Raw genomic sequence first — 243,815 nt, 5'->3', positions numbered from 1 at the left:
GAGTAAACTTAAATGACCTGAAGTTGGTGTCTGCTTATCTCTCTTTCCCACACACAAACACATGCTACCACGTTCACACTGTGCTTCTCTTCCTTTTTAATGGGAGGGTTAATCAGCAGCAGATGGCTTTTCTCCCTGCCAACAGAATCTGTCCTCAGGGATAGATTGCCACGTGGAATGAAGCTGGAGGTAAACTTCCGAAGATCCGTGAAAACTCATGTTGTACTCAGTTGTATTTGACTAAAATCAAGAATAAAAAGAACATTTGAGGACACACAAACCCAAGAATTGCTTTTGTAGAAAGGAATGTGTCCCTTTATCTCGCGGCCCTTTTAACGTGGATGTCTGTGGGGATAAACTTGCTTTTGGAGCGAGCTTTAAACAACGTTTTTTGGCCCTTGCGTGTTTGCTTTATTTCTCAGTGCTAGAAGCTGAGTTGAGAAGTGCCAAGTGTCTGTACTGGTAGTACAATTACCTGCCATACAGTCTAGTCCAAAAGCTGTTAGCCAAACAGACTACAACCTGTTATCCTCCTGTCGTAAAGCAAGAAGTAAAAGATGGGGTTTGGATATGCACTCAGCACGTGCATGCAACATAGTGTGCAGTTTTCTGCAGCAGAATGCATTCACAGCCCATCGCATTACTCTCCAGGGTAAGACTATAATAAATGTATCCACATTCAGGAACATTTGTAAGAGGTCAATCCTCATAGCAAACTAGTAATACAATAAAGGACTGCCCAGGTAAGTACTCACTGTGTTCAATGTTTAGCCTCTAACAAAAAGTTTGTAATTTTAAGCATTCTTTACACTGTGTCAGGTGACACCTTCAGGGCCTCTATTAACACAAAAGCTCCAAAAACCAATGAAGGCTTTATTTGCCTAGCACACAACCTGTCAGACAAAACGCAGTACTTCTGGAATCAACTCAGTTCAGTATTTAAAATAAGCATGTACTCAAACTAAGTCTGGCATTTTATTTTGGGAGATTTGAAGAATCATGTTGTTGATAGGTTAATGCAGGAAGTCCCAAATGTGTGTGTGTGTGTGTGTGTGTGTGTGTGTGGGTGTGTAAGTCAGGGGGATGGGTGGAGTGAAGAGCTATGGTAATCTTCTGGATTCACCCAGGCCTTACCCCACCCTGCCCCAGGCTGATCCACACCAAAACACGCTGCCCTAATCACCAGGTCGAGGGGACTGACACCAAAGATAGTGGAAGTGCAGCTCACATGGGGGACACACTTGTGCCCATTGTGCTGATGTCACATTACGAACCCGTATCATTAAAGAGAACCACATGAAAGACCATTTCAGAGCGACTTATAGCAGTTCAAAGAGTAGCCGGCTGTGAAAAGACCTAAAAATACAAGATCAAAAGCGGTGCTTGGTTTTTACTACTGACCCTCTTAGTTTATTGTCCTCACAGTGCGATTCTTGAGCATGGCAGTTTAATTTGAAATATATGAAGAGTACGCACAAAATGTTAAGACAACATTAGCAAAGCATTTCAGAATCGTATTGATTTAGCTCATGCAGATATATCTTACAACGGCTGTATGACCTGTATTTGATAAATGTTTAGCTCCCACTGAAGTGTAGTCGACAAAAGCCACCTTTAACAGTTTCACTAGGCTAGAATTAGTCAGAGCATGTCAGCAAAAACACAGCAGGCCGAGGCAGTTTCGCCAAGAGGTAACTACAGAGAGCGGCTTCTGGCTTACAGAGAAAGGGCAACTAAAAACTGGGATGTTTCCTTCAGTAAGGCTTTAAAAGATCAACTGTGACAACGTGTTTTCTTGGTTTTGTAAATAGCTTGAAAGACAGATTTGTAAAGCTACAAATAAATCATGTTACAACTTCTTGTGCACAATCATTCCCAAAGCAAGTGGTGAAATAAGAGCTTTTACTTTATTCCCACAGCAGAAGTAGCAATATCAGAGTAGAAATATTTTTTTTTTACATGTAAAAGTACAAAGTAACCTACACTAGAAACACTAAAGTAAAGCTCTCCATGGTTGCCTCTAAATTACAGCCTACGCAAGTGCAGTGGGACCCTTTAATAGACGTTTGTTAATTACTTAAACCGCAGTGAAACGCACAATTATACATGCGACAAGCCGACTTTAACTCCACTCTGGTGGGAAAGTGAAAAACTAACAAGCCAGGTCGAGACTAATCCGACAGCGTCAGCCCTTCAGGCTGCAGCTGTAGTCCCTCCCCGCCAGAGCGGCGAGCACAGGGCGCCTGGGCTGCTAAATGCTGCTCCCTCAAAGGGACGATGGTGGAGGGCTGGTAAAGATGGCGGCGCTCTCCGAGGATGGGAGGTATGGATTAAATTGTGGCCAACAGACCGCAGATAGAGTCACCGTATTACACGTCAAATTGACCGAGACGGCGCTGAGAGCCATAGAGAGCCACCAAAATTGTATGGTGAGTGAAACGGCCGTTTTTACTTCAGTTCAGAGAAAACAGCCCGGACCGTCGGGCTGACACAGCTCGTCTCAGCTGGGAAGCCCAACTGCCACGCACAGCTACAGCTAACGCGTCAAAGTTAGCTGCGCTGTTGACAGGGCTACTTTTGCTTGTTTTTTTATACGGTATTAGTCTTGTGTCATTATGTTGACCGACTGGTTACGGCACGGGGGATCCCGGCCGTGTGATCTGGCCGGATTTTACGAATTGACAAATTGTATTTAATTTAGAAAACCTGTCGGGAAAGTTAGACGCTTTAAGTAGCCAGCGTTAGCTCTAGCTAGCTAGCCACTTCTGTGTGAATCCCCTCTCCTGATCTCCGTACACTTAGTTCTAAACCAACGTTACTTTGACCTAATTAGGAAAGTGGTGACGTTAATGTCATTACGACGAATGCACTCGTCGTCCCCCCAGACAAGTTTAACAAACTGAGAGTTAATCGTAAATGCTTGGGTCAACCAATGTGGACTTTTATTCGACGAGGTTTGTAAGTTAACCTTCTTTGGCAGAGCGGTGGATGTCCACGGATACGTTGATGCTCATTTAACGCTGACTGGCTTGCGCCATAAGGCTAGCTGATAACTAGTTAGTCAGCTCGCCATATGGCTAGAAGTTTTAGCTAACTGAAACGTCACGTTACATCCTGGCAGTGGTTTGAAGCGAAGGCTCATCCCTTCTACAGCAAATCAACTTCAATATAAAATGTGACACACCGCAGCCAAGCATTCGTACGATTAAATGCCTCAAAGGTTTACACACACTTTAAATATTTTATTTGGGCTTGTTTTCCAAATGTTCAAATTGTTTTGGCATTATCAGATACTTGCTGCATGAGGTGTTGACCAGCATTAAGAGATAACGCTACAGGGTTTCTGACAGCAACATCATTTTTCTAAACAAAAATAGTCTTCATTTTGTTAAATCTATTGCATTTGCGTACTTTCTAGCTCTCAACACACTGGCTTTTGGAACTGTGTGATAATGGCTCACTGCATAGATAGATTAAATATAATTAGTTAATCTTGAACCGCACAATTGGCATAATCTTGTGGAGGTGCTACAAAGGTGACCTAATTTGGTGCTCTGCAGTCTTGGGTTGCAGAGGCCTGAAGCCAAGTTACCTGACCTTAAGTCTGCCAACAACAACGCCGTGCGTTACGTAATGGCCTGCCTGGGCCTGTGTCTCCACTCAGGGCTGATGCGCTGCGCGGGGCTGGACCGATCAGAGGTCCATGTGACCGCTTTTTATGGCACATGCTGTGTCTCTATGGATGCCACACACACACACACGCGCACGCCACTCGCCCTCCTGCACATCAAACCTTTGCTCACTGTGAGCCACGTTTTTTTTTAATGAACTGACGAAAGGAATCAACATTTTAGAACGATTGAGTTTAGTTTGTCAACTTTCAAAGCGATCCGTCGGTAAGTCGGAGGAATTCTTTTGTGACAGTCCATGCTACGACCTTATTGGATGTGGTAATGCCGGTCTGTGCGCTACATTGAACGGCAGCCTGCCATCTCTTGCTGACTGAGCAGCCAAAACTGCCTGCTTTTTGTTTCTCTCTCCCTCTCGGTAATGTGTGTTGCAGCTCAACCAGTCATCGAACTATGGAAGCTGGCTATCTTTGTCTTTCTGTGGTGATGTGAAATGTGATCAGAACTGTGTGTGTGTGTGGTGGGGGAGGGAGCCAGTGGCTTGGACTACCTTGGGGTTTAAACATGAGTTATTTTTAGTTGTAAGAAAATTCTCATTTCATCCAAGATTATCAGTATGAGTTGGCAAGACAAGTTCTACTTTTAAAGAATACAGAGAAGCTGTTGATAATAAAAAGTAAATCCCTCTGAAACAAATTGATTGATTTAAAACATTTTTTGAAAGTCTGATCAAGCCTCCTCAGCTCTAACTTAGTGAAGTATCAAGAATCATATCCTGTACGCCATGAGAGCAGCCACTGCATTTCTGTGGCTGTCAACTCCATTTCAAGTACCGTAGCCTCCAACACCAACCTGAGAACCTGCACAAAGCAAAGACCTTTCCAAAATTAATTTCTTTTCAAATAGTTGCCGTATTTGAGTCAAAGTTCAGATTAAAGTCAAAATGTTTTGCTTACCCCGCACCTCTTAACCACTTCAAAAGAAGGTAAAGTTGACTTGCATGGTTTCTGTGCAGGGGCCGAGCCCTGAAGTTGGCTGCCAGTGGATTGTCGAGTATGTGTGGCTCACAGTTCCCCATTGTTTCAACAGCCAGTCCACTAGGGCCAGCAATTATTGTTGCTAATTGTTTCATTTGCATCTATTTATTTTCAAGCAAAAAAATCCTTACATTTCTTATTTTATTACTCTGAATGGGAGGTTTTTTTTCCAGGGGACTTTTAAGCTGAATGTATTTAGGTTTTAATTGTCCTCAGACAAAACAAGCAATAGACGTCACCTGGGTTTGGAGAATTGTCATGCTCATTTAAATTGACTTTCATCGACTCAACTTGAATGATCTGTAATCCGTGATGTAAATAAGCTTTAGTTGTAGTCCTGCATCAGACATACTGTCAGTTCTACTATTGCCATGACAGTCGCATGGAAATGAGGCTTTCTTTCTGCATTGCTGGCGCTTCAGGTTTTTTTTGCATGATTACTACCAATTCTTTTCTCGCTTGGGCTCAGAATCTGCATGTTGGTTAATACCTAGCTGTGGGCTGTAGTTTTTACGCCATGTTTGAGTGCAACATTTTAAAAAAGTTGTATTGACAGTGCTTTGAAGTGTGCACCCAAGGCTCTCCTGTTTCCTCCAACTAAAACTCCAACGCAACGGTTGCTTTGTGGGTTCGAGACTCTTAATTCAGCCAATTTTTGTTACTTAACATACTGTTATTGTTTTTGTAATAATCCTTTACATTTCCAGTGTTAGTTGGGCTTGAACTGTTGTTTCTCTTCCCTTTACAGAATGTACCTTCACAGCCAACAATACAATTCAAGGGACTCCAAGGGGTAAGTTAATAATCTACCCAACTGTGGCTTTGTTTACACTTATCTGTCACCAGCATGGCTCATTATTATTATTGTTATTATTAGTAGTAGTAGTAGTAGCAGCAGCACTACGAGTAGTTGCAGCAGTACGATACATTAGTATTTATTTCAGGTTCAGTTACAGTTGCGTCCTTTTATGCAAACGGTCGGCTGAACTGCTCAGAGCGCCACAGATTTCAGATCCTTCCAAATAATGTACTGAGAACACTGTTTCTCATTGCACGTTAGTCTATAATGCACATGACTCGCATGAGGCCTCCCCTTAGCGGATGAGACCTCAAGGGACCTTCGTGTTTCGTGCTAGTACCATTATTCAAACATACAACCCAACAGCTGTGGTGTGGACCCTGCCTCTACACAATTATGTGTATACGGCTGACCTGTAAAAAGAGAACGAGGGCCACATTTGAAGGTGGCTTGGCATAAGTTTTGTAGTGACAAATTAACGTGTATTTGATTGGCCAACTTAGTTCAATTAATCGTCAGTGTTCAGATGTCAATGGATATTATATATTGTTGTTCCCTCTTTTTTGTGTGACCCCTTACAGCGCATTAAAATTCCCAAGAACGATTCCTCCTCAGACACCTTCCACAATTTTGATTTTTACCTGTCTAATGTGGGCAAGGACAACCCTCAGGGAAGCTTTGAGTGCATCCAGCAGTATGTGGCGAGGTAATGGTAACCACTGGTCCGCTGAATCAACTGTTACTGTCTTGCTACACACTGCTAGAAGGTAATCCCTTTCTGCTTTGCGCATCACACTCTCTCTTTGTCTCCAGCTCAGGGGCCTCACACCTGGCATTGTTGGGGACGGTACAGGACAAGGTCACAGTGTGTGCCACTAATGACTCCTACCAGGTGACCCGGGAACGCATGACCCAGGCTGCTGAGGACACACGTGAACGTGGGACCAAAGTCATCAAGCCTGGAGGCCGGTACAGAGGTGGGGCCCTTGCTACAGTCTCACTTTTGCACAGGGCGCCGCCAGATGCCAGGTCTGTGTCCTGGACACCGGCATGGCTTTACGTCCGATTCAACACCTTTCCTCTCTTTGCAAACTTGGCCCCCTTTTGTGGGACTGAAAGCTGATGGCTTGACCCTATTCAAACCCATCACTGCAGCTGACTCAGCCATTTTGCTGTCTCAGTCTTCTTCAGATTAGCAGCCTGCCTGATAAGGGCCAAAGGTTTCAGTTTCATTGGCGCATAACTTGTCAGAACTGTACTAAAAGTGCAAGCACTAAATGCTGTTTTTGTTTAGCACCATGACATGCAGACTTCATAATCTTTCCCTAAAGCCTAGTTTATGCTTCTGCGTTTTCAGAGCGACGCAGACGCAAGACCCCCTTGTGTGTCCCTTGCGTGCCTTTTCACACCTCCTTGCGTGTGTTGAGCCATTTTTCTAGGCTTGCGTCGCCATTATTAAAACGAAGAATGTTTACGAGAGAGCGGATCAGATTTAAGAGCTTTTGTCGGAAGAAATGCGTAAATATGACCGCTTATACAACCCGTCATTGGCGGGTAGAAGCGGGTTGGATTCATGGAGGGATATCTCCGCAAACGCCGGTTTGTGGAGGAAAATACGGGACAAATGTGTCCGCGATGAAAAGCAGCAGTGGCGATGTGTCTATGATAAATAAACAAATAAATAAATAGACGTGACTCTAGGTCGTCAACAGAAACACGTTACTCCGCCTGTTGTTCTGGCGGTGAATTGCTCTGCAACACACTATAGAACCATGAATTGAAACGAGTGCGTCGACGCAGACACAGAAGCATGCGCCGGCCTTTACACTTTCCGGCCCACTGTGCTGACCAGTGTCTGGATTTGTCACACAGGCTCACTAGGAAGTCATAATTTATAATCTAATTTGGCTTTTCACTCTCCAGCCACATCCATTTGTCCAGGTAGGGCAAGGGATCTGCAGCCCAAAAACGTGCTTATGTAGTGTCTCATTCCGAATGTTTATTCATCTTTCCGGGCTTATTTTCAGCATCTTTTTCCAATAATATTGTGACGAAAAGGTCTGCATGCCAGTAAAGGAAACCACAAGGGAAAACTATCCTCATTGAGCCTCTTATCATATGGAAATGGTCTGGCAATCAAAGGTCCAACAAACTACAGCATCAACGCTGGATGCAATCTGTTTTGTAATTGCGAATGGGGATGCAATGTGTGGTTACATTTTGCATGGAGGTAAAGATGGTGTATATATCACTTTTTGATACATACTATGGTTGGCTGTGGCTGGTGGGAAAACATTAGCTGCAGGGTTTTCTTGTTACTTGTTCTTTGTAATCTCGTCTGTTTTAGCAGTGGTTGTCTGAATGTAACCCTGTGTGCACAGCAGAGAGTCTTTAGGCAAAACGACTTATCTGAATGAAGAAAAAAAAGTCTTCACTCAGGCCTGATTTCCCGCCCTAGAAAATTGCTGCTACTCGGGTCGTGCGTTTTAAGTTATGAAATATCAAAGGCTAGATTTTAGAGAAAATATAAGCGTGAAAAAAATGTGTTGCACATCCTCTATAGTTTGAATACAGATGACTGTCGCATCTATCCTTTTAATAATTACATAAATATGAGATACGATCAACATCTTCAAACATTGATTTGTAAATGTATAATATAAATTAGTTTTATTTCCCATCGCGAACAATTCTAACAAGTCATACTCTTTAACAGGCACACTTAAAACTAGTTAGTAGGATTCAAGCCTTTGTCAAAGGGTTCCTTGTTTGTACCTGAATCAAAATGTAACTCAGTCCCCAAATTTTCAACATGAAACCAAACCTCTGGCTTGTTTTCTGGGCCCGGGGGAACATTTGCATATAACTGGCCCTGATAGAAACTGGAAAATGAGAGGAGCTGCAGAGAAAAGGGGTGTGGGGGGGCTTCTAGCAGCTGGTTTCCAGCAAGCGCCCTATTAACTAATGTAAAAGGGCCTTTAGCGTCCTACTTTAGTAGGGTGTTAATTTCAGTCTGAAACTTAATTTTTGTTGTCTTCCTCTTAGTAAGCTGTTTCTTGCACTGTGACTAAACTCTTATTCTGTAAAAGTTCTCCCATGTACAGACCATGAGACCTTTAGACAGAAAAGCTTCCTCCTCTGACATTGCTCTTATAGTACATCCACACTAGTACGTTTACACGCAGAGTCCAGGGCCACTCATAATAATTAGAGTAATTAAAACCTCAAAATTTCTGTTTTGAGCTTAGAGTATGATAATACTCTGTAACCAAGCAACCAATCTACTTCCTGTTTACATCAGTACCCTGTATGCCCATTGCGGCTAAATAGTCATGTGAGAGCCGTTTTCAGGCATACTATTGCAAATCATTTTTAAAGGAAAAGATGTAGGGGGGGTTCCCCACCTCTTTTTACGCTGCTGGGTTCAAGTAGTGCGTGGGGGTCAGCAGGCTGTCAATTGCTGTATAAAACAAGCTCTGAAATATATTCTAAAGAAAGTGTGAGTAACCACAAACTAGGGCTGTCAAAATTGCTCAAAAATGATGTTCGAATATTTTCTTTCGAATAATTAAAATGAACAACAATAATAAAATAAATGCGGAGTGCTGATCAAGAGTTTTGTGCAAGCAATTTAAAGTCTCAATTGTTGTCCCAAATATGGCAGGCTTCATTCAGTGATTAAAACTGAAAGTTACAGTAGCAACATTAAACGCTCCGAGCGAGCTGTGCTGTAAAAACGGAACTTTTCCTTGGCATGAGACGGCAAATAATCAAACCAGTGCATGAAGCTGTTGTAGCCTATCTGGTCTATTTTATTCATGCAATATAGTCAGTAGTCAGGCGAGCGCCCATCCGCAAAGCAGACAGTCGCAGTTTAAATTCGTTGACAGCCCTACCACAAACGCAAGCGGTCCATAACAGACCGATTTTGTATTTCACAGTTTCCTCCAAGTTGAAATTAGCTGTGGACTCGTTTGACTGTTCAAAACGCCAGCAAATCAAATATACCTGGTGCTTATTGGCTCCTTTTCAAATATCCAGTCAGCGTGGTTAGATGGATTCGAATAACTGGCTTAGTCGGACTGAAATCGAATTCCATTTCATGTAAACACCTTTGTCCGACTATGTGCTGTCCGACTACGATCCGACTAACACCCCTGGATAACTCGATCCGATCCAGTTGATAGTTCGACTATTGCGGCATGTAACGGTGAATCGGATAAGGAACTGGACTTTGCGCATGCTTGAGATCCCGACGGCGTCTTCTCTCCGTTATCAAATCAGCCAATAGCGCCATTCGCATTCGCTGTACTCCTATTAACATCATGCAAAAATAGTAGAGGGATGTAGCTTCACCTTGCTCTCCGTTTGCCATCTTTCTCGTAATGTTGTTGTTGTTGTTGGTAGTGGTGAAGCGGTCAAGCGGAAATGGCTGTATCACAACTAGTTGTAATGAAAACAGCGCCACCTATCGTATCGGATAGGACATGCTTTCGGCCAATGATTCGATTTATTCACTGCCATGTATATTGGGATAATAGCACTTGCCCCGAAAGATAGCATAGTCCAACTAAGCAAAGATTTGAATTATACCATCATGTAAACACACTGAGTGTTAGTGGCCATCTGAACTAAGGGAGAATGAGTATACTTTAAACTATAGCCAATCTCCTGTTGGTATTATCACGGATGGGTGGTGGTGTCTGTAACTACGTACGACTGGCTCCAGGAAGTTAGATGTAGATAGTAGCCGGGGAATGTTCTTGAGCATATATGAGTGATAATAAACTTCCCTGCAAGGAAAACAGACTTTTAAAATTGTCTTTGCTTTGTTTCCTTTAGGAAAGCAAGTCCATATGCGCAAGCCGGGGCTATCAGGCCAAGATGTGGTTCCAGAGCGCAAGCGCTCCACCCCCATCAACCCAGCCAACACTATTCGCAAGTGCCTTTCCAATAACCCTGTGTCCCAGCGCTCCTGCAGGGATCGCATCATCCACCTGCTGGCGCTCAGGTCCTACAAGAAGCTGGAGGTGCTTGCCCGTTTGCAGCGGGACGGTATCAACCAGAAGGACCGAAGCTCACTGGGGACCACCCTGCAACAGGCAAGTTTTATTCTTTCGGGTGTCTCTTTTTTAGATGTGATTAGATGTAAATGTGAGTGACCTATTCATCAGTGGCTACAATTCCTCCATTACAGAGAAATCCAGTACATATTTTTGTACTTAAACAGCCGATATTTTATGTATCCTACATCTTCTTGAAGTGTTTAATTTATCACAGAAACAAGCCAACTAATCGTTAAACATTATTTACATGCACAGATGTTCGGCACGGCAGGAAATGTCAAGTTTCAGAACACGTATACTTGTCTTGCTCTCGGTTTTAACTTTAAACTGTGTCTGTGTGTCCAAAACAGGTGGCAAACCTAAACCCCAAAGACAACACATACTCATTGAAGGACTTTATGTATCGTGACGTCCATCGGGACTGGCCGGGTTACTCTGAAGATGAGAAGACACAGGTTGACCGGAACGTGGCTCGGTACATAAGTGGCCTGTCGAGCCTTTTATTTTTCCATCGGAGATCATAGCTCAGCATTGTAAAGTTTAACAATGTAGCTCACAATTAGGTTTATAGTTATAGACGTTATTTGATTTTCCCTAATGTAAATACGGGGATACGTTGTCTAATGTTAATCATGGGGACATAATGCCATATAGGTAGATATTTGAGCTTTCACCACTATTTGTGTCCTTAAGGCCGGACAAACATTTTAAACACATTTCTTCACTGCAGAAAACTGCAAATCGGAATCTTTAAAACATTTACCGTTATGCAAAGGGCTCGTTTTTGACAACACTATTTTCTGTCTTCAACAGCAAATTAGGTCTTCCTACTGAGACCCTCCCATCCAGCAGTTCTCCCAAAGAGGGCGTACCCACATCCCCCCAGGTATCTGAGCAAAAACACTCCGTCAAGCACGCGCCCAACCCTGTGAGGTATGACATTTTTCAGACAATTCTGTGTGTTTTCTTCCAGAAACGCCAGGCAGACTTTGACTTTATTGATCCTTTGGCCCCCAAGAAAGCCCGTATCTCCCACCTCAGCAATCGAGGGCCAGCCGCGTCCTCCACCTCCTCTGACCGCCGCGAGGAGGAGGGCAGCCCCAGCTCCAAGCGCTCGTCCCTCCCCGCCAACGTCACCTCGGGCCCTCCTCCCCATCTCCCGCTCCCGTCCCACCCCCCCGCTCCTTCTCACCAGCAGCCCAGCCCCGCCTCAAACTCCAACTCACCCAGCACCCCGGAAGGCTGCGGCACCCAGGACCTGCCTATCGGCCAGAGCTCCTCCTGCAGAGACCCCTCCCCCAGCCCTTTCTCCTCCGACAGGACCCTGCAGGAGCACTATCCGCACCCTGTCCCCGTGGCCAGACCGACCACCCCTCCTAGTCCCCCCCGTCCTCCTCCGGCACTTCCTTGCACCTCCCTTACAGTTACTTCCACTGTCATCACCAGCCCTCCCTTGTCCAGCAGTACCAACAAGAAGTTTAAAAAGAAATCCAAGAAGCACAAAGAAAAGGGTCGAGAGCGGGAGAAAGGGAAACGGACGGAAAAAAGTAGCAGAAGTCCTCCCAGTGTAGCAGAGCAGGCCGAAGACACTCATAAGGCCAAAAAGAAGCGCAGTGCAGAAGAGAACTGCGAAGTTATCGACAAAAATACTCCCAAAGATCAAGGTGCGTTTCTGTCTGAATGAAATATCAATTATCTGTTACGCAAAAACACATTTCTAATGTTTGAGTGTGTATTCAGTATCATGCTCTCAGCATTTTTTCACATTCGTTTCACTAATTACAGGGTTTACTTTAGATCAGTGACCTACTGTAAGGGGACATCTCTTTAAAGTGTGGTAATCAAATTTGTACTTTATCTAAATCAACATCGAATGAAATCAAGTACATGTGATGGAAAAGGAGGTGTCTAGCTGTTACACTCAGACCACATTTTCTGTACTCTGTGCTGTATTTTTTTGCTCCAGTGTTTTAAAGTCAGCCAGCGTACATGCGCGTGTTTGGACTCTCTAATTGAGGCTGCGTGGTTCTATCTTGTGACTAACTACTTTCCAGCCAAACGATCTTTCAGACTTTGGATTGTTGCTCACCTTGTTACAAATTATCTCTGTCTGTTCCATCCCACCCAACCACATGGTTTGATCTTTGATAACACTGATGTGCTGGATGTTGTCTCAACACCCCGACTCATTGATCCTTTGCACTTCAGTATGAATAAACATCAAAATCTATTTATAACATATTCAAATGTTTTTAATTCATTATTTTATAAATAGGCCTAAGTAACTATCTCTAAGGCGTCCAGCGTGCACCTGCCCATATTTATGATTTCTGGAAAATGGAACCAGCCGTACTGATGGGTTGCAGTTATTTTAATAACCAAACTGTTCCAATAGCCGGCATCTTGTTTAAATAATTGTTAAATGGGTTCTTTATTAGGTTTGGAACAAGCAACTCTTCCTTAAGGCCATGACCTGAAACGCATACACGCCCTTCTGCTAAAGTGTTGAGCTTTTTCCCTTATGAAAGTAACACCAGTATTCATTCAACCTGCGCCACATTTGCAGGTCGAGAGCATAACGACCGACCTACCAGCCCTCATTCTCAGTGCAGTATTTACATTCTTCCACTCTCCTCTTTCTCCTCAGGCCCTTCAGATAAAGAGAAACCAGCCCCAGCCCCCGAGTTCGCCCCCACCATTGCGACGCCAGACTATGTAGTGTGAGTAACCTTCATATTCTGTGCCGTTCCCGGTCTTCACCTTCTCCGGTCTCACATTTCACAATTTGTAGTATTAGACTGAACAGGACTTTGAGAACTGACCCACTCTCAACAATGAGAGCACAGGAAATGCATATGTTTTATTTGTGTGCTGTGGGTGCTCTGATCCAGTGCACTAATAGAGAAGCTCAAAAGTTGTTAAACGAGATTCTCACCTTTCTTTAAAGATTACAGCTTTTAGCAAATGGCATTTTGAGACCCAGAAAGTTGGGCGAGAGTTTGCACCTTTTTTTTTTTTTCTTAAAAATAAATCCTTTAGTTGACTTTCCTTTTCCGTGCTCACAGGAAGTACATGCCCATGGTGTCCATGGACCAGCGGCAAAGCTACAAGGACGACTTTAACGCAGAGTACGAAGAGTATCGCCAGCTACACGCCCGCGTGGAGAACATCACCCGCCGCTTCACCGAGCTGGATTCCAAGTGCCGGAAACTGGCCCCCGGCACCAAAGAATACCAGGTCAGATCAGCTGTCCTGAATGCACTGTACCTAATGTGGGTGTCGCCAGCTTCTTCTAAAGCTGCGCACTGTTGAGCTTGGTTTATACGCGCCAAGTGGGCACACACCAGAAAATGACATCATCGAGGAATGCGCTTGGCCGGGCACTTTTTGTGGTGAACTGCTAAAATCGCTATTCAAATGTCAAAGGGCATTTCATTATTAAATGCTTTCTTCTAAGTAAATATTGTTTGTTTCTTTATCTTACATGTCATATTTTGTTACGAGACTTGTACGGAAGCCATAAAGTAGTCGTGAAATACTAGATATGAGTTTACGTTCCGTCCTCTGCTGTGGCAGTTAGTTTGTGTCTAGTCCGTTACGCCTACGGACGAGTGTGGGCTGAAGTTTTCTTTTTGACTCTTCATTTTGTTTGTACGTCCGATGGCGTTTCAGAGAATAAAGCAGCATACAAACGTACATGCTTGGAACTTGCGCACCTTCTAAAGACACTCCCACTACGTCGGCAAATGCGAATATGCGAGCATCTGTGGGCGAATTGTAATTTAACACAACGTTTCGGCAATTGTCCAAAAAGGTGGCTGGTAAAAATAATTGTATTAGATGCAGACTGTGAATGGACTCGAATCATACAAATATTAGATAAAGTATCTAATCAATAGTAGAGTTCCTGTTATTTTGTCAATTCCTGGTATACAGCAGATAAGACATTCAGCTATATTGAAGGATTCCTTCATTGTCACAACTTCTGTTGCAGTTGACAAGCTGTCCTTTTTTTAGTTGTGATATCTCTATCGGCTGAATGTAGCATTCATAACATTTTGATATAGGAGATAATAATAGATATTGAATGCAAGCCATGTCGTTTCTGATTATTCATTTGTGTTCTATATTAATGTGGATTCCGTTTATTTCTACAGAAGGTGCAAGAAGAAGTCGTGAAAGAGTACAAAAAGATGAAACAAGTGAGTAGTTGTATGGACTTGTTTCTTATGAGGATGCGTTTTCTTTGAACTACAAAACATGGCTTGTTTATTTACTGCGTTTGCTGCGTTCTGTCAAACACGGGTTGTGTGTATGTTTATGGTGACATGTGCGTGTTTCGTTTTACAGCACAGCCCCAACTACCAAGAGGAGAAACAGCGCTGCGAGTACCTGCACAATAAGTTGGCCCACATCAAGCGGCTGATCGCTGATTTTGACCAGCGCAGATCTCAGGCCTGGTGCTGAGGTCACCGCTCGCCGCCGCTCCGCTAATCAGTATTGAGAAAGGAGTGTCGAACCGGGAGGGTGTCTCCAACTGGCTGTTATTTATGAACACACCTTCAGTTACTGGCTCTACTACAGCGCCCCCCCCCCCTCCTCCTATCATCCTTTTTCATTCCTACTAGCTACTTTTTTTTCCTCCTATTTTTTGATTCCACTGGCTTCATTGTTGCCTGCGATCTTGGAAATCTCACTTTATTACTGACTTTACCCCCATCTTTTGCTTTCTCTAAGTTTCTTCTGAATGGGCTCCTGTGGAATTTCATACCACTGGTCCAGTGGAAGATTATGCCTGCATGTGTGAAGGGGTTTGGGGGGGTAAACCGTCAACTCTTTGAAGGACTTTATCTTCAGGCAAAAAAAGAACAAAAAAAGTATTTTTGAGCATCAGAAAATATTAACTTGTATTTAAGTAAAAAAAAAAAAAAAGAGGGAGATCTATTTATTTTGGGACTCGTAGTGCAAAGAGTCCGCAGATGATATATTGTTTAACTTTTGTTGAAAACAATGCAAAAAAATTACCGCGGGCCTTATGTGTTTTGACTTTGAAGCCATTTTGCACGCAAGATCCATTATGTAATCTCATTTGGCAAAGATCTCTCGCCCGCCTTGTTTCCACTCTTTTGATGACAACTGTACTGGATTACCTTGTTTCAACACAATACTGCTGTTGAGGTTTAAGGCTGAAGGGAAAGGAAATGAGACGATCAGCAGAAATCAATTGAGCTGATTGAGATGCAACAGTACGTGTGCATGAATTGTAAATTTAGTTGTATTGGCCATGTGTGGGTGAGGGTAACTCAAGGATTATGATCCCCTGTCTGTAGGGGGCAGGAGTCCTTGCACCAACAGTGTTTAGTGTTCATGGTGCATTATGGGTGCCTTAAGGTGTTTACACCCAGAAACGTCAAGTGAGGGCCGACCCTTTGGGTCTACAGGCTCCACAAAGGAACTAGAACTGCCTGGAAACAGGATGTGCGTGTGTGTGTGTGTCAGAGGTGAGTGAAGGAACGGATGTCAAGTCTGAAAGGAGCGTTACAAAGTTTGTGTGTGTGTACGGTTGTGCATTATGTGGAATGACCGGTGTAAAAAAAAGAAATTTAAAAAAAATCGAAAAACTGGAAACGTGAAGAAAAAGTGAGAAACGTGAAAAACACAAAAAAAGCTGCTATAGTGTTCGACCAGCCAGAGCACTCAGGATCAACCTGGCTGGAGTAACGGTACCTGATCTTGAATGATGAGATATTGCCGATCCTGATCTTTCCGAATGGTTCATCTCTGAGACCCTGGTGAAGGCCCTCCTCTCCAGCTTTATCCAGCGGCAGACGGCCTGTGTTCCTGTTTATAGAAAGAAGCGACAAACCTGTCATCCACCCGAGGGCAAGTCTGTATTACAATTTAAAATGTATTTGATTCTCAGTTTTGAGTTCTGCAGAGCAGTGAAAGATTTTCTTTTTCAACATTGATTTATGGATCATGGATTTAGTTTGATGGACGGATGAATGGCTTCTTCGAAAAGTCTTTATTTCAACAAGGGAAAATTGTTTACAAACCTGTGTTAGAATGTTTGCCAAAAATGTAGTACGTTTCTGGTACTGCATCCATGGAGTAAAATGTCTGAATGGGGTTTCATTTTAGGACAAATGAATACTGGATTATCTGTATCAATACATGTTGGCATATGAGGAACATCGAAGTCACTGACGCCACCAGGAGGATCAACAACAGAGTGTTGACTCTGCTCTTGTGTTGCGTTCAGCTCCTTCTCAGTCTGATTCATATATTCAGCTAGTGTGGACGTGTATGAATCTGTGTCCTGTATTGAAAAATGTAGCCCCATTTCTAACCCCCAGAAACTGATAAGTAAATATCTATTCTATTTAGCAAATATTTTGGTTGTGGCACTTTGTCAAACGGTCGGTCTCTGCAGTAGACTGGCTGTCATGTTCAGCTGTCAGAATCAATTCCTCCTAATAACAGACTTGCGTCTCAAGTTATTTTGGACAGAACAACAGCACTTGTATCTTGGATGTGTCACAACTGCGAATAAAAAAATGTCCACAAGAGTTGAGGCTCTACTTGAGATGCAGACTTTGAGTGCTACCGGGTCAGTTTTATTATTTTTATTTTATCCCCTTACAAGGTTAATTTCACAGACTTGGTAGTCCTAACAGGCAGCTCCAGCAAATGAATGATGGATGCGAGGGCTTTACTTGGAGCCTCCAGGGTGTTCGCCATAAAGTGTGTCCTCTTCTCTGCCCTTTATCAACAGCAGATTTACTTAAATTAGGTCTGATCATTATAAATGGTTTGACGCATCGTGGTGGGAGGAAGGAGGGGAGAGACCGAGAGGGAGAGAGGTTTGTTCTAGAGTCTTAATGGGGACGTGACGGAGTTGAAAAATACCCCTGCAGTGTTTTAGGTATGAGAAACCACTTCAAGTGAACTTTGGTTGAAACCTGATCCTGCCCAGCTGAAAATGTACGAAACATTTCAATAAAATTCTATTTCGTTTCACCTGGAAAATGTTTTGTTTCAATGTCTTTGGTATGATCTTAATTAACTTGTCAAAGGATGCGGCCTCGTGTAGAGCAGAAGCACACCCTGCTGTCTCTGACATACTTACGGTGATTTATCTACATCTTTAACTACAGCTGCTGTCAGAGCGGTTCGACCTGGTCGTAGCGTGCTGATTGAGTCAAAACATGGAAGGGGACGCGTGTCACACTGCTCACGTGTTCGTGTTTCATCACAACCCCACATGCTAAATTAGACAAGTATCCTACAAGCAGGTAAATGGGGGTGGGGGGCCTCTGGTCATCTGTCTATCCCTTTACCATCGCAGGTCATCTCTGGGTCTCCTTAGCCTGCGCATGCGCATATCAGCTTGTAAAGTCAGTCGAGTGAAATATCCCTTTAAGAAGAGGGGGGCGGCTGCCTCTGACGTCATCCTCAGAGAAAACTGTCATCTTTGTTTCTCTCCCATTGATCCCGATTGATTCTCTCGCCTTAAACGTTTCATCGAGCGACTTAAAATGGCGCAGCAGTTTGTGCAAACTAAGATCAAAGGAGACAAAGTAGTGCTGTTCATCAAGCCCACGTGCTCCTTCTGCATTACGGCCAAGGATGTTTTGTCAAAATACAAATTCAAGCCGGGACATTTTGAGTGCATCGATATAAGTGGACGTGGCGACATGGACAACCTGCAGGACTACTTCCGGGAACTCACCGGAGCGCGCACGGTAACCTCGAAGCAGAAACATTCAGAGACCTAAGTTACTGCGTGTGTGGCGCTCTTTTTTTTATAACGGGAGGGTGATTTCAACCCGAGTCATTTTGCTACAGTTGATATGATCCATAAATGTGGTAGAAATAAATGGGAGTCGACAGCTGGAAGCGCGCGCGCAGTAATGAGTCCGGAAGTTCCATTCATGACGGAGTCAGTTTCGCTCATGTGCGTACAAGTCGAGTTATTGATCGTTATACATGCAGTCCTGGAGGAAGAATATCCTCTTTTTCTGGAGCAAACCAAGTAAAATAACTGCAGAAAAAGGCCTACTGTTTTTATATATATATAATATATATATATATATATATATATATTACACTCGCACAGTAATCCAAAAACAGCATTTAACTGTCATTTTTAACTATTGCATCAAACTAACTTGATTGTTGCTTAATTTTACTGCTCATTTTCTCCATTTTAAATGAATGCCACCTTGTGTTTTTTTGTTTTTGATGCTGATGGTAAATGTTGTCCACTGAAGAAGTAAAGTGCTAACTACAATACCCCAGAGAGCCAATAAGACTGAGCCTGATTTATGGCATCAACTTTAAAATTAATGAGAAAAAAGTACATTCAATTCCACCATGCAACCTTGATTAGTTGCAGTTAGAACATCACACATTTACCCTTTTTTAAAATGACAAAATAGTCAAAATAGTGTGCGGCCGTTGCCCCCGACGACCCTGTGCCAGATGTGAAGGGGGTGGAAACCTTGGTGTTATGGCAGATCTTTGATGGTAGACTAACGCGATCCGGTGGCGGAACGTTACATAGTCAATGCACACCGCCAAAAATCCATGACTGCATATTGACCGGATCCCTGTTTCCCTGTCATCGACTTGTCAAACGAAGGTCCCGAGGGTGTTCATCGGCGAGGAGTGCGTCGGAGGCGGCAGCGACGTGGCGGCGCTTCACAAGAGCGGTAAACTGGAGAAGATGCTGCAGTCTATCGGAGCCCTGCAGTGACCGGCTGCAGACCTCCAGGTACATGAACGGGCTCACAAGATGTTTGCTCAGGGAAAGACCGCAGGGGAGAAAAGGAGGGGGTGGGGGTGTAGCCTCGCAGAAAACCCAAAGCAAGTCATTAAGTGCACACATTTGTAACAGTAAGCTCTAATTAGTGCATAAATAAAATGAAAATAAGATGCCCGAGGTAGTGCTCAAAGAGCTAAGAAGTAATTGCGCGGTGGTTAAGACATGAGTGAAACACTGTGTCCCGTACCAAAGGAAATGTTTTCATGGGTGATAAATTGAAAACCGCCTGAAATAAATGAAACCGAATTACTGCAGATGCTTCCACAACATGGTTTGATGAGTAATCAGCCCAAAAACGGAGATCTGATAAGGTCCAACTACAAACGTCATAGTAAGAATGAGGAATCAGTACGATTATCATTCTGAACTATGTTCTCCACCAATATCATGAGACCCCACATCCAGAGACGACTGGTCTTTGTCTCTCCAGAGAGAATCTCTGCCGAATGGGTACATTTCCTAGAGGAAGGGGAGGAAGAATCAATCGACTGCCGGGGGTTAAAAATCGAATTCTGGATAATGACGCGAAAACAGAGCTGAGAGCCGACATTCGTCCAGTCTGTGGTTTGTTCATTCTAAAACATGTCTTTATTTAAAGTCAGACGTCCAGGTATCTACAGTCTGTGCCACGCTGGCCCGGCGGAGCTGCAGGTGGGTCTCCACACACCGGAGTACACTTCGGTTTACAGTCCACTCTTTCAACTGTTATTTACTGTTTCTTTTAAAAGGTGTTCCTAGCACACACACACAGACCGATTGCTGTGGTGCAGCAGCAGCAGGTGAATGATTCACCAGGTGGTGAGAAGGTACTGACTGATGTCACCTGCACACTGTCAAATATTCTCACAGCTCAAGTACTGCTGTGGTTGACCGTAAATGACAGCTGCTAATCCACTAAATAAAAAAATAGCTGCAAAAATGTCAGTATTGACCATTTTGCTTTCACTTTGTCAGACAAATACAATTCTTTTTTTAAACATGCACCTTTTTTAAAGTAAATACCAGTGAAACAGTGAACAGTAAAATAGTGTGACCCAAAAAAAGAAAAAGTCATGTGAACATACAGTATAGTTTACAAAATAATTGCAGCACCAATAAATTATAATCTTGTTATGATTAAAAACAATCCCTCAAATAAAAAACATAGGATAAAATAAATACTATCTACCTAGAGGCATTGTGGTTTTTAAGCGTACCAACTTATGTTCATGATATGGTTATTTTTCCTAAATCTTTACACCACTTTGTCTGCTACCAAAGGCGTTTGCCATTTCATGTGACCGAGACAGACCCTTATTATTGGTTATTGCAAATAGATTCAACATTACGTCGTGTAAACCTGTAAAGGAAGAGGCGTAAAAGTCCAAGCCGCAGGCTTTAAGTAAAAAAAATACGTTGTGTTCTTTATTTGGTGTACTTAATATCTGAGACCGTAGTAGTTTAATTTTTACGATTTAATGTCAAAGCAACGACCAGAATGTATCTCTGAGTGAGTCCAACCGCGGAGATCTGAAAGAAAATTTGTTCTTTACGTTGGTCCTCCTCGTGTGAACTTGACGGCCGTGAAATGGTCGTGAACGTGATTCACCGGCAGCGTTACCGGCGCTCTCCTCTCCGCGATGACGGTCTCCTCTCAAATACAGACAGTCGGCAGCCACAAAGACGCTTTGCAGCAATGCTGCGTGTGGTCACGCTCACAGCTTTCACATGACAAGAGAGCACAGGTGCATTATGGGCCGAGGTTTCGTTTGAGACGATACGGAGGAGCAGTTTTCTACCTGCTCACTCATCATTGCAGTTTGAGATCTGTTCATTTTTTAGCAATAGAGCCATATTGTAGATATTACAGTATAAATATTCTTCACATGGCCCATGGCGAGCTGCTCGTTTTGGATTAATTTGGGGTTTAAGGACCACTCATTTTGCATTGCCCGTGATGGAATAGTCATTAGGCAAAAGGATGCAGTCATCTCTCCCGGGAGGGGGGGGTGAGGCGCGTCACAGCCGAGTGTGTCACCGCGAGGCGACGTTGTCCTTTTGGTTGTGGATCCCTGCGACCGCTGCACCGCGTGTCATCAGAAACAGCCCCGTTGCACGGAAACCACTTCTCCTGCGTGCTTCTCCACGACCCGTCTGACCCTTTTTATTTTCTCCCCCCGGTCTCCCTTCGCTCTGCTCTCCTTCCTCTTTCCCACAGGCATCCGGGGGGCGGTCACATGACTATGCAGCGGGACTTGCGTAGTTTGCGTCGCCGCTGCTGGTACTCGCTGAGCTCCTGCAGGTAGCCTGTGGACGGCCAGCGGAGCCTCTCCACCTGCTCACGCTCCTCCTCTGCAACACGTATAAACACATCAAATGTAGTCACAGCTGAACCCTCACACCTGTATTTACTGTGCTTGGCAAGTAAATGTAACATGTATACTTACAAATGCTTGCATGGTTGCCAAGAGTACAGCCAACATGGCTGAATTGTCTGGCAAGACTTTGTTTATACCAACAAGCATCATGAGCTGTGGCCTTATTCTGACCTTTGACTTCTGTTGTGCCCTTAATTTCCCGTCCAATGACCTGAAATCTATTCTAGTGTGAATGACTAATGATGACAATAAAAACAATGCTATTAACCGGAGCAATGCCGTTAATCTTTGCCTGCATTCATGTGCCAAACGCATATGAATATATCATAGTATTAACTGGTATCAAGCATTACTCCTGTGTAATGCGTAACATAACATGCCATATGCTGCTGTGTGGACTTGGTTTTCAAAGGTGTCAAAGCATGTTTCAAACCTTCAGAAATACAAAGTGAAACGCTCACTTTTTATTCAATAACCGATGGCAATTCACAAGTGATTAATGGACACCTTTTATTACACCTCACATTTTAAAACTAGTTGGCCAACTAACAAAAAATGGCAACCAGCGCGTAGGAGACACACAGCCTAATGCATTTACCGTGTGGAAAAGTAGGACAGATCCTCAATAGCCTGCAGGCATTCTGACTTAATTATTTTAAAAAAGAAGTCTAAAGCCTTCTAAACTGTTGAAATCAGCCGTTTTATAGCCGCAGCTATCGCTGTGCAGCAATTTTATTTTGCACAGCCATCATGTACAAGGCTTATTTGAATGTGTCCGAGGGGGGAGGGGGGGACCTAACCTGAGAGTTCCAGGAAGTCAGGTTTGTGACTGAAGATCAGGTAGTTGTTGGCGATGAAGTGGAGGAGCCAGACATACAGCTGCTCTGCATTGTGGCACTGAGATTCAATACAAACATACACACACGGTTTAATAACAACACTTTTCTCATGAGCATGAACGACTGGTGACATAACCTGAATATCTGTAGAACTAGACGTACAAGATTAAAGCTGGTCACTGAAAAGATTACATTGGGAGGTTTCCTCCATAAACATAACTCGTATCCCGGAAGCTGCAGGAAATGTCATATTATAATGAAATAATCAGTTTAGCCGGCAAAGCCATCTCCCGCAGTTGCGTTTTATTTTCTCTATCCATCTCTCTCGCGTCCTCAAACGTCGCACTGACCTTTGCTCGGCGCAGCAGTCGGATCACGCTGATGCCCGTGGAGGACAGCTCTCTGCTGGGCATGCTCTGGAGGTAAGCGCACACACACACTTCACACAGATGCTGCAGACGCTTCACCTGGTACATCTCCGCACAGACCAGCACGGCCATGGCCTGCAGCACGCTGGCTGGACACACAAAGGCACACAGCACTGTGATGCACATGCAGTAGGAATCACTATGTGCATTCCCTATCATAAAGTCTAGTTGTAGTGGTTGCAATATTTTTAAGCCTGTAGGCCTTCAAAAGTATTTTGGACGCTTGGAAACCCTCCGTGGGGTAAATAGAGTGTTTCTGTGGTTATTGGCCCTAATATGTTTTGAACAGGGCACAAGCACATTCACCAGCGGCATTAAAAAAACATGAAAATAAAAGAATTTTGTGTGTATTTCCTGCAGAATTATAAACAGTATATGAAAAAGTAGTGTACTGCACACAGAGGTTGGGAATCAAAGGGTAATAAGCAGTTGAATTCTGGGCCGTCTCGCTGTAAAACTGTATCAAGACCATGCAAATGAAAGGTTTTGCTTGTGTTGAAGAAGGCACGGAAAGATATTACCCGATGATAGTTACTCACATCTATAGCAGTTTGTGAACATGCACTGGATATGGCAGCAAAAGAAACAGTTCGTGGAGACAAAATTGGAGCTAAAGGCAGAGTGAATGTAGAATATTTGTCATGTGGCCAGATGCAAAGCTCAAAATATGCTAAAACAATATTTTCAACACCGCTTTTACAGAAAAAGACAGTCCAGTTCAAATCCAGCCCTACGACATAACACTGGTGTATTTAGAATCATATTCTCCCATATCTAAGTCCTAATGTATGCGGCATAGTCACGTCAAATAGCATCCTTACATGCGTCAGCAAATCCAACTGTCAGTCTTTTTACTAAAGTCTTAAGTCCAAAATGTCAAATCAGATGACTCCTCATGTTACATGATTCAGTCCCACACAACCCTCAATGTGCCTCCTCCAATAAACACGGCCACTAAGGTTCATCTAGAAACATAGAAATGAAGCGTAGTAACGTAGCCCTCCATCCGACAGCGCGTAGTGTGCAATATTTGCATGAGAGAAATACGCTCCTTCCAATTTCTTGTGGCGACTGCTGGAGTTACCTCGTTTTGACCTTGAGCTCTTACATAACAACAGTGCAGCGGCTGCAGCTTAATGCCTCGTGTTCCCATGACTCCACCTGAAGCTGTTTCTCTGGAAACAGCTTGCTCACCATCCGTCTACCAAAGCCCAATGTTACGGTTTGCTTTTCTGAGTTTTTACATGTATTTTATTTATCAAAACATCTCATGCCCCAAAATAAGGAGATTGTCAGCTCTCAGTAGCTGGTTATTCAGGACAGGTTATTCGCACCCTTTGTGGTGGAAATTTGTGGATTTAGCCCCTGTGAGGGCTGTTTAGGTTCTTTATTCAGCCGCATTGTTATACAGTATAACAATACTGACATGGATGACATACAGTGTTTTAATTAACTACGTTTACAGTAGGTAAGTTTATGGCTGTATCTTAGAACTGTAAAATCTTGATTTGTTTGGGCTTTCTGAAGCAGTGATCATCTGTAGTTGGGGGGGGGGGGGGGAAGGGGGGCTTGATTTGTGATCCGTGATGATGGATGTCATGATCACACACTCACAAGCTTGTAATTCAAAGCTGCATTAAGGAATCTTGTACCACTAGGGGGCTGAAACAAACTCAGCAAGAGGCTTCTATGATATTTTAGCCAATTCAATCGTTTTGCCAACTTGTTAAGTAGGGTTTGCTTTGATTCCCATGTATGAGAAAATGTACCACTATTGTAACTTTAAGGTGGTAGAAACAGGAAAAGAAAATGTAACGTAATTGCCTTCACCAGAGAGAATTGTCAATACTAATTACTTTGTTAATTCAGCGCACATCGTGTCAAAGAGTGACACAGGGAAAGAAAAACGACAACATGTTTTGGGGAAGTGAGTTGCGAGTGCAGTGGCGATGCTGCGCGTTGATTTTGTCATCACTGCTGTGCTCCACCAGACTCGTGAGACCGACACTGGCAGCACGTCGCAGCACAGATGGTTGGTGGGACTTGTCATCTGTGCTTTTGTTCTGGGCCGTGCTCAGTGAGCGACGCCAGGGGGGGGGGGGGAACACCGCTGCATCTCTCTCAAACGTTCGGTAATGGAGCATATTCCTGCAGCACATTAAAAGGACATCAAAGTCCCATTGTCCTTCTGCAATAGACTGTCATTTTGTTGGTCAGATCCGTGGCATTTAAAAGCAGCTTTTCATCTCTAACGGGTGAACAAAACCACCAGAGATGGTGTTCCTCAACAAAGCATGCTGTATTCTTATTCACAGCACTTGTTGAAAAGAGTAGTTATACACTAATAAGAGAATAACACGCTGACTCAGCGCTTTAGTTGAGGAGGGGAGGGACAGCTTGATTTGTCTTTACTTAAAGGTGTGTTTGCAGTTTTAGGCACCTGAAACAGCCTTAATGTTATTGTAATAGAGTAGTTTGACGTGTGGGCTGTGTGCAGTAAACCCACCAGGACAGCAGGAGTCAGTGTAGAGGTACTCCAGGAAGGACAGGAAGGTATCTGAGGAGACACCGTGAATGGGCACCACTCGGCTCCGGGCCTCTGCATATTTCCCACTGAACATGGCCGCCATGACGTCACAGCGCGCCACCAGCACTGCTCGATGGGCTGGCAACACACTCCCTTAAACACACACACACACACACGTAAAATTAACAACTAGGTTTAGAATCTCAGAGTAGCTTCAAGGAATGTCCCACAGAGCTGTGAAGTGAAATTCCTGCAGGTATAAACTGTTAATGGTAAATGTATTAAATGTTGACCGATGGGGACAGAATGCTTCTCTTATGTAAAACAGTTTGAAGTTAATCCCAAAGACGTAAACCCATTTGAATAATTATTAAAAACCCCAAAGGTTATATCACCAACAAAGCTGTTTTTGCTCGTCACAGAAGTGTAACGGCCAAATTTAATTCAATTTGACTTAGAAGTGAAGATCTGTCATTTCAATTAACGGGACAAAAATATGAAAAGCCAGGGCAGAAGTCCTGACATAATCACTGTCATGAAGTTTAACATTAACAGCTGTCATTATACTCGGCACATATGGGATTAAAAACATCTTTATATTTGTAAGTGTAACTCGCCGTTCGGGAGGTGCAATGAGATGAAAAGCTCACTGTTTTTTTTAATGAAATAAATATTGATTAGGATACACTTTCTTTGGGATATCATTTCGGGATTTCTCAGTTTGATCATTTAATAGGAGGTTTGAGTCGAGGAGGAGCTTCTGGTGGGATGAAACCCCGCGGGACCCGAAGGCCTCGTCCCTCGTACCGCTTTAACTTATTATGCCTGCGAATGGATACCAAGCCTCTGGAGGGAAATCATATTAAATCACTGCTAATTAAATGTGACCCGTCGCTGATGTGTGACGGCGCATTCATTTGTAAATGTGTGTGTGTGTGTGTGTGTGTGTAACAGATAAGCGCTGACCCACCTTGCACCATGAAGATGACGTCAGAGTAAAGAGGAGAATTGAAGAGGTTGACTAGAGTTTGGGGGCCGAGCTGAGCTGCCCGGGCGCTCGGCGTGTCTCTCTGGCTCTACAAAAGCACACACACACACACACACACACACACACACAGAGCAAGAGACAAGAAGCCAAAATGAATGTTCAGCGAGGTAACATCCCTGTGCCGGATGTCAGGTGCTAGTTACCAGCACAATTGCCATTCTGTGCATCCAGCTCACCGCCGCTGTGGAATACTAAAGGCTCTCTGCTCGTCTTGCTCCTCTACCCAAACGCGCTTTAACTGCAATGCCGAGAACGACTTGACAGGACTGAACTAAGACCAAAAAAAACGACTGGGAACCACCCGCTCGTCCAGACCGTCTACTTATCTACACGTTGAAGATATGCATAATCTAATACATGCGCATGCGGTGTTGCAGTGTACTGCATTGCGCGGCAGGTGAAATCTGTATTATGGGAAAGGCTGTCAGTTAATCTTTGCAGTGAATGTGCACAAGCTGCTGTGTTAAGTCCTCAAATTAAATTCTTGAAAGCGTCCCATTACCATTGCGTGACCTTTCTCAGTCAACTGAAGCGCAAAGGACTTCATATTCTCACACGGCTCGGCTGCAGAAGGAGCGCTCAGCAAACAGCTACAGAGTCGAGCTCCTTTTTTTATTCTGTGTAAACCAATGCAAAGCTTACGGGAAAGCTCTATGGCAAAAAAAATGCCCGCCGCTGTCGCAGCGGGAGATGACCCGGAGGTGTTTGTGGAGGACGAGATCAAATCACGACAGGACATTAACGGTGTCTCTTCGCGTTAAAGCGGCCCAGCCGTCTCACGGTGTGTCAGCTCGCTTCAACACTGCCTCAGGTAGCAGACCTAGTTCTATCCAGATGGGTTGGTGGACCATGCATGGTGGGGCCAAAGGCTTGTCAGACGCACCCGTGTCACATCTCCGGATCCCTCTTTAAATGTCAAAGCCCGCCGCCTCTTACAAAGCGCCACCTGACTTTTTTTTTTTTCAGATGGGCACAATACGGTTTTGAAGGCAACGTTGGACTTTATTGCTGATGTCTCATCTGAACTCTTCAAGGATATTGTGTTTTGCTTTGGCTCCTTTAAGGGCATCTCTCATTTGGTCCTTATTTGCAAAGTGTCTGGGAGGTGATACGGGCAGCAATTATGTAAATATGCTCAATTTAGCCAGAATATTACTGCAATGCTTTTTAAACAAAGGTCTCGCCAATTAAGATGATGTTTGATCTGCAACTACAAAAACATGCGTCTATTTGACACGTTATAGATATTTAACCTCTATTGGTGGGGACTGCTGTTTTAGGATACACAGCATAAGTAATTCCATCCTTGGACGACATCATTTGATTTTTAGGGTGTGTGTGTAGTTGTAAGAGAGGTGATTTTAAGACCTCACCCTGTCTTTGCCGATGAGGGATCGTATGCGCTCCATAAGTTGAGCCACAGCTAGTGAATTCTTCAGCTTCTCATCCAAGGCCTCCTGAAGGTGATCCCACTCCCACGCTCCTTAAAAACATCCACAAACACAATGATTCTCTGCAACCAGAATAGCACCGTTAACAGAAATACACAGGTAAACTCTTTTTAAGATGGCACCATGTTCTGAAACACCCACATCCCTCACACACAGACTCCTCTAGGCCGGTTTTTCACAGAGTTGCCTTGTTCTTAAATGTGTTTATATAATCCACAGTGATTATGGGTTGGACACCAAGTCTGGGTTGCATAAATGTCAGAAATAGTGACCCAAAATACCTTCACCACACACACCAGGAGCAATAATACATCTTAATATAGCAACCAGCATAAACATATGTAAACATATTTTTCCTATTTAAATAACAGATATAGTAATAATTAAATAGTTTGGCTTGTAGACAGAGTATATTTCTGTATTTTTGATCTCGTGTTTTGATCTAGTGTGTTCTGCAGCTATGCCGACATGCTGCCATTGACAATGCTTTAATACTGATGTGTATTAGATGATGTTGATCAAGTTCATCTTAGCTTAGCGGTTTGGTGTGCTAACAGTTCGAACAAAGTACGTCTGAGGGTCATTAGTCGTGGAGGTATTTGGTCATAATCAAGACTTAAAGACTTTCAATTGGTCCTGATGATGCGTAATGGCAATTGAAAAAAGTAAGGGATCACCTGAATAAATTGATTACAATATTTCTGAGAAAAACAAAGGGAAAGTCAGGAAGGGAAAGGATTCATTCTCTGGGGACCATTGATGTCACTAGAATTACAAAAACATTATAGATGCACAATGAACAAATAAGAGCGGTAATTAACGCACAAATGAGTTAGCAGTTTTGCACATTCAATTGTACTAGAATTATATTTTGGGGAGCAAAATGTGTCAACATAACAAACTTGTGTTTACTCCAGAGCTTTTTTCAGCCATAATCCAAAATCACATGGGACAATCCTGTCATCTTTTTGTCAATGAGTGCAATGCCAAATTTCTGGGTCAGCCTAAAAAAACATTATCCCCTGTAGCACTTAGACACTTAGTCTGTGACTAATTTGCCATAAAATAGGATGTAAAATATAAATACTTCAAGCTGCCCAGCTGCGTTCAATCACTGCACTGGTATTCTCCTTTATAACGCGTGCACAGCCCTGCAGCTCGATTGGGATGGCGCAAGTGGTCTCACTGGGACACAAACAGACTGTTGAGGGAAGGAGGGCGCTCGGCTGGGCAGGATTTATCTCATCACCAGCTCATAATGACGGTATTTGGGCTGATAGAGGGATTATCTCAACACGCGGTGCCCGGATAATGACACTGAAAAGCACAGGCCCATCGTGGGCAGCGTGAGGGATGAGCTCAGGAGCTGAAGACGTATGATGCAGCCAGACACCGAGCAACACACCTGGATGGACCAGGAGATGCCTCCATGTGAGTTATGGAAAGCAACGGGATACAATGGAATACACATGCACGAAGCCAGCGTTGCAAGAATGCTTAAATCCTTCAAATAGGTTTTGAGTGCTGATGTCTCAACCACCTACACAAACAACAACAAAGTCTACTTTTCAGTAGACATTGTAGAGATTACCACTAATTTCCCCAGAGGCTCTTCTTTACATCCTCCAAAATGACTTAGATACTACATTCCTGATTCTAAATCTCAACCCAAACAAGGGCATAAAACTGTGCACTTTATGCTAAATTCAGTTGCTGGGAAACTAGATTATATGTCCCAAAGACAACTGGCCTGTAGTCTAACACCTGATCCCAAATAATGACCACAAGCACACAAGTGATTCATCTCGGTTGTACACGAATACATGTGATAAACCTGCACACACACACACACACACACACACACACACACACACACACACTAGCAACTGAGTGACAAAGTCAATAAATCGGCTGCACACTACACAAGGAGACAGAGTCTCACATTGTTAACATCACACAAACAAAGTCACGGCTTCGGTGACCGTCCACACCAAGCGCGGAATAATAACCGCCAGTGTGACGCGCTGCGTTTAAGCAGACACGATATTGTTATGGAAATGAGTTCCGCTAAGCCAATAAAATGAGCCGCAACGGAGAAATGAGTGGCACTGAATTGCGAGCAGAAAACAGTCCTCCCGTCTCTGGGAATGCAAAGTACGGCTTGTTGTGGATTTACTGCAAATGAACGTCAAGCACTGACTCATTGTACTACCAACATTTCTATCTTTGCAAAGGAGGCGCATCAGGAAATACACTTATACAGAAATACACACACTGTATGCAAGGTCAACCCCTTTAAACGTACAATCAGACCCACATTTTTGATGGTTAACATTAGTTATTGTTCACACGAGACTGGACACCGTCTCCCTGCAGTGTTTTATATGCGTATTTTGCTCTCCGCTATTCTCCCCGGCCACACACACACACACACACACACACACACACACACACTGCATGCTCTGTTGCCCATCACCCAAGCCCTCTCCACCAGCTCCTTTAAACACTCCATCCCCCTCTCATGTCCCGCCACCTTGGTTTTGCACCCTTCTCACAATTTTCTATATTCCTCCCTCCATCTTTCAACTGCCTCCGTTCTTATTCTCATTCATGCAGTCACTCACTCACTGAAACTCAGTGTGCCCCTATGAGCTTCTTACCCTTTACCAGCACACACGCACTCTGCTTATGTGTGTGTGTGTCTGTGTGTGCCTTTAGTGTATACGTGTGTCAAACCATCAGTGTTGCTCACATACATGTTAAGAGGCGGCCATGAATCAGATGTTAGCACAGCTTTTTGCCATAAGGACGTCTGCACGACATTGAGCCTGCGATGAAGCGCTGGCGTGCAGGCGGCAGCACAGCGCTGCAGGTTCTGATCCGCAGACTGAGAAGGAATTCGTGATGGCACTGCCAATGTAGGGAACATCACGCGGATGTTTAACTAGCGTTCATACGCCATCGCAAGAACATCTTGGGGGGCGAGTGCCAATATCTGCAAATTAATTGGTTGATTGTTTTACGCCTGCGTGAGGTTCAATTTCTGCAAAGATGTCGCTGGTGTACAAATCCATGTTCAATAGAACTGAGCTGGGTGGAGATAAAAGACACACGAGTGGCCTGAGGCCTCGGAGTACAAAGAGGACAGCACTGTGGGATAACAGTATTATGCAATGAATGATCAGCCACTAGATTGAAACACTGCAGTTGGTTAGTAACAAGCACTTTCAAATTTGACTGATTTCTGTTCCCCACCATAATGGAACATTGGATGAGATCCAATGGCAAGCTGCTTTCTGCTGCCAGCAGACATTCATCATGACATCTAAATTATTGGAATAAGAGAAACTACTTTTGGGGAGCTCCTGTGCTGCGAATGTATGTTGAGCCCTGTGAGCTGCGTCCAGTCGTAATGTGCGTTTTTCTCTGGCTGATATGGCAACAAACGGGGAGCGCCATGAATGAAACACCAGCCTTGCTATTAGCAAGATGCGGACCAGTGTCCGCAAAACCAGGTTATTAATGATAAATGCAATTGAATAAATTGGGCAGTTTGTTGCAACTGGAAGATTTTTTTTCAAAGCCCCCAGAATTCCTGTGTAGCAGTGATGCTGTTGTCGGGAGAGTTTTTTATTTGGATCTCCAGTTTGTAGTTGACACTTTTAAATTGACATAACGGATACTTGTTTTCAAATCCGTTTTTTTTAAGGAGTGTCATTTGAGATCACAAGGATGAGTCTGATGTATTAATATACAGATATACAAACATAAAAAACACAAAACAGCAGATTTATGTTTTTCTCAGTTGTGTTCCGAGTGTGCTGCGTTTGACTGATGGTTCTTACCTCTATAGATGAACATGAGAGTCTCCCACAAGCACATACACAGTAAGGGGTCCTTCACCACCAGGCGGGAGAGGCGTCCCGTCAGGTGGCCCTCTGTCCGTGGCAAGTCATCAATAATCCCCCCGTCCCAGGTGGAGAGCAGCGAGGGAGGGCCCCCGTCCCGCTCTCTGCAAACACAGCGCGACTGGGGACGTTCCCTGTGCAGCCGGAGATGAAGTGAAGCAAAGAGTCACAGTTGGCAGACGGTGCCGAGCTGCTGCCGGCTGCAGGCTCAGCCGGTGAATAGCTTGTACGCCCCCCCCCCCGCCATGTGAACTAGCTAAAGTCTCTCCTACCTGGCCTTGGGCCCCAGGAGCAGCTGTCTGAAGTACGGACTGACGGCACAGAGCACAGCCGCGTGCGCCCACCCCAGCTCTTTGCCGGAGTCCCCGGCGTAGAACGCCACATCGGCGAACTGCACGCCGCGCTCCAGCAACCACTGCATGTCCTGGGAGAAGCTGGACTCCTCTACCCGGATGGGGGGGAGACGTGCTGAACGGAGGGGTGGGGGGGGGGGGTGACAGATGGGATGAACAATCGAAACGATACAAGACCAAGATTTTTTTGTTAATCCACCGCGCGCCTGCGTGGAATTTCCCTTTTGACACCGGAGATCAATGGGGTGTACGCGGGTGTGTGCACAGTGATAGTGACAGCCATAGTGTAGTGGGATCTTCTGGTTCACAAAGAGAGCCGGAGGAGAGACCGGTGTGATGGTGTGCCCTGCCCTGTTGCTTCAGTTAACAGTGGATATAAGAAACATTCTGCAGTTGATAGAAAAAAAAAGGAAGAAAGGAAGAAAAAGAACAAACTTGGCTTCATGATGCATGTTCTCATGAATTCAGATGAACAAAAAGAGAAAAAGAACTGAGCAAGGAAGCGAAGGAAGAGCGGGGGATGGGGATTTACAAATCATTGTCCAATTATATTCCCATTCATGCTTCACACATACCGCTCCTCTTAGACCTCACATTTTTTATGACCGCTCAGATTTGGCTGTAAAAATGGTGCTGTTGTTTAATCAATGAATGTCATATTTAATACAAGCCACACCTTAAGTACAGTTAAGTAGCTTTGGACAAACACCAACAACTCTGCCAGCTCTTTTTGGCTCGACTTACAGCTGTCAGTCACTTCATTAGATTTAGTAGTAAAGTGGCCAGATCAGTATTTATAACATAGTTGATGTTGAATATTTTTCAGGTTCTTTATTCTGTAAAAACGCTCTGTGAGTGGGAAAATGCTGAAATGTCGGCCTGGAGAAGAAGAACTTAACGTAAGCTTCTACCCAAATAAGTTCTCATGATGTCATTTTGAATAAAGCACTTTGTCTATGGCAACATCCAGTAACCAGGAATGGCAGACGACTGCAGATTCAATCATGTTGTCTTTTAGTCATTTAGTAGAAGGAAGTGCCAAAGTCTAAAATAGCAGAGCATAAAGAAACGAGCACTCCAGCTCGCCTTGTTTCTTTTAAGCTTTGAAAAACGTTACTTTGCCTCTGCTTCTGGCAGGTATTAGTCTATTTTGATCTTCAACCTGTACATTCGTTTATTAATTAATTAGCCATGTGTGTTTGCAATATCTGATTGGCTTGAAGGCAATTTGATTAAGTGTATAACAAAGCTACTGTCTGCTACCAACTGAAATCTTCTGACAAAAGTTCAATGAGGCTTGTTTAGAAGCTAAATTAATATCTCAATTGAAATTTTGAATTTCCGCAGATTAAAAACTAAATGAGGATCAATTAGTTGATCCTTAACTTGCAACATATTTTGATTAACAATTGAATGTTTGCTGGACATTTTCTGATGCATGTTTCTACAGAGAGAAAGAATATTTAAGAATGTGCCAGTTTGGTTTGACTAAAACTAAACTAAACTAAAACTTAAACGTTTTATATATATATATGTATATATTTATTTCAGCACTAGGCTAAGTTAAAAACACGTAAGAAAAACAAAGACATGTATTAGGGGTGTTACCGGCAGGACACGATCGGGATCACGTTCAGTTGCCTAAATACCTGAGTGGATTTAGAACATTTGTTTAAGGACGCGGTCAATAAGTAATCTGCAGCTCTGCGAGCGCTGCCTCACAACGCTGCACTGAACTCTCAGTTGCTGCCGTGTTCGGCGCTGAAATGAACTCAGTTCAAAATTGATTCAAACGTCATGAAATAAAAGTAGTCTACCTAGCTCTTTGTCTCGCCTCTAATTTCCAGTTTGGAACAGGGCATATTGATCTGGATAAAAACCTTTGTGCTCAGCTTTTTTTATAGCCATGTAAGCTGTAAGAAGAAACAATTCAGTCAGTCCGGTTGTCCGAGTGTTCTGCCTGCAGCACAAAAAGAGCATTTTAAAGCAGCAATAATTACTGAATAATATGAAAACTACTAAATGTGTTAGTAAATAAGAAGACTTAAATTTGTAGAATTGCTTAAAGGGAGTAAATGCTGACCAGATCTGAAAGATGCCACTTGAAATAAAAGAGATATCAGCTTTTGAGTACCATAGTTACGCTCTCACCTGGTTGTTCTAAGTGAGGGGGGCGGAGATCGTTCACTTTATTTCCTCGCCTCTTCTCCGGCCTCTCTTTGGCTTTGTGTTTCAGACACTGGATCATGAAGTACTCGAGCTGAACAACACAGAAATGTGTGCGTTAGTACGAAACGCAAGGCACCCAAACACTGATGTTAGATCACGAGTTCTTGGCCAAGGAAACAACTTCCTGAGAAGACCGACTTAGCTGCCTGTACTCGTGTCTCCTCTGCTGAGAGCTGAACTCAAACCCAGAGTGAAAAGTTACTATTTCATTTTACAGCTCATTTGCTGTGTGAGGAGGCCGCTTACCACGCTGCCAAAGTAGCGGCCCACAAAGACGTGGTTGAGTGAGGGCAGCTCCAGGTACGTGGCCCCCAGGTCGCGGGAGAGCTGCAGACCTTCGCTGTGAGGCACGCAGCTGCTCCAGTCGGACGCACAGAGCGGGCACGTACACGGAGGGCCTTCATCTGAGCGCAGAGGAGAGAGAAGAGTTCCGTTCCACGATTATTTAGATGGTATAAATAGCTGAATCAAATAAATAGTTAACGAGGGTATCTGAGAACCATTACAGAGTCGCTGATATGACATTATGCTAAATTCAAGCATGTGCTGTTAATGGCGATGCCAGGTATGAAACAGAAGATGTTTAAAGACGGAAGTGAGATCAAGAAATGTGCACCGTGCGGCGATAGTTCCCAATAGATTCAGCAAATTCATTTAACAGAGTTCACACCACAGTGTGAACAAGCCCTAACTCAGGTGGTATTAGTCTGCATGACCTTTTCCCCACTAGACCAATCAGAGAAAAGCTGCGTGACAATGTTTTAATATCCTTATATGTCAGTAAAAGTGAAAATATATTTATGTACTGTCACTATAACAAGAATTTAGTCAAATAAAAGAACACGACGCTCAAATCCTATTCTTTTTAATGTGCCAGTGCTTTAAAAGGACAGAAAGGTGCACCAAATCCCTAAAAGTTACTTTGTTCCACATTTTACAATGTAAAGTAAAAACAAATCTGGCCAAACAGAACATGAAAGCCAGATGTCACAGCCACATGTGCTTTGATTGAGTGGACCGGTCCTTCTTTGTAATTCCACTGTAGTCAAACAATAACAATGTTAAACAGGTTCATTTGTGTCTTTCCATTTCGTGACCAATTTTCTGCTTTTCTGCTTTGTAGTGTTTATTTGATGCTGGTTCCCGTCATGTACATCGTACTTCCACCTTTTCATCTTCACAAGGTCAAAAAAAGAAGAAGAAGAATTCTTTTGCAGCAGAAACGATGGATCATCGTAAACTCTGCAAAGCGCATGTGCCACACTGTGTTATGTTTGCATCGGGACCAAAGCGACAGAATCCGACAGAAAATTTGGAGGGATTAGCTTGAAGGAGAACAAAAAACAGAAAAGGACTGGCAGAAGAGGGAGAGAGACAGATATAAAAGAGAGAAATCACTGAGGCATTACATGAATACAGCTAACAAAATTAATTGAAAGACAGAGCCGGACAGAGCGCGCGCGTGTGTGTGTGTGTGTGTGTGTGCGTGTGCGTGTGCGTGTGCGTGTGCGTGTGTGTGTGTGTGTGTGTGTGTGTGTGTGTGTGTGTGTGTGTGTGTGTGGCTGACAGGCGGTGACTTGGCGTATCAGTGATATGTTTGTGTGCGTGCGCGTGCCCTTGGATAAATCTGTCTGTGCTCCTGCGTTCAGCTCCGGTTTAATGGCTCCATTAATGCCCGTTCGGCAGCGCTCTCTGCCTCAGCGGTGCCTGGGGTGGTCTAAAGCCGAGCAGCAGGAAGCGCTCGGTGCTCAGCCGTCGCTCTCTTCAATCATGGGGGGGGGTAGCGTGGAGATACTCGCAGCAGCCACAAACAAGTACACAAACAAAGGCTCCGGTCTGCATCTCCCCACTTCCTCTCCTCCCTCTCCTTCTCTTTGGCAAAACCTTGCCTTAAAATGTGATCGTTGTGCAGCGGCGCTCTGACAGGATCTCAGAGTGTGTGGTGCAGACAAGCTAAAAATACAAGCTGGTGCATTTGATGAGTGTGTTTACGGAATCTGGAATCAACAAGGGTCAGTGAGTGTGTGTGTGTTCAGAAACACATGCAGACCCACCAACCTGCCAGATGCATGCATGTAAATTTGTGATGTGTTAAGCAGCCTCCAGCAAGGCTACACCCGAGGGCCTTAGTCCTACTCATTGGTGTGATGCACTTTTGCGTTTTGTGTATATCTAAGTGCTGTGTGCGTGCTCTTGTCTGCTTGCAAGGCTAATTAAAAGACCAAAAAATATCAAACTTAATGTTCGCTTTGGTGCGTTTCCAGCAGGCAAGCATGTGAGCGGACCCCACGACGGCAGGCGAGAGGAGATCTAATCATGAGCATCCTCCTCCTCAATGCTGGGGAGGACACGCTCGAGGACACAAGGCTCTGGAAAAGGGATCTCACGGCCGATATCATGGTGCATCAAAATCAACATCTGAGGCAGCAGTTAATCATCCCATTAAGACACCAGCATATGATGTAGAACGGCGGAGAGATAAGACATTTTCTATTTGCAGCCTCTCAAACTATTTTTCCCACATAGCAATGAAAACTGTTGGAAGAGCCGTCGGTCGTCAAGGCGTCGGAGGGCCAAACTGAACTCTTATCAAAAACACGGGACGACGGCATCCTCACCGTTGAGCCGCGCCCCGACAGCGACCAGGATGACCGGCACGCCCCAGTGCCTCAGGAGCGGGCGGAGTCTCGGCGCGTAGTTGTTCCTGACCTGCTGAAAGGCCAGCTTGTCCGTGACTGAATATTTAATGACCAGGATGTCGGCCTGTTCGAGAACTTTCCGCACGCTTGTCCAATCGCTGTCCAACAGGTCCTGGAAAAGGCAAGAGCAGCAAAAGATAATAATAAATAAACAGGAGGTCCGAACGGCCAACCTGTGGGCCACAACTTAGATGACCCTAATCTTTCCCCTCTGACTCTCCCTCGGTATGAAATACCTCAGTGTGGCGTCTGGGACTTTACCCCCAAGGACCTAAGAGAGGCCATAGCTGCTCACTCTAAACCAATCGGATTCAACTCATTAGGCAGGCAAGAACACCTCAGAAAGCTTTGAACAATTCGAACAAAAACAAGGACAAAGAGCCATAGAATTCGATTGACAGACATTGTGCAGCACCGCCCGCTGACATTGTTAGATGGCCCCACAAAAGGCACTTACAGTGCTGCTACGAAATAACAACTGTGCTTTCATTTCATATTCACAGGCGAGTTCTTTCATCATTCCTTTCCCTTTGCGTCGTGCGTGTTAAAATAGCGCCCTCTTTAAACTAGAGACACTTTTGTGTACTTTTGGCAGGGTAGTGGTTTTGGAATTTGAAATGTGGTTTGTGTTTGTGAGAAACACGAGCAGAGTGAGAAAGTAAACAGCACGTCAGTGTCTAAGTGACACGCACTCTTTTACAACGACAATGCAAAACGACACCCTTATCTTTATGGCGTGTTTTGCCGTCTTGGCCCTGACGTCCCCATGAGCATCATGCAGGGAGAATTGAGGCAAAGCAACGCCATGAAAGACTCCTACGGGTCCAAAGTAAAGAGATCAGAGTCAATTGAAAACTAGGATTCACACTGTTTCTGTGGGTCTCTCCCTCCCTAAAACAAAACCTGTCGTGCACACACACACACACACACACACACACACACACGCACACGAGCACCCTTACCCAGCTGGGGCAATCCCGAACCACAACAGTGACGTCTCCGAACACGCGCGACGTGTACTCCATGAAGGCCGGGTTGTGAATGCTGCTCTCCAGGTCGCACGGCCCCACCAGCGCTCCCTGGCCCAGGTAACTCCACAGCAGGCCTCCCTGGAGCTGCCCCTGGCCCATGATCTCCTCCCCGGGCCCGACCCCCCCGGGGCACTCGCTGCCCAGGGCCACGATGTGGATGGACCTGCGGAGGAGACAACTCGGCGGTGACTTGAATCCTCCAGAGGAATGGTGAGGTGAGGGGAGTCAGGTGTTGGGGGGGGGACCTTTGTTCATTATTACTCTCATCTTTCACGGAAGACAGTGCATCACCATTGTGACACTGAACGAGGCCCTAATAGGCTCCACGTGAGGCGGCATTACGGACCAATAAATCAGACACTTTGAGACATTTATTCGGCGATGAATTTCCTACGAAACCTACAACGACAACAGCAGAAGGAAAACGCATGCGACGCGGGAAGCCGCGCTCCTCTCGCGCCTTAATGAGTTGCGGCTTCACAGCAACTTACATTGTGTCTGCCGCGGCTTTCGTTCCGCTTCTTTACGCCGTGGAGCCCGTTTCCCTCGCGGTGCGTTTTCCGCGACAGACTGCAGTCGAACTCGGCTTTTCCGCAATGAGCCGCGGCTCCGCTCCGACGTTAATCCCTCTCATCGGGGGCCGCCCCCCCGGGACCGCGGCTGCTGCTGCTGCTGCTGCTGCTGGGGAGTCTCGTCCCCCCCCCCCACCCCGTCTCGTTATTCATTCATAAAAGCGGAGACCGACACCGTCCCTAACCGACCGCAGAGGCGCACCGGACAGCCGGCGGAGCAGCAGACTGTGTGCGCGCGCGTGTGAGTGTGTGCGTGCGTGCGTGCGTGTGTGTGTGTGTGTGTGTGCAGCTGCGCCCATGGGCAGCCAATGCGCTAACCGACGAACAAGTTGTCACTCGATAGGAAACACAATTAGCGACGAGAGGTCAACCTCGCGCCTCTACGGGCAGAGCGACCGGATGACGTCTGCGCACAAGTCTCTGTGGCAGAGAACAACTGGGGGGAGAGAGAGAGAGAGAGAGAGAGAGAGACAGGGAGAGAGAGGGAGAGAGGGAGAGAGAGAGAGAGACAGGGAGAGAGAGAGAGCGGTCGCGCCTGACTCAGCAACGCGCACGCGGGAATAAGGCGCGTATGCGCGCCCGAGGGAGCGCACACCAAAACGCACACGCACACACACACACACACACAAACACCCGGCTTCTCGTCACACATGACAATTTTTGTCAATTAAACATGTGTTTTCACCTGGTTGTGTTTTCGAAGCAGATCGTTTGTGACTGACTGCAGGAGCAGAGCGCGGAACGTTGTCAATACAAAGACGGAGTGAGACAGTAACTGTCTCCTGTCCCTCATCACTAAGACAGACACAAAGGGAATGGATGTGCGCGTGGGGAGCAATGTTAATGGTAGCAGTGATGTGAATGATAATGAGCCAGTGTTAGGAGACGATCTGAACTTTAACTGGCTTTAGGGATGGTTTTGTAGTCCGTTAGGTGACAATATCCGTGTAGGATGAGCTCTTTAAAACGAAAGAATATCTCAAATATGTACAGTTCTATCAGAGCCTGCCCGTCATTCATCACCACAGTAAAAAAAGCTCCCCCTCTGGAGTATAAGATACCCCGCTGAGCCGTTTCCCAGTCTGCTCTTTATGGTGACATAGAGCCCTCTGCTTGACCTTTTGCAAAGGACCTTCTGCGCACAACTGTACCTGCTTTGTGTCAAGCCTTACGATTTAACCCCCTAATAATAATTTGAAATTCCATGCGTATTAACTAGCATATAGGCGCTCACTCCTCTCGTTCCATGTGACCCAGGGCCTCTGTGCATTTCTTGATGGCATTCAAAGTGTTGACCAATATCTGTAGGCCAGCCCAAGCGAGCATTCATGCACAGAAGAACATTATTGCCCATAGTCTTTGTGTTCTCAACCCGTGACATGTGCAGTTCTAGGGCCCTTGTCAATCTTAGCCCACACAATTGGTACGGAAACAAAGGAATAATTCTGAATGTGACAAGCTGTTCTGACTCTTTAGATGACGTAGGATGAATATGCAGCACACTCTAACTAAAGGTTTTAATTTCTGCACAGGGCCGATAAACGACCTCACCTTTTTGCAGTAAGTCGATTACAACCTCATAGACAGTTTAAATTAGAAATGATAGGGTTTTTTTTATTTGTTTTCAAATGTCCAGACAGGGAGAGTCCAACAAAGAGGCTATCAAGATACATTGTGTGAATTGTAAAAAACAGCATTTTTGTAAGTAAAGTTAAAATGGAAGGTATCTTGGAGGCTTTCTGTGCAGAATGACCTCGTGGGATCAGGAGAGGGAAACAGTTCCTCTCAGCGAATGTCAACACACTTTTCAACAACCTCCAGTATTGTCGCTGCTTGGTGCCCTCAAAAGGGTTTTCTTTTTTTTTTTTCTCTTTCACAGTTGCTCAAGAAAATCTTTTGCAAATTGAAAAGGAACATAAATACCTGCTGAAATCTATGACCTGTTATACAAACATTTTCTGAGGTTATCTGAGGGAGTGAAAGCGATATGTTACAAAAAGTGTGGTAGGATCTTTACATTTAAACAATTTTCCACTGAACCTTTCTTTTAAATCTTACTAATGAATTCGCTGTATGCATAATAAATGATTCAAATTAAAATGCAGAGGGATACTCGTGTATGGATTTGCATTTAGCTACCTCATGCCGCTCCCCAATTCAGAAACAGAGAATCAGAGAATCTAAATGAACCAAAAACGTATGTTTCCAACTACTATGATTGTTTTGATTTCATTTTCTCAACACAGTATTATGTTTTCTTCTCGGCTGCTGCGGCTTTGGCCCTTTCCACCTTGCCCTTCTCTCCCTGGAAGAAGTCTGACTCGATCCAGTTTGAGCACTGGGAGAGCATGACATAGACATCCCCGTTGCTCTCAGTGACAGTGTGGATCCGCTGCTTCACGCCTTTGGAGTACCATCTGCGCACAGGCTTTTCTTCCGTGGGGTCCCTGGCCTTGTACAGGCCCTCCCCTTCTGCAAGAGAGATCTTGTACTTGTGGTTCGGACAAATTATGCACAGCTTGCCAGCAATTTCCTGTGAGTGTGTTGAAAGAAAGCAGGTAAACAAGCTGGCAGGGGATGAGTGTAGGTCATTTAGTCTCTTCAATATTAGCATAACATTAGTTTAATGTTATGCAGGCTGGGTATCTTAATTACAGCGTGTTTCTCTGCCTCAGCACAGGGTTGCAGTATACATTGAGTAGCCTGTGAAGCACGTATGTGGCAACTAAACACAAAAGTACAGTACTTTGACTTTAATTGTTGTTATTTTTGTTTGCTGTGCTCTAGACCAGACACAATGTCTTATGTCAAAAGTAATGCTCACCTCAATGTCTCCATTCTGCAGTTGTCCCCCAGCATCTGTCGAGTGGGTAAAGCATCAATGTAAGCTGACCGTTTAAAGCCCGCACTTTAAAATATATATATATATATATATATATATATATATATATATATATATATATATATATATATATATATATATATATATATATATAAAGGTGATAAGCCCCAGCGCAAACAGACAAGAACACATGTTGTTGAATGAACAGGCATTTTTATACTTTTAAAACTAAAGCATAATGGTTGCGCTTTCCCTCTCTCAGAAGCGGCAACTGTTTTGAGAGGAAATTCACTCACGATAGCAGTACGAGTCAACAGCATAGAAGACGCTCTGGTGGTGGATGATCAGTATGTCCCGACCCTCTAGTGTTCTGAATGAGCGCTTTGCTTCAATCAGTTCTTCCTTCTTCCCCACAAAATGAGGCACTCCCGTTGGCGGCATCTTCTCCTCCATGGCCCTGTGAAATGATGCTTAGAAAGCCAATATACAAAAGAAATATACCAATTCAGTATTTGATCCAAATGGACTATTTTCTTTTCTTTCTAAGAATCTAGTGTGTGTCTCATTTGCACCCGTTTAACCATTGAGAGAACATATAAATATGTTATATAAACTAAACGGAGCCTGATCCTTTAGTTGAGCAAAATGAAATTGTATCCATCCAAAGTTGAACGATTATTCTCTAAATACCAAATAGCAGACCAGTCAAGTGCCTGATGATTGCAACATGTATGATGCACATTCATTTCATTATTTTACAAAAGCATTGGTCATCTGGAGGCTAAAGTCCAACATCCATGTGTGATCTCTGTGACAGTCAGTACACATGAAAAATAATAAATAGATGGAGGGGAACTTGAACCCAAGTGTGATTCCTGTATAGTGGAGTGGAATAATCAGCACTTTAGTGAAGGCTGAGTAAGCACAGTCGTAGTGGCAGCAAAAGTCACACATCCTGAGGCATTTAGCTAAACTACATGCAGCTACACGCTAAGAATGAAGCAAAAACAAGAAACTTCTTTATGTCAGGACAAAATACAAGCCCCAAGTGACTGTGGGATAAATTCCTACAAATCTATTGAAATTACGTTGTGTTTATGCAATCCCATCTGTCAGTCTGACTGTGCCTCTCCCCATATATTTTTTATATGAGAATAACAATACATGTATTCTTAAGTTTTAAGTTTTACGTTACCTTGAAACTCTTAGCAGCAATGTCTCCTCTGTGAAGTTGGATAACTGTACTGCTGACAGCTCGGCTTGTGTGGTAAGGTGGGCCCATCTCTATTATCTTCTGGCACAAGCTGCGTTCCCATGGTCCTATCTACATTGTGTGTAGGTACATTTCTTATCTGTCTCCCACAGGCATAACAGCATTTTTACTAATCACAAGATAAATAATGTTACTCTATTTAAAGACCAGTGAAGCTAGGGAATATTATTATTAATGTGTTTCCTCTATTACCATCGTAGCGACCAATTTTTTTACATGGTAAATTTACAATTAATTTATGAAATTGTTATTATAGATGCACACACCCAACACAACCAACATTATTTACAGTGAATACAACTATATGTGTTGCACAACAATAACAGTGATATTGAACAAAGTGATCCTCTTTTAATAACTTATAGTGTTACATATTAACCATATAGCATTACAAGATATTACATCTTGATAAGGAGTCCTTTTGTTTTTCATTTTATGTATTTCTAATGCCTCTTTTATTACCATTAAGAAAGTAGCAACAAGCGGAACGTTTCATAACCAGCGTCAAAGAGGCTCGGAATCATTTTATAGAGCACCACGCCACACTGATCGCAGCACGGCGACAGCTGACAAACCGCTCCCTTTATTTTAAAATTAAGTAAGTAGCGACGCGTCGAAGCTATAGTTTGTGTTCGTAAAAGGTCAAATAGATCATTTTGAGCAAGGGTAGAAAAACAGACGGTATAACACACCGGTAAAAAGTCTCTAACGTTTGATATCTGAGCTGCATGAGCAACGTTAACGGTTGACGTTAGCTGCCTGAGCTAGCTAAAGTGACAGCAGTGCTAACAGAATAATTTTCATAAGTAAACAACCCAACGGTTGCTGCAGTGTTGGACGACAATCAGTGAAATCCGTAAGCTTTAGTGTGCACGCTTCCGGGTAACGTCTTTCAGTCTCAAGTGAGGCCAGTATGTTTACTGGATAACTGAACTTTAGACCAATACAATAATGGGAGCTGGGGAACTTGTATAGTATTTTCCATGTGCTTGTACCCCCATACTACTAGAGATTCTATCTATTCTTTGACAGTTAGCCTTAGATATTACCATCATCGCAATGACTTTGTCTTGTAACCATGTTGTAGTCCAAGTCAATGTAACCATTCACTCTCAGAAGTGCATTTCCTTGATTAACCTGAGTTTAGTTCTGATGTACATGTGACTCGACTGCCCACATGCGATGCTAAATGTGCTGTGTGTGAATTTGTTAGATCAGGGAGATGGCGCTGCGTGCTTGTGGCTTCATAGTGTTTCGTCGTCTGGCCGTCGTGCCTCCACCAGACAACATTGAGTACCTCCTCTTGCAGACCTCTTATGGGGAGCACCACTGGACGCCACCCAAAGGTGTTTACGAATTCCCCTCATATAGCATGAAATGTTCTTTGTCCCAGTTGTAGATAATCTGTAATCTGACCCCTCCAGGCCATGTGGATCCAGGTGAGGAAGACCTCATCACAGCTCTGAGGGAGACCAAGGAGGAGGCCGGGTTGGGGGCGGAGCAGTTGCAGGTGCTTGACGGCTTTGTGCAAGAGCTGCGCTACGAGGTGCGAGGCCGACCCAAAGAAGTGCTGTACTGGCTGGCCGAGCTGAGGGACCCAGGGACAGCGGTGACGTTGTCTGACGAGCACCAGGACTACCGCTGGGCCCGCGTGGAGGAGGCGTGCACTTTGGCTCAGTACAAAGACTTGCAGGACACACTGAGAGCCGCACACAGACACCTGGAGGCTGACCTGGACAAACAGCATTGAACCAGGATGTAGACTGTGCACAGGGGAAGAATAAAGCAGGGGGAAGCTGAAGAGGTGGTAGATCACCCAATTGGACAGTGTCTACAATTTATTTGATTTTCCAACTGTCAGATTGAAATACTGTTGCATTAAGCACTTTTCTCTACTTAATAATTAAAGGCATAATGGATCACCTTCTGTCAAGACAAAAGGTCACTAGGTGAGTAACTAATCAATGCTTGAAAACTGATTTGATGTTAGTCACTGCGAACAACCATAAACATTTTATTTCCTTGGAAGTCATGTGTAATTACATATATAAATATCTTTGTCAATAAAATAAAACACAAAAGTTTGTAACGGAGAAAATAAAGGAGATGGACAGCCACTTAATATTGCCTAGTACTCTGTGAAGCAGAGTTTGTGTACCTGGATATTTATAAAACTAATTTATTATATGAAAAGGATATATACACAAGGGGAATTCATAACTTTAAAAAAAGTACAAAGAAACGCTTAAAAGAAATGATCAAATTCAGCTGCGAGCAGTAGATGATGCCACTTGGTGGCGACAAAACCGAGACGTTATGGTGATAATTTGCCACCATGGACTACAAGTACCGGAGGCAGCGGGAATACAGAATTTACTCATTGTCTTGCTTCTTTACTGACAAGCTCATTTAAAAATTAGATAATAAAAAAATGGCACGCATACATCTAATCCAAAAGGCTTGTTCTGTCACAAGCAAATGGGGAAAGTCTAGTGGGACTTAACTGGGACGAACTTAACCCCTTGTTACTGGCACATTGTACTTTACACGGGGATGTTGTGCTCTCAACATGCTGCAGGATCACCAGCCTCTGCTGAAGGTTTGAAATAAGAACTATTAGTGAAACAATTCTGTTCGTGCAACTCACCAAGCTGAGTGGAAGCGCTCACTTCAGTTAGCTTCTATTTGTCTTCTGGGTATTTTAAGAGGACACAGCAGTAAACTTGAGGTCAGTGAAGCAGCCTTTCTACTTTCATAAGGCATGCACAGTCTACTGTAAAGTAACACTGAAGTACTGCTACGTTGGGAATATTTTCCCACTGCAACATTGTAGTTTAAGTTTCATCACAATATAAAGAAACACCTCAACATCTTCTCTATGCATTTAGGTGTAATTAATATGGTTGTACAACCTTTTAAGTGTCAGTTTACCATGAGAAAAGACTCCTGCACCACCTGTAGTATTCAGCAATATGAATAGTTTGAACTTTAAAGATTTATATTTCCAGTACAGTTTTGAAGGAGATTATGGAATTCTGTTTGTGGTGCTCAAAGGATTAAAAGAAAACATTGAACAGCAACGCAACTTCCCCAGAACCTTTTCGCACTGTCAAAAGATTTCATGGTATCTATTTTTATAACACGAGTTGCTGAAGGATAAAACAAAAAAAAAAGGAAATTTATTCCAGTGCAGTGATCACAAGAAATAAAGTCCTTTTCAAATCAATTGTATCAGAGTGCAGACAGAAAGCTCTGATAACAAAATGTGGGCAAATTAAACAAATATGCAAATACCACAGTATATTTTGTGTAATTTGGGTGAACCAGCACTTTGAGCATATAATACACCACAGAACTCATTATCCATGCAGCTTGTGGTGATCAGTTCTCAGTAGCAGAATAAATGGAAACCTTTTAACAGGCTTCAACGGCATACTGTTTTATTTGGAATGATTCCCCAAGTTACCCCCCAAAAAACAGTGTATCACCATTTGCATATCATTCCTATTTCTACTCCAAAAACCAAAACACCGTGGGCTTAGCAAAAGATATCAAAGCTGTGCTGCAAACAAACCCGACAACGTGTATTTCTTTGCAATAGAAACTTTATGTGTGACATTTGCATCCTCACAAACACAAAATGATGAGTAAAATTGCATTAAATCAAAGAAAAGAAACAGCAAGAACAGCATTAATATCAGTATTCTGGACACTATTCTGGTCGGTATAGCGTGTGTGACCATGCAATTTAATCCACACTTCAAAAACATACTTGCACACACATGCTCCCACACCCAGATTAAACAAACTAAATGATGTCATTCAGGCGTTCCTATGTAGCTGTGTGTACGCATAAGTATCTCATATCCGCAGACTGCAGTCCTTTTAAGTGCGTCATTTCTTAGGTCTACGCAATATATTAAAGTAAAAATGGAGCAGGATTTTATGTTTGTAGAGCTTTTAACTCGTCATTGAAGTGCTCTGACAAGGGCACCGCTACGCCTCAACTTCCTTTTCAATTGTTAAAATGCTGATTTCTAAATTCGTGATGGAAAGACATTGTTCAAATAAAGCAGTTGATTTTATTTGAGAGAATAATAATAATCTGCTTTATTGCCTAGAGTTAACTCTGTCAGTCCGTCATGTGCCTGTTAAGTGTTTTAATGCCAGCAGCTGGTTAGTTTAGCACAAAGACTGGAAATAAAAGGAAACACTTAGACCTGCTCAATTCTAAGGTAAACTACAGGAAGTAACTTTTCCAGTATATAACCACAGCCTGTCCCCTTTATATTTAATTGTTTTGATGTTGCATTTTCATTAGTGAGCTTGAAGGAGTTTCACCTGTTCCAGGTCCAATTGGACCATTTTGGGATACAGGCAATTGTTTGTTTTCTAGCAAGGAGTTTGACGAGAAGATTTACATGACTTTTATGTCAATCCATTAAATACTAAGCTACAGCAGACTGAGCTAAACTTAGCATAAAGCCTGTAAACAGGAAACAGCTGGCCTGTATTTGTACTAGGCTGCCAAAGAGCCTCCCAGCACCTCTAAAACTCACTCAATAAGACTTTACATCTTGTTTATCTAATCCGTACAAAACTCTGAGGGGGAAAGCAACAATTTGTTGCAACATTTGTTGCAAATTTCGTCCTGTCCAGACATGTAGAAAAGGGGAGTATCGGTTGCCCTTTGGTGGACTATTTCTTTGCCAGTAAGTCGCTCAGAGAAGTTACTACGAAATACTTCAACTGGACCTCAGTAAGACATCTAATACACATTTTTATACAAAGGGTTTTGTATAGATTAAACCAGTGCTGTTGTCGTCACAAGACATTTTTAGCTGACTAGTCAATTAGTTGATTTAATAGATCTGAAAAACGGGAGTTTCTCAACAAAGCACCACTTGCAATCACGTGGTTACTGGAGATGTGCTCATGTGTTTCCTGGAAATAAAATTATTCAGCATGAAAAAAAAGAAGCAAATACTCATTGTCAAAGAAAATCTTTGTCGAGTAGAATCACAGATTAGGGTCAACCTCAGATTGAACAAACAAGATATAGGTAGACAGAGCCAAACTAACCGTTTCCCCCACGTCGTGTCCTTATGCAAAACTGAGCTAAACGGTGCCGGTAGTTTTATTTGAATGCATTAGTGATATAGATCTCATCTCTGCCACAAAGTAAATTAATATTTGTGTCAGACTAGTCCCTTAGCAGATACCTAGAGTATTGGTAGATTTCCTTTCTATAACTTTATTTCATGTCTATGTGGTCAGGGATGAGCAAAATAATGTGGAACCCCATCGAGATACGGTCAGAACTTTCAGCCCTCCGGTTGTGCCTTGATATAAATCCATTCAAGATCCGGCACAGGAATGGAGTTCCTCTCCCCGTCCACACCAGAATCCAGTCTCTGTGGGCCTCCAAAGCACTGGGCCAGGCGGACATTCTTCCCTCCTCTGGCTTCACATTAAAATCCAAAAAAGGTTTCTCATACAGAGTTAATTCAAGCATTGAATCCACCACATGCAGCCATTGCTCCAAAGTCTTCGAAATGAACAATTCTGGGGCTGTTCTTTCCTTGGCATAAAATCCATCCATTTGAATCAACTGTTTGTGCAGTGATCTGTTGAGTTAAAAAGGGCAACAGATTCCTGCCTCCAACCATAAAAGCACAACCCTAATGGTTTGCTTGATGCCGCAAAAGTAGTAATAGTCCCATTATGTTCAGTTTCTCCCAACATTTAATAGGAGTGTTTTTTTATTATTTTTATTAGTCAAATCCTCTGCCAGATCAGTCTTCACCAGAAAACAATGTTTGCTCAGCTAGGAAAAAGTCCAAAAGGTCACCTGGGCAAACTCACTGGTGTGCACCCGTTCCATTCAAGAGACACAAAACCCCGGACATTGTAGTCAATAGATGAGCAGTAAATGTAAAGATCCACACACACACACACACACACACACACACACAACAGACAATCAGTGTCATATTCATTTAAATACAAACGTGTCACTAAGCTGCATGTCGAATTTGTTCCTGTCGATAAACGGACTGGATCGAAATGGATTGGGTGTAGAACAGTAACTGCGTCCAATTTTCACAAAGTAGCATTCAAGCTAGAGTTGGGTCAAAAAACAGAACATTTTGCATTATGTATTTCAAGCAAAGCATTTTTCTTGAAGTGAAAGTCCCCACAGGTGCTTTCCAATTCTTTCGATTAGACTCAAGCGGACTAAGACCACATAAACTCAAAAGGACCATAATTAAGACCAACAGCAACACTCAGTCTTGTGTAAACATGCTGACGGTGGGTTTAGGAGACTTTTAGTTCACTCCCTGCCCTCTAAAAACACCCAGGGATAAAGAAGATATACGAAGACGACGTGGAAGTGAGGAGCAGTGTGTGTGTGTGTGTGTATGATGTTTCTTTTTTTCTCTCTCGGCAAAAGTCTATGGAGGCCCTGAGGTTTAAGAGGCAGGCAGAGGTGCAGGAGGCGACACAAGAAATGGTACTTTCAGGGATCACGAGGGCGCAGCCGTAATGGACACTTCTGAGCGGGCGTTTGCCAGTTTAGATTGACTGCATCAGTCCAACAGACGGGCGTGTAAGGGGCAGAGATTTTATGCCAGAAGACACACTGATGGAAAATGACAGGACAAGTTGGGCCAGCTCATCGACTGGTTAATGAGCCAAGCAGCAAAGCGTCCGTCGGCCAGGTCGTCTGAGGCCCCCTCCCAGAAAAAAAAAAAAAAGCAGGAGAGTACAGAATGTCTACCGACGAAACTAAAGAAGTCGCCGCAAAAAGCAAAGACAAGGTGGAAGAAGACAATGTTTAAACAGAAAACAGCAGACAATGTGACGCGGACTAGTCAGAAAAGGTGCAGGCCGGTTAAGGTGGGCTCCAGAGACCACCGCGGGGACAGCTTGTTTCCATCGTTTATCAAGAGCTTGGAGTCAATTTGTTTACTTTTTAAATCTTTGGGAAATGCGTGTATGTGATTAAAGTACTTGTAGGTTTACCTCGTCATGGAAGAATGTACGTTCCTAGAAAATTTCAATGATTAGGATTTTTAAATGACAAATTAATGGTTGCCACCATTAATGCACGGTCAGGATAAAATGGATGGTATTAAAAGGCTGGAAATCCTTTCACAAAATGGAGTTATTGTCACCCGGAGGACAAGATGGAACTGGAGATGGCACTGTGGTTTAAAGCAAACCTTTTCATGCATCGGCATCCGAGACGCAAAGCCTACAAAGAAAACAAATTCCTGACAAAACTACAGTTAAAAGACCGACAAACTGTGGCAGTTAAACTACTTCTTTAATGGCAAAACAAAATCTGATTGGTTTAGCGTAGACTGAATGCAATTCTAAAATCGACGCCCAAGAAAATAAACGGCAAAAAGAAGAAAAAAAAAGAAAAAAAAGTCATGGTTGCAACCAAACAACTCACACAGCGGTCCACGAGGAGCGGGTTGCATGAGCGCGAGAACTCCAGGGAATTGAAGGGACGGTGGTGGAAATATTCAGGTGTGGGGATGCTTTGCCTTGCCGGGGGAGGGGGGTGGGGGGGTGGGGGGGGTCTCTCAAACTGTGCTGGAATAATTTCTCATAACACCTGATGCCAGACGAAGTGCAAGCTGTAATTAAGGCAAACGGTGGAAACACACAAATTCTGACTACAACTATTGTTTGACCGACCATTTGTAGTAGTTTAATAAATGATGAAACGTGTTTTTTGGCAGTTTACTTTTCACCCCGCTGTATGTGCATACACACACACACCGAAAATTGTAACGCAACACATAAAAGTAGAGTGGTGGTGGTGGTGGGGGTTGGTGGGGGGGCGGGGTTCAGGGAGGCGTTATCATCCAGGTCATCATGAGTCTTCGTTGCCAGAGTCGTCCTGGTTGTCGTAACGCCTGGTTGACGTCCCGCCGTCCTCCGTGGGGCTGAGGCCCCCGGCCTCGCCCACCGACTCCATCTCGCTCTCGTCCTCCTCCTCGTCCTCCTCCTCCATGTCGTCGTCGTAGAGGTCGTCGTAGAGGAGGTCCGAGCTGCTGTCCTGGGAGGGGACCCTGGTCTGGACGCAGTACTCCGCCAACGTGGTCGGCACCTTGACGCCGTCGCGCTCCGCCTCTGCCACCGTTGACATCACCTGCTTCCTGTGGGCCGAACGGGAATACACTCAAGGTCGGTGCGCAGCGCTACTTCTGCGTGGTCGGTTCTCAAACTTTTGTCGGGCCCGAGGTCGGATTACCAATTATTGTGGATCACCTGATAATCTCTGCATACTCCTTGTCCTTGCCTTTGCTGTCCCTCCATTTGCGGAACATGACGGATGCATCCACGTTAGCCGGGGAGAAGGTGTTGGGCTCATTGAGCAGGGAGATCACGCTCAGCAGGATAGTCCTGATTAGCACAGAAACACACGCATAATGTTTTCAGACAAACGTGGAAAGAACTCCCCCGTAGCTTTCTTCATTTCCCTTTTTTCAGGGGAATGACATGACTTGCGACACAAGTATGTGGCCAGATTTGAACCACAGTTGTTGTAGTTTTGTGAGACGACGCCTTGAATATCAATAGTAATATGGACTTGAGTGTAATATGGTGCATTATTACAGAGCATGAATTTGTATTACATGTATTTTTTTTATTTTTTTTTACATGTAACAAGTGCACAAATGTCCACATTATATTTAGCAAGGTTATAGAAGTATTGCATGCCTGTGTGATCAAATGCATTAAAGTGCACGAGGTTCTTGTGGTAGACGTTACCTGACATTCTGGGTGGGGTTCCACCTTTCAGAGGGCAGCTCCCCGCTCTGAGGGTCGTCGACAGGTGGGTGCAGGATGGAGATGCACACATCTCCGTTCTGCAAAGAGAACAAACCGCACTATTCAACATCGGTCAAGGCGACATGAGGGTGTCTACATGTAGCCTCTAAATGGCGCCGTTTAAATATAAACACCAAACTGGCATGATGAGGGCTAAAATGATTTGGTGTAAAAACTAAAATGAGAGAAACACTTCACCTCATAAATGTTGGGGTGCCACATCTTGGTGAGGAAGCGGAAGGTTGGTGGGGAGTACGGGTAGTCCACGGGGAACTTGATGTGAGCCTGGGAGAACAATCGGGTTTTCAGTCCACACATATTTCATCAGGCTTGACTCCTTTCGTGCTACGTTTAAGCTTGAGGGTGAGGCGGCCCGAAGGGGGATGATGTTTGGGATACCGGCGTGACGCGCGGATGTGTTGAACGTGGTGGGGAATGAACAAATAACTTGTCGGCTTGCAACAAGACCAATAAAGGTCTTCCTTTAGGTCTCCTCTAACAAAAATGACTCGAAACAACTTGACTCGGCGAAGGTTGTGCAGGTCTCTCAAGGAGATATAAAATCATATTAACTTGTATAATGCAGATACCAGAACGGTGAAGAACTGCTACTTCGAGGTGGATCTTGATGATGAACTCAATCTGTCCACACTGGAGTGAGATGAGAAATGGGATTCTGTTCTCTGCTTCAAGTTTATCTGTAATGTTGTTGTAGTGTTCCACCATAAAATAACACCCAGTACCCTTGTATTTGAAATTAGGTTGGCCATTCAAATGTATGATCTAGGTACACTCACACCCCGAAGCGGTTGTCTCATACGTCAGTAATTTTAAATGAACATCAATGGAGTCAGGCGTTAGATCTCACAACAGTTGGTGCTTCGATATCGGATGGGTCTATCGGGCCAAATACCAAATCAAATAGCTGGATCAGGTGACAACGGGCCAGTCGACTCAGTTCTATGTTTATGCCTTATACATTGGAGACTGGAATTTGAATTCCTGTTGAAGTTTTGTTGTTGTTGCATTAAAAAGCTTTTATACTTCTATACCTTATGTTTCTTTCCAATTTGCTGGCATACAATGTATTACTTCAATACTAAATAACCATTCAGTACATTTATATCTAAGTATCATTTGTTAAATTGTATTTTACAGCAACAAATAGCAATGGCTAACTGAAGCCTAAAATTGCAATAAAAGACTGATCCTAGTCACTTTGACACAATAAGGCACATGGTTGATGAATTAAATAGAACACTGGTATCGGATGTGTACTTGGTATCAGCCGGTACCAAAGCCCAGGTCTTAGAATCAGGACGGGCAAAGACAAAGACATGCATCTCTACTTCTGGTTTTCTTTCCATATTTCCCAATTATCTGGGTGAAAGGCATGTAGGCGTCGGTGTTTGTGTGCATGTGTGTGTGTGTAACACCACCCCGGCTCTCACTGAGCTGCTGGCCCTCAGATAGGACTATCAGTACTCCACAACTAGTCTCTACACATGAAAACACAGATGTCGTGACACGTGAGCTTCCATGTGGGGTTCAGCAGCAGGAACAAAGTTCAATTTTGACACAGGTTTACACAAATACTTCATCAATCCCTGCATGCACAAAACACACAACAGCCATTCCTGGCTGTAGTAGGGTGTAGGGTTTGGAAGTGTCTGCAGGCTAAATGTCACACGCCTCTTGTAAACACTTGCAGGTCAATTACAAACTCTAACTATGGCACCGGTTACATATCGGTCTGTTATTCTGTGTGCAGTTTCTTCTTTAAATGACTGCAAGGCTTCAGGCTCGAAGCTGTGATAAAAACACACATGAGGCAAAGTTATATGAACACAATTGCTGTGACTTAATGGACAACCGGATAACCCGGCCAAGGCAAAGCCTAACGCAATCAACGATGGCAGCAACACTCGCTTCTCTGTAATAGTTCGGCATTCCTGGAAGATTACGGCATCACCGCAACACACTTTGAGAAGTTTCACTGAATAGGTAACATGAAAGACGGGAGGTTGAGTCTCATCGTGCCCCTTTCTTACTCTTTCTGTGCTGAGGTGCAATTTATATCGGTCTCATAGTTAAAAATAGCCGTCTGAAGCACAGCCATCATAAGGGGAGAAGGCTGGACAAGCAGGATCAAGGTGGGGGGAGAAAGACTAAAAATGGAAGCCACAGCTATCTGCTAAGAGAATAAAAATCCTAATAAAAGCAGGAGGGAGCAGAAAGTAGTGACTCAGTAAAATCGAGCTAGGTCACCGCTGCATTATAGTTTAAAAAAATGCTATAACCATTGTGATACCTGCTCGGACGCTTCAAACAGAGTCCCTGTCACTACTGCCGCGCTGATTTTCTAAGTAGCAGCAATCTCCTGGATACTTACACTCGAGAACACAATTGTCCCATGTGAAAATGTAAATGAACTTTCCTCCCCCACGGGTTGACACTGTACCAGCATTGGCATTTCTCCGTATGGAAGTCATCATAGTATTAGGTGCATTGGGCTGCTAACATCCAACGCCTTGCTCAGGGGCCTCTCACCAGCTAGCAGTGGACACACACCCCGTATTTGGTCCCCGCGGGGACACAAGCCACGTCCACATCGCGCCCAGTACGCATGTGCATCCTTCTTCGGCTGATTACGGAATTACCTACCGAAGAGTGTGTCTCCCCCATCTCAACAAGACGCCATGTGTCGACTGCCCCCCAACCCCAACCCTCCCTCCTGCTATTAGAAAAGTTGTGTCGTACCTTGAAGTAGCCTCCCTCATAAAGGGTGTTCGGGGGCCCGAAGATGGCAACTTCCCAGTTGTAGAGGTCAGACTCCTCAACCAGAGTGATGCGGAAGCCTTCGACCGGCTGCTCCTGCAGAGACTTCAGCTCCATCATCAGGGCCTTCTGGGAACTAGGGGTCGCCTGGTGGGCCATGTTGATCACACTTCTGACACCAGCGGCCACAAACCAGTGAAGCAGAGGGGGGGGATCATGGGATCAATGATACTGTCAGGATCCTTCTCGAATCTTAAGTTGTCGTTTTTTTACATTTTATAGTTACAAATTACTCCGCGTGAAACCACCAACAATAGATAATGGACCAAAGAAACCGCGAACAGCTGAGCGTGCCGCGGCTTAAACTGACCGCCACATGGAGAAATCAAACTCAAACAGGATTTGTGGCCTTTCGCGCTAGCTCCACTCGGGGCTTTAGTTCGCGGGGCCTTGACGGGGAAATGCAAAAGTTCTTACCAAAAAAAAAAAGTGTGTTTACCTCTGTCTCCTTTGCACTGTGACGCGTACTCGTATCGTTACAGGTGAAAACCGGAAAGTAACGTTGCGCTCATTGGTCGTCCATGCTAGCCTGCGCGTGTCTCGACAAACATACGGCTGCTCTGCTCAACGGCTCGTCCTCGCGCGGTGCTTCGGAAATTCTTTGTGTGCCCGCGTTTGACAGTTGACATGGAGCTGTGGAATCAGCGTAAAGTCACGGCGTCCCCGCGGATCATTCTCGGGCCCGGAAGAAGAAGAGAGCCTCTCTCCCTGCCATCGCTCCCCCGTGCGGCAGGTTCGGTTCAGAGGGGCGCTCAGCTGATCCCTGCTTGTTTTGTGTTTGTTTATCTGCCCCCTGGCAGTCTTAACTTCTCCACACGTCAGCTAACGCTAAACCCGCAGCGAGCAACTCCGTTCAATCGCTCTCTCTCTCTCGGCTCTCTCGGGCGGATCGGTTTGCGCTCACCGTCGCGAAAAAGAAAAGGAGGGTGAAGGTTTATACTCGCGAATTAACAGCGGATTTCATCGATTTTTATTTTCCTCCCATCGGTGCTTCCGGCTATCAGTGCGCGCGTCCGCAAAACGTGCAGCACGTACGGGTCTGACCGTGACGTGCGCGCACTCGACGCTAGATCCCGAATTATTATGGTGAAAATAAATAGTTTTTGGTTTACTATAATAGCCATAAAAAGGACTTTCTAAAGGTATGGATCCAAAATAATCCTCAAAACAGCTCAATTATACCTTTTAATTTCACTTTATTATTCAAGGGTGGCATATCGAATCGTCGTAATTAGGAAGTCAAACATGTCCTTATTGTGTACTTTATTAGATTGTAAATAATGTAGGCCTCTACTAAATGGAAATTATTTTCATTGCTGTTGAGAATTTATGGAAAAGTGGATTAACAATGAACACATGCTGTTTTCACTATTACTTTGTCTTTATCAGTTCTGAAAACAATTAGTTGCATACTTAACATGTATCTTGATGGCTCCGGATATTGAAAAATCTGATTAAAACAAGCTCCAGCTAAATTTTAACATAACAAGCACCGTGGGAAACCATGGGCTGAGGATAATTAGCCGACATTAAAGGGCCACATAAATACGTATGAAAGGCAATGTAATAAACAATACGACTTTTTAAATTATTGAGTCCCATCACTTTGATTGAATCTAACTTCTTTTTTCATTGGCATTTCGTTTGGATTTGTTTAAATAGACCCAATTATTATTTTCTATTATTGTTGTCCAGCCAAGTTTTGGCATTCAAAATGTTTTTTTCTTTCTTCCTTTGATAAATCAAATTCAAAGAGGTGAACATTGTATTAGTTCTTGCTGAACTAATACAATGTACTCTAAAACCAACACTTCGTAACGATGAGAAGCAATGTTTTCGCTTCCACCGCTTTTACAAACAGCACCCATCAGCTACCACCATTGCCTCTACAGCTGCATGTAACGTTGCGATGTTCTGACGTCACGTAGGTGAGTGACGTCAGACAGGAACCAGTCGGAGGAATCAAGATGGCGTCCCACGCTGAAGCAGGAAAGAGATTTCACCATAAATAAAACTCTTTCTGAGAATAGTTTACATTTGAGTGCCATTCCGGCAAGACATCGTTTGGATTTCGAAAAAAACAGGCCGGAGCAGATACAGGTGAGGGGCGTCCGCGGTTCTATCTGAGCTCAGTTGTGTTTCAGGGGCGGTGGCAGCAGAGACAGCGGTCCGTCTGAATAGCCACATAATATTACAGCCAGGCCACTGGCGAAGCTACGCGTATTATCACGAACACTAGCTTTTCGACCCCAAAACCTTGTCCAGTGGCTGTTTGGTTGATTAATTCATTGGACCCACTATTGTCATATGATACTTCTTAGCCAAACTGTCACTTACGTTGAGTGTTAGCTGTTAGCGCTATTGAGCTGTTGAGCTAAAGTCCTAGGAGTGACAATAGTGATGACAGCTTAGCTTGTTGCTAATTAACACTGTTACAACTTTAGTAACACGACTTAGTGAACATACGTTATCGTACGTGGTTGTTCCCGCAAAGAGACAGCTGGGCGCTCTGCCATCCGTTTTAAGACATAATGTTTCTTTCTTGAACCTTCTGATAAATAACAGCCACTGCGATCCTTTCGTTAACGTTTTAAGTTTGAGGCATTTGTGATCACACTTAGCTAGCTAGCTAGCTGGCTAAAACGACTACTCTGGTGTGCGGTTGTGTTTGTACTCTCACCTGTTAAAATAGCTACGCAGAATATACAATTAATATGGGGTTTTTTTTGGCGTTATGTATAACTCTATTGTGCGCTATATGTAAAATATGTTCACAAACGTCGATGGTATTTAACGTCGCTGTCCTCAGATGAGAGAAATCTGATATCTCCCAATTTTCATGATCATATGATGCCCGTCACTATGATCGGTTGTGATTAGCCACAGAGTCTAGATTAAAGTTAAGTTTGATGCGGATCTATCGTTCAACTCAACGCTAGTCTTCAGATAAAAGTTGTGTGTTAAGTAGATGTGAACACTAACTTCTCTGTTGACAATGTCAGCAACTGTTTCAAGGCATGACCAAATAATGGGATTATGTGAAAGAAAGCGGTGGAATGCACAAAGCCAATGAGAAAGTAGAAGGAATTTGAAAAGAAAAAAAACCTTCCTCTGCCATGTGATGAAATGTCATTGCTTGCATGCTTTGATTAAAACGATTCTTAAGGACTAATTCCTGACCTTGGCAAAAATGTTGCACCGTACGTTGTTGATATATTGACTTTCCATGTAAATATTAACTCCATTTGACATTTATTTTTAAATAATTATCCTCAGTCACTAACTTTACACCTGGTCACCGCTCATGTCTGTTTTCAGAGTCTCTAAATGGCTGCGAGGAAGTCTGGATCAGATGCATACAACAATGGTAAAGCCCTATTTTGAATACTTTCATGTTTCACTGTTTGACAACACTGATCCTTTCTGCTGGTGCCTGCAACTCCACTCTGTTCTTCTAATATGTGCTTACTTTGTTTTGAAACTGTACGCAGGACCCATCAGCTACCTTGATGAAGTTCCCTTCAAGATCAATGATAAATTCCACTGCCCAGCCAAAGTGGGACTTCCTGTCGGTTTCTGTCTGCCAGACTGCAACTCTTTGCTGTTGGACTCGCAGGTAAGACAGACAAACTAAAAACGTGTACTTGTGCACTAGTATGCATCTCGGCAGCATCCTCGCTGGGACTGTGCTGATGACCTACAATATTATGGCACTGGCGTTGAACACCAAGCACTGTAAATAGAGCGCTCTAAATAGACTGACACTTTAAATTAATTTCAGCAACCTCCATTTTTTTATTATGTTGTAATATCATGTGGCCCTTATACTCATACGTGTTCTTAAGGTGTATGTGTCTGTTTTTCCCTTCGCTCTATGTGCGCTCTTTTCCCATTTTACCCTCTTGCTCTGTCCTCTCAACAGTATGACTTTTCTCTGGAGAGACTTAGTGTGCGCTGGGGGGTTCAACTGGCTGAGGCCAGAGAAGCAGAAGCCAGAGCAGAAGAGGCCGCAGCCAAGCAGGAGGCAGAGAGCAGGGAGTGCTCGGCACAGGCCCAGGACATGGATGCTGGTGGTGGGAAGAGGCCCCGGTCAGCCGCAGATGACCAGGACCTTCTACCGCCAGCGTTGAACCCCGTTCTGGCAGGGCTGAGCCACAACGCCATCCTCACTCCATTGCCCGCACCAAGCCTTGGCCCCAGAAAAATCCAGCCCAGCACTCCCCAGCTGCACAGCCTCAACCTAGCTGACTTTGAGCGGGAAGAGGACCCCTTTGACAAGCTGGAGCTCAAAACTTTGGACGATAGGGAGGAGCTCAGGAACATCCTCCAGAGCCAACCCCAACCCCAACCCCAACCACAACCCCAACCCCAAGCCCAACCTCAATCTCCTCCCTCTGTGTCCCCGCCCGAGGTCCCCCCGACAGGCTCAGGGTCGCGTGGAAACAGCCCGTCTCCTCCCAGAATCAACACCAGCCAGGTGTCCAAATCTGGCTTTTCCCATAAACCCAATGGGTTAATTTCCTTGCTGGACATGGACAGAGTCGGGCACCCTGGTAGAACGGGGTTCGACACCGACGACCGGCCCTGTAACATCCGCTCTCTCACTTTCCCCAAGCTCTCTGACTCTGGTGACCCAGAGCCAGTGAGGTACAGCCCGCTCCCTGCTCCCCGACAGCAGCTGACCAATGGCAGCCCACCGGCTACACCCAAGACCCAAGTTATTATTGGCCCCGAGCCAACCAGCCACTCTAAGGGCGGCGCACCAAAACCGGTGAGCATGGAATTACATAGCGCCTGATTAATTGTGTGGAAAATTTTGGAATACTGATGTTGAAATCATGAATCTCATTGACATTTATGTCTTTGTTTCTCCAGGCCAACCCTGGGTCCGGGTCTGCTGGTCTGCCATGTGGTGGAGCGCTGCTCAGCATGACCCCCAGCGAGCGTCAGTGTGCGGAAACACTTGTAGGCATGGGCTACTCTTATGAAGGTGTCCTCCGGGCCATGCAGAGACAAGGGCAGAATGTGGAACAGGTGCGACACCATCTCGCCCCAATGCACAGCAATCTGGATTCATAGCATATTCATTCTGCAGAACAATTTGTTTTGTTTTGTGCTCGTGTAATATTGTTCAGTGCAGTACTTTTGTAAATATAGCATTAAAATAAAACCGTTTCATCACATTTGCCTGTTGTCTCTAAAATTAGAGAAAATAGATTTTTTTTATTTCTGTGACCTGTACAGGTCACACTACACAATATGACCGATGAAACCACTGCCGCATAATAGGGCAGTAGATGTGGGATGAAAAAAACACTGAATTTACACTACCTTTTTTCTTTTCTTTCTTTTTAAAAATAATGATCTAGCATTGGGCACCTCAAGCTTATAAGCTGTAAGGAGTAATCCGCATAAGCAGGAAGATACATCAACCCTAAACATTTTTGGATTGGAATCATTCATTCCTTTTATGGTTTCTGTTAATAAAGATGTGCTTATTATTTGTCTAAGGTGCTGGACTACCTGTTTGTCCATGGGCGCCTGTGTGATCGGGGCTTCGATGCAATTGCAGTGGAGGAATGTTTAGAGATGTATCAATGCTCAGAGGAAAAGGTCTGTACAATTTGCTGTTGGCTAACTATACACCTTAAGAGCCTGCATTGTTCATATGTTCTCATATCAAATAACTAAGTTTAGTCTTTGAAATGTGAATGACACACCAACATCTTTTGAGACATAGATATAGTCTTTAAATCACATTACTACATTACTGTAATTGTATTTACATATTCCGCCCTTCCCAGGCTTTGCAGTTCCTTGAGCTAATGTCAAGATTTGGCGAAATGGGATTTCAGCGGGACGCCATCAAAGAGGTGCTGCTGGTCCACAACAACGATCAGGACAAGGCCCTCGAGGACCTGATGGCTCGGGCAGCAGCGAGCTGAACAAATCTAACCAGCCAACCAGAGCCCAACCCAGGGCTCGCCTCCCGCTACTACCCAACACAGCCCCTTTCCTTCTGCCCACCCTATCGCACTATGCCCTGCCCTCGCTTTGGCTGTGGAAGGGACAGCTGGGAGACGCTTATATTTCTCTCCGTGCTAAAACGTACCGCGTCCCAGCTCTTTTAAGAGCGTGTGCCCAGAGTGGGGTGGTTAAAAGGCTAACAATCTGGTGGCGGTGGGTTATTTTTCTGAAGAAATTCTGGGGTTAGTGTCCAGAATCTTTTTTTTTTTTTCTACTGCAAAGATGTACGAGAATGAGATGAATGACTGCGCTGGGATTGAGAAACTGGATAAAAAGACGGCCCGATTGGCTTCTTCTGGGAAGTTCACCTGTCTGTGGGGAAAAAACTGCAGGACCGAACGGGGAGCTGGTGACCTCACAGACCAATTTGAACTCCTGAAACTCCCAAACGTCTAAGCGGCCATCTTCCACTGCTTCGTGCCAACCTACTTAATGGCGGCGAGGATCGGGGGCTTGATGAGGCTCTCTTTAAACTGAACCAACTCAAATTAAAAGTACAAAAAACAACAACTAAAAGAAGAAATCCAGACTGTCGCCAGACACCCGACTCTCAAGAAGTGCCCTCTCTGCTCTGGTGCCCCGCACCCACTACTTTATTCTTTCATTAATTCATGTCTGTTTATCTGTTCATTTGGGCGCTTTTTCATGTCTGCAAGATCCAATTCTGTTGATTTCCGTTATAGGAACGGCATAATATATCCTTAGTCATTATTACTTACTTACAATAAGCGATGCTATTGTCCCAGTGCGTTCTTCATTCTGCACTGGAAGGGCGTTTTAAAAGGAGTGGGGAGAAATCTGGAACTATTCAATAATCCACTGGCACTGATGTGTCACTAACAGCACACAGGCGTGTGCTCATGTTTTGTGATTATCATCTTGTTTAATAGCACACTGAAACTTTCATTTAAAAATAACTAATTTGATCTGATAATGTAAGATATGTCGACAGACGTGTAACTGTCAAGGACTTCTGTTTGCAGACTGGGGAAGAGTTTGGAAAAATAAAATGTAAGTGGGTTGTTTTTGCAGCCACGTTACAGTGCAATAGAGACATTTCACCTTGTGTTACTCTTGACTCAAATAATTGTTGGGAAATAAATGTCAGACACATTTGGATGTGACTAGTATAGGTTTGATTACAGTGATCACTATCATTTATTCTGTTTTTGGGATTCATGCCACACAATCTATTCAAACATTTTGTGTGATATGAAATGATGTTATCACATAAGGCAGGGTCATCTTGATTTTAGCTTTCTCTCCATTTCCACATCTTAATCTTAAAGTTACCAGAATTTGTCACCACAAGCTTAAAGCATTTCCTCTTATGTTAATTGGTTATAGTTTTTCAAAAGAATGCCGGGATCCTTCATTTTCATGGTGTGTGTCTGAGTTTTACAGTTTTACATAAATGTTTTTAAAAGCATGTCTGCTCAGTTACACCAAAGGTAAGGATGGCAGGTTCTTCCTGTAGTCTTGATTTCTGTGTTCGTGATAGAGACTGTGAGATGTGTGGTAGAAGATTAGGGATTCAAAGTCTGCTCAATGTGACTTGGAAAAGTGGCACTTTGTTTGGGACCAGTCCAGTGCTTTGTTTCTCATGTTTCACAAATGCAAAGAAATACATTTTCTAAACACAAGTTTATTTTAGAACAACTCGTGGTTTCTAGAAAAACTATCGGATGGTTTATTTCCAAAACAGATCTAATTGTACCACGTATGGCAAATATACAGTACTGGTGGGGGAAAACAACACGACGCAGGCGAGGTGTCATGTTAGACGTAGCATCCTTTTTCCGAGCCAGCGTTTTGTCGGATGTGTGGTTGATGTGATCAACAAATAAGTATTTTTACCCAGTCTTTATTTGAGTTGCCTTCCCTTTTGATTTACTGTGAAAGAGAAGAAAGTTAAACTTTCTTTACAGGCAAACACACAAGTGGTATTATTGTCGCCTTACATAACTCATAGATGAGGGTTTGTTTCCACAATCGTATATAATTCCTGTTAAAGTTAATTTCCACTTGCCTCTCCTCTGACACACAAGTGGGAGTGAATGCAGTGCTGCTGGTTCTGGACCTCCTCCATCAATGCCTCCTCCACTTCTGTTACAATCTCCTTATTGTGGAGATGAATCGCAAGTAGGCTGTTATTAATTAGGGTATCATCAAGGGTTCATGCATCAGATCCATTTCTAAGTCGCAGCATAATTCAATATGTAATATCTCAATGGTATAATAAGAGTTGGCTGAGTTGAGTGTTCTTTCCCAAGCTCCTGAAATGTTATTTGCAAAATGTTTAATTTGCTCTTGAATGGTTCGGAAAATCCTCACAATTAAATGTGCATCTTTTTAGTGGTGAGACCGTTAATCGTTGCTGTTTATGATTTGATTTGATATAGGTTATTTTCTCATATGGTCATACCATAATATATGTTCTGGCATGAAGCTGATGAGAGAGCACAATGCATTTTATTCTCTCTGTTCGGTTTACTGCAACAATACAGATGAGTGTCAATCCAGGTATTGCCAACTAGAAACATCTAACTGTGCCCTAGTCAGCAGAATAAAACCTAGTTATCTATCAGAATAGACAACATATTTAGTCTGCCTGAGCTCAACAGGGTTAATAAACAGAATAACACAGCAATGTATAACGTCTGTTAGAGATGATCAGATCCTAGGTAGTGCCAAGTCATCCATGTGATTTCAGATTTCCATGTCAGCAAAGGTTTTTTTCTTATCTAAATAACGGCAACCTAACGACAAATCGGGGATGCTAAATATATGTAGAATTTAGAATATTAAGATGAAGGATTATTTCCCTTTAACCTTGGATTGTTGCTGCAATAAGTTCTTTGGGTTCACATTAACAAAAATACAAAACATATGAATAACATAGCCCAATAAATACTACTCATATATTCATATTTGAAGACTTTTAATAATTATAAAATAATACTCTTCTTTGACAAAGTTCACATTTACTATCTCACGGTATTATTGTATTACTTTATTGTATTTACTGAAAATAATATTAGAACAATAAAATATTACGATTACGAAAATCCCATATAGACATTTAAAGCCTACTTCGTTATAAGATAAATTGTTGAATTCCACAATATTCTTAAAATAGTATTGTCTCCAAACGAGGTGAAAACATCTGATCAATGATGTGACGCAGTTGGCGTGAACGAGCACGCATAACGCTCGCGTTCACGTACGACCTTGTTTTTGTTGATATTTAATTTGTGCGGCTGCGCGATGCTAGATGCTTTCGCCGTTGCTGACGCGACTTGGCAGGGGGAACATGAGAGTGTGGACCCTGTGGTAGTAGCTAGCGACGTTGTAGCAACCGAGAAAGGAGGAGGACGAGAGAACTACCACGAAGGAGTATAATAGGCAAGCTAATGGTAGCAGGTCAGCGGCAATCCTAATCGGCGACTAACCAACCTCTCCCGTATGTGATCGCCCTTGCTCGTCGCGGGACGCTGCCAGCGAGGGCCAAGGAGCGAAATAGCATATCGCCATTATATGATCCAGTGTCCAACGTCACTTTTACCCTCCATGTGGGTGAGGGAGCTGTGTGTATCAGATTATGGCGAGAAAAACAGTTAGCAGGAAAAGGAAGGCAGGAGAGCCCAAGGACCAACAACAGGTAGGCGGAAACTCGCCGCGGATCCGTATTAACTAGCGTTAGCTAGTCAGTTATATTAGCATGCTAGCTAGCATTTTGCTACTAAGTTTAGCTGATCAAAGCCATGGCAGACCGGTGATAACATTTTAACCAATTAACAATTATAATATATTAGACTAGATGGAAATAACACTGCCAAAACAATCACAACAGAGGCCCATTTAACGCTTTTCTGTTTGAATGTCAGCAACGTTAACCGTTAATGTTAGCGTGGCGATGTCCAAAGGGAGCCCGTTAAAAGACGACAGCTGGGTAAACGTTAGCCAAAGGGCTAGCTAACGTTACCGTACATTATTATTTCATTATGGTAACGTGTAAATAACATGTTCGTTGGTAGATACAATTGACAGCCCCTCGTCCTCATGGGTTCATCGATTGCCAACCTCTTATCAGTATCCCCAAAAACGACAATCCTCATTGAAAACTGCATTTGTGTTGCAGTATCCAATAATTTAGGCATAATGTTAGCCGTGCCTAGCTTTTGAGCTAACGTTAGCATAAACGTTAAAGCTAGCTAGCAGAGCTAATTTCCAAACAGACCAACCGTAGATCGGCGTGTCAAAGATGATGGAATGGACAACCGCTGAATTTAGTGACAACATTCGTCATCAGCAAGGACATCTTCTCTATCCAAGTGTCTGACACCGTAACATTGGCCTTACATTTCAAATGAATTCGCAGCATTACTATTTTTAGATTAAAGATGCTGGACGCGCTTCCTTTCTTGCATCGTATGTTGTCAAGATGTGTCAAGCATGTTGGGCCACCATCGTAAATCAGTATTATTCAAACACGTCAATAGACCTATTCTTCAGTCTATTATTTGCACACATCAGACACAACTGTCAAAGACCCCAAATAAACTAACAGCAGATCACACAACTGATTTTAAAATCCTGTTTGTGTTTTTACAGTTGCTATTGAGTGGGAATCATTAGGCCGGATGGTTAATAACCGAAACAAAATTACAAAGTGCTTCAAATTAATAATCAAAGGAAGTAATCACGGGCATAATAAAATTTAAAAATCCTGAATAAAAGAAAGATAAAGGATATTGCATTTGCCTTCTTGCATTATCAGGAAGGGAGTTCCACAGATTGGGGGCCTAGACTTCACAGGCCTTATGAATCTGCCACTGTAAGTACAGCCGTGTCTGAAGATCACAGGCAGCTGTCGAGAATCAGCAGAGCAGATACAAGAAGGAGCAAAGTCGTTCAAGGCTTAAAAAATTCAAATCTTAAAATGCGTTCTAAAATTCAGTTAACCAGTGATTGGCAGAAATGATGTTGTATGTTGCCTCTGGTATGTTTCTTAAGGACCCTTACGTTTTTTTTCCAAAGGTTTAAGTACTTATTTAAGCAGCTTTAAAATGAATTACAACTCATCCATCTTCTACAGTGTGACTGGTGCGACTACAGTGTGTGAATGGTAGTTACTGATGGCAGGTGTCACTGTGTATGGTTCTCCTGTCATCAGTGTGTGAATGGGTGAATGATGCCATGTAGTGTTAAAGCACTTTGAGTGGTCAGAAGACTAGAAAAGCGCTATACAAGTACAGGCCATTTACCATTTACTGCTGTGCTGTGAACCTACGGTTGTATATTGTGAGTACATGCCCATATACCCATATAATATGCCCATAAAAGACTCATCATTAAGCCACTCAGTGCTGCAAAGTGAAAATAAATGGTGAGACAAAAGTGTCACCGGTGTACTGAGAGATTTAGGAGCATACGTTTGTGTAAAATAAATTATTTTGTGTTCCTTCCCAAGTCTGAAACAACATTATAAACGGCCAATAATGCTGGCCAACCAATCAAATTCTGGGCTTTTGGGTACAGGAGACCTGTAAATTACTTACCCATCCTGACAAAGTATAAATGACTGTGTCATAGACAGTTTGTGTTATTGAAATGGGGATTATGACAGATGAAAAAGAATTAGATCTTATTATTTCCCATTCATTATTTCTTTCCTCAGCTGGGCTGGTGTCAAGCACCAAACAAGCGTAGCCGCGTTTCTTGTTCATCACGTCATGCCCAGCAGTGGTGGTGCGGCCGGCGCTCGGTGGTATGTGCCCTGCGGGGGCGGGAGTTCAGACCCCAACAGCAGCACGAGTTAAGGCTGCAGCGGAGCCTCCGGGGCTTTGCAGCCGGCAGACTCCCCAGGATCCTCAAGGAGAGAGAGTTCTCCCTGGGGCGACTCAACAAGGTGTTTGCCTCTCAGTGGCTCAACCACAGGCAGGTGGTGTGCGGTACCAAGTGTAACACGGTGAGATGTCATTTTGTTTCTAACCCCATGGTCTGAGTATGTCAGAAACTGCTGATCCACTGGGATTTCCACGCACAACCACCTCTGGGGTTTACTGGGTTGTGTGGATGGAAATGCCTTGATGATGTGAGAGGTTAAAGGAGAATGGGCTGACTGGTTTGAGACGATTGAAAGGCAACAGTACCAGCTTGTTCCACCCCAGGTTTTTGAACACTTTCCATTGATATTAAACTGCTTATTTTTTAAATAGAATGAGAAGTAAAGGTTTTTAATTATTAATAATTAATGAAAAAAATAATGCATAAACTCAACTGAAAAATTAAGTGAAAAAATACTGTGCTTTTTGGTTTATGTATACAAATAATCTTTTTTTTGTATGGCAACAGCTGAAATGTTGTAAAATTAACTACACTGTCACCCCATAGTAAAGAAACCATTATTGTCACCATGTGTTGGCTGAAGTGATAGGACTAGCAGTTTAGTACACTAAAATAACAACACAGCTGCTGCCCATTTTATGAACTGTATATTGGACAACTCGATATGCAGTCACTTGCAACAGGTGGTAGAAGATGGAGGGGGGGTTGGCTGGGTCATGGCTGCAGCCTCCGCTCGACAATCTCCAAAAAGACATTCACCCATGTGATGAGCTTTAATTGTTAAACCTAATTTTTACACTGAGCTCATTTTCATGATTTTTTTTTTTCTTGCCCTATGTTTCTATTTCATGAATTTTGTCAGCCCGGCCGTTTTAATCAGATCACTGGCTCGGTTCTGATCTTCATTATACCCTTTATGTATCTGATATTGACTGTCCTTTTTTTATTTTTATTTTTTCCTTTTCCTGCAGCTCTTTGTAGCTGATGTCCTAACGGGACAGATAACACGCATCCCCATGATGAAGGACCGGGAGTGTCGTGGGACAGGCTCGGGGGTAGTGGGCGCGGTGGTGACGGGCCGGCATTACCAACCCACAGCAGGCAGTCGTGCCCGGCTGGACCAGCAGGGCTGTGGGATCCACGCTATTGAACTCAACCCCTCTGGAACGCTGCTAGCCACTGGAGGAGACAACCCTAACAGCCTGGCCATCTACCAGCTGCCCACATTGGATCCCGTTTGTGTGGGAGATGTAAGTGGTTTGGGTCTGTTCGGGTGATCTGACATCCAGTCGCGGCCTGCGGTTTCTGATCCTCTCTTTGCCCGCTGTCATTTGTTCTGTTGGAATTCTTGCAAAAATATATTGCACTGTCTGTCCCTTTGCCGAAATGTTTTGAGTCTTGAAAGCATGACATGTCGTTTGGGTTTGCGGTTTTAGACGTGGCAATTTTTGGCTCTTCCATCGAAACTGTTGAAATGCATCGGGTTGTTAGATGATTGTTAGCATTTCAGTACATTTTCTTTTAGTTTTTTCTGTGCTTAACCAGCGGAGGGGCTCGACAGTTTACAATGCTTAGTGTTTCCCCTAGGTTTACAACTTCGGGGGGGGGGTGTAATAGTCCCTCTGGTGCTCTCGGTCCCTGGACATATTTGTGACATATTTCTTTTTTTTTGATTGCGCACTTTTTCAGCGGGGGGCGCCCCCGTTATAATGGTGGGGGAAACACTGATGTTGTTTCGTGTGTGGATTCCTTGATTGCATACTCTCAACCAAAGAGCGGTGAAATAGTGTGATTTTATAACCATAACGCATATTTTGTTAGTATCTCATGTTCTCTTCAGCAATTCAGGTGAAAGCACACCGGCTTGTTTTGCTTTTACATAGCTGCCATTTGTTTTCCAGGAAGGTCACAATGACTGGATCTTCTCTATTGCATGGATCAGTGACAACATGGCAGTGTCTGGTGAGTTGGGTACAGGAGTTAATTTGTATGAGTGACTACTGCTGCATGTCCATGTCCTGTGGCTATGTGATCCCTTTTTGTATGGTTTTAATAAAAATATACTGTACTCTAGGAAGTAATCAATACATGCTTTTAATTTTTTAGGGTCCAGAGACGGCTCCATGGGCCTATGGGAGGTGACCGAGGAGGTAATGAGCCAGGCGGAGCGAAGTCAGAGTGACGAGGCGGTACCGTCATACGCCCACATATCCCACCGTGCACTCAAGGATATCCCCAAGGAGTACACTAACCCATACAACTGTAAGGTCCGTGCCCTGGCCTTCAACAACAACCATAAAGTAAGGCTCATCTTCCTGGGAAACCATGTGATTGTGCTGTCAACAAAATCATCACTTGATGTGAAAACGCAGGATATGAGAGCATTTGAGTCCAGTAGTCTTTTCTCGTTGAATTTATTGAGCAACATGTTGTTTATCTACACGAGGTTAAGCAAACTTGTTATGCAAAGAACACAAATAGTACACTTGTACAGGCACAATCCTTGATTGACAGTTGAATACTTGGCATTCACATGGACATCAAATTGTACTACAAGAGAATGTTTTCATCCATTTTGTTGGGATGAAAGTGAGTCCCAGAGAAATCCAGTATAAGTTCCTAATTAAAAGAAACTACTCGATTGTCAGAACGTGTGCTTCCTGCCGCTACACACCTTTACCATCAGTTATTTACATTGTCTTCCCTTTCCAGGAACTGGGGGCTGTGTCTTTGGATGGCTATTTCCATCTCTGGAAAGCTGAGCACAACCTGTGCAAGGTAAATCCCATTGCTGCAGTGTGAGTAATAATGGTGTGATGCGTAGAGAACGGGGCGACCACAGCTTGCTGTGAGTTATGTGAGATCGCTAACCAAAATACTACATATTCTATTCTATTGCGAGGCTCGCGGCCATGGATACGCGCAATCGTGTGTCCAAACCATACAGGAAGAAAGGACAGTTCTTTACATCTCCTTTTCTTAGTTCCCAATAACCATTCTTTGGGGTTTCCCTTTTAGATTCTGTCCACCAAGCTGCCTCACTGCAAAGAGAATGTGTGTCTGGCGTATGGACAGGACTGGTCGGTGTACGCTGTGGGTTCCCAGGCCCATGTTTCCTTTCTGGATCCACGGCAGCCTACACACAGCATCAAGTCTGTCAATTCAAGAGAGCGAGGAAGCGGTGAGTAATCTGTACATTTTGGGAAGGGGGAGTAAGCTACAGCAACGGCAGAAGCGGGGAACCTCCCCAAACTACATCATGACGATGTTTAAATACTGATGTTTACTTTTGACTCGCTGTGCATTCAAGACGTCTGTGTCTGTGCAGGGATCCGTTCAGTGAGTTTCTACGAGCACATCGTGACAGTGGGCACCGGGCAAGGTTCCCTTCTCTTCTACGACATCCGGGCTCAGAGGTTTCTAGAGAACCCTTTGAATTCAGGCGGAGGGTACCGAAAGTTCCCCGGAGACGGCATCCTCAAACTCTCTACCGGGAAAGGCTGGCTGGTACACTTTAACATTTTTTTTTTTATCTGTTTGCCATAAATACCTCTCTTTATTAAGATGAAGTGCTTCCCTGGAGTCAACTTGACACAAATGTTGTAGCATTTTTTGGCACTGATTTAGTTTTCACTACTTTTTCCCTCCTTCTGTCCTCATGCATCCCTTCCGTTTTCCTTTCCTGCTCTCCAACTCTCAGAATCACGATGAGACGTGGAGGAGCTACTTCTCAGACATTCATTCCTTCCCCAACGCGGTGTACACCCACTGCTACGACGATTCTGGCACCAAGCTGTTTGTAGCAGGTGGGCCGCTCTGCTCCGGCCTGCACGGCAACTACGCAGGACTGTGGAGCTAGCCTTTCCGTCTCCTCCATCACTCTTCTCACTACGTCCTCGTCCAGGCATTTTCCCGACCGGTCCCTCCATCCTCTCGCTCCATCCTCCCGCAAGTCCGTTGACAACACTGTCCTCGGTGTTCCTCTTGCTCTTGTTGAGTGGTGAACCGGTTTTGCTCACGTGTGGACTGGGGAGCATGACCTGCCGCGCCCGCCGCCCCCCCCCCCCCCCCGCAGCAGTGTCCCATCTTTGAATATTGTTGCGTATGTTTGTGTCCAGCATTCCTCCACCCCTTCCTCCCCCAATTATTCCTGTGCTCCTTTCCACCTCAACCAGTACATTTTTCAAAAGCTTCAAAGTCTGCCACGGAGTTTTGAGAAACATCAAGATTAGAAGAATTTCGGAATTAAAAAAAAAAAATCCAACCCCAGGGATTAGGCTGTGGTATTTTGCCGGCTCGTTTTTTTGTATGTTCTGATTGTGTTCACCGCTGCTTCCTCAGTGATAAAAGACCGTTTCTTTGTAAAATACCTGTGGAACTTTTCGGTTCCTTTTCGTTCGCTTACTGAAATGAACGGCAATAAAATGAGGGAGAGAGGAAGAAGATTTACTGAAGAGATGATTCCTTTCGAAGGACTAATCTGGAGTGCAGTCGGACATTTAATAGAGAATATTTACTGGTTGGAGCAGCCCGTCCTGCCCCACAACAATCACAAAGAACTTCTCCCTGCAGAAGTAGAACCCAACCAAAATGGAACTTTGTGTTCATATTTGTTCTTACCAAGATGATGCAAAGGAGAAACCGTAAGATTGCAAATGCATTATTGTTCTGCTACGAATTAATCCCAACAAAATGCTTATTTTATTTTTTGTGTGTGATTTGAGAGGCAGACCTGCTGATATTCTAATTTTCTTTACCTTTATTTATTTTCCCCTTTCACCGTCACATAAATTCCATTGGTCAGGGTTGTTTATAGCTGCTTCTTTCGAAGGATATATTGTCTATTTGCCCTTTGCTTCATGATCTGTTCTCTTCGACCTGAATACCTTAAGCCGATTTGACCATTGGTGGTGTTCAAATCCTGATCTGTAACCATTCTTGTGTTACTAGAAAATTATTTTTAATTTCGGTAGTAAAAACATATTATCAAATATAATTGATCATATTTGGGACTCCTCGACAGGAACTAGAGAGGACTTTGATTTTCTTAACCATCCAGTAAAAAGGATGCAAGGACGACTGAGTTTTTTGACTCGAGCCTGGCATTAGATGCTACAGGCATATGCTTTGGTTTTTCGCAGTTGTAAAACTTTTTTTTTGTACCAAGGAGTAAGTGATTTTGCTTAGTTTCCTTGTTTGGTAGAGGCAGGGTAGGCTTGAGTTATGTTCTTGCCTTCCTCTGGTCTTTCTGTGAAAGACTGCCACAGGCGATCATAGTTTTCCTTTTCTATATGGAACTTTTATCTAGTTTTCATGAAAATGACATATTGAAAAGAGAAGCCCCAATTACGACAACAAATTGAATAAATACCAAACACTGTTAAAGTGTATTTTATATATAAATGTGTATCTGTATGTGTAAAATACATTGGGACAATTGCATACATTTTATGTATATGTCTGAGGAAGTGTGTGGATTGATCTGTCTTACTTAGTGATGCTCTGTTTTTTTTTTATACATACCTCGTGAATGTTTTTACAAATGACGAAATCTGAGGATATTGTAAGATATAAACATCTGAAAAAGCAAGCTATTAAATCTCTGAAAAAGAGTAAACAATAAAAAAAGTATATTGATGTAAACGTTTCTTTTTCCGTGATTGACATTACTCAGCTTCAAATATTACCTCCTATTAAAGTGGTTCACTGCAAATGTAGATGTTGCCATTAATGCAATCGAACTATATGAGAGCCTTCAAGACGGGAATGTTATATGCTGTAGTTATGTGCGTTTCCAATAAACACAAAAATATTTATGCACATACCATAGACATATTTTAGATAACGTTAGTACAAACCTCCCTGGGAGTGAGTGTGTCCGTGACCCGGAGAGCGGAGCATCCACCACCACGGCAGCGCGCGTCACGTGACCACCCTGTCTTCTGCTGGCTGAGTGAAGCGTGTTAGCAGGTAATAAAAAACACTATTTTACTCACGTTTCTTCCAAGTTCAGTTCATGCGTGTCAACGTGTCTAAACCGCGTACTCACGCGCGGTCGCGCTGAAATAGTTTGCGGCCGGCTTCGTTGTGTCGCTTACCGCGGGCTTGCGAGGGATGTCTTTCGCAATTTTTCTGTTGTCTTGTTTCCCGGCGAGCAATGTCGGGATGGGATTGGGCTCCGCTAAGAGGCCTCTTCTGTGGATTACATTCGGCTACGTTGTTGGCTCGCTGCGCTGACGTTTACGCGCAGTGGAGCCGCTGGTTGACACGGCCGGCGTCGTTAGATAACCGAGAAGAACTATGAATCCTCACGAGAAACGAGGGGCCCAGTTACACGGTCGTTTGCTGTCAACTTGGACCAGGTTTCGGTAGCACCGTGTTAGCTTCGTCCCCGCTGCCCCGTTCGCTCGGTATCGACGGTAGTGTCAGCATTAGCAAGTAGCTAACATGAGTCGATGCTAGCGAGGACAAAGGGACCCCAGTACCAAAAGCGGCAAGTCGGTCCGTGTTAAGGTCTAAAATGACACTACAAGAATGTGATTTATTTTTTTCAAGTTGGACATGCAATCGTCCCATATGTCAGAGTAAAGGAAATAAAGTCACCCAACGGCATTGGGCTGACGTTAGCATTGCATCAAAACAACGCTGCGCTCGCTTTATCGGTCAAATCAGCTGTAGCTACGTGTGAGTTCGCTGTAACCAGGTGGAAATACATTCCGACACATACGAGTAACATGTTAACGTTGTGTTGACTTCTTGTCATATCGGGACGGTCGTGTCCCAAAAAAATGTGATGAACGTTTGAGATGTCCGGGGTTAACGTCACCGAATGGCTGTTGTTATTGTTTATGTTTTAGACCGCCCCGACTCGTACGTTAAATGACAGGCTGTGTTTCTAAATTCAGTAAATTGTGCAGAGGCTACTTTAGGGTTCTCGCTTATCAAAAGAAATGTAAGATTTTTACTGAAATTACATTTAAAGCCAGATAGCTTTGTTCAGACCAGCAGCCAATGGCTGCAGTGCATTGTCTAACGTCACTCAGGCACCGTGAACTGGATTGCTATTGTTCTCTGACATAAAACAAATGATTCACTGGTCATATTTGTTATGTTATTATTCTCTCAATGGACACCATTGCTATAAGCTTGAAACACAAATTTCCCTCCAGGGTATTCTTCTACTACAATGCATTGAGGACCTTTTCCATTTATGCCCAAGTGCATAAAGCCCTGTATGTGGTTGTGAGAAGCATAAAAACATGAATGCTCATAACCATGCATTCACCATGCAATCTATCCCGTTAGGTTCGCCACATCGTCTTATACAGAGAAGAATGCAGTATTTTAACGCAGTAGTTCAGTTTGCAGCATGTTTGTGTGTGCGTACACTATCTTGCATATAGAGGGGATGTGGGGTCAGGGTGTGTGGTGTTCGGATCACACTCTGAGGTCGTCGCTTGACCTAGATTTTATGCAAAGCTGTTTGTCACCGGACCAACTGAGTGTCTTACAGCCTTCATTGGAGCAGTATTTATGATTGTGCAATAAGGCCATAGCTATGCTCACAACACATATCTCTTGTATTAAACTATTCTTTCCTATATGTACTCAAATAAGCTAAAGTATTGTTGCTTTGTGTTCTTGATATGATGTGCGGGTTTAAGAGCTGTTGGTCAATCTCACTCATCCTTCCATGTTTCTCTTTTTTCCTTTGCAGATTTTTCTATTTTGTACATACAGAGTTTTGTATATACTGTATATGATGAGCTCGCTGGGCGGCGACAAGGCCCGGGGCCCTCGGGAAAAAGCGCTGCCTGCTGCCACTCAAACATCACAACACCAGAAACAGATACAGGTAAGCCACCGCAACCCCATGAATAATTTTAGGGAAAGAAAAATCACACGCAAGAGCATGCGGAGACAGCACCCCAGTGTGCACACCGACTATCTTTGAGAAGAAAACCACAGACTTCCCTGGTCAATAATAACGAGGATTTTATTTTTTTATTATTGCTGCCAAATAGTGCTTTTGGTTTTAATAGTGACAATAGAAGGCTCTTGCTTTTTATCCATATAGTTAAATGTATACCTCTGACAGAGTCTATTAAAAATGAAAATCATGATATTTGTAATGGACTTTAGTGGCATATTTTTTTTGCTCATGTGACCCAAATTTCACCCATTGTTCTTCATGATGCAGGCTACTGCCGAGCAGATCCGGCTTGCCCAGGTGATCTATGACAAGAATGATGCTGACTTTGAGGACAAAGTTAACCAGGTAAGGAGCACGTTGACGTTTACTAGGCAGAGTCAGTGCAAGCTGTCAATCTATCATGACTCCAGTCCTCTATTTTTGACAAAAATGCACATTTGATGCCATGAGTGACACGTGCTCTTGCTGTGGCTTGTACTGCCATGTTCTGAAAAAACTGTATTGGTACCCCTTTGTCATTGGTACACCTTTGTTGACTACTAGACCAGGAAACCGGAACACGGATTACTAAAATATGTTAGACATCCAATGCTAATATGACGTGTGTGTGCTGCTGCTCTCCAGCTGATGGAAGTGACGGGGAAGAACCAGGATGAGTGCATGGTAGCACTCCACGACTCCAACGAGGATGTTAGCAGAGCCATCAACTTCCTCCTGGAGAGCACCTCGGACATGGTAAATGGCATCATGTCTTACTTCATCACATCCCCTGCTGGCCTACTGTATTGTGAAATATGTATTTTTAAGATCGGAATGCAGGATGTTCGACAGCTCTGTATAACTGTTTTTAACTAAAATTGTGACCTTTTATTATGGAAATTGTATGAACACACAATTGTTATGGGTAAAGAACAAACGTTGAGAGTAAGTCTGAAAAATGTATGAATTCGCAAATGGTCCTATTGTACATGTGCTGCCACAAATACAATATAACTTCTTGTATATGTCACTGTAAGAAAAGCACAGGGGAAGTAACCGTAACAACAAAGTTATGGCTGTTGGTTTCATGATCCTGACGTTGTGCCTGCTCACTGCTGTAGCCTCAGCCTCGTGATACAGGACTTCGCAAAGACTGTAGTTGCTGTGCTGCTCACAGTAGATTATCGTTTCGTCTCGGACTGTTGGCAGGCTTACTTGAGAGTGCACCAAGGCCACAGCACATATCAGACCTTTTCTTTGTATGTGGATGACAAGAGTTATTCAGGTTAAGAATGTTGACAATTTGTCACGGGTTTAAAATTCATCTTGAGGTGTCGTCAGAAGACACAAGTGGTTCAGCCCAAACTTGCAAAAGTGCAGCCTTATTCACAGTTACCTGGATCACGGCCAAGACGTCTTGTAGTTTTGCGTCAAAAAGGCTTGTAAAGCGAAAGGCCAGCCATTGCGCAAACCTGTTAAGACAGCTGTATTGATTTAGAATTCTATCTGTTCTGTTGGGCACTAAAGACCGATGAAACACAGGTGAAGAACACGGCCTGTTTATGTTCAACACAGCGACAAGAGAAGGACAAATTACAGAAAGATAGTTTATACCTCTCTGCTCCTTTTCCTTAGTCTACATTACATTACATTACAGGTCATTTAGCAGACGCTTTTATCCAAAGCGACTTTCATCACACTTTAAACCCATGGCTTTTTCACATTTTTGCCCAGGGAGCAATTAGGGGTTAGGTGTCTTGCTCAGGGACACTTCGACTTGAAACATGGGGGAGCCAGGACTCGAACCACCAACCTTGCGGTTCCCAAAACAAAGCATTTCGACACACCACTACTAGATTTCAAGTTTTGTGACCTGCTCAGAAGATACAGAAACACTAGATTGAACTTGTATTTTCATCAGCACAGAGAGAACAGTCAGTTTTATCTTGCACAATGAGAGTTGAGATGTTTGCTTTCTAACATCAGGGACTTTCAGCATGACCCCCCCCACCCTCCCTCCCTGCTGAGTGGAAGGTCAAAGCAACCACTAAATGTCTGGCAAACACTCGCGTGTTGTTCTGCCGGTGTGTTGCCTGTCCTAGTGAGTGTCGCAACATTTCTGAAGAATGCCAGCTGGCACAGATGGCGAGCAGAGGCTGTAGAAAAGCCAGTCGGACAGCTTCCCGGTTGTTTTGCGGTCTTGGAAATTCCAACAAAGCGAAAAGCATTTGTTCTCCTTTTTTCCGTGGAAATCTGTTGATTGTAAATAATGCAACCTGCTGATTACATTTGGTCCTACTATACTGCTCACACACCTTTTTACTGTAATAAAGGGAATGTTTGCAGAGTTTATATTTTGCTGTAACAGTAGGGGGAGTCCATTAACTGCATTTCGCACAGATTTTAAATGTTCTTTTATTTAAAACTGCCTACCTTATGCTTACTGAGGCACATTGTCTATGTTGATGCCGCGTTGGCTATGGTTTTAAAAGTGTACACATGAGCTACATATTGTGTGGTCTAATTTTGATGTACTGTTTTAAGTATTTCATTTCCCCTCCGTTTAGACCTCATGGGAGACGGTAGGGAAGAAGAAGCCCCTGGTGAAGGAGGGTCCATCAGACAGCAAGGAGAACAAGGAAAACAGGGAGAAGAAAGGAGAGAGGGAGGCCAGCAAGGGCCGCGCAGCGGCCAACCGCAAGGGCAGGGGCGCCAGTCGCAGTAGGCCGGGTAAACCTCGCGCTCATCTAGATCTGGTTCAGAGTCTTCCGTCGCTTCTGCCGCGCCATGTTTCAATTACACAACACTAATGTGTGTTTGCACGCGTCCAGCGCGCCCAGAGGAGAACGGAGTGGAGGTGACGCCAGTAGACCGAGGCTCAGATCGAGGTCGCAGGGCCAGAGGTGGGAGCCGAGGTGAGCACGTGCACAATACAAAAAGAAAAACAACCCGTCAGCACGCCGGACCGTGGAATAGATGTCGTTGACCTTTTTAGTGTGAATGTCACACAGGTTCTGGAGGTCGAGGCAGAGGCAGAGGACCACCAGGGAGCCGGTTCTCAGCCCAGGGCATGGGGTATGGTGGCAACGCACATGCACACTCTCAGGGGGTTTCACATTCCTTTAGGTATAAATGAATTGGTTTCAAAGTGTTTCTTTGTTTGTTTGTTTTTTTTAGGCCAGGAAATTTCTGTTCTGTTTGGATTTGGATTCTGAAGTGCGACATTTTTCTTGCAACTGACTTTTTGGAGTTTCTATACCCTTCTGTTTGTTCTTTAAATATTGGGGGTCTTAAGTCACCAGTCCCATTTGAGATGAGGTATCATATAAATAAATGAATGATAAATGTGTCTCCCTCTGCAAAGCACCAGAAACCCATAGACTATAAATGAAGTTATAGTGGAAGCTTTGTCCAATCATTAGTATGGATAACAAATAGTAACTCGAGGCACTGTTTGTTAGGACAATAATGAACTAAGTCTGCAAACCGCTGCCTGCCCCTTCAGTTTGTTTTTGTGTAACTAAATATTCCTCCTCCTTGGCTCCCCAGCCTCTTCAATCCAGCGGACTATACCTCAGAGGCCGGGTCAGGGAGCACACAGACAGAGGTGTGGGACACGTCGGCCAACCATATCACAGAAGGGACAGGTGAGCTGTCCAGAGCCGATTCGTTGCTCTTCAACTGTAACGGCAGATCTATGTTAAACAAACGCATCCAATGTGTCAATGCAGACAGTACAGCGTAGCTTTTAATGCAAATGTGAACAAGCTGCTAAAGGTACCCTGCATCGAGTTAACCTACTTTATCCTCTAGTTCCCTGGAGGGGCCCCTTGGAAGACTGGGTGTCTGAGGACTGGAGTGAGGACGTTGGTGTGAGTTGACGCATTCACAGGTGGAGTCTGTCAGTCACGCAGTTTCGGTGTACGTTGAAAACACCTGTGTCTCGTGTGTTTGTCGCTGCAGCTCTCGGAGACCAAAGTGTTCACCTCCTCGTGTGCACCTGACGCTGAGAACCACATCACACCTGGGCAGAGGTGAGTAACTGGCTCAGTTATGACGTCATACATTGGCCCCCTGTTCTCTTCTTGTAGTGTTGCAGAACAAACAATACAGAGGCTTCCGTTTCCTCTATTTAAAATGACATTTTCCATGCTTTTCCATGCGTTTTCCTAGTTTATATTTATATTTGCATTATACAATAAGTAGTATACTGATTTGCGGTTGGATGACCACTGACTAACTGTTCCTGTGTCAGTCTGGACCTCGTCTCTCTGCTGCAGAAGCCTGTAGTTGGAGGGAGAGAGCCACCTTCCTCCTCCTCCACTCAGAGTCTGATCTTCACTAACTCCCACCACCACCAGCCACCGCAACAGCAGCTGCCCCCCAGTCGCAGCGCCACCAGTAGCACTAGCTATGCTCATGCTGCTCTGGTAAAAAAAAAAAAGATTGATTGGTTGATTTTGATTCCATTCACATTTCTTTAGCAAGTAAATAAACTGGCCGACGGAAGCAAAAAGGGGTGATGACGCTTTCTCCTCCTGTCCCTGCCAGTCGTCAGTTCTGGGAGCTGGTTTTGGGGACTTGGCGCAGGCTAAAAGGCCTCAGCCCAGCGCTGGAGCTCAGATACTGGAACAGCTGAAGGGCCCCGGCCTGGGTCCGCTGCCTTCATCCCAGGCCGCGCCTCCCGCCAGCACCCAAGGCAGCAACACTTCCATTTGCCGACTGCCAGGCCTGGGAGCCCCTGCACCCCCGCCCTCCTCATCTAGCTGGGACATAAAGGCTTCGGAATCCAACACCACCACGCTGTCCTCGCAGTTCAGCCGTAAGTGTTCAAGTGAGGTTCAGTTTTTTTTTTTTTTTCTTCTTCTTTCCCCCCCCCTGTTTTAACAAACATGCATTCTCTCCGTGATTCTCGTGCCTTGGTGTCCCGACAGGTGAGTTTGGCCTGCAGCCGGAGCCTTCTCTGGTGCTGAGCCAGCTGGTTCAGAGGCACACCGGCCCGTCCCTGCCACTGGCACGTCAGCCCAGTCCTCCATCGCAGGAGCAAGCGGCCGCTGCTTCAGCCCTGCCCGCCGCCCACCACGTCAGCTCGCCGGCACAGGGCGGTCCGGGGATGGCTTCTGCCGGTGCTAAACCTCCTGCCCCCGGCGCAGGGCTGGACCCTCAGGGTGGCAGTACACAACAGCAGCAGCAACGGGCACAGCTCAAAGGCCTGAAACGAAGGATACCTCCCTCATCGAAGGTAGGGGATCGATGGAACAATCACAGACGCCGAAGTGGTCATGTCTCCGAAGGATATCCCGGTCCTGTGTGGTTCTGAGGTTTTGCATCTTGGTTGTCAAGGCGACCGTCATTTTTGAGCAAATATTTTGTAAATGACCACAATTAAGTAGTTGAATGACACCTGACGGTTCCCTCCGTTCCGGCAGATCCCCTCCACGGCGGTAGAGATGCCGGGCTCAGCTGACGTCCCTGGGTTGAACCTCCAGTTTGGAGCTCTGGACTTCGGCTCGGAGTCAGCGTTGCCGGAGTTTGGGGTTGTTGACAATTGTGCAATGGCAGCATCCAGGGAGTCCACAGCGGCCCCCGCACCGGGACCAGGGACACAGAGCCAAACCAGCCTGTATTCCAAACCCCTCAGGTACGGTCGCTGCTGACAGACTAGTTCTATCTGTAAAATATTCTACAACACATTGGAAAGGAACAATCGGAGAGCCTGAGTGCAGGGGTTTGTTAACGGAGTCCCCCCCCCCCCCCACCCGCTGTCTTGCAGTGAGTCTTTGGGCAGCCCTCTCTCCGTGGCCCTCCCACTGCCTCTCTCCTCACCGGAGCCGGTGTATCACTCCTCGGTGCCGATGGCCAGCCTCGCTCCGTCCTCATTAGGGACCGCCAGCACCTCCAACCCACCCTCATGTTCTTCAACAGCTTCCACCACCTCCCCCTCTGTACCCTCCTCCTCCTCTCACTACAACACAGTGGGGGGAAGTTACGATGGGACCATGCCCCCTCACACACGACTGGCCTTTTCCCAGAGTAAAGAGGCCGCAGGACCAGTCATGGTGAGTTGGGAAACGGCCACGTTAATCCAGCTTTGTGGGTGTCGGAGACGAGAATTCATCCAAATGAAAACGTTTCGCATATCTGAATCTTGTATAAATAGCGCAGTACTCACAAATGACCATGGCAGTCAGCCCCATGTCGAGAAAACTGACTGTTTGAAAGGTTCCTTTAGCATATTGGATCACGCCTGTACTTGATTGAAAGACGTTTTGTTCGTACTGTGTATGTTTGCACAGTTTGCTACGTAGATATGCTAGTGGTCTTGTGATCTGTTGTTGGTTACACGCTGACACTGAGCTGCGTTTTTATACCACCAGAATGGTCTGAATGGTGTAAGGACCTCTGCTGCTCTAGACAGTAAGTTCCCTACTACTGACGTATTTGTGCGCTGCTGACTTTCTACTGTAAATGTCGAGCACGTGCCATCGCTCTTTAGCAATGCTACTTTGGGTCCATTACAAATGACGCGCGCTTCTCTCCTGCTGCTCTCAGCCTCATCAGCGTCCTCTACCCCGAAGCCGGATTCGCCGTCTTTGAACATCAGCAGCAATGGCGCCTCGGCACCCTCTTCCCACTTACAATCCCTGCCTGCACACAGCTCCGGCACGCTCTCCAGCCTGGCCCAGGACCTGCCCTCAGCCAGCCAACTCAACTCTCTCAACAGGTGGGGAAACCCTCACACGGCAGAATGACGTGTTCCCTTTTCACCGGGCTAAAAAAGGAGCTTTGGAATTCATTGCGAAGTTGAATTTTCTAGTTTTCTGGCAGTAGTTCCTAAACCTTTTCTGTCGAGCCCCCCTTTGATGATACAGGAACATTGAAGGGACACCGTCCTCTCTCTCTCGCTCTTTTTTTTTAAAATGTATTTGTGTCGGTCGTGCAGTTTCACAATGCCCCCCCAGTTTGGGAACCACTGCTCTAAAGAGTGCAGTATAAGAGGTTCCTGCTGCCACTCGCGGGTTTGTGTGACCACAAAGCAAACGTATTCATGATCACACAAAGATACTTTCTGGATGTTTTTTTAAAATTGTCTCTTGCTTTCCTCTCTGCAGTCATGTCAGCAATCATTCCTCGTTGTCAGCTCTGGGCTCCAACTCTCTCGCTGTAAGTACATTGTCTCGTCTTCCCCAATTGGTGATTTTGAAAATCCTGTAGTTTGATGACTCATCGTCTGTGATGATACGGAACCAGACAGCTGATGCTGCGTGGCTCTGGCATTGTCTGGATTCCAGTGCACGCGACCACTTTGCTTGCCACTCAAGCCACAGCCAAAGTGCGCTTTTGGGACGGCACGCGCTTTGTAAAACGGAATCTAAAATCTTGTTTCGACCCGGTGAACCGATGTCGCTTCCTCCCTTTGCGCAGTACACCAGTGTGGACAGCAGCAGCTCCCACGCCTCTTCCACGGGTCCCTACATGTCATCGCAGCACGCGGCACTCCACTTGACCCACAACAGCAGCCACAGTAGCAGCGGCATCAGCCACCTGGCCAACATGCCCAACATGGGCAACAGCTTGAGCGGCACAGGCGGAGGCATCGTCGGCGCCAGTGTGCTTCACTCTGCTGCCATTGCCGCCAGCTCGGCGCTGGGACATGGCTCCAATGGAGCTGCCGCCACGTCCAACCTCTCTGCACCGAGGACCACCACCCTGCTCTCCTCTGCCACTGGTGAGCACGTGAACTCGTGCATCGGGAGGGTTCCGCTCAAATATTTCTACTTGCCGCTTGTCTGTAAATAACGGTTTGTGCCATTGTTTTGACAGGTAAAGCTCCTCCTAATTTATCCCAGGGAGTGCCTCCTCTGCTGCCCAACCAGTATATCATGGGCCCGGGGGGGCTGCTGCCAGCATACCCAGTAAGTAGAGCCTCAGGTTTTAGAACGATTGAAGGGTGATGGATTTTCTTTTTAAATCAATCAACACAAACACATTTCGTAGTTGATGACATCCACCCTTTGTGTTTAACAGCAGATCTACGGTTACGAAGACCTCCACATGCTACAGTCCAGACTGCCAATGGTGGGTGAGCCTCGGCGGCGTATGTTTAGTCGTGGGTGGGTGTTGTGGCTCTTCTCCTCATCCTCTCCTGTCCCTTCAGCCCTCTTTGCAGGATTACTACGGAATCACATTCCCTGGCCCCACAGCGACACTCTCTGGCAGAGACGGGAGCCTAGCCAACAACCCCTACACCGGTAAAGCACCGTTAACCTTTGCCGGCCTCTTCCAAACTCCTAAAATCCAGAGTTTGTTTTTTAACTGACGTCTCCACCGTCTGTCAGGTGAAGTCACAAAGTTTGGCAGAAATGACTCCACCTCGCCGGCGCCCCCAACGAGCCTGGCGGCTGTGCAGGCTGCCCAGGGCCAGAGCCAGGGCCAGAACCAGGCCCAGCCGCAGCCTCCCCAGGCCCAGCCACAGCCCCAGGGCCAGCCGCAACACCACAGCAATCAGCAGGCCTTTCTGCCTCCAGGATACAGCTACACGGGCCTGCCTTACTACCCTGGGGTGCCTGGTGCCGTACCCAGTGCTGCTGCCTTCCAGTACGGCCACACCATGTTCGTTCCCCCCGGGGGCCCGGGACCGGCCTCGGCCAAGCAGCACAGCATGGGCCTGGGTCTGGGGAACCCCTCGGCGAGCCCCTTCCAGCAGCAGACACAGCAGCAGCCCAGTGGCTACGGCCAGCACGCCTTCAGTTCAGGTCCGACTCCGAAACCATCGTTCCCAAAGTGTTTTCGGCATCATTGCGTTGTGTGTGTCGGGTTTTGTGTGTCGTCTGAACGCTAAACTTTGTGTCCTCGCAGGATATGAGGAGCTGACCGCGGGGCCAGCAGGAGTGGACTACAGTAAAGGATACAACTCCTCCTCACAGGCACAAGCCAAATCTTCTGTTTCTGGGCCCGGGAAAGGTAAGGAGAAAAAAACAACAGCAGCATTTGCAAATATGTTGGGTTTTTTTTGGCAGGTCGTTTGCAATTTTAAATGTGTAAATGTTTTTCTGCCAGGCGTCTCTGTGACTTCCAGTAACTCCGGTGTGCCAGACATCAGTGGAAGTGTTTACAATAAGACCCAGGTGAGCCCAAACTCCCCCAGCCAGCCACCATCGTCTCGCTGTACAATGAGTGTTTATACTCAGTTTAATTTGTCCCTTATCCTCCGTGTGCAGTCTTTTGATAAGGGTTTTCATGCGGGGACGCCTCCTCCCTTCAGTCTGCCATCAGCACTGGGGGGTCCGGGGCCTCTAAACCCCGGAGCAGCACCTGGGGGCTATGCGCCGCCCCCCTTCCTCCACATCCTGCCTCACCAGCAACCACACTCGCAGCTGTTGCACCACCATCTAGCTCAGGATGGACAGGTAACACCCGCAGCCATTTTGTTGTTGTTGTTGTTGGTGTTTGCACAGTTTTTGTTTGGTTTTGCCGTTTCTCCGTTGCTTACGCAACGGATGTCTTGCTTGTCCAGGGTGGTCCGAGCCAGCGCGGCCAGTCCAGCAGCCTGCAGCAGAAGAGCCAAGTCAACAAGTCGAGCTACGGCAGCTCCCCCTACTGGGCCAACTGAGATGGCTGCATCTCGGACGTGTGCGCGTGCATCGACACAGCACCACAACTGCTATCTGACTGAGTAAATAGAGGGACAAACCATTTTACAACACAAGCTAAAACACACACACACACACACTACCCCCCCCGCCTCCCAGTTTACTCTGTATATCCCCTTTTCAAATTTATGGCTGTTGTATGTAAAATATATTTATGTATGTATTTATACAGTATATATGTATTGGTAGGACATCAAATGTGGTTTTTCGGCAATTTGTTTTCATTTTGAAGGACATTTTTATTTAAAAAAAAAAAATGAATATACTTGAACACAAGCATCTTGTGATGTGGATTTTTTTTTGTATGCATACATGAACTGAAAATGATGTACATAGAATCTACACATCATTGTCTCGGCAAAGGCCTTTTATGTTTTAGAAGATATGTTTTGGTAACCTTTGTCTCCCGCATCTGTGAATCCCTATTGAGGGTGACTTGAGTTCATAGCTTGATTTTTATTTTGACCCTGCGTCTCATTCCTCAACTTGCTAGTTGGCTGGTTTCACCAGCCAGGCCTTTGATTTGATGTAAGTTTAACATTGGTTTAATCCTTGTTGTCCAAATTAAAAGTTCTTGACATTTTATGGATCTGGAATCAATACTTAAACATTGTTTTACTGGTTACAGACCAATGAAGTTTCATACGCATCAATTATGAACCAGTCTTACACCCACTGGTCAAGACAACGGCAGTGCAATTGTGACAGTGGTTCAGTAGCAACTAAAACCATGATTTATGACACAGCAGGAACTTTACCATTTATAGGATTAAATGGTCAGTATTCTTTGAGTCGTAGGAATGCAATTATCTTACAAGGCATTACGTGCTAAGCTTCAATTTCAAAAGGAGTGAAGACTGGCTTTAATTTTAATCTGCAGCTAAATGCTTTGCACGGTAAGTTGTCCACTCTACAAAACAGCTTCCCTATTTGACGATGGAATGCTTCTGTAATGTGTGTACACTAATTTAGTACTTTTTTCTGATCACTAATAATTTTCTACATGAAGTGTGAGTGAATTGAGTCCAGGATGCTGGTTGACAGAACCGTGAAAGACCCAATTCGTGGACCACGTCATCTGAACATCCTCTCGTCCAGTACCAAACCTTTATGGCTAAAATGGTTAATATATGCTACAAAAGCATCAAGTGACGACTTGTCATAAAATGGGTATTTAGATAAGTGGCATCTTACTAGCTCATTATAATCTGGAAACCATATGATGCATTAATAAAACAAACTCATTCATGTGACAAAGTTTAATGGACAAGATATTTACAAGAATACAAGTTGATGTCACAGACGTCAAGGCACAGAAAAAGCATTGAGGTTGCAAAAACTACTGCTTACATACCCATCGAACTAAGCATAAAAAAATAACTGTACACCAATATAAAGATTCAGTCCTTGATCTGTGGTGCTCATTTCTTCTTTTTCTTCTTGTCAGACACTGGCGTTTCTGGAACCTCTTCCGCAGGCTCTGAATCCACAGCCTCACTCTTTCGTTTCTTTTTCTTCTTTGCAGGAGTTTCCGCTTCCTCTGTGCCGTTACCCGTGGCAGCAGATTCCTCCGCTGGGACAGCTTCGGTTTTCAGTTTCTTTTTCTTCTTTCCCGGAGTTTCATCTACTCCATTCGTCTCCTAAGAGAAAAGGGTAAACCATAAATATTGTAATATTGTCACACTACTAAGTTATCTGTAAATTTAGCATTTAAGTGACTAGAATGTCTGACTCACTTCAGTGATCAAGTCCACTGTCTAGGACCAGCCAATGGTCTGACTCAAGCTGATATTGCATGGGTACACTGAGACAGGGACCATGAGAGTGGGTCCAATCTCAAATCAATCATGCGTCAACAGACAATACAATTCACGCTTACCTCAACATCACTGTCGGCACCACCGTTCTGATCCTGCAGTTTCTTTGCACGCTTCTGGCGTTTCTTTTCCTTCTTCTCCATTTTCCGCTTGATCTCTGTTGCGACATCAGAAGCCTAAAATGAGGGAGAAAGGTTAAAAAGAGCAAACCATGAGAAACTATTTTTCAAGGTTATCAATGCTGCATCAGCCTCATTAAATCAGTTTGTACCCCCACAATAAAGTCAGGAAAAGGAATATCATCATTCACAGCATCGGACACCAAAGGCACGCTAGAGCAGAAGATCCACCTCCTGCTTTATTCACCTCTTTGACAGCCTCCTTCATGACATCCACATTCTTCCGTGGCACGTCACCGGTTTCATAGAAAGACAGGCGCTCCTCCACCTGTCCACGCAGCTTGTCACCGTACACACTTGTAGGCACATCTGCGACAACACATTTAAAAGTAATTTAAATAACAGCCTTCTGTGGACTGATGAGGTTGAAATGGTTATGTGGCTGTGCTCAGGAATAAGCTTATCACCACCAACCCGAGGGATGAATACTGTTGACGAAAAATGTTTAGCATCATTGCCAATATGCCACTGTGCGTGTTCAGGAATGAGGGAAAATATCCCAATGAGTTGTCACTCACCAGAGAAACAGTCAATGCGCGAGGCGATCGTGCACTTGTTTGCCAGGTATCTGGAGATGCGTCCTTTATTCTTGGCAGCAGCGCGGCCAATGAAGGTTGAGTGGAAGATAAGACCATACTTGGGGGTGTTTCCTTTAGTCTTTAGGGCTCTGTTTGGAAAATACAGCATAATTTAGACTCAGGATCGACAGTGTTACAGAAAGGGCACAAATCCAATCCTCGAGCGAAATGTCATCTGCACCACCACTAGTTCAGTTTCTACCTCAGTGCTGTGGGTGGCCGCTCAGACTGTGGGGTGCATGAGGCGAGTGGGATCACTCCGTAAGAGACACTAAATTTGTCCTCGGTCACCCAGCTCTGCTCCTGCCCAGCCCTGCCATCACTGCAGCCACCCCTGTCCCCAGCAGGGAGGGGGTGCCCCAGTACCTGAACAGGGCCTTTTCTGCTCCCAGGATCTGGACCGTGGAGGCCGGGTACTTGGCCAGGTTGGTTAAACTGCCAGCATGCGAGATCAGACGGGCTCCCACCTAAACAAAACAAAAAGTCAGTCCCACTGACAGCAAAGTTTCCATTCAAGAATGGAATATTTGTGGACCATCAGAACCGGATATATCAACACTTTAATTCAGGGGATTGACAGATGGTTTAGACATCATCGGTCCAAGAGCAATGTATATAAAAACACTATGCTGCAACTTACCACTTCTCCAATTAAGGCCGCTAGATTTGGAGCCACTTGGCTCATCTTGGAACGCAGGTACTCCTGCAGTTCCAGCCGATAGCTGGCCAGAGACACAACACGAGCGGAGAATCTCTCTATGTTGATCAGGTCAATGGGAGAGATGTCCATACCTGGAGACGAGATCATAAGGCATTGAAATCAAACTCACCCTTTGCATTGGGTGTAGCTACCAACCATTACATTTTAGATTAGTGAAATAGGTTGTTTCTCCCGACAGGATCCGCAGCAAAGATTGGTGCCTTTACTACAGGTTTATGAGAGTGAGATACTTTGCCCCCCTGTGTTGGTCACCAAGGACACATGTTAGTCCAAAGTGGGCAAATAAGGGGCATAGTGGCATTTTTAAAAAGGTTACTGTGCCTGAGTAGGTAGTAATGAGTAGGTGTGCTGCACAAAGAAAAAGTTAATTTGCTGACCCATAGAGGACCGGGATGCTTCAAGAATCGCTTGAGCTTTGGGTGCGTCCATTACAATCTCCTCCAGACTCGGCAAACTCTCTTCTGACAACTCCTTCCTGTTTCCGATCAGCTGAGCCATGCGGCAGTACATAAAGTTGTCTGGCACGATCTTGATCAGCTCTGGGAAGTGGTAGCCATACCATTCACTGCAACACAAGACAGGCACCGTTAGAGTTGTATCACTAGTTTAGGATTTGACACATTTAGCCAATGTGCAGTAGCGTTAAAGCATGATTTCATTAATGTCACTAATTATTAATGTTCCTCAGTTGTTCAGGTTTACATTTGGGTTGTCAGCACCGTAACTCAGTGGATTGACAGATTGAATTGAACATCATTACAACTGAAGACACAAATATAAATCACATTTGTCTGATGACCAAGTGACCAGACTGAGGTAATGCCTTCAGAAATGGCCGAACTTACCGGACACGCATTGAGAAAGTGTTAATGTCTTTGTCCAGCTGATCCAACAGAGCAATGGACTGTATGATCATGTTGTCGACCCGGTTGACGTTGAACTTTACTTTAGCTCTTGAGTAGCTGTGTCCTAAACCCAGCTGTGCCTTGGAGGCTGCCAGGCCAGTCAGACCCTTCACCAGGGAGTGGAAGTGCAGACGCAAACCTGAAGAGACAACAGAACCGTTTAAATGAAGTTAAATTAACAGTGGTCAAACAGCATGGAGCAGAGGCCGTTCAGATTTTCAGTATGAACCTTCATGATCTCAGGGTCAAAAGTAACATCATAACAGGCCACGCCACTTATAAATATTACAGTAACAATTGTAGGGTCATGTCCTCTGGGGAAAAACATTCAAGAAGTAAACAAGACAAACGGTGCCCTCACCCCTGCATATCTCTGCCACCACCCCTCCGGTCTGGATAGAAACTGTAAATTCTTCTTGTAAAGCTGCTCCAATCTTGGCATCCGAAACCCCCAACATTAATTTCTTCTTGCGGGAGAGGGGTAGATTAGTCTCCAAGAACAACTTCAGGTCCGCATGAACAACACCTGCAAGTAAAGAGATTATTGATTATCTGAAGGGGGGAAAAAATGACATGGTCTAAGCTTATCCTCTCATGTAGTCACGTCAGTACAATTTTTTTTTTAAAATAAATTATATACTGTGTATATATATATATCTCCACACACATATTTCAAGCGAAATGAATTTAGCTATGGTCCATCCATCACGCATAACAGTCAAGTTTCCCTAAACTACATGTTATCTGCATTCTTAAACAGTTGCACTTCCACAGGCCTCAGTTGTTCAGGTTTACATTTGGGTTGTCAGCACCGTAACTCAGTGGATTGACAGATTGAATTGAACATCATTACAACTGAGGATCCCCAAAACCCTCAAAGTAGAAAAACCCCGCCTTGCCTTCAGAAATGGCGTTCATGTTCTCCAGAGCGCCCTGGGCCGACTTGAAGGGGAAGAAAGCCGCGAGGCTCACCATGCTGTTAAACTTCCCGATGCTCAGCACGCACTCTTCCACCTGAAACAGTTAGTAATAGTTACATCGGGCTCCTCCTGCGAATAGATCACAGCCGCAAAGAAGCGAGGCCGGGTGTTGACTCACCTGGGGCAGCAGCATGCCGATCTCCTCCACCTCTTTGACGACGAACAGCGCGTAGCCCGCCGCGTGCTCAAACAGCACGTGGAGCAGCACCTGCAGGAGGGTGACCATTGGATTAGGACGAGGCCCGAACAATTACGATACGGTAAAATGTGACAGAATGCGGCTGTGCGTGCTCGTGCTAACTGCAAGTCATCCGCGCGTGCGACTAACTTGACAAAGGATCCGGTTGGCGCCAGTTAAACCATATTATGCTATTTCTATAATATTACGTAACGGTTGGTTACGGTTTTGTCTTGGTTAAAAGTTAGTTAGTTTAATTTCCATGTTAGGCCAATTTTCAGAAACCACGTGTCGTCATGGCCCACGTGTCCCGGGCTCGTGCGTAGCAGTAATTAGCGACATGAAGCCCAGCTAACGTTATAAATCACTAACAAGCATGTGTATGAGCTTTTAAAAGTAAAGATCCTCAGCCACACGTGTATGATAGTTACTGGTAAAGCTAATCATTTCCGTGGGAGGTAGAGTCAGTAGATTAAAGGAAATTTCCGGCTAATGTTAGCCACCCATGCGGCTAACGGAGCCACGTTGAAAGGCCTACAGCGAGATCGCAGTTATAATACTAAAGGTTAACTATAAGCTTAAGGCACCGGTATATCTGAGGAGCATTCCACTGTTTATATAAAATACCAAACTGTTAATACTGAAGCACCATACACAACTTGTCTTACCATGATTAGCGAATCTCCGCGGCAGAACACGTCTGCTCAGCTCCGACACCACGAGAGAAAGACTGGTGGTACGTGCTCTTGCAGGCAGTCACGTGTCTTTATCGGGCGTAACATCGCGAGATCTGACCGAGAGACCGCCCCAACGAAACGTCACAGTCCCCAAACGTTTGCCTTCTTCCATCCCCCCATTGTCTGTGGCCCATTGTTTCCACCAAATTTCTGCTGTAAATATTCAAAGGCCAGCAAAGCCACATAGATACTTACTCTTAATCCTTAACAACATCAACAAGTGAGGGAGACCGTGACATCCAAATGTCATCCCTTAGAAACGTTAGGTAATACTTTTAATTGTATAGGACTTTAATTTATAAATAATGATCAGGAGAGAATATGTCATTTAATGCAAAATTATATCCGATTATTGTTTTCTTTATTTTCCAGGACAAAACCCAAAGATTGCAGGGGAATTATACAAGGTAGTATTCACAATTTTAGAGCAGAACCACCGATTTTGGGGTGCTTTCATTAAAAAAATAAGCATTTAATCGAATATTAAGAATGGTTCAGATTATTTTCATGGAAAATAAAAAATGTTTCCAGACATTTATACTTTGGAAGGGAACTTCAAAACGATCAAAAGCAGTATGTATACGGTTTGAAAATGCAATACTTACTTTTTAACTCTACAGAAAGTTGGAGAGAATTCCACCAACATAAGAACACATTATAAAGAGCCTATTGTTAGGTGATCCAAAAATGTAAAGAGACCCTGTGGTTCATTTTGGTGGTACAATAAGTGCTAAGAGATACAAAGCTGTACATGTGTCATTGAACTGCAATAAAACAGAAACAACGGTGGCAATACTTTCAATTTTCCACACCTGCTGAGTATTCTGACGACAAAGTAAACCCAGCCTGCAATAACATTTCTCCATCATGTAGGAAATCAGATAAGTGTCATGTGTGGGTGGAAGCATTAGTTTTTTTAGGGTCATGAGGTTTCCAAGAAGCGGAAGCGTTTGGGTCTGTTATAAGGTATAAATTCCTGGAAGGTCGTAAATTGTGTTGGATATTGCTTAAAAGCAGTGAATTTATGACAGACCTCTTTAGAGAGATCTCCTATTGGCCGCTACAGACAAAAACACACACAAATAATTAAAGATAAGTATTAATCCAAATAAAATTCTTTACAACACGTTTTTAGTATTTAACTTGGTGACGCAAATGAAAGTCACATACATTAGAATTCTGCCTCTCAGTTAGCAGCAGTCTGTTACACTTTGAGTTTTATTGTCTTCCTTAGTTTGTTGGATGGTTAAATTACTGAAAATATGGAAGACGCTGTCTTGTGTGATATTGTATGTAAATTAGACTTTCTTTGTTCAGTCAGTTCTACAAATAATTCACATCAGACATCAGGCAGATAATATACCACAGGGGGTTGGAAGGTAACTGAGTAAAATACAAAATAAAAAAATTGTACTTAAATAAAATCTAACTTTAGTTACAGTTACTTTGCATGTTCTGATTAATAATACAATATACATTCAACAAATACATTAGGATGCAATGTTATAGATCAAGGACAATTATTGAAATCCTGGGAAATTTGCAAGCTGCCTTGCATAACAACTTTACATAAGGATGTTGAAATGAGCTGTACTTTTACCAGTGTCTTTGTTACATTGATGAACACGTTAATGCATTAATAACTATAATTCAATGATATGATGGAATTTTTGGAAGCGGGGCATTTTTGCATAGTACGGTAAGTACTCTTACTTTTAGATCCTTTAAGAATGTTTTGATGCTTTGAAACTTTTACATACATAATAGACACCTAACCGGAGGTTTCCCCATCAATCATTTCGGTCTTTCATAACTAAAGCATGGACAGCCTACTGCACTAATAAAAATAAGCCAGATTCCTGAGTAATACGTGCGTTTCCAGGCGCATGGACGGCGGTGCCTGAAGGAGCCTGTTGAGGAGCGGATGTGAGGGAGGACGGTAAAAAGCTGAGGGATCAGCAGAGGGCTCGATATAAAGGCGAACGAGGACAGGCTGACGCTCAGACCAGAAGCTGTGCTCATCTTAAAGCACACTCCCTTTAAACAACTGACCGAAGCTCACACAAGCAGGTGAGTAACAAACGGCTTGTTCTGCCTGTCTCTCCTTCTGACCCGCCCACCCTCCTCTGCTCTCTGATACTCTTGTCTTTGCTGCCTTCATTGTCTCACATTTGAGAGCTGTCTCGCTGTTGTAAGTACAATTGGTCCACTCCGGCCTCTTATCATGTCTGTCAGCGGAGCGGTTTGTTGTTTTGTTACTTCCATGCTCCTCCCCCACTCCTCCCGTCTGTCTTGCTCACTATCTACAATGCATTTGCCAACGTCTCCATTGCATAATAAAATGGGATCTTCTGTGTCCTTCTTACTCTACACTCAGCTGTGGTTTCAGGCACACGCGCACATGCATGCAATGAAAATGAACACTATTTTGACTGTTGGCGTGGCCTCAATGCCACTCAACCCGTAAACACTGACTGTATTGTGAACGTATGCCTGCGTACAGCCTGTCTAAATGTGCATGTGTGTGTACGTGTGCAGGACCGAGCAGAATGAGCATGCGCAGAGCCGTGGTTGGGTGCTTGGTGTTGGCGTGCCTGGTGGGGCTGCTGGCTGAGAGGACAGAGGGACACATCACCTTCTTCAGTCCAAAGGAGATGATGCTGATGAAGGTAAACCGCTTGGGTTGGTTGATTGGACACTGAGCAGGAAAAGAACTGATCAAAAATGTAATAGTGGCGTTAAAACAATTCAACTAAGCAGAGATGCCAACCTCTTTTTATTTCAAGCTCCTCTGTTATGAAGTCTTACTACGTTTGTTGCAATAAATTGAAAATCTTTTGGTGTGTTGGTTGGACGAGGCCAACTATTCATTGGCAAGCATCTTTGGATTTTAGAAGTACAGAAGACATTCATTTAGTAATTATTTTTATTTGACACTGAATAATGATTTGTAATAGAAAGAATAACTTGCAGTTAAAGTACGAATACAACTATTTGTATTTGTAGCCCCAGTAGCACACAACACATCTTTAATGATAAGTGTGAAAATTAGGTGGTTAAAAATGCTCATAAGTTGTTAAATGGACGTTGTAGAAAACATTTCTGCATTACATCATTTTCCATGGTTGTGTAAATGTGTCTCTGTGCTGCAGGAGAGAGAAGGTAGAAAGGACATGGAGCCCCGATCGGAGGACGGTCAGTTCGAAGAGGTTACAGTCCAACAGCTTCCTCGGTTGGAACATGGTGGAAACCCTGTGAGAGCACACGCGCACACACCCGCAATCCCAACATTGCTTCCGTTTTCAGCAAAGATTCATTGAACACAATTCATGAACTCTTCTTTGTGCGTCCAGGATAAAATAGTGGAGGTCGCCGTCCGTCTTTCACCCAAACAGCTCGATCGTGTGTCTCCGGTGCTCGAAGACATCATCCATGACATAGAGGAGGAACTTCAGAAAGGTGAAAACGTGGAAACAGCTTCTTAGTAGACCAGAAACATGGCCTCGTTTCTTCTTTGGTTATCCAAAGATTATTAGACACAAACTTAAAAGTGATATTCCTACGATTAAATACCTCCTCAGTGACCAAACTCTCTGTCTCTGCAGCCAAATAGCGAGGTTGAAGACACCAGTGGATGAACCAAAGCTGTACAAATTCCTCAAAAAGCACTGATTGCTCAAATGTTTTCTTGTGGGTTTAAAGCAAATCAAGTGAATAAAGGGAAGTGATTACGTGACACACTGGAACCTGTTGTTATTTCTGAAGAAGCAAGAGTTGGCCACAGGGTGTCAGCATGTCTCAGGAAGCTCACTCATCCATATACCTGAATAAAAGCCATTTTATTTCTATAAAAAGATAAACATACCATTTTTCATGAACGACAATTACTTTGACAACACGACTGCTGATATCACAGTCGATTAAAGCCTTCCGAATATCCAAGACTTTATGCATATACATCACCTGACAGTTAAAGACTCATTGTGTTGGACCTGCTCACTCAAGAAGTGCAGCAGGAGGGTGGAATTCGACCCCTTTTCTGTTATCAAACCTCTGTTATCTCAATAGTCCTTTCAGAGCTTAGATGTCACCCTCTCGCTGATCTCAAAATCCTTGACCGCGAGGGCAGAGTCTCGAGCTAAAGGGGCGGGGAGGACCAGGCGGCAGTCGCTGTCGCAATACTTCCCAGTTATTCCCTCCATTTCCTCTGCTACTGCACAGTAGATTGAGCTGACTGCACCCTCCTCTGGAGACTGAGATGGAGCATGAAATGGCAAAGAGGATATGTTACAGTACAGATGGATATCGCTGTAGGAAAGAATGTGCAAACAGAAACAATGTGCAAAATCTCCAGTATAACCAGATGTTAAGCGTCTTTGACTCTAAAGACTCCCATGGCAGATGTGTGGCAGATGGATAGGGGATATAGTTCAAGTTTGGAATCTGAAAATAGTTGTAAAACATGAGCCTGATAGATCTCAGATGTGAAAGTGGTGTGAAAACTGTCTTTATGTGTACAGCCATGGTTGCAAGTGACACTTGGTTGGAAAGAAAATACTGGATTGGAATTGTTTGAGTGACAGCAGCAACAGGGAGGACGGGCTTAGCGAAGGGTCGTTCAGTGGTTTCGGTCTTTTCATGGGATTTGTATACAGTAAGAGCAAAATAAAACAATAACTTTGACTTTTTCGGCCTTTGGTTAGCTGGAAATTGAGGTCAAAGCTAAGGAACAAAGGATTACTTGGTACAAAATGAAAGAGGAAAGTGGACAATGGACGATTGACTCACCTTGAAGAAGAAATATCCAACCAGGTTGAAGATAAAACGAACCAAGAAGGGATAGTGTCTAATCACTTCTGTCTTGACAATACCGGGGTGGACAGAGTTTGCTGTGACACCTACATGCACGTGAAGAACAGACAGACACATACAGTAAACAAGATGGAAACCAAGGGACATAAAATGTAAGCAAGGCCAATGACAGCAGCTCGTCTTTTAATGCAGACATTTGTCTCTTCATCCTATTTCCAGCTTTTGAAATGAATCAAAAAGTTGAACATTTGTTACAGCTGGCTCGCTGAAAGTGCTTGCATGCATTACTCTGCTTCATCAGACTTTATTCTATTGACTCATTAATTTCCTGGATATAGTATGTACATGGTCACATCTAATCTACAGTTTTAGGTTTGATCAGATGAGTTGTCTCTGTTTGAGGCAAGCAGAGAAATGCATTAAAAAACAGTAGATATCCTGTTTCGTAAGCATTGGAGCGAAATTAATGGAACTTTAAGCATTAATGTGTAATATTTGGTATATACGATGACAACCATAGGTGCCTTATTAAATCAAAATTCTGAAGGGTTAATTTGGTCCCTTGGTTACAGGATTGACTCATTGACTGGTCTTCATTTCTGGGTGCAAATCATAAAAAAATGTGCAGTTTAATTGGCCCTACTGGTAACGCTTTTATTTACATGTCTGCGTGCCAATTTCCTTACAGTATTTGTAAATTTTCAACAGTTTATTCAAAAATTCCCCATTTGTAATATCTGCTTTGGCTGAAGATATTTTACTATGCAATATAAATGCTCAAAAGGGTATAGTATTCAAACACCATTTCATTAATCAGTCAATAACTAATAATCCCAACTCAAAAAATAATGAAACCAATTTATACCATTTGATTCACTGTGTATGAATGGATACCAATGGGTCACAATCATAATAATCTTGACTTTAGCTCACCTGTCCCTTCGAGCCTGCGCGCCAGCTCGTTCGTACAGATGATATTGTGCAGCTTTGTGTGGTTGTAGACACTATCCATGTGGTACGTGAGGTTCTCGCCCCGAAAATGAGAAAAGTCCACTTGACCCTTCTTATGGTTGACAGAGGCCAAGGTGACAATACGCGCCGGTGCTGAACGCTTCATCAGGTCTGGAGGGTATCGGAGACAAAGGAATCAAGGAATAGGAGATGATGAGGGGAGAGAGAAACTCAATATTAACTACGTCATGATAACAGGTAGTCATCATGTTTAGACCCACAACATCACTGGTGCTTACCCAGCAGCAGGTTGGTGAGGAGAAATGGTCCCAGGTGGTTGGTGGCAAAAGAACATTCCAAACCATCTTTGGTTATCTGCCTCGGTAAACCTGAGAGTACAATTGTAAAAAATTGGATTGGATTTGTAGCACACATGTGTACTTCTATAGGTAGAAATACCCGACAGTAGCATAATGCATTCTGTAAATATTACTTATAACTAACATAGTACTCTTCATGAAGATCAGTTGTAGAACATCTTCTGTTGTTCTACTGGGAGCTTCGTGGAGCCAGAAAATTTAAAACCTTCATTTCTGATGACGCATGGGAGGCGTTTTGGAGCTGTGCTGGTGTTAAATGACTTGTCCAATAAACAGCATATTTTTAGCGTTTATTTGAGTTTGTTCAAATAGCATATCATTATTAAATTGTCGAGGGGGGGAAACGTCTTCAATAGTGGGTAGAAGAACTAAAGCAATGGATTCGGCGTATTCAGTATTATTACAGTACGGTTCCACACTCATTTCTACTGCATGAACATGCATCACCTGACACTCCTGCATTGTTGACGAGGATGTGGAGAGCTTTCTCCTCTGCAATAATCCCGCCGGCAAATTCCCTGACGGACTCCAGAGAAGAGAGGTCCACCAGACGCAGGTGGGTGTCAGAGTTCCCGGTCTTCTCCCTGATTTCATTAAGTGCTGCTGTCCCCCGAGCTTCGCTTCGACAGGCCAGAATAACACGAGCCCCCCGGCGTGCAAAATCCATGGCAATGAACTTTCCAATCCCTAACAAAGTGGAGGAGAGCAACATATTTGTTTGCAATACTTTAAAAAACAAAGCGGTTCCACAAGGCAGACAGCAATCAACACATCTTTTGAATGTGTAGGTTTTATATTGAAGTAGCGTGTTGAAGCATTTGGCATTGTGGTACAAAAAGTTTGGAAGTTGAGTTTCAGCTCCGAAAGACAGAAGAGTGGGTGATTTTTGGCTTGTTTGAGGTTTTATAATAAAGAGTAGGATTGAGCTTTCGTGGCGTGAGGCTCTTTTGTCATTTGGGCTCATCTGGCTCAGTAAATATGAAATACCAGAACTTTGCACATTAAGATTCACCGCCTCTGTCTGGTAGCTTCGCTCTTTTCATACTGAACTCTGTGCAGCGCGTTGTAAGAGTGTAGCAGTACTGAACCTGAGAGTGTATTTCAGTTGTACAGCACAGCCGTCTGTTTAGGACGGCTTTTATTAAGAATTATTTGCCACCCGATAAGAATGCCTCCTTGAAGAGTTACACAATCTTGTCCATTTATATCAGTTCAGTTAGTTAATCTGTAAATGTATCAGCAATGTTACAGATTGTTGATTTATATTAGGCAAATGTCTAATGGGAAGTAATGTTCTGATTTGCCCAACGTGTAACTGCACTGGAGAAATGCAGCTGGAAGTTTTCTTCACTCTCAGCTTTACTGCAGACAAAATGACTTGAGCCAGTTTTTCAATTCTTGGAACAATGCCATTCAATAATGACATGGTTTGCTGTGTCGATTAGCAAAGATTACATTACAGGTGAACTATTCTCTTCTTAATGCTGAACAGCATTAGGATTCAGACTGTGAGAAACAATGGACAGCTAGAAAGAGTAATGTGGACACATGAGTTTTTGACTGGGAGAGGAAAAGGAATAAAAAGAGGTAGGTTGTAGGTTTTTCTGGATGAATGTAACAAAAAATCCTTATTCCTTCTGCAAAAATGTGTTCTCTCTGAAGCGCATAGCCCTGAGATCATCAACAGCAGAATGTAAGAGGCTACTGACCCGTATTGGCTCCTGTCACTATAGCGGTTTTCCCTTTCAGTTGCACGGAGCAGTCTCGCGGATCCCAGGGACCTCTGCGCTGCATGCGCACAACGAGCGCCAGCACCGCGCTGAGCAGGGCCCAGACCGGGTGGCAAAGGACAGCCGGCAAAACCATGGCAGCCTCGGCGGAGCTTCTGCAAACTCAGAATGAGACAGGAATCCGAGAACAACTGGATAGTATGCACCACCTTCTTTTCCCCACATGTAGGTGGACCTAATGCCAAAATCCAAAACAGCTGTAGAAAATTTTAAAATGATGCAACTATCCCATGAACAGCAGAGGGGGGTGGCGTTCAGTGGTAAGTAAGTCACCGCCTTTCGAAAGAAAAATGCTTATTTTATTGTTCCAGTAATTCTTCACGGTTATTCATTAACATGGACGACACTGACAGTAGAGTTTGCAGAGTTTGTTTCCTGTGACAGGAAACACACTGTGACTAACAGGCCTGATTCAACTTTGTGAACCATGGGAACTTTGTGAAACAGCACATAAGAGATAGAAGTGGCATGTGACCTTAATGCCTTTTTAATATTGCTATAGTCATTTTCCTAAGTAAAGTGAAACGGACCAGTTTGGGCATTTAGCAACTAGTCAATTCGCTCGACCGTTTAACACCTGCTGCAGCAACCTATAAAAGTTGAGTATTAATTCAAATAAACACCACAATGGTAAAACGCTGACCTGTGTAATTCTACCACTGCCCGGCCTTTAATGGACCCAAGTCACAAAAAAGTAATTGTTATTTAAGTTATTGATATTTCACTCAAATGTTGAGTGTAAGCTCTGTCAGATTGTGCAACGGTCAAGATAAATAAATAGAAACATCTTTAAAAAATCCCCTTTTGGCCGTATAACATATTAGTAGTGACGCTACTGTTCTCTGACTGCACTCATCGAAGGATTGGTTTGTTAAGATAGCTTTACTACTAGAAATGGGGTCAATGAATCTCAAAGGTCAGAGAGTGTAATGCAAAAAAAGAAAAGTCCAAAAGGCACTTTATCTAGCTTTTTCAACCGAAAACACCCTCACGTTCATTGATTCATTTGTGCTGTACGTTTGCCGAATTATCTCCACACACTGCAACCAATTTGACAGCAGATATAAATGCTACTAGTTACACAGGAACCCACTTTAGTTTTACAGGCTGGATTTTCCAAAAGCTGAGACCACACCTGTATCCATACACGAGTGCAAAGTTCATAGGTCAAACCTCCAAGAATTTGAAGTTATTGCCACGAACACAAACCCCATACCTTGAAAGCCACACACGTGACCTCGAACGCTAACACTAAGTTATGTAACAGGCATCGCCAGCCAGAAAGTGTCCCCTTTTTGTATTGTAGCTAGAAACTTCTTAAGTTTCAGTGACGCTACAGACTTGCATGCATCATATACTAATGACACAAGGAGGCATCGCTAGACTCAATCGGCATTAACATGTTTAAAAAAAGAGCAAAGGTTCTTATGGAATGAGCATATGTGGACTCGCTGTGCTGTCCAGATAAGCTCGACTGTTAATCAATACTTGTTTCTGTGGATTCCCTGTCGACTCATTATTTAAAGTGGAAACTATCCCCACAATAATGGCATGTTGTCCTTGAAAAAAAACAGATAAAAGGCAACTATTTAAATGAACTCTTCACATTAACACAACTCAGTTGACAGTCTTCTCTGTGAGCGAGTGAAACTTGGTTGCAGCATCTACTTGTAAAAGCTTTTTCCTGCGCAATATGCATTCTAATGTTCCCTAACACATTCCTTCCGATTTGGGTAATTGTTTAAAATACTTCCATATTGGTATCCTCGGATAAAGCAAAGCTATTGGGGGGGTGGGTTTGACAGTGGAAAGCTTCCAGGACCGGGGGGCTTTAGGCTATAAAGAGTGGACAAATCCCAATGGGTACGTTTGGCAGAGAGAGGGAGACACACACCACGAGAGTAGAGGAGACAAGAAGAGACGTTAGAGGGGGGAGGAGAAAAGGCAAGTAGCCAGCAAGTTTGTTGGTGGACTACGCTGTGATAGGGGAGGAGGCACCACATATGCTCTTAGAGGGGGTCTGAACCTGATCTTTACTTTTCGTTGAAAGGGCAAATAAACTCCTGAAGAAAAGGGAGTGAAGAAGACATGAAGGATTTGGTGCAGTCAGTCGAACTAGGGGTCTCTCAACGAAAAAGAGTGAGTGGGCTAAAGAATGAACTTGTTCGAGTGGGACTGGCTGAATCCCTTTGCACATATGTCATGATGGTAAGAAGCGCTTGCTATGTATAATAATGTGTCATTTCCCCATCATTCTGGTGACAAATAACATTCGACCTGTTTTTAACATTGAGGCATGCGTATCTGTAGCAACCACCTGCCGTAAAGTGTCAATGACATGTTCTTGAGACCGATAACATACGTGATAAAAAAGCACATTTCAGTCACATGACAGGGGTGGTGGTGGGCAGGGATTGGTTGATTCAAGTGGGTGAACCAGGAAATCCATAGTGTTGCCGGAGAAAGGGTCAGGCAGTGGGCCACATGGGGTGGGAGGCCAAAGTCACATTGTTAGAAAAAGTCTCACTCGACACTCGGTGGAAAATCATCAAAACAGGACATTTAATGTTTGCAAACAGGAGACAGAGTTGACACACATACAAGTCCTGCGACAAGCCCACTCAAAGGTTTTCATCTTCGGAGCAGGAATATATAGTTGGAAGACAAACAGGGTGCTAAAACAGGAAGGGTGGGGGGGCTCAGGTGCTGGTAGTCGACCTCGGATGTTGACAATCATCTTTGGTACCGCAAGAATATAAACATCGGCACAAAAACATCTTGGCTATCAGATGACCCAGAACACCGTGTGCCTCTATGTGAAAGAGCACAGACTCTCTGTCGTACTAACGTAGAACATTATTGGAAGTTTTGCAACAAACATGTTTTTGTGTTGCCTGTTACAATAAACCTTATCTTTGGAACCCTGCCGCCTTGACTCGAACCCTAAATCAAAATCCTAAATGCACATTACTTTTGAAAGAGGAAGTACACATTTCCTGTTTTCTGAATGACCGGGACTACAGCCTCTAAACTTACACGGAGTGAAAAGTTCAATCAAAGACTTGTGGTTCTGCTCAGCCTGCACTTGCTGTACCAGCATTTTGAAACAAAAACATTCATCCATTTACACCTCGGCTGCCTTGCTGATGCGCTGACTTCATTGGCACAACGCTTCCTTGTTTTTGCTGCTTCACATAAGCCTGCCTAGAAGTTTTCCCCTGCAGCTTTCTTCTCCTATCTAATATCGTCTGTGACTTTGCCTGTGTACAATTACTTCCCTCTTCGTCCAGGTGTTCGGCCTGGGGTCCGTGGCCCAGGTAGTGACAGGACAGGGAGAGTTTGGCCAGTACATCAGCATCAATCTGGGTTTTGGACTGGGTGTTGCTATGGGGGTTCATGTTGGAGGGAAGGTCTCAGGTACGAGGGCCCGACCCGTGTGAACTCAACTATCAAGAATCCATAAAAGGCATCACAAATCGCTGACCTCTGACACATATTTCTCATGCTCAATCAGGGGCTCACATGAATGCGGCAGTGTCATTCACCATGTGCACGTTTGGCCGCCTTGGGTGGAAGATGCTGCCTCTGTATGTTTTTGCACAACTATTTGGGTCATTCCTGGCCGCAGCGACAATCTATGGCGTCTACTATGGTGAGGACACGCTGCACACCTGTTGAACGTTTAATACCTCTATTTCTTCTCTTTGCCCATATATGATTTCTGTTCTACTTCTGCTGGTAGTCATCCATCTAAGAGCACCTGTCTTTTCCACATGCAGAAGCCATACACGACTATTGTGGAGGTAACCTGACTGTAACAGGACCAAAGGCCACAGCAGGTATCTTTGCCACTTATCCTGCACCGTACCTCTCCTTGCATGCCGGATTCATTGATCAGGTAGACATGAAACCGGATTAAAGGATTACAGCTCCACATCAACACCACCATCTGACACATTCTGCCATGGCCATTTCCTGTGTTGTTTGCACCCAGCTATTGACGTTGATGTTTGATTTGTGTGCTCGCCAGGTGATCGGCACAGCCATGCTGCTGCTTTGCTTGATGGCTTTGTCAGATCAGAAGAACAAACCGGCGGCAGCGGGAAGCGAGCCCGTCGCAGTGGGCCTCCTGGTGCTGCTCATTGGCATTTCTCTGGGCAGCAACAGTGGCTACGCCATCAACCCGACCAGAGACATCGCACCCAGGGTCTTCACTGCCATAGCGGGCTGGGGGGGTGATGTGTTCAGGTACACAGGAAAGATACACTGGCATTTTGGGCAGGACATATTATGTCACAGTGACAAAGGGTCAAATCATCTTTGTTAATGATTAAAAGACCCAGTTTCACAGTTATTTTTCTTTATCTGCGCAGGTCTGGAAATGGGTGGTGGTGGGTGCCTCTAGTTGCCCCCCCCATTGGAGGAATATTGGGTGCAGGGCTCTACAAGGTGTTGGTGGAAATGCACCATCAACCTGAACAGAAAGAGCGGCTGGTGGAGGAGTTCGAGGAGAGATTAGCGCTGGAGTAACATCGGTTCCAATATGGCCGTCTGAGGCCGGCCAGCGACGTACATCCAGTAAAGCTACGTGCACATCTTTATGCATTCAAAATATTCCATCACTACGAGGGACTGGAAAACAAACTGCTCAGAACACTTCAATAAGGTTTCTAATTTCTCGAGCAACACATACTATATAACATATTTTAAACAGTGATGCGAAGGCTAATTGCTCTGATTATGTCTATGGTAGTTATAGTAACTACATTAGATCAAAAGGTTGAAAATGATGAGCCATTTTTTATGCATTTGAGATGAAACACAGATTTTGTGGCGTATATTTAATTTTTATTCTAGTGAGGTAATAGCAGCTTAAATAACTTGGGAAGACATCTTACATAATAATCAACAAGGGGGCACTTGCATCATCTTTGAACCTAGATCGGATGTTAAGGAACTGCCCCCCCTACATTGCACTTAATAAAAATGTATCTTTGGGAAAATATAAAAAGGGACAGTGGTAGTTAGCTTCTCATGACTTAAAAGGGCAGCAGCCCAACCGAAGAGAATACGAGCATTCATCTTTAAAACAATCCAGTGCACAGGAGCCTAAAGCCAAACATGTAACAGTGTTTGGATTAACGTTGTTGGAGTCCCAAGGTACTTGAACCAGAAAGTTAATCCTAGATATCTATCAAGTCTGCTCGTCAGGATACTTTTGGCATCAAGAGCCCTAAATAGATAAAACTAGCATGCGAGTATGAAATGCTGGAAAACAACCTCCTCATATCAGTTCATTGATGTTAAGTTTTCATTGATAGTCAGCAGAGTACATACAAAAATAATAATCAAAAAGCATTGTGCACATACATTCGCGGTTTACATTTATTAACTTAACAGAGGAACACAGTGTCAGTGAGGCTTTGCAGTGAATCATCGGCCAGTGAGTAACTTTTTTTTTTTTTTTTTTAAACCGGAGTTGGGTTTGATTTAGTTTTAGTCTTTCATGGTTCACATTTACATAAACTCTAAATATCAAGTTTGATAGAGAAGCTCTGAGGCATTTGTTGAATACCTACAGCAGTATCCACTAATCCATTGAAGGCTAGTATTGTGACTGGAACATTGAAGTGATCTGCTCTTCATTGTGAGTGTCAAAATATCCACATAAGTCTTCAGCCCACCAGCACTTTCACAGCGGAAACCGACCCAGTATTACTTTCACCTCAAGATGTCATCATATGAATGATGAGGAGGTTGTTTACCCATTGTCACACGTTTGAAATTAATAAATTATTTCTATATATTGTATATATACAAACTGTATATTGAAATTGTATATATTATGTATAGATTATTGGAGTATGATACATTAAACATTCAAACAGAAACTAAGCCTAGTGTTACAGAATTGGAGAACATACAGCAGCGGTACTGTTGCTAAATTGGTTCTGTGGTCGGTTACTACGCATGAAGATTATTAGACATGCGTCGTCAGCACACAATCATGTTTTAGGAGTTGGCTGCTTTTACGTATGTGTACCACTAGTGCAGAGTGTCAAGTGAAACGTTTGGTGACGCAATTGCATCTCTGCATCACCAGCGATTAGCATACATGAAGCCTTTTGTTAGAAAGCGCTGATTGTTTATCTTTCTATACATGCCGCATTCCAAACTCCAGTCAATGGTGGAATTGCTGGCTGTTCCTCCGTGCAATGCTGGTTGTGTGGACAGTGAAGTTGATTAGAATGTTTTCCTTGGACGGAATCACCGCCTTCCCCCACTGTGTCTTACTGTGCTGCCTTGGCTCTTCGCAGTGCTCCCTAAGCTGCACTGTGTCGACTGCTTCTTCTTTGGCACAGGTGCTTTGGCTTTGCCTTTGAAGGCCTTTGTAGGATCCAGCTTGTTGAGATGGGAATCTCCCGCAGGATCAGCAAAGTTGAGCTCATTGGTGAAAGTCAGCGGCTGGTACAACGATGCCCATTGCTGCAGGAGGGAACAGGAGGTATCATTGAAAATATGCTCTGTAGTCATCTGGAATCAAAGTAAAAGACCAAATTACACTTGCAATGCCCTTGAGGGAGTAACTAACAGTAAGGTCACTACACAAATAAAACACAATTTTGTATGCTTGATGTCCCACCACTGTAATCTGCATTGGAAAACAGCAGAACCAATATGTAGATTGTGTTTCGTGCCTATTTCACAAACTTCCATGAAAGCAGTCTGGTAGGTAAAGACTAAAAAAAAAATAGTTCACAAATTTCCACTTTCAAATGTTGTGGTGAAACAATTATGCTTTGCGTATGTGTCTTACAACTTTGTGTTGTGTCATCTTGTTTAAGTGTTAAATCAGCCAACATTGTGTACTGAGAAGGGAACAAATGAATAAAATCTATTTCATACACTTGCAATGAATTGACTTGTTAATATCACCACAAAGCCGTGAGCATATTTGAATACTGTTTCACAAGACACATTTTGGTCTATTATGAAATACAGAAATAAAGGGAAAGACAACGTAATTAAAAGTCATTTAAACCTCACACGTGGTCTTAGAAAGAGGGATTAAGCACCTTGGCCTGGGGGCTCGGGCCATATGGGGTGAAGGCATACTGCCACTCAGGCAGACCCAAGTGAGTGATCATCAGTCGGTAGTAGGAGGTGAAGGTTGATGTCATTAAATGCCAACACAGCGAGCGGTCAAGGAACCAAATTTCACTCTGCTGTGCTACCACACCTGAAACGATCAAAGCACAACAACTCAATGACAAAACACCTATTTTGACGTAGATTATGTTGATGGCATACATGTATTTTGAGTAACACTGTCTTGCAGAAAAATTGAAAAAGTTGAAAAGTTGAAATTTGCAAATTCAAATAAAACACCTGGTGTGCAGTTTTTGTAGACTAGACACACTTTGCCATTTCCACCACAGGAATCCATCTCGAAGATGCGGCTCCGGGAATCAAAATGGGGTGCAGCGGGAGCGCTCCCTGTCCCGGACACATAGTACTGATGAGTCTTGAATAAATATTGACTTTCCAATCCACATCTCATTCATTAGGCTGCTTTCTGCACAATTGAGCAGACAAATGGAAGGAATCAAACTTGTGCTGTAATGTTGAGCCCACATGAGGGAAGCGAGTAGTGAGGTTTACCGCTTTCTGTGTTGTCCTCCTCCCAGTCCAGGTCAGCCAGCGAGGGTGCATTGGGTAAAGAAAATAAGGATACTGGTTGGAGGAGTGGGCACAGTCTAGCCACACTGTTAATCGCCATGCTTCCTAAGGGAACACACTCATCTGAAACAAACACACAAACAAACACACACAGTTACGATGGTACCTATTGGATCTGAAATTGGAATTGCATAAGTATCTTAACCTGGATCGCTTCTCTAGATAAATTAAGATCTATATGACGTGATATGATTACAGACTAATCCGGGGACCTACTGTCTAGTTTCACGCTCCAGGTGAGTGTCGATCCATCAGTTGTCAGATAGAAATCTCGCAGGTCCTCCGGTAAGATACAAGTGTTTTTCTGACGAAGACATTAAGCAGGTTCATTTGATGAATGTGTATAAGCAGACCAAATTGCAATGTCCAAGGCGTTCATATTTCACCTGTTCCCATGACAGCAGGCTCCTCTTATCTGCAGGTTCCCTCTCTACAAAACGCACATCGACCACACCGGGCATGTTCTCTGGGAAAATAACAGGGATAATTAATAACATTTAAGTTAGCAATTAATGGGCTGAACGACATGAATCGGTATGCTAGCTAACGTTAACCCAAATGTTATGTTAGCTAACGTTCCGCAGTAAAAAAAAGTGATACACACCGAGTATTCGAGTAATGCCAAGCGTGAGTCTCTCAACAACACCTTTGAATGTTAAGTTTTCTTTCGTCTCTTCCATTTGGATAATCGCCTTCACAAATGTAAGATGAAATGTTGCACATTTATATCTTTCATCTAACGTTATGTCGAAAGAATGCAGCTCTCAGCGTATACAGGAAACAACCTTTTTACGGCGCATGTTTGAGCCAATTGAAATACGCCATCCTACAAATGATCCAATTGGCGGCTCCGTTACAAAATACGGGCGGGACTATTCTTCCATAGCAACGCTGGGCTGCCTGGGAGTGGTGGCGGTTGTTTCAACATGGCGGCAGCGAATTCGAGAAGTGGAAATTCGGGGATATTTTGGATGAATGGTGGTAGGCTTACTTTTAATAGACTTTTCCAGCTGCTTTGTCCGTTCGCACTTGACTAAAGTTTAAAAGGTTTTTGAACGATTCTTAGAGAGGTTACGTCTCTGTTCATGCTGTAAAGTTTGTATTTCTGTCAACGCCAAAGTTAACAAATAGCTAGCTAACCGTTAATCATACGTGTACTTAACGTGAACTCGGGAATTTAATTTAGGTTATATCTAGCTTATTTAATACCAAAATCCGGCGATAATAGTGCAGCGCCTATTGTCAATATTACCAATCAACTCCGTTAGATTTCCTGAGCTCAACACTGGAACCTCTTTGAGTTAAGTGACGTCAATAGTAGCGAGGAAGCTCTTGTTTGTCTGTGACTTGGTGATTGTGAGAAAGCAGCTGAGTTAACTAAACTGATGTTACATGTATGGGATTACTGAAATATTTGATTAAACACTTGCACATGGAACAAACTTCTGTTCTGAGTGTAGACTAAAGTTCCTGGTTTCTTTTTGTTCACAAAGTATCAGAGGATGAAGAGCCTTTGGTGTTGGTTCCTGGTGAGTCTCACGCCAAACATTGGCCCATCAGTGAGAGAGAGAACTGTATGTAACTCATGTACATGTTCTCCCCCCCATTCTCTTCTCTCTTCCCCCAAACTGTCACAGGATTGGAAGGAGAGGCGATGACTCGGACCTCTTTCAATTCGGGATCGGGCCGCACCGGTAGCAAGAGAGGTACCACGATGCGAGGCAGGCGTGGCTACGACTGCAGTCCTCAGACGGCACTGAAGAAATGTGGCAAGAAACCGGGTCACTTACAAAGGGAGCAATCCGGGATTCATGCCAAGAAAAAAGTGTCAGCCCACCACAGTATGACTCCAGTTTTGGGGCATGCTCTTTCTCCAGCTGTGGGTACTTTTCTCCCCCCAACACAGGTAAAGCATTTACTCATGTAGGATATTGTTTCTCTTTCCTCCATGTACTTGAAAAGTTTAGAAAGTTTGGATAAGGAAGAGAGAGTGTATGGATAATCTAAAAACCTAGAAGACTAGAAAGGGTTTTGACATTTTCATACATGCAAACCATCCTTTGCACAGGTGAGCTCTGAGGCCAGCAAGAGCCAGGTCTGTTTGAAAGACCTCTGTCCTGAAGATAAACGCCGGATTGCAAACCTTATTGAAGAACTAGCCAGGTAGGTAGCAGAATATGCCATGGTCTAATGATACCATTCATATATGTATTAAAAAGAATATAAACGTGTGATGAAATGTCTATGCTTTTTTGATTGTGCATTGTAGAATCTGCCAATGGTATTACACTGTTATATCTTTTTCTGCAGAGTAAGCGAGGAGAAAGAAGAATCTGTGCAGCGTCTGAAAGATGAGCAGGAACATTTTGAGTGCAAGCTCCAGAAGCTGGAGCAACAGAACGTGATCATTGTGCAGGAGAGGGAGAGTATCCTTTGAAAATTACTGGGCAATTGGCTATTGCCATTATTGTTTTTGAATGAAACTGTAGCACACTTTAATATGCGGATGCCTATAGCACTACTGGGTGATATGAGTACATTAAAGTAATGCCCTTTGTGTTTTTGAGAACTCCTTAGAGACTGAAGATGGTTAAAATATGCTAATAATAAATTGGCTATCACCACATTTTTTTAACACCACAATGTTTAAAGAGGTACAAAAGGTGCTACCCCAAATTCCACCCCAAGTGATTTCACTGACTATCCCAACCAATCAGTAAAATCTTCTACTGTAGTATTGCAAGTTTTCAATGCCACACGGTTGTATCTCCCGTAGATGTTCCTGAAGGTTAAATTGGAGGCTATTTTCCGAAGCTGTCTGCAGGGGGCAGTGTTGTTTTAGGGAAGGCCATGCGCAGTCTTTGACCGAGAGCGTTCAATTTGATTCCAAAGGGCAGCGAAACTGAGCAGATTCATTTGTTCGATTTGACGCCCACTGCAGATGTATTCTTCTTATCCGCTGTTGTGTACAGAATCAATTTCAAGGTTGGAGCCGTGGCCTGTACCATCTAAATCATCGTATTATCCAAAGATGCATTTTGATATTTACTGCTTTCACCACCATGTGTTTTTGTAACCTCCCCTGAATGTTAACTGTGGGGTATCACTCAGTGTCTCCTTACAAAATGGGATCAGATGGGTCACCAGTTGATTCTTGCTTTGCTAGCAGGAGGTTAATGCCTGAGTTAGTAGTGAGACGTTGCGTCCCCCACCCCCCCACAACTACTTTTCTTCATAACAATTCCACTCAGGTCAAACCAGAGCATGGCAAGGAGTCAATTTCGTTGAAAACACTGCAAAATATGGAGTGTAATTGACCCCGCTGGTAAATTGGACAATTGGCAGCGGTAGCGGGGAAAATTAGCAAAGCACAACTCAATTAATGGCACTTTGGCTCGAAGACTTGGCATTTACACCAAACTTCAAAACTCCATTAAAAAGGTATTTGAGAGGAAAAAAAGTGTTCGGATCCAAGCACCTCCGGGGGGATAACGTAGTCTTCTAAAGTGCATGCTGGAGTCACGCAGGCCTCTTTCTGGCAGGAGGTTCCGGCACTTCTCTGAAAGGTTAAGGAGACACCAAAGGCAAACACACTGAATGAAAGTCTTGTCAAGTCTAATTCCATTACGCCTTAGCTTATCTTATCTAACACAAGATTCAGGGTTGTCAGGGATAGAACGTAGGGCTATACCTTAGCCCCAAGCCACCTTGGATGAGAGGAGAAAAGGACTCTTGATTTTAAGGGTGTTCAGCTGACATTTGGAACCGCCTGGTACACAAGACTGAATTAGTGTTTCAGATAGTGAGGATGTCTTTTGTACTTCAAGGCATGTTGGCATGGGCAGAAGTCATGGCCGTGTTCGAAGTCACAGCAGGCACCAAAACTGATGCAATTTAAAACAATTGGACGGACTCCCGAGGCCATGGAGAGGGGAATAACAGCCCAGTTAGAATATGTCATTGAAAAATGCTGCTTGTTGCGATAAGAGGTTTGCAAGAGATGAATCCATTTAAACTGACATTTAAAATGTGGAAATCTAGTTTTATGATATGCACTCTTTCTTTTCCCCAGTGCTTTGATTTTAGGTAGATGACACCGGTAATACTCTTTTGATGTCAGCTGTGGAGCAATTGTTCTAAACTTGTGTGTGTGTGTTTTGTATCTTACCGTTTTTATTCTAGGAAGGAGTGATGTGATAGAAGTCACATGCTTTGTAAGGTGTCTATTTTGTTAAAGGTGTTTTTAAAACCAGAGTAAACTCAATTCTAGTCTGTGTGTTCAGAGAAGCTTAACTTTCTGACTACAGTAGACACAGCCAAGAAATATGGTAAAATGTTTTGACTGCTCAAATAAATGGGAAAGGCAGTGTCCACAATGGGGTTGTCCAAATATATATTTATTATATATTTTTTAAATTATATTTATTTATATGTGTATATGTATGTGTGTGTAACAAACCCGCTGACATGTCAGTTCTGTAAACGAAGGACTTTCTGGACCGAGTTGGTTACCTTAGTGTAAGATTAGTATTATTGTTTACCGAATCAGTTTACGTGCTTAAATTCAATGTATTATGTGGATTTCGGGCTTTGCGGTTCGCCTGCTTTCGTGTTATATATGTGCAGGTGATGTATTTCAAAGACAAAAGAGATTTTTAAAAGATTTCAGGCGTAATATTCAGCAAGATGTAACTTTTTGTACCAATTTTAATGGTACTACATTTTAGTTGTGTTCACGGCACTGGAGATGGTCAAGAATAATTCTGATGACACTTTTTAGTCATTATTTTCTGAGGTTATTGGTGACTTGCACTCATGTTTCTTCTGCATATTCAGTAGTTTTGTAAAATTGTCTTCTAACAATTCCTCATCATTGCTCATACATTCTTACGTATCAGTCCCCGCCCACTCTCATATTCCTGCTCCAGCTCAATCTGTTTGGCACAGTGTGCTAAAGCAGCCTTTAAAATCTCCCCCCCCCTCCCCTCCTGTGCAAATTTGTTCCACCTTGAAGTGGATTTCATTATTTCATTTGAGCCTCGGCCTGACAGGGAAGTGAATCATTTTGACAGGCCCCGTCTGAAGCCTCTTCAGCCCAAGCCCTTGATTCCGGGTATTTTTGGAGCGGGGGGGGGAGTAAGTCATTGTTGGCACTTCGCAGCTCCGATGTAAACTGGGGGCTTGCAGAGTGCTCGGCCCTCAATGGCTGACGTCCAAGGCTGTGGAGGAAGCATGTTTAGTGTGGCGACGGGCCGAGAGGTGGAATCTTATCAGAGTTGCTCCACTCGGTTCCGATTACCAAGCTCTTGTTGTCCAGTGACTGCGTCAGCCTGTCAGCACGCACCTCACCTCCGTTCATGGCATTAGGGCGCGATCATGATGCAGCACCCGCTTTGGATTTGGTTTTGTTGCCCCCCCCCCCCACATCGATTCGTATTACTGTGTGCGTGCGTGCGTGTGTGTGTGTGTGTGTGTGTGTGTGTGTTGGCAAACATTGGTTGTAGGCATGATAATTGTCTTCTTCATGTGGAAAATTGCGTTTTTATGCAAATCTGGTGAAATATCAGCGGCATGCATTTTTCATCTGGATACACAACTCTATCTTGGACTGAGGTGAGGTGGAGCTGTATAAGCAAATTCAGTATCTCCCGTTCAAGACCCTTATTCATGCTGCATAAATAGACGTATAGCAGCCCAGGTTCACTTGATGTGATGTCCTTGTGATGTCCTCGAGCTTTCCATATAGACCTACTTCTATGGACGTTATCAGTGCGGCGGTTAGAGGAGCCTTAGTTAGATGGAGGCTTCAATCAAAGCGTTTCCTCACATGTCCTTAATATTTATGGAGGCTGCTGCATTGTATTTGTCTGGTGTGCCGAGTAGTCAATTCAAAGCCGCCGCGCCCCTCTCTTCTCTTCGCCTGGGTTTCATTTCCACAGCCTGATTGAAGTCTTCTAACAAGCGTTTTCTCATGGAGTGTTCCACCAACTATTCCTTCAATAAGCGTATACTTTGAACTTTGATTTTCTCTTGAGTTTCCTCTCAAACAAATGCTGAGGATCTCATCAGCCGGGGGTGCAGGGCCACCAACCTATAACGATATGGGCTGGAGGAACACGCTTTAAGGCCAGCTCGGCCCCCCCGTGTATGTGTACTACTTCCTTTGGTGTAGGGTTTGTACGTTGGCTTTTTACAGTGCAGGTGGGGAACTTCTGCGTGTGTGTGCACACATGCGTTTGTGTGTAGTCTCTCCATTCTCCTGCTCATTATCTTTGTGTGTGCTGTGGTGCTGCCACTGTCATTAGTGGGCTCCCGAGGCGCAGCGGTGGTTCCGCTCCAGATTAGTTTCCTCACGTCTGCCAGCTCTCTGTCTGGCAGATAGCCTGGCACGGCACTGCCCAGCTCGGCTCAACACAGCTTGGCCCAACCCAGATGGTGGAAGCTCTGTGCCACAACAACGACTTTGATTTTACTGGTCTCTTCTCCCCCTCTGTTTTCAACTTTGCTGTTCTCTGTACTTTTCTGGTCCAACCTGTAATTGATCATAGAAACAAGGGTTTAATTCCAATCTAAATCTATCTTCTATGTATAAATTTTATTTAAGCAACATTAGTAACTTTATCCTTACTGAAATGGCATTTCTGCACAATGTTGCCTTCTCCGTAAAGCCACGCAGGGAGTTCGCATTAAGAAGTGATTCCTAATTATTCTAATATTCTTTTTAACAGCTTAAATCCGGGGCAGTGTTTTCGAGCTCTGGGCCAAAGTTGACCTTGTGTTTAATCGTTTGTTAGTTACTTAACCCTCAATCCTCCAGGTCTGCAGCAGCAGTACAGAGAGTGCCAGGAGCTGCTTGGACTTTACCAACAATACCTTTCTCAGCAACAGGCCAAACTTAACGAGTCCATTGCACAGCTCAGCCAGGCTCCAGCCCATAGCAAGGTAAGGCGATTGGCTAATGCTCATGCGCGCGCCATATTCCCAGAACGCCCCTGCGTGCCGTCCGTCCGGGGGACTCCAGCACAAAAACACGCGGTGAGGCGCGGCCCCCGTGGGCCGAGCGCAGTAGTGATAGATGACGGAGCACCGTGGAAGTCCACGACGGCCACTGTTTCAATACCAGAAAAGTCTCTCAAGGTGACTCTTGAGAAGCGAAGACGCCTCTCTGGCTTCAGCCACTGTAAGAATAGATGACTTGGCCAACCTCATTGTCCCGCAGTGGCTCTGAATAATGTGTGTTTGCCTGCTCTCTGACCCTCAGCAAATTAGTCACAGCCTGTTTCCCAGTCGTGTACAAGATGGGCTTTCCTCCTTATGTTTATCTCATAATGTTCCTGACCTTGGCTTACCTGCCAGTTATACTCTGTTAGAAACGGTTCTCTTAATATTGTGGCCACTCTCCAGTTTTGAAGGATGATTTTCATTCGTGGCCCCATGGAACTGCCCCGGTCCAAACGACATGTTCATAAAGCTGTGGACTAGAGCAGTAACATTGTTTAGGCACCGCTGGGTGCTGGGAGATCTCACAGCCCTGCACGCAATCTCTGAAGTTACGAGGGTAAAATGGAAGAAAGTAGATTCTGAGTCAAAATAAGATGCTTCAGGTTTCGTTCAGCCGCAGAAAGTGATACGCGAGCTTTTGAGGAACAGCGCTTGCAGGCACATAGGGAAAACCTTTACTGCACGTTAACATGTGTTAATTAGGTTGGTAGGTGAGTCCTTATTCATTACTGGTATGTTTTTTTGGTCTGTAGCCCAGCTCTACATTACGGTTTTATGGAGCAAGTTTTTGGCTGAAATGCCCTGTACTTTTTTTTCAGAGGCTTCCTTAATTGGCTCTAATGCATTCATTGTCCTCTATGTTGTCTGTCCAGGTGCTCAGCAGTGAGGAGGCCCCCAGCAGGGCATCTAGCAGCAGAGCTAATGGCTCACTGTGTGACGGCTCGTACCTCAGCCTAGCTGCCCCTCGAGCACAACAAGCGCACATGAGAGGTGGTGGAGGAAGGGGAGCAATACAAACCCCCTACAACCATGCCCCTCTTTCCTGTGATGGTGGGTTCAGTCCAGCCGATGGGCCGACCAAACAGCGCAGGATTCAGAAAGGGGAGAGCAGGGAGTCCTACCGCAGATGTAATCACTGCCTTGGTAGTGGTCCAGGCGGTGGCTGCGGTCTAGCTAATGGCCACCATGACACTTTTACGCAGCATGAGTGCACAAGGTACAGTAGTGCTCTGTTCGGTGGTCATCTTTTATCCGACCAAACCGCATAATTACATAAATCCCTTGTCATTTCAAACTGCATTTAATGAGAACACAAACATTGAGAAAGGGTGCATTGACACACAGGCCCCACAGGGGGAGTGCCAATGGCTCAGAGGCCCACGAAGCCCTCACCAGGCCTCTGATGGGTCACGAGGACTGGGAGGACAAAAGGCACCAGCTGCTGCTGCAGAAAATGCAGCTGGAGACGGAGAGGGAGAAGCTGCAGGCACGGCTGGCTGAGCAGGAGGAGAGGCTCAACAGGCAGAATCAGGAGCTACATCAGTCGCGTCTCGATTACAGCAGGTAGTGGACAAAATCTCATCTGAAATGTCCCGGATCTGGTAACATTGCTCGATAATATACGGAGGCACGGGCTGATGTGATATCCCGTGTTTATGTTAGGTTTCAACAAGCCGCTCAGTCCGATCTCAGCAGCTCAAACACTAGAAATGGAGACCCGCAGCTGGGGAATGAGTCCCACCCAGATTTACCCCCCAAGTAAGCCAAGCAAACAGGCACACAAACACATACACGCATGCACGCACACACACACACACACACACACACGCTTGATATATTGTCTCTTTGGTCTACAGTGCGTCTGAAGATGCAGAGCTACATCCTGCAGGACAGAGTTTGCATGGCAAACAGCCACAAACCACCGCTGCTCGTCTGGAGACCGGCAATGGTAAGCTTCCATTTTCACTTGAATTAAATGCTTACTGGCCTAAACGCAAGAAAATCCTGGCTCGACACATAATAGTTTGATTTAGTTTAAACTATTTATTTTTAGTACATATGCAGGCAAAGCCTAGACAGGGACGTTAAATAATAATAGTAATTTAAAATATTGTCTTGTCTGCTTTGCTCCCGGCCTTTCTGTTGTTGCGTCTAATATAACACTGTTATCTCTCAGCAGAGGCCTTCGAGCAGTCCAGAAAGGACACGGCCACGTCTCCTCTTAAGTCCTCTGCCAGCCGGAATAAGCCCACCTCAGTGTCTGTGATCCGAACGACCCCCCAGGCCAGGTAACACATCTTCACTGGACTTCAACGAAGCATTTAATGAAGATTCACTGTGCATTGCAAGACTTTATAGATAAGTGAAGCATTATTCACCATAATGGATAAGCAGCAGGACTAATGCAACAGGGAGGTATAAGCTAAGCTAGTGGAATTAGTTATGTGAAGAACAGCCGGTGTTGTTAGATTCAGTGTCAGCCAAGATATTATTTTTGAGCGATCCAGGCAGCCCTCCCTTCTGTACTGGTTTGACATTCTGAAAATAGACTTCTTGTTTTGCCAGGACAAGGTGTCCCCACTACAGGGAAGTGAACGTTCCTGAGGGCAGACAACTCTTGTTGTGTGAGGGAGATTGGAAAGATTATTTGCCGGCCACGTTCCATATTCATTCTATTCTTGAGGGCAATGAATGTTTTTCCTCTAGTTGTGACTTGAGACACGTTGACAATTATGAAATGTATAAATATAGCACCAGTACAACATTTGCATGACTGAGGCTTTTCCTGGGCTCGCAGTTGCTGCATCGTTGGAGGCTGAAGGATGTATTTTCTTAGTCCACCTAACTTTTCGGGCTGCGAGAGGCTAAATGACGCTTTTTACCCGGCTAGCCTCCGCTGTGGCCGGCCTGTCAGGAGACATGCTGCGTTCCATTAGTCGGCCTAGCAGGGACACTGCAGCAGGTGTAATTGAACAGACTTCTGGATGCACACACCGCCCCCCCCCCCCCTCCCTTCTCTCTCTGCCACAGTAACGAGACAGAGAAAGAGAGATTGAGGTAGAGATGTTAAAAGCGTGTTTGAGGGTGAGTGAGTGGTGACGGCATCGGATGAAGTGACGAACGGGGAGCTGGAGAAGTTTAATCGGGTTTGGATAGATGGAAATGGGGAGAAAGACGTGAGAAGGGAGAGAATCTCTCAGGACAGGGAGGAATCACTGAGCGCAAGAATAAGACTTTCATTATAAAAAAGCCCATTCATTCCCCTTTTCCTTACACCCTTTTAACAGAATGGTAAATAATGTATTGGCCATCTAACCAGTGTTCATCTGTGCGCTGAAATATAAATTGCTGAGATGCAATTTGTTATTCTTAGAAATTGTTATTGCAAAAGGTGAGGCGATTTCTTCTTGAATAATGTCAGATTTCCTTTGTAAAAGCTTAATAGGAGATGCGGGAACCAAAGTCATCAGAAACTTGAAAAAATCATTGAATAATCCAGGTTGAACTGCGAGCTCCAGCAGATGCCCATTAATTCGAGGAGGAGACCGAGTGCATCAGATCGTATTACCATCCGCGCACCTCCAAAGCCTATTAAAATGTTTGGACTCTTCACAACAGTGTTTTCTTTTACTACCAGTAATGAGGAAGTCTGCCTCTTGGATGCCTTCTGTGGCTTCTAGCAACACGATTTATTTCATGTGCATCTCTTAACAAAGGTGTAATCCTCTGGTAATTTACAAATTTGGACTAAATGTAGATTCATTTTTCTCTCAGCTGTCTAAAAGAAATCTGTATGATTTATAGTTTGAAAAGGAAAAACAAAATAGACTGTTTAGCAAAAGGAGCTACGAGTTATTTTGCTCACTGCTTTCGTTATGCAATTGAAAAGTAAAGAAATCCAACTGCTTTCAGAATGTAATAAACAAAACAAAGACACTACTGCCGTGAGTAAGCCCAAGATTAAATTGGTAAAGGAAGGTCTATCCTACTGTAATCTTTCGGCGTGCCACCTGAACCCCCCCCCCTGTTCTACTTGACAACAACATGCCCCTTGTGACCATCTAATCTTAACCAATTCAATCTCGATGTGCAAATTGCAAAGCGAAGCCGGGGTTAACATTTAGTGACCTTCTTAATCCTTTCATGAATCCTGCGCTAGTTAGTAATGAGACAGTTCCAGCGCTCCCCGCCCATCTCATCTCCATTCTTCCTGCCATTGCCCGCCTGCTATTGATTGGTTGGGAAATTGACATGCGGCCTATACGCAGTGGCCATTATAGGCTTCTTTTTTTTTTTTTTTTTTTATCTTACTGTTTGGACTGCAAATGAAAAGGGGCGCCGGGGTGAGACGGGTTTTCTTTAATGAAAGAGGAGCGCCAAAGAAGCAGTGAAAGTTACGAGGGAGGAGGAGGAGGAGGAGGTGGCGGCGGCGGCGGGCAGCGCGGGCAGAGGAGTTTTGTGGATGCTTTTATCTGGCCTAGCAGAGCGGGAAGGCAGACCAACGATATTGGTGCGCTGGGAGAATGAAGCCCAAAGGTTTTTTTATTACATTAAGAAAAGGTACCGCTGTGTGTGTGTGTGTGTGTGTGTGTGTGTGTGTGTGTTTTCAAAGGGAAGAAAGTATTCGAATGCAGAATGCTAAACTACTGTTTGTTTCAGAGAAAGGAGGGGGGGGGGGGGGGGGGGTGTTACGCACAGGGTTACAAAGGTAAGTGGCACTTAAATGTCAGTGCATCAAAATGACCCCACATCTGGGGCCAAAGCTTTACTAGTTTCTTTTATTTACATTTAAATGACAGCGACTTCCTGCTACTCTTGTCCATGCCTTTTTTTCCATAAATGCGTGTCGCAGTAAAAATAGATTTTGCAGGACTCCTTTGGGGGATATTAATATCCAGCAGTAATTCACAACTTCACCTCACACAAACTAGAGCCAAGCAATACAGTTTTTTTTGTTGCACGTTACGCCCCTCCACAAACCTGTCGGCCTTTCCTCTCGCCCTTGTGCAATCTCTGTGCCCCCCCCCCCACCCCAATTCTGCCCAAACTGTACCCGCTACCCCCCCCCGCTCTCCCCCTGTTATAGATTGTGACCGCCGGTAAGTGATGCATTATTCATTACCGACATGTCGTTTGTTGATGGATGGCTGTTTGAGAGCCCTGTCCGTTAAATAAATCAACAAATAAAAATGCAAATTCTCACATTTCCAGAGAAGGAACCCAGCCAATGTCCCTCCCCCACGTTCCCTTTCTCTCTATCCACAAAGCTGCAGTCGTTGCCAGTCTCACACACACACACACACACACACACACACACACTGACCCCCGCTCGTGCCCTCCTGCTTTCTCTGTTGACAGGCAGGAGACCAAATGAGGAAGACAGATTGACTTACTCGAGCTTCAGTCTCCTTTTTTTATCAGTTATCATTCCTCCGCCGCCTCATCCCTTCATTCTCAATCTCAATCTCGTAACAGTTGCACACAAAACTTTCCTTTTTAATGCTTTGCAAATACCGACGTGTGCTGCCTCAAGTTAGTGTGAAAGCCCGACGTGGAAAGGTCTATAGTTACGTGTGGAGGAACACAAATGCGCCCTGATTGGAAGTTCCACCAGTGTGTCTGTCTGCCGGCCACCCACATGCATATCAACAAGTACGCGTCAAAGATCGGCCTTACCTGGGAGAGCCGCGTACGGAGCCGAGCGATGCAAATCGATGCGGCTTTAAACGAGCAGAGAATTATGTTCGCGCGGCGTTGCAGCGTGCTTTAAGGAATTCATGTTTTGTATCTGCCATGGCGTTGTTCGCCTGTGTATACACTGAATAATTTATCAAGGCAGCCAGACTGAGGGATTGAATCTCTATTAGCGTAATCTTACCCGTTTTGGTTTATTTATTTCACTGCACATTCCCTCATTTCTATTCCACGGGAGAAAGCCTCGGGGGCTCTACTTTTTTATTTTTTCCCCCAGCACCTGCAAGGCGGTGTGGTTTTCTGCAGGCACGCCCCAGTGGTTTTGACTTGTTAACGTTGCTTGTTAGGGTCCAGTACTTCAGCAAGAAAGCTTTTGTTAACGTGTTGAGGACAGATCTGCTTTCATATGGTCTGTGTTAACAAGTGATGGGTGAGGGACAAATATTTTTGTACAAGCGCCGGGCTCAAAGTAGACTTTGGCCATATTTGCTTGTCTGGTGTCGGTCCCTTGGCTCGCCCCCTCTTTGTTTAGCATGGAGCACACGTGCTGTAACTGGCGGCCTTTGTGTGCATTTCTCTGTTATAATGCATGCGCACAAGGATACTCATTTACAACATTGTCTGTCGACCAGGTTCTGTATTCTCAATGTCGGCCTGTGCTGATTCAACCTTTCAAATAAGCAGAGGTGATGTAGAAAATAACACGGTTGAATCAGGGATCAGGATCAGGAATAAAACGACAAAGAACTCAGCAAATTCAACCTTTTCTCCTTTTTTTTTTTTTGTAGGTTGGACTTTTCTCTGGTTGAGCTGCTGGACGTCATTAGTCCTGTCTCTGCATCGGAGCGACCTCGAAGACCCAAATCGTCACAACGAAGGCTCATTGCCCCCAAACCGGCGGGAAAGACCCTGCTTACCCCCGCTGGGTCTTACCCTCCGAGCACCCAGCAGGACCTGGAGGAAAGCCAAATACTGGAGGATATTTTCTTCATTTGCTGACCCAGAAGAAAAAGGATCCAGTCGCTTCATGTTCACCTATCTGCCCTTGATTTTTTTTTAATACATTTAATCTTCAGTTTATGTTCTAATACAGAATAATTATGATGTTGTCAATTGCACTCTTGTTATACTGTGGTTTTAATACAAATAAACAAATATTTATTCTGAATTGGTTTTGCTTCATCTTTGTAATTGGGCTTGTGCTGTCACTGCAGTAAAACCGTTTACCATTGAGCTGCGCCGATTACCCCAGAGGACATTGCCGCCATTGATGCTCGTTTAAATGACTAAAATCAATTATCTTGAAAAGATGAAAACCTGGATACCCAGCGGCGTATATAATGGAATGTTTTGTATCCAGCGCAAGATCTCCCTTCTGTGTTTCACAGGAACTGACAAATGGAGCAAATCATCCCATCCTTTTTTCGTTGAGAATAATAGGGACATCTTGGCAGGGTGGTCTTATGTGATCATAAGTTCTCAGTAATTATGACACGACACAAGATACTTTATTCTAGACTGTGCTTTATTATTGGGCTAAGCTGAGACGCATCATTCATTTAAAATTACAAAAAAAAGAGTTCAAGGGACCAGAGAATGGTGCAGTCTGGAGAGACAGGGGCGGGAGCCTAAAGCACACTGCCCAATCAGAAGCTTAGCTCATCAGGAACCCGGCAAAGCTAAATATGCAACATTCATTTCCCCACCCTCCCGTATGTGCTGAAATTGGGAAAAAGATTTCCAGAATACTTTGACAACCATATGAAGGAAAATGTGATTGTAGCAACATTACTTTAGAGCAGGAGAAAATAAAACCACTGAAAAGAATGTTACCAACTCAATTGTTTTTGATGAGATAGTGCAGTTTTCATTGACTTTTGCTCTCGGTAGAACACATCAGTTGAACAAGATCAGAGCTCTGTCAGACAATACAAAGCAAGATGGGATGCAAAGGGGAGGAACGTTTTAGACACACTGATGTTTTACGCAGGCAGTCAATCAGTGATTAGTAGTCAGACATTGGCAGCAATTTATCGTGACCTCAAGGCATATCTTCTGTGGTGTTGAGGATCTGATTGAACAGTTGGTTTATGAGGGTTTAAGCAGTAATTGGCCTGATTCTTTACTGCGTTTAAAGGTTTCAGGATGAAATCAAATGATACTTAAACGGACACAAATCCTCCAATTGGCGTCTTTTTTTTTGTACAATCTTTTAGTAAAGCTACAGTTTTGGAACAAAACTATGAATTCATAATTACAAATATACATAAGGCTTTAGTCATGTGCTGCATTTTTTTGAATAGTTTATCAGCAGCAAGAAATTGGAAAATCAGTCTTTGAAGTAGTTTTGGAGTTTGCCAATACCTAATGTAATAGTATGTGATGTACTGGTACCACGTAGCACCAACAAAGATACCGATCAGTTGCAGTAAGAGAGCTCAAATCTTGAATCAAACCGCACAAATAAATAAAGACATAAATAAATAAATAAATAAATAAAGACATAAATAATTCATGAAAAATCTGTCTTTGACATTGCTTGGTTAATAGGAGCATTTTTAAGTGGTGAAGGCGATCATCAATGATCATCTGTGGACCACAACAGTGGCCCATGCATGTCATATAAAAACTATTTGGTTACGTACCAACTCATAGAAAAATAATGCCATGAAAGCATGCATATTATCTCGGACATGACTTATAAATAAATATATAAACAAATTAGATAAATGAAAAGAACCCATGAAGTATTTGTTTTTTTTTAATTTTTATAAAATATGTGTGTCTAAGCTCTAGCTGAGGTCAATGCTCTCCCTGACTGTATTCTGGATAAATGCCTTGGTCAGGTCCTACAGTTTTTACCGTATCCTAGCGACTATTTTATTTTTCATTATCATGTTTTCATTCATATATTTTTTTTAAGTATTTAAAGTACTTTATCCAGTCCTTGTAGATAGAAGTAAAAGTCCTATAAAATATGCAAACCTATGTACAGAGGAAAACAGAGCAAAAAAGGAAACAATTTACAGTATATTCATCGGTTTATGTATATATTTATATATATATATTTATATTCAAACTTCTGCTCTGTTTCTTGTTGTTTTTGAACCACGATACTTTTGTTTTACTTTTCTCATGTAAACTTGCAGCTTAAAGTTGAAGGAAATGACGAGGAGGTGGCTGGCATTCTCCTTTGTGTGGTCGTTCTGCTGCTTCCCCTCCCTCATGGAAACACACGGGCTGGATGAACGACATGAGTGATTGCTCAAACAAACCATTGGAAAAGCACAAACCGCTTCAACCCTTATTTTTTCAATTTTCTCAGAGCAGCGAGGGGCAGTCAAAGGGCACAGTGTGGCGATCAGGCACACCAGACTCGTGACATTTAGCTTTCAGATGTTATGGCCATTCCAAAGGCAGCTCAGGTGGATGTACAAGACATTTTGTACAAACCCACCGCGGATGCTGTCAGAGCTAAAATGATCATGATGGTCATCGGGTCTGCACTGTGCACCGCAGTCGGGGGCATTGTTATGTGAACACATAAAAAACAGCGACGTTCTGGGATGTGCAGCCGTGTCTTTTAGCCTTACCGGGGTTTGGAAGGTAAATGTTAAATTATTCAATCCGCTAAAAAGGTTAGACACAGACACGAGGGAAATGGCATAATGAGCAGTTTATAGGAAAAACTATTAACAGCACCCAACAGGAAGCATTGTCTTTCAAAGTGTCATATAGCCTTATAAATATTCATATATATAAATATTCATTGAGTAATCTCCACAAGCTGAATATGTGTTGAATGCAGGATCCAATAAATCCAAGTCTGTTGACCTTTTGCAGATATATATAGTGGATGTTAATACCATTTTTTGCAGACTGAGAAACTGTATGGTGAAGCAATAGGAAACCAGCCGCAGTCAGAGGGCAGTTGTAATGGTAAATGGCTTTCCACTCTTATTGCTTCATTTTACAGTTTTATTAGGTTTTTAATAGTAACATAACATAAGGCAATATAACATTTTCCAGAGGATATGCTTCATGTCAAGTATTACCAGCTGAGATCCACAGATTTACTGCTGGATGAGAAAGTACACCCTTTATTCGCTTTAAGGGGAAGCCATCTCTCTGATTATACCATATTCATCAATATTACATCCCCTGCATAACTATTAAAACCTCATATTTAAGCTCTATTACTTCTCACATCAAGCCAAATCATGTCAGTTGAAACTCTGAACTTTAAGCCAGTTCTGACTCCAACCAGTGGAATATGCTCACAGGTGCCCTGCACACACTTTTGATAGTCAGTACCTGCTAACAGGCCACCTAATGCCCATTTTAATCAGTGTAATTGCATGGGTCTACTTTAGCTCCTAATGCTATTCATTCAAAGACATTGATTGAGCAGTGCTCTGATGGTTTGTTATACGCTAAAGCTCTCTACGCGGCTGACTAATGATATGGATCTGACTGTAGTTTTGACATCATAATAGCGCGTTGGCTGCTTGCAGTTGTGTGTGCGTTTTTTTTGTCTTTGTTTTCTGAAAGCACAGTGCTTGATGGCAGATTCCGCAGGTGACAAGGCACACCTTGACATGGTGACAGCCCATACGCTACATGCATTTTACTGAATGCAAAAGAGAGCAAGGGTTGTGAGACGTATTCATTTTGGTTCAAGTTTCAAAGAGAAGTTTGTGTGTGCATGTGTGTGTGTGTTTGTGTGTTTGTGTGAAAGCTCAAAAGATATGTTTGGAATAGAGTCGAAGATAATTGTCCTTTTCCTCTAAAAATCACCAAGCCTGATTCTCTTAAAGCCTGCTACTGAGATGTGGCTTTTTGCATTTTCAGTTAGTATTTACACCATATGTGTATTCTCACACATGTATCTTTTAGCAATATATTGTGTGTCAGCATATAGTTAATGAGAGACAGGAATGCTTGCAGTTTTGGGAGCTGCCAGATTTGCAATTCTTCCCAAGCAGAGCAATGCTTCAAACTCCAGCTAAAATCTACAAAAAATTACAGCTCAACATAGTCAGTAGCCGTTCTATATACAGACACACATATATAAAATATGTGCATATAAATACATATATTTGCTTGTGATTAATATCTATTTATCCATATATACTGTATATATGAACACATTTGCTTGAATGCTTGTTATACATATATGTACTGCAAATATAAACAAGTTCATATATTTCAAAGGTTTCTGATGTTATTCTATCTATGAGGTTAGGATGTCAAGTTAAAAAAGATAAGGCTGTGATACGGAGCAGCCCCTCCCATGCACTCGCCATCCCTCCCAAGACAAAATGAGAAGAGAAAAAAAAATAAACATTTTGAGTAATTGTAAACTAGCGAAGTGAGAGACCTGATTTGGTCATCTGAAATAGTTTAGCCTGTATTCAAAAAGCATATCAGCAATATATATGTATATATACATGTGTTGTATATATTTGAAATGTACACTGTTTTTAAGTGCGACTCTTCAACCAGTGACTGAAAGAGATGCAGTGGTCCGAGTATATTAGAGCTACAAGTCCTCAGCAATAAAAATGTTTGGTCTTTTGGTCCCTAAAACAACTAAGGAATGACAGGTAAGACTCCCTGGAGACCGTTGCTTTGGCTCTCCTTGGCAACGGTATCCCCTGGAAACGGACAGGCACTCCGAGCTAAAGATGGCAATCCCAAATCGAAGCCAATTTGTGTCCTGAAAATATCACATTCCCTACTTTTGTTCACTCTCTGAGAATTTCTTGTCTCTTCTTGTTTCAAGTCTTATAAATTGGTCTTCAAAAGTCAATTGCCCCAAACTCAAACCATCCTACAGAAAGATCTCCTACGGCAATCTTCAGTTATTTAAAAAGTTTCGTTCTCGTTGGACTTTTGACATCCGTATTCCCTTTAAGAGTTCAGTGGGCTTGGTCATTGTAAGTAGGTCTGATAGAGTTTCTTTTACTTTTTTCCCGTCATTGTTCAAGTAAAAGTATTTGTGGTCCAGAAAAGGTAGCTGTCATTCAAGCGGGGTTTTGTGGGGAAAGAGGTGTGTGTGTATATGTGTGCAGAAGAAAAAAGGTCCTGGGGCTAACCAGGCTGGTACAAATTCTCTCTGAGTTCCAAAGTTTTAGTACATCCAAAAGGAAGCTTCCTCGACTCGGTCATCTCTCCCTCTCTCTCTGTTTCTGAAGCAGCCTCAGTGGTCCAGATGTTGAGCACTCAGTGGCCGGTAGCAAGAAGTCAACATATGATTCAGCTCAACAAAACCTGAAAGAACAAATATAAGGCCTTTCAGTCAAGTTATATGTAAGAAGGCTCAACAAAAAGGCACTTAGTGTTTCATGCACATTAAACCGTTGTAAAGCATGTCATTTAAGGAACTCTCATAGTTATGCCAGTGACGTTTTTCCCCCCGTTTGTTGGTCAGTCCCCTACTTTTGTTCAGAAATATCTCAACACCAACGTCTTCTACACACTGTGTATAAATTACTTTGGTGATCCCAACAGTTTTTCTCGCTTGCCACAACATTTTGTCTTATGTGGTGAATTGTTTTTGGACCAAATGTTTTGGCGTATCTATCAAATACTGCAGCCTCTCTGAGCCGCTACCACGGCTGTACGGTCGCTTTCTTGTTCTTTTTTGCTATAATTGCACTTGATTTTTGTAGTTGCGACCTGCAAGTATCCAACCAGTATTTGCTCTCATTGCTTGTCTAGTGTTCCGTTCATTTTTGCATATACTTGCAGTAGGAGCAGTGGAATATACTGTATCTAATAACAAGACACCCTCCTCTCTAAAGCGTCTTCACTGGTTCTGGTATCGATAAAACAAAGGTATTTTCTCAAAACAATGTTGAACTAAACCAGTGTTCCCCCTGCAGTGAATTAGTTGATCTCCTTGGCAGTGATGCCGTTGTAATCTCCAATGTGAAGAACAATTAACAGTTTTTTATTCAAAGCCAACCGGTTAATCCCGTTTCTGAAATGATGAAGGGATTTTGAACAAGACACACCGTAACCCTCATTTGTCATCAGAAGTTAAGAATTCCTCCAGCGTGCTGTCTAAATACTCACCAGTCTGATCCCTCATAATAGTGCATAATTATCATTTAGATATAATACAACCGGGGATGCAAGTGCATGGACGTCATTTATGCCTGTTTGTATCAGTTGACATCTCAAACCCAGTCTCAGGTAAAAGGGAAATTGAATCAGAAAGAGATGTTTTCACTACCGTTCTGTTAAAAATGTTTTTCTATAACAAAAGGGACGCTGTCACATTTTTTGTGACACATTCATGTGAGATTGCGCTATTGTTCTCGTAGTGATTTGCCTCGGGACACCGTCTGGTATGGTTCAGTTAGTTTTTGAGTGGGTGATAAGTTGCCCTTGAATGAAATCATCAGTGTTGAATGAACGACGCAGCCTAAACTCTCCATCACACAGATGACGGGAGGAGACAAAGAGGAACAGCACAATTACCCGCCTGAGGGGTAATAAATGCCTCTCCCTTGGAAGCAATTCCTTCCCTGTGCAACACACAGAACCTATTACCAATTATCTTTTACCTACAGGGTAACATAGAGGGTCACTTACTGTAAAGCCGTATTGCAAATAGAGGAGGCTTCGTGTAAGCAAAGGCTCCTGCTCTGTTTGTTACAACCAGTCATGAAAATGAAGGAATGAATGATTGCATGTTAGGGTATAATGATGGGAATAAAAGGATGTAAACTTTAGATTACAAAAAAGGCCTTCTGCTTTTAAGTTGTCTCCTTTTAAAACTTAAGTGTTGTCCTCTACTGTGTGGGTGTTACACATACGCACATATTGGTTCCAATGTGTGTTGGTAACAATAACTCATATACATTTATGAGTCCTAACGACATAGTTAACATTTATAAATGCTTAGTTAAACTATCAACAAGGGGGTAAGTCTTCATCACTTTTCTTTACAAGCAATCAGCCAGTTATTTATGACATTTATAAAAGGTTACTGAGAGCACATTGGGTGGTGCCACGGCAGGTCTTGCCATTTGTCAATATAACATGCAGCGGTTTTGCATGCATTGGTTCAGCTAATCGCCTATCAAAATAAAGTGACACTGAATGATTCCGGACAGGTGGAGGCCGGTGTCTGACCTGTCTTCCCTGTGTGCAGCGGCTGCCCCGGCCGCCATGGTGGTGGCGGCGGCTGGCTGGGGCGGGAGGCTAATAGGGGCGGTTGGCGTCCTTCGGCCTCTTCAGCTGCACCTTGAGTCTTTTCATGCCGATCTGGAAGCCGTTCATTGATTGGATGGCAGCTTGGGCACTTCCTGGGTTGTCGAAGCTCACAAATCCTGGGGGGCAAGGCCAAAGGAAGGAGAGAAGGACGAGGATGTGGTTAGATGAGCAGGCAACAGAAGTTTGGCGTCACAAAAGAAAGGATTAATGAAGATGGGATCAATGAAGCAGTATTTTACATGAATGAATAACTGTGTAACTTTTAATAAAACAACTTTATCTGTAAGTTAGGCAAGGAAAACAATACTTTTAGCATTGGTGAAACAATGTAAAAATATATACAGCATTTCAAAGGCATTAACATAGCTAACGTACTTATGACAACAACAAATTGACCACAGAAACCGCTGCATGCAACCAAAATCACAAAATGAACTTGGTAATGGGATGTAAAACCAAAACATCAACGTGGTTGTGCTATTTTTGACTTTCTATTTTTTAATTTCCACTTGAAAGTGGGAAAGCATCAAATCACAAATTAAACGTTGCATCTCAAAATTGCAACATGAATAATACAACATGAATTTTGTGTTGTATTAACAAACAAAAGCTACTTTGCTAAATAGGATGCACCTGACGGACTCTCCATTAAATATTCTCCACAATCCATTTTTAATTTGCCACATAATTATCCATTTAGCTAAATTGTGCTGTCAGTTGCATAAATTGAGGCAGCAGTCCCTCTACCTTTGCATGCGAGATCAACTGCTATATTCTCAGCAGGCAAAGCTTTCTATTACAGAAAGTGAGAGACGGAGAGTCGGTATTTGAATGCATATTTCATAAAGAGCACAGTTGCAATGTCGCTGTGCGGACATGGCAATAAAACAACTCACTTCTATCATGATCAATCATTATAACAGTTACATATATCAATGAGTTATTCTTCATAAAATAAATTAGTCGGCGCTTCAAAAGAAAACATCTTGAATGTTTAAAATCCAATCAAACTCTTTTTATTAAAAACCAGCTTTTGCACAACTGTAGAGAAATTCTCCACGGTTTTGTTTTCATTTTGTTAAGGGAGGGGTGTTGGGAGGTTAGGGGAGGGGAGGGGGGGTGTTGACTGCGGTAAAGAAGGTGATTAGTAAAAAAGAATAATCAGAATAAATAACCAATAATCTTTTGGTTTGTTCATTTTTACCCACCAAAGCATTTACTTTGGTTTGTCGCCCGATCCACAAACACTTTGGAGGAGATGACATTACCGAAAGGCAGGAACATCTGCATCAGCTCTCCATCCCCAAACTCCTGAGGGAGGTGGTAGATGAACAGGTTGCAACCCTCTGGTCCTGCACATGGAGACAGAGAGAGAGACAGAGATAGGGAGGGAGAAAAAGAGAAAAAGGGGCAAATGTCAGAGAAAGAGAGGCGAGGCGAGAGGGAGAAGGATTAAACTATTGACCGCGCCGGGAGGAACCTCTGTGATGAAAAGATCGCTTCTAGGTCATGTGTACAAAAGTTCCCCCCAAAGTTAAAACTGTTACGACTTAGGTGAAGATGTCTGTATTTCAGTTTTTAGCAGTGATTTTAAGAAAATCAATTCAAAGAAAGAAAAGGGTAAAAAAAAAAGTCAAAATTTAGCAACATTTGAAGAAACCACACTAAAGCTAAAACAATAATTATATATCAGAGACTATTTGATAATCAAAAACTTTTTTAGATTTATTTGACTTATTTTGTAAAATATCTACAGTGAGTTTTGGGAAAGTGTGATTAGTATGATGATTTCTTGATAGAGCAAGGGCCAAATTAGAAACATTAAATTTCCACGCTGCAACACAAGTTCATTCCCTCTCCCTATTTGGCAGTTTCGTAGTTAGACTAATCAAAATAAATAATTGTCACCCATGAATGAGCATGCCAGAGCCCCTTAAGACTCACAGATAAATCTGCAATTTGTGAGCAACTCTCACTTTGCACATGGCGCTACCACCGTTTTAAAGAAGTGCTTGCAATAGATGAGTTAAATAATGAGGTTTTTATAAACCTAGACTTGTTTCTGTAACCAAATAGCTTCATATTGTCTCCAAACATTAATAGTGAAAATAGGTTTGGTGAGTTTGTCTGAGCATGCAGTCATATGTTAACAGTAATTTGGGGTTGTTTGACAGTACAGCATTCACAGATATCTCCAACCAAATGACCACTAACAGCTTAAATTGCTGTTAAATGCAGTTAAGTGATGTGCATTGTTTTGTCTCTGTTCCACAAGAGGGCAGTAAGGTCCCAAGCAGAGGTGTCCTCGGCCTGATGATCATCGAGTCCATGAGGACGGTTAAAGCTCAGTTTAAAACACTCAGTAATGTGAGTAAGAGTTAGAAACCCGACAACCAGCAGTAACCTGACACTGTAAAGTTCACTATTATTTAAGTTAAGAAGTCATCTTAAACTTGTCTCGCTTTTAAAAGGCTGAAAAAAACAAACTTCAATCAGGGTTCTATAATAAATCCTGACTGGTACGATAATCTCTGTAAAATGTGACTATTTTTGCTTTTGACCGACTGACAGGAGGTGAAATCATGCCTGTAAATAAATGGAGGACTGTGAATTGCCTGCATGATAGTAAACGTTGGTGTTTATTCCACGAACCATGTCGGCATGAGGAATTAAGATAAACAGAGGCGTAAACATGAGTAAATGTTTGTGGCATGCATGAATATTTAAGAGTGAATGGTGTCTGAATATTTAGCAGTGAATGGTGTATAAATATTTAGGAGTGAATGGTGCACCGTGTTTCTGAGAGCGTCCGTGTTACCTTCTCGTTGCTGCTGTGGGATTATGGGTGGAGGGTGGGGGAAGGCTTGGCTGATCTGGCCGTATGCAGCTGGGTAGGCTGCTGAGACGGATACACACACACATAGCGTGGATCAGATAACAGCCATGACAAGAGCGCACACCCTCGGATGCACACAAACAATGTGATGTATGCAGGGACACAGCAGGCAATCGATCAGATAACTGGCAGAAGAAGTCTACATTTTACACATGCACACAGCGAACACAACGGAGAGAATAAATTGATGTAGTGAGACTGAAACACTTATGTTACTTATTGTTACATGATCAAAATTGAAATTCAAACAAAGGAATCTGTCTCCTTTCCTTTCTCTCGGCCAGCACAAACAACCACACACACACACACACACACACACACACACACACACACACACACACACACACACACACACACACACACACACACAGAGGGATCAGTGCTGTGGTGAGAGTGACGGACAGACCTGCGTACTGCTGGACTCCTGTGTAAGCCTGCTGGAGAGGATCGGCTGCGGTGGGACTTTGAGCTGCTCCAGCAGAGACACACAAGACGGAGGAGGTGGAATAGGCAGAAAGAGGCCGAGTGAGAATGGAGACGAAGGAGAGGGCGCGGAGGAAGGCAGGAGTAACATGTAACAAGGGTGAGAGGGAGCACGGGGGGGGGGGAGGAGCGATGGAGAGGAGAACAGAAAGAGGAAGAAAAAGCAGAAAGGTTAGAGAGCCGAACGGAGAGGCGTCCGCTCGCTTGGCTTTCACTGTGTGAGGATCGAGGTCTCTCCCTCTTCTATGGTGTTTTCTTGGATTTTAGTTCCTCTTGAAGCATTTAGTAAAGTAAAACTTTGAGGGACCCCAGTTACAACAAAAGAACAACACACAGCCTCACTGTCGCCACCGGGGGGGACATAACATTTTCTTTCATGTACAGTGTCTATTATAAGCAAACACTATAACGAAGAAGCATTGACGTGTCTGACAGTCTACTGAAGTTTGACATATACAACAATACAATTACAATACACACTCACAACAGTGGATGCACCTGATGCCATCGCTTCCCATGTGGGAGATGCAATTACTTATCTTAAAATTAAAGGTGAAAAAAAAAAAATCCCATTCTGAACACACTTGTTGCTACCACAGATGTTGTGCCACACTTAATAACTACCCATCTGTACACATAGTACATGCACATTAAATACACCACTGAGAAAACACACACGTACACCGATTACACACACTGAGAACCAGACCAAAGAAACACTGTACACACCGTTGACTAACAGCAACACTGAGAAAACGGTTGAGATAGCCGTACGAAGGGAGGAAGGTATGAGCTCAAATAAAGGTCAATAAAGTCTGAGCTTGTTCAATAGCTTTCAGAAATAATCCCAAAGCCTGAAGAAGTGTCATCCTTTGTAAACCGGTAGGAAACTGTTGTACAAAAGCTTTGCGGATCGATACTATTAGACATTTAAGATAGATATATATATTTAAATGTCTGATACAATTTGTGAAATGAATGTATGAAGAATTTAAAGGACAAAAAATAATAGTGCGAAGTTACAAAATAACATATTTAAGTGAACAGCATGAATTATTGCCATGCTTTCGGGTGAAAACAAGGATCAAAGTGTTTTTTGCCTGAATACTAAGAATTGAGCATCACATAGTTTTCTGCTTTAGTAAAAAAGACAAAACAAAAATCCTCCAACTACAAATCATTACTAAATCACAACATTTCTCATGCAGGTTTTCACAGGTTTACAAAGGATGCCTCAAAACCAGCAGCTCTGAAATTATTTCTGAACATTATTTCCCAAGCTCCAAATCCTATTGGGCCTCATTTTAGCCCAAGGGGAAGTGGGATGAAGAAGGGAGAGAGGATGGGGAGGCGGGATAGGAGTGCTACCTTCAGAAAGAGAGGAGAGGAAGCAGCCACCCTGAACCCCAAAACAACTCCGCGGAGCCACGCCCAAGCCGCTTTTCTCCGAGTCCTCCCTAAAAACCACCTCCTGCAACACTGGAGAGACAAGAGCGTAAAGAAATAAATAAAACAAAAGACAGGTTTTCTTCCACCTCTTCACAGACAAAAACCAATGAGGTACTAGCCACGGCTCATGACACACGTGCGCATACTTGGGCTCCAGCAGCCCCATAAGGACCTTTGCCAAACACTCATCTCCTCGACATGCTGACTCTCAGTGGGCTAAACTCGTCCGGCCTCGGCCTCCCGAACACGCTTCGAGGGCATTCATGCCTGTGAGCCAGCGGCATGCACACTTTCCCGCTTACTGCAGAGTGTGTCTCTGCAGGGGAGTCAAGCTTCATTTTCAAGGAGTTACGGTTTAACGTGACAAACAGCGTAGCCCGTCATTTGTGCGCCTTTATTATTTGTCTTCCGTGTCTCTGAGAGGTATTTTGTGTGTTTGCATACACGGGACTTACCGGGGTAATGATGTATTCCATTGGTGAACACAGCCTCCGCGGGAGGCTGCCCATTGGCCTGGGGTGGCATGCCGGTGAAACCGTTTACGCTAATGGGGGAGGGGATGCTGGTCACTGTGGGGGCACCGATGCCCGGAGGAGTACTGCCACCTGCAGGCAACGGTCAGACGGGCGAGGGCGAGAGAGAGAAACAGTAAGTGACCCACCGGATTTTTTGTTTTCCGAGGACAGAATGGAAAGGTTTTTACTCTGACTGAACACCTTGCAACTTGTGGAAATGTCAGAGGGGTCGGTCCAGTGGGCCGGTAAAGACACTAAATGTCAGGGTGGATTTCTTGACCCATTATGTGCATCACTGGGACAACAACAGCCATGTTCTAAATCTTAGAACATATTGTATAAGAATAGTCAATGTGGTGCGGATGATATCTTATGTGTACCAATCATGTATTTGTCTCAGATGATTGCATGTTATGCCACACTCATCTAGGTCAACGTGATATGATCAAAAGGAGCACAGCAAGCACCGAAACAGAGGGATACGGCGTTCAGACATATTGTTCTTGCACATATTTCATGTGCTTGTATTGTATTTTTGTATCTGACGTTGATGAGAAATTGTTTTTGGAGGAGAAAATTACAGAACAGCATTATTTTGTTTGAGGAGCTAATATGGTGACGATATTCTAGTACTTTCTCCCCCTCAGGCCCTTTACATTTGGTCTTTTTCCAGTGTTACCTGACGTTGGGGTGAGCGGTGCTCCTGGGATGCCATTGATGGTGGCCATGTGCTGCATCTGGGCTGCAGCAAAGGCCGCCATCGGACTGAGGTAGCCTCCCTGGCCCACTGACGCCATCAATGCCGCCTGCTGCTGCACCTACACAGTGGAGGAGAGGGGATTTAAAGGGGGGTTGAGAAAAGACCTTTAAATTTAATTAATTTGAGAGAAAAACGAAAGGGGTGGGAGTATGAAAGGAGGGGAAGGAAAGAGATTACTAGATAAAAAAAACTGGTCTTTAATCTCACCAAATGTTACTTTCACATCCTATAAAGTACAATATTGCCCGTGCTGTTTCCTATTCCCACGTGAGCAGGGCTTGAACACTTTAACCACAATTTAATCTCTGCGGTTCATTGAATAAATAACTGTGGATCAGGTTTCGCGGGGCATCTTGCCTGCGCGTAGGCTCCGTAGGCTCCAAACTGCAGGGCCATCGGGTTGAAGATGCCCATCTGACCAGCCATCTGCTGCATGCGGCGGATGGTGCGCTCCTTATCCGTGTCGGCGAACTTCACCACCAGACTGGATGACGCGCCCTGTGCACCAACCCAACCGCCCACCCACACATACACACACAAACACGCCACGCATTACATGTTAGTGAATACAGATACACATGGCCTCAGCACCTAGCAGCACACACGTCCTCTCCTGCTGCCAAGGTAATAGTGTCAGAGCTCTGTTGTCTGCATGCATTACTAGTAAATTGTGAGGATGGTTCATATAGAAAGGACGGATTTCCTTACTGGGATTGATAAAGTATAGTTAAGTTAACATTAAGAAAGGAATTAAGCTATAACTGTGTGACTCATCCGTCTGTGACTCACCCTTCCCACATGAATACACATGCTCACACACACAGTTAGGATGTACTCACAGGCATTGTCTGGCTGCCGTGTAGTGCACTGATGGCTGCCTGAGCTTCAGCATGAGAGGAGTATTTTACAAACGCACAGCCTAAAGAGAGAGAGACGGGAGGGGGGGGGGGGGAGACAGACAGTGAGAAATAAAGCGAAAAGTTGTAATTGGAATCACCGCAAAACATTGCTAGGAACCAGACGACAAGTAAAACGTTTCCTATTCCTTCACCCGGGAGAAGTTTCCTACGCTGCAACAAAACCCCTGTTTCCGCTCAGGAGGGCTGTTGTCGATTGACGCTCAAAGCGCGGGGCGAAAACACTCCCCTCTGACACCATTAACAACTTTGGGATCCTCTGATGGGGCTTAAAATGCCGCAGCATTCTGGTGTCGCTTACTATTGACAAGCCCCGTTGATGAATTTGAATGATCAAGTTCCCAGTAATTATTGAGCTAAAGCCCACTTAGCCGAGTAAGCTGGCTGATGAGGCCTTGTTAATGGAGCTTCACGGAGGAATCAGAATGATCAAGCCCACTGTAATCATCAGGCTTAGTTATCATCGGGCCACATTGATTGGCTGCTAAGCCCACTGATGAACTTCATGCCGTCAGCTCGCTGACAACATTTCTGAAAGGACATTTTTTTTCGGTCATGGCATGAAGTCAGGTGGTTAATAAGGAGGTTGACACGACTGTTTTCTTCATCAGGGTCGTGTAAGTTGACTTGTGAGGTTAATGGGAATCATCTGTAAAGAGCTGGTGGTTTATGTCCTTCCTCCCTGTGGGGAGAGCCTTCAAATGGCATTTCCTGTTGGAATTTACAGGATCTACAGTATTTTTATGTAACCACTCCTCTGATGATTGTGTAATAGCCCGCGTGGAGTGTTTTAGGAGAACTTTGCAAAGTCACCAACTTTGAAAGGCCAAATCATTTCTGTGCAGTAACGTGTGAACTGGCTCAAAGTTATAAACAGCTATGAACTCACCTTTGCTGTTTCCGTCAGGACCTCGAAGGATGGTGCATTCCTCGATGCTGCCGAAGGACTCAAAAAGGCGTCGCACGTCATCTTCTGACTGTTGCTTGTTGAGCATGCCCACAAAGAGCTTTCTGTCTTCTAAAAGGAATAGGTCACGATCAGAGGATCAGAGATGCCTTTTGATATTTGACGCTATGTTCAGTGAAATAGGAGCTGTACCTGCATCTAGAAAGAGGGTTTTGTGATGTAACACATTGTGTATGTTCTCCAAAGAACATATGTTATCCCCCCATTTATTCACACATCTTTCTTTCTCAATTGGGTATAAATGAAGCCATTGGCTTTAAGCTATTCGTTTAACCGGAAATTTCTATGAGAATGCTTATTCTAAACAAGGAGTTCATTGTCATCGCGAGATGCTCAGCTCCATTTGGAATACATCAGCAAGTGTAATAACAATTAAAATGTTTACAACCAGTGACAGATGCCAATAATTATGTTAGATAACAACATGTGGAATTTGAAATCTGTTATCTGTAATGACGCATTTCGGTAGCACTGATTAAGCACTCCTCGCTCGCGCCCAATCGATGGTGCCTGCTGAACACAGTCAGTGGGATAATGTGTGTTTTAAACGGTAAAGCATGGTTTCCCTGATGGAGTTTGTTTTCCATTCACCAACATTATCCACCCACAATTCAATAAAAAATGTGCAGTGGAAGTTCTGGTTGAATGTGTGCATGTTGCCGCATGTTAACGCTCGTGCACACACGCATCACATTTTCGAGTAGCTCCAAATGTAAGATAAATGGCTTATATGGTCGTCCATAATGTAAAGAGATGCATAGAAGGACATGTCTCCATAGCTCTGTGTCCGTAACTCCACACGTTATCAACATTTTCTTCAAACCAATGACAATCGTCTTCGGCGAAGACGCTGAAGCAGCGTTGGTGCCCTTGCAAAGTATTTAGTGCATGTATAAGATGCGGGTTGTGGGGAGCGGGGGTGATGGGGGGGCGATAGACAGCCAATCACAGACTTATACCCACAGTCTACATCCAGAGAGACAACACCTACACACACCGTGGTAACTTTGACCTGATGACATCTCCTTTTTTGTAGACAGTGTGAACATCAATGGGTCTGACTAATTGGATTCATCAGCCAGTTTTACTACATCAAGCATTACCTGTGAGGTATTAGACACAGACGCATTGGTGTGCCTGCCCTCAGGTCAGAACATTATTAAAAGTTAATGGTAGTCAATGTAAGTCTGACAGCTATTCTTTCCAGGGTGCTCTGTTTATTACCTTACAGAAATAACCAACAATATGCATGAATAAAAGATTATGTTGAATCCAGAAGACAATTACACAAATTAGTGTTTGCATTTGCGGGTACACAGTTGTTATACAGAAAGCTGAGCACATATTTTTACTGATGATTACTTTCAAAATAAAATAAAGTTCTGAACATCAGGAAATCCTTGGGACTGTTATCAAGTCACACAACAACAATTTAACATATCTATTTATCATTTCCGAACACATAGCAACCACTATTTTTGCACATAGCAACTAGTGCTGTCTTCCGTCTTGATGTTTAAAGAGGCATTTTAGAACATTTGGTAAAACAAATGTGGACGAGAAACAAATACACAACCTCCCTCACCCTGATTTCTCTTTCTTCATTTTTTTCAAATAACTTTTATGCAGGACGATAAATCATCTAACTATTTTGCATGTATAGGTTTTTCATACAATTTAGCCAGATGGATGTTCAGCATCAGTTCATCATTCACCTTGATAGCGTGAGTTGAGTCACTATTGAGTATTTAAGGTAAATTGTGAGGCAGACGGTGTGTTAGCGCACAACAGTGGCAGATGTCTCGACGGGCAAGGCCGTCTGTTTTTACGTTTAACAGAACCTGAGCTTTGTCGAAATGGATATATATATACATATCTATATATCTATATATCTATATATAGATATAGATATATAGACTAATGAGCCTCAGTTCAATTGCCTCCAAATGTGCTCTGTAAATTACCATGTGTGTGGTTATCTGTGTACGTGCGCGAGTGCACGCTAAGGGTCCGTTCCCCACTGTCTGTGCATGACAGGGTGTCCTTGCAGAGTCAACAAGACTAATCTGCGCTCTGGCCTTGCACTGAAGGGGGGCAGGGGCTGAGGGGCGGCGGGGCTCCTTTTTGCAGAGGTGGAGTGCACATCAGGGGGGAAGGACACACAAGTACACAAAGATCTTCCCACCGTCTCAGCGTCTAACCAAGGGTCCGTTACTCCTAATTGTGTGCTATCCGCGTAAAATAAACAATAAATTGTATTATGAAATGTAAATAATAATGATTCTTTTAGAAAACTCCAAAATTGAAATAATCTTTGAAGGACTTTTTACTTTTCCTCTTTGCAAACGCATTGATCCTCTCACAAACCCCCTGATTTATTTAGTGATCCACGGGAGGGGGCCCGACCCTCAGGTTTGAAACACCTACACAATCCATTTAACATTTTTAATAGTAGCCCAGACTCTCCCAGCTTAAACAGTAACATGTTACTTACACTGATCGTTATTGACTGTAATACATTGTGGAGCTATTTTTCTGCAGAACAAGCAGTTCCACTTTTGATACTTCTGGACTCTTGTATTTGTGTGATTTTAATGACTTCGCTTTACTTTACATGAAATACTGTAGCGTATTTTCACCTCTGTTTTGCGCCTATCCTCCGCTGCAATTAAAATATAACATACTGCAGTGTGATAGAACCTTGAATTCTGCTCTGACAAAAACATCCAAAGGATGGAGAACAACACAGAAATAATCTTGAAAGAAATAGAAGAGGAGAATAGAAGTGGGCTGAGGACGTACATACGGGGAGAGATAGACTCAAATAACAAACAGCGGTGTGGACGGCCTGCATTGCCCTCACTTTGCTTCCTCGCGCTTTGTGCTCGCCTCGCTCGCCTCCCGCTCCATCAATCATACTCACAGCACCACCAAACCAAATAGAAGAAGAGGATGTCGCACCATCTCTCTCCTTCTCCTTGAATTTTCCTGCTTTTCTTTTTTCGCACTTTTACACCTGTACTTCTTCCTTAGTCCTTATGTTTCTCTGTGCCCGTCTACCTTGAACTACCCCCCCCCCCTTTCCCATCTTCCTTGTGACTGAAGAACTGCTGCCAATTACCTCAACAACTGCAAAGTTTGAGAGACTCCAGACGAAAATGGTCAAGCTGCATCAATCTTCCCTTGTACAGTCCATTGATTGATGTCAGAAGCAGGTCACTACATGTCTAGACATAGAAAATGTGCTCCATGCCGTCTTAGCTGTCGATACCATACGCCACACATGAAATACCAAACAAGATGATCCGCTTTCATTCCCACAGATCCATTTATTGAATCTGCGCCTCACTTGGCCCTCACGAACTTGTGACACAAGTCAAATACGCCTTTTTTTGACGACGACTGCGGTATTAAAAGGTGCTTGACATAAAGAAGTGCCGCTGTTTTTGTCCAGTCAAGCGTGGCGCGACGGGCGCGGTTCTGCGTGGTGCGTTGCACGTAAATGCGTCGATGCATGTGATGAAACTTTAAGGAAGGAGCGAGGGGGCAGCGCGGGCAAGAGGATCAGCGTTTACATAATGCGTTGTGAATACTGGAGGGTCCGGCCAGGCCGCGCTGTCAGCCTGCGTCGAGGTACAGGGCATCGTCTAATGGGACAGATAATGCTGAGGCTGATACGCACAGGCAGCACGTTTGTAGGGCTGGAACAAAGGGAGGGAAGGTAGTGATGAAAGGGGGCGGGGGGGTGGGAGAAGGGAAGGTTATACAGTACCTCCTCGACTCTCGCTGTCTGCTGGCTTCACCTGGATCGGTCTGTTCATCTGTGACCGAGAGAGAAAGAGAATAGAGACAGAAAAAGAAAGAAGACAAGAAGTCAGCGGCGTGTTATAGCACATGCTTCGGTCCCACTCGCTCCCCCTCTTTTGGAATCACTCTGCCAAATAGCGGGGTAAAGTGCATCGAAAATCTCCAAAGCTGTTGCACTTATTGCCATTGGGGGAATAGTTGGTTGGGAATATGGGTTGGCAATATTATTTGATGTGAGATGAAAGGAAAGAGGGGTTGTAGAGGGGGATAAGCAGAGGGATGAAGGGAACGATAGAAAGAGGGATGGAGGGAGGATGGTGGAGGAGTAACTCTGGGTCAGCAGAACTGCTGTGACTGTGTATCCTCTCTGTGGGTGCTTCTGGATGCTTGTGTAGTATTGTGAAGAGGTCTGTGTGGACTATTTATGATATAATGGGTTAGATGTTTTCATACACACAAACACACACACCAACATACAAAAACATCAACCCCATACACAGAATAAACATTGCTTAGTTGTTTAGTGTTTAGAGCGGCACTACAAAATGTTCTTGGGCAATACTCTCCTTACACACACATATAAACCCACCTAAGCACACACACACACACACACACACACACACACACACACACACACACACACACACACACACACACACACACACACACACACACTGCACACTGTCTGTCCCCCTGTTAGACTTTTCCAGTGTGTCCGCCGAGGCCGTCCTTTCATTTCACTCCTGCCTGTTAAAGCTTCGCTCTCCGCCTCACCACCCCGCTAAACGCTCGCTACCAATCAATTTTTAATAATGCCAATCGCCACGCTGCCAGGAGGGATGGAAGGAAGGAAGGAGGAAAGGAGGGGGGGAGGAAAGGAAAGGAGGGGAGAAAGCCTCCGATGAGAGATGGAGGAGGGAAAGGTCAAGGCTCCGTGTGATGCAGCATCAGTGTTTTGCTAAATGTTATTAAATCTTTTCTTCAGTTTGCTGATACAGTCCTCATCTTAATGAATCTCGGGCCTTTCAGATGATTCACCAAAGGCAACGCAATGTCACAACGCAAACACAATTAACGCTCGTACCCTGACCCTTTCCAATCGCTACTCCGCTGCTAATATTTAATCACATCATTCTCCATAACACTTATTTAAAATAGAGTTAGCCATTGCTTCCTCTCCCTCATCTCCTCCCTCTCTTTGACAGCCAAGAGAACCCTACTAACGTTTTTAATGTGCTGTGATGCATTATTTATCAGACTGGCTGTTGATATGGAAAAAGGACGAGAGGGGATTAAGGAATTGGGTAATGAAAAAAAGGTGTTAATATGAGTTAAAAAAAAGTGAAAGAGGTATGGAAGAAAGAGAATAAAAAAATGGCTGGATAGGAAAGAATTAGATTTAAGGAGCTGTGAAAACAAAATGGGCGAGGAAGAAGAGAAACTAATGGAAAACCGGAACAAAAACAACTAAACAAGTGGGGGTGTTTGAGAGGAGAGAAATGCAGTGATGAAAAAGCAAGAGGGGGGAGGAAGGAGGAAAAGAGGACATAGGGGAGATGAGGACATAGATCAGAGTATGGGACAAGGTCATCCCACTGCTCCCAAGGGACCTATAAGCTTGCATACATATGAGTGCTTTTACCGTGACCCACACAAATGGTCTAGCCTCAATCTGACCTAATTGTGTTCCACCTCCACTGGTTTTATATGCAAGCACCGGTCTTAACTCGCTCGGGACGACAGCACTGACCCTTTGAGGTTACGTATCACTTTCCTGGTCCGAAGTTCTCTCCGCACCGGCGTTTCAGGGACCCAAAAATATGTGGATTAACTCTTTTACTTAAAAAAAGAGAAAACAAGCAAGATACTCCCCAGTTTTCATATTTGGGTTGTTTGACTTTCCCTTTGACTAAGAAGAAATTCCCACAAAGACGTCAATGTAATTCAACACATTTCAAAGGTAAAGCTGAAATACTGTGTAAATACGGGATAAGATATAAAAGAATATACATAAAATACCCTCTTTTCCCTTTTCATAGCATTTATTTTAGATTAAAACTTTATATCACTGTCATTCTTGATTGTTTTACTATTAAATTGTAACTCCTAGAATCCTAAGAGGATCTCATTCATAGATATCTCTTATAAACAGGTCACTTCTTTTGTCATTGTTAGTCGAGTCCCTTCATACATTTTTAGTTACAGCTAAAAACGATGTTGAGTGGTTTAAACCATTGTTTTCTTTTGTCATTGAAAGCTAAGTGGAGATTCATAGGCTCGCTATCAGTGGTTTCCATTATCCCAGGGCCATAAACTGCTTCAAGGTCAGTTTTATCATCCTGCTCATAATAGTGTGAGTTAGCACCAGCCCACTGGACAACCGATCCCAAAACAGTTGTTAAAGCCAGACGCTGACTAGCATGGATAGCTCCCCCAGGGTGTATGTGTTAGTGTTAGCCAAAGCCAGATGGCATCATTGAGCAGCAGAAGAAATACTACACACAGACAACGCACGAAGCTCTCTCTCTGGCCACACAAAAAGAAACTGGGATGCAGACATGCATACATATACGAACCCACAAACAGTAACAAGTGTGTAGGCTTACATGGCTTGACATGCACGCTTGGCTCGTGCACAAATAAGCAACATCCCAAATAGGCCCACGCATCCAGGCATGCATGGAAATATACAACAGGATACAAATCAGGACACACACGCACAATGCATGTAAATGCATCCCTGTGAGCCGACACGTTCTGTAAATTGGCCCATCTTTCAGCACACACACACCTAATGCCTCGCATGTCGCGCGCCTATTTCTCCGTAGTCCTGTGAACGCCGCCGCCTATTCATTCAGGCATATGCCTATTAAAACCACTACACGCGTGCTCGCTCACACACATATGCAGGCTTAAGCTACATTGTTGCTGAAAGTCCACCTCAGCAGCCTGGTGGTAGAGTGGCCTTGGCGTACCACATGATCGACAGCTCAAAAAGAACTGCGGCTACAAAAATGCACGGGCACACACACACATGCGTGCACATCCTTGCTACACTCCTCTGTTGATTATGTAACTCAATGACAGCGCTCTGCCTCACTGCTGCCATAGATTCCCTGCTAACTAGAAGCTGAGGGAATACATGGTCTGCATGCAGCCTGTGCTGTACCAAACTGGTGAGTCATTCTTCTGAATCGGTCTACGGCCTGAATGTTTAGCGAGGCCCACAACATTAGCTGAAAACAGTGTGGGACTTCAGTTTGCTAAATTTGATTCTACCTTGAATTGGGGGCAAAATTGAAGTGCTTGTATTGATTCCACTGCGTTCAAACCACATAAATCAAGTTACAAAAACACGGTTACGATGACAACTTTATGGGATTTATACCCACTGAATTTCTGTGTACTACCTTGTTATGTCAGATCACTAGTTGCTCAAAACGGTGCTTGCAACCAAAAAAAACACACACACACACAAACTAATAAATAGAGCACCGGTGATTCACAGCACTTGCAGTGACTCAGTCACTCGCGCTCCCATCATCGCCAGTGAAAAAGAATATTGTATGTTTTAGAGTATGCTTTACCAAACTCTCGAGAGGAGGCAGGATTTTCTCATTTTCACCGTTGTGTAGCCGATGTGTTTTTGAGAGAGAGAGTGGAGCTGTGCAGGGCAGGTCATTTCATTATCACAGTGAGAAAGCACTCCGTGAAACTCCACCAGGGACCAAGGAAGGCTGCCTTCATAATATACCTCTTCTGCTATTGTGAAGCTCTGTTTTATATTCTGCAGCTAAAGGCTCTTTTTCTGTCTCTGTTCCATTCAAATTGAGGTGTTAGGTTTCTCTTCTGCTTCTATTGATACTGGACATATATTTATTGATCCCTAATTGTAGTAAGGCATCTGACAGGGACCAGCTCCAGATGTTTAGCTACTCTGCGCGAGCAAAGCCACAAAGTATAAGTGTAACCAAACTCCGGTATTTGTACTGTAAAATGAACCACTGGCGCTCGACCTGCTTTCCAAAGTATCTCAGCATGCACAACACTCATCTTGCGATGGAAACGTGCCAGTGGAAACATTAGCTGAACAAATGTGGCCAATATAATGAGATGCTTTTGGGAAACCGGCTCTTGTACGCTAGGAAAAAAAAACTCTGAATTTAACTACAGAGATTTTGCACCCACACGATCAATGTCACCAGTGGTCTCAAAGAGGACAACCCTTTTTTTTCGAAATATGGATTTTACATTAATTCACAGAAGCATTGCACTCCCATGGAATACTCCTTGCATTTTCATCCAGGCTCCAGTACATGTAAAACTTTCCCTTTATTGACTTCTGCAACCTCTTAGGGCACAGAAGTATTTTTACAACATCTGCAGCAAAGCGGCAGCTCACACCCTTCCAGCGCCCACTGCAGACTGCACAGAGAAGTGCCGTACTGTGACTAATGGAACTGGAATCGGCTTGTGTGAGGAAGGGTTATTTCTCCCAGGGCACACAACGTGTTCATCAGTGGCAGAATTCAGGTCAGTCAGTCAAATGGCATTGGCTCAGCTCTACACAGGGATTCTCGTTGCAAGTGCAAAGGCTAATCTCGATGAGAAGTAGTCGGTCAGCACACAGAGCTATAGAAGTGGTTGTTGTATAAAATATTGGGGTTGGGGATTTACTTAATGTAACCGACACTCAAGCTCATTTCCTATTTGGTGGTTTTGAATAGGACTTGAAGTGCAGTTAAAATAGATCTCTCTAAACAGTGGACAGAGAGGAAAGCAGATCTAGATTTCCTAGAATAAAAAAGGTGCATGTTTGAAATGTTTGGGTCAGCAGTGTAGCTAGAAGCTTGGATGTTGATGAACGGTTAAATGTCACTTGGATTCTCCGTCTAGAGGTCCGAGTCTCTATTTGACATGTATTTGCCTTGAATCTGAAGTGTCTTATTCTGACACATGACCAAACATCAAGTCCCGTGCAGAGATCAATGTCGGTGTGTGAGAACTGTAAAGCAAAACATCCCAATCCCGTTCCCTTTTGTTGCTCCTGCTTTATCCCTTCTCATCTTTACAGACAAACAGAGGAGGGCAACCTGTATCATGTCAGATCAAGGATGAGGAGAGTATTTTCTGACAACGGGGTGGCTTGGCCCAGTTGTTTGGGCCGGGATAGAGCGGCATGCTGCAGTCAGAGATGAGTGGATGGGGTGAAATAAATATAAGACAAAAAAAAGCTTCCGAATGAATTATGAATTGGAACAGTCTGTTCTTTTTTTGTTACATTGCAGCAGTGAGGTGGATTAGGAACAACATGACTGCAGTGTACATTACGGCGAATGAGACACTGGCTCTAAATGATCTATTTCCTTATGTTCAAAACGATGCAAGATGATGGGGCGCTGCACTAAATCTTGTGGTGAACAATAACATGCATGCACAAGGACTTTTTTCACTAATTTAATTCTTTAACAGGTTTAACGGCAGAAGTTCAAAGACACTTACAGAAAGGGACTGATCTATTTGAACGGCAAAAGTTGCATGTTAATGTCATGATAGAGCGTTTCAATAACTCTGATATCCCCGTTTCCGCATGCTGCTGCTGCTGGCTTGGCAGTGCCGTGCCCCGGCTAGCGTCTTCCAAGATCACAACGTTCCCAGATAAAAGGGAAACACACACAGATCACTATATGAGGCAAACCTCATCGGTTCCATCATCAACATGGCTTTTACACAGAACGAACCAGAGAGACGAGGAGAATAGATTTTCACACACACACACACACACATCTGATTCATCTGAGCGACCATTCTTGACCTTTGGGAGCAGCATACAGATATGTGACAAAAATAATCTCTTTTGTTTCCTGATTGCAGTTCTTTGGCACGCTAACTAGCTCAACTTTGTGAGGACGTGTTGTTAGAAATCTAGTCGCAAAACAGAGACACGTTGAAAGCTGCAAGTTATCACACCCGCCCCACTCCTGTTCCACTCCTTTTCTCTTTTGCCTGCAGTTGGATGGGAGAACAGCAATGCTTTTATCACATCCATTGTTTGATCCATTTCACACCAGCCCACTCCTTCTTCTATCTCCTCCTGTTTTCTCCTTCTTTCCCTGGCAGGCAGCCTTAACACTGGCAGTAGTGGGATGCTTTCAAGCCATTTTGAATGAGAGGTTAAAATGCAAATGTAGTCCTCTCTCTGTTTTCTTTTCTATTCCTGTTCCACATCGTATTATTTCGCCTCAGTCTTCGTCCCCCACCTCTGTACACATTTGTTGAGGAATAGAGTAAATGAGTGCAAAACCACACAGTGAGCTGTATTTCTCAGCCGTTAAATGCTCTACCTGGATAAGAATCGGTGTGGAATGAGAGCAGACTGGATTTACGCTTCCTGCAAACACTTTAATAGGAATCGATGGATGAGAATTCTGTTATCACACCGTAACTGGATAGAAAAAGCACATCATCTGCACCTGCAGATGATTTTACCCTGTCAAAACCTGTTACAGCTTGACACCTCCTTGTGACACGCACTTGTACATACCCTCACACACTCAAGTGCAAATTATATGCGCACACACGGATGGAAACATGGCATCTTCTCCTCACACATACGCGTTGATAGGCGTAATACGTGTCAAATCTTACATTTCAGGCATGCTTTTGGACCATCTCGCACAATCTTTTGTGAGGCTTGAACACAGATCGATTATTCCACAGCTTGATCCATCACAACAAGAGGCATTGCTAATAGAGGACAGTGCCGGGGTAGGAATCAAATACACACAAATGCTCGCAAACAACCCAACCCCTTGTGATAGTTACATCATTAGACATACTGCACGTTGGCAATCAAAAACCCTGGTGTTGCCATGGGGACTATAGCTTTGACTATAAAAAGAAAGGGATCCATACGTGGAGGCGTTGAGGGCGGAGGTGCGGTGCAAGGCAGCGAGAAAAAGAAAGAGAAGAATGAAAAAGTGTGAGAAAATTGGTGTGAGAGGAGTGAAGGTGTCGCCGAGGGGCCGAGCGGCTCTCTCGGTTTCTGTGTGATCGCGCGTCTGCGTGCGCAGCACACCTGCATGCTATGATTAGGAGCGCTCAAAGCTTCGCAGTGTGCACAAAGTGTGTGTATGTACGGCGGCTCCCAGTGTGCGCGGAAGCTTACAGGAGGAGAAGAAAAAAAAATGACAAGGACAAAATGTGATAGAGTTGGTTAGCAAGTGAGAGAAGGAAAAAGGAAAAAGAGAAGCTAACTAGAGAAAGTGTAGAGGACAATTTCCAGCGTCTCTCTCTCTCTCTCCCTCCCCCTGCTAAGCTTACTGCATTGCCTTGGCTTTGCAGCATATAGTGAAGATTAGGCCAGATGAGAAAGCCATAAATTCTACTTTTCTCTTTCCGGAGGTGAACATAAATCATAGCAGGGACCGGCGTGCCATCCCTGGATTTTTGCTTTTCACTTATCTAATGAATAAAATAAAAAAAAAAGGATTGAAAAAAATATGTTCAAAAGCCGTTCTGAACGAGGCAGCCTGCTTTCACCTCTGTTCCAGCGCAACTTTTGTCCCCTTCTCCTGCCATCACTGAGGTACAGAGACGATCAGTGGGTTTCCCATAATTGGGAGTATTCATGAGCTGCATATCGCCGGACTGTGTTTGTGTGTGTGTGTGTGTGTGTGTGTGTGTGTGTGTGTGTGTGTGAATGCGTGAGTATGAATAGAAGACAGCGAGAGCTGACTTGAAAGGCCGATGCGTACGAAAGATACCTTACAGCATATGCAAATGTAAATATAGACACAAACATCAGCTCGGTCAAACACACCAAGAATGCACTAAGCGAGCAAACCCACCCGCACGCACATGCACACACGCACACACACGCACACACAGACACACAGACACTTTCCCGTACACACAAAAAGACTCTGCTGTTTCTGCCTCATAAGGTTAAGAGGTGAGGAGATGGTGTTGTAATGAGCTGTCACTCACAATGTATTGGATATGGGCCGGGAGAAACGCAGTGATGAAAGTATAAATGTAAAAAAAGATAAAAACGGGTCTGTGAGAAGCTACAGATTGAAAATATGCCAAGTAATACTTAAGTCGGCTGCATAATTTATGTGAGTGATCAAGTTTAAGAAAACATGCCTTTGTTATCCAGCAAACATAAAGTAGTGATTTTATTTAAGTGACCATGTCAGCATAGGGAATTCTGTTTGGCTCGTTAACAAGTCGAATTTGTGTGCCGCGATGAAATCCCAATTTCATGCTCATCCAGCTGTCTGACAATAGACACAGAAAAATATGTAAAGGACTAATACTCGTTAGTTTGGCATTGTTCAAATAAATAAGAGGTGATTATGGAAAGCAGGAAGTGGCGGAACAGAGATTAATTTGACATTTTGCAGTTTCACAGAGGACACCTTGAGGTTCATGGGCAACCAAAGTAGAAACTATGTATTATGCTTTGTCCCGATGCAACATTTCCAGTCTTTAGGCTGAGATAAGCTAACCGTATCCAGGCAGTAGCCGTACACAACTGGCCGATAGGAGAGTTCCATCGATCTTCTCAACAACTCATGGCAGGAGAGAAAATACAAGATTTTTGCAATATCTTACACTATTGCCACACCAGCTGCAACCATGACCTCGTCCATGTTGCAAAGCGACCTCCCAGGATATGCACACGTTCACATATTCAGTTAGCCAACACAGAGCGATGCAAATGATGTTGCACTCCATTGTGGTAAAAGTCAAGCCAGGTTAAACTTTTACTCCAGACTAGCAACCCCTGCAGGTATTTAAGTGCAGCGCTGTTTTAAGGGAATTTTGAGGTAAATAATAAAACTGGACATCTTGTCATGCGGGGCCAACAATGTTCTGAACACGGCCTCAGTGTGGACGAGAGGAGGGAAAAGATGAGACTACTGCAAACAGAAACAAACAGTGAGGGAGAGCAAAGTGCCGCGGGTGGTTGTGCAGTGCAAACTCGCGCGGCACGTTTGTGCACCAGAATTCAAACCCTGCAAGGGTTTCTACACCATACATAACCTCTAACACTGTGCTCTCTCTAAACTCTGCTCTGCACTGAAATGACAGCCGGGTATAGAACATCCAGACACACCTCTTTTCTTGGCTGCCTATTTCCATTAAATAATCACTAATTCCACACTCCCTGGCTGATTAAATATAGAAAAGCCGGGATGAGAGAAAGCGATGAGTTTTGGGAGCGGAGCAGATCGAGGGAGGAGAGGATAGTCAGAGTGCAGGAGGAGGAGGAGGAGGAGTGATACAGTCAAATATGCATGTTAGGCTCCGCCAAAGAAACAACAGGGAGTTTTTCAGTGAGACGGCTCTGGCTCCCAGCTAGAGCCCAGGTGGGCGATGCGAATGTTCTCTCACTCCCACACGCCGACAAGTCAAAAATATGCACATGCACGTGATCGCGCCATCACAGTTGCACATGCGACGCCTGCGCTGTTCCAGCCTGCCTTTGCTTACGCACACAAAGAACCACACAATGTCAACAGGAAAACGCACTCAGGGCGGACGGGAAGGCTCTTGAGTCTTTGTCGAGCATTCAAGAACGACACGGCCGAAATGTCAATCTACCTCTCAACCTTCGTCTTTATATCTCTTGATGATTCTGAGATTCAGAGGGCTTCTGCGGTTAAGTGTTATACAATTGTTCTGTCTGCTTTTCAAAATACGGGCAAAAGACAAGAGAGAACTTGAACGCAAGGAAGCTTGAATTGAATTGGTAACCACGAGGAAAGCAAAGTATGAAATGTTCATTTTCTATGTTTCCTCTTGCGGTTTCAAAATCCCTCTTTGGCTTTTACTGTCTTTCTTTCTGCATTTGTCAGCCGCCTCGGTTTCTTACTTCCTGCAAAACCGAGGGTTTGGCTGAGGATGAGAGGACGGGAGGTGAGAAACTAAGTGTGGGAGAGAGTTTTTATAGCACCAACCGAGCAGCACCAGGTTTGTTCCTGGGGAAAGTGAGAAAGACGGGGGGGAGGGGGGGGGATACGATTTCATTATTAATGGAGAAAAAGTTCCTTCAAATTGAAACTATAAAGTATCTTTGCCACCTCTCCCGTTGAACAGAGGTAGACTCGGAGAGGAAGGGAGGATATCTGAATGAATCATTTGTTGTTTGTTTATGTTGGTAGTGTTTATTGTCTTATTTATGCAGTCAAAGTGGTGGTCTTTGAATGCAGCACAGGTCCACTTGTCAGAAGACTGTGTAACCTATTTTTAACAGCAGCTGCTTTTAGCTAATGGTCATAGGAGATCACGTGAAGCTGTAGCAGCCAAACTTGGGGATTTCACTATTATTAATATGTAGAGTTAATTTTCCACTCCAATTTTTCTCATCAAAATGACATATTCTTACTTTAAAATGTCTGTATTCCACATGGTTCAACATCAGTTAATTGAACAATTCTCAGCCGGTTTTCATATTCATCTCAAACAGACACCTTCTACATCTGCTACCAAATAACTTGGATTCCCTCCAAACTGAGTTACACAACATGAAAGTACACATGTAAATGTACCCTAGCAATAATTCAACAGTGTAAATTCAATGTTGCCTATAATGCAAATGCATCGACATACAGTTTACAGAAATGCAAGAGGAAGTGAGTTGTATGTTTTGTGTATTTGTGTTTCCCTAACCCAAACCCATGGTTGGATCCCAAACTTTTTCTGTCAGGGCCCCCTTTGAGGATATAGGAACATTGTAAGACCCCCCAATTGCTGTCTTTCTGATGCTTCTTGCTATTCCTATCCCTCTCTTTCTTCCTCTCCCTCCCCCTCTCTCGCTCTCTCCCTGCCTTTGGTGAAGCCATGACCCCCCACGTCGGCCCACGCACCCCCAGTTTGGGAACCACTGGTGTATACAGTGGTGAACGAATAAAGTGAATGCATTATTAAAACCACGTATGTTGGTTTTGCTCTTTCGAGAAATAAAGATGTCATGGTGGAAATGTATGCTTGCATTTAAGAGAGAGGTCAGGCTGCATCAGAGCGATTTCAGAAACTGATTCACTGAGATGCACATTTATGAATAGTATCACTATATCAAGGAGACACAGGGTACAACCCATTGGGCGCCGCTTTGTGAGTACTGAAAGCGGGAGTTACATCTCCAGCATGTTAGGGGACCATTTCCCATTGTCCTCCACCTCTAACATCCAGCCACTCTGAAAACTTCCCTGGGGATATCCCATATGTCAAAGGATGTGTTTTACGTTGTATGAGCTAAAGTTAAAGTGCTTATGTAACTCTGCGGTGGAGCGGCCTTTATTTTCATTACCTGTCAGGATAGATATTATGTCATTCTTATGACAGCGCTGGCCAATATGTCAGCCTCTTTAGGCTGAGTGCATCCATCTGTGTTACTATATATCTGACTGTAATCTCTTGCTGGCTGTTGGCCAACTGATTCTTGGTGTGCCAGGGTTGCTGCTGTATCTCCAGCCCCACTTCTATTCCTTCACCGCCTCCGTGGGCCGAAAAAACAATGGACGCAATTATTGGAAAGAAGAAGCAGACAAATTTTTACATCCTCTAAAATCCATGAAGAGAACTGACCATTTGTACACTTACAAGAAATTCAGTGACGACCAGAAGCAGAATCTATAACTAAATGGGCGCGTTTGTACTGGCGGTGGCTGCAGAGAAACATTGAGCAGGAAGAAATCTATAGACATCCAAGCGGATACTCGTATGGAGCAGTGCAGAGGAATGAGGAAGCAGGATGACTGATTTCATGCGATAGTTTCTCCCCTGCAGAGTTAAGAGGGCCCACTGGCCCCTGGGAGCAGCCTGTCACAACTAGAGAAACTCCTGCTGGGGCCACTCTGTTGAGGTTTTCAGCCGGCTCCCTGGGGGTCCTCGCCACCATTTACCCGTTGAAACAAAAATCAATGGCTTAATGATCCAAAACAGGAAATAGAATGAGAAAAAAGAAAGTCCCTAAAACAACAAAATGTCTTTTGGCAAGGTCTTGGGCCTTCATTTGTTTGTTTGCGTGTGTGTGTGTGTTGAAATAAATGTGCTTGGATTGTAAGTGAGTGCGTATGTGTGTGCGCGTGTTCATGCACGCGCGGCTTTGAGAGAGTGAGCTTACCCTAGCTTAGTAGCGCAAAACGTATTGATTTATTGATTGCCTGTTTCACCCCCTCACCATCTTTCTCTCTCTCTCTCTCTCTCTGCCTGTTACCGAGGCTCCGGGGATTGGAGACTGCAGTGGGGACTTAAAAAAGGGACGTGATGTCGTGAGAGATGGAAGAGGAGAGAGAGAGAGAGAGAGAGTCCGAGAAGGAGAGAAAGAGACAGAAAGCCGGGGAGGGGAGCCCCATCCGAGAGTTGATCCAGCAGCCTTTTAACCAAGGCCCCTACATCATTCAGATTTATGAACTAAGGTCACGACCAAATCAAAACCTTGACCTATCTGTGAGGATGCCGATTTATAAGCACCTTTAAGTGGGGAGCGTTGGGGACTTGGCAGGAGCTAGTATTCTTCTCCTTGGCCCCGGCTTCCTCGCGGAGGGAGCTGGATCAGGGCTGGGGGAGAGGCTGGCTGTAATTTGTGATTAGCGGACAGCTTGAGGTTTATGATATACTACCTCCGGCTGGTGCAACTCCCAGTTCAAAAGAGAGCCACTGTCACATGGTCTATACAATAAGGCCTGTTGTCTCACTTATGCACAGCTGGCTGGACGAGGTCAAGTTCCCGTTCCAACCTTGTATAGCAGTAGCTTCTCAAGATGTGCTTAGTCACATTGACTGTGACAGACGGTTAACATGCTAGTGTAACCTCAACAAGGCCCCCGCGTCTAGATGGAAACCTGCGAACTTTGAGAAAATGACAAAAACTCTCTAACAACTGGCTGGAGCTGGCTTAGCCCGATCCTAATCGTTCAACCCAACTTTCAAGGTCAATACGTGTCTAGATGGCACCCCACTAATAGCCTTAACCCCAGATGGTTAAGGCTATTAGTGGGGTGCCATCTAGACACCTAACAAGTGCAGCTGAGTAGCTTCGGACAAACCAGGAAGAATCACTGACACATAATGACACTTAATGGGAGCTTATCCGCAAAGGCTTACGATGGCTGCGTATCTAACAGAAACATGTGTCACCATTGATTTGTACGGCCTCCAGTTGCTTATGACTCATGGGAGATGCTTATGACAAGCATCCCCCATGTTAGCGCAATGTCCCCTGCTAAACCTAGTCCCCCCCATAAATTATGGACAAGATGAAATACGAGTCCCATCCGACAGCCCTTCATTTCCCGCTCCCAGGGAGACCCAGCACGGGGAAACATTTGCTGCTTTTTTTTATGTCCCTCTCAGAACGACAGCGAGGGATGCAAAAAAAAAAACAAGAACTAAAGTGAATTGCCTGACAGACGTTAAGAAACACTGAATAATAATAAAGAACAAATCCGCTAGGAAAGAAAGTGCAAAGTCACGGAGAGATGAAGGAAGATTAGCAGGTCTTTCCATTGCCCCTCACCAGTTGCCTCCTGGTTGTTATGACAACATCTTATCCTGGGCCTGGTGCTTGTCTGCTCCCCCTGGAGGCAGCTGGGAAATCGGGTAACGGGGGACCACAGGGGCTGAGGCCATTCTATTCTTAAATACACAGCATCAGGCAAATGCAATTACAAACCCAGAGTCTAATCTAATAAAGTAGAGGTGGTCCACGCGGTGAAAGTCTGCCGCTCGCCTGAGATTGCAGGCCTGGCCATACAGAGCCACCGCCCCCCGTGGCACCGACTGCCCCCCCCCCCGCCATGTCGAGTGCTGGAAGAGACTGTTACAGAGCACACAGCAAGAGAAGTCCTTTTATGTTGAGTTCACTGACTGCACTGACTGGGCCAGTTCCTGAGTGATCTGTCTAAACTAAACTTAACAAGGGGATCTAGATTAATGTAAGTTCTGGTTCCGCCGAACCATCATTTCAGTGTAGAAATAATTTTGTTCATGGGAAACCCTTTGAATTTGAGGACAATGAGGAACAAAACGTTACTAATTGCGTATGTATACTTATTTTTGTTATGATATCATGAAGTTTAAAACACGGTTCCTGCTATTTGCTTTCTGTCTGGGATGGTGGGACCAAAGAGAATCTGTCCACTCAGAGAGTTTGGAGTCTGATTGAGTCTTGGACGTCAGCTCGTCAGCCCCAGCCAACTCACTCACATTACAAATGAAAGGATCTGATGATGTCGACGGCGGCCAATACTCCCTCCTGGAGAAGACAACTTTTCTGCAATTTCTCATCCAAGCTTAGTTAGTTCAGTGCACACTCAATGAAAATGAATTATGCAAATATAAATCATTAGGTAGGGATGACGTCTAATTTGAAGTGATTTAGCTTTAGTTTTAAGAGTTAAAACTAGTATGAATGAAACAGAATCAGTTTTTTGTGCTACAGCAGTATACTACTTTTACTAAGAAACGGTGTTGTTTAAATCCTCAACGCTGTTTACATACATTTCTCATACAAATGTAATAATAGCATTCCTGGCTAATTTAGAAAAAAGAAGCTACTGATTATAGAGAACGGTTGATTTACACAAAGGCCTAATAAAAACCCACTTCACTCCCTTTGTCCTTTCTATCTCATGTAAGATATTTCAACACATTAACTCAGTGTTATCCTGTGTTTCTCCACAAAGGATCTCCACATGTGTGAAAAACAATTATGCCGGCTTGTTCAGGCCGCTGAAGTATAACAATCAGTCAACTTTGTATTGAGCTAGAAGGTTAAATGCCCATCAGAAATCTCCATCCTGCACAGACGTACACAGGGCAAGATATGCTTTGCACCTTTGATCTTTGCATTTAATTTTACAAACAAGCTCATTGACCTGGAGGAGCAGTTTGCTTGTCATCGGTAGTCCACCAATCAAATTGACCTCTTTTTTTTATGCATTTAGGACAGGGTCAAATCATGAGAGAAAACATGATAAGTGTGGTTGTGGTCATGTGGGCTCACACAGAGGGACATAACTCGGAGGTCAATGGGGCAGTGATGATACACAAGGTGAGTCATCTTGTAAAGTTAACAATCTGAGTGAACCTTCTTCTGTGACACTGCACTCCTGTGCTTTTAAACTGTGACTCTGACACTCTGCTCAAGGCTACCAGTTACCTGACTAAATTACATTTCTACAGTAGTCCGGTGACCATTGAGGTGCAGAGTTGTAGGTACCCGTTTGCTCAGGTTTAAAATGGACTTGCACTTTGATGGGTCAGAGGTGTTTTTCCATTTGTTTCAGTACACAGTTAAGTCGACAGCATACAAGTGCAACACCGCCCAACCACCATTGATCTGATACTTACCGAAGACTTTGCAGATAGCTTGTTGGTAAATAGGAGTTAGGACTACAACTAATGTTACACTTCTTGTTGGTTTTCACATTTATGACACACGTAGCTGGATTAACCTGTAAGGAGGATCTGCTCGAAAAAGATATGTTCTTAGGTCACTCCTACCTGCCATGAATTAGTAATATAAGGCTATTGCTGCCCTTAGCTAGCATGCCATGTCTGCCTAAATTAATGTTACTAACGCGAGGAAGTATGCAAGCCAGATGTTTGTTAGTGTTGGGGTACCTACCTGTACTGCAGTATTGATGTACAGATTTATGGGTAGGGTATCGGAGTCAGAAAATGACATAATCATTGTGTTGGCTAACCCAGGACAAAGTTCTGTAAGATTTGCGTCCAGGTTGTGGAACCACTGGAGAACATGTCTGTATGTTAGACAATGAACTGCTGAAGGGTCTTATACATTGTACTGCTATTCTTTTTATTTATTTTTAGTTTTTTGTATCTATTACAATGTGTGTCTGCTTTGTACTGTAGTATGGATCCCTCTGGGTCTGAAATAAATAAATAAATATGTACCCTGTCCTCCCAGGAGTTCCCAGTGTACAATACGCACAACAGCTTAATTATTTGAGACTCAGGGACCAAACATTACTCATATGCTGGAATAACACAATCTGAGGTTTTCTTTGTGTCAGTTACCGTGAACAATTTAATTTAGAAATGTTCGCCGCACGAGCAAGAAAATAAACTAATGTAATAAAAGTCTCGAAACCAGATTTAGGCACCAGATCCCTCTACAGCACAGGTCCACAACATTAGGTAACAATGCTGAACCCCCTTTGGTATATATTGTACCTTAGTGTTGCAAATACACAGATAAAATTGTCAAATTATCAAATTAAGGGCCACTTAATGACACACAGCTTTGGCTTTAAGGGCCTGTATAGGGACTGGGGCATCATGGCACATGTCTGCATCCCCCTGTTGGTAACCTGGCCTTAATAATGCACAAATCATGTCCTTGTTCTGGAGAGTGTTGGGCTCCCACCATAGCGTAAAACCAAGGCTGACTTTCAAATACATTTCTGCTGCAGGACATAAACCCCCACGCAAGGAATGTGCCTTCACACCTAAGTGTGATATCTCTCTCTTGGTGAAACAGCCCTGAGAGATCTGATTGGCCAAGCCACAGACACTATGTTCTGTGAGTTCCCCCTCTCAAACTTGCTTTCCGAACTGGCCTCAGGTCGGCGTGAGGATGAGAAAACCGAGCCTCTTCAAATTCCTTTCCGTACTGGATTAAGGATTGCGGCCTCTCCAACCATATTCTAGCTGCACCAGAGAAGTCCGGCTCCCCCAGTCCCCACTTCTGGCCCAAGCAGCTCACCAAGAAGGAAAACTTCTTCTACCCCCTTGGATACAACTTGCGTGAAGAGCACACAAGAGCACCAACAGCTTTTGTGCCACCAAGAAACCCAACAGTCCTCATGATTCCCAATTGATCCCCGCAACAATGGACCGAGCGGAAACCGAGTTAAACGGGACACGAGAAAACCCCAAAACCCCATGAATGCACAGTAAAGTAACTAAGTCTGGGCAGAAGTTAGATTAGCATGTGTTCAAAACCTTCAAAAATAGAGCACAGTACTAGATTAATTAAATCAGTTTTTCAGTATTGACGAGCGCTGAATATTTTTTTACATTCACTTTTGGTTTGAGAATTTGAATCTGGAAATTTCAATAAAGACTACAAACACTGCATAAGTTAGAGCCAAGGGACAACACGTGCGAAAGGCTGAGAGAAAGGTGCTGACAGGCTGACATGAGATGATACATGCATATTAATAAAGAGAAGGAAGAGACACTTCTCTTTTCCCCTAGTGAAAAAGAGCTGCATTACAAGACTCGGTTGACACTATGCTCAGGTTACCTTGAACACATTGACATATAGAATTTTAAATGTCCCATTTATACCTGATGATGCAGACTTTTGCAGGTCTCCTTTCCAATGTTATGTTAAAAAAAACACACTTCTATAATAAATATTTCCCAATGCCTCCGAATTTCACCTAAAAGGAAGGAAAAAAGATGATCCGAGCCAATCTGCACAAAGGGGGCCAAACAGCCAAAGAGCTCCCAACATGTGGGCCAGATGAATCTGCTCTTTTGGAACCTTGCCTGGACAAACAAGACAGTAAGCTTGTAAGGTCTGTGCATCAACACCTGAAACCAGCCCAAACTCTGCTCTCTAACACGTGTAGGCTTTGGCAAGGCGGGAGGACATTTAGCGTCATATGAAAGTGAAAGTCCCACTTTTCTAGACAAGTTGAGATGCAGAAGCTAGCAGAAAGGCTGTGACCTCATGACTGCATTTTGCCCAATGTTACAAGAACGTAACATGGCAACACTTAATCAAATTACTGCATTGTCAGACACCTGCCCCACTGTTGCTTTAACTTATAAAACTGCACAGCCAAATCTCCAAATACAGATGTGACACGTTGATTAAACATCAGGCAAACACTGTGTATATAAAGTAGCTGATGCTCCTGTCCAACCAACAGGTTACTAACCGCTTTGACCGAGACTATCCCAGTTGTACAAGTCTCCAAATACAGAGCCCTTAAGGACAATCTTAGGTTTTCTCTAGCTCCTCACCTGTGCTCCCTTGTTCCTTTGTTCTTCTCCCCTTGCCCCCCTTTGCTTCCCAGTTGGCTCCACCTCTCCCCCCTAGCTCTTCCCTCTGCTAATGAGCAGGGTAATTACGGTTGGCCCGGGCCAAAGGGAGAGGGGGAGGTAGAGGTGGAGAAGGAAGAGGAGGAGGAGAGAAGGAGGAGACCCGGCCTCGTCTACCCGAGATAGCATTAGTTTTGTCCGCTTCTCTTTCTGACACATAGCCCTACGCTTAATTAAAGATGGCTCAGAGGGACCGGAGAAAGAGAGAGAGAGAGAGAAGCACATGCAGAGAGATGTGAGATATTGTTAGTCAAGAGTTAGAGGTAGGAAGAAGGAAAAGTGAGGGTGATGCAAATGCAAAGAGAGGGGCTGATAAGAACTGGCGATGGAGTGTGAGTTGGCAAGTTGGGGGGAGGGGGGGGGGGGGGGGGGGGTTGAGGGGAAAGGTGGGGAGGGTGGAAGGGGAGGGCGGTTAGTGAGCCTGAGAGGGAGATAAAGATAGAAGGATGAGCTAGAAGGGCTTTGGAGTGAGGTAAGAGAGCTGAAGATGAGGCTTGATGGAGACAAAATAGACTTTAATAAAAGACTTTGCAAGAGAGAGAGAGGAATGGGATTACTATAAAATATGAAAATAATAGCAAAGAGAAACGACAGTAAAAATGGTGGCTAAAATCCAGCTAGACCAGAACCCTCTATTCACAAGTACAAAAATAACAATAGTGAAAGACAACTTTAGGTGACAGAGTGAGTGAGAACATGCCAATTAGAGAGCTTTGCTCCTTTGACAAATACTACTGCCTAATAATGACACAATTATGAATTTTTGATCACATAACGAGGAGATAGAGACTAGTTTCAACCTGGTAATGATGACATGCAATTAGAGCGCGAATGTTATCTCCAAGATCATATTAATAATTTATCAGCACATGTATTTTGTGTTTCCAAAAGATGACAGCGAATGATTAATAAGTGGATACATGCATGTCTATCTGTTCTCCAAATCTGTATGGTTGAAGCCACATAATTGGACAGTAGTGTGCATGCAGTTTTTGAGAACCGAGAGAGTTGAAAGAGAAAAAAACCCCCATTAAATTGAATCCTAGGAATATCAGTTGCTAGGAAGTTGTCAATGGTTACCTATCCTAGAGAGATAGAGATAATGTATGAAATTATTACAGAGCCACATCACAAGTTGTGACCGCAGAGAGCCATGTTCTCTGTCAGCTTCCATTTAAACAAATTCATACACCATCTTTATGCTTCCAGGGCCATGTTATGCAAGTTTAGCTTCTAAAAACGACCCCAGATGAGTGAAGTTCTGTCATTTGAGGGGTAAAATGAGTCTTTGCTGAAAACCCGCGGTATAAAAAAAACCTCTGAAAAGAGTTGTTCATTCAAGTCATTGTCAGTTCAGCTTACAAAGGAAAATAAAAAGAACTTCACCAAAGTTTAATTAAAGAGCAGGAGCATTGTCTTCAAGAGTCAACTGCCAGTCTCAACATCTGGGCCCCTTTGAAAGCGCTGCAGCTTGCACGCAGCTATAGGCAGCAGGAGATTTTCTCTGCCTCATTGGTGAAAGAAAAGCACAGCAAATGAAAGTAAGGAGTCAAGGAGGTGGGGTGGAGAGGGCGAGCAGCTTAAAACAGACTAACAGGGTCTGCGTTACTCACTGCAAGTGCCTTTGGAGTGCATTGTACTTTTAAACTTTAATGAATACAGCCCTTGAGTCATGATGATGTAATGAGATCAAGAGAAGACAAATAACAGAGCTCCCAGAGGGGGAGAGCAAGAAAGAAGAGAAATGCAGTGTCATTATTGTTGACTCAGCACTTATTGTGTAACCACACCAGAATCATGCTGGGCTCACACTGTCCAGTGTATGCACATATCCAGCTATGTACCTGATCATCATAATAGAGATAAACTGAGGAAAAACATTATTTGTTCTGTTTTCCAGAGACAGCCGCAAAGCTAATACATGCAAAGTAGTCATAGTTTTAAACCATCAAAGAGACATCGTTGACAGCAGTAGCTGTTTCCTGGTAAAACTCCTCTGGTGTGCAGTTAGTGAAGGCACAGCCGTAACAACCACTGTGTAGTTAGAATGAGCAGAAGCAGAATCCAACGCGGAGCAGATGAAGTACAGATTGTTCGCTCGGTGGGTGGCGAAAAGCAAGCTGTTTGAGTTTAAGTCAACATCAGCAACTCCTTCCAAGAATCGAGATGGTGAGTCTGACTGAAAGAGTAATTTGTTGGCTACAGTACACATTGACTTATAGAATTATTTTGGACAAGTGCCTAGATTGAGATGCAGTTATTTAGATGTATTGCTAGAGCACAGTAGGTCCAGTGTAAATGTCAAAAAGTATCAGAAATGTAATGAAATAGTTATTACGTCATCATGTTAGATGTGTCAAAGCTTGATATATAACTGTATCTCTGTGGATATGGTGGCTTAGACATCGTCCTAAATTCTGTCTTTGTGTTTGCCTCATTAGTGTGAGTACTTCTTTCCATGTTCATGTGAGTTTAAGGAAGCTGCTGTCAGAGTACCGGCAACACCCGTTAACAGAGGGTTCACTTGAAAATGCAGTACAAGAACAAAACAAAAAGCCAAAGGTGTCTCCAAAATCAATAAAACGATCAAAAGGAATCCAGCGATTGGAGTTTATAAACATGCTGAGGTGAAGAAGTAGACATTTTAATTATTAGTGTGCTGGGAGAGCTACTCGTGGCAGCCATTAAAAGGAGAACATATTCACTAGGTAGCTTACACACTAAGTGCTCCTGCAAAAGCCATGTCGAAACTTTTAAGTCCTTTACTGCTCAGAAAGATATGTTACTGTTCGGTAAATTAATCATTTGTTGGACTGGATCCTGGCCAAAGACAACCGCGCTGTGGAACATGATCGTTAATTAGGTCTTGATGTGCTTGAGGGCTAACAAAACTGCACGAGCACCTCATCTCCAACATGCAGCTGAGCTCACACCAACACTACGGCCTCACCTTTACCTCCTTGAGTGACTCAACTCGGGCAAAACACCTGACTAACTACCTCCAAAATGCTTTGTCCTTTAGCATTAAAAGCAGTTAATGCACATGCCATGTTAGGCCATATTTCATTAAATTGGAATATTCTGTTTTGCAGCCAATAGGGAATTCATTTGTCTGTTTAATTTCACAGGTGCCCTTAACGCACCGATCAACAACAGGCGGCGGCCGTGAACAGGCGGCACCATCTGTGTGCAGGGTGTGCCAATGGCCCTGAAGTTCTCGTTCTTTGCCGCCACTCTCTGAGACTCCATTAAGAAGCCAGGGTCCATGCATCTTTGGCCATCATTTATTTGGCGGAAGCAATTAAAAAGCTCCCCTACCCAAAGACAGCATGCGTGGCAGAAGACAGGTCTCCTCTCTTAATCACTGGTAGTAATTAGTTCCTGCAAGCGGTATCATTAGGTATCAGCGCTGGCGCAGCCAGCGCACGTCTGGGATGACAAAAGAAGACGGAAGGAAAAAGAGAATCATCGCTGTAACAGAGAATCGGGGAGAGTTGGAATCCTGTCCAAAAACGTTACAAGGTTGTCCCACGAGGGGCATAATCCATCAAAGTGATTTTTCTTCTCTCTCTTTCTCCTGCCCCCTCCTGTTCCACCCCCTGTCTTCTTTGCAACGTAATCATTTTCCTCTCACAGGGTGTGACATTCATAAAGGATGCTGCTGCATGTGCCGCGTCTTGCCAAAGTTTGGGATGAGATTTTAGAGGTGTGTTTACAGTGTGCAGGATTGCCAGAGGTGAGTTACAATGCTCCTCGGCAGACTTACCCTTCTAACTGTCCTTCTTGCCTTGTTTTTTACCCCCCGCTCTTCTTCTTTCCACCCTTTTGACTGTCTGCCATTGATCAGTTACCTCTCACAGATAGCAGCCGTTGGCTGCACTGACTTTGTCCACGATTGCCGCTCCTCTGGGATTGTTTTGATCAAATCAACTGAATTCTTGAAGTAGGGATAGAGGGATTTTCTAGCTATGAATCTGAACGTGATGCTGAACTGTGCTAAACAGCTTGATTGAGGGTCCAAACTATCCATCTTAAAGTGCAACCCTTTGGACTACTAACCCCACACAGATCTGGAGGGATCAGAACCCACGGCATTAACAGTGGTGCTGAATCTCTCATTGATCCTGCCTGCACACAGTGCTAGTTGTTTAAGGAGGCAATAGAACTTGTGTGTTTGGTTCAGTTTATTGGATAGAGGGTTTGTTTCTCTGTGGAATTCTTGCAACAAACAGGCTGTTCAGTCCCTTTAACACCTTTGGTTTTCAGCTTGTTTTAAGTTTCTCGGGAGCCTCAGTGGTAAAAGCTGTTTTCTTATAGTCTTCGCAAATATGCTTAGAAGCCGTCTGAACATACAGACTGTGGAACACCCCCCCTGTCACCCCTAACACCCTGCAGAATCCTATTTCAATAATGACAAAGCAAATTTTCAATGTGTGCGGCGCATGTCACAGCACTTTGTTGAGTATGTAGCCAAAGTTAAACACACACACACGCTGACTAAGAGTTACGACAAGGGGGCTGCAAAACAAACATCATCTGACAAGATTGCGGCACATTTGGTTCAGGCAGCGTGATTCCCTCTGGATCTAAGAGAGTGGTAGCGAGGAGAGGAGGTGTGGAAGAAGAGGGCAGAGAGATAGAGACAGAGTGAACACCGTCAGAACAATTGTTCTTCCATGTGGAAAGGTGACAAAGGGAAAGTGTGAAGGGGTTCACCAGAGGGAGGGGGTTATGGGAGAGGAGGATGGAGAGAGCGCAGACACCCATAGAAAGTAAAAAGGTTAAGAGAGAGGCTGTGAGAGAGTGAGGAGGATGTCAAAATATCAGACGGTTGCAAGCCAGCGGGTGTTTGAGTTGTTATTGTGCAGATCAGAAGTGCCCGATAGGTCGATCGCGATCGACCCGTCAATCGCCGAGGCAGTGCCGGTGGACCGCCTGCCATTGAAAAGAAAATCACGTCAGGTCACCACGCATGCGCGGAAAACTTGGTAGTGCTAATTAGAAATTCGTGCTTACCAACTGATACATTTAATTTCATTCAAAAGCAACCCAGGCTGACTCCAGTCAGTGCAAGTCCTGGTAATGACCAAGAATGTGTGGAATGGTTGTGATGGTTCCCTCCTTCGGACCGACGAGAGGCTCGTTTTAAAAAAAAATATTGATTTGTTTTGCGCTGGTGGTATGCAGTGTTGTTGTTCCGTTATTATTATGGGGGTAGAGTGTTTGTGTGGGCGGGGTGGGGTGGGGGGGGGTAGATTGCCATGACTTGGTCAAGAGCCGAAAAAGTGGATCATTTTAGGATGCTGTATTAGGGGTCAGGTTCCATAAGAAAAGGGCTTTCAAATTACTCCCTTGTTACTAGACAATTGTCCTGACAACATATACATGCAACCAAAAAGTTCCCTCTCGCAGTCTCCCTCTCTCTCTCTCTCGCACACACACACATACACAGACACAAACGATGTGTTACGTCTGCTGGTCAGTTGATGCTCCCAGCGGTGGCATATCAGGCCATAATTAGGGCTTTCTGCACAGTCTGGCAGTGTGGACAAACACTCTCTGTTTCCCCCCTTACTTACTCAAACACACACACACACACACACACACACACACACACACACACACACACACACACACACACACACACACACGCACAGACCTAAACACACACTGAATTGCAAACTCACACAGAGAACCACTTGAGTGGGTGAGTCAGAGCAACGCGCCTCCTGTGTCTCACACACGAGCACTCGCCCAGCAGAGGCAAAGGCGAGCTGCAGAACCCCTGCCAGGTTACATGGAGGGACAGAGTGCTCTGAGTTACTGCACAGTGCAGCCACCCTCCACGGCAGCACCATTCAGAGTCCATAAAGCATGATGGATGGCCTATCATCATTTACCTTTTTGGTGACTTCTCAATGCTGTCACACCCCGCCAAGCACATGCATGAGAGGTGAGACACACCAAAACAGACGGGCAAGCGAAAGGCAGAGCAGGACGACAAAAAAGCCTGTGGACAAAATGATGCTGAAAGGAAGATATCAGAGTGACAGAAGGAAGAAGAGAGGGGACGAGAATGTGAGGGAGAGACAGAAAGATGAATGAGGGACCATCTTTGATGTTAGCTAGAAGTGATGCACACATTCACATACACAAACACACACACACACACTATCGCAAAATAAGCGTTTTCCGTCCCTTTCTCTCCATTCATGACAGCACCCCACACACGTAGAGGCTGTATTTAGAGCATGTAAGATCCACTGTCTCCTCCACTCTTCTCTCCTCTCCTCTCCTGCCCGCCATGCCACAGCAGGAGGGTGGGGGGGGGGGGGGCAGAGGGTGGGGGTGAGGGGACAGCATGAGGGGCAGAGAGCGCGCGAGAGAGAGAGAGAGAAATAATGAATACCAGATGTAGCACGATGACACAGTGATAGTTCACATGTCAGAGCGGGTGTGATATCAACAATGGGAACAAGAAAAGAGTAGGAAGGTTGAGATTGTATGTGTGTGTGTGTTTGTGTGTGTGTGTGTGTTTGTGTCAGGGGGAGGGAGTCGGTGGCTGGAAGAGTAAATAACTTCCATCCGAAGTTGCAGCTGTGGAGCTGGAGGGCAATTTTTTTTGCAATTCTAACCTCTTGAACCTTTGCCTCAGTTATGTCTCAGCCATGTATGTTGTGTTAAATGGGTTTAGAATTGGACTTCCAAAAACTTCACAACAGACCAAAAGTGAAGGGGCTGAAATATTGTATTTTTGTCCATTTTTACTAAATTTCCTAGCATGCAAATTAAGTGGTTTTGTGAGGAACCCTGTTTGTAACACAGTCTCTTAAAATGTTTTTAGTATCCATGCTAAGGCGAGGGTAATCCTGATGACTGAAACAGAATTATCAACTTCCAACTTGCAATGGATTGCAGCACCCACCGGATTGTCTGCGCTTGAAATGCATTGTGAGTAATGTTGCCGCTCTGTTTTTTCAGCAAGAAGCTGCTTTTTGTTGAAAAACGTGAGTCTGTCAATATTAAAGGGGTGTAAAGCTAAATTGTTGTGGTTACTTCTGTTGGTTATCTGCTCCTACAGCTTGTAGGATCAAATCTAGGATACATTTAATGAAGAAAGAAGCCTTTCTGATGCCTGTTTTATGCAAATACTCTTGTTTTTTCTTCATTTGAAGCTGTTATTTTGATCTCCAGAGTGAAAGAATAGCCACAATGTTGCAGATGCACAGAACATTTATAGGAAATGTTTCCACCAAATTTCTTGCCCCAAGGGAGAGAGAGAGAGGGTCTCTGGACAGTGCCTATTGATCTCCACCCAGCACACATCACCACAACTTTCACAAATTGCTATTGAGAAGTGACCTGTAATGCAATTACTGGCCAATCTGGGGCCATGGCTGCCATCAATTATTAAAAGCTGCCTGAGTCGTGGCCCGCTATCCGGCCTCAGCTGCTGCGTTGTGTCATTATCACATCTGCAGGCCACCAGCTCGCCAGCTGCTTTGGCGCCGTATGGAACAGGATTCCCGAGTGGGACTTCCCACTCTGCCGAACATATCAGACGATATGGCCAAATGAAGAAATTGAAATTGCTATATTATACATTCCAATGGTTGCAGTGAAGGTGAGGTGCAGAAGGTCACAGATTGAAATGTGTTTTGATTTTTTTTTTCTTTACCATTACCATGGAGCATGAGAAGCGCCAAAGAGAAAAATCCCTTTGTGAAAACCGTGGGGTTAGTTTCTGCTTTATAAGAACTTTTTCAAGAAGATAAGCAGCATTATTATTGCAGCGCGGCCATTGGTTCCTAGTTTTAGTTCCATTGTCGATATCATTATCAAATGAATGGCTTTGGTTTTTAGCCAGCTATGTCTTACTGTCTTCTAATAATTCACTTAATGTTTCCATCTTGCTACACTGTTGCTCTTCTGCAATCACTCATACCTTCTTTGAATAGTTGCTGCCATAAGGGTTATGATAAAAGAAGACAGCAATGCAAGCATTGCATGATAATTGCCCTCAGTTTTGAATTGACAGAATCATTTTTCTTTTAGTTGTTCTAATTAAAAAAGCCGTTGTTCAAACCGGGCTTGCAGTTTGTCTGCCTCCATCACCCATTGCAAAATCATTTATTTGTTGTCTAGCTTCACACAAAAGTGCACTTAAAAATACTTCTACCAAAAGACCAGCACTGCAATATAGACACAATTTTGAATTCCTAAAACTCTATGTAGCCATTTTTGAAAACAAGGTCTACCCAAAGGTTTATTGATTCAATAAAGTACCTTAAAGAGACTTCTAATTAAACCAAAGGGCTTATACTCCAATACTCTCAGTGAACTTTAATTTAAATTGGTCTAAGTGAAACTCACAAAAAGAACATAAGACTAATAGAGAGAGATGAGAGTACAAAATGCAGTGTTTGGTGGGCTTAATGCTGTACAATAAAAGCCAGAGAAAATGTATCCATTGAATGAGAGCAGACAACCGAGGGAGACACATGGGAGTAAAGCAAGCCACACTAATGGATGTCAAGAAAAAGGTATACAATATGGACCATAAAATTCCCGAATGATCAATAAAACACCACTCTGCTGGACACATAATAAGTGTGAAGGATTTGTTGCATTTTAGTGTTTACAGTTATCTGCTCCCTGTTCCTTAACATTTAATGCGCAGTGTGAATTAAATTATGAGGCAAGAGTAAACACAACAGACACCACCTCACTGACGTACTCTGCTACTGTGTGTGAGGGCTCAGAAGCATAAACAAGACAAAGAGACACAGCAGTGTGCCATTCAGTACAATATCCGGAAGAATCGCCAGGGCATTTCCATCAGCTGGAGTCAAGCCGACTCAATACAGGAGCAGCAGCAGGAGCTAAAACCGTGACAAATGACTATCACGGAATGACTATCACAACCAGCTTATGGAGATCTGTGTATGTAAATCTATGTAGCAGAGCTTTAGCCAGCCGCACACAGAGGCTGTTTAAGCTCGAGGACTGAGTCCAGCAGCCGATGCATCCTGTCCCCAATGACAGCCAAAACCACTGCCGGGTCCATATCACAGAGGAGGTATAGGGCTTTTTGGGAGGGGGGGGGGGGGGGTGGAGGAGGGTGTGTGTCATGAAACCATGGTAATCTCGCAAGAATTGGATCATGGATTTCTCTGGACTTACAAAAAGCTTGTAAAACTTTTTTTTTTAACTAAAAGTGAATCATATGGGCCTGAAAATGACTTTTTTTTATGCCACTTTCCGTTCTGGTGAGTACATGGAGTATTCCTAAAGTGCCAGTAGTGACATTAACACTTGTAAATGCTCAGTGGAGCGGCCTGCTGAGGATGAAGACTCACTGGTGCGCTGTAAGGCTACGCTTTCTTTTGGATCAATACAAACTCAAAGAAAGGACAAGTGCATTTCAGGCTGTGACAATAGCTCGAGCCAGTAATAGATTGAGATGCTGGAAAGAGCTATGGCACCTCTAAAACTTCTGAAATAGGGACATGCTTTTGGAGCAAACACAAACAATACGAACCAACATTTGGTTCACCAAAAAAATGTCCCTTACTAGTGTTTGGAATTGTTGAGACATCTATTTCTTCAAAGAACACAACAGACCTTTTTAGAACTGCTGGCTGAGAGCTCCATTCTTCCTGTAGCAAATTCATTCATAAGCGGAGAATACATTTTATTAAAAATGATTAAAATCTTGAATACATCAAGATTCGACGCATGTCTCTAAGAGGCGGGTGGAAATGGAGCATTTTGCCGCATAATCGTTCCGCGTGGGAGTTCTGGCCACAACACCGAACTTTCCATTTTACATGAGGTGACAACAAGATGAAAAAGCGGGTCGCTTCTATGACACTGCATGCACTTTAGTACGCTGGGACTGTTGGAAGGTGTGTCATTTCACATATGGATCGCCAGCCCATTGGCCCAACAGAAGGCGTGCACCACTTGTGAAACGAGTTGGACTGTTGGAGGAAAGTGAAGTGCCGCCTGCAGACAGACCATTTTTACTCATTTGTACAATCTGCTCAAACTCCACTTGGCAATGGGAGGTTGTAACATCAGGCCTGGAGCCCAATGATAATGGGAGCATTCAGACTTTATATGACAAAAGATGGCGTGTAGGCTTGTAATTATCTTTGTTACAATTATGGCACCGGTCAGGCTTGACCCTTTAAGCGCTTTAACCAAAACGACACTGCGTGGCAAAGAGTTTGTGGACACCTCGTTGCTGCATCAATATGTGATGGTTGTACGTCTCATTGGAGCATTTCTGCTAAGATGCTGCGTTTTTGAATTTAAGGACCTACTGGTTCAGAGGTTCACTTTGGTTGGATTAAACTGACTGCTTAAACCCACATGTGCAGAAATCAATACATGAATCAATCAAACCAAATGGCTATGGGCATCAATCTTTCGCTATGCGTTGGACAAGAATTTGGAAGCTGGCTTCCATTCAGCTGTAGCATTAGGAGATTTGGTCGCTGATGTTTATCGATAACATCTGGCTCGGATTTAATGTTCCATTCCAAAGGTGTTCAGGTCAGATGCTAGTTGCAAGTCCTTCCACTCTGTTATGTTAAAAGATGTAGAAAACATTTTACCTAGTTAGAATTTGATTATTGTCTCAAATACCCGTAGCATTAGATTTAGCTAAGGTACCTGGACCAAACCACAAAACACAGTACAATAACTATAGATCATGTGTAGGACGCATTCTGATAAGTTTGAGGATTTTATCAACAAACAGTGGTTGATTCAGAATATATTACAAACCCTACTTTCAAGAAGTCATTCAACTTTGTACCGTCTGAGGGAGAAACTAATTTTAATTTTAATTGCAGGCTTAAGAACTGCCAGATTCAGGCTGCATGCTGCCTCACTTAAAAGCTTTTCTGTCGTTTGGACACTGGATACGGTTGATTCTTTTGTCACACTGACAACTGCCGGTGGCTGCTTCTCTTTCTTTGCATTGTTGGCAGACAAAATATCATTTCTAATTAAGTTTATAAGTTTACAATATATGTGCCTCCCTATTGATGCTGTGCATTGCTCCAGAATACTCTCAGTGACTGTGGATCCATTTGTTGGCGTGTCTTACATTATGTGGCAAAAGGTTTTCTTTTGGATAAGGGTGATTAAGATAGTTGATAAGGCGATGGCTTGGGAAGAAGGGGTTGGGGGGGGTTCAGCCTCAGGTCATGCAGCATTATTCATGTGGACGTGCAGCTATTCCTCCTGCATCCAGGTATTCCTCCTAATCCAAATCTACGAAAAGGAGTGAACTACCGTATTTGTGGATGATTAAGGGTAACAAATCATAACAGAGCACCTGCAACCCCTCCCTCCAAACACCCCTTCACCTGCTTCACCTGTGGAGCCTGGCAGTTATTGACCAATGAGGGCGACTTATTGAGAAAAAGCTGCCATGAAATTGGGCCGCAGCAGCCAATCAATGTCATAGATTTCTTCCCCTGGCATTATCTCAGCTGAGAGAAGTGGGAAGGGTGAAAAAAGAAACAGTCACAAATCAGTTGGTGTGGAGGCACCTCGACTACACCTCCCTCCATCCTCCCACTCTCTCCAACCTTACTTTATCAAACCTTTCCTCTTTCTTCTCCTGCTATTCATTTTCTTTTCAGACTTCTCTGTTCGCCGTGGGCTAAAAACTGTGTATATGTGCTCCATTATCCATTATGTGTGTGTGTGTCAAAGGCTCTCTGAAATGACGCATTGATTCACAGTGTTCTATATTTTCTCATTTGGCTCACTATTACAGTGCAATTCAATCGACACCGTATTAATCTCTCTCTCTCTCTCTCGTGCTCCCTTTTTTACTCTCTCCCTGCCCCCCCTCACCTTTCTGAGAGTATCATGTTTATGAATGGACTCGTTTACAAGGAGTCTTATATTGCCGAAACGGATTTGTTGTGTGAGTGCCCGCTCTGTGGTATTCTTTGTACCTGCACATTATTCTCACATGGAAGGCTGTGCTAAGTATTTGTGAGTACATGCTCTTTTAGTGCACTGCGTATGGTATATGGGGCATGTGGCATTGAGTACAACAGACTGTAAAGCTTAGTTAATGTGTGTGTGTGTGTGTGTGTGTGTTTGTGTTTATATATGTGAGAGGATTTGCTGGAGAGTATCTGTGCTGGGTGATTTGTACACACACACACACACACACACACACACACACACACACACACACACACACACACACACACATACATACACACACATAGAAACACGTCCTCCAACTATTGAGGACTTTTGCCAGAATCAATAAAGCCTTTTTAATGCCCTGCCGTAGTACGAGTCTGAAACTGGAGTGCGGGATCACATATAAATGGGAGCCAGGATCCGGTGTTTGGGACGCGCCTCATTTTTGGCCTGTCTCAGACAAAAAAACGCCATTTATCTGCCCACTGGCTGCACTTTCCCTTGTGATATCTGTCATAATATTGACTGTGACTGTATATTTCCAGGAATGGGGAGGTTATGAAACAGGCAGAAATCCCGGCAGTTGTGGTAATCTTGTGTTTTTTTGGTGACTTGTCTCTTAAGTGAAGCAGTTGATCAAAAAACTTAAAAAAAACTAAAAACCTAAAAGAACTACTATTCTAAATAGTAGACTCACCTAAAGTTTGCACTATGGTGTATTATGTTAAAAAGCAGAATATAACACAGATAACTATCCGATCTGATTGGCTCACTCACTATTCAAAAACGAATGGGATCAGGAACTAAAAGAACAAACACAGATTTTGGACATCCATATTATTTCATTGTTAAATCTTTTTTTAAATCTAATTAGTGGAGCATAATGAGTACATCATTGTTTACAAAGGCAGCCATGGCCCCCTCTCTTTCTGTCAGACTTCATAACTTACCAAAACCTTTAACGCCAACAATTCTTTTTTAAGAAAGCCACTGAGTTCATTTAAACGTATCTCTTAAGTGTTTTGAACGTCCTCCAACTATGGGAGGGTTTCTGTGCCTGGAGAGCGGATGTAATTACGTGAGCAGCATAAATCATACATCTGTGTAGTTTGAGCACTACAATGGAATGAAGGATACGAAAACAATTTGTCATCTATCACCAATTGTTCAATATCAGTGTCACTTTAATATCAGTATTTTGGATTGTCGCCTGTTTACCCAATTTCTCCCATAACACGGCACCTGCTCAGTTGTACACACACACACACACACACACACACACACACACACACACGCACAACGCAGCATTTACTACTTTCTCTGAGCTAATAGCCTACAGCCATGCTTGCAGGACATTTCCTCCAGGAAGCCAAATCCCCTCTTCTCTCGGCTCACCTGACAGAAAAAGAAACAAGACGGCGGAAAACTTTTTGATGGGGACCAACTTTGACAATAAAAAGCGCATCAGGATGCAAAGAGAGGGAGAGAAGAGGCTTTAAGAGGGAAAAAAGGGATTTCATGGTGGTTTTGGTTGTGTTGGACTGTGGGTGGGAGATTGATAAAGGATGGAAGCAGGGAGAGAAGAAGGCAGGTGAAAAAAAACGCATGAAACACTGAGGAAAGAGGGTGTAGTCGTGTGTCATAAAACCTCCCACTGTTTTCCCAGGGCCAAGTCCTCGCCCTCTTTCTAATGAACTCATTTATTCTGTTTTGCTGACTTCACCCCCACCAGTAAAAGGAGTCTGTGCACCTCTGCGTGCACTGCTGCAGGGTTTGAGTATCTAGGTCTGTCCTATGGCATTACGTTTGTTTACTAAACGCTCACCATCGATCAAATGCAAACCTGAGACTGTCCTCCACTGGCAAATTAGCATTTCCTTCTCAAGCAATGTTGAATGCTAGTGACTGATTAGATGTTGTTGATGCATTACTGTGTAGCTTGTCAAACCGAATACTGTCTTTCCCTTAAAGATGTAAAGACTGAATCTTTAAAAAGGGGTTTCTTTTGTGGCCATACTTGTCAAACAAAAGCAACAAAGTCAAAAACATCAATCGACAAAATCGCATTCTGGTTTTGGCCAAATATTTAATCTCTCTCTCTCTCTTTCTGTTTCTCCCTTCCTTCTTTTCTCTTCTTTTTCTTTCTGAATAATATGCCACTGGGAAGTGTAAAAAAAAGAAAGAAACGGGAGCACCGATCCCCACTCCTCCGCTCTTCTAGGCTGCACGTCTGTGATGTCATAATCACTCACATCAAAGGCTGCGCGCTCAACACGGCGACTGTCAGCTTCCCTGGAGGCGTCATTAAAAACGAACAGAGCAAACCGAGCCAGGCCTGACAGAGACGCATCAAAACTTCCTCACGCGCACATACGCAGACAGGCGCAGACGGGCGCACACGTAGGCGCAGATGTGTGCGCATTCAGATGTGCACGTTCCCGCTCAAATATTGAATTGTTTCCACAAATGAAAATGCTCACAATGCACATAAGTCTTCATACACACACATACACACACACACTCACAACACACAGACAACCAGTCACAGAAACACACACATGGTAACAATTGAATATCTACCTTTTCTTTACGACAATGTCAAAAGTCCCCAATCCTAGCATGTGTGCCAAGGACTTAAATGAGACACGAGTTGCTGCCGCTTTGAGTGGCGTCATGCGTCTCATGCGTGCATCTGATGCTGTGATGTACATTCATGATGCACAGTCGTGTTGCAGAGCGTCCGCATGAATGTACAAGATAGCCTAAATCCACCAGATTTCACGCACATGCACACAGACACACACGCACACTAGTTTACACAAACAGGAGGATGGACTATAAATAGGATGCCTACAATGCGATGCTGTGTGTGGTTCCTCCCTATGGGTTTGTGCGTGTGTGTGACTGTCAAAGTGAAAAGAGAGCGAGGCAGTGAAGGGGGGGGCGGGGGGGGTTGTGTGGCAGGAACAGGATGGATATTTAAGAGAAAGGGAGGCTGTGCTCATGTCTGGTGTACAGCCAGTGATGAACAAGATATGACAAGCATGCCAAAGACAGTCAGACCCCCTTTGATTTGAAATAAATATGAAGCATTTTATGTGAGAGACAAGCATCTGTGTTCGTACGTGTTCACCGGAGTGAAGCCAAGAGATGATTGTGAAAGATTCTGCTTATGGGTCCAACATGGGGTTCCTTGTGTACGACTTACCCCTGGCAGGGTCTTCTGCTCGTGCAATGCATTCTGGGCTTTCAGGCTGACTCTCTGGCACAGTAGGTGAGGAAGGCACAGCCTGAGAGAAGAAAAGAGAGATTATTATGTTATGTGTATTGAAAAAGGAAGAAGAGAAGAAGAGAGAGAGAGAGTGTGTGGGGGGGGGGGGGGGGGGGGGGAGAGAGGGAGAGGGGGGCTGCAGCAATCACTAGCGAATAGCCAAAAACAACCACACACACACACACACACACACATGCAGTGTGCCTGCAGCCATAGCTCTGAAACTCTGTCTACATTGCCGCTCTGGGAATTCGCTTGTGTTTGTGTGCGCGCCTGCGCGTCTGTGCAAAGTGAGCAGCATTTCGGCGACAGAACAATTGGAACATTCCTATGTACACAAACGCAATCCATAAAAAAAAAAAAAAACAGTAAGAGTGAGACCGAAAATTGCGTGAGAGTCATTCAGCAAAACATATCAAATCAGATTGAGCTTCCTCGCTGGCAGTCTGACATAGCGGTTATCCATTCGTCCATCGCACTCTTCGAGCTGCTGTGACAGGGATAGACATTTCCATGACAGCCCCCCCCCCACCCCCCTCCTCCTTCCCCTCTCCTCCCTCCACCCTTCATTCCTCCGTCTATCTGCTCCATATGTTCCGAGACTACCCACAATCCCCATGTTTTGTTAGCACCTGGGCTGACATGTGGGGGTGGAAGGAAGATGGAGAAGCAGGAGGCAAGAAGGAAGAGGAAGAAGAGGGAGCCGTGGGGAACTTGTAAGCCGTCCCTCGCCACCTCCTGTTGACAGCAAGGCGCACGCCACTGTCACAGGGCTGACAACGTGTCAATCTGCAGATCAGGCTTAATGATTCATGTGTTTGACAGTTCAATAAAACACATGGATAATTTTACAATAGTAAAAAAATAGTAAATAGTAAAAAATAGTACACAATTACATTTTTTAATTGTGTCACTGCAGATTCAATTATTTTATGCATTTTTGCAGGTGCTCTGGATTTTTCTCTGGCTCTGAAGAAAATATTTCTTAAACTATTATTAAATATTTAAACTGAATTCAATACAATTCAGGGAAAGAAAAAAAAATGATACACAAGGGGTTGGGCAGATTATATTAACAGACATTTGGAGCATTTGGAGGTGCCAGTGAACAATGAGCTAGAATTTTTTTATTTTTGGATCACAGAAGTCGCCTCGCAGAGATTAACAAACTGCTCCAAGCATCTCATGCAAGTACAAAGAGACAATGAAGCAGAGTTTGTTCTGGGAACATCAAGGTCTCACTATTATATATCACAGAGCCCTTCCCTCATAAAACACAGCCTTAATGCAGTTTAATGCCAATATCTCTTCCCTGTTCACTTTGTTCTTCTTGCATACTGGAGGCTATTTATTGTTAAGGGCAGCCCCATTTACTGTTGTATGTAGAAGCAGCATGCCTTCGATCCCCTTGGCTCCGTGTCTTTAACCCCGGGGCGTCCTGATGGCGGGACACCGGGGAGCTCCGCCTGTTTGTGTTTTTAATTAACGGGCCTTTCTCTCATTAGTCGGAGTGGGAGCTGGCCACTGACAGCTGCGCTACCTCCTCATCCTCGTGTTAAAGCTACATGCCTGCACTGTCCCGAAGGAAGCGCGAGCGAGCCCATGATTCACATGCCTGACACTCATTTGCATGTTTGTAGAACGCCCCCCCCCCCCCCCCCCCCCCCAGCATCCAGTATATCCAGCAGCAAAACAAGTATTCTGACTCAGCAATACCACAACGTAAATCTGCTCCTCGTCAGAAGGCGTCCCTTGACCTCAGCTAGGGAATTAAATATTTTTTTTTTACAATTTGCTAATGACATATTTTCAAAGTTGGAAAATGATTGACTAAATGTACCTGTTGATAACATTGTTGAAAGTCGAGTCCTGTGCACTCCTGTGCCTCTTATCAATTATTCTACTTATTTTAAAGAAAAATGTCCAGAGGGGAAGTACACCGCCTGGTTTGGAACCACTGTATTCATCCATAGAAACTGTCATGCTCAATATGATGTATAAAAAAGTGTAATCTCTAAATTAGAAAATATATTGTGGACTAAGACCCAAATATGTTCCTCTCTCATGTGGGAATGTAGAATTATAGAGTACAACTGAAACCAAAAGAACAAAGTAGAGTACAACTACCTCAACATTGTGCTTTAGTGTTGTACGTCTATTTACTTATCCACCACCAAGTGCACACGCACACACACACACACACACACACACACACACACACACACACACACACACACACACACACGTATGAAGAGGGGAAGCTTGCACGTACACATGAATACGAATACAGTCACAAACTCTCTCTCTCTCACACACACACACACACACACACACACACATGAAAAGTGACAGTCAACAAAAGTTCAATTTATCATCATTGTCACAAGTCAGCTGCTGGCAGCGGCTATAGTATCTGACTAAGACCCATATTGGCCCTGGAGAGAGAGATAAGCTGTTTGTTTCTGCTGTCAATGCTGCCAATTTGGTTTCCCATCACTTCAAATTCAAATCAACAGCAGCGCAGAGGGGATCTGAGAGAATGTGTGCGTGTGTGAGACAAGAGGAGGGGAGTGGAGAGGCGAGAGATGGGGGGGAGAAGGGCGAGGGAGCAGAGAGAAAGAGGGGGAGGTGAAGAGCAGAGAGGAAGAGCGGAACAGCGAGGGTCGGTCGGTGAGGGAGGGAGAGAGGGAGAGAGAGTAGATAAGATCACCTAGCGTCTGTGAACACCATCCCCCTGTGTCCTACACTCGCTTCTTATCTCCACCGCTGCAGACACCCTAAAGGGACACACACCCACCGAGAGCTAGAGAGACAGGAAAAGAGAAAGAGAGAGAGAGAGAGAGAGGAATGTGGAGAAGATGAAAGAAAGCAGCAAGGGAATGTTGGAGACTGACTGGTGGGGAAAGAAGAAACCAGCTGTTTTAACGTTGGACCGCGTAGGTTAGCCTTGGCCACGTTGGCTGCATTTGATTTGCAAATTTGCATTTGCTGTTGTTTCCAAACAAGTTTACCGTTAGGAAACCACATATATCTTATTTATCAATTAATAATATTAATATTCTCAAGATCATATTTTAATCCATCATTTACAACTAATAAAATAATAATTCTACTTGTTGTTGTTATTTTACTTACTCTTGTTTTGCGCTCTGCACTTTCTACAGAAGCCCATAAAGGACATAAAAAAAGAATTCTGAGAGGGCATTAGTCATTTGTCATGATGACCACTGTTCCTCTACATGCTCAGGACACTTGATATATTTCAGTAGGTTGTAATTTGCGACAATCACCCACAGATGCCACAAAGTCTTACCCAATAGAGCACATACTCTGGCTTGCTGTGTCTATTCGCCGTTTGGTGATTTCATGTTTTTTCATCAGCCTAATGCTGCTCGATAGAGACCTGTTGTGCAAGCACAAGTTGCTTGCACAATAATAATAATAATAATAATAATATAATAATAATATTCAGTCCTACTATCATGTAGAATTAAGGTTATAAAAAAAAAACAAATTCCCTAAAACAATAGAGACTACGACCTCTCTGACCTCAGCGGTAGCTACAGCCCTGCATGGGAAACACTCTCTTAAAATTCCCCTTTGAAACTAATCATGATGGTATTAAAAAACTGACTACTAATGAATTCTTGAATTAACACTTTTGAGCATTACTGGACACATGAATCACTTTTCACCAGCATGCATTGCCTGTCGCCACCCAAGACTTGAGAGCTCGGGGACTGTTATTGCACAGAATTCTCTAATTATTTTGTGCCTATTAATTCAGGGATTGTAAAAGGCTGACATAAAAAGTTCCCTCCTCTCACTCTATCCTTTTATTCCGGGCCACGGACGGGGAAGAAACTCCCAGTGATCATTTAAATATTTCAGAACATCTTGGTGAGAGCCTAAAAACAGTCAATAGCATTAAAAAGCTTTATCCACGACACCGCTGAAACTCCACGCTGCACCGCCCGGAAACTCTGCCGCGAAAAAACTTTGTTTGAGGCTGTCCAATTCCAGTCAGTCAATAGAAATCTCCACATCTCCTCTTACCTCAGTTGTGTTAGCACTTATCTCCCATTGAAAAGGTTGACCAAGGACAGTCTTTGCTCAATAAACAGAAGGATGTTTTTCTTTTCCTTTTTAAAAGATCAACCTTCAGACAAGAAGGTTCTGGGTGGATTTTTGTGAGTGCTGAGGCTTAGATAGCGCTCTCACTCTTGAAATGGGTCAGAGTGAAGATGGAGGTTCTTGACGCATGTGGTCAGAGAAATAGCGTATAAAGCTTTAGTGTTTTAGTCATATGGTGAAAACTAAGTGAAAAAAGGAACAGTAATATGTGTTGTGTTAAACAATTTAGTAGCTCTTGTACTTGTGATTGTACTTGCCATGCGATCGCTGATGTAAAGCTTATCAACTTCAAATTAAATGATAAAAGTTCCATTCACAAAAATACAATGTATAGAGCAATTACAAATAACTATTATTTTTCTAAATGTCAAACGCGTCTTACCATTCCAATGTCTCTGTGGAACAGTTCCTTTGCGATACTCCTATATGTTCAAATGTTTTGGATTAATTAAAACTGTAGACTAGTCTATCTTAAATAACTTCAACTTTTAGATTTCAATTCACCCATCAAAATGAAAATCATAGTAGAAGTTCAATAAATGGAGCAGCAGTAGCTCATGTCCCCTTCACCTTTTGTTGACTTTTCAGATTATTAGAAAAGAGGATGGAGGCTATTTTAGGGGACAATCATCCATGCAGGCACACAACTGTCTCCCTGCATAGTCTGAGAATCAGTAATTGGCAACTGTAAACTCTGAATAAATAGAAAAGTCCTTTGAAGTCCACAATACAAGCTCACTGAACACTACTGTACTCTTTGTGATCGGAGGAAACAGAAAAAGCTGTAAAGACCACTTTTTTTTTCATTCTTTAAAAAAGGTCCTAAAAATGAAGGAGCTGTTTCATGGACTAATGAATGCTGGTTTGGAGTAAGATATGATTTCAGCAGAGTGAAGCCGAACTAAGGGGCACTATTATGCAGTTTATAATGTAACAACAGTCCCAACTCTCCTATAGGCGACTTGATGCAGATCCCTAAGAATCCGTAACATGGAAACCGAGCATGCCACTGAAAAAAGCCAATAACTATTATGAAGCATGGAACTCAAACTACTGTACATCTGCACCTTTTTACCCCCATTCCTAAAAGTCCAGGACATAGTCATTCAGAACAATATCGGCTCTAGGTGTTTCTGAATTGCTCTCCGGGTTAAGCTTATGAAGATCTTCAAATATAAGTTATACTGCATCCTTGGCAGATACTGGGCTCTGATTAACTGTTGGTGAGAGCAAATACATGTTCCTAATTATCTATTTCCTGCAAACAGTTATATCATCATACCAAATGAATATGCTACTTTGCAGAAATAAGAAAAATGTGCGAGCAACTAGTGTAGAAAAAAAATGGTAGAACTTAAAATAAAAGAAAACCTCAATAATTAAATGCCACACTCCCGTATCTGCACACAGTGGTACATTTAGGAGGCAGTAAAGTATTAAAAGAAAAACAGAAAAAAGCCCTAGAGAGTCAGATGCGGGCAACCTCCATATTAAAATGCAAGCAGTGACCCAAAGATTAAAAGGTTTAAATAGCAAATTAAAAATGTTGTCCCACACTTTGACGCAAGCATAGATGGATTTACATTTTAATGACAAAAAAAAGAAAAAGAACGATAACCGTCACTTGTTATCCATGTGTGTGTGCGTGTGTTTGTTTGTGAGTCCCCGAAGATAACAAGTCCCATCTCTTGCCTTGCTTCCAGAGTGTCCGTCTCTAAGCTGTGCTAATCGATTGTCGAACAAGGAAAAAGGGCCGGCGTTTAATGTGTTGCATGTGAAGGATTTACTGGGGAGCACAGCCACTGAATCAATGGCGTAGAAAATGCATCATTAGGACAGCGCCGTCCCCCCACACCACCCACACCACCGTTCCCTCACCTCCACGCCACTAAAGCCGGGACAGAAAACACACAAACATTTATATCCACACTCAAACCACAAAGTATAAAACCTTCTTCAACAACATGCGCACCACGGAGACACAATTGTAACACGATACTTGAACACACACTTGGTAAAAGCTCCATCCTTGGCAGAGGACACACACCGAATGTCTCGAGCTGTCCCCACTGCCCAGGCAGACCAATCATATGACTCTCATCCTGCCATTTTGTCTGGAAAAGATTTGAAGACTCACTAACTTCAAATGTAAATAAATAAAAGTGGAATGACTTGGCCGAGTGAAAAAACACAAAGGTTAAATCAACATGGGACACTAAAACTGTCTGAAAACCAGACACGACGAGGCTGAACATCTTAACGTTCAGCCTCGACGTGGCAAAGCCAATTAATAACAAATCTGCCTACGGATGAATCATAAATCACAGAGAAGACAAAGTTCTTTAACCCTGTCATGGGAGCAGTCCCATGTCTTGTCCCCCTGGTGAAACACTTAGAGGATAAATACTCCCCTTAATATTCCTCTGTGCACCTATCCTCTCCTTTCGACTCCCCTCTCCTCTCCTTTCCACTCCCCGTCCCATTATCCTGCCTCGGCGGACATCCTGTCCTGTCCCGTCCGCCTCGCCAACCTGCAAGACGGAGACGAGAGGACGATCCAACGCAGAAGGGGGAACATGAATCATTACACTTCCTGTTGTTGCACGCCGTCCGGGGAAGGAAGAGAGAAGACGCCCCTGGGGCTCCGATTGATTCCGGAGACTTAATTGGGTTTATTAGCCAAGATGTTGGGCCCCGCAAGGAGGCTCCCACAGGCCATCGAATCCCTCCCCCCCCCCCCACACACTCCCATTCCCACTCTTCTGAAGGAGAAAGCCTGCGTAATTGTTTTCCCTCCATCTTCTGTGTCATTGTCAGATGGGTCCTGGGGGATTATTAGCAACCCCAGGTCCCTCAATAATTCATCCAGAGCTATTTATACACAGATGGAGAGTCCTCTAAAGTCTCCCCCAGTGAGCTTATCTGACGCGTAGACAGACAGACAGACAGAGGGAGAGAGAGAGAGAGAGAGAGAGAGAGAGAGAGAGAGAGAGAGGGAGAGTGATGAGGACACAGTGCTACAAAGGGAAAAGCGAGAGAGAAAGAATGAGAGAAAATGGGAGGCATGTACAAAGAGAGGGAGGAGGATGGAGAGAGGCGATCACAAAGAGAAATTCAAAGAAACGACAAAGGGAGGGAAACACTGTATGGAACAGTTAGAGCGAGAGACGGCATTGTTTTAGGAACACACAATGACGATGATTCTGGTCCGCATTTAGTTTCAAGGTGAAACTCCCTCGCCTGCAAAGTGAACAAAAGCATCGTCCCGGGAATAGCACACTCTCCCGCAACACGCATTAATGGCTTTTAATCTTCCCCGCTTTTTTCGTCCATTTAACACAATTAAGATGTTTGCAAAGCTAACATGGGCCACTGGTCGCTATAGAAAGGACACATGAAAGACATCCAGGGATTTTCATATGCTAAGTAAACACAGTTATCCGTCCTTTCTAACGTGTCAACGCGTAAGACCAACAAAACGGCAGTCAGCCATTTCTTAAATCGCCTAATAATTCAAACAGAACATTAAGGCATTAGCATATCAACTTTAGCGCATTAAGTAGCTGCTAATCCCAAACAGTTAGCGTTGTGCTAAAGGAGTCTGCGTGACTGCATGCTTTTAATGGCTTTGCAGCTACCTGCATCTTTAAGCCTCCGAGTTGAGGAGACATTTTGTTGTCGTCGGGCTAATGAAGCCTTTGGCGCACAGCGTTGATTTTCAAAGTCCCTTTGTTGGCGCTCCAGACACAGATAATTATATATATTCATCCCCTTTGGCAGCAACTTTTATCCAGCTTATTTAGAAAGCTTGGCTTCCTCTTTGACAAATTGGGACATTGAAAGGCAGATTCAGTGATAGTTTTTACATTTTGCATCGATGGCACATTAATCAGGACAACTATAGCGATGGGAGAAGACTTGCTTAAACACCCTTTGTTAATTGTCCGTTACAAATAGTGTCACAAAAGTTATGTCATTATCTAAAATGCATTCATCTGCCTGCAAATAAGAAATATATCCCTGGCAAATAGTTTTTAAATGTTTTTTATTTACAGGCTTAGGTGAGGCACTGTTTTACGGCGCGTCGTCTACTTTGCTTCACTACGCTGGACAGGAAATTATTGGTTAATAATTTACTTTGTCATGATTGAATTGAATTAGTTTGATAAAAAATGATAACTTTAATGTTGCAGCGTAAAACGTTTTCATGTTTTACTTAAATTGAAACCACTTTTGATGAAAACAATTTTGGAACATGACATTGGAAACTAATTCTCTATTTTTATTTATGAAGTCGGCTTTTGTTAGCTTTGGGTACAGCTTTCGCCAAATTAATTGCTACTGCCCAGTGTGTCTTCATGGTATTGAAAAACGATCCGTAGAGGAACTCATTGTTTTCCCTCTCTGACTTTCTCTCCACTCACACGCAAATGCGCGCGCGCACACACACACACACACACACACACACACACACACACACACACACACACACACACACACACACACACACACACACACACACACAGTCTTCTCTGTCTCTATCTATAAACCCATGAAATCATTCCACACCAAGTGAGGCGGGGTATGTATAGGTTTGGCCAGGATTCCCATCTCCTGTTCTGTGATTAAAGGACCAAACTAATGGGCTCTGTCTCGTTGGGAACCTGTGTGGGGCTGGTAGAGACCTCAGAAGCCATTAAATTGCAAATCTGTAATAATTTGCTGAAGGCTTTCTGTCCAGATCATTCCCTGGGCTGATTTGTGCTTTGCAGTAACGCTCTGAATGGCCAAGCACAAACCCAGCTGAGCCCACCGGCCAGCCAGCCAAGCTGGTTTGCTCGAAGGCACACCAGATACACACAGGGCTATATTTACTTTACTTATTACACGAAACCACAGTGCAAACGTGATTTTTCATTACATTTCTATTTCATAGGAAGGCAGCAGCTAATCATTCAAGGAATCGGCCCAGAATAACTTAAAACATAATAAGGTGCAGTGGTCTGATTGGCAGATAAAAAAAATGAATAGAAATAGTGTAAATAAAAACCCTTACTTGCTATTTAATAAAAAAAGATTCTACACCAATTTAATTTGGCATGTTAACAACAGTAAGTTCTATTACTATCTAAGTGTTTTCTCAAAGTTAATATTTTAACAACAATTCATAGCAATTGAATACATGAAAGGAAAGATTAGGCATGAAAATAAAATGAGCCGCAATATGAATAAATGATAGGTACATCGTTACATAGGGAATGTTTAGGGCCAGGGGGGCAACACTTTTTCAATCGACCAAGTCATAGCGATCTGAACCTACTTAAATCCAGGTCATGTTTCCTCACTTATTGGCAAGAGCCTCCCTTAAAGACATAACATAGGTCTTTAGGGGGAGAATATATTTACTCAAGCATCTTTTTTTTAATTACAGATGGGGTCGGGTTCAATACGGCTCACTTCTCTGCCAAAGTTAAGACAGTAAGTTTGTATTTGATGGGTCCTCCAATTTATGTGCATTCACGTCCTTTTTATAACCAATTTGCGTCTTCAATATTTTAAGTAAAACAGCTGTATAAAAAGGGATTTTTATTTCATTTTGGAAATGACTGGAGAACAGCAATGGTTTGTATCACCCTAAATGCAAAGAACCTTTTGGCTGATGTTTGTTGAGGTCAGCATTTGCACACTCATCTATTTTTGCAGATCCCAAACACTCTAAAACTTTAATACTATATTATAGTGCCGAGCAACATTAATATGTTATGTATGAAGTACATGAAGAAAGTGCTCGAGCTGACAAAGATAGACGCAAAGATTTACAGTAAGACGTGTCCAATTAACATGTTGTCAGAGATCCATTTAATACAGAGGGGACTTGCTTATTTAGCCCCGAGGTGGCAGGAGCTGCAGGAGTCTAATTCTGCTCCCGTCTCAGGAAGGTCATTCCCCCTTCTTGTGCCATGATGGCCACAGAGTAGTGCTTAAATCGGGCAAAACGCAGCCTATAAATTACAGCAGAGGACAGAGGGGTCAAAGCCTGGCATGAAACTGGGCCAGAAGCTATCAATCTGCCGAGGCTATCTTTCGAATCGCTCTCCGTCTTTTATTCTCAGCCTCTCCCTCCTGCTTTCATTCCTTGTGCTCACTCTGTGTCTGTCATTTAACAATCTCCCTGTAACTCCATTTTTAGTCCGCACATCTCTTTACAATCTCTGCTCTCGTTCTTGTGTACTGCTCTGTCTCTCGATACTCTTTGTCTGTCTTTGTGTGCAACCCCCCACAAGAACTCGTTTCCATGGATCTCCCTCGCCTCTTTTCACGCATTCTCTTACATCATCCCCATTTCAACATCTCTCTAATTCTCCTTCCCTCTCTCGCTTTCCTTCGCTCTCTCTCTGTCTTGAGCTCCTTGTCGTTTTACGCACTCTTGCACCATCACCCTCTGCAGCTACATTTTTTGCTCTATCTGCTATCCCACCAGCAGGATGGGGGAAGCCTTGACGTACTTTCCCTCAATGTGGTTTGAATGGTAATATCTGATAGCAAGGGGGGGAATTAAAATAGAAATACAATTATCTAAGATCATCTTGAATGTTTGACGGCTGTTTTTGTCATTCAAAACTGTGCGAAACTAAAAATAATTCCTAATAAACTTCAGGTTTCCCTGGTGCATCTGATCATTAGCTCTGTTAGTTTAAATACTGGATGCTGAATCTGGAAGGCAAAACTTGTCAAGAAAGACTTGATTTTATTCAATACTTCTGCTATTTTCCCCCAAACAGGTTTGCATTACAGATGCTACCCAAACCGTAGAAAACGTCTGCATGATTTATTAATCTTCCTCCATTTTTGGAATCAAACTTGATCTTGAATAATTGAGGGAGATCTTTGAAAAGCCCTAACCTCCATTCCCACCTTCCTTATACAAGTCAACGTAGTGCATTTTTAATTGGGGGCATGAAATAAGCATGAAGAGAGATTGGGAGAAAGTGGCTTGAATCAGGGACGACCAAACCTGGAAGTCGTCGCGGAGCACAGGACATCGTGTGCACCCAGAGAGAAAGAGCAAACATGCATGACAAGTAACACATGCTCAACAATCTTTGACGTGCTCTCGATCTGGGGCAAAGAATACACGCTTTACGTAATCCCTGATACGCCAATTAGGATTATATTCAGTATTTGATTGTGAATATCAATCCAATTTATTACAATATCTGTTTAAAGGTAATAATGACCTCAAAAACTTTTTTAGAAATAGTATGAACAAAAGAAAGATCATTGGATTATATAAGATATTAGATTAAACATATTACATAATACTTCACAAGAATCTGCCCCATCTAGCTGTGATAGACTTTCGTTATACTCTCAATAATGCTGCTTTGTCATGCTGCTGTTTCTTCCTACACCGCCTCTGCAGTAGAGAAGTGCTTGTGGACCCGTTTTCGTGAGCGCAATCAGGGTTTGAGTTGATTTGAGCCTTTTAACATTTAGAATTAAACATTAAAAGTGAACTACTGCTCGTATGGATGATATTTTGCATGGGTAGTAATATACCCTGCAGTTTAATTACACACACACACACTAGTGTGTTACATTAGAGGAGGGCGGAATCCTCCACTGCTCTCCGCACACGGCGGAGTTCTGCCACGGTTGACATCGACAGATACGTACACGCACATGCAGGTGAGCGGACGCCCACGAGTCGGATAGATGTTGGTGTGTGTGCGTCTACAAACCCCCCCTCCTGACATCTCCCACCGTCTGCAACCCCCCCCCCCCCCCCCCCTCCTCCTCGCCCCCACTCTTCTGTAAACCTAAGGGGGAAATTACATGAAGCTAAATGATTAAAGTGCACTTGCCCACGGGACGGCTTTTTATTAGTAATGATGTCATCAGTAGAAAAACAGTAAATCTCAAAAACAACATGTAAGGCTTTCCAACATTTCAAAAGTATTGCATTCCCCATCTCCTGAACCGGCCACCGGTACTTGCAGGGGGGCTTGGAAGTGGTATTAAGCGTACCTAAAAGATTGAAAAGGCCTGAAGCGTCAATTTTTAAAAAAATGTAGCACAAAGCACGATAACACTTCGATGATGCAAGAGGCTTGAAAACAGAAAATATTTACTTCTCCAAGGGGGCATTTGTCAAGAGTATATATTATTGTCATCCTTTGGAAGAATGGTAGACTGAAGCAAGTTGTTTAACCTCTCTTTTATGGAAAACAAAATACCTAGTGTCATTGAAACATTAACATTAACATTTACTTTGACCTGGCTGAGGGCTGTCAGCCGACCACATTGATTGTGTAAAAAACACAAGAAAGCATTTCCACCACATGTTAAGAGATGTTTTTACCTTGCATCATTTTCAAAATGTTCAAAATAAAACACCACACCCTTGTGATGGGAAGTGGTAAAAATGACTTTGCCATGTAAAACCATTACCTGCATCACGCACAATAGCTCCTGATTTTACTGCATAATTTCATGTGTGCCACTAAACAATCAACCCGAAAGCTTTTTAGTTTGTTTTCCATGAAATTATATTTCATGGTCATTTCAAAGGCGTTGCTGATTTACAGATTACAGATTTATTGTTTGTATAGTTCATATACAGTATATGTATCTTGATAAAATATACATGTGTGCGCAAAAACGACAATTTGTGCGTAATGTATCCCTTCGCAGGGGAAACGAGATGAACATGTGGGTAGAGCCGTCCCTTTACATTATCGCTCTCTTTTTGTACGTAAAGGTCAGTGGTTTTAATGAGAAGGCCACTGAGGTCAGAGGAACCGGAGGGCTCCTCCTCCTGACAGGCCTCATGACTCCAACCCTGCTGTTAGCATGCTAATCCTCGCAGGAGCTCCGCGAGCAGTCCTTCCTTTGGCTCGATGCGGTCATCTCTCACTGTGACTAACTGGCTCCCTGCTCGGCCATCAGCCGGCCCACGTCTGACAGTCCCCTCCAATGATAATGGACAACAGAGGCAGTGCTGCCTTGACAACGGCCTTCCTGACAAATTAGGCTGACTGTACTGCTCCGCGCTCTGGCTCCGCCTCTTGTTGCTTGGCAGTTGTGGACTGTGCCAGGACAGGGGTGCTGCGTTGCGCTGGTGGTTAGGTTTACTGAAGTAAGAGGCGACCTTTTCTGGGATACATGTTGCCTCTCTCCGTGACAAAAAAACTCCAAATCGATTGGTGTTTTAAAAAACGGGACACAATGTGGGGCGGAGTGCCCATCCTGAGCTGAGTGTAGGATTCTGGGCCAGCGAGGAGAGGATGAGCGCATAAACACACACACCAAACCTCAAACCGAATGCGAGGAGAGGGAGGGATCTCACAGAGAGAGGATGATGCAACGAGTGTGAAATTTTTCGGCCGGAACCCATGCTGCATTAACGCAGGCCTGCAGGACGAAAAAAACACACCCGCACTTTCTTTCTTTGTTCAAAGACAATTTTTATTATCTTTTTCTTTTGCACGCGGTACTCTAATGGCAAACTTTAACACCTAATTGCCTGCAATAAAACCCAGCATGATACTTTCATGTTTTTGGCATCGTTACTTCCTGGCCTCGCCAAACACGATGAGCCCAATGATCTGCTCTGAACCTGCTCCCTTGACACATTCACTTAAAAGGGTTGAAATATCAACACTGTAGAAGGAACCATAACGTCCTTTATTACCACCATGGATTATAGCCTCCATATGTGGCATAAGCCCCGGACAGTGTGGGTACGTTTAAAGATCATCTTGCTTTATCTCCGCTTGCTTGTTTTCAAACATATTAAAACATTTTATCAAGAATTGATTGTAAATGACAAAATAGTTCATCATTGATCACCAACGCTATTTTATTGCGATGAGGTAGCAGTATCTTCGCTTGACTGTAGATAATTTGCACTAAAGACCATTTGGATCACTTACCAGGTCAATATGACGTATTTGGCCCCTATCTTAAGTTTTCAACACCTGCTGTGGCTTCGAGCAACTCCTTGGCTTTGCAACCACTTTAAATGTCTGAGCCTAAGGCAAGAGCTGTTGCTAATGGATTTAGTTTGTCCAAGGACAAATATATAACTCACATTAAATTACCACCAAATGAAACAACAGCAACGAAACATTGTCACTGGGTGCATTTTTTCTGAAAAACAAAGAGGTAGACAATAAAGGTTTGGCCTGGAACATTATAACAACTGAAGATGTGACAGCCGCAAACAATAGATGATAACCTTTAGGTAATGTCTTTCCCGTATCATCAATTGGCCCGGTGATTATTACATGGAATCAGACTGATGAATAGTGCTAGCAATCATATCTACACCTTCTCTTCCTGAATAGACCCCGGGAATAAACGTCCCATGCTGCATTGACAGAGAGAAGAGAAAGAGAAAAGGGGCTGGCTCTTTGTGCTAGCTGTGCCTCTCAACCCTGTTGTGCTGGATAGCAGCAGCAGCAGCAGCAGCAGCAGCCGGTGACCATTATAAATGGCCTCTATTAGCATGGCTCGGTCGCAGAGGGGAGAGAAATAAAATCATTGGGAGAATGTAGGCTTGCACTGGTGTCACTGCGCCCGCTGCCAGCCTCTGCAGACCCCCGTCCCGTGCTCCCCTCCTCATAACTCCCTCCATCTCTCCATTCCAATGGGACAGAATCCTAAAGACTAGATTACTCGTGATACATGGAGTCATTATGGGGAGGGTTATGGCAACAGCATCACAGGTGGGGCCGACGATGGCTATAATAAGAGTCTCTTTCTTCAGAGGTAGCTTTACTATATAAGGCTTATTTGTACGGCTTGTTGATGTGCAGCAGAACAGCTGGGCCTTTTATTACCTGCCGTAGCAGAAAAAGCTCTGTATTATGTAGCTTAAGAGCATGCTTGTTTCTTTTTAAAAGTGTCATATCACTTTGGGTAAAGTTAAATGAATGCAACAGCATCCCCCGATGAGGCATTACATTGTTAGCGTTGACAGTTACTGTACAAAGTATGTGCCACTGGGAGAGAGAAAAAAAAAGAAAACAAATATTTCAAAAGGATATGGCAGTTTTTCATGTACAATCTTGGCATCACCACAGCCATTATCCAGCATGTCCCATCACTGAACAGGTAACACGTCCGGTAGACAAAGGGCAGAAAGAGGGAAAGCAAAAAATGATGCGTATTATGCGGAATTACTGAAGAGGAAAAAATCAGAGAGAAGAGGAGTTTTCGCGTGGGCGATGTTACAGACTTCCCTCCACTGGAGCATTTCAAACCTTAAAGGGTCATCTTGCCCTCGGTTTGACTCATTCTACTCTTTAGCAAGACTATGAATATTGAAAACGGCATAAAGGAGCGCGGAAAGAAGGGAGGAGTAGGAACAAATTGTAACGTGTGTGTACACATGTAAATTGGTACATTTGTGCAAAACTGACAAAGACAATTTATCTGACAAAATCGTCCTCTTGAGTTAAAGGTCATTTGGCTGCTTTGCGTTTTAAATATATTTTTCACAAGGCCCAGAAAGAAAGACACAGCATTTATTATTCCTCTTCAAGGTATTTATATAATTACCTGTAACTGTATTTACTCTTGTCTCAAACTCTTGCTGTGACATCATGTTATACCTGATTTGTGTTGAACTGTGAAGTCTTCAATAAAACCAGCGTGACGGCATCGCACGCAGTCAGTCACTTTTCCTGTTATTTGTAGGACACGCGGTCTTTTACTGCTAATTTGGGAATCTTCTATGAAACCTCTGGAGGAGAGTTGAAGGGAATGTGGCCTTCAAACAGGTCACAGAGAGCTGGTGAGTCAGGGAGTAGCTAGTGCCTCCAGCTAGTTAAAATATGAGCGCAACGGGGGCTCGCTAATGAAAGCGGGGGCCCTGCCCGGGAAGCAAGGCAGTATATTGCAGTGAGGAGACAGTTCTTAGAATCAGCTGGCGAGCCGTGCCTTTAGTTCTGGGGCCATTGGTGATTAACTGTCCAACAGGGAGTCACTACTACAGCTGGGCTATTAATAAAAGATAACCCCCACACCCTCTCTGCACTTCTCCACCTCTTTGGTTCCCCCGATGCCTGCCGACAGTCTCTACCCTCTGGAATTATTTGAATATCATAATAATTTTGTGACACACGGTGCATCGCATACATTGTTTACATGGGGCAGAGGGGGCTTTTAGGGGGGAACAAGTGGAACTCCCGAAAAGTGATGGCCCATTCTTAATTTACTTTGCTCCCCATGGAGATGTCCTGCCGGTATAGCAGATCAATTAGTGATATCTCCTTAGATGAAATATAAGGCATTTATATTATACCAAAATATGTTATATCAGAAGTTTATGATTATTATTATTATTGACAGGAACAAAGAGATTTTCTTAGCTTGACATTGTGTTTCAGCTTTTGTTAATGAATAAGCCAAACAAAGACTACAAAAATACAATGTGCATAGGCCTACACGTCTTATACTTTACAATGCGTACACACGTGCACGCGCGACCGCCCCTCTCACTATCAGCCCCCCGCCCCACACACACACATACACACACACACACACACACACACACACACACACACACACACACACACACACACACACACAAGCTCCGGCTCCCCACACACGCCTACACGCATAAAGCGAGAGAGTTACGGGCAACAGAGTGTGCGCTGCTGCGGGCAATCAAACACCGCCTCCCCGCTAAAGCAACGTGAAAACGGGAGGTTAACGGCGTGGATTTAGCACTTTAGTGGATGAAAGCACGCTAACAACCGCTGGACTAGACGTTGAATACCCGCGTGCATTCTGCCCACATATTTGCTCCTGCTAATATTACCGTATGCATTCAAGCCGTCGTGACTCCCGATTCGTGACACTGTCATATGTTTGCCCAATAAGACACAGCAAAAGTGATGCACTGAATTGGATAACCAATGAAAATGTTTTTTTTTTAAAAGCCACAAATCCCCAAAACAAAATGCATGAAGTAGCATATTTCTTCAGTCATTCAAAAATTGCAAATTTCTTTCTAACAAAGAAATCTTGCAGGATTTAGGCTCTTCACGCCTCCCAATTTGCGACATAAATATATATTTTTTATCAAACAAAGTGGACCCGTAGTTTGGAGGAATATGGGCCGAACCCACCTTTGTGCATGCCCGTGAAGCGGTCCTTCAGCACAGTGAGCTCGTAGATCTTGCCGAACTCCTCGAAGAGGGGCCGGAGGTCCTTCTCGTCCAGGTTGCGGGGGATCTGACCGATGAAGAGTTTGATGGCATCGTGGTCTTTCATGGGGATGGTGGCTGGGCAGCCCAGCGGGCTGTGGCTGTGGCTTAATCCGTTCACGAGCCCGTTCGTGCTGGCGGAGACAAGACCGACACCGTGCACCGTGCCGTCCACCTGCCCGTTGGTTAAAGTTGTCATCTTCGGACCGGCCCGTGAGTTGGGAGGGGGTACGAACAGCAGCAGATGGTGGTGTTGGAGAATCGTTTTACGTTGAAAAAAAAGCTGTTGGAAGTCTTGTTCTAATGTTGGTTCCGAGTCCGAGCCGCGTCAGAGCCGATTCCACTCTCGTCCTCTCAAAGCCAATATTTACACTGATGTGAAAACACATGTAGCGTTTGGCGAAGACGCATATCAAAAGCGCGCAATGCCGTTGATCCCGATGCAGGCTTTGATTCCTTATATTTATGTCCTAACCAATAACTCGTTCATTGATTTCATAAAAGAGAGGCAGAGAGAAAGAGAAAGGGGAGGGAGAGGGAGAAAGGGAGAATGAGAGAGAAAGAGAGAGACCAAGAGCGTTCACTGTCTATTTACACCCACGTTCACTCGTCCCTGCTTCTTGGCACCCTTTTCTTTTTTTTTGCATTGAGGAGTCGGAATGGGTGTCTTCACGGTTTAAACGGACAGGACCGGTTCAAACCCTGTCAGAACCGTGGGGAGGTTTGAATAAAGGGGGAGGCTGTAATCTGTGCATATTTCAACCCAACGTTGTCTGCTCCCCCCCCCTTGTCTTATCTGACGTCCAAGTGGTACATTCCACCAAAGAGAGGGGGTCTATAAATTGAGAAATACAGAGAATACGGTCCTTTGTGCTCCTACTCAGAGCGAATAACCACCCGTGCACGAACTCATGATAATTCATTTATTCGCGACTTCCACCTCTGATTAACTAATTGACCTACAACATTAATCGCGATAAGCGCTTCAGTCTTCTTACAACAATTTCCCTCGCGACACAGTTTGAGTCACTCACAATAAAATGTTTGTTGCAGACGATGCGTGAGAAAAGTGTCTGCGATTCTTACGAGGTTTAATGTCGCGCTTCGATCACACTTCGTGTTAAAAGCCTCCCTCGTCTCCGGCGACAGCAGCAGAGAACCGCAGCATCCTCGGTTCGCTGCCGGATGCTGGACAGCTCCGTGGTGCTGAAACCTGCCCGCGGGCGAAACGATAAGACCGACGCAGGAGTCGTCGGATAGTAGCGAACGCTCTTTATTGTTGAAGAGAAACACGCGTTTGGGACTGGCGAGATACGTGTTATTAGCTTTTTGTCTCTCTCGCGCGCACTAGCCATTTACAAAGTCAGCTGGATTAGAGGATTTGATTTGGAGAGAGGCAAAGTCTTTGAGCACCGCCGAGTGGCGTAGAGAGGTGGGCACATTGGAGGGGAGAAAGAAAAGTCACACAATGGTGGGACGAACTGACAAGAGGTAAAGGGATGATATTTCCTAATGTCGGAACTCTTTAGGATTCTTCAGACGACGAGCATAGGAAAGACAAAAGAAAAAGAAAGGTCACAATATTACAATTTACACTGCAACAAACCCACAAAAAGATATTTCCCAGTCAAAGTTAAAGGCTGATTTGAAAGGCCATCCGGTATTGTCCAGTTTCGTTATGTAATACATAATATACACAATACTGTTTAAAATCTAAAGTGGGCATTCTCATTAACATTCCTTATCAAAATATCCATATGAGTGAGTTAAGTGTTGATATTATGCACCAGTCAGAGTTAAAAAATGTATTTATTTCTGTCATGGAAACTAACTGAGCATTATTTTAAACAATTGTACTGCTTATAGATTAACAGAGGTAATAGATACAGTTGAGTACAATTTCTACACACAGGCCCAATTTTTGGAATGTTAGATCTAATATTCCCAATCTGAGCATTGATAAGGCCTTTCAATGAAGATCAATGGCTATTTTGTTTTATTCCTTTAGGAACCAGTTCATGGTGTTGATTTCCACTCCCAAAGGATGACTACTATTCTCAAGGTCATGGTAAATTTTAAACGATAAGAGTGTTGATATTTCTATTGAAATCCAACAAAGTAATGATCTCAGCAACTGTGTCTCAATCTAGGTGGTCTTTTTAAATATGTGAACAATGATCTCTCTCTCTCTCTCTCTAGTGCGTCAGTATGAGCCACTGATATCTCACCTAATATCCACGTATATAAAACAAAGACCCATGTACTTTTTGATCTGAACGAATATTGAATTGAGGTAATGTACGTAATACACACACACAAGTGGTTGCCTGTATGACAATATGTTGTATTCGTATTATACCAAAGTGTTGTTGAGTATCATTCTCCAATGATGGGAAATATGAACTGCACCCCAGTTCTGCTTCAGCGTCTTCAGTCAAAGCACGCTGTCTAAATGCTTCATTGTATAGCAGCCATTTCCAAGGCGCATAATGTTGACCTATTTGTTTTCATTTTTGGCTGTGAGGCGTGCCCCCCCCTGCACACACCCTCTACCTAGACATTAGCCAACCATTAAATAACAAAAGCGACACACTCGGCGCCTCTCTCGCGTCTTTCTTCTCTTCTGCCAGCTAAATGGCCCGGTAATGTCATCCCGTTCTCACGGCATGACCGGGCCCCAGAGGGGCAGGAGGGGGCTGGGGGGGGGGGACACTTTGGCATGACACCGTGCTCTGTTCTCCAAGCTCTCCCTCGGGGCTACATCCCATTCACCACAGCAGCCGAGCCTGCGCGCACGCCTGACTTACCTTCAGCAATATTTTTAATACAAGGTTGATATGGGAGGTCACAAATCATTATAATTATGTTCAGCGGGTGCTGCCGTGATGATTATGTAAGGTATGGCGCCACGATGGTTCCCTCGTGGTCTGTTTCGTCACACCATCTATACCTGTGAGCCACTGTGAAAGGTTTTCAGCGTTGCCCGGAGTAAAATGGCTTTGGTGACTAAGCCCATCGGACTGATAATAATAAGACGCAATTAACAATCATGTTGTGTTACAGTGTGTGTTTTTGCTCCCCAAATGGTACTTATTTAAATACGTCCGGGTGTACTAACACATGCACGGCATGCTGAGAGAAATCTTAAGCACCCTGTTTCCGTCAAACTATTTTCATCTTTATTCTCTGATATCCCAAACTCTACATTTACCCCCCAATAAAATCAGATTTGGATTGTTTTTTAGCCTACGACAGGACTGCAGTTGTAAAACATGACCAACAAAAACATGGTAGGAAACACCAATAGATAAAGCCTCTGTCTGTGGTGCTGAAACCAACTGAGCAAGGTTTACAGCCTTGTCCATGGTGCTGAATTTAATTTATTTAAGGCAATACCAAGTTCTGCTCTTATCAGGCCATATACACAGTAAATTCTCCATAATACTTAATAAAAGGCTTAAGGCCTATAAGAAGAAATCAGTATGGACAAGTTGTAGACAACCATGTGTGGACCCCCTATATTCCTCAAAGCATTCCTGTGGGCTCATCAAAAACAGGTCACTTCATTCCTCCCCCCCATCAAATGAACGTTTGCAATCATACAGAAGAGGCCTATTTTGCCCTTGGAATATTTCTCCCTTCCTCGTCATGGCTTCAATTTTCAGTTTCTGCACTGTAAACGGTTGCAGCAAGGCAAATAAATGAAAAGGGAAATGAAATTCTAGGTAGCCATGTTACACAAATAGATTGATAATCTGCATGGGGCACTATAAAAAGCTCAGACTTTTTCAATATTTCCTATTCTGCATAGTAATGTCTTTCCTCACCTCTCCTTCATATGGGACAACGTTCTAAATCTCCTGTAGCCTTGGGACACCCGGGCTGTATATCACGTCCCAGTAAATTAGGAGGAGAGCAAAAAGGAAGCATGTGCAAGACTAAATGTTCAGAAAGTTTCAAATGTGTTTATGTTGTCTTAAGAAAGGTACTGATCTTGTCTAAAAGGTTTGTGTGGCGTGATGACTTTACTTAAACGTCACATCTGGAATCGTCATATTCATTAAAGGTAAAACTCTAGTTAGCATCAACAATAATTAGTTTATGAAAACATTAATAAGGAAGGACATACAAATGTGTTGGAATCCATCGAAGCAACGCTAGTAATTGAAAGAGGGACAATTCTTTTATTTCCTGAGGGAGAATTCATTGAAAAAATGTCTTTGAATGAAGAGTCTTACAGTGAAAGTTTGTTGACATTGGCTTGAGATATTATGTCCCATAGGGCACAAACAAACAAAAGCTGAAATGCTTTCAATATGACATAAGAACCCTTCAATTAGCAGATCTATGAATAAAACAGATTAAACAGAAGATTGACAAACTATGTTTGGTATTATACACACAGGGATAGAACTGTGGCAAATGTTGTGCTTGATCAAACAATTATACAGATCCATGAACTATTGGAAAAGATATTGAACACATAAATTAAGTATAAAAAGGCATCACACTGCATTGACGAGAAGCACTAAGAATGATTTTGCTACTAAATTTATCCCAGTTTAATTATGGTGCTATAATGTAATGCATACAGCTAGGCACAAAACAATGATGACAAGATGCAATGGATTGCATTAAAATAAAGCCTGTACATTTGTGAATTGCACAGCCTCCTTGGAATCTCATTCTGTGGAGCAATGAGGTGTGTCGGTCTCTCGCCCCTGCGGTTATACCTGGGCTGCATTGGAAAGAAATTAGTGCTGTGCCATTTGACGTGAGTGGGCGTCTCCGCCTTTGCCGAGTGCCAGCTGCACAGATCAGCCATGCTGACAGCGCCTCTCCTTGACTGACTCGCTGCCCCGAAATCACAAGCCTCTTGACAACATCACACATATGCTGGCATGCACTGTGCACATATAAGCACAGCTTTAGATGCATGATGCACCCGCACACATGCTCCCAGCCAATCACTCAAGACAGAAAATGTCTTTAATGTCTGGGTGCTGTCCGAATCATGCAGGACCAAAATCCTATTTCCACTACACAGATCAATTCCACAGAGGGGTCAGCAGGTGAGAGGAACTCTCCCCCTCCGGCTTTGTTGGCACACACTGATGACACTCTGAGGACTTGACCTGGTTGTCAGGGTGATGTGACACCTCCATTCAAGAAAGGCAGCCATTTTGGGGACAGAGTTTCTGACTCCACGGTGTCATTAATTGCCCTGGGGAGGAAAGCGGGACTCACAGGGGAGTAAGATAACACCTGGTTTTCTGTTATACCCCAGGACAAAAAAAACGTTTTGAGTGATGAGGTGTAGCCTCGGTATCAACGCGAGTGTGTGAGAGTGAACACTGTGCGTGTTGTTACGGCCTATTTACCATGCCTGGGGGCATTCGGTTTGTAACAAAAAGGAGAACTAAATTATCAAAGGTAGCAAAGGTGAAACAAAACGAACGACAGCTGGAACACTTCAGTAACTGACAGTTATTGATTATTGAGTGAAAAGAAGAAAAAAAACTGCAAAAGGGAAATTGCGATGTCAGGGTCACAAAGGCCAAAATAATAAACATAACTCCCCCACTAACTAGAAAAAAAGAGTTCAGCTTACCTAACAAAACAGTCCCTACCTACCCACACAACAAGAGAAAACAAGAATACCAAAACAAACGGCCGAGTACACCTACAAAAACACCAACAAGTATTTCAGCCGGTACAAAATTGAGTTCATTGGTTTGATGTGACGCTGCCAGGAGTTGTTCCTTAAGATCTTTCAGTGGCCATCGTACTCGAAGGTCAAACACCAGTTCAGTTGGGTTGAAACTAAGACACTCCTGCTTTGCTTCACGGGCAGCAAAGAGTGATCAAAGGCTGACCGTCTTCCTGAAATAAGCTACTTCGGTTTTCCGGAACGGAGTGACCAGAGCAATGGTCCCTCCAAAGAACATTAAGCGCTGAATAAGTTGAAATTGCAGGAGAAAACACAGCATCTGAGACTCAAACTGGCATATTTTCATAGCTGTGTCAGCTTCGAGCTTACGACATGCTGCTTAACTGGAATTACGTGCTCTCCCTTTTGCTTCTAGTTCAAGACGAGTTCGGCACACCTTTAAACTTTAAACCCACGTTTAGCAAATGGGAAGAATAAACAGATAATGGCGCACACAGCGGCATAGAGAGAGGTTGCTTTTCCAGTAGTGGCCGAGCCGCAGGCGGAGGACTCAAAAGTTCTTCGGCAAAAACCATCCGTGTGGCGGCGTTTTCTCACCCGGGGCTGGAGTCTGGTTGCTCTGGACGTGCTGGTAGAAACAATGTGTTGTCTGCCAAGCCATTCAGAACAATAGACTTTAACTCCTGCTTAGTCAGACCTACTGTATATAAAGAAATCTCATAATGTGCAGCAATTTCTTACAGCTCATCTTTCTTACAACACACACACACAGAGTCACTTGCTGGAAAAAACACGTCACTTGGCGTAAGAATGTGGTCAAGCCCTTGTATGGGTGTGTTACATTTTTAGATCACTGTGATGGATGAAAAAGAACACATGTAGAAGTATGAGCACGTCTTTGTTCATGTGACCCAGCACATCCACCAGCCTTCAGGCTCAGATATTATTTCCTTCCTCGCACACAGCTGAAACAATGCTTTACAGATATTTCTCCACCTCAAAAATATCAGGAGCCAATAAGGAATTATTCATCATTGATATTTTTTGCAATCATTTGCATTAAGCCCCCCTATTTAGCATTTATAAGCAGTAAACACACTGTAGTCTAGTTTTATGCATGTAGAAGTATGTATTTTTGAGTGGACCCCCAATGACTGACAATGTAATAGACAATAGGCCATGGTGTCACTAAATCCCTTCTTACAATATTGTAAACTACAGTCTGAACCTCTCCAGAGGTAATTTACTCCACAGAGCACCTAAAGTATGAACTTTGTGATGAAAAACACCTAAAAAGGAACCAGTGAATAACAATGAACCGCCAGTTACTGCAGATCTTCAGCCGAGTACTGCTTGGTGATATCAGAGCTAGGTCTTTAATTATTTTTCTCAAAGCCCTCGCCTCGCTAAAAGCTGTGAGACTTTGCTTTGGCTGAAGTTTTTCAAAACCCCATCCCAGTAAGCAGTCTAATTATAGCTGCTAAGAGGAAGTGATGGTGAATATTGATGATGCAGTTAAATCCCTGGCACTGAGAAAGGCCCATGATTGCATAATAAGAATTTGACAAAAGAGGATGCACAGAAATACGTTTAAAGTCTTAGACAGAAATATGACAACAAAAGAAATGATGGTGTAATTGAGGTGAGTTGTTGCCTTGAGTTTGCTTTGTGTGTGTCCTTCCGGGGCCCCGTGTTTTTTCTCCTGAAAGATGTGTAGAGTCTTATCGGCTGTGGAGCGGAAGTACGTGTTACATTCTTTTTGTCTGATAATGACAGATGAATGAAGGCGGACAGACAAGAGGATGACAGCATGATGGAAGGGACTGCGAGATGAACAGACAGGTGGAGCGATAGATAGATCCCTTATACTGTACTGCCTGGCTGTTAAGTCTGAATGTGCTAAGGAGGAACTTTCCCCGCGGAGGAGCGATTGTTGGTATGTGAGCTCTGTGAATAGAATATCAAGCCTGGATGAACATGTTTGAGGTGATTGTGCGAACTCACAAACAAACACACAATTCACAGGCGTGCAGTCAAACTGCACCGTACGCGCATGGTTGCTCTTCAAGTTCAATTAGCATGAAAAATGCTTTTTGACTAGATAGAAAGCGGTAAATGGGAGGCGAGAGCAGAGGAGGGCCTCTCTTCCTTTCCGTCCGGATCCCAGTCTTCTCTGCGGGTAGAAATAGACAAAGTAAATACCAAAACACCAATCTTCCCTGTCTGACCCCTATCTGGCATGCCTCTCTGAACTTAAACATCTGGCCCACTATGTTCATACCATTCTTTACTCAGCACGTGGACAATTTAAACATTATTTGCGCGAAGGAAGCTTGTCAAGTGAAGAAATCCTTCAGCCAACAAGTGTGAACACGTGAGGGGTGTCTGCCCCAGCCTCTGGCAGACACATACCCGAAGGGGCTTCCTGGCAATGGCTTTGCTCAGGTAAAGGAAAGGTCATTAATAATGAATGCTAAATCAGCATCTGCAAAAAGGTTACCGATTTCAAACGGCGTACGCTCTTACTTGTACCTCTCCCGCAGCATTTATTATAGCCTTTTCAGTTTCCTTTCACTGTCACCTCTTTTGTCGTTGGAAATATGAGCTGCAGCTTCGCTCTGGTTCTGTAGAAGGCAGGAAAGGAGACGGGAGGAAAATGGTAGCGTAGTGGGATTCATTCATACGCGGATCAAGCGTGATGGCTCTGGGAGTGGTGCTGGGTTATTTGGTTTTCCACAGGCCGATGTCATTGTGTGAGGTTTTTCACAAAATGTAATGCAGTCCCAAAACCGTGGAAAAGTATGTTTTTGTATATCCACATATATGTGTGTTTGCATATAGGTAGATATACACACATGTTTACTGTATGGACTGTATGTATTCATACAATTCATGATGGATTTTAAGAAGAAGAAGAAGAGATGGCTGTTTGTACACATCATAGTCACAACATAATGCACTTTGTATTTACTTTTGACAAAAAAACTATGACTCATTCTTCAGTGACACACATACAGCACTTTTGCACTGAAAACCTACGCTCATATTCATTACAATGTACGCAGACAGTGATACAATAGTTGCAATGTGTTGCTGGATGAAGGGAGGAGGAAAGAAGTAAGCGGTGCCACAGACTTACAGCAGAAGGAAGGGGGAGCCTTGAGTGTGAGCCTTCAAAAAGCCAGATGACAGCACATACCCTCGCTTCCTCGCCTTGTCTCCCAACTTGTCCTGCAGAGCGAACATAATATGAAACTATGACATATTTTGCCGGTGTTCATAAATGCAGTACTTAATCTTCAAATACATCACCCGGTATGCATTCAAAAGTGCTGCACTCTCACTCACAGCTTCCCATGATCCTTGTGGAGGACTCCTGGAGGACGCGGTGGCGTCATGCTGTGAGGCTGTGGCCACATGTGTGTGCACGACATAGTTCCCCTGAGGGAACGGTCTGATTGGATGTGGGTGCTGGAGCCTGTCGCCTATCTGTGAATTCTCCTTAATCTGGATATAGTAAGCCCAGAGGGAAAGACATATCACAAGGCCTGGGTTCAGCGTTGCCCTCATCTTTCTCCCCAGCTCACTCATGCAGTTGACAAGAAAAATTCATGAACTTTACTGTTAAAAACTGTCGTACTTATATACCGACTACAGTCCAAGATCCTGAAATCACATCTTGAGAGAACAAAGAGAAAACGTTGGATCAGTTGTTAATTACACACTAATTTCTCTTTACTGAGGTGTTTAATCATGAGGTTTAACTCGGGTGATGCGGCTGGGAGACGTTTCCAAGGCAACTTCATCCTACACAAACAAACATACACACAAGGAGCATCCTCATATCTTAAAATGGTAAAAATAAGGGGAAAAAAAGCTCTCAAAATGAAATTTAGTGTGCATGGTCATGTGCACTAGACATTGAGCTTGACATGTATAGTATTCTGCATGTGTCCATGTGTGTTTGTGTGTATACGTGTAAAACCTGAAACACGCGACGTGCATAATGGACGCAGGTGCACGCATCTGTCTCTCGCTGGGCGACCTCTTTGTTTTTGTTCCTCGTGTCATGCACAGGCACAGACAACACTTTCCAGGGTGGATCGATCTCCTCCACACCACAGCACTCTCCCGTCTCAAACACAAAGGGAATGCACCTGCCTGGAAATGCAGCTCTGTCACAAAGCCTGCAGGGAACCAAATGTCTCTGAGGTGTGTTGTGGAATTGATGCTTCCACTTCCATTCAAGCACAACCCAAATGGATGTACATGGGGAAATTGTGACTGCAGGTCTTTGGTCCAAAAATGAACCTGATAATACCAAAAGCAAAAATATAAAAAATACTATTAGGTCAGTATTTCAAATAGTTTGCTTGTTTACATAAGTTATGAAGAACGAATACAAGTTTGAATTGGGATTTGTTCATTTCTGAGAGGAAAGTAATTCTCTCTTTTAGATCGGAGCGCAGAATAATCAACTGGTCAAAGGTGAAACTGGATTGTTTCGCACAGAATCTGGTTATGAAGAAATGCTCCTTTTAAAGTGAGATAGCTTACCCTGTTATGATGCATTGTGGCTTTTAAATCCCAAATAAATAGATTGTATCGGACCCGAGTTTCCAGACTGTGCATTCCCTTTGCTGCCAGAACATACTGTACATACATAAGTCATAGATATATTGGTAAAAAATACATAAGTAAGCTATGGAATTAATTATTAAATTGCATTGTGCAACCATTTGTACTGCTGTGGAATAAATGCTCCCAGTGATCAATTTGTTGGGCTCTACAATCTGTGTCTTTAATTAACCTCTGCTGCACTGTCGACATACACATTGTAAAACGTTTTGGAGATGCAAAGACAAGTAGCCAGTACCTTCCAAACCGTGTTCTTACTGGTTTCTAAATAGCTACGTTATTTCTAAATACTACAAATGTCCAAAATGATCAACACTCGTAATATTGTTGCAACATTCCCACCAACTGCCACGTACACGTCCATAATACCTTTCTATGAACATCAATATATCATTTCACAACCCACATTTTACATACACTTGCACACAGCATAGCATCTGAGTTCTGAAAACCAACACATACTTGCTTAAAAGTAGCATGTTACAACTGTAATTGTGAGATAAATACCAATTGATTACAATACCTATATGCACTAACAAAGATAACCCCATCTACAGGTAATTTGCTTATAGCATTCCCATTTCCCCCGGCTGTGGGAGTAAAGTAAAGTTCTCCAGCTATCATCTCCGAAAATGCAGCAAAAGTATTGCTCATATATATTATATTACCCTAATAGGACACTGCTCTGGAACCAAAGCCTTGTTCCATCCTGTCAAAGCTCCCTGGCATTGTTACATGTTCAAAGTTCTCTCCATCAAACTTTCACTTGTTCCAACACTGTCAGAACCTCTGACTGCTTTAACGACAGAGCCTGCCAGTTCTCTCGGTAATGGACTTGCTTGTTTACTGTGATTTATGGTGATCGAAATTAACACAGTAATGATTTATTGATGCTAAATCTTCTTTGACTTTTGAAGGAGCCTCACATAAAACAGGAATGGTCCAGTGAACATGGCTGACCTGAAAGAGCTACACACTTTCATGAGACATTCAACATTAACATCATGTTTACCATAATTCTTCATGTGAAGGTAGAATTAGTGGTGCTAATTTTGTAATCAAAAAAACATCATTAGCGAAATGAAGATTTGTCATATGGAATATTTACATCAATCTCTATTATCTTTGCTAAATGAACTGAAACTAAGTAAGCACAGGTATTACAGATCCCTAGTTTGATTGAGAAATTCTATAATTGACCTCCATTGCACAGAGGTAAACGGATCAAAAGAGACAGCTAAAGACAAAGACGAGGTAAAGACACACAGATGGCTGCAGCGGTGTCTTTAATCCTCCCCCCCAATTTCATTGGGTTTTGAAGAACACACAACCACGCAATCTTCCAGCAGGGATAACACATCAGAGAGGCTGGTGTGAGGAGCTCATCACATCAGTGTGGCAGAGGAACCTCAGTAAGGATAAAGAAAGCAAAAAAACCGAGTCCACTCGTGATATGAAAAAAAAAAATCCATGTACCACACTAGGAGATCACCAGAAAATCGTTTCTGCTGCCGAATGTGTGACGTTAGGCTGAGTGAGGATGTTCTCCCCATTAATACATTTAATTAAGGAAAGGAATGTGGGACTAAAGCCTAGTTTATGCTTCTGCGTTTTCAGAGGGACGCAAGGACACGCAGACGCAAGAGCCCCTTGCGTGTCCCTTGCGTGCCTTTTCACACCTCCTTGCTTCCTTGCGTGTGTCGACCCATTTTTCTAGGCTTGCACGGGGCAATAAAGTCTATGATAAATAAATAAACAAACCAACGACTTCCACACACAAAGACGTGACTCTAGATCGTCTTCTACAAAAACACGTTACTCCATCTGTTGTTCTGGAGGTGAATTGCTCTGCAACACACACAAGACTTTTTGAACCATGAATTGAAACGAGTGCGTCGACACGACTGTGCGTAAAGACGCAGACGCAGAAGCATGCGCCAGCCTTTGACCCCTGAAGTGGGCTCCCCGCTGCCCTGCTTGGGACGAGCTGTTTCATGTCCAAACTAATCCCCCTGTTACTAGTTCGCTTCGTCCCCTCGCCACACGCGCCACCTTTCTCTGTTTCAACACATTTCAAATCAAAACCCAAACGTCAATAGTCATCTCATCGCCAGACGGGGAGGAATGATAAGTGTGTGTTTGTGTGTGTGTGTGTGTGTGTGTGTGTGTGTTTTAGTGGGGGGGGGGGGGGGGGCTAGTTGTTCCATGACGGACGTGTGGAACAACAAATGAACAATGCCTCGAGCAACATCAGTTGGAGACGTCGATTATTAGTCACGTCAATTGTTGAGACGATGAGGGCTCTGGGGCATCGCTCTCTCTTTCTCTCCCTCTCTGTCGCTCTTTTTCTCTCTTTCTCTCTCTTGCTGTTTTTCTTGTCATATTCTGGAGTTTCAAGGTAATGAGCGCCTTTCATTTGTTGTCTGATGTAATTAAACAAAGGGTGATGTAAACATGTCATGCAGCGTGAAAGTCACACAAAGAACACACACACACACACACACACACACACACACACACACACACACACACACACAGACACACACAGTCACGTGGATAGAAACCCAAAAGATCAGATCTGTCCCAGGAAACAGTTATAGAGATTAGACAGGTGATATTCTTATAAATGTTTCTTGTTAACCAATTGAGTGATGTTCAATGTCTCCATAAATTGCACGTGAACACTGTCGTTCATTTCTAGTCAATCCAGCAAACACCGTCCTGGTGCCATAAGCACTCAGTAGGACAACAAATATGTATGCGGAAAATAGTTGCTAACAAATGGGAGGAGGAACAAGAGTGCATATGGACAGGTGGAGAGCGCGCACACACAAAAGCACACACACACGTATGCAGGGCAATGCTTAGCAGCAGGCAGGCAGACAGGCAGGGCCAAGAATAAGCCTGGGCCGGAGATAAGATTCCTGAGTGGCTTTGCCATGGGCATGGGTCTACAGAGCACAGCAGCCCCGGGGCAGAGGGAGGAGTAGGCTGGGAGAAGGGGAGAGACGGGGACAGCGTTATCAAGCCAGTGCAGGGGCTGGGATGGGCGAATGGGCAGTCTGGGAATCCCACTTCCACTGCAGCCTTCCCCTTTTCCCTTCATGAGCCAGCCACAGCGCTGAGACAGAAGGGAGGAAAACAGCAGAAAGGACCTGCCGAATAGCAAAAAGAGCCATGAAAAGAAGGTGTTTATAGGCGTGTACGTGTCTCTGACTGATACTGTCTATAAGTGAGGGACACACACGTTTATTTAGTATTTTATTCAAGGTATTTTTTAGAGAGTGTCTCTAGTTCGAGCAGCGGGAGAAAGCGAGGAGGGTAAAGCAGACAAAGAGAAAGCAAGAGACTTCACACACACAGACACACACATACACACACACACACACACACACACACAAACACACACACAGGTTTAGGATGCAAATGCACTGTATCTTTGATAATGGTGGTGCTTCGTGTGTGGGGACCTTTAGAAAATAGTATCCATTAAGTTAGAAGCAGATCTTGTTTGAATCCGAGATGAGTCCGGTGAAACTAAATATACACATTTATATTCACATGCATTCTCCTCTCTTCTGCTTTGGGTGCTGTGTGTGCTACTGTGAACAATCATGTGTCTTTACAGGCTGAATAAGTGTCTCCCAGCGGGCAGGCAGCGCATGTGTATGTATGTGTCTGTCTTCACAGCAGGATCTGATCTACTCGCTATATGTGAGGGTCTAAATAACATGCAGCACGCCGCCTCCCCGACAGCTCCACACAAGCCGCGCTGCAACGCAACACAGCAAAGACCCATTTTCGGAACCTCTACACAACTGTGTGAGACAACAGAGACGGCACAACAACATCTGAAGTTCGATTGTCACAATTTAATAATGAGTCCTTCAGTACAGCATCCCCCCTCTACCAAGAAATTCACGCATCGATACACAAAAAGACACTATAGATGTCTTTAGATTATTTGATGCAAACAATTCTCAATTCTTACATAGTTTATGTTTATGTATGTTTTCTTAATCGTATGTAAGAAAACCATTTAAGGAGGCAGACAGTCGGGGAAGGTAGCCTTTGCTCATCTATCTCCCTTTTCCCTACATCTCAATCTAGTAGTGATAAAGGAGAGCCTTCGTTGCCAGACACATGGCCAATTACAAATTAGCCAGTTTGTCGGGGGGGGGGGGAATCGTAATCAGGCTTCAAGAGGTGGAGGCCCTTGAAGATTAATTGGAAATGGGCCCCCGGTAAATGTCAATGGCAATCAAGAGTTTGTACAGCTCTGATTGACTCTATACACAGACCCCTCTACCCAGGATAAGCTTTCTCCAGCCGTGACATTGCTGGCACGACTCCCCCACCTTCTCCGGCCCGGCACAAAAGAGGCAAGAAAGAATGGAGATGCGAGACAGCGTTGAAATACCAAGCGAGGAAACAAAAGAGGTACGTTTGACATTTTCAACCCAGCGGGGTGTTCATGGTTAGGAGCTTTGGTTATTATTTGAATAGGTGTGGTGTATATTCACGAACACCCAAAGGTTCTCCGTGGTCGGAGCGGACATTATTTCATTGAATAGTTTCTGAAGAGTATCAGCGGATACATTTTTAATTGAGCTGATAAGCATTTAGCTCCCTCTCATAGAGTTACAGTAGTATCACTGTGGCACCTAACTCGTCCACGAACATCCAAAATGTCTGAGAGAACTTCTAACGGAGGTGTTTGTGACGCCTGAAGAGAAGGTTGTCAGTTTTGGATGCTGGGGAAGAGTTTACCCCGCTGTCTTACATTCATCTGGATTTTTACCTGCAGAGATCCAGTGCGACAGGGAATCGAAGCGTGACAGGTCAGCCCGGGATGGATGGCACCTCGCTGCTCTCGCATAAGTTTTACTGTAGTGACAAACGCTGTCAATATATTGACTAAATGTCAGAAAGTTGGAAAACAGGATTTTCCTACACAGCCCAGTCTTGTCATCCTCAATCCCTATACAGTGCAATTAATTCCGCGGCTTTACTCCCGGATCTTCGCGCACTTGCAGATTTCTGTTACTGAGGCGGAAAACCCACTTTAGTCGATTAGATGCCTCGAATGACAGGAAGCGCAAAGTCAACTGAGCGTCTAGGCAAGATGACTAATGAGGAGGGAGTGGCAGAGGGGGGCCACGTAAATAATTTCATGGATACTGGCGGTTCATCAACCCGGACACACATCAATTGTTACTAAAGATTCTAGGGTACAACAGTCTGTAAAACTGTGTTTGTGAAAAGCAGCAAACAGGCTTTGAGCGTTGCGCTGCTAAAAGAATAACTCTCATAAAACTTCTATCTCTCCTACGTGACCTTTCTCTTTGGAGGATGAAATTCCATACGTGGAACAGTTCAAGACTGTGACGAGACTATCCTGAAATCACCCATGTCTTATTGTGTTATAGTATGTATCTATGTTTAGATCAAAGCATTAGCATGTCCCCAGAGAAGGTCACAGTCTTCTTTGATGCCAGCTGTCTGACAGGGAGGCCCACATGTACTAATGTGTGTAGACCTCACTGTTTCCTCTCTCTTTCTGTAAAGCATACTTTGTGTATTTAAACGGTTGAGGTCAAACACTTGGAGGGTACCCATAATTTTCACTCATTGACATACAGTGTGAGGGGATTTAGGTGCATCTACTGGAACTATACTTTATCATATCATCAGTAACGGCAGGAGGATAATCTCAAAGTGTCAAATATTTTCAATAATATAATTCATACAGAAGAGGCATACAGATACCACCTATGCCACCAATCTGGGAGACATTTCTATGAATGTGAGTGCAAGGGAACTCTTAAGGCGATTTTGATCTGCTGTGCCAACAAAATTAAAGAGCCACATGCTCTGCTGTCAACCTCTGCCGTGTTTTTTTTCTGGGTTTAATACCTGGGTTTAGGAGACTAAAGACAAATTTCTGAACTTATACACCATAAAAAAACAAGACTCAATCCCATCAATTTGATTTGTACAGGACCAAAAGCAGATGGTAAACAAATATTTTTAAAACTGTGCTTCCTTTGATATTCTGGAAGGGGCTTCATCGTCTGATTTGTAAGCCGGTGCCAGCAACAACTGCATTTTAGAAGCGCTGCCAGATTTATTACAAGGGGGAACTGGAGCAGAACAGCTCTCTGGCGATGCACCATGGACATTATGCAAATGCCATGAGAGAACATATTAGCTAGTCTATCGGTTCCCCTTTAGAGATGCCTCCACCAAATTGTCTTAGAAGTCGCAGTGAGCTCCTACTGAGCCGAGGAATGGTTGAATATGAATCAGGGTAACAGAACAGCCTTTTTGGACATTTCGGAGCGCTTTTCCCTCTTTCCAAATGTTTAGATGCTTCATTCCAAAAACAGAACATACACGGTGCATCTCTTTGTTTGTGTTAAGTAGCTATCAAATGCAAATACCACATATCAAATCATCCCAAATATGACTTGATAAAGACGCATATTCAATCTTAAAAAAAACATAGTAGCTCATTGAAACACATTTGGCGTAACGTCCATAACACTTGACGTGCACATCCTCCAGGAGAGCGTTGGAGCAGAAGTCCGAACGGTTGGAGCGGCAATGTTGACGATGGGATATATTCCCAGTAATAGCCTTGATGTTTGTTTTTAAAGAGGCTGTGGCACTGCATGCCATTATAGGGCTAATGATGTACGATTGTCATCTCACACATTGCAGAGTTAATTGGGCCTCTGTGATCATGCCTAATGGCTGTACCAGGGAATTATTGACACAATGGTGTGGGCCGACGTGCTACAGGTAGGTGAATAAATAAATAAGCAAGCCCCCCTCCGCTGCCCCCACCGCTTTCTCCCCAGACGCAAAGCTCGTCAATCTTGGCAACTGCGTCTTGAGCACCCCAGTCAGTTAACATTTTAGAAAATGGCTGCCCATTAATAATAAAGACATATTAACATAAGTGAATTTCTGCTGTGGTGTGGGATTCAGTGGGAACAGTTATTAAAGTCCAATTTGGCCCCATTAATAATGCATTCATCTTTGACTTTCTGATATCCAGATTATGTGGTATTACTGTGGCAATACATTATTTATCAACCACTTTCAATTGGGGACCTTGATGACTTCTAATTGGTAGGTGGTGGTGTCATTAAGTTATCCCTGATGAGACTTGTCAATCAAAATGCATTCTCTAGACCTCGGTGTCCAACAGTCTGTGCACACACACACACACACACACACACACACACACACACACACACACACACACACACACAGGTGCCAGGTGCCAACAGTGCCAACAGTGCCACTGTGCGGGGCAGGGGCATAGTGCTCCACCTTGCAACCCTGCCAAGACACAGAGGTCGGACTCCTGTCCATCACGGATATTTGATGTGTTGCGGAGGGGCGGCTAAACGACATGGGGCCCGCTGTTAGAGACGCCTGGCTTTAAAAGTTAATGGGTCCTGTACTATGCTGAATGACACTGGAAGGGTGAGCGATTGTCATGCTTCCATCCTCTGGGGGCACATTGTCAGTCAGTCACTCCGATAGACAGACAGTGGCACAAGTAGAGACATAGATACGTACCCTGCACTACTGTATGCACTCGAAACACTGCATACACACTTGGAAAAGTGTATATATGTGAGCAGAAACATGGCAACATGAATACTAAAGGTTTTGGGGTATGCAAACATATGCTGATTTCACATTGCGCAGCAAGACAATGACAACACGTCCTGTTCAACTTTAGGCCATTGCAATCATGCTTAATCACGCGGTCCAGCATGTTAAGATTTTATTGCATGGTCGATCTGCTCAAACTAATTTGAAACTGAATGACAATCACCTGCTGAAGAGCGTTTTCGGTGCACAGAAATGACTGAGTAACAATTTGTGCACAGCAGAGTAAAGAGAAAACGGAAAAAGGAAAAAAACAGCGTGAATGGATTCTGCTCCCCTGAGTGCTGGCAAGAAATGGAATCGAGATAAAAAAGGAGGAAGTGAGATATCTTGTTAAATACACTGGAATTGGATACACACAGTCAGGCTGTACAAAGCCCCCGTTTCACACACACACACACACACACCTACATCTCACCCTCACAAACAAACAGAACCAGCTGAGCATACAGTTGTAGCTGCAGACCACCTAAGACATTCAAGCAATGCACATGTTCCAACACAAATAAGCAATCTTTAGGAACCTACCTGAATCTTATTAATTGATATTTAATCTGGGCTACATGAGGGAGATTTTCTGGCAAATAAAAGGGACCTCATGTTGAATCTGGCAGGCACTACATCCCAAGAGCTGCAGTAGCACCAGCTGTGCGTGACTCAGAGATATTTAGCAGCTCTGTTAACAAGGATGGATATGGTGCAAAGTGTTCTTGATCGGGACTTTTAAGGCCACCTGCATCCGTGTATCAGACCGATCTCTGTTTGAAGTAACGCTTATCTACTTGTAATATGTTCCTTTGATTCCAAAATCAATTATCAAAAATAGGACAGCAGCAGAACCACGTATAACATACAAGAGTAAAATTGCAGATATCCAAGTACTCAATAATGCCGAAGAGAGAAAAAGACTATGCACCGAATATATTATAATTTTGAAAAGCAACCAGATGTTTCAATCCAACTTGTAGATATATGTTCTCAACCGTTGTCAAGAAACAGGCTTTCCCTAAAATTCCTGGTAGATGAACTGAATAAACCATGTCTATTTAAGCATTATTACTAATTTAACTTTAACTTAACTTAATTAACTAATAATTTGCCAGTACATCCCCTATGAGTTTATGAGATGGACATGTATGATATGTCTATAATGGATGGATTAACATGAGGGAAAGCCTTTGTTTACAAGACAGATCTTCAGCTTTTCTCCTTTTAATGATGGACTTATCATTTTTGGATATTTATAGTTTGATTAATGGCTGTCTTTTATGTTTAATTAATCATTAACTAATAGTTTGTTAGGATCCTGTTAGCGACATTGTTATAAAATGTTACCATTAATATTCATGTCCACTGAATATTCATGTCCATCCTCGCCCATCAGTATGCCTGCGAGGCGCCAGTAGAAGGCCAGCACTTATAATTGGCAATCTTTTCCTGTTGGTTGACAGTACAGAAGAGTCATTTCCTTGCATTCAAATCTGCGAGTCACACAAAGCCGGCTTGTCAACTTTCCACTTCATTACAGGTCAAGCAATAGACTCATTTCTCTCAGGCGCGTCGCTCCCATAATTGTTTTCTACCTCTCCTTTCGCAGCCAATTTACATGTGCTTCCTTGCTGAGTGTAAAAGAGACAGAGAAAAGAAAGATGAAAATGCTCTTTCACTTCCACTCACCGTCCATTAACGACTCGACACATGGAATGCAAAAAGTAATATGAATTTTGTTCTTCAGCATTTGCTTTGAGGCATATTATACAGTATGTTAAACTGAGCTGAGAATTCGATAGGACATTATGGGGTAGGGGAGAGGAAAATGGGATGAACGCAAGCTGAAGGAAACATATGTATAGGCTGCAGGCAGCAATAACTCAGGAAATTAGATGTCAATATAATTGTTCACATATGAAATGTTATATTATAACTTTAGCAAAAATGGAAAAAACAGAAATTGTCATGGTCAAAAAAAAAATTGTAAGACACAGCCTGAACAATTCGAATTAATTGCATTCTAATACATAAAATATTTTGTAAATGTATATGTCTAATGTCTTATTCTGTGTTGCATCGTGTCTTTTTTGCTACCCCCCCCCCTCTCTCTCTTTCTCTATTTCTCTCCCTCTCTCTCTGCCTCTTTGCTGCGCTAGTCAGCTTGTAAGCTCAGCCCATCTGGGATCAATGCTTCGAGAACAGCTTAAGTTCTCCTGTTGGTTTCGCTTTGTTTTTTTTGTTTTTTGTTTACCTCCGTAGCTGTGTGTTAGGGTTGCTGATGCCCCTGTTGCCCTCCCCCCCCCCGATGGGGTCCCGCCCCCCCAGTTTAGGGACCACTGAATTATATAGAGATATAGTCACGTAGCTCAGTCCATCAACAGAGTGCAGGTGCATTCGCTTATGACTAAATCCAGTCTCAGTTGAGGCACTGATACTTTGTATACAGATGTATACATCAATTCCGGGGCTTTCCTCGTCGGCACAGATTTCAGATTTCGGTCCCCATAAAATTATTTGTACAAATTCAGATTTGGACTTCCTTCATCAAACGCCCTTGGTTGCTCAGAATTTCCTCTCCTGATTTCTAAATCACATTGATGCAGCAATATCCAGCAGCGCTGTATTGCGTCACTCTTGTCTGTCCATGAATCTTCACCCATCTGAAGCCATAGTGCTGCGATAACCCTGCCCCCACTCCTCTGAAAAATCTCTCTCAGCCTCTTTGCATCCCACGCTCCTCCTCCGTGTCTCAAAACCCCATTTCTTGATGCCAATTGGCAGCGGCAAGCGAAGACAAGTTTCTCGTATGTCACCCTACGCACAGACTGCACGATAATGCTAATTCCCTGCGACAACAATTTAGCATCGTTACCATAAATGCTCGACATGTACCCAAACTGCCCCCAAAAGTGATTGCCTCCACAATTAAACAAAGAAAGGAGCTGACAAACTGAAATTTAAGGTGAGCAAACCTTACCCTGGATTGCATCAGTAGGACAGAATCAACTGCAACAGACCGCATGAACTCAATTTGGCAAAAGGGAATTAAGATTTGCTGTTGTAGCACATGTGCTTTAAAAGACTTCTTGACTCAAATGATTGCTGGAAGGTATGCAGGGATTTTAAACCTGGGTTTGCTTGTCATTGCTGTCTTATTCTTGCATTTCCAAAAAAGGAGTCTGACACTCACTTACAGTATCAAAGCCCTGTTTTTCCGCCTTTTCAAAGCCTGATGTGTGCATGTTTCATCAGCGAGGAATGCATTTCAGCTCGGTCTTGTGCATTTTTTATCAATGACAAGCATGTGTGAGTTTCTTTTATGGCCCAGTCCTGCTGTTTTGGCTAACTTGTTACAAACTACTGTTATCAAACAACCGATGGAAGCGTTTCATTTTTCCATTTCACCCAACCATGAGGCTGTTTTTTTCCGGCTGTAGTGCGGCAAGACCTTCACAAGGCCGAGCTTTTAATTGCTTCTTTGCAGGGGGCTCGTCTTGACAGAGCCTCACATCCTTTCTTCCATGGGAAAAAAAAGGACAGAGAGAAATCTTGGAAACAGCCGCAAAAAGGATTTCCGCCTACGCTTGATCTCCCCTGTGGAGTTTGTCAAACAAACGAAGATCCTTTAATTTGGTCACAACAGGGGCCTCCCGCTATAGACCCAGAAAAGTCAGTGCTCCCCCTAATGTCCCAAATGAGTTGTCTGACCTCTCAAAGTTCATGAACATGACTCTGAATGTCTTGTAGTCAACAGCACTTTTAGGACAACGGCGTCTCCTCCTTTTGTTATTTTCATCATCAGACACAAGAAAGGAAGCATGATGCGTTTCTTCCATGTTTTTTGATGAGCCGCGTATTTCACCAAGCTTACCAAGCCATCTGGGTATTACACCATTTAACTTTTTCTCTTTTCATCACTGCCAGACTCGCAACTGCACCATGGTCTTCAGCAAGTCTCCATGGGAACTGGCACAGAGGAAATTGTCTCTCATAACCAGAGCACCTTAGGTGAGAGGGGCTTGAGATCTCAGAATAGCACCGAGTGAAACAGGAATCACTGGCAATCTGTGTGGTCTCACTGATGCTAAAATAAAACATAGGCACAGTTTGAGCATGTGCCAGTTTAACTCAAAGCACGAGTTATGAATCTGCCCTCACATGTGGATGTGCTCCACCTACTGCAGCAGCATATACTCAGCGTGTGAAATGGAGAGGTATAACACTTATAGGGAAAAATCAATTTCCAGTTTAAATGTCAATGGAAATTATTTTTATATATTGATAGAAATACACATATCAGTATATAACATTGTGGAGGAGATATGTTTCTATCTGAGTGCCGGGCACACTTTACCTGTATGGTATGATTTTTGATCCACCTTTTTCAAACATTGCATGGATTGACCCCAAATCAATTTAAATGCGTGCATTTAAATATGCCCTATGGAGTTGTGTGGGCATTTTCTTTCTCTTCTTTATTTAAGAGAAAAGGAATTCTGACGTAAAACTGATTTCTTGTGCCCTTGGTTGTTTTTTAAAGTGGTCTGAGGGGTTTTGAGCGAACCATTTGGCCAGCAGAAGCTGCTGCTCTGAGGGGAGTTGGAGGTCTCAGTGTCCCTGGAGAATCTTGATCCCTCTCTCATCCATCTCCAGGTGCTCCTGTATGCTCTCCAGTTCAAAGCGCTTCTCTGGCTGTTCTGAAAGCCAACTGGATCCTGGTAAGTCCAATTCTGGGGCAAGCCTTTGCAACGTGAAGCTTAAAGGTTTAATATAGTGTTGAAAAAAGGTCATTCCCGGGGTTAGTTTTCCTCAATGATTCGTGGTAACACGTAAGTTACCTTTCAAAGCACATTGTAATAAGAAACTACCTAGTTGAACTCCCCTGAACTTGGATATCACTCAAATGTTTGCAAATTTATTAGCAGCACCACCACGTTCTTTTGAAAATGCTTTATGAACTGCAGTCATGTGGCATTATATAGGCAGCACTTTTACTACAGCACACAACAGCAACAGCAGCATTAATTGTAGAAGAAAGATGTTAGCATAAACGGTGACTCTGTGTCGGTCTCTCTGTAACGAATTTCACCATGTGAAAATATAATAATCATCAAGAGTATTAGCTGGCTGGTGGTATCTTTCAGAAACAGTGATTTAGATCTCTATGACAATGAAAATGTATCTGGAATGCAATATAAATTCCGCTCTGATGCATGCTGCGGTTGATGGACAATTTGTGCTGCTTTGGAGGCAAAAAGAGACTGCCGCCTGTTGCTTTTCGTGGGTTGGACTGCAGGGGGAATCAGCCTGAGCTCTGCTGTTCTGTCATCCCTGGCAATGAGAGCGAATATGAGACATTATGCTTGATCAGCTATGAACACTAAATTTGCCCTCAGGAAATGTTGACGAATACCTAAATCACCCGCTTTGACTGAGTCTGCAGCTCTGCGCTTCAGCTCTCAAATCTCTCTTTCGTCCTCAGCCGTGTGGTTCTCACTTCCCATTTCTCCCTCCCCCCCTATTTTCTCTCTAATTTCGCTCTCTTCATCTGAGAACATGATTTGTCATCGAGACTGAGAGAGGAGATAAAAAAAATGTTTATTTCAGAAAAAAAAAAGTGTCTTAATGTACTTTTTTAAAAGAATTGATGCAGTGGCATAGAAAAAGATTCATTTATCACGCCATCAAGCACAGGAACAGCTGCAGAGAGTGATGGGTGTAAATTGCGAGCCGCCGACAATGCCTGCGTTACAGATGGATTTCCCTGTCTGTGTTTCATATTAAGATGCGGGGAAGAAGAGATGGGAGACAAAAGGGGTTAGCGGAAAGAAAACGCTATTTTGTAATCTCTCGACCAAACTTTTTGAGGGGGGTAATTTGGAACAATTAGCTCTTAGCTGCTCTCTTTGGTTAAATTTTCCATTATTGTCACTTGCTGAGAAATGCTGTTGACCCTAATGGAATCAGCTTTATATACAAATGCCGATGTCAAATGCTCACCCTTCACACTAAGCCATTCTGTTGTTTCAGCCTGTGTGAAATTACAACACGTTGTGAGTCTCCCCATTGGTTAGTTAAAAGGGCGAAATCAACGGGAGGGAGATACTGGTGAGCCAGCAGCAGCATTTAACGTACTATTGTTGTATATTGCTGTTCCGTGGGCCACACAATGTCAAGTAAAGGCAACTGTTACAAGTAAACAAAAGTCCTGATTATAAGTCAGAATTCAAATGGTTCTGTTTTGAATACGATGTCTTTCTGTTCAGACCGGATAAAACCGAATGAGGACATCATTTATTGTTTTCAGAGTTGTCTCAGAATCATTTTTATCCTTTAGCAGCTTTTCTTTAAATGAGGAGCTTTCTTTCACCACAGCTCACCAATAGCCTTTTGTTGGACCTTTCAGGGGGATATTTTTTTCCTTTAACATCAGATCATTTTCGAAGAGAAAGATTACTGTATGTTGCACCAATTCTCTTTTCCCCCCTCCCTCGCCACCATGTCGGACCGACCACCCGTGTAGCCCACCCCTCGGCTGCGGTGTGGAAATGTTCCTGAGATTTCCTCTCTTCAGATTAGAAACGCCAATTATGTTTTATCAAGACATGGGGTCAATAAAATATTGAAGCAATATTGTTTACTCCGATTAAGCCTCCAAGTGGCAGATGGAGATTATAGAACAGTTTACATTTTTGTTTGCCCAGAAATAGGGGCACTGTTGAATTATGGATCAAATGGTTGAGCCTCTGGGAAAGCACAGAATAGATACGGAGGTAATCCCGAAATGCTGAAATGCGGGTGTGTGTGTGTGGGGGAGGGCGGGGGGGGGGGGGGTGGTCAAGAGCTGATAGGAGAAGAAGTGAAAATCTCCGGGTGGACGATTGTGGCATCTTGGTTGGTGGACTTTCAGACTTGAACTTACTATCTTTAAACAAGCTCCTGCTTCAGTGACACGCTTTGACTCATGCGACACACAAGGTTCAGTTTCAGATCCCTGATTCTAAATTTAATTTGAATGTTAGTTATTTAACATATAACAACCACATGCCACTACACTAGGTGCAGGGAATTGATTTTCATTGGATGTTAAGGAAGCTATAAAGAACTGTAGAGTAAGGTAAAGAAGCAGATCTAGTAAAGAATACATAAAATGTATGGCCAACCGTCAATCTTTCCTACTTCAAACATAATTCAATTTTCCCTATGAAAGGAGATACCATTTTTAATTAAATTGGTTTTAGCTTTCTTTGAAGGTGCAATAGGTGACAGACCTCAATTATAATGTACTAATTAAAAAAACATAAATAAATAAATAATTTAACATACCCAGAAAGAAGGAAGAAAGTGTGTAACTCATGAAGCTTGTGAAGTTCCTGCTATCTCATCATTCCCATTAAAAGAACGGAGAACAGCTAAAATTGAAAGTGACGGTGGAGTCTTTAGGAGGCGGCCTGTGATTTCCAAATTATCATATTTTCCGAGTCAATAATAAAAAGCTTATGATAGTGCTAGCTATGCTGACAGGCTTTAATAAGATAGGGTCGATGGAGCGCAGCAGACCGAGGGCCAAGCAGTTCTGTGTGTTTGCGTATGTTTGTGTGTGTGTGTGTGTGTGTGTGTGTGTTGTACACCCGGGAGAGACTGTGTGTTTCTGTTCTAAATTTCGTTCTTGTACACACATGACTTACGCACAGTCAGTATATGTACAGAGTGCAGACAATTGTCTGCCAACCCAGAAAATGTACAACCAACAGAAAATATAAATCATTGGGCTTCGACCCAATCTGAGGATTTCTAGCTATAATTCTCCTCAGCATTGTTTACGATATAGTTGCCATGCACAACACAGAGCAAAATCCCACAAATTCTTTTGAGTTGGAGTTCTTTTGAGCTTGTGTTCAGCGATAGTGTCATCGTTTATTGTTTTATTTTACAGAGATCATTTGAACAAAAGCAACTCTCACTACCATGAAACGTTTTCTTCTGTGATGACATTGTCAGAGTGGTTTTATTTTTATTGACACAACATGGTTATTTTACATCAATAACGGGACATAGCCCTCACACCATGTGGAGGCGGCTAAATTGATACAGAAAGTATCCCTACTGTTTGATGTGTTGTCTAATGAATGACTAAAACAACGTGAATATGAGGGAACTTGAGAACAGCCTGCTTTCCTCCATCACTGCATGACTGAATGGATCCACCAATTGGACATGCTGTATGATGCATGCACCACAGTATCAGGGGACCTCATTGATACCATATTAGGAAAAAAGATAAAAACTAACAGGACCATTGGGCACAAGTGCAGATCCTTCATTAGGGCACTGCTCATTGATTTCCCTGTTGGTAATCTCACACTGATGAAGTGAGTGGGTACAAATATTCATGGCTCAGTGATTACCTTGACCCCATCCCACCCACAGCCATTAAGAAGTGGAGGTGGAAGGAGTTGCGGGATAATTGTCTTAGGGGAGGTCAACACGGAAGGTTGTGGAAGTCCCAAAGGTACTATGTGAAGTTGTGCGTGCTTTCGCTGTGTGGTCATGTTGGTGAGATACGATCAACGCTCTGTCGAAAGACCTGCGTGGCTGCAATCTCGCACACATGAGGCGCCATGAATTACACAATTACTATGGCCGGCTTTACCACAGCTCTCCAGGGAAACGAGGCTTCTTACACACATGGACACAAAGGTAAAACAGCAGTACGAGATGTACTCCTTCCATTATAGAAAGAATGTGGATGGCTCTACTTGGACAGTGAGTTTCCTGAGAAAATTACCCAAGGATATCTAACTTTAATGACATAAATATTACTGACAATGTCGCACAATTAGAGTTATGTGGTAGAAGATCCATCACATCTTTAAGTGAGCGAGGCTCGTTATGGCCCTGCCACTCCTGCCAGCCACGGGAACCTGTTATGAAAAGCTGGCACTGGCCGGTCCTTTCCAATAACCTTTCATTGGGAAGAAAGAAGACAGAGAAAGGCAAAACAGGTAATGTAAAGAAAAGAGAAAGACAGCTGAAGCAGAAAAGAGCTAGAGGAAGAGGAAAAGGTGAGTCAAATAGATGCAAACTGCCAAACGATCGTCCAACAATGTGAGACAAGAAAGCTTGACAAATTACTTTTTTTTGTTTAGTCAGTGTGGAGGTGAATGGAGGCGGGCTGGAAGCGGAGGTTGGGTAACGGTTGGTGGCATTATCGCCAACACGGCTGACAGGGAGGTCTGAGTCTGAAGCCCTCTCTCATTAGATATGCGAGCACATTAGCGAGGACGGCTGTCTTGCTAAAGGTCAGGGTTGGAGGATGCTGCGATGACGGTGAAGCGCGAAGCGATGAGCGTCCAACCTTCGGGCTCACCTCTTTGAACTTCAATCATTTTGGCCTGGGCTAATAGGTCCCTGGGGAGGATCAGAAGCAGAAAAGGCATGGGGAGGGGAGGGGAGGCTTAATGGGACATCACGCCACCTTGACATTTTAATTAAGACTCCCAGCCATTAGCATGCTAGAAGTTGGACCTTTCAGAAGGGTGGCCATGTAAAAATAAAAGACAAAATGCCATTTTTTTTTCTATCAGTTTGTGTGTCACACAAAATATATGGGGCATGTTGCCCTTCTGCTCATGTTGATGAAGAGCAGTATTGAAACATGAAACAATAGTCTTGCATATCCAGGAAAGCAATCAAGGACGATGTTTTATATGATGGGTAACCAAGTGACATATTGGATTCAATACTGCTTAGAATCTCTCTCATTAATCCTACGTCACTGTTGTGTCGTTTCCCTTTAAATTTAATATTCAGTCTTCTTTACAACTTTTGTACAGAGTAGATTAGTAATTTGCTTTAGGTAAATTAAATGTAAAATTAAAACGTATAATAATAATTGTTCATGATTTCTATTCCTTCTTTAGGTATCATTGCTTTTAGGAGCATATATATGATAACGTTTTATCAAACAAACCAAATGCATCCATCATGTCATTTTTGGCGGGAACATTCTAAATGATTTACTCTTTATGTGACTGTAAATTTTAGATACCAAGTTAAATGAAAACCATTGTCATGGAAAAGATCAAGATGGTTCTTAATGGGCTTATGATGTAGAACTGATCTTTTTAAGAGTACTGAATTTAAATGTAACAATGTTATGAAAGTGGTTGTTTATAGTAAATCGTCAATGAGTTTTGGCCTTGCACTCTTTTTCTTCTTCTAGCCCAACATTATTGAATTGAGGAAGCTGATATTGGTAGTGACAGGCCAGCAAGCTAATGGGCTGCTTAGTGCCATCTTTCTGCTACAGGCACAATAATGTGTAAGCTCTGCCCTTGGTGAAATAAAGATAAGAGGAAAGAAACAACAATGACAGGAAAACCAACACGGGAACCATACTAAAATCAAACCACACTCCTGATTGTATCCTGCGTCTGCATCGATGCAGAGTCACTCATGTCCGCATCGGAATGTATCTAGAATACACCTCCCATTTTCAACCGTGATTTGCTGATGAACATTGTTCATAACATTTAGCCACTAAAGAGCCAGGCATTTCCCTCAGGGGGTTGGTACGCATAAAACAAGAGTGTCAATTCAATCTATTGAATAAATCGGTTTGCCACTTTAGACAGTGATAATGTGTGACAGTCGTTATCACACTAGATGCAATCCGCACAAGTTTAAGGAATCACTTATATACGTAAGATACGTTTTTTGTTTCATTTTTATATTTTTCTGCATTTACTAGTTTTCTTGCATCTTATGCTGTTAAGAAAGGTGAGTCCCCACAGTGCAGCTATAAACAAATGTACGTCCTTAAAAAGCCGGCCAAACCAAACCAAACCAAACCTACACCTCCACGTCTTCATACTGTTCGATCTTACCTCCAAATTACATCCATTCAGTGTGATGAACTTAATGGACTTCTTTCTAGCCACGATTTTGACAAATTCCATTTTGAGCTGTGAAGAAAGAAGGCACGATCGATCTGAAGGGCTTCTTATTTATCACACAGCCTGAATTTTCCGAAAAAATATTTGACCAAGGGGGTTATTCAATACTATTTTCTTCTTCTCGGCCTAGAGAATGAAACTGTTCTTCTTTTGCAAAGAAGTGAATGATGACAGGTGTCAGGAGAGGATGAGATATGCTACACAGACTCTCTCTCACTGTTGCCTTTCACTTCTGCAAGCTTCATTGACAACAAGGAGAGTCTCTAGGCTCTCTTACCAATGATTTACAGACTACGGACCGGTCTGCCTTTACTTACCTACTGCACTGAAAAAAAACACTCCACAGCGCAACCACAGCCTCTGAATACCAGCAGTTACATATCGTTTTGTAATGTAAACCAAGTTTAATTGGTTTATTATTATGGAGAGTTTGAGAGTTGCAAATCAGATCATCAGCCAAACTACCCTTCAGGTCACTAGATTTGAGCTCTACAGATGGTATAATGCGTTTGATCTCTCTCTACATCTCACGGTCCTGTCCTGTATTTTAATTTATTTTCAGATTTGTAGCCCTGCCTTCTAATGGAATTTACAAAACAAAAACAAATAATCAACATTATTGTCATTGTAATATAGACAATATATAAGAAATCCAAGAATTTCTCCCATTTACATAATTGATATGATATTCACCTAATAGGTAATGTTGACATACCTGTACATCTTCAGATAGATAGCCTATTAATATATCCATTTACTAGGTTTTGGGAGGTGTTATACTATGACTTTCTAATTACTTTTATTCTTTTTTCTACACCATTCAATACTATACATTTATAATTACTTTTTTGTGACTCATTTTAAAAGGCTTTGAAGTTAAACATAAAGAAGCATTTTTCAAAAAAATGTCATTGCAGTTACGCTTTCCTTAAGTTTTATGAAATCCCATTTTTATAACATTACATCCCATATTATATAATAATAATAATTATTATTATTTAAAATGACAATTATTTTTACATTTTTCATGGTATTCTTATAATACTTTTATTGCATACTATACTATAAGTTTTTACGGACGATTCAAAATAAAATAAAAAATCCTTTTTCATGGCATTTACATACAATAAACTGAATTATATTACGAAATGTTGCGCTAAACTTAGAAGCTATAATTAAAGTATCACAAATACATTTGGCTTTATTGGTGTTTACTTTCTCTGAGTTCTTCCTGGACCATCTGCTTGTCTTACATCTCGTGGAGGCGGTTGAGCTACTTTTGATGAGCCTCCCTGTTGTTCTTCAGCTGCTCTTCCATCCTTTTCTGGAAGACTGTGACGCAGAACACACAACAGACCCCCAATCATTCAAATTTAACAGGAATTAGCACCTCTACAAACCAGTCATGTTGAAGTGTCTTTTCCAATTGTCTTTATTTCATTATTTTATCCTTATAAAGTAGAAAGTAGTAGTAGTATGAAGTTTTCATCATTGCTGTATACATTTGGGCCGCAAGGTTTTTTAAGGGTCACAGGAGAACTACCAAATTCCAATCGGTGAACGGTTGGTGAACGCTTATGCTAAATATTAAGGAATCCCTAACATACGGCATTGGGAATAAATGGGACAGAAGGGACGTCAAAATGATCATGTCCTTTTAAAATATAATCAAAAATTCCAAGTGAGACATTTGTACCTAATTTGGCCCTACCTGGGCGTGCCCCTCTTTGAGCCCAAAGAATAAAATAAAAGCTTATATTGATAATAATAATTGTAAAAAATATCGATATTTGTAAAATATGAATAGATCAATACTTTTGATTTACAATTCTTTTTGAGATGCAATAAATGTTGAATATTGAATTACAAATTAGTATTGCGTTACTGATGCCTTTACAGTTTCACATGTAATCATTCTGGGATGTTCGCTGAAATTGATTGGATTGCCTGACTTTGAAAATCCCTCTGTAGCCACTAGTGATGGCCTTAACTGTGCTGGAATACCATCATATATTACCTTATTTAAAGTAACTTTCCAAAAAAAGGTGTCCATAGAAATTGTCTCTTTAATAACATATATAAAAATAATAAACGACAACCAACAGAATAATATGTATATATCTCCTTTGTATTTCCTCATCTCACATCTGCTATAAAATCTTATGATTTTAGTTCCTAAATACTTCACTTAGTCAACGGAGAACTATATTACATCAAGAAAATCTATTAGTGCTCCAGTCTATGGCTCTGAACAGTTTTATACCTTTTACCTTTTTCTCAGAGGGTTGTATTAGTGCTGAGGATGTACTCTAAGGCTTTCTCCTGATGTCAAATGATTGATCTACACCAGTGGGAGGATACTCTGTTTCCTTGCCGAGTGTTAAGCTATCAGCGTAATGATGAACCTGTGACAGAAGCAAACAGCCTCAGTGCAGAGAGTTATGATGCCAGCCATTAACGGATCGGCGAAACAGGCGCAGTAGATAAGTCCCTGGGGTGAGTTCTTGTGGCACACACAGAGAGAACACTCTTTGTATTCCTTCCCCTTTTTCACTGACAGCCTCCATCCCTTCCTTTCCTTTTCTATTCTTCCTGTAGACTGTAGGGCGGGAAGACGTTCCTAATATTTTTATTGCTTTCAAGGTATAAAGCGGAAGACAGAGACAACTTATTCTTTTTGTCCGTTTACTTCAAAGCTAGGTTGTAATATGTACGATACAATGTGTGTATTTGGGCTGTGAACTCAATGCATCAGGCTGCAAAAGGGCCAATCAGTACATCACATCACATCACGTGTACAAACAGAATCAAAGTACAGTCTTTTAACTGATAGTTTTGTATACTATGGTAAAAAACAAAATAATAAATAAAATAAATACTCAGAGAGTGAATCAATAGTATTCTCATGACTCTATGCTAAATATGTAGCTATAGAGTTAGGAAGCAGTCAGCTTAGTTTAGCATTAAGACCTAAAACATGCAGAAACAGACGGCCTGACATTGTCTAATGACATCACTGTGTAACATCACTGGCATCACTAAAATATATTGTCTTGTTTGATGGAGTCTCAGCTGGCTATGACATCACGGTGACAGCAAGTCTCCTTGCTAAACTTAGCTCAGCCTGCTGGCAGCGGCTTTATGTGACGCGGGTTGACCTGAGCAAGACACCTAACCCTTAATTGCTTTTGCGGGCAAAAATGTAAAAAGCCATGGGTTAAAAATGTAACGTTAGTCACTTTGGATAAAAGCGTCAGCTAAATGACATGTAATGTAATGTAATAATATTCAGTGAACAGACATGAGATGCTCTTACATAATTCACAGGTAAAAAAGCATGTTGTCAAACTATCCTTATCAATGAGTTTATATGTGTTACAATTTACTTTACCTAAGCCTGCGGTGAGCAGATTATTATGTTGGTGTCAAAATGTTTTTTTTTGTCTTGCATTGATAAAGAAGTTATAAAGTAATAAAGAAGTTATAAAGTAATAAAGTCTGGTACGTTTAAGGGGTTTCAGCAGGCATCCGCTGGAGCGGCTAATTGTGTTGTTTTATCCCGAAGTTGAGGACGAAAATAGTGAATTAATGCAGTAAATCCACACCAATTCAGCCAAGTCAATTTCAACACTTAAATATGGAGCTTAGTTTGAAGTAGGTTGTATTAATAACTGCTTAACAAAATTACACGTGCAAGTGATAGCTTCTTAACAAAGTTAATAAGAAATTACCCTGGAAAATAACGTAAACCTTGGTAAACCTCATCTCAAGGTTTCATCAAAGTTGAGGGCGAGATTTAGTATTCATATTGAAAGTCATTTGGAAAGAACTTCACCTACGGCAAAACAGAATGGGGTTTATAATCCTGAGCATCAGCGCTGAACATCTCAACCAGTGCGCGTAAACGGGCTTAATCAAAACCTTTTCATCTGCCGGTGTCATAATTCCGACGCAAGGTCATTACTAGTTTGAGGAGCAGCTAAGTATTTCTCTTTTTTTTTTTTTTTAAAAGAAAAACTAATTAGTTTGCACAACAAAAAAACAAAAGGGCTAAAACATGGCTTCACTGCGGGCTATCTTGCAGATAACTCTCTTAGCCAGACACATTTCGTAATTAGTTTTTCCCCTCCACTGGGATATTCAATAACCTGCAGTTGGAGAGATGGAAGAAGCGATAGTGATACTTATCTCAAATGTTTTCTCACCACAAAAAAATAATCCTGTCATTCAAGAGGAGAGTTTAAAAGTAGACGGAGAGTACGTGTTTTTTTCTGCTGGTAAACAGGTTGTGAAGCGGGCACATTTCCTCATAGATTTCGCAGTGAAGTATATTTATTCCACTCAAGTTCCTTTTTTGACTCCTCGCTCAAAAGTTGTGGTTGGTTGGAAGTAAACAGAATTGCATTAAGTACATGGAATTATGAAATAAAACAGTATGCAATTTAAATGCGGCAAGGGATAAGCATTTAAGGGACTGCGGCAGTTTTTCTTTAACTTTGGGAACTTTGCCTTGAATAAACACAGGTTTAGGGATTTTAAAGCTCACTGTGAAATATCCCTGAAACAAGCCACTAAATAAATGTGAAAACAATGATCTGGTGTTGCCACTCGATGTAAGAGGGGCTGAATCTCTTCTGCAACATAAAGACAACTTGCCTTCATCAGTGCCAAGATGTCAGTCAGTGTGCGATGTGGCCCAGAGGCCCCCAGACAATGGCCACTGGCTCCGAGGCTCTGATGGACAGATGTGTTGGTGAATTCACATGTCCAGTGTCTGGGAGATGAGATTACTTCTGACAGCTTGTTTGTTCTCATTCCACCTGGCTGGAGCCAACCCCAGAGCCGCACCACATGACAAAGATGCTACTGAGCGAGCATTAAAGTGTCTTAATAAACCATTCATTGCATCTCGTCAGCCATGCAATAAGACACTGTCCGGTTTATAAGCTTAGCTTAAACTGCTGCTTTAAAAATGAAAGCAGCAGTGGGGAAGATAAAGTTTATGATATAGTATCAATTCATTTTAATCCGTGTAATTAACATACATAGAATCATCTTAAATCAAGAAAGATCAGCCATTATTATTTTTAACTTGACTTGTCTTATGAGTGAGTTTGATCCTATTTTAATTAGAAACCTTACTGTTTTCTTCTCTATTTTTTTTTGCACACACTTAAAAGGACAATGTGTGTAACTTATACTGGCAGCTAATGGTTGTTGGCAGGCGGCAACCAACTGAAAATCACTCTGCTCACACTTTCTTTTTCAAGCACATTGGAGATCTTCAGTGCCCCACACATAAATATGAGTATATTTAGGATTTTAGTGCAACTCTTGATTCTTACTTTTAAAAAGGTAACATAACTTAACAGCGGAATTTCAAGTAATTTATCATTTAGATAAATGTTGATTCCAGGCCAGCAACAGTTATGTTTACAACAGAAAAGTTAGCATACAAAATAACTAAAATCTCACAATGAACAAATGTAAAATATGAACAAACACTTGTGATCGAGGTTTAGGGAAGAACACAAACATCCATCAGCATCAGCCATTCCTCCTGTCTACGGTCCCCCTGTGTGCTTTGCCTCAGACGACAGAGAAGTTTACCTGAGAAAGCTTCTGATCTATTGTTCATGCTGTGCTTGTGTAAACCCAGACGTGGTGGCCGGCTGAGTTACGTTTCGCTTTTGTTTTCATGTTCACAGATGTATTGATTAGTAAGTATTTAGTCAATTAAAAATCATGAATTAAATCTTTGCCCAAGCGAGCTTTACAACATTGTGGCATCCTCTGTCGCAGGAACCTCAATTCGGCACTAGAAGAATATCCCTTAAAATACTTTAACCGGGAGAAAGAAAGGAATAACATTAGGGATAGCAACAGAGGAGTAATCACATGCAGATATAACATTAGCGCAACGTAGTGATGAAAAATATTAGGTCTGCAAATCCTGTTGATCAGGATCAGCATCACGTCTTGAAATAGTCAATGATAACCCAACCAATTTTGAACATCCTTTTAATGGTTGTCTTTTAAATGGCTTTTTGACAGAATAATGCTCACAGGGATGGAAAACACCAATTCCTAGGTTCACTTTATTATAGACTGTGTAAGACAAAGTAATGAATATTTTATTTAAATACTAGAAATAAGTCCCCCTAAATATTTCACACTGTCTTAGTAAATAAATGAATGTCCCTAGATAGTGATTACTAAAAATGTTGGTGTTCCCTCTAACCTTTTCCTCAGGTGCGACAATTAAGTTTGAAAGACAGCTTTTCCTGAAATTGGTAACCATGGTGCCGAGAGGTGAATTGTGATGACCTCCTGATTTTGTCTGTAGTGCCACCAACAGGACAAACGTATTCTGAAATATATACTTCCACATCTCCATAAACAACTTTTGAGTTAAGTAGATTGATTTGCACAAACCTTCAACAAATAGGTGACACCTGCACTACAATGCCACAGTTTCATTTACTGGGTTCAGTCCCCTCTTGGATCTGTGTTACGTCAAAATGTTTGAAAAAATTATAGAAGCATGTTAATTAATGAATCGCTTTGATTGACGTTTCTACAGACATTCACAATCCATTAGAGCAGAATATTAATGACTTAACTTTCCCCTAGCACCAATAGGAGGTTAATATAGTGGTTTGAAAATGAAATGTATCAACGGTTATTAGATGGGTTGCAAAGCTAATGTTAGCATTTAGCTCAAAGCATGACACCTTTCCTTAACAACTCCCACACAAACTTTAAAAATTTAAAAAAAGCCAACAAGTAGTTCAAGGACGATCAAATCAAAGAGGTTATAAAGGATGAAAATATACTGTCCCTGCTGTAAAAAACAAGGATTAAAAAACAAATGAACCAGAGCAGAGACAACACCATTTTAAGCACGACAGAACATGATTTTATGGGAAATGCCATTACTTTTAAATACTGTTCTGGCTAGACTATGAAAACCATCAGCCTATTTTTGAGAAACGGGTTTGGTGCCCTGGTGTATCTATATGTTGACAAAACAAAAATGTTTGTGAGACAACTGATGCATCTGCTTTTATGATGCTGTGTGCTAGGCGTTTCCACAAAGTGCTTAGCTCTTTACAAGGACATCAAACCAAATCAATAGGCTGCAAAAGGACATCTCACTAAACACTCACTCCCTCATTAGGACAACCAGATCATATTTCGGATTCACAGATATACACAGTACACAACTTACAAACAAAAGGAGGAAAACACAAATAAAACACACTCCTATCCTTTCAGCATTACTTCTGGAAAGTCACATAACAAGTAGCCACAAACAAAACCTCCACTATTCCTTCATGACTAATGATAAATAAGGCATCTTACTCAATATGTGAAGTCTTGAACACATGTTGTTGAAAGGACATTGTGTGAATGATCATTGTCCAGCAAATGTCAGAGAACACCACCTAAACATCTGCGAAGGACACAACTTCAGCTAAGCTATTCAGAAGCTACTTAATGTAAGTAAGTAATATTCATTGACTTCAAAACAAAAATCTCCCCAAAAATCTCCCTGTACCCTCCACCTTGTGTCGCACACACACAACTACACACACAGACACACACACACACAAAAGCATGAGTCTGCTGCTCATGATTTTTAATACCTCTCATAAACAGAGAATATGTTGCATAAAGACCCTATATTTTGGTCTCATATGAGTAGTTAATTCGACTAAACTGTTTGAGAATTTATGATGTCTAGTAAACTAAAGAAATCTTCTCAGTCACCGCTTGAGTTATTATGATTACTTAAAAAATGCATAATGTTGAACCAAATTATGCTTAATATATAAAAAGAAGAAACAGTCAGCTCTCAGATGCATTCTACCTTTTGTCCTCCTATCCCAATCAAAAAACAATCCCACACATCAAAGGAATGTACAGTAGTTGAAGTGAAAGAGTGAGGCTCCTTTCTCCTCTGCTTCTGTTTCTTTTCACTGTCTCTTTTCACCTCGAGTAATGCAGACTCCATTTCACAGACAAAATATCCTCTGTAGAAGCTGTCAAAGTGTTTACCCACAGGCCTGAGTCTCTATCTGAGACCTGACATCTAATATAGAGAACTACCCTGCAGCGCCAGCACCCCTCCCTGCCAAACGTCCACGCTTAGAATGAGAGAAAGGGGGAGGGATGGAAAAGGTGGAACAGGAAGTGTGTGTGTGTGTGTGGAGGGGTTTGGGAGGGGGTTTTCGGGGGCATTTGGGACCGGTGAGGCAAGAAAAAGAAGGGAGAAAGAAGAGGAGGAGAGGAGATTAGAGAACAGTAAGGACAGTGCTCACAAACCCTACGGAACATCTTCACACACTGACAGGAGAGGAGAACACCGAGGGTGCTGTGACACATGACAAAAAAACACAATGCACTTAGAGACTTGGACTTAGACTTAAGTTAGACTTAAGGGTTAATGAAACTATGATAGCTTAACAATTCAAATCAAACATCTGTGTAAGCTATCTTCATGAATTGGTCTGTAGAGTATTTACAACCTTGTCAACCTTGTCAAAGAGATGGAATACCCCGCCTTTAAAATCAAATCATCTTTCCGTGCACATTGCTATTTTTTCCTTGGGTGTTTATGCAATAAATGTGATACTTTATCACGCGATTGTGCCATTGGAGTGTGCATAGTAGCAAAAGGTACATGTTTTACAACCTATAAGGAAGGCATTTCTATAAAATGGGAGCTGCCTCTTGAGCACCATCAAATTTTACTATCATCTTTATTTTGCACAAGAAGAATAAAGCCTAAAAGGTGGCTTCCTCTCCCGCTCAAAAACACATGTTGAAAACACTAAATATGGTCATGTTATATGTACTTTATGCACACACACACACTCTCACATACACACACACACACACACACACACACACACACACACACACACACACACACACACACACACACACACACACACACACACACACACACACACAGACGGTTTACACACATCGTCTGCACAATGGGGGAACTCAATCCAATTAGCTTGATTATTAATTAAAGTGTGCACTCAAAGGAGAGCTGGTGCTAGTGCCAGCCTAAAGGGGGCGTTTTGCCGGGGCTCTGGACTCACTGTAGCAGGTGATTAAGCTGCTTGGCCGACACAACTATACATGCTCTCTGCACAAACACTTTTTCTGTTTCTTCTAACACACATGGACTTATTTTATCTGTGCACATATTAAAGAATTGCTATTCCACATGCAGTTCAGAGAGTTTTCATACATAAAATTAAACTTACATTTTATTAGCCTAAATATGCTTTTTACTTTTACAGCAAAGAATAATGAAGTCAAAACAAATTGACGTTGAAGCAATGTTGAGGAATTACCGGGGGGGGGGAATTAAAAGATCAATTGAAGCTGCAAGGCACAACGAATGGGCCGTGTAATGCAAATGGTCCTTCCAATATGTGGCTGTGGATAATATGTCATGTTGCTGTCTATCATGGGTGGAGTGTACCACGATATTTCTTTGTCAATAAGGTTGACTTTCTTTGTCAGTTAGCGCTATGACTATAACTCAATAAGATAAGATAATCCTTTATTAGTCCCACAGTGAGGAAATACACAGGATTTACAGCAGCGTAGCGTAAAGTGCAAACAAAAAAAAGTGTTGTACATAGACAATAGTAAAGCTAAAAAAAACCAAGAATCTCCAACAACTAAAATGAAACATTATATGTGCAGCCGTCACAATAACACTGTTATTGCACAGTGTATATAAAGAAATGTTGCACAGGGTTTAAGTCTTTCAAGTTTTTTTCAAGCGTTTATGTCAACTGGGAGCAGAACCGGTTGTGTTGTGCAGCCTGTCACCACAGAAAGTGGATGCGCTAGTATGAGCATGTACATGTCTTCAGTCCTTCAGCATGTGACATTTGAGGCGTATGGAACGATGTAGTTACAACAGCTTCCAGTGTCATGGCAAAACATTCAAATCGTCATGTCTATGCGGCTCCATGAAAACAAATGCCTTTCAATTTAGCGTTGTGAAGATCTTGAATGTGCCAACTAAATTGTCTCCACGCATTTTCAGTGCCAAGGACAGATGGGTTTCTGCCACCCGTCTTTGAACCCTTGGAAGAAATAAAAAGCTAGCCAGACCATTTAGTTAAATAAGCACCAAACTGTTGAAAAATAGCTGTACAGCTTCTCTTGTTGATTGACCTTGCAGTTCCTAAATCAGGAACATTTATTGCCAAAATATGTTAGACATACGAGGAGAGATGGTGTTGTGGTAAAAAGAACGTCTCAGCTGAGGAGCCGCTGGTCTCAGCAACCAACAGGCCCCAGGTCAGTCCTTTTGACCATCCCTAGTGCCCGTTCGTTGTCTCCACCAGCGAACCCGAGAACAATGGTTCCTACAGGTATTTATAACAATGCTTAAAGGTGTGAAAGTTAGTGTCCACACCTCTGGGAGTGGTTTTCTGGTGAGTTCAATGTAACTCGGATTTCGAACGACCCTTAGTCAATATTTGTTGCTGTTGAGTTTGCGGAAACTGGCTTGCATCCAAGGTCTGTATATCTGTGAGGCAGTTGGTGATGGTGGAGTATTTAGTGGTTGTGATGGATTGAGTGGAGGTGTAGAGCCGTGCGTCTTCAGCGGAGCAGTAAAAATGACGACCATGATGGCGTAGGATATTGCTAACGCGGAGCAAGTAAAGAATGAAGAAGAGGGGGGCCAAAGACTGAACCTTGGGGGACACTCTGAGGGACTGGGGCTTTGTTAGACTTTTATTTGTTGATGATGATGTGTTGGCGGTCGGAGAAGCAAGACCTAATCCCTGAAGAGGGCTAAACCAGTAATGTGGAGGGATGACTGGAGTGGTCAATGGTGTCAAAGGCGGCACTGGGGTCCAGTAAGACTTGGATGTTGCACGAGTGGTCATCATTGGAGAGCAGTAGTTGAGTTGGTATGCATGTGTGTTGTGCGGCGCCAAAAGTGACCAGTTGATTGTAGATTATTTCAATTTTGGTTTTATAGAAGGACGGACAGGACTTGCAATTCTCAGAAGTGAAGGAGCGGGAGCAATATTTTAATAGGTTTGAGAAGTTCATTTATTGAGGAGAAGAGGACCTTGGGATGGGTGTAACTAGAGTGGATGATGCTATCAAGGATGAGAAGCAGATGCACTCCGATATTACGGAAGGTCATGGTGGCGTCTGTTTGGGCTCTGGAATGGTGATGTCCATTTCCATGATGATGCCTAGGTGGTTGAAGATGGTGAGGTGAGAGTTGAGTGATAGTGAGTCCTGTGGAACAGACCGGGTCCAGGATCTTCCCCACAAATTGATGTGCTGAGTTGAAGCATTCAACCATACGTGGAGTCAATGTGGATGTTGAAATCTAGCAGCGGCAGGATGGAAGGTGATAAGGAGCAGAGCTGGGTCAGGAATTTAAAAAGGTTGAGGTGGAAGGTATGATGTTGGGTTTGGGGGGGCAAGGGGGAGGTTTGATATCAGAGGGCTTATATATGGGTGGTCAAAAGACGATCGTTTGGATGGTAAGTAATGATGATTCCTGCTATGTGGATGTTGGGGCGTGGTTTGTCCAAGTAATGTCGGTGTGGTTTGGTTTAGTGTAAAGCAGTCCAGGTGTTTTTGTCAAGTGTCAGGGAGATCAGGGATATCAAGGTCGTTGGCCATAATGAATGAATTGATGATTAGGCTTTTGTTGCAGAATGACCAATTTCCAAGGAGTGTACAAATATCTGCAATGATACCTTCTTTTAAATGCATTACATTAACTATGTAGACTAACAAAATAGAAAAAGCAATCTGATTTAATATTGCATGTAGTGTGTTGCTTATGTTGTTACTTTTTGCCAGTGAAACATAAATGTCACATAAAGCAGATTAATTTCATATATGTAATATATTAAATCATATATCATATGTAAACTATATACTAGTTAAAAGGCCCTTGTTCAGTGTTAGATATTTCATGTGAGGAGGATGGGGCAATGAAACACACCCTTAGAGGCGAGGCTCCTCTAATCGTTTCATCCATAGCGTAGAATTAATGTTCAGCTGACCCTCTGACCTGCTGATTTACATTGGATCTCAAAGACACGGGTTATAATAAAACGTGGACCGACGAATCCGCTCTCCCGGCTAACCGGTTAATGTAATACACAGTGTGCAGAGCTCCAACAGGGACATTGAATGAAAAAGAGGCAACTGAGAGAAAAATGGTAGAAAACCTTTCTGAAATTAATCGAGGACCTCTATTAAAAAAACAAGGGTGGAGGGGGAATAAAGAGCATAATTGAAATCCCACGCAGACGGCTTCTCTTTTCTTTACCCTTTCTATGGCAGAACTTCTTTATTCTCAAACTTTTTCATGTCGTGCTCACCAACGAGCCAAGAAGGAGCTCGATGTTACACAGGTACATTTTCTCCTCTGAGGATTTTGAGAACTGAGTTATTTGACAAGACACATAGTGGATATGGCAGGTGGTCATGTGCAGGCATCTGATAAGCATCTATAATGAGCTGAGCCAAAGAGACTGAAATACAATGAGCCGCTGCAAGGAAAATCCACCAAATCGATCTTTTAAATCCTTGAAATTAAATTCATAAGCAACCATGACCAACAAATGCATATCATATTTATTAAAACGTGGTGCTGCAAGGGAAAACGTCTTGTGGCAGAGGCAAACTAGGCATCTGCTTGCAGCACTTCATACTCCAACTAACAACTAAAAAAAGCCTCATTCTTTTTCGTCTATTCGTCTACCTGGTTTTGTTTCCACTAATGTTCTCAGGGATTCAAATTGTCAAAGTACTTCAGACCTTAATAATGTCCAGCACAACTTATGATGTGAACACAGTATGGACCCCATGTATGTTGTTTTAATCTTTGATTCTCTTTTGATCCTACTATGTGTTTTTGGAATTTGTGTTGCGCGTGTATTGTGACGACCCTCCCACTCAGCTGGTTGTGTTCCTGCTCTGCCAGGACCTTCCAGGTGGGAGGAGCTGAAACACTTGCCTCTCACCAATTACTCTGATTGGGACCTCCAGAAAGAGAATAAAAGACAGGACTTCGGGGAGTGTCGGGGTCTCTCTCAGCAGGGCCTGCTGCACCAGCCTCACCCAGATCCAAACAACCTGAACTCATTCAGGGAAAATAAACCGTATATTGACAATGTTTGTGTGTGTCGCCTCCCTTTTTGTTGCCACCTCTGAGACGGGCGGTAACAGTATAGATCTTTTACACCAGTTGTCATTAAACCATCCTTCCTAAAGATTTTCCATTATGTCATATGTATATATATATATCTATATATAAATATAAATATATGCATTAATGCATTCTTCCTTGAGGCTCATATTCTCAAAGAACGATAATAGTATACTGTATCATGAGACTTGTTCCATCAAAAAATATCTAATAAACCTGAAGTGTTCTAATGTGCTTTAACACTGAGGTAATGTTCTCAAGACTTCTTCTTTCTCCCATTGGCAAACTTACTAATAATTTAGTATTACGGAGAGTTATTGGTACTATATGAAGCAAATTTAATGAAATAAAAAGGGGCTGTAATTTAACCTGAAATGATTTACATCAAAACCAAAATCTGTTCTAACAACCTATAAATATCCCAAATTAAAGCTTTGATTGCTGCTGAAGAGGAAAGTACATGTATTTATTTCAATTTGGAGATGTCTGACCAAAAAAAGTCAAATGCAGTCTCTTTCCAGAAATCAGGACCATGTTACTCAAAATAACCCACAGACCTTCTTATTATAACTGTTGGTCATGTCAAGTAACCTGGTCATAATTTCTCGAAGGTGAAGTTGAGTTTTTCTGTTTATTTTTTTTTACATCAACTCAACAAATACTGCCCCCCGTGTTGCATCTCTCATCACGTAGTCGCTGAAATCAATCTAAATCAACTAAATATTGCATAATTAGGAAACACAGCTATTATAAAAAATAAAAATAAGGCAAATTAATAAGAGCTGTTTTGATCTTCAAGGCCCCCTTGCTTTCCCTTGAAAAGGGTGTGAGGAGTGAGTGTGTTGCTGAGCAGGGGAGTAAATAAGCCTGGATAACAGCTTCTGTCTGTGTGTCTCTTTTGCTTTGTAAACAATGTGACTGAGGCTTGAGCGGGACCCCAGATCCCAAGGTTGAGGGGGTGTCTGTTGATTGGTTTAGACATTTCCTATACAAGGACCGCCACCTGCTCCATCTACACACACACATTGAGATATATTTACCAGAACACAGACATGCACGCGCGCACATACACCCACACACCTACACACAGGTTGTTGTTGACATAGACATTGGGACTCCTGCACACATGCTTGAACACACACGCTCCCTCTCACACACAAAAACACACACACACTATCCCCAGGGGACAGGTGGCATAGACCATACGTGGGCGATGCAGTGACCACAGAAGTGATTCTTTACGACCACCATCCTATCTGATTCTACAGGATAACCTCTGTAAAGGACAAAGAAACACAGAGACACTGTCTGACAACATCAACTTCTTCTGGATGGCTGAGGTGAACAGGGGAGGTTTTTAGTGCACCTGAGCTCAGCGATTTATCCTAATAGGGACTATTTTTCTTTTTAATCAGTGTCCCCGGTTTATGCTTTATATAGTTTTGTATTTAAATGTGTAAGTTGGTGGGATGATGTACTATCTGCCTTCCACACTCCTCCAACAAGACTGCCTTGTGTAAAGGGTAAAACCAAGGCCATTTTTAACATTTCAGACTTTTAAATGGCCAGGGCTGAAAATTCAGTTTGTCGAAACTGCATAATGGAAATCTGTTATGGAGGAATCACAAAGGGTAGAAGGAGTGGCATTCTGCGAGAAAATATTACCTGTGATATAGCATTTGAATAAGAATAGAATGCTCTACACAACTGATTTATCTCAAACTTTGAATGAAGAAATAGTGACATGACCTTAACCTAGCTACACATTGCATATCTTCATTATCGATACTTACATTGTACTTCACTGAAGCCTGAAATTATTGCACATGCTGCAAAAGGCCAAGATGTAAAGGGAGGATTTTCGAAGAGCAAACATTTACGAAAGAACAAATGTCAGTGAAATTTACATACTCTAAAATGAAGCAGTTTCAAATGAAACTATGAATTGTGGTATATAGATGGATTCAATCAAAGAAAAAAAAGAATGATGACAGATTTAATATATAACACAAGTCTTTATGATGATTGTCGAAGTAGCGAGTGTGTGCTGCAATATGACAATAATACATAATAGAACTGCCAGTAGCATTTATTTCATGCTGTGTTTAATTCTGCAGGAATAATGATAAAAGGAAACAATCAAAATGTGTGTGAACACAATAAAGAGAGGGACGGAATGGGCTATTACTCTCCCACAGGGAATGATTGAGCCCTAACTGGGGGTTGGCTGAATAAATCACACTCCTATCTACAGTATGATCTCCAGTTTGTCCTCGGGTTGGTGTGTGAAGAGCTACTGAAAATATTTGTCCACACGCATAGTTGAATTTTACGTGAATTCTTGAATATTTCAATATCAGGCTTGTTGTTTAGGGGATACAGTATTTTTTATATAAATGTCTGAATGTTTGAAATATCAATAAAATGCATAATGCAGACATCTCTGTTTAAGATGTTGGACACACAATTAGCCGCTTTATTTCCCCCTTTTCTCTTTTGCTGCTTACCTTGTTAAATGATGTTGATGTTAATGCAGAACAACTTCTGGACACGTCAGGCTACAGAATCCAGGGGAGAAAATGCTGCTCCTTTAAAAAAATCAACAATTTGTCTTTAATTATTGTGAAAATAGGCACAAACCGAAAACAATGAGCCTTATCTGCATACTGCAGGTGAGCAGGGAAGTTTTGGGGCTGTAGAGTGCTCATGATTGTTACCGCTAATGGTTACTGTGAACAAGGCATTTGTTAATTACAATTGTAGTCACACCTGTGCTTTTTAGGATGTGTTTTTGTGTGTACATGCGTTTGTGTGAGTGAATGTTCACATTTTAGTTGAAATTACTATTTGAAAGGTTGTCTACATCTGCACGTTTATGTGTGCCTCTGGATCTTTTTGTTTTTTATGAACATGTCCACCTGACTGTGTGTGTTTGTATGTATATGGGTGTCCTACGACTGTTTGTGTGTGTGTTTGTGTGCTCGTGTTTGGGCATGAGCCTTTGCCTGCCTATTTTGCATGTGTCTGTGCGTGTGTCACTTCCTCCATTTCTATGGAAATCAAACACAGCAGCAGCAGCCACAAGTTTACACATTCCCCCTGTTTTTGACTCCATTCAATCAACTGTGTGCATAATTACCCTGGTGCCGTATGGTAATCTATTGGGACCCAAATATTGCAGTTTGACAAATCATTCATTTGTATTCAGTCGCTACACAAAGCATCAATCGTGCTTTCGCACACACACTACCCAGCAATCTGCATACGGCCAAACTCCCCTCCTCTCCCTTCACACACAAACCCCGACACCATCGCCCAAGCCCCGCCACCACCCCCCCGTGCTCCCCAGAATCACAGAGCAGTGTGGAACCCAAAGCTGGCTGATTAGAACAGCAAGACATGCCATGTCATTAATATTTTTGTCTTCCAGATGGCGCCTCCTACAATGCAAAGAGATAACATCACTGGGCCTGCAGGAGGGATGGGCCTTGTTTTGGAGGAATGGACAAAAGCAAAAATAAAAACATAGTTTATTTTCCACCCGAAAGATGAAAGGCCAGATGACAGCTGTTAGATATTGCTTCTCACTACACATTCTTAAAATATTATGCTGTATAAATCTATATTTATTGTTGAATCTCATTATTCATCGTTAAAGGCATCCATCACATCACAATTATGCAATACTAGTCATATTCATGTGTCTTATATTACACTCAACAACAAAAAGGAGGAGCGCCATCCTAAAAACTCAAGGATGATTCAGTTTTCTTAATCTTCCAAAATGTGGTGCATATCTCATCAACGCTCACACATGCCACTGCACAAATCCCCACAATCCCACACTGCCCGAGGGTGACTGTTTGAACCAGTGACATTTCGAGCCTTATTACATGCTCGCAACACAACACAGCACAACAAACAAGAGGACCAATTTCAGTTTTCTTTCTCTCCTTCTTTCTACCCCCTCACTGTCATTTTCTCTCCTCTTTCATTATGCTTGGGATTGAGGATGACGGTTGGGGAAGAGGGCTGAAGTAAACAAGGGTGCAGAGAGAAAGAGAGATTAGCACCAGCTAATAATCCCCTCTTTCACCACGAGCAGCTACATTTTTCCAAATTAAAGTGGAGTGCGAAAAAAAGGGGGCTTATAAAACATTAAACGTCCTCTGGCTCCACCATGGCATGCACATCCCACGCCTCCCGGCTCTGCCCTGGGGGCCTGCTGAGTACTTTGGGATTTGCAGCGCTGGAGTAAACTAAAGCCATACATCACCCAACTGATCAGGCCCTGGGAGAAGGGCCCGGGCCAATCATTTTGAGGTTAAACAATGTAATTTGGATCTTGTAAGTGCAATTTATTTTGCCCGTCAGACAGAGGCATTGAAACATTTTCTCTTTTTCCCCTCCCTCCGTTAGATAAAAAGAGGATGCTATTTGTGAGAGAGGAAGCAGGTCCCACGGAAGTGAGCAGTCATTTGCACAGAGAGAAATAAAACAATGACTCACTACTTCAATCAAATATTAGACCTGTTCATCTGATGATTAGAAAAGATGTTTCATAGAACTTGTTTTTTCAGAGACAAAAGAAAATATTATTTAATAATATAATTGACATTTTATTAAGATAAGGATGCATGTATAACCTAGATGTTCTGCATAATTGCTGAAGGTCAAAATAAAATGTTTCTATTAAAGGTTTATATAGCTAGAATACTGTTGCAACACAACAAAGAGTCCAGAGCCTTGCAGAGCTTTGAGCTGGATCAGTATCAGCATGCTCACATGCTCACAATGGCATTACTAACATGCTTTTGTTCAGCAGGTACAATGTTTACCACGTCTAACACCCTAATAAAGTTTATTAGCATGCAGTTTTTAGAGGAAGCTACTCCATATAGATAGAAACAAATGCACCTTGCCTCCAATGTGAAGCGTAGATGATGAAGTTTGCAATTGAATGAGGTGTATTAACAAAAAAACACTATATAGTTCATAGCATTTTTTTCATACACGGACTGAACGTGCTCAGATGTTCACATATATGTAACATCAGTGGACAAAAAGTTAACTGCTGTTCTTTATGGTGAGGAGTTTTTCTTTCCTGCACTCCTCAAACATCTTTTATCTCAGAGTTTGAAGGAATAAATCTTCCCTAAATAGTCAAACCAACTTGTTCCAGTGCTAACAATAAAATACTATCCATTTTTCCACTGAGACTTTCATGGTTGTCTCAAGTACGGGATTACACACTCTCAGAGTCACTGTAGGAGATTTGCTGACCACTAGACCCAAAGCCAGTTTAATGTCCCCTCCAGTGAGAGCAGTTATCCTCTGTCTGTGAACATATATTTTGGTTATGTCTCTTAATGTGTGCTGGGGTTGATATTGGTCAGGAAATCTCCTGCAGTTTAGAGGATTAGAAGCTACAAAGTGCCGCTGGTGGAAAGAAAGACCAAGCCGGTGGAAAGAAAGACCAAGCCATTCGAGTGATACAAGTGAATTAAGAGATTAAGATGGTTTAGAAAGACTGATTGCAAAACCATAGGGGTTTAGGAATGGAAAGACAAACCTCGATATGTGATAAATCCCTCGTACTTTTCTCTTAGAGGCTGGCTATTATTGTGCCTCATGCCAAAACCCCTCCTCAATCCACCAAAACCTTTTGAAATGATTTGAATTGCAGGATTAAACATTGTTTGGTGAGGCAGCTGAAGGCGTGGAGATGACTCGGTAGAGGTTAGTATCTCTCCAGGTGGATAATCCTAACAATGCTGCTGTTTGTTGAAACTGGAAAGTGCTGATTCAATATTACCTCTAGTTTGTTCACTGAATTCATCCGGACTGAATCCAGACTTATCTCAACAACCGATGAATTGTCATAAGATTAGTACGGATATTAATGATGCTATTCTGACTTTAGTGATCCCTTGCCTTGCAGGTCAAGATTAAATCGCCAGGTGATGTTTATAATCAAATGTCTGCAACACTGATTGCACTGGCTGATGATATTTGCATTACCCTCAAATGTGTTCATTACAAATTAGCAAATGCTATTAATCTTAAAAATTACACCAAGGCAGTGAACATTATCTGCTGTTAGTACACCCTCAAAGAATCTCTCCCAAAATCTGTTTACAAGTCTGGCAAAATTCAATAATGGATAGTATGGTTTTTGAGTCCACAACACCTGCACAAATAAGGCAAATTGTAACCGTGGGACCGGCAAAGTGTGGAACAGAACCCATGCATTGCCGAGCATATATCACCTCATGCAATCCTGTGCAACTAAAAAGATATTTAAATTAGGTAGTATGCATACATTTGTTGCAAATCTAGCCCCTTTCTATGCAAATGAGCCACAATGCAATAATAGTTCAATTCACAGAGATCAGCACTAATGGTTGTAGTTACAATGAAATTATTAGCATCTTCGGAGAATTGATGGTAACAGAGGATCATCGCAAAGAGGTGTCACACCCAACCTTTTTTCTTTCTCCATCTACCCCTTTCCTGCTTTCAAAGGTATCTCTTATATTTTTCCATGTGAATAATTGCTATTAAGCGCTAATAAAGTGCAAATTTAAGTCAGCTGAAAAACTATATGGATGTGTTGCACTGTGAAGTCATTGGCACAATATTCCACTATCAGTATAAGTGGCAATATATTGGTTAGTAAAAGCTTTTTTTGAGTAATTATCAAATGATTGCATTTGGTCTAAATTGGAAATACCAGTTCTGTCAATTAGAAGTTCTAAAGTGACTCACAGACCTTAAACCTGTAATTTGTCAGAATGCCAAATTAATGAGTAAAATGTCAACACATATGTAGGCATGAATTACTTTTGTCTTCTACTTTGTGTCAAGTTGGGGGAAGAACCGTAACTGCATGTGTCACCTATTCACTATGGTAAGAAACTGTAATGCAATATACAACAACATACCGTAAATTACGGTAGGGAACTGTAAATAAAACAGTAAGTTACTAGCGTCAACTGCCAGTAAATTGCAGTTAATTCACAGTAAAATTTGTTCAAGTTTACGGTAACATACAGTAATCCATTTTACGGTAACATAGTGTAAAAACCATTTACGGAATTATACCACAAAATAACGATAAATTCCTGGCGTCCTTGCTTTTTAGAGTGTAGTTTGCTGTGCATTACATTATCCAGACCATCCAAGAAACACGTCAAAGTTTAGAGAAGCAACTGCGTTAAGATTACTCAGAGTTTGAATACTTAAACTGGACATGCGCCCTTGAGAGACACATTGGTATTATCCCAATACAAATAAAGAAAAGTGTTCCTTCAAATATTGGTGGAGACAGTTATGATATCCTTAAACTGTGCCAGGGACTTGTCCCTACTTGTCCCTATACCATCCATATGCAAACTAGAGCCCTTTTCTGTCCATCAGGAGAGGATTTATGTGGGTGTGATGTGGATGGATTCTTTTAGTGCATCTTCAAGTGGCAGATGAAACACCTTCTTCTTATAGCAAACAATAGCTTATCATCCCATCCCAATCTATAGCCATATCTCTACGGATGGGACATTGTTAATGCGAGGAGCAACAGCAAAGTCCGTCCAAAGCAATAGTGCCAGAGATCATTCTGGAACAAATTGATCCAAAAGTATCCTGCAATGCTTGCAACTGTGTCCAAGGAAAGTGTTGAGGAGGAGAAGAACAAACGGAATGAATAAGAAAGTGATAAAAATGGAGAACAGATAGGGGGTAGATAGAAAGTGCTGGCCACTGCAAAGTCTCCAAACAAAGAGGATATGTGAGGCGTGTACCTCAAGCCTTTTTCCCTTAAAAGAAGAGCCAGTAAGCACTTTTTTCTGCGCTGAAAAGCTAGCTCTCGCTGTTCATGTCACATCAGCAGTTTTTTTTGGGAAGCTCACAAGCACCATATCCAGGTGAGGGCTGTATGTTAAGGATTTCTTCCTTTCCCCTATCAGTCTCTTTCACTCTTGCGCTTCTCTTCCTCACCCCACCCTCTCTGTTTCTCTTATCCTCTGCCAATAAGTTTCTCCCTCGTTCTCCCCCTGCTCCTTCTTATATTATACAATTCTCTTTCTGTCCCCCTCAAGATGTTTCAAAGCCCGTATCACTCCTTTCAGCCTCTCCACCCCCCCTTCTTTCCAATCTCTTTTACCCAACTCTCGTTTGCGTCCATATGTGTGCATATATGCGGCGGAAACCTTTATGTTAAAAAGTCCACATTTGCTTTTCTTATTGTGCCCAGAATACATTAAAGACATGCGACGTGTATGTTTTGGACACTGCTCGAACATCTATGGATTTTGTTGACCTATCCAGTTCCTTTGGGGGGTCAAATACGTGTGGGCAATATTTCATGAGGGAATGAGGGAAATATTGCATATATTAAGACTTTTGATTTTGTTAAAGATGTATATTCATATCAATTTTAGAATTATTTCAGTTTTTTTACTAAATTAAATGGGTAATTGCTTTCTGGAAATCTTGTTTACTGATGAAGGACAAACAGAATATGTGCAAATAACTTTAAGCAAACACTAAGACAAACACACACAAAGTGCACACACACACGCACGCACGCACGCACACACACACACAGACTGTCATGCACGCATGGATCCCTGGGTGGTTGAATAGCAGAGCTATTCATGCGACTGGAACACCCCCGACTGTGAACACCACTTTCCCTAGAAAGTGAAGCTGGGGCACAAATCACATTTTCTGCACAATTAAAGCAGGGCTGCGGCTAAGTGTATCAGAGCCCTGCTCTCTGCTGGAGCCCAGGGAGTCAGCAGGCCTGTCCCCTCTCCTCTCATAATGGCAATGTGATGAAGATAGTTTCTCCGTAATTAGTTTCTGAAAGTTCTCATTCAGTAAGTGAGGCAGCAGACGGCACGGAGGCATAGAAAAGACCACTTTGTCTTGCAACCCTGCACTTACAGCACAGACCACCGAGGAGCAGACAATGCAACTGCAAATCTATTAGAGAAAGAACGCTTTCCCTTTTAAAAAGTAGTGTTTGCTTATCAATGTTTTAACCAAAAAGAATTTCAGCGCCATCCTAAATAAGTAAAACGTGTTTATTCTGTTGTGTGTTTTAACAAAAAATACCACAGGAAAACACTCCTCAAGCTAACCAATGTAGTTAAGAGCAAGTTGCATAAATAGCACCATTAACGTCTCAACATAGAGATATAAGTATACAGAATGATTGTCTTCTAGTCGAAAAGAAACATATGATTTAGTGTTTACTTGAAGCAATGAAAGTCAAGACAGCTAATTATATTACCCCAATATACAATATTCTACTGTTTAAAGAAAAATCCTCTGGGGAAACTATTTATTACTGCAAAGTTTCAGTGATTTAACATAATTGTAAATACAAGTTTGGTCAGGACTGTATTTGGGGGCTAGAAGAAGAAGCACATAATCAGTTAGAAGAGTAGAAACCTTTTCTTTATCATCAGTGCACTGGTTTCTAAAAGGAGTCTTGATGCTGATGGTGGTGAGTTTGTCAGGAGCTGGAGACGGGGAAATAAAGGATGGGGTACAAAGCACTGTGATTGGAGATTGTCTGAGGGTGAGAGCGACAGCATAGGACATTTTAAGATTACTTGATTTTGTCTTTAAAAAACGGATGTTACGTTTTGAATTTTATACAATCCTTTTGATGATGGAAACAACTTGAAGAAGGCCAGAGTTGGAGATTGACATATGAAAATTGATTTCTGAGCCAAACGAAGCTAAGAAAAAAGGTTTCTTTGCATTTTCACTTTCTCTGAAATAATAATCTTATTTTATCTTTTCAACATAGCTCAAGAAAAGTAATAGAGATGGCTTAGTTATGGTATTGACCACCTTTTTTCAACAATATATATATATATATATACGTATAACACATCAAAATGTGCTCTACCAAACGGTAGCTATCTACTCCATTAATCCTGTTGCAGAATAGACTGAATCAGGTTTCTTAGCAGACAGGTAAAAAGAAACAGGCATAATGAACGTAATCACATAACATGTGCTGCTGACCGCTGTGGTGCCACCAGCTGCCCGTTGAAGGACCCTCGACTGCCAACTGGCTGATGAAGGGGCACTGAAGCCACCATCAATATGCATGATGAGTGTGAGTTATCAAGATGATTAAGGTAGCACTACTTTTTGTAAACCAGCATAGACAAGGTTTCTAATTCGGTATTGGCTGTAAGTGATTTTTGTTGGAGATAAAATCATAGTACAAGCGTATACAATTTTAAATTTAGGGAGCAATAGTATGTAAAGCCTTGCATCAGACTCATTATAGCCAATAACAAATCATTATCATCCTGATTGTCACTCAACATACAAAAATGTTCAAATTAAAGCTCAGAAATAAATGACTCCTGTGTGTCATATACAATTCATTGTAACAAAGATGTAGTATAAGTAAATTAAAAAATACAAAGATGGAATTTGAAGGGAAAGACACATAGCATCACATGCGGTGACTTGAGATTAAGAACTCTAGGTCTGATGCATACGTGGGATTGAGGAGCTGAAGTGGGGCCATTAAAGGTGCGTCATAGCTGGTAGCAGAATCAAACCACATGGGGCACAGGGAGTATTTCCCTTACAGATCCTTATTTAAGAGACAGTGTTTGAGCCATGGCAGCAGTGTTAGATGGAGCTACATCGTTGATTATTTGAAAGAGACAACAAGCATCAAGCAGCCCCTTGAATTTTAGGGTGACCTGAAGAAAAATCGAAGTAGAAAGCATAACAATTTACGGGGCGAAGCCAAACGGGGCAGCTTAACTGATTAGGTAATGAAAGAGTAGCAGCGAAATATTTAAGAAGTCTTCCTTATTGGTAGTAGTTGTGATGGTCATTATTTGTCATTCTTTAATTCATCTCATTTCAACAAGGAGTCAAGTGACTTGATCCTAGATCATTTATGGCAAACATACTTTGATATTAGAACAGTATCCAAAGGCAGAGGGACATTTTAGAATAATCTTAGAAGAGCATAAGGAAAACAAATACAAATCGTATTTAAGATTGAAGATTTCCCTTTCATAACACCCCTGGGATGAAACCTGGATTTTGCAAGAGGAAAAGGTACCACAAAGAAATCATTGCGGAAGCTGCATGAATGTATGCTTGTCCAATTCAGTTTTCAATATGGGATCCGTGAAGGGGGAGATTAGAGCATCATACACAAATGCTTCCTGCCGCTGTCTGGCATCGCCCTGAGGAGAATGCATGTGACCCAAGCATGAGGATTTTCTCAGGAGCTGTCAGCTGAGATCAAACTCATTTGCAGACCACGAGCTTCAGCCCGCCCACACGCCGCCGAAACATGGACACATTGTCTGAGATTTTGTTGCTTGATTTCCTGATGCAAAAGCAATGACATCTTCACATATTGATCATAAAAACCACACACATAATATACAACACATTTCACATGAAATGAAAATCAATAACAAATTGCATGTATATTAATAATAATATTTTAACGTTTAGTTTTGCTGGATGGTGGAAGAGATGACTCCATATGGCATAAGATAATGCAATTATCGTTTTTGTAATGTTTCTTATCATTATGTAAGTGTACTGGAGTAAAGGCGTGGGGTCAATACAACCCCTTTGTATCTATAGACTCCCTGTTCATTTAAGCATTCCCTCATCAACCTTCAATCCTTTTAGCTGCAACACCAACTGACATACCAACCATGCTCACAACATGTTTAAGTACACACCCGTTTATGTCTCAAAGGCAAACAAAGAATTGCAGTTGTTGCTGTGTGAATTGACAGACGTGCCTCTGCGTTTGTGTGTAAGTGTTTGTGCCTTTCAGCTGCACCTGGTCTCCGTGGATGTGTTTGCACGAAACCATACGCCCTCATTCCACCGCAGGGAGGAAAAAGCTTCTAACCATTTCATTTTTTTAATATTCTCTCATCTCCACTGGATCAAATCAATATCCCCAATCTGCCTATTCAAAGCGTACACAGCAGCTGCGAGGCACAGTCTGCCACCCTAACCCGGGAAAGAATACACAGCCAACAGCCATGATGGACAGCGTCGTAAAGTTGTGACCGAGGCTGTTCTTTTCTGCAACTGGAGTGGCGGGGTGAGGAGAATGCATGTGACTCGTTGAGACCAAGATGGCCCACGCGCCGAGAGAGACGGCAGCAGAGCGGAGCCGGTGGAGCCCGCAGGTTCTCAACCCACCGGGAGCCCCGAGGGCGCGGAGCTGGAGGCCCTCGGTTTGTGCTGCTGTCACGTTTACGCCACGTCCCCGCAGAAATAATCAGCGCTGGCAGAGCTGGTGGCCGGATGCAAGGAGGTGCCAGTGGCTATAACAGCAGATATAGAGCGCTTATGAGATCAGATGTCCACAGGGCGAGAGTAGCTATGAGAGAGCGAGCGAGAGAGAGA

The 243,815-nt window shown here is 43.2% G+C and overlaps 15 protein-coding genes and 2 non-coding genes across 33 annotated transcripts; 8 read left to right on the top strand and 9 right to left on the bottom strand.

The window, feature by feature from the left end:
* Nucleotides 1–2,084: 2,084 nt before the first annotated feature.
* On the top strand, nt 2,085–17,560 carry ell2 (elongation factor for RNA polymerase II 2). Its single transcript, XM_040203741.2, has 12 exons — nt 2,085–2,429; nt 5,415–5,459; nt 6,047–6,171; nt 6,279–6,442; nt 10,308–10,567; nt 10,882–11,006; nt 11,345–11,417; nt 11,505–12,195; nt 13,179–13,251; nt 13,597–13,768; nt 14,689–14,733; nt 14,882–17,560. Exons 1-12 carry the CDS (start codon nt 2,256–2,258, stop codon nt 14,996–14,998), a joined length of 2,064 nt encoding a protein of 687 aa, XP_040059675.1. The 5' UTR covers nt 2,085–2,255; the 3' UTR covers nt 14,999–17,560.
* A 350-nt stretch (nt 17,561–17,910) lies between these two features.
* On the top strand, nt 17,911–21,987 carry glrx (glutaredoxin (thioltransferase)). Its single transcript, XM_040202681.2, has 3 exons — nt 17,911–18,276; nt 19,176–19,307; nt 21,556–21,987. Exons 1-2 carry the CDS (start codon nt 18,070–18,072, stop codon nt 19,287–19,289), a joined length of 321 nt encoding a protein of 106 aa, XP_040058615.1. The 5' UTR covers nt 17,911–18,069; the 3' UTR covers nt 19,290–19,307; nt 21,556–21,987.
* On the bottom strand, nt 19,924–39,033 carry rhobtb3 (Rho related BTB domain containing 3). The gene is made up of 13 exons (XM_040202660.2): nt 38,720–39,033; nt 38,160–38,391; nt 37,117–37,309; nt 34,745–34,902; nt 34,421–34,529; nt 32,189–32,384; nt 31,854–32,050; nt 27,931–28,040; nt 26,480–26,585; nt 25,489–25,662; nt 22,905–23,071; nt 22,516–22,612; nt 19,924–21,689 (listed from the first exon to the last, which is right to left on the bottom strand). Coding segments are annotated over exons 1-13 (1,860 nt in total). The 5' UTR covers nt 38,722–39,033; the 3' UTR covers nt 19,924–21,570.
* Nucleotides 39,034–40,387: 1,354 nt separating this feature from the next.
* Nucleotides 40,388–42,979, bottom strand: rfesd (Rieske (Fe-S) domain containing). Of its 2 annotated transcripts, none has more exons than XM_040202674.2 (4): nt 42,838–42,979; nt 41,939–42,112; nt 41,625–41,659; nt 40,388–41,333 (listed from the first exon to the last, which is right to left on the bottom strand). In XM_040202674.2, the coding sequence occupies exons 2-4, from the start codon at nt 42,093–42,095 to the stop codon at nt 41,049–41,051; spliced, it is 477 nt and encodes a 158-aa protein (XP_040058608.1). In that variant the 5' UTR covers nt 42,096–42,112; nt 42,838–42,979; the 3' UTR covers nt 40,388–41,048. The 2 variants fall into 2 exon arrangements, with proteins under 2 accessions (XP_040058608.1, XP_040058607.1); XM_040202673.2 differs by having other exon boundaries at nt 41,939–42,127; nt 42,838–42,906.
* Nucleotides 42,980–43,400: 421 nt separating this feature from the next.
* Nucleotides 43,401–45,046, top strand: nudt2 (nudix (nucleoside diphosphate linked moiety X)-type motif 2). Of its 2 annotated transcripts, none has more exons than XM_040202676.2 (3): nt 43,401–43,513; nt 44,129–44,261; nt 44,340–45,046. In XM_040202676.2, exons 2-3 carry the CDS (start codon nt 44,138–44,140, stop codon nt 44,663–44,665), a joined length of 450 nt encoding a protein of 149 aa, XP_040058610.2. In that variant the 5' UTR covers nt 43,401–43,513; nt 44,129–44,137; the 3' UTR covers nt 44,666–45,046. The 2 variants fall into 2 exon arrangements, with proteins under 2 accessions (XP_040058610.2, XP_040058611.2); XM_040202677.2 differs by having other exon boundaries at nt 43,427–43,513; nt 44,134–44,261.
* A 5,180-nt stretch (nt 45,047–50,226) lies between these two features.
* On the bottom strand, nt 50,227–55,703 carry ube2r2 (ubiquitin-conjugating enzyme E2R 2). Of its 2 annotated transcripts, none has more exons than XM_040202671.2 (6): nt 55,043–55,703; nt 54,526–54,715; nt 51,964–52,050; nt 51,706–51,803; nt 51,202–51,336; nt 50,227–51,089 (listed from the first exon to the last, which is right to left on the bottom strand). In XM_040202671.2, the coding sequence occupies exons 2-6, from the start codon at nt 54,700–54,702 to the stop codon at nt 50,804–50,806; spliced, it is 783 nt and encodes a 260-aa protein (XP_040058605.1). In that variant the 5' UTR covers nt 54,703–54,715; nt 55,043–55,703; the 3' UTR covers nt 50,227–50,803. The 2 variants fall into 2 exon arrangements, with proteins under 2 accessions (XP_040058605.1, XP_040058606.1); XM_040202672.2 differs by having other exon boundaries at nt 54,526–54,712; nt 55,043–55,692.
* A 434-nt stretch (nt 55,704–56,137) lies between these two features.
* Nucleotides 56,138–63,001, top strand: ubap1 (ubiquitin associated protein 1). Its single transcript, XM_040202665.2, has 7 exons — nt 56,138–56,703; nt 57,922–57,970; nt 58,095–58,219; nt 58,526–59,374; nt 59,479–59,637; nt 60,115–60,216; nt 60,408–63,001. Exons 2-7 carry the CDS (start codon nt 57,931–57,933, stop codon nt 60,546–60,548), a joined length of 1,416 nt encoding a protein of 471 aa, XP_040058599.2. The 5' UTR covers nt 56,138–56,703; nt 57,922–57,930; the 3' UTR covers nt 60,549–63,001.
* Nucleotides 63,002–63,802: 801 nt separating this feature from the next.
* Nucleotides 63,803–72,123, top strand: dcaf12 (DDB1 and CUL4 associated factor 12). The gene is made up of 9 exons (XM_040202664.2): nt 63,803–64,291; nt 66,311–66,601; nt 67,452–67,730; nt 68,382–68,442; nt 68,587–68,780; nt 69,193–69,258; nt 69,499–69,661; nt 69,809–69,987; nt 70,181–72,123. Exons 1-9 carry the CDS (start codon nt 64,232–64,234, stop codon nt 70,337–70,339), a joined length of 1,452 nt encoding a protein of 483 aa, XP_040058598.1. The 5' UTR covers nt 63,803–64,231; the 3' UTR covers nt 70,340–72,123.
* Nucleotides 72,124–72,331: 208 nt separating this feature from the next.
* Nucleotides 72,332–84,628, top strand: ubap2a (ubiquitin associated protein 2a). 10 transcript variants are annotated; one of them, XM_040202658.2, is made up of 27 exons: nt 72,332–72,450; nt 74,198–74,335; nt 74,681–74,758; nt 75,038–75,148; nt 76,960–77,122; nt 77,224–77,307; nt 77,404–77,467; nt 77,942–78,039; nt 78,206–78,264; nt 78,356–78,426; nt 78,648–78,822; nt 78,944–79,214; nt 79,327–79,634; nt 79,822–80,033; nt 80,166–80,451; nt 80,770–80,809; nt 80,945–81,116; nt 81,505–81,556; nt 81,818–82,121; nt 82,217–82,308; nt 82,421–82,471; nt 82,551–82,644; nt 82,732–83,148; nt 83,252–83,356; nt 83,453–83,520; nt 83,614–83,802; nt 83,910–84,628. In XM_040202658.2, exons 2-27 carry the CDS (start codon nt 74,240–74,242, stop codon nt 84,003–84,005), a joined length of 3,756 nt encoding a protein of 1,251 aa, XP_040058592.2. In that variant the 5' UTR covers nt 72,332–72,450; nt 74,198–74,239; the 3' UTR covers nt 84,006–84,628. The 10 variants fall into 10 exon arrangements, with proteins under 10 accessions (XP_040058592.2, XP_077947609.1, XP_077947607.1 ...); XM_040202659.2 differs by having other exon boundaries at nt 72,334–72,450; nt 77,404–77,518; XM_078091484.1 differs by having other exon boundaries at nt 72,334–72,450; nt 77,404–77,518; nt 78,944–79,231; nt 79,332–79,634.
* A 661-nt stretch (nt 84,629–85,289) lies between these two features.
* On the bottom strand, nt 85,290–90,288 carry nop56 (NOP56 ribonucleoprotein homolog). Of its 2 annotated transcripts, none has more exons than XM_040202662.2 (12): nt 90,072–90,288; nt 89,344–89,433; nt 89,145–89,259; nt 88,607–88,771; nt 88,186–88,384; nt 87,718–87,905; nt 87,260–87,411; nt 86,986–87,086; nt 86,560–86,708; nt 86,229–86,350; nt 85,925–86,038; nt 85,290–85,685 (listed from the first exon to the last, which is right to left on the bottom strand). In XM_040202662.2, exons 1-12 carry the CDS (start codon nt 90,072–90,074, stop codon nt 85,467–85,469), a joined length of 1,617 nt encoding a protein of 538 aa, XP_040058596.2. In that variant the 5' UTR covers nt 90,075–90,288; the 3' UTR covers nt 85,290–85,466. The 2 variants fall into 2 exon arrangements, with proteins under 2 accessions (XP_040058596.2, XP_077947612.1); XM_078091486.1 differs by having other exon boundaries at nt 88,607–88,777; nt 89,151–89,259; nt 90,072–90,179.
* Nucleotides 86,106–86,173, bottom strand: LOC120835873 (small nucleolar RNA SNORD57). The gene has a single exon (XR_005714629.1). It is a non-coding gene; the product is annotated as a small nucleolar RNA SNORD57 (small nucleolar RNA).
* Nucleotides 87,501–87,622, bottom strand: LOC120835874 (small nucleolar RNA SNORA26). Its single transcript, XR_005714630.1, has one exon. It is a non-coding gene; the product is annotated as a small nucleolar RNA SNORA26 (small nucleolar RNA).
* Nucleotides 89,223–93,873, top strand: mlnl (motilin-like). Of its 2 annotated transcripts, XM_040202680.2 has the most exons (6): nt 89,223–89,485; nt 92,023–92,210; nt 92,679–92,809; nt 93,293–93,394; nt 93,494–93,599; nt 93,746–93,873. In XM_040202680.2, the coding sequence occupies exons 3-6, from the start codon at nt 92,690–92,692 to the stop codon at nt 93,751–93,753; spliced, it is 336 nt and encodes a 111-aa protein (XP_040058614.1). In that variant the 5' UTR covers nt 89,223–89,485; nt 92,023–92,210; nt 92,679–92,689; the 3' UTR covers nt 93,754–93,873. The 2 variants fall into 2 exon arrangements, with proteins under 2 accessions (XP_040058614.1, XP_040058612.1); XM_040202678.2 differs by having other exon boundaries at nt 89,352–89,485; nt 93,494–93,873.
* Nucleotides 93,053–98,992, bottom strand: LOC120834598 (retinol dehydrogenase 12). Of its 2 annotated transcripts, XM_040202667.2 has the most exons (6): nt 97,993–98,992; nt 96,731–96,970; nt 96,203–96,292; nt 95,886–96,074; nt 94,929–95,038; nt 93,053–94,393 (listed from the first exon to the last, which is right to left on the bottom strand). In XM_040202667.2, exons 1-6 carry the CDS (start codon nt 98,147–98,149, stop codon nt 94,214–94,216), a joined length of 966 nt encoding a protein of 321 aa, XP_040058601.1. In that variant the 5' UTR covers nt 98,150–98,992; the 3' UTR covers nt 93,053–94,213. The 2 variants fall into 2 exon arrangements, with proteins under 2 accessions (XP_040058601.1, XP_040058600.2); XM_040202666.2 differs by lacking the exon at nt 97,993–98,992 and having other exon boundaries at nt 96,731–97,468.
* A 1,154-nt stretch (nt 98,993–100,146) lies between these two features.
* On the top strand, nt 100,147–119,671 carry LOC120834594 (uncharacterized). The gene is made up of 19 exons (XM_078091711.1): nt 100,147–100,281; nt 101,364–101,490; nt 101,588–101,725; nt 101,853–101,971; nt 102,104–102,321; nt 102,447–102,601; nt 104,391–104,578; nt 106,653–106,794; nt 107,307–107,342; nt 107,451–107,719; nt 107,882–107,976; nt 108,124–108,239; nt 112,631–112,755; nt 113,688–114,031; nt 114,160–114,378; nt 114,478–114,573; nt 114,672–114,763; nt 114,992–115,103; nt 119,298–119,671. Exons 1-19 carry the CDS (start codon nt 100,162–100,164, stop codon nt 119,506–119,508), a joined length of 2,922 nt encoding a protein of 973 aa, XP_077947837.1. The 5' UTR covers nt 100,147–100,161; the 3' UTR covers nt 119,509–119,671.
* tpgs2 (tubulin polyglutamylase complex subunit 2) lies at nt 102,900–106,703 on the bottom strand. Of its 2 annotated transcripts, none has more exons than XM_040202670.2 (7): nt 106,418–106,703; nt 106,200–106,279; nt 106,030–106,117; nt 105,736–105,876; nt 105,463–105,570; nt 105,150–105,313; nt 102,900–104,559 (listed from the first exon to the last, which is right to left on the bottom strand). In XM_040202670.2, exons 1-7 carry the CDS (start codon nt 106,491–106,493, stop codon nt 104,341–104,343), a joined length of 876 nt encoding a protein of 291 aa, XP_040058604.1. In that variant the 5' UTR covers nt 106,494–106,703; the 3' UTR covers nt 102,900–104,340. The 2 variants fall into 2 exon arrangements, with proteins under 2 accessions (XP_040058604.1, XP_077947613.1); XM_078091487.1 differs by having other exon boundaries at nt 106,460–106,643.
* Nucleotides 119,672–120,016: 345 nt separating the features above from the next.
* celf4 (CUGBP, Elav-like family member 4) lies at nt 120,017–189,932 on the bottom strand. The gene is given in 15 exon segments (XM_040203568.2): nt 120,017–124,782; nt 126,655–126,851; nt 127,944–128,087; nt 129,554–129,631; nt 130,038–130,100; nt 131,483–131,593; nt 132,019–132,168; nt 132,758–132,896; nt 133,196–133,336; nt 133,678–133,757; nt 134,645–134,773; nt 138,495–138,543; nt 171,792–171,838; nt 171,841–171,873; nt 189,128–189,932. Coding segments are annotated over 14 exon segments (1,569 nt in total). The 5' UTR covers nt 189,405–189,932; the 3' UTR covers nt 120,017–124,782; nt 126,655–126,723.
* Nucleotides 189,933–243,815: the final 53,883 nt, after the last annotated feature.

Source organism: Gasterosteus aculeatus, chromosome 17 (genome assembly GCF_964276395.1).
Source record: "Gasterosteus aculeatus chromosome 17, fGasAcu3.hap1.1, whole genome shotgun sequence".
In the NCBI taxonomy this organism is placed as follows: Eukaryota; Metazoa; Chordata; class Actinopteri; order Perciformes; family Gasterosteidae; genus Gasterosteus; species Gasterosteus aculeatus.
This window is presented reverse-complemented; position numbering and strand designations above follow the sequence as displayed.

What these genes read in the sequence shown, in the direction of transcription:
- ell2 (XM_040203741.2), top strand. Translation starts at nt 2,256, where the DNA reads ATGCTGCTCCCTCAAAGGGACGATGGTGGAGGGCTGGTAAAGATGGCG. An exon ending in ATCCAGCAGTATGTGGCGAG is followed by an intron (nt 6,172 to 6,278) that starts GTAATGGTAACC and finishes CTTTGTCTCCAG; the next exon opens with CTCAGGGGCCTCACACCTGG. An exon ending in AAATACTCCCAAAGATCAAG is followed by an intron (nt 12,196 to 13,178) that starts GTGCGTTTCTGT and finishes CTTTCTCCTCAG; the next exon opens with GCCCTTCAGATAAAGAGAAA.
- glrx (XM_040202681.2), top strand. Translation starts at nt 18,070, where the DNA reads ATGGCGCAGCAGTTTGTGCAAACTAAGATCAAAGGAGACAAAGTAGTG. An exon ending in AACTCACCGGAGCGCGCACG is followed by an intron (nt 18,277 to 19,175) that starts GTAACCTCGAAG and finishes TGTCAAACGAAG; the next exon opens with GTCCCGAGGGTGTTCATCGG.
- rhobtb3 (XM_040202660.2), bottom strand. An exon ending in TGTCGGGGCGCGGCTCAACG is followed by an intron (nt 34,903 to 37,116) that starts GTGAGGATGCCG and finishes CTCTGCGCTCAG; the next exon opens with ATGAAGGCCCTCCGTGTACG. An exon ending in CTCCTGGGGCCCAAGGCCAG is followed by an intron (nt 32,051 to 32,188) that starts GTAGGAGAGACT and finishes CCGGCTGCACAG; the next exon opens with GGAACGTCCCCAGTCGCGCT.
- rfesd (XM_040202674.2), bottom strand. Translation starts at nt 42,095, where the DNA reads ATGGAGGAGAAGATGCCGCCAACGGGAGTGCCTCATTTTGTGGGGAAG. An exon ending in TGTTGACTCGTACTGCTATC is followed by an intron (nt 41,660 to 41,938) that starts GTGAGTGAATTT and finishes CCCACTCGACAG; the next exon opens with ATGCTGGGGGACAACTGCAG. An exon ending in TGCAGAATGGAGACATTGAG is followed by an intron (nt 41,334 to 41,624) that starts GTGAGCATTACT and finishes ACACACTCACAG; the next exon opens with GAAATTGCTGGCAAGCTGTG.
- nudt2 (XM_040202676.2), top strand. Translation starts at nt 44,138, where the DNA reads ATGGCGCTGCGTGCTTGTGGCTTCATAGTGTTTCGTCGTCTGGCCGTC. An exon ending in CCACTGGACGCCACCCAAAG is followed by an intron (nt 44,262 to 44,339) that starts GTGTTTACGAAT and finishes TGACCCCTCCAG; the next exon opens with GCCATGTGGATCCAGGTGAG.
- ube2r2 (XM_040202671.2), bottom strand. Translation starts at nt 54,702, where the DNA reads ATGGCCCACCAGGCGACCCCTAGTTCCCAGAAGGCCCTGATGATGGAG. An exon ending in ATGAGGGAGGCTACTTCAAG is followed by an intron (nt 52,051 to 54,525) that starts GTACGACACAAC and finishes TTGTTCTCCCAG; the next exon opens with GCTCACATCAAGTTCCCCGT. An exon ending in AACCCCACCCAGAATGTCAG is followed by an intron (nt 51,337 to 51,705) that starts GTAACGTCTACC and finishes TGTGCTAATCAG; the next exon opens with GACTATCCTGCTGAGCGTGA.
- ubap1 (XM_040202665.2), top strand. Translation starts at nt 57,931, where the DNA reads ATGGCTGCGAGGAAGTCTGGATCAGATGCATACAACAATG. An exon ending in CTTTGCTGTTGGACTCGCAG is followed by an intron (nt 58,220 to 58,525) that starts GTAAGACAGACA and finishes TCCTCTCAACAG; the next exon opens with TATGACTTTTCTCTGGAGAG. An exon ending in ATCAATGCTCAGAGGAAAAG is followed by an intron (nt 60,217 to 60,407) that starts GTCTGTACAATT and finishes CGCCCTTCCCAG; the next exon opens with GCTTTGCAGTTCCTTGAGCT.
- dcaf12 (XM_040202664.2), top strand. Translation starts at nt 64,232, where the DNA reads ATGGCGAGAAAAACAGTTAGCAGGAAAAGGAAGGCAGGAGAGCCCAAG. An exon ending in CTGAGCACAACCTGTGCAAG is followed by an intron (nt 69,259 to 69,498) that starts GTAAATCCCATT and finishes TTTCCCTTTTAG; the next exon opens with ATTCTGTCCACCAAGCTGCC. An exon ending in TTCAAGAGAGCGAGGAAGCG is followed by an intron (nt 69,662 to 69,808) that starts GTGAGTAATCTG and finishes GTGTCTGTGCAG; the next exon opens with GGATCCGTTCAGTGAGTTTC.
- ubap2a (XM_078091478.1), top strand. Translation starts at nt 74,240, where the DNA reads ATGATGAGCTCGCTGGGCGGCGACAAGGCCCGGGGCCCTCGGGAAAAA. An exon ending in CTGTATTCCAAACCCCTCAG is followed by an intron (nt 80,034 to 80,165) that starts GTACGGTCGCTG and finishes GCTGTCTTGCAG; the next exon opens with TGAGTCTTTGGGCAGCCCTC. An exon ending in ATCTAGCTCAGGATGGACAG is followed by an intron (nt 83,803 to 83,909) that starts GTAACACCCGCA and finishes TTGCTTGTCCAG; the next exon opens with GGTGGTCCGAGCCAGCGCGG.
- nop56 (XM_040202662.2), bottom strand. An exon ending in CATGAACGCCATTTCTGAAG is followed by an intron (nt 88,772 to 89,144) that starts GCAAGGCGGGGT and finishes CTTTACTTGCAG; the next exon opens with GTGTTGTTCATGCGGACCTG. An exon ending in GCGCATTGACTGTTTCTCTG is followed by an intron (nt 86,351 to 86,559) that starts GTGAGTGACAAC and finishes GTGTTGTCGCAG; the next exon opens with ATGTGCCTACAAGTGTGTAC.
- mlnl (XM_040202678.2), top strand. Translation starts at nt 92,690, where the DNA reads ATGAGCATGCGCAGAGCCGTGGTTGGGTGCTTGGTGTTGGCGTGCCTG. An exon ending in AGGAGATGATGCTGATGAAG is followed by an intron (nt 92,810 to 93,292) that starts GTAAACCGCTTG and finishes TCTGTGCTGCAG; the next exon opens with GAGAGAGAAGGTAGAAAGGA. An exon ending in TGGAACATGGTGGAAACCCT is followed by an intron (nt 93,395 to 93,493) that starts GTGAGAGCACAC and finishes TTGTGCGTCCAG; the next exon opens with GATAAAATAGTGGAGGTCGC.
- LOC120834598 (XM_040202666.2), bottom strand. Translation starts at nt 97,247, where the DNA reads ATGAGCCCAAATGACAAAAGAGCCTCACGCCACGAAAGCTCAATCCTA. An exon ending in CCTCACCAACCTGCTGCTGG is followed by an intron (nt 96,075 to 96,202) that starts GTAAGCACCAGT and finishes GATACCCTCCAG; the next exon opens with ACCTGATGAAGCGTTCAGCA. An exon ending in TTGGATATTTCTTCTTCAAG is followed by an intron (nt 94,394 to 94,928) that starts GTGAGTCAATCG and finishes GCTCCATCTCAG; the next exon opens with TCTCCAGAGGAGGGTGCAGT.
- LOC120834594 (XM_078091711.1), top strand. Translation starts at nt 100,162, where the DNA reads ATGAAGGATTTGGTGCAGTCAGTCGAACTAGGGGTCTCTCAACGAAAA. An exon ending in GATATTTTGGATGAATGGTG is followed by an intron (nt 106,795 to 107,306) that starts GTAGGCTTACTT and finishes TTGTTCACAAAG; the next exon opens with TATCAGAGGATGAAGAGCCT. An exon ending in ACGCAGCATGAGTGCACAAG is followed by an intron (nt 114,032 to 114,159) that starts GTACAGTAGTGC and finishes ATTGACACACAG; the next exon opens with GCCCCACAGGGGGAGTGCCA.
- tpgs2 (XM_040202670.2), bottom strand. Translation starts at nt 106,493, where the DNA reads ATGGAAGAGACGAAAGAAAACTTAACATTCAAAGGTGTTGTTGAGAGA. An exon ending in TGGCATTACTCGAATACTCG is followed by an intron (nt 106,280 to 106,417) that starts GTGTGTATCACT and finishes TTATTTTCCCAG; the next exon opens with AGAACATGCCCGGTGTGGTC. An exon ending in GGAGGACAACACAGAAAGCG is followed by an intron (nt 105,571 to 105,735) that starts GTAAACCTCACT and finishes TGTCCGGGACAG; the next exon opens with GGAGCGCTCCCGCTGCACCC.